The sequence below is a fragment of the Tinamus guttatus genome, unplaced genomic scaffold, assembly GCF_059628265.1.
Source record: "Tinamus guttatus ecotype Peru unplaced genomic scaffold, ASM5962826v1 Tinamus_guttatus_pri_ptg000211l, whole genome shotgun sequence".
Lineage (NCBI taxonomy): Eukaryota > Metazoa > Chordata > Aves > Tinamiformes > Tinamidae > Tinamus > Tinamus guttatus.
Window position 1 is genome coordinate 1 of NW_028288745.1, and position 288,358 is coordinate 288,358.

The following is a 288,358-nucleotide window of genomic DNA, read 5'->3' on the forward strand; positions in this document are numbered from 1 at the left end:
GGGGGCAGCGGATAAGGGTGGGATGGGGGGGGATAACAGGGGGATGAAGGGAGGAGTGCGACAAGGGGTTGGGGGGGTGATAACAGGGAGGGGTGGGATAAAGTGGGGGGAATAAGGGAGGAGATAAGGGTGGGTTGGGAGGGATAAGTGGGGGGAAAGCAGGGGGATAAGGGTGGGATGGGGGGGGGAATAAGGGAGAGGTGGGGCTAAGGGGGGAGCCGGGGATAAGGTGGGAGGGATAAAGGGGAGGGCTGGGATAACGGGGGAAAATAAGTGGTATCCCCTTACCCACCCCCCTCTTATCCCTCCCTCCCCCTGTTATTCCCCCCCCCCTTATCCCCCCTTCCTCTCATCCCCCTTATTGGGGGATAAGGGGAGGGAAGGGGAGGAGTTTGGATAAGGGGGGGAGAATGGGAGGCAGATAAGGGGGGTACATATCAGGGGGATAAAGGGAAGGGGTGGCAGGAATAAGAGGTATTCCCTTATCCCCCACCCTTATCCCCCTCTCTCACTGTTATTCCCTCCTTAATCCCCCTCCCCTTTCCCCCCTTCCACCCATCCTCCCTATTGGAGATAAGGCGGGGGGGGAATTGGGGGGAGGGGAGATAAGGGGAGAGAGGGAGGGGAGGGGGAAAAAGGGTGGGGGGCATAAGGGGGGAAGAAAGGGGGGAGGAGGGATAAGGGGGGGAATAAGGGTGGGATGGGGGTAATAAGGGGTATCCCCTTCTCCTCCCCATCCCTCTTCTCTCCCCCTGTTATCCTTTCCTTTGCCCCATCCCCCTTATTGGGGGATAAGGGAGAGGGGATAAGGGGGGAAATAAGGGTGAGATGGGGGGGGAATAAGGGTGAGATGGGGGGGAATAAGGGAGAGGGGTGGGATAAGCAGGGGAAAGGGGGATAAGGGGAGAGAGAAGGGTGGGATGGGGGGGGATAAGGGGGAGATAGGGGTGGGATGGGGGAGATAAGGGTAGGATGAGGGAGATAAGGGAGGAAAGGGGGAGGCTGGGATAACGGGGGAGAATAAGCGGAATCCCCTTATACCCCCTCCCTTATCCCCCCAACCTCCCTGTTATGCCCCCTGCCTAATCCCCCTTTACTGGGGAATGTGGGGGAAAGGAGGGGGAATAAGGGGAGGGTGGGCTAAAGCAGGAGGAGGGCTAAGGGAGGAGGAAATAAGGTGGGATAAGGGGGGAGAAAAGGGTGGATGGGGGAGGGAGAAAAGGGTGGGGGGATAAGGAAGGGATAAGGCGGGAGGCGATAAGGGGGACAATAAGGTTGGGATGGGGGGAGGAAGAGGATGCGGGGGGAATAAGGGGTATCCCCTTCTTCTTCCCATCCCTCATCCCTCCCCCCTCCCCCTGTTATCCCTCCCTTCACCCCATCCCCCTTATTGGAGAATGAGGGAGGAGGGGGAAAGGGGAAGGCTGGGGGGGAGGGGGGTAAGGGAGGATAAGGGGGTATATAAGGGGGGATGGGGTGGATAAAAGGCAGGGGTGGGTTAAGGGTGGGATTGGGAGATAAGAGGGAGGGATTGGATAAGGGGGGAGGGGGGGATAAGGAGGAGATGAGGGGGATAAGGGGGAGGACTAGGACAAGGGGGACAATAAGCAGAATCCCCTTATCCCCCCACCTCCCTGTTATCCCCCACCCTTAATCCCCCTTATCGGGGGATAGGGATGGGGGTGAAAAGGGACGAGGATAAGAGTGAGATGGGCTGGGATAAAGTGGGGGGAAAAGGTGGGGGAGGGATAAGGATGGGATGGGGGGGATAAGAGGGGGATTGGGGGAGTCGGGTAAGCATGGGATGGGAGGCTAAGGGGGAGATGTGGGATAAGGGTATTCACCCCCTCCCCCTTTATCCCCCCCCAATCCCTTTCCCTTATATTCCCTTCGCCCCATCCCCCTTCTTGGGGGGATGAGGGGGAAAGGGCAAGGTTGGTGGGGGATACAAGGGGGGATACAAAGGGGGATATACAGGGGGATAGGGTGGATAAGAGTGGGAGGGATAAGGGGCAGGGATAGGATAAGGGTGGGATGGAGGCGATAAGGGGGAGGGGGGATAAGGGGCAGGGGTGGATGGGGGAGATAAGGGGCAGGGGCAGGATAAGGGTGTGATGGGGGATAAGGGGCGGAGATCAGGGTGGGATGGTGGCAATAAGGGGGGGGGGATAAGGGGAGGGAAAAGGGGGTATCCCCTTAACCGCCCCTTAATCCTTCTTATTGGGAGTTAGGGGAGGGGGGAAAAGGGGGAGAGATAAGGAGGGAAATGAGGTGGGATGGGGGGGAAGGGGGGAAGGGGAGAAATAAGGGGGGAAATGAGGGATATCCTCTTATCCCCTCCCCTCTTAATCTCCCTTATCGAGGGATAAGGGTGGAATGGGGGGATAAGGGCAGGATGGGGGTGGCATAAGTGGGGCTAAGGAGGGGGAGGTAAGGTGGGGAGATAAGGATGGGTTGGTGGGGATGGGGGGATAAGGGTGGGGGGTGGGAGGGACGAGGGGGAGGGGTGGGATAAGGGGGGGTGCGGGAGATGGGGGAAAGGGGGAGATAAGGGGGAGAGGGGTGAGAGCGGGGAGAAGGGGGAGAGGGGGCAGAGGGGGGGAGAGGGGGGGAGAGGGGGGAGAGGGGGGGAGAGGGGGGGAGAGGGGGGGAGAGGGGGGGAGAGGGGGGGAGAGGGGAGAAGGGTGGGATTGGGAGATAAGGGTGGGATTGGGAGATAAAGCGGGGAGAGGGAATAAGGGGGCAGATATGAGTGGGATGAGGGGATGAAGGGGAGGAGCGGGACAATGCGGGGTGGGAAAGAGGGCAAAAGGGGGAGGAATAAGGGGTATCCTCTTATTCCCCTTCCCCCTGCCTTTATCCCCCCTTTCCACTTACCGGGAAATAAGGGGAGCAGGGAGCAAGGGGATAAGGGCGGGGGTAGGATAAGGAGGGGGCAGAATAAGGTGTATCCCCTTATCCCCCCATCCCCCTGTTATGCCCCCTCACCTCACCTGTCATCCCCCTCTCCCCCTTAATCCCCCTTTCTTATCCCCCTTTCCCCCTTATCGGAGGATAGGGCTGGGGGGGGGGAAGCGGGGGGATAAGGGAGGGGGAATAATGGCGGGGGGACAAGAGTGGGATGGGAGGGATAAGGGAGAGAGGTAGGATAAGTGGGAAGGGAGATAAAGGGAAAGAGAAGCGAGGGATAAGGGGGTGTTAAATGGGGAAAAAGGGATAAGGGGGGGATGGCGGGAAAGGGGAAGGAAGGGGGAGAAAGAGAGCGGAATGGAGTGGATAAGTGGGGGGTAAGGAGGGGGAAAAGGGGGATGAGAGAGGGGACAGGATTGGGGTATTAGAGGGTGGAAGGGGTGGTAATGGCAGGATGGGGAAAAGGGGAAAGTGAAGGAAGAGGGAAACAGAGGCAAGGGTGGAAAGAGGGAAGGATGGGAGGAAGGGGGAAAAGCGGGGGGTGGGGGAAAGGGGCATCAGGGTGGGGAAAAGGGGGGATAAGGGGGTGAAAGGAGGGAAGGGCTAAGGAAGGTGGGAAGAGTTGATGAAGGCGGGGAAGAGGGGGGATGAGCAGGGGGAAGGGGAAAAAGATGGAGAAGAGGGGGTGAAAACGGAGGAAGAGGGGGAAAGATGGGGTAGGGGGAAAAATGAGGGGGAAGAGGGGGGAAAAGGCAGATAGGGGAAAAAGAGGAGAAGAGAGGGCTAGAGAGAAGACGAGGGAAGAGTCGCGGAAAAGGGGAGATGTGGGGGGAAAGGGGGAGAAGAAGGAAAAAAGGGGGGAAGAGGGGAGAAAAGGGGTAGCGGGAGGGGAAAAGGGGTGTGGGAAGAGATAGGAAGAAAGCAGGGGACAACAGTGGGGGGGACAAAGCCAGGGGTGACAGTGAAAGGGGGTGTGGAGGGAGTAAGAAAGGGAGTGGCAAGCGGGGGGTGAGCAGGGAGGCGTGAAAGAGTTGGTGAGAAAGGCAGTGAAAGAAGCTAGGAAGGGTTAAAATAAAGAGTCTAAAAGAAATAGTGTAAAAGGAGTAGAGTACAAGTAATTGAATGAAAGAGTGTAAAGGCAAGGAAGCAAGGAAAAAGAGTGGGAGAGAGGAAAAGTTGTACAAAGGAAGACAGCATAAAAGAAAATGTAGAAGAAAGGAAAGTGAGAGAGTAAATGAAAGGTGGCAAAAGGACAGTCAATGAAAGGGGGGGAAACAGTAAAAGAAAATAAAGAAAGTGTAAAAGAAAGAGAATATCGTTCTACAAGTATGTAAAAGAACGTGAAAGAGTGTAAAAAAGCGGAAGAGAGTAAAACTATGTGTGCGCGAGCGAGTGTAAAAGAATATGTGCAAGGAGCATGCACAAAAAAAAGAGTAACAGAGAGTAAGAGAGTGTGTAGGAGAATTCCAAAAGGATTTTTGGAGCAGGGCAGTGTTTCGCGAGGCGGCACCAGGGGCCTGGCCCTACCTTGGCAGGCGAGCCCGTCGGCCGTGCTGCGGAAGCCGGGCCCGCAGCGGCGCACGCAGCGGAAGGCGCCCACGGAGTTCTCGCAGCGCTGGTCTGCGGGGCAGCTGTGCCCACCCGCCGCGCACTCGTCGATGTCTGCAATGAAAGGCAGCTGCAAAATCCCCACGGGGAGTGACACACAGAGTAAGCAGCGCTTAAAACACGGCCAAGTACGACGCTTCCTTGTTAAATATAATCTGCATATCCGCACTGCAACACTAGGAATAACACCAATAAATTATGTTCTCTGCATATCCGCACTGCAACACTAGGAGTAACACCAATAAATTATGTTCTTAGAGTGACAAAACGGCCCTGACCTAATAAAACATCTACCTAATAAAACATCTAGCGATTCAAGCAAATAGGGATGTCAGTGAAGAGAGAAGCAAGCGGACACGCGCGAGCCGCCCACCCCACGCTCCTCTCACCTGACACGTCCTCCCGTCGGCGGCGATGGCAAGGCCTGGAGGGCAGGAGCAGGAGTAGGTGCCCATGGCGTTATGGCAGTCGTGGGAGCAGGGGGGCCGTCCCGCGCACTCGTCCTCATCTGCAGCAAGGGAACGCCGCGGATAAGAGCGTGAGAATGCTGCGGCCAAAGACTCCCGGGCGGTAATAATAGGCATCAGCATTATAGAAAACACAGTAACAACAACAGCAACCACTCTGTAGAAATCTACATCATTATAAATTCAAGAGATTGGAAATTTTTATGTGTAATTAAAGATCTTACTTTTCAGAGTTGTTTCCAAATCTCCACAGATACCGCCTCAATGGAATTTTGCTCAAGTTACCTCCGCAGGAGGAGGTCACTATTGTGCTAATTAATTTTAGATAAACTTTTTCCCAGATAATCTGGAAATCTGAAAAATCTGTGGTACAACACGACAGATGGATTCCACATATATATATATATATATATGCACTTCCTATATAACCTTGGAAAGGTTATTATAAGAAGCTTTCAACATTTAAATAAGAGAACTCATTTTACAACTGGAAAACATTTTAGGAGCCCTATTTGCAATGGGTTTAGGTTTGCAACTTCTTCAGTGTTGTTGGCTGTGCAGCCTAAAGGACTAGCTAAAACGCTCATTCTTAACATGCACATTTGCCTTCCAATCCACACCTTTTTCCCTCTTTTCCTCCTTCCAGAGTATGTACCGCATGCTTTAAAGCTCTGAAGAGCTAGATCTCAATGCTCTGTATTTGATTACACGCACATCTATATGTAAATATATATATAAAATCTGGCATGTCATCACCTGAACAGTAAGGCCCAGCTGAGTCCAAGGCAAAGCCAGCAGGACACTGATTGCTACGATCTCCTGCACAATAAAGGAACCATGTGTTACTTGTTGATGGACATATGACCACACTATTACTTTAAGCAGTCCTTTTTCCTTTCGCTATTGCAGCCTAGATATTTACAAAAGGTTACATACCTTTAGACCCTAAAATATAACCATATACAATATAAATTTTTAGGACCTTTTTTTAAAAAAACTTTGAGGTTAAAACGTACAAATACATGTTTTCCCTATTTTTATTTCATGTTTAGAAGAAAATATAGATTTTTTTTTTGCTCTGACTGCAAGTTCCAGGCCAGTCTCATGTGTCCTGCCCAGTTCCTCCAGCACGTTTGCATCATGGTGAAAGGAAAGGCCATCCAGATTCACACCAGCCAGCCAGAGGGAAATAAACCCCAGACAAACCAAGTCTAATGTCACAGAGGGTGGCAAGTCGCTGTGGGAGAGCCCAGGCGCGTACTCATGAGCTGTAGCGGAAAATACCCTGTGGCAGGAGACGCTGCTCAAAGAGCACACGTGTTTCAGCACCCGCGCAGCCTGCGTGAGGCTGCTGCGCCACCATGAGCAGGCTCAGCCAAAGCAGACTGTGATCCTCGAGGGGAACGGCAGGTGCAGGCAGTGCGACCTGCAACAGCTTTTACATGTTGTTCTTGGGCTGTATGAGTAAAACATAACTTTATTGCAGGTATTGGAATTGGTATCTGAGCTCCACAGTGTTCTTTTTCAACAAACAGCTTTTGCAACCTGGGTACTGAATGCTAGGAAAATAGGACACTGTCTTTCCCTCGTTTGATTTTTGTGAAAGACTCAGGCAATACCTTTTGCAATGGAAGCGTGGATTTTAAAAGCCACAGTTTCCTCCAGAGGGTTGTACTCTGTTGTGATAGAAGAAGCATGGAGTGTTTCCACCAAGAAGGGCATTTTTCCTCTCGTGGGATCGTAGGTGATCGTGTGGTTCCACGTATAGGGGATGCTAACTCCATCGACCGTGAAGAGCCGCGTGGAATGGGCATAGAGCTGCCCAGGACCAGTCTGGATGTAGTCCTCTGTGTAATCCTGAAACACCAAGATTCAGGCATCAGCCTCTAAATATAGCCAACACCTTCTCTTCATATTTACAGTGTGAGATGCATTCTAAAAAAAAAAAAAAAGAGATTTTTCAGCTAAACAAATTGTAATGATACACCTGACACTCAAACAAACTTTGATACTGTGTATTATATTACACTGGAGTGCTTTCATGGCTTACCCAAATATTTAAGGGTTACACTACACCAAAAAGATATAAAAACAGTTGGAACTTCATCACTCTATTAGAAGTACAGGGTCAGGGACAGAAACCAGCTCACTACAAACAGAAGAGAGTCTCTCTAAGAACCAGCAGGTGCAACAACTCCGTAGTGAGGTTATAACCTTTCACGTTGCCACGCAAAGCAGTGCAGTTCTCTAACCATTCCTGAAAAAGGACCTAAAGAAATCTTAGTTCTTTGAAAAAGCAAGTTATGTAAAATAATTGGACCATTTGTCATAACAGACATCTCCACAAGCCAGAATTTTGGCACTCTGGCTGGAAAAAGAAGATATTGTTCACAGCACTTTAACAACACGCCTGGTAAGAACACAGAAAATCCCCTGTGACAAAACCTGATCCAGAACATGTTAAGCCCCGATCTTTCTCCATCAGAACACAGGTATGTTTCCCTGCTGCACTACAAATAATTGTAGCTAGTAAAACATCATCAGCACCAGCCAAAAACTTCTGCAAGGTGCTATGGCATAAAGAGCCAATGTCCTCTTGGAAAAGTCAAAAAAAAAAACCCAAACTATTTTTAACATGCAGCTTCCTAACTCGATTAAAGGCAACACTTGACATGCCTGCCTGTGAAAACTAGCCCAAAAACACTTCAAATACCTAAAATCTTGGGTATGTCATAACTACGTTCCTCATGACATCTCCTAGTGTCTTAAGCTAGACACAAAGTAAAGCATTCATAGCAAAAAAGTTGCAGGACTTGTGTCTGTGGAATTCTCACAGATCAGAGCAGAAGTGTGCATCAATACAGGAGTGTGGTTTCTAGAAGCAGCTTTACCTTCACGTTGATATCAGCTAGTGCCTGGAGCTGCAGGACATGGCCACTCACAACAACGTCCAGCAGTAAGGCGCCCTCGGAATCCAAGCCTCGGGCAACGTGAGCCATCCGCAGAATCTCTCCTGTGGGTTTTAAGAGCACGTTGATTTATAAAACATCCTGACTAGAAGCTTGTGTTGATCATCCAACATCTGAACTGGATCCATTAACCAGTTACTTTATCCTACTTTTATACCAAACGTCTAATATAAACCTTACATATTCCTCATTAAGTTCTGAAAGCTGTATTTTAGGTTTCAGATTACCATAGTTTTTTAGGAAGATCCTGTCATAAGCAGAAGATGCAAAATTCAGCAATGGTTATGAGGTATTCTTTAATAAATGGACTCTTTATCACGCCTATCAAATAGAAAAAGAGATGGGATATCCCAGGTAACTAACCAGTAGCAAACTCCACTTGGGTTTCTCTTTTGAAGACTGCATCAGTGAGAGTAAACCCATTCACTGCCCCTCCAATTTCTTTCGCAGTTGTCCAATAAACTGGGCTCAGAATGGACACAAGCTTTCTCATTGCTGCACCTGAAAGTAATGGAACACAATATCTGACTATTTTTTTCCCTTAAGTGTGTAAACCATGACAGTGGAAGTGGCATATGCAGACAAATATCTGAGCTAGTATTACCCTTAAAATAAAAAGCAGGAGCCAGAGAGTTTAGATCAGTTTCTACAGCGACAGTAAATGAAGTGATGAAAAAGGGAACTGCGCAAACAGCCCAGCTCACGAAGCAGCAGCAACCTACCAAGGCTCCGTGGGACATTGGTAATCTCTGCTTGGATTATTCTAGCTTCAGAGTCAGGGCTCTCTGTCACTGTGGCATTCAGGTAAGCAATTCCAAATTCAACACCATTAATGTTTCCAATGACGCTTCCTTTGGCACGTGGGGGCCCACCTGGGCAGGGGAGGGGAGGAGAGGGAGAGAGGAAGGAAAAAAAATCCATGTAAGAACAGTGCTCAGCATGTTAAGGAATTAGAGTTCTGTGGGTATTTCTACATGTATTACACTACAAGAATTACACATCATGCAAAAAAGTATGGTTTTAGATGCATGATAACCCAGGTATCACACCACGCACTGCAGAAACACATGGTCCTCTCTGAGGAAACAACAGTTGTCAAATTAACTTACCAGGACATGCTTGGATGTTGCACCTGGATATCTGGGAAGAGTCGCCAGGACAAGGATGTCCATGATTTGATGGCGCAGGACTGTTGCACAAGCGAACTCGGGTCTGTTCTCCTCCTCCACAGGACACAGAGCAAGGGCTCCATGTTTGCCACTGCCCCCAGTTTCCATCCACTGAGGAGGAAAGAGCGAAGAAAGCAACTTAATGTTTAAAAGTTGAGTGAATCGTTAAGTTCGCTGAAACAGGGAATAGTAACGGAAATGTTCCGTATTTCTCTTTTGTAATATGAAGGGCTGACGTGCTAACGGCCCCCCTGCAGCAGCGCACTCACCGGGGCAGCGCGCGGGGCTGCAGCGCTGCAGCTGCGTGTCGGCGCCCGCGCAGGCCCGCCCGCCGCTCGCCGGCCGCGGGCTGTCACACGTCCGGTGCCGCCGCGTCTGGCCGCCGCCGCACGTCCGGCTGCAGGTTCCCCAGCTGCTCCAGGGGCCCCAGCTGCCGTGGACTTTGAAAAGAGAGAAAAAGGAAAATAAAAAAAAGTGCCAGGTTTTATTGTCTTTCTTTTAGTGACTGATACTCCAAACAGACAGACAGGCTAGGAATATATTCCCGCTGGACGGGATCTTCTTATTCTAATGCTTTTTCCTAAAGCATTCTTATGGCAAATGAGACAGGCAGGCAAAGATCAGAGAGAGGAAGATCTAAGGGTGTGACCCTGGCCAGCATTCAGATGCTTCTTGAATTCAGTAATCAACTCCAGAACATTGTAATCATTAACTGACTAACATAGAAAAGCACAAGGGTTATGTTATAGACCAAGAGACTTGCTACTTTTTACTGTGAGAGACAAAGAACAGCCAGGACAGCTGTAACTTCACAGACGTTCATGGCCAGGCCAGCAGCAGCTCACGTGCTACCTGCTACCTTGCTTGTCCTCCTGGCACTTACTGAGGAGATGCTTTCCCCCGGTCAGCTACCTAGCACCCCTTGCACCCCAAGCACTTACTAGGACAAGGATCACTGTTGCAAAAATCCACCTGTAGGTCATTTCCTTCGCATTCGTGGCCCCCAAACTGTGGGGCTGGCTCTGAGCAGGGGCGCGTTCTCTGCCTGCTGCCTCCTCCGCAGGACACGGTGCAGGCGCTCCAGCTGCTCCACGTGGCCCACTTCCCATCCACTGGAAAGAAAGGTGGGAATCAGAGCTACATCAGGGTAAAACTTACTTGGTTTTGTCTCCTTATCTTTTGGGCATCTCAAATACATGGGGATTTGTAGGACTGAAGGCTGAGGCATGGCCTGTCATTTAAGTAGTCTGTGAGCCTAACTACAACCACAGTGAGTCCTCATGTTCAGTCTTTCTCAGATTACTACTGACTTGTGAGAAAGTCAAATCATACACAAACTAGTCTCTGAAACTATTACCCTTTCCTATTCAATAATGATGTACTCACTGAAATGGGGAGGAAAAGGTTAAAAGAATATCAAAAAGTAGAAAACTCAAAACCAAAATGCTTAGGGTATCTATAATTTAAGTGCCATAGATTTACAATGCAGCTTTTACACAGTGGCAGGCAAAAGGAATGGACACAAGAGTAGCAGAAGAAATACCACTCGTTAACTCTATGGCTAGCTATTTAAAATAGTGAGCCAGTGAGAATAAAAGGTTTTACTGGAATTTTATCAGTGATGACAGCTTTAGGCAGACAGCAAGGAGTGTTTGGCAGGGCGCCGCCGAAGCTGGCGCTGCGCGCTGCGCCTTACCCGGGCAGAGCCTCTCGTGGCAGAGCTGCAGCTGCGTGTCGGAGCCCTCGCACGGCGCCCCGCGGTTGGAAGGAGCGGGGTTGTTGCAGAGTCTCAGCCGGCTCTGAGTCCCTTTCCCACAGGTCTCGCTGCAGGGACCCCAGGGCAGCCAAGAGCTCCACTCGCCATCAACTGCAAAGACAGCAGAGCCAGAAAACTGTTCACACTGCACAGAACCTTTAACTTGTAGCTGCATTCCCACAACCCGAGGCCAAAGAAGAAACCCTTCCTTTAACATCAGTGAATTAAGTATTCTGAATAAGCCTTTGAAAAACCTTCTCTTTGAAAAACAGCTGATGTCAAGCAACAGTTTCCAAAGAGCAGGTAATTCTTCCTTTTCTGTTTCCTCAATACATCAATTCACCTGACTGCAACCAGAAGGGCTTGAGCAACCCTGGTGTTTTTATAAGCTACCTGAATCTGACTGTCTTGTTGTATTAGACTGATGGCCTCAGCTAACAGCTGCCCCACCAGCTCCAGTGGCTACCAAGAGGCAGGGGGCAGAACTGATTTGGTTGCCAGCACCTAGGACAATTGGCCTGTAGATGAACATGTGACGTTCTGGGGATAGCAAAGTCAGGGAGAATGGGAAAATGAGCAAAACAGAAGTTGTATAGAAGGAAACATGCTATTGATGAGGGGCTGTAAACAAAGCACATCCGGCCAAACACAGCAAATAGTACCAAGCCAGGAAGGAAATCCTAACATACAGCTAGCGAGGAGAAATTCACTATTGAAAGTTTAAAGGAAAAAAAATACCGATAATGTCTTAAAGCTATTAATTACCATGTTTTGCACTATTTCTTTTATTTTTTTCATTTTAATTGGCCTTGAAAAATGGATTAAGAAGTGAGTTTTACTGTAAGCACATGCTAAAAAACATTTTGTAAAACACTGAAATACAAAATTAACATTTTCATGGAGGAAGAAAATCTGCAAACATTCCTTATAATCTACTTTTGTGATTCCTGCTTCCAGTAACTTGGGCTGCTCAATAATTTATAGGCTATTTTAATACAGATATTTTAATACAGATAACATTAGAGAGTTTATTTTCTTTTATAATCTAATAATTAGGAAAAAATGGAGAGAATATAGGCTTAGAGAACAAAAAGAAAGCCATACAAAAAGCAGCTTCTGCTTCTCTTACCTGGGCAAGGCCTAACATTGCACATGACTGACTCCACGGCACGGCCGTCGCAGGGCTTCCCGCCGTGCTGAGCCGGGGGGCTACTGCAGCTTCGGGTTCTGGTCCTGTTCCCTTGACCACAGCTCTTTGAACACTCTTCCCAAAGACCCCACTCCGACCAGCTGCCATCCACTAAGTAAAACGAAACACCACAGTTGTAATTAGAAATTATTTTTAAAGTATTTACCAAGTTTGGGCTTTCCTTAGAAGCCAGGGTGAATTCCACATCACTAATTGCTCTGTCACGCAGATCTGCTGTCACGTGGCCATTACTAGGGCACTTAACGTAAGGCAAATGAAATATTAACTCATCAAGAAATACCTGGGCAAGGCTTGTTGTGGCAGCTGCGCACATCTGCATCGGGCCCCTCACAAGGCCTCCCTCCATTCGCTGGGAGAGGGTTGTTGCACTGTCGGATCCGCTTCTGGACACCCTGGCCACAGGTTGCACTGCAAGGCCTCCATTCAAGCCAGCTGGAAAATCCACCATGCACTGCAATGGGAAAAGCGATGCTCGCTTTGGAGCATGTGCTTTTGGTTTTAACTCTCTTAGACTCATAAGCAAAGAGAAACCTACACTTCAAAAGTCATAGCTGGAAATTCAACTCGCTTCTTCATTACTGCAAAATTATCTTACTGCAGTTCAGAGAGCACTGCAGCTGCTCTGAAATAGTTATGGTTTATGCTGCTAAATGCTTTTCTTTAGAGGTACAAGTTATGTCATCCATTTAGAGAATGGGATCTATTTCAACATCCTCATTGTTACTTATATCCCTCATTCCTTCACATTCTTCTCTCTCCTACAGCTTGATGACCATATCAGCCCATCAGAAGGAACAAGATCACATAAAGCAGAACCGCACTGATACCTATTTCAAACTAGGTTCACGTGCACCTAATGTGTATATGGAAGGAATACGACAAAATCCTGCTCATATTTATTCTGAATTAAGGCTGGAATCATCCAGCTTGACAGTCACCATCCTATATACTGGGCACCTACCCTGAACAGTCAGCAGTGCTCTAGCAAGCACGGATCCCATGAGGTTCCTGGCGACGCACTCGTATTCAGCCGTATCGTCCTTCTGCGCTGCAACAATCCGCAAGGAGCCGTTGGACAGGACGGTCACTCTCTCGCTGCTCACGAGCAGGCGCCCCTGGCGAGCCCATTCCAGGCTTGGAGGAGGTTCTCCAGCTGCCTGGCAGTTCAGCATTGCTGTGGCTCCAGCTTCAGTGACAGTCTCCACAGGTTCAATAGTAATGACTGGAGGACCTGAAAAAAGGAAAAGCAAGGCGATGTTTCAAGCCTACCAGGTTTGTCAAGAACTTGCTATAATACAGGCTCGTACATATTTTCACTGTAATGAATATTAAATAAATGTCTGCTCTGAGAAAGGACAAAAAAAATCTTAGCAAATTAATTTGGACTATTGTTCATCTTAAGTACAGGTTTAAGATTTTTCTGAGATCAAATAGTCCAATGTCAAAAGGTAGGGCACGTGCAAGCTGAAACAACAGCAATGGGCTATTTTTAATGTAAGAGAAACCTGTGGACCAACAGTGGCATGGAGGCCTGACTGCTGGAGCACAGTCTTCCTTCAGGGCTGAAATGTGTTGCTTTTTATAAAGATGTTATTACCTGAGGCAACTAGACAAAAGTAGCAAATTTCATCCTCCTTGAAGCTATAACAGGAAAGCAATGTTTAAAAATACACATCACTGAAATAGTATATTCCAAAATATTACTTTTGAAAAAATGTTACATTGTCAATGAAGGCTGAGATCCATCTCACCTAACTTTATTAATTTAGAAGTTAAGAGTCTAGTTTAATCTAGTTGTGCAGACTTGCTCTCTGTCAGTTGAGAGCAACAAGCCTGTTCACAAGGTGACTCACTCCACTCTAAGGCAGTTTCTAGGATGAACGGGCTGAATCACCTCTACCTGCTTCTCTTCTTCCCCCTCAACCACTAGCTGGCACTAGACCCTTAACTATTAATTACAAAGTCAGATGAGATGAATCTCATCTAATGTGCAGTGAGATGCCCAGCCTCCACTGACTGTCTTCCCCCAAAACTTCAACAGGAGCTTCACACACATATCCAAAGGTAGACTATCACTCCAATCTAGTGGCATTAAACTTAGCATTTTGAGTCTTACTCTGGAGTGTCAGCGTCAGACTGCGTTCCACCGTGCCAACATCGTTGGTAGCCACGCACTTGTAGTCGCCGGCATCTTCATTCTATGGAACAGTAGCCATGGAATTTGTCAATACACATGTAATGAAGCTCTTTGGTTTTAGTGCATTTCACAGAAGAAAATTCTCCACACTGCAGCATGGCATGCAGTGGATCTTAAGAGCAAATACTCCAACATTTTACTGTGAAAGATTTTTGCTTCTATTATTTCATTTTTTCCCTAATAAGAGCAAAAAACTCCAAATCCATTTAAATAAACTTGAACAAGCCACTGACAACTGACAGGAATCACAGTCTTGCATTTCTCGTCACAATAATTTGAGTAGAGAATTATAGTCTTTGCTAAAGTTAAAAAGCAAAAGCGGATTGAATGTGTAACCTTGCTCTTTCAAAAGTCTGTGACATGGAATTTAATTAACTAATAGCAGTGCCCAAATTGATTGTAACAGATAAGTGACTCACTACGGTGCCGTAGATGGCGAGCGAGCCATTGTTGAGCTGACGGATCCTGTCGCTAAGCACCACGCCGGCTCCTTTCCTGCTCCACTGGATGCTTGGAGGTGGCTCTCCCCTGACCTCGCAGTTCAGCACAGCGTTGCCGCCCAGGGGCTCGGTTCGGCTGGAGTGATAATCCCCTTTGAAGACTGGAGGCTCTGCAAAAGCAAGGGATGGCAATCAAAGAGCGGGGCCAAAGGAGAGGCCCTTAATGAAACTGCTGGTAGGGATCAATCATCTATAATTTTAAGACACGGTATCAAATACAAGGAAAACAGAGGGCTGCATGAAATTCTCTGTTCTCACTGCTATTTCTACCTACCTTTGACGTACACAAATCCAATAGCTTTGACTGAGCCAACTGTGTTTTCTGCTGTGCATACATAGGTACCGGAATCGTCCTTAGTTACTCTTTCGATAACAAGTTCACTGTGTCCGTTTATATCATCGTATTGTGCTGAAGGGAGAACAGACGTTAACCTGCCGCTTCAAGGCTTTTAAAAATATACATCTCAATGGTTGATACTTAACAGGATTGTTTAAATTACGTGTTATTCAGCAGTATGGCTCGGTGGCACTATGCATTTCATTTCTGATATGGCTCTGGCCACTGCTATGACAACTGCAGTCTTCCATGGTCTATACACATGTATTCACTTATTCTGACCTTTAACTTCAAGCTTTGGACATCTGTGTTCTACAGCTACACAGAACCAACAGTTCCTCAATCATCTTCTTTACAGTTTATATTATTTTATTTCATGATGACCTAATTCTGAAAACAAACTTTTTCCTGATGTAATCACTGCCTAGCAAGTTCATGATCTCTCATATTATTTTCCCTTTACCCTCAAACTAATGGAGTGTTATGTGGGGAAAAGTCTACACCAGAACGACTGGTAAGATCCTGTGTTACCCACCTGGAATTATGTTATTGTTAAAAGTCCATGCTATTTTGGGTGCAGGTATCCCAGTTGCTTTGCAAGTTAATCTGAGCTGTTCTCCTTTAGTCAGAGCTATATCTCCAGGCAGTTCAGTAAAAGCTGGGAGCACATGAACCACCAGGGTGACAGTGTGTGTGTCTTCCCCAGCAGTGTTGTTAGCAATACAGGTGTAATGGCCAGAATCTTCAGGCTGAGAGGAAAAAAAATTGGGGGAAGTTTCATCAGGGAAACATTCTCATACCACATCATCACTCGTAACGACATGAGAATCTCCAAAGGTTTGAAACCTGCACTCAGTAGAAATGCTCATCTGAACTCCTTTGATTACCCTCAGTTTGAAAGGCGACCTACACTCATGTTTGCCCTTCTGGACAAAACATCATTATTTCCTCTGATACTTTCCTCCTTGGTGGAAAAGATACAAGTACAAACATGAACAACAAAAAACAACAGAACAAAAAAGACTAATCCAGAAATTGGTGAAAGCATAGAGAAGTCATTTTTTTCTTATTACTTCCAAACCACAGTTTAAATAAAGGCCACTTATACTTCCCCACTATGGTTTAAATAAAAGCAACTTACAACAACATTGTCCAAAATGAGATCTCCACCCGGCAGAGCCCTGTATTTTCCTGCTGTGTCTGTTAACAGTGTATTGTCCTTCTTCCAGTTTATTGTTGGTGCTGGAATCCCCTCAGCCACACAGGACAGGACAGCCTGGGAATCCTCCGTGACTGTGTACTGGGCCTCTGTACTGTGGATCCTGGGTGGAACTGCGAGAAAGTTAAATATACTATATATATGTATGTGCATATACATATATATATATATACACACACATACACAAAATACGCATTAGCTCTATTTTTCAGCCAAGCACTAATGTAAAAATACTGAAATAAAGAAATCATTGCTTGAATCTTCTGTTTTGTTGATTCCTGAATCTAGCAGTGACTGTGCCAGGGAAAGGTGTGGAATACATGCAACAAAGTGGAAACCGAATTAAAAAAAAAAAAACCCAAACATAACAACATTCCTAGATCCAAGCAATTGGCTGCTATTACGAATCACATGCTCCTAACACCCTTTTTAAGTATCATACTCTAAGCAGCAGAATTTTGCTGAATTTCTCCCTTAAATCCCAGCTCCTGGAGTTCCATGCCCTCATCAAGGCCCCCTTTACGTTGTTTCTTTGCAGCTGCCCTTACTGTGCACGATGAGCTCTGTGCTAGAGCTGCTGGAGCCCGCTGGGTTCGCCGCTGTGCATGTGTAGCGACCCGTGTCGCCAGGCTGCACGAACGCGACCTGCAGGGCGCCAGTGCTCAGGATTCTCCTTCTGATGGACTCGGTTACTTGCTGGCCGTCTTTATGCCAGCTGATCTCTGGCCCGGGATAGCCCTCAGCCTCGCATGACAAAGTGACAGAATGATCCACAGGAACAATGTACTCCTGGAGCTGGGACTTGATAATAGGAGGAACTGAAAAAGAATTAACAAAATTTAGAAAAGAATTATATGTTGTAAGAAGTATGTAACACTTCTACTTTTAGTGAAAATAATCCTAAAAGCAACCTTCATTCTTACAGTAGACAGACTACTAAAGTGACTCTATTCAGCGTGACATCAGTTCAGAAAATGTTAGCTCCATTTGTGCAGGTCGAAACTCAGTTTTGACCAACAGAAAGCATGCATAAATTCCTCATCCATCAGTCATTAAAAACATCTCTTCAACAAGAGTTTAAGAGTTCAAGTCTTACCTTGAACTTTCAGTTTGATCTTTCCCAGAGCTGTGCCAGCTGGGTTTTGAGCAACGCACATGTAAGTGCCAGCATCTTCCACAGTTGATCTTGCAATCTGTAAACTGCCGCTGGGAAGAACCATGTAACTATTGCCTGAAAGAAGAATAAGAGTAGAAAAAATTATATATATAAATACAAATATATAATTGTACATATATGTGGGTATGTAGGTAGATATACACACATGGTTTCCTTATATTTGATTTAAATATGCAGGGGATAGAAAATAAATTTTATGATACAGCAAAGTAGATTGAAATTACAGGTTTTACGAGGATACCTGTGGTGATGATATTGATGCCCTCCTTTTGCCATGTTATTACAGGTCGAGGTGTACCAGTTGCTTCACATGGGAGTAGAATGGGATTGTTCACAATGACATCCAGTGTCCCTGGCTGAGTTTGAATAGCTGGTGGTTCTGCAAAGAAATCAAAATGCAGCCAGGTTAGAATATCTTTCATAGCTAGAAAATAAAAGACACAAAAATTGCATAATCTGGAAGTCAGAGAAGGTTGAACTAGTAGGAGCTGGATTCTGCTGTCCTAATGAGGAGCTCAGTGGAATTAATTTTACATATAACGAGTATGTTCAATGTGAGCTTGGGTACAAAATATGGCTGTCCATACTTCATGCAGTTTGCCATCACAGATACATGTTAACTTAGAAAGCCAACAAAAACCTTAGGAACAACAACAAAAAAAGCCCCCAAAACAAACAAACAAACAAAAAAATCCAGTGTTTTCTGGATAGCTCTATCCAAGGCATCAGAGTTGTAATATGCAGAGCAGTGACTGACCTGCTGAGTAATAAGTGCATGCACAAGGCGATTCACTTGAGTAAGCTGCTAGTTGTGATGGTCCAATCTAGCCTCAAAATTACTCTGAAGTGTGGGCATGTATTAAATGGGTAATGCCTTCTGACAGGCTGCATTTTCTGTTTTGCTTCCCACCTTACCCTGAACGTGAAGAGTAACGTGTCTGTGGGCAGAGCCAGCTGCATTGCGGGCTAGGCAGGTGTAGCGACCTGCATGCTCTAGCCGAGTGGCAGGGATTTCCACAGCACCTGCAGTATAGGGAGAGAGTTTGCCATCACATAGAGTAGTGTCTTACTTTCAAAGAAAAACTCCCCTACAACATGTATCTTAGAAGTTTACATACTTATTTTAAAAAATGGGAGAGCTGGTTGTTTTGGGGATTGTATTTATTTATTTTTTTAATCCCAGAGATGCACAGTGACCTCCTTTCGCTGATTTTCTGTGGCTAAGCTCCAACCATGCACAGTACCTGAAGAGAGAATTCTGTAGCTGTCTTCTCTGGGAAGCAATTTTATGCCATTTTTGGTCCAGTGAACTGAGGGAGCAGGAACTCCTGAAGCCGTGCAGGAAATTATTGCTGGAGATAGTTTTGTTACCAAAAGATCTGTGGCTTCATCTGCTATGGATGGGGGCACTAAGAAAAGAAGATCTGAGTTAGGATTACTTGCCAATTTTCGTTTTACAAATTCTTAGAAATAACTTACTATGTAACTTGTGAAGAACAGACTGAAGGGCATTGAGATCATTAAAGAAACATTAAAAAAAAATCTCAACATTGAAATACCCCAAGGAAATTCTGGGCTATCCATGTGTAATAGCAATATCCCCTGTACCTTGAACAGTGAGCTCAACTCTTCTTTGATCTCCTCCTGCGTCATTCGATACAGAGCACTCATAGACAGCAGTGTCATCCACGGTGGGAGAAATGATTACTAAGGAACCTGAAGACAGAAGTCTGCACGCACAAAGCAGAAGAAAGTAGAGTCACTGAAATACTTCTCCTCGGGTCATCCAAGCACTGGATTTGCCACCATACAGTATCAGATCATATATGGCTAGATTTTTAAGTGTCAAAATGAATCTCTGAAAACTGTAAACCCCTGACGAAAAAAGGACATTTCTCACCTGTACATATTCTGGTTTTGGTCAACACGAAGCAGATGCCCATTCTTTGTCCAGCTAACTGCTGGTCTGGGAATTCCAGTGGTTTCGCAAGGCAAAGTGGTCTGCACATTTACAGTCACTGTAATATTGCTAGGTCCTGGAGCAATAGTTGGAGGAACTAGAGGGCAAACAAAGTCAAATTATTCAGAATGACCATAAACACATGGACACCAACACCTTGTATCTAAATACAGAAACGCCAATCTCTATAAACACAGTTTTAACTACTTGAAAACATTCATTTGACCTTTATAAATAAGGATTAACCACAGAGTACTAAACATGGAGCATGAAGTGTGCCAATTCTTTCTATTTCCAGTTGTCTCACACACATGAGATAACAAGGAGTTAAGGCAGACAGAATTTCGCCAGTGTGACCAACTGGAATCAACTTGAATTTATGCAAGAAACTAAATTTAACTGACTGCCCGCTCCATAAGGGGTGATCCTGGTAAGAAACCTAGGGCGCTGATCACTGTGGAGAGCTACACTAACTTGACAGCACTCCTTTCTGTGGTCCTGGCTCCTTATTAAATAAGACCAGCTTGCATGACACTGTCCAAATAGAAAAAATTACATAGCTGATTTATACTTCAGACTTACTTGAACACATGAAATTATCTAAAAGCAGAATACTTACCAAGGACTTGCAGATCAATTCGCTTGCGTTCAGTGCCAGCTGCATTGGTTGCCATACACATGTATCTTCCTGTGTCAGTCACATGCGCCGAGTGGATGTGCAGGGATCCATCCTCTAATATGGAGTATCTGAAACAAAGCCACGGATTTTTGACCCCTTCCCAGTAGAGAGAAAATCACAGCCAGTTATGATAGCATGGAAGAAACAGATGACTTAGGGCACACAAGGAACAACCTAAACATGTGGCATCTTAATTTGGCCACATACCTCTTATCACAGATAAACTCAGGGGACTTTGGATCTGCAGGAAATTGCTTGGTTGCACCTCCAAACTTCAGGCATTTCAAAAAAATGTAAAGATCCTTCACTCTGAAATCTTTCACAGTTGAAAATCTTTAGTATCACAAGAGAAATCATTACCTTTAGGTTGCCAAAGGAGTTTTTGTTTGTTTGTTCCTTAATAATAAAAGACAGAAACCTTTGGCAATGCTATTTTTCTGCAGAATAATTTCTTTAAAGTAGTTTCTGCCACAGAACTAATTGGGAATGCAAGATGTTTCATCAAACTTTAATTAGTACACTCTTAAAAAAAAAAAAAAAAAAGACTACTGTTTATGATGACTATTGGACAATACCCGGTGTTGTTTCCAGAAAAAAGAGCTCCATCCTTCCTCCATGTAACTCTTGGGGCTGGTACTCCTTCTGCAACACACTTCAGAAGAGCAGAAGCATTTATATGCACAACAGCTGTCTGAGGGCTGCTTCGGATGGTAGGAGCAACTGGAAAGGCAAAATCCCAGATGTTACATCACAAAACTTCATGAAATGACTGAAACTACTCACACAGAAATGGTCACAAGAACAGGTAGGGGAATGATTGCAACAATACTGGCATCACACAAACAAGTTTGTTACCATTTTGTGTAGCATGTAGTAATTGCCATGATACAGTTGGGAACGAAAAACAAAATTGGTCTGAGATGACTAGAAAGCTGACCTTTGCAAGCTACTGCAAATATTATCATCCAGTTAAAACAGTAGAAAAGTAGAAAAGGCGTATTTGCTTCAGCAAAACAAAGACTGGAATTGATGCTCTTGTTGTCCAATTAAAATAAGGAGGAAAAACAAATTTTTAAGGGCAAGGGCAGTGATGGAGAAGAAAGAAGCAGCAAGTTCATACGCCTGGGTATTGAGAAGCATACAAACAGGAAGAAAATTTCTCATCATCACCATAATGTCATAATAGAGCAGCTTCTAATCAGTAGAGAAATGAGAAAATAAATAGGCTTAAAAACCTTTTAAAAGTAGACAAATACCTAGGATAGTACAGCACAGCTATCACAACACATAAGCTCCCTCAAGCCCTTCCCACTCTCAGCGCAGACCAAGCCACAGTTTTCAAGTAACTCGCAAAACCGGCAGCCAAGACAGGGACAAACCCAAATCCCTCAAGATGCCAGTCAAATGTTCAAATAATTTGTCTAGATGCTGGCACATGTGAGGAAATAGACCTGGACCGGCAGGTAAACACAGCCTAAGCAGCTGCACTTGGCTCCAAAGAGACCAGTAAATAATTCTTTCTAGCAATATGGACTCCCGTGGGAATGCCATGCAAAGACTGAAACATTCCAGAAGAGATCCGTGTTTTTACCATGCACTGTCAGCACGAACTCCCTGGTCATCGTTCCTGCAATGTTACTGGCCACGCAGGTGTAGCTCGCAGTATCGCTCAGGTCAGCATTATTGATTTGCAAGTATCGCCCGTTGGACAGGATCCGGACCCGAGGAGTCCCCTGCGGAGACAGAGCTTGACAGATTTAACTTCACCCTTCTTCTCTGTGCAGAAGGCCAGAGCCTTCTTTTGTTGCAGTGTAAAAAGACTCATAACAGAACAGCAGACAGAGAGCAGGGGGACTGAATTTCCTGTTTAACTTTGTTCACACAGTGGTGAAGGTAACAGGATGACCAACGTCCAATTACGTATCCCTGAAAAGTTCATTAGTGTTTTAGAAAAACTATCGTTTGTTTGTTCTATCTTCAATATGTGTCAGCCATATTTTGAATGAAAACGAGATCTGCAGTTCTCATCTAGTCTTCTGGCTGGTGGATCTGAGGATAGCAGCTACAACAGCTCCTCCATCTCTGCACTTTTCTGTACTCGCACCCAGCTGAGCCAGCCTACGATGTAGAATTGGGAGTAGTGTTGGAGCCTCACAGGTAAATTTCCAGTGAAATGCAAAGTGCAAGGATTGTGCCTAAAAAAGCTCCTATGGGCCAGACCTTCCTACTATTTGCTGCTACCAAATATTGGTGGTGCTTCACAGCCACATCACGAAACATGTAGAGAGCTTGAGCAAGCCTTGAAATGTGCACAGTGACAATAAAGACAACGAAGTCAGAAGCGAAAGGTGCTCTCCTCCATGAGACTGATTCAAAAAGCAATGATGTTTTAAATTGAAATAAGGTTGCAATTTGGAAGTCTGACTTCCTCCAGTCCTCTCTCATCACTGTGAGACCTCAATTTTTCCAAAATAAGGAGAAGCATATGCCACAGAGCATCTCTTTTCATGCCCAAGGACAGCTCTTCTCCAACTGCTTAATATTACTAAATCAATACATTTCTTTGAGGTTTAGAAAGAAACCACACACTCAGTAGGCACTAATGTTTTCCTGACATCTGTAGTATGTACTTGTATAAGCTACACTGGAGAAAGAAAAGGTGGTAGGGATAAACCTAGATTCTGCTACTTCAAAGATCACATGACTAATTAAGAGGCCTGTGTGAAATTTATATCTCAAGTTTCATGTTAGAGGAGAGCTAAATCTAGATAATAAACTAGATAGACTAGATAATACTTTACTATAAATCCAAAGACAGGAGGATTTACCATACTGCTCAACCAAGGTGTCTCAAACAGAGATAAATTCCTGTGACTATCATTGTGTTTTCTCTTGCTTCCTTCTCTTTTGGCAAATAACTTCTAAAAGTGGTGTTAAGTGATGGTCTTAAGTGTTCCTCAACACTTAAGAGTGTTGAGAAAAAGTAAAAAAATCAAGCACTAGTTAAAATGCAAAGGTTTCAAGAAAGAATGAGTCCAAAAATATTCACAAATTTAACTTCCAAATCTCTTTCAAACTTTTATAAAGAATCATTATCCAATTAAAGACCTAAAAATTGAAGTGATAGGAGTATTTCAGTCACACGTCGTGAATGAAGAGCATTCAGGCAAGAAGTATTTCTCTTAGAGTTCTTCCTAGCCACTTTTTCTGCTCCATTCAAGGTGACACTCCCTAGCAGCACTCAATAGTCTTGTGTTTTCTACTAGTATTTCACGCATCTTAACTTTAAAAAAGACAGAGCCTGAGAGAGGAATGCTGTAGCTAAAGCAAGAAGCAGGATCTTTTGAGAAAGACTTTGGCCAGTGAAACATTGGAAATTCCCTAAGCAGCTGTTATTTTTTTCTACTATTTTTCTAATAAGCATTAGGGAGAAGTGAAATTGGAACCAGTTGCAAGGCAGTGCACATTTCTGATATGACCACTCTGTAAGCTTTGCTAACATATTAGTATGACTAACAAGTTCAAGTTACCTAAACAAAAACAGTCTGACTACAGAAGTATCTTCCACGGAACTATTTGAGATGTCTGTGTAAAACAAATTTCTGCATTCACCATAAACAAATTACAGTTAAATTTTTGGATGCGGTTTACTGTATCCACTACAATTATGGGAGAGGCAATTCCTAAGCCAGATTGTTTTCCTCTTTATTCACAAACAAGATCTAACTGGGGAACAATTATTGATTGGTTGAGTTCAATCAATAACTGAACTTTAAGAGATCAACTGGAAAGCACCAGGTTACTGACTGAAAAGTATAAGTGATCCTGCTGAGCTATCTGCATCTTGCTGATCATCTCTTAGCTGGCAAGGACTTGAAGCCTTACATGACTCTGCCTGGAGTTTGGAGTGAAAAAGGTAGTCAGTAATCTACTTATTTGTTTTCAACATAAATTTAAATGCCTTTCCAAATGCTACTAGAATATGAGGATGCATAATATACCCAAGGAAGCTACCTTTCCTGGGAAGCCATTCAGGAGTATACCGAAGGCTTCTAGGATTGTTCAGAGGATCCAGAAGGAGCAAGGGATCCCCCTAAAGGAAAAAAGAACAAGTAACAGCGGGATGGCCACTTCAGGCACTCATTTAGGACTGTGTTTTTATTGGGACTACTCAGCTTCTCTTGAAAGCAAGGAACTGTAGCTTGACTGCACTGATGGCGCAAGTGAGCTGAATAAGAAACCTCAAGCACTGTGTGCACAAAATAAAGGCAGCAACAGACCAGTGCAAGTAACATCGCTGCGTTACCTTTAGGTGTTCTCCATCTTTAAGCCACGAGATTGTCGGAGGTGGCACAGCATCTGACTTGCATTCCAGTGTAACTTGTCTGTTCTGCAACACAGTGAGGTCCTGAGGACCACTGGTGCCAGCAATGTTAGGAGGAACTGTTGCAAAAATTAAGAAATACAATTAACACTACACATATGAGCTCTCATTAAAATCATTCTTTGGAAAAATCCATTCTATTTCTCAAGATGTAAAATGCATGCAAGGCTATAGTGCCCAGTAAGTAGTTTCACTTTTCCAGGCTTATATTAAGCATATCACCTTTGTTTAACTGATGAATCTGATTTTTAAGTCACACACTGGAAAGCATTTTGTGAGAAATTAATTCAAAGCCCATTCTTAGCGAGGATTCCAACATTTAAACTGGCTGGAGCAGGGATAGCAGACCTTCCCTACTCTCTTCATCAAGAAACCTGATAACTATACTTCGCAAAAATCCCAATACTTACTGTAGAATTGTAGAAGTCCTGTTTCTATTTCATCTTCTCTCACTTCATTTCATGTATTCATGTTTAGATACTATGACTATCTTTTCCTTCTAAACAACTAACCATATTATACACATATGTATTTCATTCTTTTTCCAAAAACCCAGGCCAACAGAAAAATGATGTATCTATAACTTACTCATCCAAAGCATAAAGCTTGAAATTAAAACAGAAAAGAAGTTACACCAGTTGAAACTTTCCCTTTTAACTGGCCTATGCACAAAAACGTAAACTATGCTTTCTCAAAGCACAATGTTTCATATTTGTATTTGATAGTATGTAGCTAGTTAAATGAGAAAAATGATACATACCTAAGTAGCTTATGGTAGCAAATAATAGTATTTTTCCTAAATTTGGCTTACCATGCACTCTTACTAAATATTCCTTATCATCATCTCCTGCTGGGCTAGATGCCAGACATGTGTATCTTCCTGTGTCTTCCACCTAGAAACACCCAGAAGAAACACATCAGGAGAAATTTCAGGACATGGGAGCAATTCAGAAAAACAAGAAATATAAATTTCGGCAGCAAGATTTGGCAGGCAGCAACTAAAAGCAAAGATAATGGACAAAGAATGTCTGAAAATAAAAAATGATCTCAAAACTGGTCTATTTTCCCAGGAAATAATTGTCCAGAGGTGGCTTGCAAGCTGCAGGACCCCCCAAAATGGCTTTGAAAACCCTGTCTCCAACTAGAATCTTCTCTTTGTGCTGCTTTTTGCGATCGGTTATCAGGGAACCAGAACTGATGATGGGTATCAGCCTGCAAGGGTCAGCTATGGGTACTAAGGAAATCTTTTCTCACTCTCATTAACACCTGCATGCTCTCTCTTTTCTGTAGACTTTTCATTGCAAATATAAGGAGTGCTTACAAACAAGACCAGCAACAATCAGACTGCTCATCCTTTTCCCCAAGCACTGCCCCACTTATGTTTGGTGAACTTCACGGGCTGATTGTAGGTGTTACAGTTTTAGTTTCTTAGTGCAGTTTTATAAAGACTATTTTTAAGTAGAACTCTATTAGAGCCTGAATTGATCTAAAACTTTTTGTTTAATCTTTTATTTTTTTTCCTAATTTGCACATACATGAAAACAGAACAGATTGTTTTCCGCTGAGACCTGCAAATGCAGGTGGAAGCTTTTGTGGGGGGAGCTTTTTAGGACTCCCACAGGAGGCAATTCTGCAAACTCTCCTGGGGTTGTTGCCCAACAGAGCACGTTTTGAAATAAGTAGTTTACCTGAGCACTGGTTATTCGAAGCACTTCTCCTCCTAGGACATGAACATTACCATTCTGCAGAAGCGGGCGCCCATCCTTCAACCATGAGATTTTGGGGACTGGAATGCCAGTGGAGATGCAAACAAGTTCAAGGGGGTTGTTGACAACAACAGAGAGCTCTTCTGGTCGATCAGAACCGTTGATATGAGGTGGCTCTACAGAAAGAAAACCAAGTTCTTCATGGACTCAAGCAACTTCTAACACCTGGTACGCAGGCCTTATGCTTAGGGTTTGTACAGTTGATCCACACGAATTCACCAAGCAGCTCATGTGTCTGTCTAGTAATTTCTGTATCTTGCCAGTTTAAATTAGTAATTGCAAAATGTTTTCAGAATTCTGAATTAAAGAAATGAAGATTTTTATTAGCCCTTTGGCTGTTTTAACTCCAGCTATTTTCTGTTGACAAGTTAGCGAGTCTAGCCAGTTGACAATAGCTGATTATCAATCTGCCAAGCTGAGTTTCTACCGAAGTTACCTATTTAAATCAAGTTACTCTGTAAAACAGAATACTCTTATTTTTACTTTTATGTACTTCCAAAATCTTAAGGAAAACTATACATTATATGTATATTGTTATTATATGTATATTGATGTCCTGGGTAGACACTTCCTGCTCACATTTTGTTCGACTGAAACGTTGACACCTACCCAGCACTTTTAGAGAGAAGTGCTTGCTGATATCCCCAGCTTCATTTGATGCTACACAAGTGTATTTGCCTGTATCATCAGTCTCTGCTTTGACAAAATGAAGGACCATCCCTTGGTTTTTTGAAGTCAAGTGATCTCCGAGGCTTAAAGGATGTCCATTTTTAAACCATGACATAGTCGGGGTGGGAATGCCATCAGTTACACACTGCATTGAAGCTGAATTGCCCCTTACTATAGTCACATCCTCTGTTCCTCCTGCATTATCCAAACTTGGTGCCACTGCAGAAAAACAAACAGCTGATTAATACAAAGTCCACCCAAAAGTTAATACTCCATATAAAACAAATGGAATGCAGCTACTGTTCTGCATTTCCTCACCTCATTACCCTTATTTTTAATAGTTGTGTTGAAATTCAACTGGAAATTATACACTGTTATTCAACCTAAAATATCTGTGGCCTAGGTGCCTGTTCAAGTAGGACTCTGAAGGTTAAAACAGTTTCCACATTAAAAATTTTTAGAAAAGCAAACTTTTTCCTAAAGGTTATCACCTAAGATACATTTGTGAAAGTCTGCAACATTATGTTTGTGAGAAAGAAAGCAGATTAGGTTAAGAAATGAATCAAGAAATACCACCTTATTTTTTGTATACACCACTTCAGAGCAACTTACCAAAAACTTGAAGATTGTAATGCTTGTTGTCCACTCCAGCTCTGTTGGATGCTACACAGGTGTACACACCACCATCAGACACCTGCACTCGGACAATTCTGAAGAAAAAGAAAACATTTTAATTAAGCTGTAAACTGAATATATTATTATGCTTCCAATATGCCATGGATTGGATCAAAGTTCATTCTTGTTTTCAACAACATTAGCAGAGCTCTGTTGGTATAGCGGAAGAAAGCAGAAAACTCATCTAGTTAAGATAACTGAAAATGTACCTCAGAATTTTTCCACCAGACAGCAACCTGATTTGGGAGGAGACTGAAAGAGGAAGCCCATTTTTTAGCCAGTTTATCTGTGGGGCTGGCGTTCCAGCAGCAGTACACTCAATATTTATGGAGGTGTCCACAAGGGCAGTGAGGTCCTCTGGTTCATCTTTATTATCGGCTATTGCTGGTGCAACTGTATTTTGTAAAAATTGAAGAGGGAGATATTAAACAAGATAGCAACCCAAAGCAAGGAAAAATCTAGCATCTAATGCCCCACAGGCAATGCAACAAGAAGCAGCTACCCAATTCTGCAAACTTAAGTTCTCCAGCAATGATGTTGAGCACTAATTAATATCCATTTTAATATGCAAAATCAAAGGCATGGTAGAAGGCTGACTTTCATCTCTTTTTTCACAGCTGGTACTTTGGCTGGAATTCCCAGGGATTACCTAATACAACAAAGGAGTAGTATTGTGGTAATTTGGCCCCAAGTGTATCTTCCTCTACCCAAGCAGAATTCCTCTATTATGAGCTACACTAAAGGAACTACTTTCTGTTTATTTCCAGATCACCATTTCAGACATTTTATGATATCTATACTGTGATATCTATTTCATCTATTGAGATGAAATTGGAAACACAAGCGTGCAGTATCACCCCAAAGACAGGCATTCATTTCTTAGCCCTCTCTGGGGAGCACTCACAAAGATAGGATTGTGGGCAAGATCTCAGTTTCACATCTGCAAAAACTCACCATATACATTCAAGTTAAAAATTCGGTCTTCCTCTCCCGCAGGATTAGTAGCCACACAAGTGTATTTTCCTGTATCAGAAGGGACAGCTCTGAAAATGTTTAATGTGCTGCCATCTGGAGTTACTCTACAAGAAAGGTCATAAAATACAGTGAGCTTGTTTATATATTCCTCTGACCTGGCAAATAAACAGTCAGTTTTGTACACTTAAACCAACTACCTCTATTCTCTTGGGAAAATTTGGCTAGAAAACCACTCTTCTCTGCAAAGTACTATTACTAAAGATAGGCTAAAAAGCTTTTCCTAGAGATGTCGTGCTCTAGCTTGTATCAGGTTTCAGTTCTAGCCGTACTACCTATTGCACCTGCATCAACCCCTACATTAGACCAAGAACATTTTTGGCTTTTCTCTCAGACCCTCAAATCTTCTGGATCAAAACAAAAAGCAGCATTTGGAGTAGAGCCAGTGTTTTAAATTAGAGGGCTCAGCTGTGTCTCATCCTTTTGGGAGAGAAGAAGGCAGGGAAAGCTGCCTGATGGGGTCTGGGCACAGTGGTGGGCAATGAGGGCCTGGCACTTTGAGCTCCCTGTGCTAGGCTGCAGGGAAATTTAGCAAGAGAAAGAGCATTCACTAACATTTTATATATTATAGACTTCCTCTTTGTAAGGAAGCCATTCCACACATTTTAAACAATATCTGGATAGCACAGAAATTAAAGTAGTGACAAAACATGCTAGAATCATAAAAGCTTGAAGAGAGAGAAGATGTCTTAACCTGGCTAAGCTAAGACTGTTCAGGCTCAGTGTTTTAAGTCCCCTCTTTAGGCTTTAAATTACACAAGGAGAGTCTGCTTAATGTTTGCTTGCCTTATTCTTTGTGATTCCTCACTGGCAACAGCTTGTCCATCTTTAAGCCACTGCACAACAGGCACAGGCACTCCCTCAGCATCGCAGACAAGCTGGATGCTTTCTCCCTGGAGCATGCTGACCTCACTGGGCATTTCGGAACCAGCAATAGTAGGAGGAACTGGGAACATGGGATGGAGGTGAGAGAAGATTCAATAACAAGAGACATTGCACTAACACAGGTGAGGAGTAATAATGTTCACTGTAGTTTCTCCATACAAATCCCTGCTCACTGCACTCACATACCATACCTTGAACGGAAAGGATGTAACTTTTCTGAGCTTTTCCTTCTACATTGGAGGCAACACACGTGTAGGTCCCACTGTCTAGAAGCTGAGAATGAGCAATCTGAAGCTTGCTGCCACCTGATAAAATGTGCACTTCAAGAGAGTCAGCATTTTCTGAAAACACACAATAAGAGATCACTTCAAAATAGGCCAAAGAGAGCAAATATAGATTGTAAAAACTTTTCATTTTAATTTCAAAACAAAAGGGTTTTGATCAGTTAATTAAAGAGCCCATTTAGAGACAGATGAAGAAGAAACAAAGAATAGACTAAGAATAGCACAGCTGTACCCCAAAAGGGGAGAAAAGAGCAGCAAGAGACTGTAACAGAACGTTACCTATTGCTTTTCCATTCTTGAGCCATATTAATGTTGGTGGAGGAATTCCAGTGGCATCACAAATGAAGGTAACAGGATTACTGATAGTTTCATTGACCCACTCTTGCTCAGGACCTTCTATATGTGGTGGCACTGCAAATTGAATGGAAGCAATATGAAGAGTTTGGTAACCAATACTTTTGGGAGCTTATTTTGAACTATTCACCACATAATGTCTGCTGTATAATAACAGGTACTGTAGATGACGTAGCATATGCTCACCGTAAACATTAAGATGGAAACTTTTATCATCACGCCCCGCAATATTTATAGCTTTGCAAACATACTGGCCAGTGTCAAAAACCTAGAAATGAAAAAAACAGAAATTCTGATGTCTATTTAATTTTAATGCTACATACCCTTGTAATTTAATGCTAGAAGTTAACCAGAATTTAACTCTAAACCCTTTTTACAGAATGAAAAACCTCCCGCAAATACGCTGCCTACTGACACCTAGTGGAACACATCAAAAAAGGCAAAACCATCACTTAACAGTCGTGGAGTAGGTGCAGATACAGCATCTCACAAGTCTCACCTACCTCGGCGCTTTTGATTTGTAACGTTTGCCCATCTGCTAAGATCTCCACATTTGCAGACTCTGAAATTATGCGCCTGTTCTTGTACCATGTGATGACTGGTGGTGGGATAGCATTGGATTCACACTCTAATATCACCGGGCTGCCCACTCTCACATTCATCACTGCCAGCGCCGTCCCACTATGGTCTTTGATGCTTGGGGGGACTGAAGAACAAGCTGAGAGTTATTTCTGCCTTTGTTTTGTCAGAGGGGGAAAAACAACCTAAGGAAAAATATAAAATACTGCATTTTCACAGCAGTAGATATTATTTCAGAAAAGAGTAAAAAACAAACAAACAAACCAAGGACAGTTAGGAAACTCTTCTTCTGACTTTCCCCAGCTTGGTTTCTGGCAATACAAGTATATTCACCGTCATCTGACAGTTTGGCTCGGGGAATCTGCAGAGTCCGAGCACCTAAAGTAGAGAGAGGAGACTTCGGATTTATTCCTGCTTATTAAACCAACCTCAAATGTTATTTTGAAATTGCAGGTCCAACAGACTGAGTGTAGGCACTGTATTAACCTTATATTCAAAAAAAGTACAGGGCTGAACATCATCAGGAGAAGTAGAAATGATGCAGACTCTCCTGGGCCTTATTGATAAAGGCCTTGGGATGGATAGAAAGACCTCAGAATACAAGGGTTTCGACCTGAGAGATCGAAAGTTTGCTATGGATTAATCTAATTCCTCAGTGAATTCAATGGTATGGCTGTATTTTTTTGCCTCTAAACCATCAGAATTTATCTTAATTCCCACCTCAATTTTTGATCATTCCTTTGAGGGGTGAGTCAAAGTGACACAGCTTTTATCAATACCTACACTAGGGCACCTCGATTATGTCACTTGCTATCCCAGCTTTCCCACACAAAAAGTTTATTTCATTTCTTTTCTGCCTGAGCTAGTTTCCTTTTAAAGCGAACCCACACAACAGCCCAAATATTAAATGTTTTACAAGCACAGTAGGCCAAGAGTCTTACTGGAGTAAGTCTACTCACTGGAGTAATAGTGAGAATACACTGGCTTAGTAAATGTCTGCCACCTTTATCAATGCAAAACAGACAGAGGTTAAGTCCAAGGGGTGCCAAAGAAGCAGATTCCTCACCAGGCACAATGAAAGTGTTGGTATTCGAGCTGACAGGTTTCCCTTTCTTGAGCCAGCTGAGATCAGGAGGTGGAAAGCCAGTGACCTCACATGTCAGAGAGATGAAGTTATTTACCACCACAGTCACATTTTCAGGATTGGTACCAACAACACTTGGAGGAACTGCAGGAAGAAACACATTAATAGTATCCATCAGGGTGACAGCAACCAATATTCCACAAGAAGCTGATTTACTAAAATAAGGTTAAATTGCTGAGATACACCATAGGATAGAGTTGAAAACATCTTTCATATCCTATGAACTGATCTCCACTTTCTGGCTGTATCTGGAAATGTGACCAAAGCTAGTTCAGCTGTCATGCTTTTTCTTACAGTTCACAAAAACTTTACGTGCAATCCTTTCCCTGCTTAGGATTTGGGAAGGCTAATTAAGCTATCACACATTCTGCAATTCCTGACTAACGAATTATTAATTACAAAACACTGTACTCTCAAGAACTTTTGCTATATAAGGCAACTACATTTACCTTGTCAGAATATATGGGAGCATTTATCATTTCTTGTTGATACTCTGAACTGTTCCTATTCTTTCTTAAATAATCTCTTTTTTTCATGCTAGAGAACCACAAATCATTCTTTCTGCTCTAGATCACAGTCTTTTTGTTAGCCAGACAAACCTGTTGTGTAGTGTTAACCAGTTTAGAAGTCTGGCACAAGTGCATTGCTCTAAGGCTATATTTTTAGGCTTACAAATCCTAGTATTTCTAAATACAAGAATATTTTAACATTTGACCTTCCTACAATTACTATTTAAAACAAACTATATTTTTTTCTTTTTAATACATCCCAAGTCTTAGTTTCCATGTTTTTACAGTATGGATGTATAAAACATTTAAGAGGAAAGCAAAGGCATGTCCTTGGCTCCACTGGGTGGAAAAATCTTTCCAAAGAACATGGAATCCTCTTCCTCAAAGAATGAAATGTTAAAACATTCTGGACCAAATCCATCCAAAATACTCCAGCTGCTTTCTGTCACTTGAATGACACAGTGCAGTCATTAAGCCAAGTTTATGGCTCCTCTGTGGCACAGCAGAAACTAAGTGAAGTCAATGTCACCAGGTGACTTTGTCCATGTTTTTCAACTTGGAATAGGCAAGGGCTATTTCCCTCTGATATAAATGAGTATAAAACAGTTCACAAGAATCAATGGGGGATTCTGATGCGATGACATTTTTTTCACTATTTACATTTATTTACTTTTAGTTGCTTTCCCACAGATGTGATTATTGGCAGTGCAAGACAGTGGGAAATTAAATATATAGGGCCAAATCTGAGCTGTTTTTTAATGAATTTTGCTTAGACTATTTATGTGGTATATATTCAAATAATGCAGTCTTTTACTGCATGTGAAAAAGACTCACAAATGTGCCACATGTTTTAGAATTATTTAATTTAAATACACAAATGTATTTGTACAGGACTACAGATACCTTAATGGGTTCAATCTTAGCACTCAGTATGAAAACTACCTATCTATCCATACTGTCTATTAAGATTTGAAAATTGGATGCTTACTTTCCATGTATTAAAAGTTTTTATTTTAGTTTGTTATTTACTTGTAAGGTAAGAAATGTATATATCAACTTGATAAAGAAGGTATCCTTTCATATTATATTTCCATTTACGAAAGCAGTTATATTAGAAACATACAGAAATACAAAAAAAAACCCCACCTTCTCCTACTTGTTTAATGCTTTCCAACATTAATTTCCACATTCAAGCAGCTCTCTATCCAGCCTGTTTGTGAGTAATGATTTCAGAGCTAAGGGAAGCCTACACGGGGTATGCAGCCAGTACACAAGGTTCCCTAAGTGTTCACGTGCAGCTACAGGGGTTAGTTGTGCAGCTAGGCCATGGGGTATCAAAAGCCCTGCTAATGGTGTGGTACCAAGACATTTTAAACTCCTACTTGATCTCTATTTTCTACTATGTCAGAAGTTCCATTACACCCAGTGAGGTGACTTACACACACAAAGCTACTAAAGCACTACACTAAAATAAATAAAATTAAACATTTGAAAGCAAACAATCAGCAAATGGTTCACTTACCATGAACATTCAGGTTAAAGTATTTTTTGGCACTTCCAGCTACATTTTCCACAATACAGATGTATCTGCCGGTATCTGTTATTTGGGAATTCAAAATCTAAGAAAAAGAAAAAAAACTTTAGTAGAGCTGATATACCAGACAGCTTAACAATTAAAGCATCAATTTTGGGAGGCTCCAGATGTTTTTTTGTTTCATTGGGACTTTTCTGCCCTACTGTAGGATAAATTGCATTATTAGGAAACCAACCTGAAAAACTTCTACTAATTCCTTTCAAAACCTGCACATTTCAGACCTCCAGAAAAGCCAATGAAATATCTGTCATATAAAGCTAATTCAAAATTAATAACAATGGAAATAAGCTCAGCTCTCTGCTTTAATGATTTCATCTGATTTCATCTAGCAATTGGAGTAAGTGGGGTTTTCTTCTTCAGAACAGATTACTTTCTAAGAAAAGTAAATTTTGAAAAAATTAAACACCATTAAGGAAGCTCAAACAAAACCAAGAACATTGGTTGTTCTCAACAATAATCCTTCTGTTTGTAAGATTATTTTTAACCAACTGATTTCCCTGATGCAGTTCACACACAGTTCATGCCCCACAAACATTTAAGTCGGAGGAATGACACAGGAGTGGGGATAAGTTGCTGAGGGGCAGGGACAAGGGACAGATGCTCCTTAGGCTGGCAGCACCTCCAAGATGAATAAAATAGAAATACAGGATTGCACACTCAGCAAATCTAAACAGATTTGACTTTATGGGTAGTCTATGTGCTTGTGATGCTAAAAATCAGTTATTCACTTGGTGCTACCTGTAATCTTCTTCCATTGGATAAAAACATGTGTTTGTCATCTTCTGCTAGAAGGTAGCCCTCCTTCTGCCAAGTGACACTTGGGGCAGGGCTACCACTTGCCAAGCAGTCCATCACTGCAGGGTTGTTCACAAGCACAGTCACTTCTTCAGGCAGGTCACCGGCAGCTCCCTCAATGGATGGCGGTACTACCGAAGAGCAAAATGTCACAACTTAGGATGGCTCAGTGGCAATTTTTAAGATGACAAAAGAGCAAAACCATACACAAACTGGAGACTGGTTTGGGACCAAATGACACCAAGAGTAAAAACAGGACTTCCGCATATGCCTTTTGTTATATTTATAAATATAGAGAACTTCAGAAGTTAAGTAAGAGTAGGATATAATGCCTTATTAAGTCCTACAGAACTTTTTGTTGTTTTCATTTAGAAAGAGAAAGGAAAGCAGGAATGCTCACGGAGCACGCGGACATCGTAATGAATGGAAGCTTCCCCGGCTTCATTTACAGCCACACACATGTATCTCCCAGCATCCTCAGCCTGCACTCGTGCAATCTGTAGCACTCGGCCTCCTGGAAGGAGAATGCAAGATTTAAACCAAGCAGTTTCCATCACTTCCACACCACCTTTCAATGGAGATCTCAGCAAGCAAAGTTAGGAGTGGTCAACATCTATTCTGGATTATAAATGACTAAACATTTTTTTATTTCCTTGTTACTTTGTACTGGGAGCTACATGTAATTCAGAAATTCACTTCTAAAGCTTAGAGGTGCATACTAGTTCTACTTTTCACTCTCTTCTCAACCTCAAGGATAGGCCCTTAAATAGCTTTATAAAGAGAAGATATATTTGGAATACATCTGGGGAGTGGTGGGCACTAGTCTCTGAACAGATGAATGGTAGGGAGGAAAATACTGTCACCTTCACCACTGCCCTTCAATCCATACCCTTCTTCACACACGCCACCCAAAACTATCCTGTCTTAGGAAAGTTAAATGAAGTGCTTAGGTCTGAGCACTGGGGAGAAGCATTTCCACTAGAGAAAGACGAAACGGCCTGAGAACAATATAGTTTTTGAACAGGAAGAGTTGTTATGAACATGAAAATTCTAGTGCTAACATTATTTCTTAAAGTGATTAAATGACATATTTCAATACTCACCAGGTAATATCAGTACTTTCTCAGTAGAGCTTAGTGGGTAGCCATCTTTATACCAGGTGAGCACAGGGGGAGGAACTGCATTGGTCTCACAATACAGAGAAAGGGGGTTGTTGATAATCACGTCTTTGTTTTCTCCTCTTCCTGCGTCCACCATGTTACCAGCTTCCCACTCTCTGTAATGCTTTCGGAAACTCGGAGGAACTGTGATTGGGGGGAAAAAATACATTAGAACGGAAATTACTAATTTTAAAATCAATAAATAAACACACATTGTAATCACTAAATAACATTAATAGCAAGTTATATATACTAAATTATCCCCCAAATATAACTGAGCCAAACTAATTCCACAAAAATGAACAACAGATCAATCTGCTGAATGTTTCCTGGAGACTAATGAATACCAGTGTGAGAAGATCTGCTAACAAACCACAAACAGCATTGCTCAACATTCATTAATTTAAACACTAAACTGCTTGGCTGTGATCAAGTTTTAGCTTCAAGCTATCTCAAAACTCTTATGGAATAAAATATTTGGTATGACTTTTATCCCATGTATGTTCATGAAAGACAGTGTCTGACTCTTCTTTCATTCATATGTGACATTTACAATGCTTTTGAAGTTCTCATCACCCTTCCTCTTTTTTAAGACCCCAAAATATTGGATTGGATCAAGCACACTTTGTCTAAAGGATACAAAATTATCAACAATTCCGACACCTCCGCCTGAGAGATAATCAGAAAATAAGGACTTTGTAAACTGAATGCTGTTCACCTTGTACATTTACATCAAACTCCATTTCATCCTCTCCAGCAATGTTAGATGCCACACAAGTGTAACGACCAGTGTCTGCCACCTGAGCCTCCTTAATGCGCAGAGTATGACCACTGCCTTGGATGACGACATGATCATCTGGTTTAAGAGGCTGAAAGGCAATTTTACATATACATTAATACCACACAAAACCTATACCACAATGAGACGTGTTTACGAAAGTCGTATGAGGTCACCTCTCTCCTGCTTCAAAATACCTTGAGGAACCCTGATCAAACCCTTATTTTTCAGGAGACAATTTTCTTTTTGTCTTTGTCAAAAACAGTAGTTCTTGATCTTTCTGATCTTGGTAGCTAGTTTCTGTGGCATCACGTTTCCCAACTGTTTCTCCTGATACTCTTGCAAAGACTGTGTGTGGCAGGAACCACTCTGAATTCCCCCTTGCAGAGGACCTGGATGCCTCTGCAGCTTTGTGAGCTGTGCCAGCACCAAGTGGGAGGCTCTTGGCAGCTTCTGCAAGGGCAGCAGAAGAACTGAGCGTGGGGCCTGTGGGGGAATCTACCCAAAGGCAAAGCAACATGTGGCAATGCCCTGGGTGCTACTTCTAGGCAGGGCCCTCTCACCACCTGCCCCTAGTGGCAGGGTCTGGCCACCAGCAAGTTTCTTAAGACAACACAAAGGGAGATCCTGCAAGCAAGACAGCAGAAAGATGATTCCTACTGACTTAGCAGTGTGAATGTGCCTGTCACAGTACATAACCGTTCCTCAGTGGTGACAGTGAATATGCAGTCATTCCAGTAGGAAACCAGCCCATGAAAAGGAATTAAGTTGGTGACTAGCCTCTCCATCCTTGTACCAGCTGATGGCAGCAGCAGGAATCGCGTGAGCTTCACACTCCAGTGTCAGGCTGTGGTTTATTTTGATCTTCACTTCTCTCGGGGAGAGACCCATCCCTGAGATATCACCTTTGATAATGGTGGGTGGAACTGCACATGAACAAAGCAAGTGGGAGACATTTTTTGTCACAGGCAGCACATCCAAGTTGAGTCGGATACAGGGACAACAGTGATGATAAGCTCAGGGCAGGCAAGTACATAGCCCTCAAATGTGCCTCTTTCCCATAGCTGGGTTAATACAGTTGTGTTAAAAATTTTTTTGACATGCAAATCTGGCCATGGCCACATTATTAGGTGTTTGGCTTGAACTCTACAAATTTCTGTGAGGTGCAACCACTAAAAACCATTTTAAAAGGAACAAATATCCTCAAAAACACGTTTGAGCTGAAGTCCACAGTCAGAGTAGCTGGTCAAAACTCAGAATTTCCATTCTGCTGAAAACTCCAGTGTTGCAAAATCTTGTTTTGTTCTGAATCAGAATGAAGCAGAACACTTCCAAATTCTTAAACAACCCCCCACGTCAGTCTCCTAAGCTATTTTTTCCAGTGCTTCCCATTCTTTTCTCAACAGGAAATTTAAAATTCTCCCTGAAGTCTACAGTATCAGAATGACTGGCAGTTGTAATGGCCTTTGGGAGGAAGAAAGGGGGCACTTATTTTGCTATATAGTTATACACTGATAATGAGCTCTTTCATAATCTTCTCATTATTCCTAATCCTGTGGGACCTTATTAGGAACTTAGTGTAATTAAAATAACAGCACAGTTACTGAGAGGAAGCAATCCAAATTCTGACTAAAAGATTAGCAAATAAAAAAAGAAATAAGAAGCCATGCTTGACTGAGCCCATACTGAAGAAGTTGAGCATTACAATAGAATATTAGGCACAGATGCCCAAAGGACAAAGTAGTGTCAGGAAATCTTGCACAAGAAAGCTTCCACGTATATGGTATTTTATGGAAGGATATAAAAATAGTATCCTCCCCTTTTACCTACCCAAGAAAGTTTCCCATTAGAGGTTGAGCATTTTTTTGGTACACACCTCATACCACTCCATTTCTTTAAAAGAGCTCAAGTGGTCTTGAGACTCTTTCTTCTGGTTTCCCATTGTGCAGCTTCTAACTAATTTGAAATTCATAACTGAAAAAATTACAGCGGAAACTAGACTTTGTTGTATATTAAATGTCTTTCCCCGGGTGATACACAGATTTCTGGCCAAAAAAGCACTTTTAAAGGATGCAGAAACAAACTTCCAGTGCCTCTCCCCAGTCAATGTCATGAGCACCCAATCAGCCAAGGCAGGTGTTAGCTAAACAAGGCTACTAACGACCACTTTGAAAATACCCCCCTTCTAGGACAGTCAACACTGCAAAGGACAGAAATGGGAGAATGCAAACCATCAGTACTGGAAGTATTTCCTTACTGTAGACTTTCACTTCATAGTGTTTCAAACTTTCTCCAGCCTCGTTTGTGGCTATGCAGGTATATCTTCCTGTGTTGTCCTCCTGGGCATTCAGAATCTGCATGGTTCGACCTCCTGCCAAGAGATCATTCTTTAATAACAACCACATCATACTCTTGCTTGCCAATTATTTAAATGGTCCGCAGGGCGTTCTTCATCCTTGCAGCCAAATTCTGCTCTTAGACAAGCACGACACACTAAACACACATCACCAGGTAGACGATGTAATGAACAAGCATGTAATTTACAGAGTGCTTTGATACCCAACTCTCTGCTGCCGGATTTCTGGAGAATTTGTTAACGTAGTTCTGTACAAGAAATTTCTAGGAGATATTTAGATTTAGGGTTCTGTACATCACAGAAAAAAGAATTAAGCAGAATGAAGAGGATGAAACATAAGCACCGTGACTAAGTAAAGGTAAACTATTGAACATACAGGGCTTGACATGAGCCTCTAAGATGTGTGGCACTTGATTTAAGAGAAGCCCTTAATGTTCTCTGAAGACTGGACAGAGGCAACAGCCACTATATGAAATGAAGTGTAAGCAAGAATGAATCACCAGGATTTAAGAGTAAGGTGGCCTTTACAACTTGGACATCCAGCAATTTCCTTCCCATAGCACCCTGTTTATTTATGATTTATATTGTCTGCATTCTCAAAGATGAGTCACTATTTAATTTGGCTGCAACTCTCTTCAGACTGCATTCCCAGAAATTGTCCCCCAATGTAGTAATTCAGCCTCTAGCTAATAATACTACTCATTTTTCCTCTCAGCACTTACAGTTGACAAGACTAAATTACTTGTTCTCCTGCAGTACTTTAGTGTTACTAGTGGAGCTTTTCTCATTTTCATAGATGTGCTAGTTATTCTATAGAGAGAAAAATGGCAAATTACTAATAACTTAGAAAAATACCACCTCATATTTTAGTAACTTTTTGATTATATCTCTTTCCACCTAGCTCATTTCCACACTGAATTTCACACTATTTATGCTCATTAATAACTGCAGTGAACTTAAGAACATTATTTAGCTCTATGGAAGAATAAGATAAATACCTCAATACGAAAAAATACAAGTAGCTGATCAGCTAATTGTGAAGCATTCAGAGATACTGGAATGGAAAGCTCTATGCAAGTACAAAACACTGGACTTAATAAAATATATTCTTTGATGTTATCAAAAAAAAGTTCTGTGATTACTTTCCCTCTCAAAGACAAAAAGAAAGCATTTACCTGGCAATATTCGGATATTTCTGTCTGATTCCATAGGATTGCCATCTTTCAGCCAGGTGATTGTGGCTGGAGGGTATGAGTAAGCCTCACAAACTAGGGAGGTTGGGCTATTGAGAATAACAGTGATGTCTTCTGCAATTCCATGGCCATCTGCACCCAGAATGGTTGGAGACACTAGGAGCAGAAAAATCACTAATCAGAGAAGGGTATGTCATGAAAAGCAACTTTTCTATTGAATAGCCAGTCTAGGAATTTGGCTCCTGTTTGGTAAACATTGCTATAAATGAAGTGCTAGAAAATCTCAGTGTGACTGCCTGGTCGCCTTGAGATCAGTACTTTTTTGCAGCAGCAAGCAGCACTTGCCTTACCAAGTACATTAAGACTGTAGCTTTTGCTCTTATCCCCAGCTGCATTCGAGGCGATACACGTGTATCTCCCTGTATCGGTGACTTGGGCATTGGTGATTCGCAGAAAACGCCCACTGGACAGAAAATGGTGATCTTCATCCTCAAGTAGAGGCTGCCCATCCTTTATCCAAGTGATCTGTGGTACAGGGTTCCCTTAATGGATTACAGAAAATTGCAAATATTAGTTGTTCCATAGTTTCTAGAACAGTCCAAGCTTTCTATAAAATGGAAATGAATATAATGAATAATGGAAAAATACAGTTTCAGAGGTTCTCTTAAAATATATGCTTTAGGGAGATATTTTGGAATACATATTCTATATTCTATTCTATAGTATAATATTCTGTAGGCTCTATATACACCTCCTCCTAAATTCTACAGGGTTTTCGAGCAAAAATATCATGGCACTGTCCTCTTGGCTACATTGTATACAAGCTACATACAAGAATTTCTTCCTTCTGCTACATGTTGAATCTTAAAAATTTCTACTGGATTGAAAGTTCCATTTAAAACAAAACCAGTGATGACTGACACCATGGAATTGATCAGGAAAGATGAATAATACTGTATACTTTTACCTGTCACTTCACATGCGAGGGTAACACTGTGCTTCTCTCTCACTTTCAGATCTTCCAGTTTATTTTCACCCACGATCCCTGGAGGCACTGCAGACAGACAAAAAGAAAACATCAATATCAAATCTCTCCATGCTTCGAGATACTAAAAATCTGTCCAGATAGGGTCCTGGGCCATGTGCTCTAGGTGACATTCCTCGAACCTGTTGGGTGGATTAGATGACCTCCAGAGCTTCCTTCCAGCCTCAACCATTCTGTAATCAGAATATTCCTTGCAACCACTACATACCAAAGGCACTGCCTGAGCCCATGCTTCCCTCAGCCACACAGATCAACAAGGAGCTCAGCCAGACTTCCAAGAGTCAGGTCCAGATATGAGACAGCCAAGTTCTGCAATCCTTAACCACACTGCTCCATGCAAAGGGACCACTGCCCCACAACATGTTCCCCTTGCTGTCTCTGTAGAGCTAGAGGATGCTCAGGGTGCTGAGAAGGTGCATTCCTTACACTTTTGAGCATAATCAACACAGCAAGAGATGACAAGCAGTGGTAGTGTGCTCTTCGTTAGTGTGTCAGGATTGATTTTATGCACCAGCACATTTTGTAAGTTTGTAAGCAAATTCTATCCCCCTTATTAAGAAGCTAGCGATTTTATTTGTTCAAAACGATTGCTTAAGTTTAAGAGCTGCTTGTAATTTCAAAGTAATTGAAAGTATCTATCCAGAATGCTAGGAAAGAAGTGATAAAAAAAGAGGGAGAGACAGAGACAGATAAAGCCTGTTTGTTCACAAACTTTTTGTTGTTGTTATAGTAGATTACCAAAGGGTGGATGTTGTGTAAAGGCATAACTGTGTTTCATACTGATACAGCTCCACAGAGGCAGACAAACAAATTATGAATCTAATGGCATCTAGCAGTGCTATAAAATCTGTTTCTGTGGAGAAATAAAAGACATAACTATACTATTAAAACACCTACCCACACTCAAAATAGTTTACTCGGTATAAGAAAAACCCTATTGCAGAATTCACCACTTGATGACACAAGAAAGGAAAATATATTTCACAGCTTATTTGTGACGTACCAGTAAGATGTAAGCAAAAGTTTTAAAAAATAAGAATCACAAGCAGAATCAAGGTAAAATAAGATCTGCTGAATTCACTGTCAACTGAGAAAAAGCTGTGTCACATCAGATCTTTGATAGTGCTGAACAGAACAAAAGGGAAAGAGAAGAAAACAAAAAGTTACAAGTTTGCACTGGATGGCTGGAATGGTGCCAAAACTATTTCAGAGCAGCTAAACGCCGGCTTCTGACCAGGATGTGTGGTGGGATGATGGCTAGCAAAACCTGGTGGTCAGACAATGTGGCTCTCTCACCAACTTGTAATGCAGTCACGGTCAAATTCCCTGCTGCCACTGTGCAAGCGATGCAAAACAGACTTTCCTGGGGGTTCTAGCATTCAAATGTGGCTGGACAAAGACACACAATATTAGACGGGAGAAAATACAGCCCAAAATCATAATTGTCAGGACTTCCAAGTCAGGCCAAAAGTCCTTGTTCATAAATACACCTATTTATGCACAACTCATAGTTTTGGCCCCAAAATTCCTGAGCAAATTGTCAGCACACATTAATTTCAGAAGTATGACACCAAGCACTTTGCAAGCATAGCAGTATTGCACTTCTGAGCTCTCCACGCAGGCTGGAGCCGCAGCCCAGGAACGTTCCCGCACGCTGTGTGCTTGCAGTGAGCCGCCGCGTGCGCTGCGCCGCTCTCAGCCCACATTCCAGTAACTTTCCTCTAGAAAGACAAAAAAAATGACCGGGGGGAGGGCAGGGAAGAGCCAACAGTGGAATTTTCCACTGAGCCCACTTCGCTGAGCATTCTTCTTCAAGGCAAACAAAGCCCATGCGAGAGAGGCTCCCAGAAGCCTCGTGAACACTTCTGCTAAAACCCTCCAAAGAAAACAGTAAAACAATGCAGGCTTTGCAGTGGTTGGCCATCTCCTCCATTCTGCCATATTCACACTTCCATGAGCTCATCAAATAAACACGAACTGACATGAATCTAAGTTATTATATATGCCTACGTCAGCTGAAGGCAAAAGGAAATGAATTGTGCACTACATCTTAGAGAAAAGACCTACAGTCAAATTCTACACACTAATGCTCTAAGACAACCTGCTTAAGGCCTGGTAATTACTAGCAGAAATAATAAATAGTGACTCAAACAAAGAGAAGTATTTTCTGGGAAAAATATCATTTCTGAAAGTAAGGCACTAGACAAAATTACACATTGAAGGCTCTATATACTTTTAAATGTTCTCATGTAAAGAGACTGCTGCATTAGTGCTTGTCTAAATACATTAGCAGGAGCATCCACTATCACATTTTGTTTAGTGCCTGACAGTAGCAAAAGCTTTACTGATTGAAGATTATCCTTGGATCAGAGATTTCTGTTGTGCAAAAAACAATTCCACTTCCAATGTTTAATTTCACAGTAGGTCTTGGCTTTGTTTTCACCTCTTCGTTTCAACAGATTATTATCATTACAGAGCTAAACTATAAATATTCTACTGAGTGTGGCAGGATACTGCGGATTTTGATGCACAAGAACTATCACAGGAGTTGCAGCTCCTTGCCTTCCAGCATGAGGTGCATCCAATTCCCAGAATGACTTCCATTTGCCTTCCTGCAGCTGTCGTTTTCCTTCCGCTTTAAGCCAGCTTCAGTTCAGGCTGCTGCCAAAAGAAATAGCCCTATTCCCCTGTCCCCTTGGTCCTGTCATCATGGCATTTATGAGCTGTGCAGTGCACCAGATGAGAACTGATCTGTCAAGAACCTCAAGACCCACCAAACCCCAACCTTTCCAGATCACCTAAAACCTTGTTTCCAGACCACATTATCACCCATAATTTTTCTCTTCCTGAGAAGGCACGCTTTGGCCAAGTATTTTTCAAAGTACTACCAAAGTATATAGCAAGCCCCGTTTCTTTAATTCTGCTATAAGAAAAATCATCACACTTACCTAGAACAGAAAGGTCAAACTCCTTCCTTGCTTCCCCTGCAGCATTCATCACTACACAGGTATATCGACCTTCATCATCTACACTCGTGTGTGTCAAACGGAGTGTCCTGCCTCCTGAGGGGAAAGCCACAAAATGCACCACTATTAGAGTATGCTGGTTTAAAGGAGGGAAGACGTGCAAGCATGTTTGAGCAAAGGACCAGGAATATCCTCACTTTTCCCTACCAAAGTATCTTCTCTTTGCTTCCTTTTTGGCAAAGGAACAGCAAAACAAAGGGAAGATGAGCGGTTGAGTATAAAAACAAATGTGATGGCCATCCTTCAGCCTTCTCCCACTTCCTCAGTAGCAGTTTCGCATTAGCAATCATCACTGCACAGTACAGCACCTCTGAACTGCACATCTCCTGCATATGGAGATCTCCTGGGTCTCATTATTGAGATATATCTCCCAAATTTATGTTTCTGGTCATGTACTTCGAAGAAAAAAACTGCCAAGCTGCTCCTGGATGTACCTAAGCCCAAGGACTCACACCTGCTCCAGGGAGCACTGTAAGATTTGGGAGGGCTCAGGTCCCACAGCCTTGTATCACCCTCATCCTTCCTACGGCTGAGCAAAGCCCTTTAAGAAGCCACACAGCAGAGGTATCTACCTGCAGGAGACTGTGCAGCTCTCTCTGAGATCACACATTTGCAGAGCAGCAGTCCAGTGCCAAGGCAGGAGAAGACTCTCTACATGTCCCTGGAACTTAATAAAAGCCTCTCTCCTTCCCAAAGCTGGCATGCAGCTTGGTGCGTGCTGGTGAGGAGGACAGATGTGCTATGGTGGAGACTTTCCTTTATTTTTGTTGCAAAGGGCTCAGGATGGAACATCATCAACAAGGAACATAAGCAGTTTCCAAGCTAATTCAAGCTGCCAACAGCATGTCCACACATTTAAATCATCTGCAGTGCCAAGCATGTTTTCAATCAACAGCACTGAAACGCTGCTTTGGCAAAGTATTTTACCTTTTAAATATTAGCTGAAGAGTTTTGTTTGTTTGTTGCTTGCCTTTGTTTTTATTTTTTTTAACAGTTGTAAAGGCATAAACAAAGCTCCAATGCCATATTGGTCAGAGTTCACTACCGCAATGTGTAGTTTAATAAAGAACTGCACAAAAGCACAGAGTTTGCTGGGGAAAAAAAAAAACAGCACCAAGTTCTGGCCTGTTTCCCCACTCCCACTACCATTACCATTCAGAGACAATAAACATCTTTCTGTGCCTCACCCTTCCCAAGCCTGCAATCAGGGTGCTGATGTTACTGTGGGTGTAGAAATCAACAGGAGAAAGAGCAACTATCATCCCCCAAAGAAACTGTTTTTGTAGGTGGCAAAGCAGATTTCTATCAGATAACAACGAGACAGACACTCCTCTTTCCATATCCTTTTATCCACATTTCTGTAAGACCGGAAAGCAAGACTACCTGCAACACTAAAAGCTACACAGACGAAAAAAATCCTCATGAATTCCAGCTGGAAATCCTGGCTTAGCTGAAGTTTGAAATAGCCTATTTCCCTCTCTCATGGCTTTCTCACATCCACGCTGCTAGATGGCTTGGCTACGTCCAAGTATTGGAAGCTTCCTCAGAACACAGTCTCCCTTCCCTGCAGGACTGTGGTTTACAGGACTGTGTAGTATTGAGCCCTTCCTATTTTGCCCACCTTTGTCGATCACTACGGACATAAAATACATCTGAACTTGGAAGTTAGGATCCTTGATGAACAGGAGCTGTTTCTCTGCCTATCTTAAGTTACCCTGTGTTCACTGAACTTTGTACTGTTCTTGCCTTCTTATCAATGAACTGCTCTGTGCTGTCCTTCCCTGCCTGACACCTTTTTTGGGCTTCTAAAAGAAGATATTTTAAAGATCAGATTCAGTCAGCTCCACGGCCAGACAATATTTACATTACCATGTACACTATACCACAGACTATATGCCCTAATAGCTATCACACTTTTGTCCTCTCCAAGTAAAGCTTGGTAAAGACTTAAAATGTATTTAATAGTAAAATATGCAGTTATTATCAGACACTCCAGCCAATCCGATTTCACTTGCTGAACAATTTGGTACTAGAGAAGGGTTTCTTTTTTTCTCCATGTCTTTAAAGATCATGGAATCAGACTTTTGGTCATGCAAAATGCCTGATCTGCAGATGCAGAGGGCCTTTCACTAAAATCCCCTAAAAAAAAAAAATCAGAAAACCCTCCTACAGCTTCAAAGTTTCTTGTACCTGAGAGGATCCTCACTGAGCTGTTTGCAGTGACAGGCCATCCATTCTTGAGCCATGTTATTGAGGGCAGGGGAATTCCTGAAGCTTCACAGGTCAGCGAGATGGGATTTTTCTCCACAATGCTGATGTTTTCAGGTATCTGCAAGTCACCAGCAATGCTTGGGGGAACTATGGACCAAAAGGAAAGAAAAATCACACTTCACATCAAATAAAATGACTTCTGGTTTCAAAGCATCCTGTCATCCAAAGAACAATCTACTCAAGACAGGCCTGATAAGTGAGAAGCTACAAAACTGAGACAATTGTTCCATTAATGACAAGCTTGTGCAACTACAAGGAAAAAATTAAAAGATCACAAAGCCAGCAGGCAAAAGTACCTTAAGATTAATTAATTAAAAATAATTTCATCAGAACTATTAACTTTACATTATGGTTTAAGATCTCCAATGAGTAACAGTTTATGAACAAAAATTTCTGATTATCACTCCACACAACAATCTCTTTCGCAGATCAAAGTAAGTAAAATAAATTTATTTTTGTCTTTTCCTTCCTAGTGTGAATAGTTTCAATTTGGAAGTATTTCTGTAGTTCATACTACAAAACAGATAACCTGGGTTTCTATAACCCTTTCCTCTCTTTAGAACTTCAGTGCAAGTCCTGACCGACACCCCTCTCTATAGAGAGCTACTCGTCCACCACTGGAACACGATGGGATTTGCCAAGAATCTGGTCACTAAACCCCTATAATCCACTCTCCTGGTTTAGTGGTAGAGCAGCTCCATTCTTTGCTGGCTTTACCCTTTCAAAACACAAACATTCAATGTTTGGTGAAGGGTAAAAAAAAATCATATGCAAGAGAAGTCCCACTCTGAATCCAAGTGGCTGTAATATAATGTGATGCCATAACAGATGCCACCAAATTCAATGACTGATATGCATTATCGCTGAGGTCACCATCTTCAAATTATCCAGAGGGCAGAAATTAGAGCATTTGATGAGTAGGTCCTGGCTCAGGCAACTGTCTTCAAGCAAGGGCCATCAGCAAGGTGTTCTTGTTTAAACTCTGATTTTTCTCTCTCAATTATCTAGGATATTTAAGTACGCTACTATTTTTTTTAATGTCCCTGGGAGAGGTTTAAGGACTAATTTGTTTCTGATATGCCTGCTCCATTTTTCTTACACACTCACCGTGAACGTTTAAATCGTACTTTCTGTCAGCCAGCCCTGCCACGTTGACAGCAACGCAGACATAGTGGCCAGTGTCTGACACCAGGGCATTTTTTAGTTGAAGAAAGAGCCCATCATGAAGTATTTCTAAGTCCCTTCCACTCATCAATGGACGGCCATCCTTCATCCATGTTATTGTTGGTTCTGGAATACCCTGGACCTTGCATTCCAAGGAAACTTCACTTCCCTGGGTGACAACAACTTCTGATGGGTGGCTACCACTGTTCAATACAGTTGGGCGAACTATGAAAGAAAAAGACACAGTAGTCAAACAGATGCTGTATTTCAGGATCTTCACTGATATCTGAACACAACAATAGCCAAATTAACCATCAGCATTTTAATAAAAGACTAGTTACTGTGGATTACTTCTGGCAACTCAGCTGGGGCACTCTGCAGCTCATAATGTTTTCCACGGGCTGCAAAAGGACAGATAACCCTCCACCCGAGAAAAGCACAAGAACTTTTAAAATATAGGTTACAGGCATTTTAAAAATGGAAACATGAGTTTGACTCTTGAAAACTTGCAACTTAGCATCTCCATACCAAGAATTCTTTCATAACCTAACTGCATCAGAGTGGTGAACTATGAACCTACCATATACTTGCAAGCTGTATTCTTTCTTTGCATTTCCAGCCACGTTTGAAGCCATGCACGTGTAAGATGCGGCATCAGACTTTTCAGCAACGGGAATCTGCAGCTGCCGGCCCCCAGACAGTACCCTCACTCTTCCCGAAAGGTCAGCCACCAGCAGGGAGCCTGCAAGAGACAGGCTGTCAGATAAAAATAATGGAAAGGGTAGGGAGGTTGCTCAGGTGATTCATCACCTGGACCACCTGTGTATTTTATATCACACAGCACGCGTACATACCCGTCCGCCCAAGAAATCCTCATGAGAAATATGAGAGTCATAGTACAGCAATATAATATCATATTCTCTCAGCAGAATTCTCAAACTTCGTGACCTAAAATTAGGCATATCTGCTCACCTTTAAAAACCATGGGGAGACTTCATGATCAAAAAAATGTGCATTTCCTACTCAAAATCCTTACAAACTCAGTTTTCATTCCCACTTACATCTTTAAAAATCTTGTCTCTGAATGTATGTACTATATTTCAAGAATGCTGAAGAATTTCATTATTTAGCACTATCCAAATTTGCACAGCTTTCTAAATGTCTTTCCAGACATGCAAATAGTTTCAATTATTATTTGCCATTTAAGTGCATACACTTTGGCTTTGTTGCACAATACCGGAACACCTCACCTTTTTTGCTGCCATGAAAAAGGCTTTAAGAAGAACTTGATAAGCTTTGTTTTCCTGGAAATTTTCACATAGTGGAAAAGTGTTTTGTAATTAAATCTGCTCTTTCCAGAAGTGAAAATTAATTAAGGTAGCTGTAAAGCACACTGAATGCTACAGAACAACACAAACAAAACTCATTAAAAGCACAGCAATTATCATATAAGAAGAGTTTGGTATCTTAGTTAGTCTAATCCTCTTTAAGAGGAGGTGTCAAAAATAGCTACTTTACTATATTTAAGGCTAAGAAGGTATCTGTCAATGGGCGTGCATACTATTCTAAATATTAAGTTGAGATGAAAGAAAAGTTCAGCAAATCCAAAGGCAATTACCACAGCTAGGAGCAGTTTCAACACTTGGCTATGTGCCGTGGCTACAAATTTTAAAAGAACCTAGAGGACACTTCTCTGTCACACTGTGGATCACAGAGATGCCCATGCACCACAGTATTTCACAACTCATGGCCATGCCACCTGGGACTTGCAAACAAGTCTAGATGTAGTCCTGCTCTGCTGTAGTAAACAAGAATATTCAGAGGGAACACATGCTTCACCAGCAGTATGTATAAACTGTCCATTTTTAAGTCAGCTCTGGAATCTCCTGAACTCCTTGGAAAACGCTGTATAAAATGATCACAAGAAGTAAAAAACTGCAAAAATTATTGCATTTGCTTTATAAAATGGACAAGAGGTGGTAACTCACCATTCTTTTTCCAGGTCAGACTGGGTGGGGGGATGCCACTGGACTCACACATCAGGCTTATCAGGCTCCCTTCAATTACTGTCAGCTGAGAGATGTCCTCTGAGCCATAGATACTTGGGGACACTGAAAAGAAACGCCAACTATTTTCATCATGTGAAATAAAATGTTACCAGCCAAAGGCAAGACCCTGTTGAGCCTTGTGCAGATGGGCTCCAGTGAGCATGGCAAGAATTACAAGGATTGCATTTGCTTCCCCAAAGTTGTGATCCAGACTCTGGCAAGGAATACTCTGCGTAGGAATGACCAAACCCATCCCTCCAGCCTCTGAGGCAGTGTAGCCACAGGCTGCAGCTATGGCTGGCTTTTGAATGGGCTTCACTCTACAAAGTGGTTTCTGTGTGTTATGAAAACTGACTCAGAGACTTACAGACCTACAGATATCATCATTAGTCTGAAAATGATTTTTAAAATTCAGCCACATTTTTTGCTTTGAGCATCTCCTTCAGCAACACAGTCCACTAGCTGCTGCATCCTACACTCAAAATCCCATCCCTTCAGCTGTCCTGCCAGAGCAGAACACCAGCTTTGCTCAACACCTAGGTGACTGCGAAGCAGCTGCATGGAAAAGGGGCCAGTCTCCTCTCACTCGTATTCTCAAGGTCTTAAACTACATTGCCTCAATCACTGGGGAAGGGATAACTACCTTCGTGAAGGGAGGGAACCATTTTCTTTAGATGAGAACAGCGTAGGTAATACTTGAAAATAGACCAAAAAACCCCACCAGAGAACACAGGTTGAAATCAGAGAAGAAAAGCTCACTTGTGAATTAACTTATCCAGCCCATTTCTAATGCACACGACAATAGAGCACTTTTTCTTCTGAAATTTCAGGCTAATGCTTTGCTAAGCAGCAAATGGATGTACAGAGTTTCAGAAAGACTGTCCAGAGAGGATTTTATGGTACTGTACTGGTTTCAACCTTTTAGCTGCTCTGTTTCTAATCAGAAAGATTCTCTAAGGAGGTCCATCTTACATTTAACACATGGGCTTATTCTACCAGTTTCTGGAACCACAGCTAGCTCTCAGGATCTCAACAATCCTCAGAAGAATACATCTCCTGGATTTAAAATAAAAAATATGGCAGGCAGGACTTCTGCTCCCAGTGTGTAAACAAAGATGGTAATTCTAAACAGTCATCCACAATGACTTTCACAGGCAGCTCGTGGTTTCTATTAAGCTAGTTCCATCATAGCTGCTAACTAGAAAGAACTATCCCTTCCCTCAAAATACTACTGGTCTCACTGCACTAAAAAACAAATGCAGATCTCTCCAGCACCCAAAGTTCTTGCAACAGTACAGGTCTTCCAGGACTGGGTGGGGAGCTAGAGGACAGGGAAATTAAGGAGCCAAAGATGAAATGTTCAGCAAAAGGGGGCATATGCTTCGGCATGGGTAAGTTGCATGGTCTAATACAACTGCAATATCCAAACTCCACTTCAACATTGGAAGAGTTTTTTTTTAATAAGTAATGACGCAGTTCTGAACTATAAAATTTTTTTTGCAATGATTTAAAAATGTGTACGCTTTCCTGGGAATGTTAAATGACAGCAAATACAATAACGTCTCTCTGCATGAACCTTAGAAATTGAATGTTTATGAAATACAAAGCGTTTGAGTGTCTGGCATCATAACTTCACTTTGAGCCCCGTTCCTGTATTAGGAATATTTTTTTAAAATCTTACCCCAAACATTGACATTATAGTTCTTTTCAGTTTTCCCAGCAACATTTGTCGCCTCACAAGTGTAACGGCCTGTGTCCTGTACTTGAGCTTCATCAATCTAGAAAGAAAATGAAAACTCTGGATTTTTCTTTTCACAGTATTGTGAAGAAATGCAACAGGGAGGGGCTTCTCAGTTTTCAACTTTTATTTTTACATATATCTCCTTAAATATTCGTAATACAGTACTACTGCAAAACCTGTACTCAAACACATGTTTATTGCCTGGACCTCCTTCCATCCTTACCCATTACTCTTTTGCACCAGAGGGTTTAACGCTGTCCAGCCTCAGGCAGATCTAGTGCCTTCATGGTGGACCTGCCCCTTGGGCAGCAATCAAGACCAAACGACCTCATTTACCTTCAGCACGCTGCCGTCCTCCGCGACGCTCAGACCTGGTTTCTTCAGCAAGGGCCGTCCATCCTTGAACCACGCCAGCACCGGTGGGGGAACCGCCTCGCTCCGGCACAGCAGCTCTACCGGGTGGCCGAGCAGCACCGACACGTTCTGCTCCTCACCCATGATGTTCGGCGGGACTGGAACAACCAACCAAAACAAGGAAACCGTGGGCATGGCGGACTGCCCGGAGTAAGACATACTGCGGGGATTGAAACTCTTCATTTAATGAAGTACTGAGAAGCTTCTTGAAGCAACTAGCTGATTGAGAAGCTGCAAAAATCTTTAACTCTTCTTGATAAGAAAAATGAAGAGTTGTTTTGTGTGGTATCTGCTAGCTAATTATTGCAATAGTTGGGACTGAATGCTTTTTAATTTGCACACCAGTTTCAGTGATTATCTCATTTTCATACCTCTCCAAATTTCTAGTGTGTAAAAATCAGAATGAATGAACTTCATTCATTGGGAATGAAGTTTTCTCTGTAGAAATCAAATGCTTGCGGAGAGTTAAGTGAAGTCTATTAGCTGTTCCTGAATAGGAAAAATGTATACTTTTTTCTTCCTTTTTTTTCCTTGTTTTTTTCATAGCCAGAAAACAAAGCAACGGAAAAGTGATTGAGAACAAAACCTTAGCATGTGGCAAGCAAGCAGTACTCCCTGGCGAGCAGTATTCCCTGGCGTTCGTGGCTTGATGACGCTAAATTAAAAGCAGGCCAATGCCCCTAAACTCTTTACCATCCGGGCCTCGCCTCAGCATCCCCCACCAAACTGGATGTCCGTGGGGAACATCGTGCGCTCTCATGGCCAACTGAAGTTTTCTGAGATTCCCTAAGCAGTGTTTTGCCCTCGCCAGGATGTTGCCACATTCAGAATTTTGAAGTGTTTAGGTCTCAGGCATGCACTGACTTGGAAAATGGGAATGTGTGGGCCATCAGTGTTCTGCATTACTCCTGCGCACTACTGAATCTGTCCTGGAGGTTACTTGGTCTGGCTGCTTATATCCAGTGGGACTTTTATGACTGGCATGTACTAATTCAGTTTGCACAACTAAAAATTTAACACAGCCAAATTTAAGAGCCTTTATTGTCCCTTTTCCTTCACACTTAGCCTTGCAATCCATTACTCCAGAAGTCTCATGTCTGATTGCACAATACACGGGAGTAAGAAGGGGGGCTGTCTCTGAGAAATACTCCAGACTTCACTTTGAACAAAAAGACATTGAATCAATTAGAAAATTTGAGATTATAAAATGCCCCAGAGCACTGCTCAGTAAGCCAGCAGTATGGCTATCAAAAACCCACTAACAATACAGCTTTGTTTTTGTTTTGTTTTTTTCAGAGGAAGTACTTAGCAGAGCAGCTGATTTCACAGTTTGGAAATAATTTAGGGAAAAGTCTGGTCCCCGTGGATAAGAAATACAGTAACCAAGAAAAAAGAAAAATCTGTTTATCTCACTTTCCTTGTAGACTTCACAAAAGGCCTAGATTCTTTATGACTGCTGCAGAACTGAAAATTGGAAGCTGACCCATTATTGCAGAAGGCAAATTTATTTTTGATTATTTTCCCACCAATTGCTTTTTCTCTCAAACAAACTGAACTGCGTTCAAAAGAAAACTGAGTTCATGAAATGCAAAAAGACAGACAGTAAAGAGTTTGTATTTTGAAGGAACAAGGTTATGCTCATGGCAACCAAACATGATCTAGACTGTTGCATCTCGTAGTCTGGCCCAGGATGTTGCATATTTCTACTCACTCCAGCTCCAGCACTATTCCTAATTATTTTCCTCCCATGACTTATTAATGTCCCATACCCCAGATGAGGTTAAGTCCTAAGGGTGATACTATTTTTTGGTGACAGCCTCATTCAAAATGGCCCTGCAGCTGAGTTCAACCCAGGACAGCTTCTATCACACAATAATGATTTTAAACACACTCATAACCAACTTCCTTAATTTTATCTAGCTAAAAGGGACAGAGGATCCAGAAAATAAAAAAGAAACAGTAAGTTACGTACTATGTAACAGTAAGTTACATACATTTGTAATCCTCACTTGTCCTTTTAATATGGTTTGGAACCATTTTCTTTCAATGGTTGACCAAGACCTGAGCCATTTTGCATACAGTTAAAATTTTGTAAATAGTTTTTACATGAAAAAATATAGAAATTTGCCAGAAAAATCTCACCATACACTCTAAGATCAATATCTCTTTGACTCTCGCCTGCAGCATTCACTGCAACACACGTGTATTTTCCTGTGTCACTGATCTGAACACTGGTTAAAGCCAGGACACGGCCCCCGGAGAGAACCTGCAATAGAAGCAAGACACAGTCAGCACATATGACTTGAAAACAGAAAACTCTGCTTTATTTCAAAGCAAAATATTAGTTCTCCCATTGCTTACCAACATTTCTTTTTTTGTCTACACTCTTCCTTTCACTCAGCTGTTCTCTTTTGACCAAGATTCAGCAAAAGCAGAAATCCAATTTCATGCAAATTCATAGGGAACTAATATATCCTCTATCTGTGCCCACGTTATCCCTACATCACATAAAATTCCCTCTGACTCCGTTCAGACCTTAAAATTACATTCAAAAAGCAATCACACCCTCTCCTTTTAAGTATTTAAGAATACCTCCTTTTTTTTTTTTTTTTTTCTGAATTACTGTTTTATCCCGAAAAAAAAAACTGATGTAGAAGTAGGTAGGAAATATGTCCAGGTCTATCCTCACAAATGACCGTGTTAACGAAGGAATCACATATGTCTGGAAAGAGTTTTTTGTTTTGTTTTGTTTTTAATGTAACAATGTCACTTGTTATTAATGCCATGAACATCAAATTCTCTAAACGTCTTAAACCTGCTTTTTGTTTGCTAGTCATGTTTGTTACGATGGAAACCCATGAGACTGACAGGTTCTCCTTACCTATGGCCCTGAAAGTAACTGCAGTGCAAATCTTTCAACATTGCTTCTCCAGCATTACCCAGTCTTAAACTGTATGGATGTCTTCAGGACAGAAATCCAGTCCAACTTCTCCTTTTTGTAAATAAGTGACAAATTTGCTGAGGCAAACTCTTGCTCAACAGGAAATCAGTTGTAAAGACCAACTTATTTCAAAATCCTCACAGTGAGCTCACTTCGCACACTAATTTCTGGAGCTAAATGTGCACCACTACCCTATAATCTCATTCCAAACCATTTAACTTACTCCCTTGCCCTTAAATTGCACTAGTTTTAAATAGGAAAGCACTTGGAGAGCAGGATCCAAACACAGCACCTGGAGCCCATCACTAAAGCTGGAAACGGGGCTACCATCTTTCAGCCACGTCAGGATAGGTGCAGGGATACCTCTCGCTTCGCATTCCAGCCTCACTTGATTATTCACTACCACCGCTACCGTGTCGCTGCTGCCAGAGATGAACGGAGGCACTGGGCAAAAAGAAGACAGAAAAAACGCAAATATGAAACAACTATGTAGGAATATTAATCACAAGGAGAACAACTGACAATTTCTCCTCCTCCTGAAAGGCAGGACAGTGTTGGAAAGATTTCTAAAGTTACCACTACCGAGCTCTTGCCGTTTGACTGCTTTGTGCTGACTCCTGACCTCTCTACTTCAGTGAAACCGCTGGGCAACGGTAAGCAAGACTGGGCCTATGGCCCACCAGATGACTGCAAAACCCAAACCTGGAAACTCTGCCTCCAGCTTTTGTAATATTCCAATTAGATCTTAGGAAAGGCCACTAATAGCAGTGAGGTTTACAGAAAAAAAAAATCACATAAGCTAAATAAAACAAATACATACGCAGAGTAATAAACTGGCCTGCAAAGCAGATCATTTATCACGCTAAAGCAGATTAGCATGTACAATATCTACCTGTCTCAAAAAATTCCTTAATGGAACATCTCAAAACACTTACTGTAGGTAAAGAAGCTAGAAAGTTTTGTAGAGTTACATTAAAAAGGGAGACAGGAATGTGCGTACAATTTTCTATACGTTTCTGCTCTGCTCCTGCTATGCTCCCTTTATTTTGCTTTTTGCATGACTAAACAAATGTGGGTGCAGCACTGACACATTCTTGTGAGAAAAAAGCTTCAAAGTCCAAAGGCTGCTTTCCACACACATTTGCATCTTAATGCAGAAGTGCTAAAAAGGGAGGTGTTTCACTTATCAAGAGAATCAAAACAATTGTGTTTGCTTTATAACCTACAGCTTAATAATACACCTTTGTTTTCAGTATCAGTCACAAAACTTAATACTCAAATCACTCCTACAAAAAGGGAAGAACAGTATGATCTACTCATACCTCTCCTACATGGAAAAAAGTGTATAAAAGTATTTACTGGAAAACAGATGTATTAATAAAGTTGGCAACCTCTAATAATATGTAACTCAGACTTGCTATTCTTTGATAAATTACAGTAATAGCAGAAGGAGTGGTCAATAAAGCTAGTGTTATTTTATAATCTTCTTTACACACATATACAGACACTTTCCTCATTTCATTTCAATAGCTTCCATTATTCTTACATGTCTGAAAAAAATATTGAGGGGAGAAAGTAGTATAAAAAATCTGAGCACAATGAGAATATGTGAATATGCTAAACTGGAACGCAAACTGCTTCCTTTAAATTGAGCTGCAACTCCATTTATTGTTAAGCCAGGAGCATCAAGTATTGCTCTTTCTAAACAATTAATGCAAAAATGATGTGATAATTTCTGTCGTGGATACTACACACACCACGCTCTATTAACAACACACGTTGTTGAGTACAACCAGCAATGGACCACGAGGAACGCTCATTTACAAGACTGTCTGCCATACACAAATCTAGAGCAGGTGTTCAGTAAATGCAGTGTAGTTTTCTGCAGCTGAGCAGGTTCGTAGGTTTGTATCCCCAGTGTGAAATACTTCAGTCTACTCTCTTTTCAGTGATCACTCTTGCTTCTGTTATTAGTAGAAAAAATCAAGGTGTCTCAATCACCAAATAAACTGGATGCTAAGCTTTCTCCTGCATAAATACAAAGCATAATCCTTTGTAAGGCCTGTGCAAGACAAGCGGAGTTATGTAGGTAGACAGGGTGGTGTCTCAGCTGCCCTTGATGCAATTTGGTACTTGCTACAACTGCACAGAATCTGTTTTGGAGAGGCAACCAAATTTTGTGTGCCCTGTCTAAGACAGAGAGTATTAACTCCCTAGGACACCCTGGACATATCTGCTAGAATTCTGTTGCCCATGGAGACAAAAACATATGCTTAAAAGTTATTTTTCACTCTTATGTTTAACCAGAATGCTGACCTTGGCTGTAAGCATTTGCTGGGAATGAATGGCTGGGTGGGGTCAATGGCATTCAGCCACTTCTTGATTTTTTCAAAACATGGTCACTAATCCCAAGGAAATGGGCCAACTAGCCCAACTCACTATTCGTTAATGAACATCAACAGGAACAATATACTGTGCATGCACCTCAGCTAGGGACACTGTGCCAAACCTGGCCTATAGTTTTGCATGGAAGGCTCCCCAGAAAACCAGATGCAGGAATAGACACATATCAAAGAAAAGCATTTGGAAGAGGGGCAGATCCAAAATCCAGTGCAATCAGTGAGAAGGCTGCAATTTGGCTTTTGACCAGGTGTCTCCTGTCTGCAAACACCCATATTTCCACTTCACCTCATTAGACAAAGTACATTTTTCTGTAGATTTCCTGGATTATGAATGAGTATTTGGGCTGTTTCCTTCCTTTATCTGTTGTTGGCTTCAAGGCCATCAGAGCTAAACACAGCAGTTCCAAGACCATGCCAACATAAGTACCTTTTTCCACAAAGTCAGAAAAAGGTACTTATGGTGCCTCTAAATACCCTTGCCAAAAACCTGGTGCCTCTGCTTGTTCATCCAGGCGGTGACAACCTTTACCACATTCCCCTGTTTCAAACCATGGATTCTCACAGTGGTTAACAGCAAAAGAGAGAACTTTCTCCACCATTCCTGCCACATCTCTTTCAGTATGGTGGGAGGAGGAATGATGATGGGGGGTCTGCTAAGTGCAGGTAATAGAATCAGAAAGGAGCAAAGGTGGGCATATAGCTGTTTTTCATATGTTTTATGATACTTACCATGAACCTGAAGACTATAAAACAACTCAGCAGTTCCCGCTGTGTTGACTGCCACACACTTATAAATTCCAGTGTCGGAGATCTGAGCATCCTCAATCTGCAGAATCTGCCCCCTGTGCAGCAACGTGGCACTTGCAGCGCTCGTGAGGGGACGACCATCTTTGTACCATGTGATAGCTGCATAAGGAAACATGAGGGAGAAAAAATTGCCAAAGCATCCCCACCATAAACAGCTAATATGCTTCAAACTTTCCATCTGAGTCTCCAGGTACATCTAGGCAGCATTACAAACCAATATAAATACAAACTACTTGCAGAAGTTTAGAGGTGAAACGTATGCAACCAAAACAGAACTCAACTGAAACGCTGAAAAACTGAAAGCTGTTACTACACTAAAGGAAAAAATCACAGAAACTTAGTAAGCAACAAAAATTGAGAATTTCTTTGCACCTCAGCCAAAAGATGGCACCCTCCAGCAGCAGAGCCTGTAACTGTTGCTTCCCTTGCATCACTTCAACATGCAGCCAACAGGCTGTGGACTGAGCCTTTTTCGCAGCACAACAATTGCCAAGTTGGAGGAAAAAATTACAAGAAAAAGGGTGCAAAATGGATACCAAATCTTAAAAAAAAAAGATTTTTTTACCTATATCTTCAGTAATTTCAAATTTTGTTTTACACAAATCGAAATGATTTTAGAAAACAGCGTTTTGTGGAAAATCAATTCCTAAGGATAGAGATGTTTGAACCAAGATGGTCATCTGAACTTCCTTCTGAAAAAGGGGCTATCCATAGCACAGGAATAAAAACTTCTAGATACAAGCCACCAGGTATATCCTCTTAGACACACAGTATTTCCCGTGATTTTCTGTGACAATAAGTAGCACAGAAACAATCTGGTGAAAGGAAATAAATCTTTTCTCTTGTACATCTAAAATAAACAAACCAAACAAAAACCTATGAAGAAACACCTAATCCAAAACTCCTACAACTGAATCCCAGCAATGAAGTAACTAAAATACAGACTGTTTTAGAACTACCTGCCTTAACAGGAGACAAACCTGCACACCCAATGCACAAGAATTTGCAAGTCTGCCCTAAACTACACCATATTGACCTAACAGAGTGGAAAGAGCAGATGTGTTTTGGCCTTCTTTAATAGAAGTCTAACAGTTTTATTGCCTATGGGCAGAGCACTGCTTTAAGGGAATAGTTTATTCTTGTGTTATTCATTCATTTGAACAGAAATATTCGTATTACTGAATTCCCCAATACTTATTCCACATCACCCACTATACATTGACATTTCCCATCACACATACTGTTTAGCAGCTACTACCTCACTTCAATATTGGTAAATTAATTTCAGGTTCAGAATATTAATTATTTTCAAAGGACATATAAAACTGAAAGCTTGTTATCACACTTGCTGCACATTCTCGAAGGCACAGTTACATACCTGGCAGCGGGTTCCCAGATGCTGTGCATTCAAGCTGGATGGGATTATTCACCACCACTGTTTCATTTAACATTCTCCCTGCATCCTCCAGATTGGGTGGTTCTGGGAAAAGAGAAAAAGCATCAGGGTTTAATTAACTCAGCCACTCAGTTGGCAGAATCCCTCATCAAAAAGTAATCTGCCCTCAGAGAAAATCTGGGCAATCAGTTACACAAGCTTCAACTAACTGTTCGATGACTGAGGAAATTCTGAGGAACCTCATCTTTGAAAGCTGAATGTCCTCTAATTATGGAATCTAAGTAGTGCTTAAATATTTTTTTTCTTTTTTTTCCCTGGAACAGTGGAATTTAAAAATGGTCTTAGGAATGTTTCACAACATAGAACAGCATTTTTTCTAATATAGCAAGCTTGTCTCATTTGAGCTGGCAATATTAAGCTGAACATAGTAGGGGCTTTAGAAAGCAAGATATCTTACTTTATTAATCTCTATAAATTTGCAAAATGACACATTATAATCAGATATATGCCAGATATAACACCCTGAACAAGCAGATGGAGAGTCAAAGAAATGAGTAGGCAGTGTGTAGCTGACATTAACATTAATTATGACGCAGTTATAGTGCAAGAGGAATGAGGTTTCTCTTTCTGAGCCTCATGGAGGGAGAAAGTGAAAACTTTTTTCCTTTCAGTTTCACATTTTCCAGCTATTGATCCTGTCTGAGAATAAGAGCCATTACCATCATTAGAAGCATTTTGCCACAGTCCATTCCATCACTTCTTGTGTCCTTTCAGGTTGGATCACACCAACAATGTACAATACTTTGCACTTCTAAGGCACATAGTCTTAAACCGTGGCAAGAGCATTTAGCAAATTCACATGCTTCTGACACAGCAAATTCACACAACTTCTGACATTTCTCTGATTCCTTTTGTATTGTTTTTAGCTGGAAAATAAAATTTCTTCTACCCGGTCTGAAAGATCCCTTCATAAGAGAATGCTTCCTTCTTCGAAAAGACATTCCTGTAAAACTTCCCCAACACAAGCTCATGTGTGGAATGCTGTTTTCCCCACAAGACTTGGCTGCAGTTGGTAATGCCAATGGTGGAACATCATGTCTTGATTCAGCAACAGGATACAGTTCTGAGCGTCCTGGTGGTTTAGTGGAAATGTGCTTGGCTTCTTGATATACGTCTAAACAAAAAAACTGAAGAGATGCATTCCTTTTGTGGCCCTTAGTACCACATTAATAAAGTCAAATCTGAGGAAATAGTTTTTGTCTTGACTTCTTAGTGAGTGGGACAAAAAAAAAAAAAAAAAAACAAAGAAGAAAGACTGGAGTGCAGGATTAACAAAAACGCCTAACACGTTTTTCATAGACAAAAGGAAACAAAGAACAAAGATGTAAAAAAAGCTGCCTCAAAACAGCCACGTTTTGCTTCTAATTAGAGACAGAAATGTCATTACCATGCACATGAAGCCGAACGTGCCGCTGGGCTTCTCCTGCAGCATTTGTTGCCACACAAGTGTATCGGCCAGCATCTTCGAGCAGGGCCTTGACAACTTGCAGAACACGGCCTGAAGACTCCAGCTGTACCAAAACAGAGAGCAGGGAACTACTTTACCCAGTGGGGTAGGCCTTTATGCTGAAAACAGCCAGCCTCATCCTCCAGCCTGCAGTTAATATTCATGCAAGCGGTGTCCCGGTAGCGCAGAGACTTCAGTGCTCTTCGGATGTGAGAACTATGAGCTGTACAGCTGAGAGGGGAGCTGAACTGCAGAGGGACAGGCAAGCAAGGCAAAAAGGATGCTGCAGGTCGAGAGAGTTGCCGCTGGGCAAGACAGCAAGAACTGCTCCACCCTGAAGCAAATCACAGCCATTACAAGCACCCTTCTCCTTGGAACAGGCAGGTACCAGGAAGGGCTGCTCTGTGAAAGCCAGAGGCTCACAGTGAGAGGGAAATGTCTCCGTTTGTGCTACAGTGGCAGCACTTACAGAAGTGCTTCTACTCCCGCCTCACAGAGACAAGTGGATAGAGCTGATTGGCAACTGGCAGATGACAACACCTTGAAGATTAAGGTACAACTGAGCAGAGCAGATGCTGAATTTCCAGTCACAAACTCTGCTACTATGGAGGTGTCTAATGGGATTCAGTCTACTAAATGCTACTCAGTCCGGGACACCATCCTATTCAGGTAAAAAGCCATTACTCTACGGGATGGATCTTTAGCATCTTTCTACCATAATACAAAGGAACCAAAAAAAAAGAGAAGTCTAATATATGTAACTTATTTTAACAATCTATATGTAACTTATTTTAACAGTCTATATGTAACTTATTGTAATCATTTTTCATGATTTGAACCTCATAAAAGAGTTGCACTTACTCTTATATTTCCTCTGGCTGTGTTTACTGGTTGCCCATCTTTTAACCAAGTTATGGAAGGGCTGGGAATGCCATTGGCTATGCACTGCAGTGTTGCAGGCTTGTATATCACAACAGCTCTCTCTGAGAGCCCTGTTGATTTGACGGTTGGAGGAACTGCAAGAAACACCATAAACAAAAATGAAATATCATTTGAAAATGCATATTTAAATATATATATTAGTAATGTACCACAGACAAGAAGAAATCTAATCTGGAAATCAGACAAGATGAATTCTAACGTACTGTCATCTCCAACCTTTTTGACCACCAGAAAGAACAAACATTTCAAAAAATGTGAGCACTGTTTTGCTAGCAATTTTAAAAAAAAATAGCAGTATGCTTCTCTTTTCCTCCCTTGAATATCGTACCATGCACAGTAACATCAAATTCCCTTTCATGTTCTCCAGCCTTATTTGCAGCCACACATTTATAGCGACCAGTGTCTGACACTTGAGCTCGAGAGATGAGAAGTCTGTGCCCATTCAACAAGATCTTCTGTCCAGGTCCCTCTTCAACTGGCTGGCCATCCTTCAGCCACCTAGCAAAGAGAGAGCACAATCTCAGATTTTCATTACCACAATACCAAAGGCAGTCCTAAACATGCCTATTTTTGTTTAACGGTATGTCTTGGTAACTATATTTGCATTTCTAGGAAGGTTTGGATATCTTAGCTAGCATTCTGCTTTTTTAAGTGCCACACACTCAGTTATCTTGGAAAAGAAATACAGGGGAACAGACACTAAAGTGAGAAAGGTGGGAGGCAGTCTCACTAAAGTGAGACTGCTGGGAGGCAGCAGGGGGAATAAATGCCTCCAGATGAAAGAGAGAGAAGTCTCCAAGATAAAAGCAATCACTCCTGCCAGATGAAAAGGATATGGCTGCACTAGTAAGGGAAGAAGTGTTTCATCATTTCCTTTTGTCTGTTCTAATCCCTAGGTACAACAGGCCAAACAAAACATATTGAAATCCTGATCCTGTGATGCACATGCCTTTCGCTGCCTTCAGGGGAGCCAGCATTTCATCCTCCACCTATTAACCATAACTAAGTAGCAAGGAGAGCATATAAAAAAATCAGTAGATTTGTTTTCTTTTTAGCTGGAATACAATTCCCTTACATGATAGTTGGTGAGGGTGTCCCTGTTGCTACACAATCCAACTCTAAAGGGCTATGGAGAATCACAATGTAGTCTGAGAGCTCGCCTCCACCTTCCACAAATGGTGAGACTATAGGGAAAAAAAAAAAAAAACAGCAACAGAAATGTTTAAGCATCAGAAGTGGCATTTTAACTAAATATGCAACATGACTGTTACAATGATACCAACAAAATGAGAAACATTCAATTTATGTGAATCAAGTAAAACAGTAGTTCTGTTGCTCCACACACCTAAGACTTCAACTTCGTACTTCATTTCTTGCTCTCCAGCTATGCTTGTAGCCACGCACACATACTGGCCCCTGTCGGCCTCAGCTGTGTTCGGGATCTCCAGCTGCTTCCCGCCGGAGAGGATGCGGAGGCTGGCGCTGGCCCTCACCGGCACCCCGTCCTTCAGCCAGGTAAGCAGCGGCGGTGGGTTGCCCTCAGCTTTACATTCCAGCGTCACGGAATCGCCAGCAACCACCTGCCTGCTCTGCACTGTGTCAGCATCGCCCTCGATTACTGGAGGAACTATAGAAAGGAAAAAATATATTGCAAGTAATTAATTCTGCAGCCAGAAAACAGGTTAGTTCTTCCAACCCGCTTTGGCTCGACACGCCATTACGTCACGTACAATTTCATGTGAGAATGCGCTGCCAGGGGGCAAGCCAAGATGAAGGGAAACCAGAAAATTCAAATGCTGTAGCCGACTGTTTAATAGTGCTGTGAAACAGAGCATCTGCAGGGTTTTGAGATGGGAAAACTAAAACTGGAGGTGTTAAAGCACAACCCCACCCATAGGGGTTATTTCAGACAAACGTGGGATTTTTTCATGCATGAGAAGGAGAGGGATACAAGGAGAAAATAGCTTTTAGGGGAGAAATAGTTTTATACTTCACTAAAACATGACATCAAGAAGTCATGAGCTTTTTAGGTGTTGTCTCAAAAATAAAACACAGTATAAAACACAGATCTAAAGCTCTGTTTGCTAGTGCAGGCCAGTTTTTCAAGGCAGTCTTTGCAAACCTGATTATATTATTAAGGGAGAAAAATCTTCAGGAAACACTTCTAGGAAGATGACAAATAATCAGGCTCAGTAAACTCTCACTTACCATAGACATCCACTTCATAGATCTTTTCAGCAGTTCCCACAGCATTCGTGACCCGGCAAGTGTACATCGCAGAGTCGGAAACTTGAGCCCGAGGTATCTGCAAGATTTGCCCTCTGTCCACATACTGAGCTTGGGGACTGGAAATAATTGGGTGTCCGTCTTTGTACCATGTAATGGTAGGAACTGGGGTTCCCTTCGTTTCACACTCCAGATTTATAAGGTTGTCAAGAAGAGTTGACACCTCTGTAGTAAGATTTCCTCCTTTAATGCTAGGTGGGACTATTTCAGAAGACAATAAAAGCATTAAAACCTTAAGATACAAGTCTGTGCAGTTTAAAATGGTTAAATATTAGAAAGTCTTAAGAACAGAAGATTTATTGTTTAGTTATATAGTGGCTGTACAATTCCCCAGAGCATACTGAGAGGTGAAGGCAGCACGAGAACACAGCATGAAAGGGCTCTAAGAAGTAACTGCCACAAGAAAGCAGTGCAGAGCAGTGCAGCTTCACTGCAGGTACCTGGAAAACTTTTACCTTCTAGGATTACAATGTGGTAGGCCAACTAGCCCTGAAGCACTTCCTAGAACACCTCTGGGTACATCTCTGCCTCTTCCCTATCTCTGATGGGTGAAGGAGGAGCAGGCCCTACACTCTCTAGTCACTCTAGGGTCTAGGGTCACTCTTTTTCTGACCAGGAAACCAGGATCAATAATCTGCTATTTGAAATATCAAATGCATCCAAGAGCCTCTTGACTGGATGGGAACTGTTGGGTACTCACAACTTCTGAAGATGAAGTCACTTACTTTGAGACTAAATATGAGCTTAGCAGTCTAGCTTTATACTCCTATTTTTGAAACTTTTGGCTCACAGTCATTTCCCTTATTCGCTAGGCAGCAGTGCTCAGATTTTTTTTTTCTAGCAAACAAGCATTCGTGTAAATCAGCCAATATAAAGAGTTCGTAAATCTCTGCAGAAGTAATAAAAACACACTGCAATTGGTAACAGCTAAATTTACAGCCGCTGAAGGTACCAGACACATCTGGCAGACACATTAACTCCCCTCTGCATGTACCAAACATGCACAGTATATCCAACTCTTTCACCGACTTCCACAAAATGTTCATTGAAAATGTCAACACCGACACAGAAAGAGGTGGCAGCGCAGGGATCTACACCTAAGGGATGGGTCTTACAGATTATCAAAACATGCTGAACTCTTTTCCTAATTAAATAATTTGTGTATGCAAATGCACACAATATGCTGAGATTTCCCTGGTTTAAATGCAAATACTTGTGTCTCTCAACAAATGCTTTTGTCCACAGAGATGGGGAACAATTTTAGCATATTATTCTGCGAAAATATGGAAGCCAAAAGTAAGAGTAAAGAGGAAAACACAAGAACAAGTGAGAATCAGCATCCATGTTCCCCACTCATTCTCTGGGCTTCTGTTTGTCTGGCTAGGGGTCAGGCATTTAAAAGTAATGAGATACCCCATTCCACTATCACCAATTCACATCTCCCTCCTCAAGGCTCGTATGGTCTACTCTGGATTTGGGGCATTTGCTTTGTGCTTTTTTAATTCCTCTAAATCTCACATCTCTGATTGACTGAGATAGTTCACAGTAACGTCCCACATGAGGAGTATAACGCGGCACAAGGCCACAGCTGTCACAGCTAAAGACCCTTCAGAAGCAAATCCACGACAAATGAGGCTTTGTTAGCCTGTGTACCCATGGTTTCAGATTCCCACAGTTCACGCGCTAGGTCCAATTGTCTTATTCCACCTGCAGATTTCTGCTTATTTCTCTCTTATTTCTGCTAGCACCGTGTGCTCATAGTTTCCAGATTAGACCAGGCCTCTGCACACTCATTGTCTTCCCTACTGCAAAACTCTTCTCTCCTTTAAAAGTCCCCCTGCAAAAGCTCCTTCCTTCTTCCATGAATCTTCCTCCTCCTTTTTAACCTCCTTTCTAGGCTTTTCCTTTGCCTTAAACTTATCTACACTAATCACAGCAGTTGCCTGTGTTCAGCATCTCTCCGGTGCTTGCAAAAACATGAAAAGTACATTTAGTGTGCTGTAAACTTTGCCAAAAAGAATACTGTTATTATAGATACCCATATTCATGCTTGTTTGCTGCAAAATGTCCTTGTTGTACACCAAGTTAGGCAAGCAAACACACCACAGAACCTTCAGATCATTTGGGACATACCTTTTTCAAAGATTACTTAAGTCTGATTTTTACTGGCTTTGCACTGGTCTAAGTCTACTAACTTTAACCTATTGCTTCATGAATCTACTCCTAACGCTAGCATAAAGGAAAATAAGACCATGGCTGTATTAAAACTGTTTTAATTCACTTTCTCTAAAACAGAATCAAGTCAACTTGATAATAAAACAATTCACTTGAAACCAATTAATAACAAAATCATGAAACTTTTTTGGTTTCCAGCAATTAGAAACCAATAAAGAAGAGACACAAAAGTCATTCAAATGCTGAACTTGCAAAGATTCAGACTACACCCATGCTGAATGTGACACACACAGATGCTCAAATTACCATGATGTTGACAGATGAAGTTAGGTCTACACACAAATTTTGCAAGATCAGTCTTAATTTATATTTATCTGAGCACCTCCCTTGAAAAAGTAAGCCTATTTTTACTGGGCAAATCAGAAAGATATTCCAGGATCAGGAATGCTATAGACTTACCATGGATGATGAGCTTGACCTCCTTAACTTGCTTGCCGGCACTGTTGGTGGCACTGCACTGATACCGACCTTTGTCAATCCTTCGAGCGCTCTTTATGTGCACAACTTGACCTTTGTCCAGAAGCTCAACGTTGGGATCACCCAAGAACAAGGGCCTGGAATAGAGATTATTTCACTTCACGGAACTCTGACCCCTTCCTTTCAACATCAATTTAAACTGACAATAATAGCAAAGGCTACTTAAATGTCAGTAATTGTATTAAAGGTCACCAGAACAGAACTATTCATGGGAAGAACCACACTAAGGTGACAAGCTATTAGAAGACAGTATTCCCCATTTGCAGAAGAAAGCACAGGACAAAGTTATTTGACTCAGATGAACAAGGATGCCAATGGCAGAAATATAGTCCTATTTTTGCTGTCCAGTTCCCTTTTCTAATTACTAGGTCATGACAGCATTTGCTGACATCAAAATGTCTACGTATACAAGGTAAGACTGTCAAACTCTCAACTAAAGAATAAGCAATTGTCATATACAGATACCTGGGTATATTAGCCAATATCGAAACTGAATTGCATTACTAAACACCAATGCTATTTTTTGAAGTATTTACAGCCCATTTCGTTTCTAAGGCTAATAACATAAGCTGCCAAAATTCTTTTCTTTGTATGCTTTCCTGAAAAGATGGCATGAAGAATTGAAATATGCATGGTAAAAATGTTTTTAAAATCTTAAGTGTATATATAAAGAATTGTACAAGGCACTAGCTAGAAAAATATTTGACATGGGTACTGTCTACCTGTGAAAAAAAATGTCAGCAGAACATCTGTATTTTAACTAATAATAAATATAAAATAACCTACATGTAAAGAACTCAAAAAACGGTTATGTGTTTGTCTTCATTTAGACACTGTCTGATTTCAAATACTGTAAAGCTGCTCTGCAAGTGCCAGTGTGATTAATGTGACAACTCACAGAGAAAAGTGGGATGCTAACTTTTGACCAAAGGACTCTACCACATCGCCCTACCACAAATTTTGTCTGATGACAATAACTTAACACCGAGAATGGTTGCAATAACAGCTTGCTAAAGCAACACATCTGTTTCTTTTCTGCTCTTAAGGAGGAATAATCCAGACATCGAGCACAGCAGCAACAACTTACTTGCCATCTTTGAACCAGAGAATGTCAGGAAAGGGGAAGCCTTTGGCTCTGCACTCCAGAGTGATTTCGTGGTTGAGAATGACTGCAATTTCACTGGCTGTAGCAGCACCTATTATACTTGGCGGAACTTTAAAAAGACAAATGTTACAATAAGAACTGGAATTTAAAGAGGGAAGATATGCTATGAAACAGGAAGAAAAGCAATTTCAGTCTTCTCTACGGAGTCCTGCTAGTCCAAAACATTTCTACTGCAACAAGCACTAACACTGGTGCTGGTGACTATTGCAGAAGATTCCTTCTAGCTTCTCATCTATGTTGGTACTGTACTCCCAAAATATAAAACAAAGTATCAAAGATCCAAATCCAGAAATGAAAAATAACTCTTTGTTATTATCAAAATGGCAAATGCTAAGTATTTAAGAGCCGTTGTGAAGACAACAATCACCATTCAATGGACAGCGAGAGAAAAAAAATTATATTAAGCTGAAACATAACGGTGTCTTAAGTATCAATTATTTTTCAGATCACCATCTTAAAAAAAATACAGTACTAACCTAGTACATCTACATTAAACATTTTCTCAGAACTTCCTGCTACATTTACAGCTTTGCATGAATATTGTCCGGCATCATCAGTAGCAGCTTTAAGGAGCTTCAGTATCTTCCCGTTGTGCAAAATCTGGAGAGCACTGCTTTCCACAACCTTAAAAGAACCCAAGAGATTAGCCTTATGTGATCCAAGTTACATCAGCCAAATATCACAGCTGTTTTTTTAATAAGAAAATGGTAGTTTTATTCTAAGGGGTAATCCATTTTCCTATTCAGTCACAGTACTAATCTCAAAAACTTCTGCAAGATAGCCACTATAAATCAGCCATATTTAGCTAGCTCACTGTGTGGGTGTTCTTAGTGCAGTTTAAATATACATTAAAGCATATATTTACTTTAAATGAGCTCTCACGTCAAGCACTCAGTAGTGAAGTTAATACATAACAGTTAATAAAAAAGCTGGAATTGCTGATTATGTTACTTCACTTAGGTTAACTGCACATACCTGAATATCTTCTTTATACCAGGAGATTATTGGGAAGGGGTTACCAGACACTTCACACAAGAGACTTAAAGGATGCTGAACAACTACAGATGTATTTGTCACTGTTTCTTGGTCCCTAATTTCAGGGGGAACTGCAAGAAAGTTTGAAGTAATCCATGAGGTTTTCTATTCCAGTGATTTCCCACTTTTTCCTTTCCTCCCAGTGAAGAATCTCTGTCATCAAAATTTCCCTGACCCATTTCAGCTACCCCTAGATGTTCCTGCTCTACTCTGGACATACCTCCCCTCTTTCTTCTCCTCAAAGAACAGACTCTTCTATTGCCCAAGTAACAAACTGATAGATAAAATTACTTAAAACACAACCATCATCAATATTTCAAAAGAGTAATTTATAATCCCGTGTTATCTGCTTATTACATAAAGGAATTGGATTCCAGAGATTAATTTCTTTGTTTCTCCAGGAAGATCTGTCTACTATATCTCCCACATTGAATGCATGGAAAATGGCCTTATGTGGCGGATGAAAAAGTTCCAGCCTCACTGACAAGCCCTGCAGGCACATGATGGAATTCCTGTTTTTCTTGGATAAAAGACAGAGCTATAATACTGCCTGGGTATCACATTTATACTTGAAATATGGATCTATCCTCCAGTTTTTAACTTCATCAGTACAAAAGCCTTCATTGCTATTTCTGTCAAAGTCATCAAGTTTAAATATAACACTTGACAAATAAGACTCACCTAGTTATCTGAGCAAAACAAATATGGTCTGCATATAAAGTTACCATGAATAGAAATAATAGAAGTTATACAGAGAATAAAGAAAAGACTAGTTTTACCACTTACCATGAACTTTCAGGTTATATTTTCTTTCTGTACTTCCAGCTTCATTGGCTGCCATACAGATATATTCCCCACCATCAGAAGGTGTAACAGCAGCTAAGATCAACAGAGTTCCATCCTCCAGAACTGAAATCCCTGGTTCGCTGCCTGTCAGCTCTCTGCCATTACGTAGCCATTTGATGACAGGCTTTGGAATACCTAACAAGAAAAAGGTGAATTGGCAAGAAATTCTTTACTAAGCTAAGAATTAGGAGGATTCCCATTACTTGCTGAAAATCTTACTGGTAAAGACAAACCATACAGAGGCAAAGGGCCTTCAGATTTACAGGAAGTCCCTAAACATCTTAATGCCCTTGATGGCAAGCAACGGCTTTTTACAGAAAAGTCATTCTTTTCTGAAGAGACGACTTCTGAAAATTCAATACTATCTACATTTAGTGGTTATTTCAATCATTAATAATTTCAATTTTTAGCATAGACTAGGAAAAAAAAATGCGCATCTAGGAAAAAAATGCACATTTTTACAGCGACAGGCAGTACAGATAAACTTAGCACAGTAATAACGATGCACACCTTTTGCTGGGCAAGGGAAAGCAACATGTTGATTTGCCACTCGTTCCTGAAATGGACTATTGTATGAAGGGTCAAGATCATCTATAGTAGGAGGTTCTGAAAGAAAATTAGATCCAAAAAAGTGTCTTGCCTTCTGATCTTTTGCTTATTTTAATTTTCTTTAATTGACATTAAAATACAGCATCTAAACATTGAAACATTTGAATTTTGTACCACATATCAGTTAAAACAGCAAATAATATTGTCCTCCAAAAAATAAAGCGGACATGAAATTATATTTAGCCATGGCAGGAGGCCAGCTGAAATACCTTGAACTTGCAGCGTTATCTCTGATGTGTCGCTGCCCGCTAGGTTGCTAGCGACGCACTCGTAGATTCCAGCATGCGGGAGCTGGACGTTGCTGATGCTTAGCACTCCATCCAGGCTGTGAATAAGCTGGCCACCACCCATGAGCACGGTGCTTCCGCCTTTGAACCAAGTGACTGTGGGAGGAGGGATCCCCTGGGCTCGGCAGGGAATGTCCACGCTGTGGCCAACACGTGCTTTCAGAACTCGAGGCCCGCGCTGTATCTTCGGAGGAACTAAACAACACAAGGAAGTTCACAGTAATTTTTTTTTTTTAAAAGTGCAAGATCATTCTTGAAGAAAATACTTGTCAGGTTTTGTCATTTTAGGAGATGTCAACGGAGCTGAATTCCCACAAGTGACTAAGGAAGCAGAGGTGTGTGCTCTCTACCGACTGGAAGCACAATTCCCTATTGCTCAACATACCTGGACAGACTAGGTTTCCAATTCTATTGCATTTACTTCCCTAAAAGTAGTATACTCTTATTCCACTGAGCATATCCAAAAGGAGCTATGGATACAGGCTGTTCACAACACAAAACAATTCAAAAGCTTTTATGATAAAGTTAACCACATTTTCCCTCTGACATTTTAATTTCCTTCCCCCTAATCCCTCATCTTTGTGTGCTTCCAAACACGAGTTCAGACAAGAAAATAAAGTATGGCTAGAAGAGATTCTGCTGGTCCCAAAGAATAATATAAATCTGACATAACTCTTTGGCTACAATGTTTTTATTTCTAGGGATCAGCGACAATAAAAAGACTTAAAAAGAATGTCTGAAACAATAACAAGTGCCATTTTTCCAGACTCTCTGCTAATGTACAAGTATAGATAAACAAAGATGTGCACTGATACTGCATCTCTCTATACACAGAGCTAGACAGCAGTCGGCCAGAGCCATTGTAATTGAATTAGCATCGTCTGAAGTTTTCAGAGCTGCTTGGGCAGGAGTTCCAATCTGGTACGTGCATGGTATGTGATCCACTTCAAAGCCATATGTTGGCAACGGGCACTGGCTTCCTCAGCCTCTACACGAGCCACGGAAGAACCATGTGCAGCTACTACTGATCAGCCTCATCATGAGAGCGTGACCATCTATGGCAAAAGGTGAGCAGAGCAAGATAGGTCCTAGCTTGTGCACGGGAGATCAGACATATTCATTGTGGGGTAGGAACACTGGACACAAGAACATCATGTTGGGCTCAGGAGAGGAAGGGCAATAAGAAGACGGCTAAGGTATTGGTTTGCATAGGCACAGAAAAATCTATAGGCATACAGCTCAGTAGAAAGACAGGAGCAAGTGCCCATCCACAAGTGATGATGTTGCACACTGGCCTCACTACCACCACTTATGATGTACAAGAACACTTGGGACAGCCTTTATCAATAGTTCGGATATCTAACTCTCATCAGATCAGTAAGAACTCAGCATCTACAAGCCTTAGATAACTTTGATTTTCAGCTCTCAAAATTCGTACGGTTTAGGAAAAATCAGATGTCATATAGTGCTGTATTTCCTACATGACTCTGAACAACATTAAAGGAAGACAGATAGATACACACACACATATATGCATTATTTCCTTTTCAGATAAGCAATAACAACAATTTGCATAAGAAGATGAGATGACCTGAAAGAATACGGGTCAAAGGCATTGAAATGTACATAACAAAAATGTTCTGCATGAAAAGACACTAAATTCCAAGCGGAGTCTTGCAGATGATTATCCGAGTTAAACCTTACCATGTACATTTAGCTTCACTGACTGACTCACATTCCCAGCAATATTTGTGGCTATGCAGATATACATTCCACTGTCTGAAACTTGTGTCTCACTGATCTTCATTGACCCTGAGGGTAGGAAAGTGTGTCTGGAAAAGTAAGCAGCAGATAACACTGAATAAATATTTGTTGAAAGTGGAATGATCTCTACTTACACATTACTAATGATTGTCATAAACTCAAATGACACCTTTCTGCACGGTACACTGCATCATGCTTCATTATTAAACTATGACTTATACTTACTCATTTTTTTAAATTCTTTACTGAACCAGTACCTTCAGAACACTGAGCAAATACCAAAAATATAAGATCTATGTAACAAGATTTAGTCAGGAAAGAAATAAAATGAGGTACATACATTTATGACTTGGTTTCACAACTAGAAACTCAAGTCTTGGACTCGATGTTATCTTCAGTTTAGACAAAGTTGGCGGGAATTGGTGCTGTCACTTGTCTTCCTTTCCCTAGCACTCTCTAATCAAGATTCTGTCTGCATATTTGGTATAAATGGTGAATGTGGGAATTACGACAGCTTGGAGAGATGAATGGCAAGGAAGTGAAGTTCATTTCTTTCAGGCCACCCATATTTGTGTGATATCATGATTCCTCCTCTGCTGCCCATATCTTATATATATATTTTTTTAAAGCATGCCCCAGAAGACATGATGGCTGGAGGAGCTTGCCTGACATTATGCAGTCCACTTATTAGATTTACTTCCTGACAAAAGTCCTTCATTTCTGACTTCACTCTTTTGTTTACTGGTCCCATTTCTAACATTGTCTTTGGGTGGTCTCAAGAAGTTTTGTTTGGACTAATTCTTTAACTTTTACTGACATCTGTAAACAATCTTGGAATGGGCTGAACTGGACTTCTTGGACCCCTCCCACAACAGCCATGAGCAAGTAGCCTAATTTATCTATGTCTCATGAGGTAAAATAAGGACAAGTAATGGATCAAGAATGCTGGTTCATTAGTGCATGAGATGTGGTCACAGAACACAGCAGAAACATCCTCACGAAACACTGCCAACAAATTAGCTTTCTGCACACTAGACCCTTCATCATAAAATAAATGCTGGCACACCCAAATATCACTTGCCAGTGCTGTCGCAAATCACGGAATAGGTAGATAACTACCTATAGTATATAGGTAGATAACTTTTCTACAAAGGCAACAGGCTCACTTTGAGGTCTGTGATTCCTCACCATCGCACTGGAATTGCTGAGGGACACTAGACAGCTGGCACAGGAATGTCTAGATTGCGGTTTCCTGGTTTAGGAATAAAGCCATGGCCTTTACCTCTTCTTAGGGAGGCTGGAGACTAGAAGGCATTAGCAGGCTCTGTGACAGTGCCTGGCACTTTAGCTGGAGACACGGGGAGGCAGAATCACCTAGTCTTCTCCTCTTTTCCTTTCACCTCCTATTCTGCACCACACCAAAATAATAAGGAAAGACTCAAATACCATGGTCCACCCTGGAGACAAGACAAGCCTGTTCCCAACTCTTCAGTTTCCAAAGCTGTCAGCTCAACATTTTAATAAGCATTTAACTATGTTTTCATATTTTCATGAATGCCTGGAGAGTTTCTGGATCCAAAACACAGCAATATAGGAGCCCTTGTAAGCACTCACCAACATTTATCATCATCTGTATATTCTACTGGCAGAGCATACCTCATACGAAAAATAGACTACTCTCCCTTGGGCATAAATATGAAGTGCTTAAGAAAGATACATTTTTAAAGATTTTAAATCAGACAGAGATTATGTGGATCTTAGGATATCACAGCAGCATAATTATAATGGGATCTTCTTTGACTTTGGCCTTGTGAGGTTGCTAACTCAGACTGAATTTTGAAGTTCTGTCTTTGCTTATAAACACTTAGTGGAATGGAGTCTCTACTGGGATACATAGCTTCAGCATCTCTCCAAAAGCGACACCTGCTCAGTGTGGGAAAAGAATTTCAAGACATAATGAAACAGGGCCTTACGAAAGAAAAGTATAACTTTGTTCCTTCTGATTGATTATGAGGCAATTAAAAATTGTACATTCTTCCAAAACCTTGAAAGATTCGAAGCAATTCATTTTTTTTTTTTTTTTTATCAAATCTCATTACCTTGGAGAGAATGGCGATATGAGCTGCGTTTCTTTGGCCCACGTAATTATAGGGGGTGGCAAGCTCTTTACTTCACAAGGAAGTGTCACATCTTCTCCTGCAATTACTGAGATCTCTATGGGTTTATCATAGGCATTTCCTTGTTGGTCTCCAGGTCTGGATACTCTAGGTTTCACTATAGCATGGAACATGTTAAGAAACTGCAGTGAATACATATGTTTGTACAAAATTAATACCACACAATTTTACTTCAGATTAAACATCTGCTTTTTGTATCAGATATATAGCATTACAATCTTATTTCTAATGATGTCTGCATTAGACTGGCCATTGTGAATCACCATGATGCTGATTTGCCCAAGCTAACTAGCTCTAGTACAAATGTGAGCAAGCTGCATCTTCTGCCCAAGAAGTTGCCTAATTTGTCAATGCCTGCAGTCCACACAGGCTGAGCTCTGTGCTACACAGGTCAGTTGCAACCAGTACTGCAGTGCCAATAGCCTTGTGCAACAAGCCCAAACTTTCATCTAAACCAGATTTTTGATAATACTGGGAGATTGTAGGAAGATTTGAGAAGGATGGGACTAAGGCATCTTCACGCTACTCTTTTAAGAGCAGGAACTTCCGTTTCTGTACAGGTGCTGCTTCCTAACCACTGCCATACAAGATAAAACTATGAAATGCCCAAATTCCCTAGTCCAAAAGTAGATGGCAACAGGTACCAGGAGGTTTTAAGGGAATCATAATGGTTGAAAAATAGGGTTTTTAATCTTAGCACTTTGTAAAACTACCTCGTAGGCAGCAGATCACTGGAGTCAAAGTCAAAAGCACTAATTCTAGATTAGCTTAAATCCTCTTTGCACTCCTACTCCAGAACATTCACCTGAGCCAGTTGTGCAGCCTAAATCAGAGCTAAATTGTCAGAAGGGGGGAACAATGATGCTATATTTGGCTTTAACTTATACATACCATAGACAGTGAGCTGGACCTTCCGTGTAGCGAAACCAGCAGCATTTGTTGCGGTGCACACGTACTCCCCAGCCTCTTCACCCCCGGGTGAAGCTACATAGAGGCTGCCATCTGACCCTGCAGAAAATCTCATGTCGCTGGCAAGAATTTGTTCTCCTTTCTGTGGAAACAAAAAAAACAAAACAAAACCCTCAATGCACGAATTTTCTAAACTAAAATATATTATAAGCTTTTAATTCAATGAAAGTTAAAGTTTACAGAGAGAAAATAAAATCTAAAGAAAACAAAACCCTGTTAAAGGGTTAAACTGTCAGCCCTTGGAGTAGCTCCCCTAATTTAACTCACTGTTGTGGCCCTTTCAGATGAAAACAGCAGCATTTTTAATACCACACAGGGCCAGATTTTTCACTGTGCAATATGCTTTATGCAGTTTTGCAGACCAAATAACTAGCAGACAGTCTGACTAAATTGAGCAATATTCTAACTTATATTACAATACTGTTGTTTATAGCTGGGATAAAAAAAAATATTTTGAACTAAGAGGTCTGACCCCCAAATTCTGTCCCTATAAATTAACAACTTTGGCCAACTTACCACTCTTTTATCCTCATTTTCTAGTAGAATAAAGGGTAGAAGAACAGGTACTCAAGCATAAAAAATCCGTATTTTACAGACTATAATTCTTTTAAAAAATCCAAGTTTTTAAGTGAATCAATTTTGTGAATCAACTACATTTCTGCTGTGCAAACAGACTTTGTATAACACGTTTCTGTCAGCAGATTCTTCCTTGTGTTACAGGAAGCTGGATTTGATAAGTAGAAAGATAACCACTCACTGCATCTTATTCCTACTGTGTTTTATTTTCTGCCTAATCAAGCCATTTGCTGGGTTCTGTCCTTGCTTTTAAACAAAATTGTTTGTAAGGTAAGGTCCTAATCAGTTACATTTGCATGACTAACGGCTAGCTCCACAGTGCAGTTTTTGTAAGTGGTTTCCTTGGAGGAAAAAAGTCACATTAAAGAAAACTTCCAAAACAAAAGTGAACTTTCAATCTGCAGCGGGTTTCAAATCTCAAGTTACCAACTCACAACAAGAATATTAAGTATTTCTATATAGAAAAATACAGCAAAGGTTCTCCCAAGAATAGACCCTTGATGTACAGCTGGACCATGGTCAGAAAGAATTGCTCTAAGAAACAAAAGCAGATGTGAAGAAACAGAGATTTCCAGGTCCCTTACGACAAAGGTTTTTGGCTGCCTTTCTTGCATGTAGTTTTTATTATAGCTAAATGATGTGCTCATTTCATCTTTCACCATGAACAGCTTGACGATGAGAAGTTACCTTGGACCAGAGTATAGACGGCTTAGGAACTCCACTGGCTTTGCACGGCAGTGTGACCGGGATTCCTTCAATGGTACTGAATATCTGCTGTCCATGCTGAATAACAGGCAGAACTAAAAACAAATACATATATTAAGCGCAGGCAAAAGACAGATTTCAAACTATGGTACATCTCTTAATATAAAGTCTACATACTTTACTACTACTACTAACAGACAGTCGTGATGGGAAATTTTCTGTCTTTGAAGTCCAAAATTGACACTGATCAAATGCTTTCTCTTCCACTATTCAATCTTCCTTTAAATCTAGCTGCCTGCTCATTACAAGATATGTCAGCCATGGTGGAATCACTGTGTTAGGTACATGCAGTTTTAAGTTGGCTGTAGATATTTCACCTAGCTGACCAAATCATTTCACAACATCACAAACAAGATAACAAGAACTTCAGTTCCACTGTCTACCCAAACTAGGTTTGAATTAATAACAGACAGAAAAAAGCTCTCAGTAAAACAACCATATATCCTACACCTAAGAGAGAGATTTTCTATACACAGATAGATTTCTGTGCTCAAGTTCTGAAAAATTCCCAAACTACTATTCACTAAAGACTATCAGAGACTGAGTACTAGCATAATAAAAATGAGCTATTTTAACATAAAGAGGTGTTCCAACATCTCATGTGAAGCTTAAAATAAGCCTCCCATGATTAATTTGACACATGAGAAAATTTCAGGCTGTAAACAATGAAGTGGCTGTGATCCCCCACGCAGTTAACACAAGTATCCACAGCTGAAATACAGATGGTTTACCACAATGCTCACACTTGTCTTGCTGTCAGTGTAATTTTGGATATTGTTAAAAAAAGGAGTTTTGCCAAACTCATAATTTATTTTAAGTGCAATACTCCCATGAGCTGTGCTTCCTTTTATCAGTTATGAAATCCCTCTGACAGCACTTGGCAGGGCTTTCCAACAAACTCCCACTTGTGCCTGTTTTGTTAACAAAATTAGAGACAAAGTCTGCAAAGCGCAACCTTTGCAGACGCCTAAAAGGGAAGATTTTTCAAGACCACTAAATTGTGTTCACTTTTCTAAAAATTTTAAAATCAGTCTCAATCGCAGAGGGTTCCTATGTGTTGGACCCTGATTCTCTCCACATCTCTTCACAAAGTATCATCAGTGCAAAGAGGAAATTTGAGGAAACAGTGTAACTTTAAAGAAGAAGCTCTAGCCAGAACTACTAATGGTAAGAAATGCATTCTCATCTTGAAACGGGCACCAAAGAAAGGGGACAGTGCCGCTTACCGTACACGTTAACAGTGACAGTCCTGTTGTTCGTCCCCGCCACGTTGCTGGCCATGCAGGTGTAGTCCCCCCCGTCCTGCAGCCGGACTCTTTCGAGGTGCAGGCTGCCGTCGCTGCGAACATTCATGTAGGGGCTGGGAACCAGCTGCCGAAAGAGTGAGGCAACGTTTCACTGAAGAAAGCACTTGTCTGGTCATATTTACTCTGGGATATACTGTGACTTGTCTTTACTCTTTCTTCTTATTTTTCCTAACTAACTGTTCCTCAGAAAAAAGCAATCAGCTCTGAAGCAAACATTCCCCTTCTGAGGATGGTGCATAGCTTTGGCAGATAGGATAACATCTATTTTTGCTTTAAGTGTTGGCAGCAGCAACACTTAAAAATCCTTTATTGTGACAGATAATGAAACATACTAACTCTCACCAAGGAATTATATATCCTAAAGCAATATTTAAAAACACTACTATACAGAGGCATCAGCAACTCTGAGAGAAGCATCTTACCAGTGTTTCTCACAAAAGTTAGAGTCTGTGTCCCTTGCACCTACACAGTGTAAAGAAAAGGCCATTAATTCTCGATGGTACAAACTGAGCAGAAAACTCTAGCAGCTTCAAGGGAGGACACAGCCAGGGTCCTGCTTGGTGACAGTAAGCAATAACTGAGGTGGGTCTCCTTGAAGCCCCCAGGAAATAACCTGCAGCTATATCGATGGAAGACAGTGTATCTAATATAAGATGTGAAAACTCAGGTGAAGAAATTTTTGCTATCACTTCTTTCAATTACAGGCATGGAGAAGAGGCTTTAGGAACAATCTGCAAACAAGATTAAAAGCAGAACTCCATAGGGATCTGTGGCAATAATTTGGCTAATGCTAAAGAAATGAAACTACTCAGATAACAAATGTAAGTACAGGGCGCACGCAACCTTCCTTCGTGCAGGAGTTGTTACTACTAATGGAGGCTCTGGAAGGAAAGAGAAAATATACAACTAGGAAAGAAGCAAATAATATAGGGATGCTGACATTTGATCTCATCCCATTAGCAACAGTAAAACTCATTTACAAGAAAAGCATTAAACTACAAAATTTTTCTGATATCTTTACAATATCTTTATTTTAAAAATGAGGGAAAAGGAAACAGTTTTCAGTTACCAGGATTCAAAGTTCCAGCAATTTTGTAATTATGATGGTTATGCTGCACTAGCAATCTTGTATTCAGAGCCTAAGGCCGACATTCAGGAGCTAACTAGAATACATAAAATTGCTGTCACAGTAAAAAATAAAATAAAAATAGGAAGAGAAGAAAGGGAGGAACGACAATTCACAAATCCTTTGGTTCCTATTTCATTGCTAGACCTTCCTCTCCTCCATTACTGTCTCCTTTTTCCTCATCTATGCTTTGGAGCTTTATTTCTTGACATGGGCAGTGATGAGAGTAAAGTATAATGTGAGGATGTTGCTACCTCCACTTTTCAATTTTGAACCTTTTTCTAATTTTGGACTCAACTATCATTTCTCAGAGCAGGGAAGGGCTCCACTCCGAATTACAGTCCCTACAGAAACTTCACACTTGCAGCTTTACACATCCATCCCCTTGGCTCTTTCCAAGGAGGTAGCAGCTCCTCTTCTGTCGGGATGGTCACCGTAACTCAGCTCTCCGACACTCGCATCCTTGCTTCAGTGAGTCAGTCCAAGTTTGTGATGCATCATTTTTTTTGTGCAAGTTTAAAATCTATACTTGTACATCGATCTCTTTAAATCTCTCTGCAAGAGTTGCTTTACCAAGTTAACATGGATGAAAATGTAGGTTGCAGCTTTCCTTTGTCAAAGAATCTTAAAGAAAACAAGACATTCTTACCACTATGCTGTTTTTTATCCACTTCCGGTCTGGAATGGGGTTTCCAGCAAGCAGTACACATGGCAGAGTGAGCTGCTGTCCCTCAATTACATTGGCTGTGGCTGGGCTTACTCCAATCAGAGGCGTAACTTGAACAAAAAGAGAATTAGAAGAACTATTAGGTATTTTTATATACTCATGCAAAGTATAAAAGCTGAACTTTTGTTATGAGTTCTTTCCCTAATGCAGCTTGCAGTAGTTTCAGACAAAGTTCTCCTTGTGCAAATGCTAGGCACATACGGCCAAACAAAGTTTCCATGGACACCATGTTGATGTATTGTTTTTCCTTACTTGAAGAAAACACTGAAGAATAAAAGTAGTAGATTTGGTGAGGGCAAAATATAAGCAGTAGTTTCCTCTGGTCACAAAACTTGAAGTATTAGAATAGAGATCAACAGCCTGGCCAAAAATTCTGCGTGCTCTCTAAGCTCCAGCAGAAAGCCCTTGTATACACACACAGCATAAGTTACTTTTAAATAATGGGGATTAAAGAACACTTTTAAATTGGTAAAAACATCCTGTCTATCAAATGTTCCTAGCATACAGCTTCCCACCATATGTTTTAAGATAACAAATATTTTCTTTGATGGCAGATGGATCTGCATTCCTATGCTCCCACAAATATATACATTCCATAGCATTATTACCTCCTTTTATTGCCAACTGTCCAACTGAGATAATAAACAGTTCCTTAATAGCACAGCTATTGTCAAGACTGAATGTTTACAGTCTTCTTGGATCACTTTCCAATTATATCAAGACTGTGCCCTGAGCTAATTCATTGATGCTTTTTTATTTCTCAGATGAATTAGATAGCTGGAAATTCATCACAAGCATTGAGCATTATGGTGATTTTTCATTCCTTAAGAAATTTACTTAGGATTAAGAAAGAAATGAAAGAGAAACTATTTTGGAAGGTCTATTTAATAAAGTATAGATGGAATTAATTTAAATTATTGTAGTCAATCAAAAGGCAATGTTCAAATGGGCAAAATTAACTAAATTCAATTATAATATTCAATGCAGGTATCAGTTTCTGTAGAAGACTATATAAATGTAGCCTCAGGTATAAGCATACAGATTTGTCACTGTGCATGTATGTAATACACAGACTTCCTATTTGTTGTACAAACACCATCACATATTCCAGGTACGTTCCAGGAATTGAAATGTTGCTTTTCCTTAGGTTACTAACATTAACCACTCTTACCCAGTCCAGTTACTGTGATCGTGGCTGGCCGTGACTGAATCTTTCCAAACTGGTTTTCAGCTTCACAGATGTAAGTCCCCTCATCACTGACCCACAGATCTGGAAGAAGAAAAATAATTTTAAAAAATCATATTACAGCATCTTAAATGATTTCCAAAATCTTTCACTTTTAAAATACTTTTCTTGACAGACTACTCATCTCCGCCGGTCACAAAGTAGTGAAGAAATGACTTTGTGAGAACTTAACTAAAAAGTATTACATTTATATGGTAGTTTTTATCACTTCAATACAACATATACTTAACAAAGTATATATAGTGTATGATAATATAGTACATACCAATACACAAAAAAACTTTAGTCCACCTACTATTAATAGACAGAGCTCCTGTTCTGAGCTGACTGATGGAACTAACTGCAAAGGGCCTTGAGAAAAGGGAAGCACCATTCAGCCGTCTCCACTTAACCTTGGGCTCTGGGTAACCCTGAACATAGCAGGGCAGAGTGATGTTTGAGCCAAGGTCCACGGATTCATCACTGGGTTCCTGAGTAAAAACAGGGGGAGCTGGAAAAAAAAGGAGTACATAAGTAGTGAGTGAGGGAAGCAACATGATATTAGCAAATGATATGAGGAAACTTAGCTTAGTAGACAACACTAAAAAGGGGTTTCCAAAATACACAACTATTCGAAGGTATATGAACAGTTCTGACAAAAACTCAGATAAATTAGGGCACCAATAACTAGATACAAAAATACTGAAATCAGAGAATTTATAGTCAAAATTACAAGCTACTTACAGCCAACATCTAGGGTAATCTTTCCAGACGCTCTCCCTGCATCATTGGTAGCCACGCAAGTGTAATCACCAGCATCCAGATCCTGTGTTTCCTGAATCTTCAGAAGGCCCCGATGACTATCGATAATGAGAAAGGCAGATGCCCTCAACTCTAAGTCACCTAAACCCAGACAAAAAAAGGAACTGAAATATCACAGGGTTTTTACCAAAGTTATTTTAACAAAATAGTGTCGAAGTTTGAGGTTACGTCACAACATCGCTGTATTCACTTAGCAGATAACTCTGACTTCCATTTAACTGAGTGGGAAGATTTATTACTGCAAATTCTTATTTAGTTATTTTACAAAGAGGATGTAAACTCAAGTACCTTTAGACAGAGATCTGGACTATAAGGCTCTATTTCTCCTTCTCAGATTAGAGATTAAGAGTGGCAGTCACCTGTCTGCCACCTCCTTACAAAGCTGCAACTCCACAGAAGCTGGAGAACCGCTCTGCTACCTCACACTCAGCAGTAACCACCTCAATATGGGGTAGCATTCAAAACTGGCACATATGAACCCTTTATTTTCTAATATTTTTTCCAATATTTTCTAATAAAGAAATAATCTCATTTAAGTAGGCCAGGGGAGCAAATCTGTTCTTTTTCTTATATAAGGGCATGTTTATTTAAAGTATTTACACAGAAACAAGAATTTTTGCTCTAGAAGTCATGTGCTGCATCTTCTGGATCAGAAGACTACGTAAGTCAGTCACCGGTTGAACGCTACAAACATGAACACTACAAAATAAAGTCACTTCAAGATCACTGTTCAAAACAAAACTGCTTCAGAAAATAAAGCCAGCACAAAGAAATGCACCTTTAAACCATTTAACTTGGGGATGAGGGATTCCTGTTGTTTTACATTCCATAATAGTTGTGTCTCCAAGGGCTACCAGAATTTCATTTTGAACTATAGTCAATGTTGGACCCTCTAAAAAGAAACAATACAGAAAAATATGAGTTCCGCATCCAAAGCATATACCATTTTTAAGACATATTCATGAAAGACTAAATTTCCCTTGTTAGGTGGACAGAATATTTATACTGAAAATCAAACAGACTTAAAAAATGCGTAGGGTGAGCGCCAAACACTAGCAAACAGGAAAAGGAAGCATTTTGAATGCCCAGAGCACCCGGAACATGTGTAGAACACACAGGCATTCAGTAGAAGAAATAAAAGAACTTAATCAAGCAGGGAGTAAAAAGATTTGGAGTATCTCTCACTCTCCAGCTAGATGTTAGTTATCAAGGATCTTAGTACATGGATATTTTTTTTTCTAATTCAGTAAAACATGTATTATTGTGTTTAGAGGAGAGAATATGGTTCAGTACTCCATAATCTACAACACACTTCACAAATTTATAAAAACATGATTGCCTACAAAGAACTATTCAGCCCCACACCTACCTTAGCTTGATATCTGATATTAACTTTCTCTTAAAAGTAGAACAAGCGGAAAAATCAAGCCCAAGTTATCTAACAACACTGCTCCCATTTGAACAAAAACCAAGAGCCATTTGGGAGCTGTTCAACATCTTTCCTCCATTTTTTGAAAATAATACCGAAATGTTCTGTGTGGCTCTGTAAATATTAACGCTTCCTCACTGATCACGTGTTAGTTTTGCTATTTTTAATTTCATTGCATTGCTTCTTTTCCTGCTTACCAATATAGGTAAGAGTGGACGTCTGTTTCTCTGTCCCAGCTGTGTTACTTGCCAAGCAACCATAAGCTCCTGCATCTTTTGGAACCGCCTTTCTTATGATTAAAGTACCTTCTGGGGACAATCTATACCTGCAGATAAACAGAGGACCAACCAAAATGGTAAGGAAAAAAAAAAAAAGAGTCCACAACTCCAAGCAACAGCAGCCCTATGACCACATGATTTACATAGAAGTATTACTGTTTTTTTTTTCTATGACAAACAACAATATTTGGTTTTATTATAATCTCGCAGAGGATTTCAATGCATTTAGTGAACAGCCTGAAATTTAACCTAAGGAAAAACTTCTGAAGAATGTAATCCTAGTATTTCTGTTTTAGAGATGAGGAAACTGTAATTAAAGAGATCTGAAGATTAAGTTTGAGGTACATAGCTTGACTTTAAACTCACAGATTGCTGTGGAAGAAATAGTAAGAATATCTTAGCAGTCTTCAAAACCTCTTTCACAAAAAAGGAAAAAAATGAGAGGGAGCTATGGTACTTACCTGCTTGAACCAATAATAAACATATCATTATGTGTCCATACGACTGTTGGCTTTGGATAACCCGATGCAGAGCACCTGATAGACACTTCAGAGCCTTCTGTAAAAGTCTGATTCTTGGGTGAGATGACAACCCTAGGTGGTTCTATTAAAAGAAATAAAACCCAGCAAATTAGAATAGCAAATTTAAAAGATACATTTTGCAAACAGAGATGATAATAACTGTTTTTTTCTAGTTTTCAAGCAGTTGAACCATAAGAAACCAGTAAAGAACACTTGAACACTTCCTTCCAGCTACCTCCATTCAACATGAACAACAACCATTAGAGATACATGGATGGCATGGTAAAGCTATCTGCTACATTAAAATACACTTGCACTAAAATGCACCTATGTTCATAGCATTCTTTAAAGCTAAATGTTATTCAGAGAGCTCATATATCTTGAATTAGTTATGTTTCCTTGACCCTTGCTCCTTTCTCTTCCTCTGTCGTCGAATTCCTCGCTATAAGCCATTATGGCAAAGTAAAAGGAACATTAAGCCAGGATTCAGGTTACAGAGGCCAATTAACTCACATACCTATACACTTTGTACTGGGACACATAACACAGAGCTCCCAAATATGGACTCCAACACTGACAAAAGGCCAGGATGGATCAAGTGAGTTCACCAGCACAAGCCATCAAGGCCACAAGGTCTGGTTAGAGTGGGCAAAAGAAGATGCACATCACTCACTGCCTGAGAAAGAAGAAACATACAGTACTAACAGCTGCTGCTTATCTGTTAACATAACAGTTAACAAAAAAATGGCTACTACTGGGGCAAGGCATTAGTTTCAATTTGAGGCATCTGGGCTTTTACCAACCACACGCTGCCTAGATTTTATTATACTTGTGCACAAAATAGCCCTTGTTGAGCACTCTTAGACTGAAGGCCTAAGCCTGCTCGGTCTTTCTAGAGAGCAAGAGGCCGAATTCCCGCTGCGTGCTGAGAAGCAGCGCAGAGCCGCGCTGCACAGCGTGCTCATCCTGCCTGCAGTGGGAGTTCCACTACGGCAGAGGCTCACGCAACAGGTCCTTGAGAAGATTTTATTGCTGCTAGGGAAAAAACAGTAACAGGCAGCAAATATAATGCAGAGATGCAGGGCAGAACCCAGCGGGATAGAGGATTTAAAAGTGTCCTGATGGGCAATTTCCAGGGTCCTTCTACCTGTATCTCATTCTATGACAAGCAAAGAAAGCAGCAGCCCTCCTAGCCCTTGCATTCCCTGGAAGGACTAATCCTGTGTCCACTTGATTAGAATGTGCAGAGTAACATTTTTTTTCTAGGTTCCATCTTTTAATGCCATTTGCTTAAAAAATCATGGACTAAAACACACACAAGCAGAATGCTCCTGCAGAACAGCTTGGCTTGTAATACAGCTCAGCTGAACAGGAGATCGAATTTCTTAAGGAGCACAGAAGGAAGTTTAAGATATAATTAGTGGTAACATCAGCATATAGATCATACACATAAATTGGTTAACCTGTTATAGACTTTTATTTCAAATATCTGCACTACAGTTTGTTCTCCAAGTTCCATGAAAATTTGAGGTTTGCTGGCATATCATGAAAACATATATGCCATCCCTATCAAGCATAGAAACCCTTCAAAGGAAACGGTTCTTGAGGCTTTATGGGAGATTTTTTGATTCAATATGTGACCTGGTGCTCTACCATGGTTCCCTGCATGGCAGAACTACTGCTAGGACTAGCTAACTTTGTTTCAGTCATTAAGGGGCTGGGTAAGCTTGGAGAAGAGTCTGAGCCTCATAAGTAATAATGCATACCAAAAAAAAAAAAAAAATCACAGCTACACTGCCAAAGACAGTGACCACATTTGCATGAGCAGAACAAAAAATAAATTGGATAACTCACATGTAGACCCACAAAGTTTTGAACTTGGATGTACCTGTAAAATATCTTTCCATTCTTAATTTTATGTTCCTTAGCCTTCCCAAATTTGTTGCTTTTCTCTGCTATAGTGAACTTAATACCATTTGCAGAGTCCTATCAAATCCCTGTGAGGCTTCATAAAAGCTGAATTTTCCAAGATCCTGGAGGACACCAGAGGAGGGCAGAATCATCACTCTAGCACTGAATCCAGATACAAGGGGCAAGGAGAGGGGAAAACATGGATGTAAACTAGAGAATAGGCCTCAAGCACTTCATGCTGTGTGCAGCTTTCTCAGCTATTTTTGTTCCCTCTTAACTCCTGCCAAGAGCTGCTGGGAGATGTGGTGCACATGCAGGTCCTGGACAGGGTCTGCGCTCCTGCCGCATGGGACTTGTCTCCTGCCCAGCCCTCAGGCTGCACAGCCCTCAATAGCAGGTACTACCACACACCATCACTGTTAGGAGTAAAAACTTATATTTAACATTCAAGCCTGCTGCTGCTTTGTACTTAAACCAGCAGGCAGAAGCAGAATGGCCACACTGTGCGCTCATGAGCAAGCTCATTTGCTTGCTCAAAAGAGGAAAACAAGCATTCAGGGAAAGAGAAAGGTCTACAGAGTAATCAGTTTTATTTCAGTCTTTGGTAAAGTGATGTATGGCAGTAAGCAAAGAGCACAAGTTCCTCCCACTACACCAACCCCCTCAAATCCCTATAGTAACTACTTTGATTGGAGAGATGAGCAATGCAAGGTTCCAAAACAGAAGGGGCTGCAGGTTGGTGAAGGGAGGTACTTGTGGTTCTAACCTGCAGGGACTCCACTCTTCATTAAAGTCTGTTTGAGGAGTTACCATAAGTTAGAGAACAATTTTTATATTTTTATTTCATAAGCGTGTGTATATATATATAAAAACCACACATTTATCAGCTTTTATTAGCAAAAAAAGGAAACACTTCTAACACTGTGTTTTTCATTATTTTGCATTTTTAATGGAACTTTCCCCAAAAGCCATCAACAAACAGCTTCTGAGCCCTTCTTCCTAAGGAATCAATACCTTTCCCTAAAGCATCTTCTAGAGTCTTTCTGGCCTTTTTACCATGTCAAAGAATGATATCTTGAGAGGTACAGGATTCAAAAGGCTACTCTGGAAAGTAATTAGTTAAGGTGTGAATTTTGCTTTCTCCAAACTTTAAATTTAGAGTGGCTGAATGCTTGTGTACAGGGGGGTACAGAGCTCTGCACCATCAGTGGCTCCCTCTACTCCTGACCCATTCATGTTAGCAACAGGAGTCTGAATTACATGTGCTTCAAACTACCACGACTGCAGGGGTGTTTTTATGACAAACACCATGTTCTACAGGGACTGCAACAGTAGTGTGAAGAATTAATCGTTTCTTTCAACAGTGAAGGACAAGCTAACGACACTGACATCCATGATTTCTTGTGGGTCCATACCTTTTATAGATATGTCTTAGTTTTTTAGTGGAATTAGAGGAAGGAAAGCATATGACTTTGAGATCCAACTTTCTAAAAACCTACATTGTTCTGGTGACAAGAAGGCACCCGAGAAAGCTATAGAAATACAAAAACACCCAGAAGTCAATTAGTCAATTTTAGTCAATTAGTTAAATTTTAGTCAATTTAACTAAAATAAAAATAAGGTTTTGTAAATACTGCAGAATCTCCTCCCAGAAGTAGATTTGCACATTGAAGTCAATTCACACAATTCAACTTATTGGCATTTCTACAAAATAAGACATTTATGCACTTAAACATAACCTGCCACTATACTCAAAAGGAATCTTGTGCTCATCCAATTTGTATTGTTTTAGCTTAAGTCATGTTTCAGTGAATAGGCATTTAACAGTAGATACTCAAGTATTTCAGTTTGGTTCATGAGCCAGATGAAAAATATGTAAAATAAATGTACATAAAGAGAAAAACCAACAAGGGTGTGCAGAACTGCATATGCATATTCCTGCTGAAAGTTAGTGTGCTCGGTGCTGGCTCCTGCTCTTGTGCAGGGTCTCTCTGATCTGAAGCAATGGCGTCATGCTCACTCAAATCACATTCTTTGTTCCTTCAAACAAGCTTTTCTTAACTTGTATTTCAGGCTGAGCAGTGTCCAGGATAGCACACTTGCACCTTCTTGGGCTAGTAAGTTCTATTTTCTCCCACTGTCTGTTTAATGTGGACAGCATTCCACATTAGACACATTCCACAAAACTGCAATCCTCAAAAATAGTATTTCATTGCCTACTCTTGCTTGCTCAAACCAGAAGACATGCAAAATCAAGACAACCCATAAAGTTACATCTAGCAACATTCACATCAAGATTGGAATTTTAATGGAGTGCTTCTTAAAATCCCAAAGGGTCAATATTACTTATGCAGATGAAAAACATTAAAAACATTTTATAGTTATCAAAACAATCACTAGTCTATAGAGCTGCATTTGGCAACCTTTCTGCTCTGCCATGCCACAACTAGACAGACTTTCTGAAAAGGATCTTCATCTAACTTTGCTTAGCACTAGTATGCAACACTTGAGCAGAAAAGAAAATGGGGGAAAAAGTCAACTCTCGTTCAAGGATTCAATCTGTATTTGCACAGCTGTAGGAAAATAAATAAAAATCAGATTAGCATTCTCTTTCAGAAGCAGCATTATCAAACCTAAAACTTTCCAAAAAAGCGTTAAGCATGTAAAATGGATGCTGGATTATTTTGAGAGCTACCAGCTTTTCCTCTCTACCTTAACTCACTCCAAAAAAAAAGTAGGGACAAAAACCAGAATTTTTTCTCTTATGATTAAGAGAATAGTCAGGGATCAATATGGAGCCACCCCAGTAATACTACTGGGATTTAACCCAACCTCTTAATTTAATCCAATCTCTGGGATTACCTGCAACTACACAAAGCTTGATATCTTATTAATAGATTGCGATGGATTCAAATTGCCTTCTTTGGAGTTTTAACATGACAATCCTTCCAAGCTTTTCCTCTTCTTAAATACAGCCACCCTTTACTTGTGCATTCTAGATCTTAGCAAAGGGTAACGGTTGTGACACAGGGAGCAGATCAGCGCATCTCCAGAAAAGGGAGAGAGCAGCAAACTGAAACGAGGTTAAGAAATTCTGCTGCCATTGAGCTTCTGCAGGAGCTCTGTGCAGCACAGGAGATAGGTTACATGCTCCCAAGGAAGACACACAGTCACTACTGCCAAAATCTGGACACAGCTTAGTGCTTCCTGCATCTTAGCTCTGTTCTAAGCACCTTTCATCAAAACCAAAAGAAAATACTTGTCAGTCTTCTCAGCTACCCCTTTCAAAACCATCCAAGGGGGTTCTCTGGCACGTTTTAAAGCTGTTAGCAGTATGAATGCCAGCGAACACGTAATTCCCAACTATCTGACAAAATCATTCTCAGATTGAATGATTTGCAACTAAATATTCTATTGAGGCAGCAGTAAACTACTTGAGCTTTACTGTAAGAAGCTGCCACAAGGAATTTGGTTGCTCTGTTAAATCTCCCAGCTGGTCTACAGATATTAGGGGGAAAAATCTAAACCCCAGGAAGAAATGGGTGGGGGAGAGCGCGTGTACTGTTGCTTTTGACATGGTTGAATGGTTGTCTTTATTGAAAAATCCTGCAGAATTTCAAACAAAACTTTGTCCTTTTTAAAGGTTTAGAAGGTTGAGTTTCTCATTTTCCTCCCCTTTAGCCTTGTCAGGACTTTAGCAGTTAGCCTCTGCTGTAGATATCCAAAGGGTGACTCAAACAGCTCAGTAAGGAAACACCTCTCTGCTTTATTTTGTAATGGGTTCTACAATGGTCACTGCACATCTACTACCCAGGAAGCCCCTAAAGCCCTTACCACAGAGGGCTGAACCCCTTACTTTTAGGCAGTATTACAGTTCTACTATCAACCCCTCTTTGATCTGAGCACCTTAACTAAGGCAATACCACTGATTCCCCTGCCCCATATTGTTTAGTTTTCCACCAACTAACAAAGTCCTAGAATTAGAGCAGTGAAGTCAGTGGAGTTACCTGTTATGGAATGAACATGACCTGGTATCATTAATAAGCAGAAAACCTGTCAGAGCTGAACCACTTGCCAGCAGTTTATCAAAAGAGTCAAAACTAAAAATATGGGACAGAATACTTTGTGTTCTCCCCCCCGCTGCCCCACCTCTTTTTCAAAATGTTTTGCATTTTGCTGCCTCTTCCTATTCACAGGGTTGAGGCTAGGACCAAAAGGTTCCAGTCACTTCAAGGCAAGTGTAGAGAAATCTTCCAATCATTCAAAATCATCCAAATTTTAAGAGACTTCTAAAGCAAATTACTGCACTTTTACTTACTTTTTGAACTTTGTTCTCAATACAAAGAGGCAGCACTGACCTAAGTCTCATCAAATGAGCCCTAGTATTGTTTGGTGACTTCTGTTGCTATTTAAAAACAATAAATGCCACATAATATTCTGTCAGTCTCCAAGTTGTTTTTTGTATCTGTCTCTAAACAGTATTTTTCTCCCAAAATGAGCATAAAACACAAAGCTGTTACAACAGTACACAAGAAAAATCAAAAGCAACATCAGAATAAGATGAAGGCAGCTCCCCTGTTACCTTGCACTGTAAGGAAGACTGATGCTGTGGTAGATCCACCCTCATTGGCAGCAATACACTCATACTTGCCAGCGTCGGCGAGCTTTACAGCTTTCACTTCTAAAGACAGGTTGCTCAGCACCCTTGTTCGCAGTGGTTCCTCGAGCCTCACATCCTTGCCATTTCTCTGCCAGGTGAGATTGTAGCGCACAGTACTTGACGTCAGGCATGTCAAGATGGCTGCTTCACCAGGAACAACTGTCACATTATTAGGAACCTGAATCATAGGTGGAGGCTCTGTGTAGAAACAACAAGAATAAAATAAAGGAAAATATTTGGAAACCTTTGGATTGTTTGTTGATTCATGATAAATATTAGAATTATTACCACTACAGAAATAATAGTAATAATTTGGTAATATCAGTTTGATACTTCATTTTGTATTGATGGAGTCATGAAACAGAACGCAGAAGAGCTTGATGCCAACTTAGACATCAGGAGCTTTTATAATGAGAACACATCTGATCTACATGAAAGATCTATTGTACCATTTAGAATGATATGAATGTTTCATCCTACAGACACGCATAAGAAAGGACACAGTCCAGAACTACTGGAAAGAAGTGTCTTCTGAGCTAGTCTTTCAGCTGATCTAACCACCCACTCTAATCTTGCACCAAAAGAAAATCAATGTGAGACCCAAGTACCACTGCAACAGAATGGTCAGACAGGACCACCACCTGGTCTGTAAATTTGATCTTCGATTGAGATGTTTCACATGGAATTTAAGCTACACACTAGGATTTTTTTTTTCCTTTCTCAAAACAGGCTTTTCATATGGAAAAGAAGTGCCACTAAAACTCTTTCTAAAGCAGGCTTTCATATGAAAAAAATGCTACTAAAACCCTCATAGCTAAGACAGTGAATTCAAGTCAACAGTTAGTTTAAGCATCACTATGTTCTTAATGTGTTGGTTTCCATTCAAATCTTAGGTCAGTTTAATCTTTTTCTTCTTATCGGTAGGTATTTTATGCTGCAGCTCCTGCTATTTTGTTTGCTTCCTGTTCCTATGTACGCTTCTATGACACTGAGAACACAGCTGCAATATGTTTTACTGGAATTTAATTTCAAAACCCACAAATGCTTAAAATAGGAGTATTCATCTTGATTCTTCTTATCACTGAATGAAGGAGGAAACATTTAAATGTTAATGAAAAAGAAAACAGACTAAATACATGACACACTATGCATTCCCATTAAAAAAAGACATATATTCCATTTGTTGTCCATAGTCAGAATAATTCCTGACTACAGAAGAACCTGCAGTAAGTAATAGCTGAAGTGGAATGCTCTATCAGGAGACACAGCTGTAAGGCAAAACCAAATCTTTATCAGTACACATAAAAATTAATCCTCATAAGCAAAGCAAGCACAGGGAAGGGGGAAAAAAACCCTCTCATTCAAGCCTCACGTGGAACCTCAGATCAGGTTCACAAGCTCCCTGGTAGCTCTCTGCACAGCCATCCATCTTGCCCACACTCTGTTTTGCTGGGTGTACAGCTCAGATTCCCTATAAACAAGGTCTCCCCAGCAATCACGCCTATAACCACCATGGTGCATTTTAACACGTGCAGAGGAGAGCCAACAAAAGCCAGACTTGCTTACTCAGAGAGGAGTTTCCCAAACAACCCAGCCCCTAAAGTGAGGTGAATGAAAAAACCACCTAGGCCAGGAAAGGAGTAAAATCCCCTCATCTTTTGGCCGCCAGCCCAGGGCAAATCCTTTAAGACCACACTGGCCTCTTAGCACCTTAAACTAAATTCCCCATATTCAGACTACCTCTTACTAGTACTTCAGTTAAGATGCCTGCACAAGCTAACAAGCCATTTGACATTCTAAACATTTAATACAAGTAAAACTAAGTCGAACTCATGTTATTTGCTTTTTCCTAACGTCCTTTCACTCCATGTTGACACAGTTCCAATGCCTTTCACACAGCAGCTGACCAAATGGCTAATCTGAGCTATACTGTCTGTCAACTGGGCAAACTGAGAACACTTGAAAAGGCTCTTCACTTTCTATAGAGCAAAAATATTAAAATAGCTTTCTTCCAAATATTTGTACACAAGGATTGCAAAGCATTTTCATCACACTAATCAACTGCATGGTTCAAAATAAAGCTATGTTCATGTTTACATAGTGTACCAGTCTTGGGGGAACTCATAGCACCTGGTAAAGGAGACAATGTAGAAAAGTCTGTGCACACCCCCAGCTTCCAAAGTGCTACCAGGCTCATGAGAAATCCCTCCTCAGGATTGTCTTGCACCTTTTTTCGCAGGGAGAAAAGTATTTTTAAAGTCAAGACTGAGCGTCTATATGTATGTATCTGGGACAGAAAGACCGGAAGGTAAAAGCTAACTAGACACACATTCTCCACATGAACAGTTAGCAAGAGACATGCTGATTCAGTACAATTGCCAGGGTCTTTTTCTTAATCCATTCTCCTCACTAGCTAAACACTCAGATGTGCTGAGAAAACCCAAGCACATGTCTGATTCATGGAGTACACAGGTGAAGGAAGAAAAAAGTTAACTGAAAATATATTTAGAACCCAGAAGTGTCTTTTAATAGCCCTCTGTGCCATTACTCTCCATTAAATGCTTTACAACACGCCAGCCCAGCAGAATTAGTTAATACTACCTGACACATCCAGAAAGGTGTGCGCACGGCCGGTCCCAGCGCTGCTCGTCGCACTGCATTCGTACGAGCCTTCGTCAGCCAAGGAGACACGCTCCATCTCCCAGCTCATGCTAGACGACTCCCTGGAGCAGGGAAGATGCAGACATTGTCAGGTTTCATTTGACTACTAAGAAACACGACTTTTTGCAGAGTGAATCAATTTAACACCCACAAACATGCCTTTAACAGATGTTAACAGTAGCCTCACAATTACCAAGACTACTGTGTTAGCACTCTTGCACTCAGCTGCTCATATTCTGCTGTTACGTTACTATTTTGGAAGATATATTTCCTTGACTTTCTTCTTTCCTCACTTGTTTCTGCATAAAGCCAGAAAAGGTACAACAAAAGGTACCAGGTTGATCCGCCCAGCATGAGTCTCCGACTCCCAGGTACATGCAGTGGGCTACACACAAAACAAGACCCTGTTCTTTGACACAGCCTGGTTTCCCCTCTTTCTATATATTAACAGATTAGGTCCATATAGTGGATAAGACACCTTCTCCCATACTCCCCATTACAAAATGGCCTTTGCTTTCAGAGCGCATTCAGGGAGTCACCTTTTACTTTTCATACTACAGGGAATAGCTCTGTCCCAAACTTCTACAAGGCTGCAAAGCATGAAAGAACTATATATGAAGTTGGCCCTCTGATTTCACCTCTAAAGTTATGACAGTAGGTACAACAGTAATAGAATATTCCACACATCGTCTAGCTAGCACAAGAAATGTAATAACAAAAATTAATGTAAGCAAGAACAAAAGTAGAGGGTGCGCCAGAAAAGCTGTAGTTGTGAGCAAAATCCCACAACAGGTATCCAGAGAAATACCTGGCATTTGCCTCAAAGTCACTGCAGAGGCAAGGCTGATTTAAAAGGTCCCATATATTTGTCAAATACATTTTTTTGTTGTTCTTGTTTCAAATGTAATTGCATAGAGTCTCACCAGCTTTGAAAACACTATAGATACTGAAGACTCCTAAGTATATCTTATACAAGACAGGGTACAACAGGCACACTGCAGATGCCATGAATGACCCAAGCAGAGTCCAGCATGTGCTGACGCTTGTTGCTACAGCACACAAACCAACCCACGAACCACTAACACGACTGTCTTATCCATGATAGATTTGTCAAACAGCTCCCACATTATGGGAGAGCTCTGAATTAGTAATGTTTTTCATTCCCTTTTCCTTGACTGAGTAAAGTCATTTATCAATCCTTAAAGGATACAGGAAGAAGAGGACAAAAAAACTTGGAATACATGTGAAAGTTCAATGCTGTAACACCAAGAGACAGACAACCCACTCAGTCGATTGTACCATAAATGCAAACAGTGTACCGTGACCTTAAACGGCTCCCTTCTTACTCTCTTATTTCACATTTGTTATAGATAACCTAATATATCATACACTAAACACAAGGCATTTAACAGTGCAATGCTGGCAGATAAAAGTGTCAGTAACTGCCAACACTGAACAGAACAAAGCAGTATTTCTTCCAAGTCAAAAAGCGAAAAACTTTTCATAAAGAAAATTATGTTAAAAGTCAAGTTACACAATTCTATTCTTCATTCCTGGCTTTAGCTATGTAACAGCTGTGTAACATGGAAGCCTTGAGCATGTAAAAGGAAATGTGTCCAGAATGGAGAAGTTTGGCCACTGCAGGCTGGCAGGGATCTGTTTAAAAAAGAGCAGTGACAACAGCAGCAGCAAACAGCCACCGCGAGGCATCTGCTGAGTGCTCTGGCACAGACCTTAAACTGGGGAAGCCACACACTGCTCCTTGCAGCGTAAGACAGCAATACCTGAAGTGATCACTCACTACCCTCCAGCACCAGGCCATTTATCTATTCAATCCTTTTACTTGCTCCACTCTGAAAATACATGTTGCATGCTGATCAAGCTGCATGTAAGGCATCGAGATGCATATAAAGCATCTGCTTCTTGAGCTAAATACATGAATAAATTTTTGAGCAAACAGGACATTTTGTCACCAAAACTTATCCAGTGCAGAATTATACACTCAAATCTGAACTAGTCCTGTCTAGAACTTCACTACTTATAAAAAGTTGCTATAACGAATCAGATTAGAACCTATTTAGCTGTAGATCTAGACCGATAACATTTGGCTTGGGACATATCTCATTAAGTTACTTTGAAGGATCTGTTATTCATCTGTTCTGTAACACAATCACAAAAGAAGACACTCAAGTAATGAAGGCACTGGATATGTAGAAAATAAGAAATAGAGAAAGAGATTGATTTCTGCTTTGTACTTTTCTTTTGCTTTCAAATATAAGACTTAAGAAATGGACTAGACTGCCTTATTTTACATATTTTAACACAGATTTCTTGTAATTTCTTTATTTCCACCTCATTCTACATAGACAAAGCATGCAATCTACTTCATAAATATGAAACTGAAGAGCACCGTGGCTTTTTTTTTTTTTTTTTTTTTTCCTGTTTTGAGGGATTCTCTGCATAGGAGAAATTGAGCAGAGGTGATAGGGACTGCTCTTGTGCATCCAAGAAAGGCAATTAAGAAACTAATATATACTACATAACCATTCGCCTGTATTTTGGGGGTAGAAACAGAAAATTTGAGAGGGTGGGAACTTGATATTTTCTAATCTACTTTGTAGAGCTTTTGAAAGAACATAAATGCAACAACATTTGCTTCCAAACTTCAAATTACTATAAATAGGGCTTAAAAGTGCCCACATTTGAAAGGGGGATTTTAGGCAGATCTGTATTGATGCTGTGTGTGCCCTCTCCTCAAATATACACCCTTCTCCTCATAGGGGCTATGAATTTCCACCTAAAAATATGGACTCCCTAAAAAAGTTACTGATAAAACAGAAGAGAAGAAAAATACAAAATAAACAGCACATAAATAATAATAGATAGGAAATAATAGGATATAAGTAGAAAATAAAATAGGATAGGAAAAAATACTACTTACTTGAAGAACTGATCCACTCCTAGTTTTATTCCGTTTTTACTAAAACGTTGAGTGAAAGGTATAAGACTCTCTACATGACAAGGAATGGACCCAGGCTGCAAATAATATCCTGGAGTTTTGTCAGGCATTGTTACTTTTGGAGCCTCTGAAGAAAGAAAATATTCCCACAAAGATTATTAAATAGCTACTAACATATACTCCATCTTTTCACCTCATTAAAAAGAAAATTCTGATTAAATTATACTTAGTAGATAATAAAATTCATTTTTCTTCGCAACATACAGGCAGAACTTTGACTCAACCAAGTACTGAAAAAATAATTTCCTGCTGTTTCCATCCAAAAACAAGATTAGACACCAATTTTATGTAATTCAGATATGACAAATGTACATTCAATTAAAGCTGAAACTTCTTACCAGGAATAATACTAGAAAATGAAACACTTGAAATTCTCTGAAAAAGATAATCATCCTTGTCATAGCCCATTATTTTGACAAAAAAGGCTTCCTCTGGTGGAATAAAGTCAGAAATGTTCCATAGTCCGTAGGGCTTTCTGTCAGGATAGTATTTCACTGGTAAAGTCTTGAGAAGTTCCCCTGTGATACTCAGAAGCTCCAGTCGGTCTACTCTAGCTGGAAGAGCAATCCCCGTGGTATTCAGCAGCACAAAGGTAGGAATCCCTAGAAAAACAGGAACATCCTATTTAAATGCCCAAAGCAAAAGAGAGGAGAAAAGGTTAAACTCCATATGCATGCATGGCCCCTGGTCCCACAAATGCACCATTCAATGGCAACCTTTTACTTACCAAGAAGCAGGAGACTAAGCTGTGCTAAACTGTGCTGGGTTTATTAGTTCTTAGGAGACATAGCATTGATTTGGATTTAAATTGCTGATTTTCAACAGATGTGTCTGACATAGAAGCTGCTTTATTAACTCCCCACCATACCCCAGGGCCAACATCTGTTTTTTTAATCCTCCAAAATTAACAGAAAGACACAAAAATCCAGCTAACAACTCACTGCTATCACACATTTAATGGCCTATGGACAATCCAATGGGCCAAGCTTTACCACAAGGCTCACTAGAGAAATCGTCATGAGGGTCTATCTGTTTCAGGGACCTCAGCATACTCCCCAAAACAACTCTTGCCCTGCAAGAAAAACTGGAAACCAACCTTGCACTGGTCTGCTAGACGTTCTTTTAAAGTCTAAGGTTGGCTTCTTAGAAAACCCCGCTCGAAAATCAATGGTGCTGAGACCTGTGATTCGAACAGAGTGTCTTCCACTGCTGGATGTCTGAAAAGGCAAAACGAGAGACCATGGGCACAAGCAGCATGTCAGGGTTTGCCAAGTTACTTACTGACATGTTAGCTGAGTTCAGTAAAAACAAGGTAGAAAGGAGGTATACGTCAAAATCTACTGATAAAAAAAAGCCTTATCTACTGATAAGGCTTAGGTTTTAGATCCTGGATCCTATAATTGTAGTGCCTACAAAAAGTACCAATTGAATTAGTCTCTCAGGATCAGCAATATCTGAGGGAACCTAAAATATATCATTTCTGCAATTCAGTAACTGTCTCCAATACAGCTGCAATGACTATTTTTAAACAAAGCAAATTTTTCCATAACCAACTGCCCAACACATCCATTTAGACACTATAACAAATTGATGTCTATCTTAAGACAATCTCTGTTTGCTTCTATTCAGCCAGCCTTTCACCTCAGAAAATCACCAGTCATTTTTATATAAGCCAGCTGTTAACAATGAAATATTTAGATGTGTCAAACAATTCCTGCTATCAAGGAATTCCTGTTAATTGGCTGTTAAAATGTCATTTTTTAAATCACAGAATTTATAGTGCAAATAAACATTTCACAAAGTTTTTCTAACTCTTTAGCAGCAGCCTTAAAATCCTAGTGGAAATAAAACAAGCCAATGACTAAGGCTGAGTAAACTAGCCATAGAAAAAGAGTAACTTCATAAAGTATGCCTCTTTTCTGAATTATTCAGACCTTGGGATACTTATGAGGTTTTAAGGTTAGAATAACTTTATAAAATGTTACATTTATTTATGTCTCTATTATAGGAGCGCCTCAGAATTGACAATGTTTTCCAAGTGTGTAGGAGCAAATTTCATCCCAAAGGATTTCTTTCTAAGTACCACCTTTATCAATTCTCCTGTAATTATTTATAGTTTAGCACTGAACAATAAAATTATACATTACTGTTTCTCTGCACAGACTAGAGGATTAATAAAAATGGACATATGTACAGGTAAACATGTATGTCACATGTACCAGGAAAATCTGCTTTCCTGAAATCCTCTTACAGAGAACCACAATAAAATCATGCAAAACACATCTATTTAAACAAATGTATGAACAAATGTACGATCTTTGTTAATTCAAAAACCACTGTAGAGCTACAGTTATTTTTAAGGTGATCATTTTGGCAGGCCTTAATAGTCATTTCCTGATCAGTTATTATTAATGATCATGTTGATTTTAGTTATCTAACACTTCCAAATCCTTTAGGGTCCAATTTTATAACTGTATATTGCTAGGATGCCATTTGCATTAGTTCAGACTCATCAGTAAACTCTTAAAGACCTATGGCACATAAGAAAATTGGTTAAACATAGAACTGTCCATTTCATGATACGTCTAACCTATAAAGCTTCTCCCTCCCTCTTAAGACGCGCTATACACAGCAAACCCTCTCTGGTCTATACTTTCTATAGAAAGCCTCCACTCACTGGAGTGCAAACAGCTTAGTGGTCACTTGTTTCTGCTCAAAGATGCAGGATGAATTAAGGATTTGACCTAAAATAGTAGCTTCACCTTGGCAAGACTTTTATGCTGCTGCCTTAAGAATTGGTTGTTGCAACAAGTAGCCCAGTAAAGACATTTAGTATAACACAAACTCATTGATGAATATCTATAATAAATAAAGCATTATGAAATCCCTTATAAACTACGGGACAAGTCATACATAATCTGTGCAATAACTATACCTTAACTGTCCATGTCCCAGGCTCTGGATCTTTAACATTTACTACCTTAGCAGAGTTGTGGATATTTAGCAATTCATTCAGTCCAGATCCTTTGCTGATCTGCTTGCCTAAAGACAGACAGACAAAAAAGGTACACAACAGAGCAAACAATATTGTTCTTCACTACTGATGCATATTTGATACTAGAAGTCACACAAATATTCCCTTCTGTGGTGGAGATAGTAGGGAAGATTTGTCTTTTTTACATAACATAAAAGAATGTATGAACTACTTTACCTAACGGGTCACGAATTTCAATGGCTGGTGAAGGGCCACTCAAGGACACTGTAACCTCTTTGAGACTGGGATCAAAAGGGATCTGCCAAGTATTCACAGCCATGCTCAAGTGGTCTGTAGACAAGAGATGCACCTTGGAGGCTTGAACTGCTTCTTCAACCCATTTCAACACCTAGAAGCAGAAACAACAATCATATTTTATAAAGAGGCTACACGTCCGTGGTGATGAGATGAAAATAGCAATCTATGACCTGATGACACACTGCTACCAAATCGCCCCAAGAAAAAACTAATCAAGGGCTTGCCAAATACAGCAATACATTCATTTCAGATATTCTAGCACAAGCAGGATTTCAGCCCCTATATGAATACATGCAATAACTCTGGAATGCAAAAAAAGGATAAAAAACATATTCCTGATGGACTTTGAATATTCAGGAAGCAACGAACCAACACAAAGACATGTTTCAGGCTCTGTTGTACAATAAAAAAAAAATCAAAATAATTGTCATGAACACAAAAAACAGACAAGCTAGAAAAACAAGCACCAAAACTCTATTGCCTTATCTGTTTAACTGCCACTTTGAAAATTAAGAGGCTCACATACCGTAGTATGGCAAATATTTCAAAAAAAAAATACTTCAAAAAAAGTAATTTTCACAGAAAGTATTTTCCAAGCCAAGACCAGCATGATGTTGAAAAGAGATGGATATATCTCTATGGAAAATCCACTCTGACACTCTAGGTTTTCTAAAGAGATAAAGTTATATGCTTATTTCTAGTTATACAGTAGCTATTAAACGCCTGAAGCAATAAAGAAACTTTCCTTATCCAGGTGTAGTATTCATTAATTTCTATCTGTGGACATTTTTACTAGTTTTTCTCCAATAGAGCTTCCTGTTCCACACAGGATACAGGTCAGGATGGAGGGGAGCAAAGCTCTAGGACAGAAATTCTTGGGAATCCACTCCAACTACAACTGAATTTATCTCTTAGGGAACTACATTCCTCAACTTTTAATGCTTTTATCCAACAAGCAATAAATCATCAAGAGATTGCAAAACAATCACTGGAGCTCAAGGTTCTGCAGTTCCCCCACAACAGGCACCACTCCAGCAGCAGTGCAAGCACTTGGGCAGCTCTGCAGGACAGGGCTTCTGGCAGACAGGCTTGGATTGTGGTAAACCTTCTTATTTTCCAGGGACAACTGTACTTTTCTAGCTCACAGAAGTGCCACAGGAACAAAGACAACAGTGACTGTGAAGTGCTCAGATACTGCACAAACTGCTGTAATCACAGCTGAAATCCCAACTTATGAATCAGTAGCAGGCTGGCTGATGACCATGAGGCTACTTAGGAGTCCTCCTTTAATTATTTTTCCTCTCAAATGATGTATGAATAAATGAAATTCACCTTGACTTTCAGATAAGGGTTTATGTAGTGCAACCACCACTTTAGAAAGGAAAAGCAAAACAAAACAAGGGGAAAAAAAAACATTTTGTTTCTAACCCAAACACATAACAGAAATGGAGCTACTCAAAGTGAAAGAGTCTCAAATTCAGAATAGAACCCAACATCAGTTTTTAAACAAACATATTTCAGAGTTCAAGTTCAAATTGAGAATCAAGGTCAATGACCCAGCTGTCATGAGGCTGGGAGTAACTTTCTTGTGTGGTTAAGTTTTTCCCCAAAGTTCAGCAGCAAATCTGGAAGCCTTATTTCCCAACCCTCTCGTTCCAAAGAGCTTTGCAATTCTGCTGTAATATTGGTTTTGAAGTAGATATTTTCTCCTTTGGGATGCTTACATAAAGCCCCCCAAACAACTGCAGCTTTTGCGGTTCTGCCAAAATGCGACTTGATGAATATTATTAGAGGGGGAAGGGCAAACACAGAACTAATTTATAGTACTTCTCCAGAGAACTTGCTCTTGCAACCTGCCCTGCTGTCAGGTCATTTCTTGGAATGCATACTTAAAACTGGATAATATATGGAGTATGGTCTCTAATCCCATTTATTTATTCTAGGTCTCAAGAATATTTCTCAAAAAGTCAGAGAAAGACAATTTGATGTTAACCATTTCATTACTTATGTATCTGGGAGTGCATACTTCAGCCTAAAGCTAAAATCCAGATTACATCCTACTAATACTTATATAGGTGTGTATTACAAATATATATAAGACACCGCATGTGAAAATTACACTACAAATAGAAAACTCCTTAGAGTATAGTACTCTCCCCAAAGCAGCATTCAGCAGCCTCAGAAGCCAGGGAATTCCATCCTAATAGAATAGCTTTCAAGATCAGGATTTAAATGCTCAGGTAAAATAAACATAATAACCATAACAAGACCACAGAGACAAAGTGAAAAAACTATTGCACTTTCAGTGAGAAAAGGACAAAGAGGACAATGAATGTGTAAAGGACATTCATTTTATCTGAACCAACAGAATAAAGCAAGCTGAAGATGAGTTTGAGAAGCTTCAGATTAAAGCCTACTCAAGCTATAGTTAAGCAGAGTAGCATTCAGAGATCACTAATAAGTTACAAAAGTAGAACTTCAAAATCAAATTTCATTAAAAGGACAAAAAAAATGGTTGTGATCATGGAATACTTTTACACTTGCTTAGAGGCTTGAAGCAAGATTAAACTCTATTGAATATGCTAAGAAAATGTGAGGCTCCGTACTGCAGGAAATTTGCCATTCTTTGAAATTGCGTAGAGTTACCTTTGGAGATGAGGATACACCTAAAATCCCAAATAATGGAAAAGCCTAAAGTAATTTTTAGATATTTAAAAAAAAAAATCACAACTTGCACTTTGAACTTAGAAAATATTCTTAGTAATGTAAAGCACAGAGGCCCTGACAAATCTGTCAGGATATGGCCTTCAACGACACTGGTAGAAGAGACTCATTCAAAAAGACTTTGTCAATTGACAAGAGTTTCAAAGTTAACTGTAAATGTTGAGCTAGTAAAAAAAAAATAAAAATAAATAAAAAATAAAAAAGCAACAAGCTTTCCTTGTCTTAACAGCAGAAGCACTGGATACATACCAAGTTCTGCTTTGTTTGTTTCCTTTTAGCTAGTTCATAATATTGCTTCATTCACCGTGCAGTGCACAAAGGGCAAGGATGAAAATGATGATTTGCAATTTTGCACACTATAAATAACTTTGTTTGGGTTTGGTGGCCGGGGGACAAAAATGTTTTTAACAAAACAAGACTTTGTTTTGGCAGAGCATTCACATTCAGTTATTGGTAGCACTTTCTTAATGGACATTTCAGTATTAGCATTTTCAGTGTTTTAGCATTTATAAACCTTGATACTTGGCACATGATTGACACAGATGAAGACTGAAGCAAGTTTTCTCTCTGTTGAAGCATGTTTAAGGGATACAAACCTTAAAAAGCTGATGCACACAACTACTATCTATCCTTTTCACTCCTACCCAACCTTTGGTGGGCATGCCTTTTGAAGTCTAGAGCAGTTTCATTTAGGATGCAAGATTTAAAGCCATTTAGCTTGCCTGGGGGAATGCTTACAGCACAGGGCCCACTGTCAGAGTTGTGATTATAGAGAGGACTGCATTCTTCCCATTCCCTCCTTCCTGGCTCCCCATTAAAAGCATGCAGAAATACCATCACTTGTTGGTATGAACCTTTGCTCTTATGCATAGCATGGGCTGTCCAGCCCCCAGATGAGGAATCCACCTGTTATTTGCTCAAAGCAAACATTGAGATGGAGTAGGAAGGAGGAAGAAGTTGCTACTTAAAAACCCCACCTAAAACCTTTCTCAGCAATCAAAGTCAAACTAGCCACTCGAGCAGAAGCCGGTATTCCTAGAATATGAAAAGAGTTAAGGAGTTCAGAAATCAGAGACAGGCTGCTAATAGAATAGCACATGCCAACTCTACTTAAGAATACACAGTTGCTTAGCACTGGAAAGCTCATTTCTCTGTTCACAATTGCCTTCCCAAACCATAAAAAAATCCTAGAACCTCACTTCTGACAGGCAACATTTCCCACTGAAGTTTTGCAATGAATTTGTCTCAGTAGTGTATTATGACTAGTCATCCAAGGCTCGTGCAAGAGTAATGCTGCTTACTACACTGGAAAAAAGTCTAAAATGCCATAGTCTCCTTTCTAGAATTTTGTGATAAATGTGATGTATATGGTTTCAGTTACTTATGCAACTTGTGCTCATTTTTCTTATTATGTAGAAATTTTATAAAATAGTTTATTTAATCAAAATGGTAATACTGTAAGTTTCACATAAAATTGTCAAATTCAAGGCAGAAACTGTATAGCCCCAACAGCTAATTTCTCCCTTCCCTAACCTTACGCCTATGTAAGGCTGAGAGGATTTCTGTCTTGACTCACGAGCAGTTGTTTGGAAAATACTCATTTAATGGTGCAACTGCACACGGCTCATGCAGCACAGTGTAGGCACAGGACTGCTCCCACAGCACAGAACAGCTCCTCATCCAAGCAGCCCCACTCCTGCATCCCTTCTCACCCAAGCAGAGGAAAGCTGCTCAAGCTGCATGTAGACACGGCCCTTGTCCTCTCTGAAGATAGCAGAACTCAAAAGACTTTACCTCATTAACTTGCTTTTTGTCCAAATGAAAAACTTGACCAGAGCTTGTCGAGGCAATTTCTTCATAGACCTTATAACCAATGTGTTCCCTGTCATCACAGTCTCCAGTCAGCACAAACACTACCTGTAATTTAAAAAACAAATATATATGTATACATGTATACATATATGCACCCACACAAGAAAGAAAGACTAAGTCATTTGACACACAGTGTCAAAGTTAAGGAGGAAAATGTTGCAAAGATAGCAATAAGGTGTAACAAAAGAATCATATTGCTCTACTTGGATTTGTGGTGCTTTGCATGGGTTCATATTATTTTGCATGAAGGACAGATATTGCATTCATTGCTGATAAAAAGAAAGCAGTGAAGAAAGGAAACAGAAGAATCACTTTACAGTGATTTTAAGTGATATTCTTCTATCAGCACTTCCATTTCACAGCATAATTCTATTTCAAGACATTTAAATGTCACCCAACTAGTAAGCTGACCAAGAATACCCATACTATCAGAAAGGTTGACTCCCACTATTTAATTCACAGTATTAGAAAACAATCCTTTAAGTTTTTAATGGGTGAGATCAGGTAATTTTCTATTTCAAGAAAATCTAAAACAGTTGCTGAAATAGCAATATCAAGATCCTTTCTGTAAGAAGCAATTTCATTGAGTCTCAAAGAGAAGAGTTTTTTTTCTTTGGGAACACAGCACATTCAGTCCATAGAACAATTCTGAACCCCTGGCGTACCTGTGATTGTTTCTGCTGAATGAGCTGAAGTACCTCATGGGTTAGCCTGTAATCTTTGGAGCGAGCATCAGTAAACACGTAGATGAAAGAACCCGGAAGAGAGATTTCCAGGGCAATTTTAATTGCTCCAATGCTCATCTCTGGACAGTCACCACCACCCTGTTTACAACACACAAAAAATAAATTAATAAAAAACCACAAACATTTTTCTAAGGAAAAAAAAAACAAACAACTAAATTATTTTCTTTGGGGGTATTGAAGACATGCACTTTTGCAGCTTCTGATCATTTATTCATTGTGTTTTTCCAAGGCATTCATGGTTTCTGCAGAGCACTGTCACAAACTGACAACATTTCCACCAGAGCTATCTGAGGATTTCATGGCTGCCGTAGTGCGCAGCAGTCATGGGAGGTCGTGGTCATAGGCCCAGATGGAAAATGATCTCAGCTCTCCTGGGCAGGACATCTGAATCTGTCCTAGGCTTCCCAGGGGCTCAGCCAGGACAGGGAACTCAGTAGCAGGGTCGCAGGTGATGGGTGCTCAGTGACTCGCACTGCTCCGCAGACAGCTGCTCAGCTGGACACTTTGCAGGTCTTATTTTGACAAAAATGCTTCCAATGCTTTATTTAACACTGTATGGAAAGGCCACTTTCTTCCTCAATTAAAAAGCAAAATACTTTTTAAACATTTTATTTTTGTATAAATATTGACTTAGCATGTAGAAGAGAACTTGGTAAGGGCCAAATACGAGCAGTTACCTCCCTTGGAAAGGGTAACAGATCTCTGCAGTGTCAAGATTTAAATTTATTTCTACGATCAGCATGCTTTCATATACCTACCATCTCCACACACAACCTTCCCAGGCTGGGAAGGAAATTTTTTTAAAAAGTTATTAATTCTTCACATGCAAGGCACTTGCTAGAGACATAGTGGTGAGTAAAGCTCTAAGTTTTGTTTTCCATTCTGTTTGGACAGGTTCAAAAGTCAAATTTCTTAGGTCTAAATTTCAGTAACAATATATTTTAAATGGTACTGTATCCAATTAATTTAACAACTAATTCAGAAAGTGTTAAAAACAACCCTACTAAAGGCAACTATTATCATTAAGTTACACAGAAATGCAGAACGGTTGAGGTTGGAAGGGACCTCTAGCAATCATCTAGTTCAACTACCCTGCTCAAGCAGACACCAAGTTGTCACTTTTACTCTTAGAACTACTGAGGTAAAGATTTTTCCCAACTGCCTATGCAAGTATATCAACACCTATACTGTGGGACCATTCAATTCTCTAACTGTGAGAAGATGGTTTCTTTCTAAAGTAGATACAAGATTTAAGTGCATTTTTAAATCTTCTAGTGTGAAAATTACTTAATAGAACTCACAATCATGTTTACACTAAAAGAAACACCAGAAATGCCACTGCTGCCCAAGCAGAAGTTATCATTACACTGTCCATCAGAATGATTCTCAGTAAATTACAAGACAAAACAAAGACAAAATTCCATCAATTTATAAGCTTTCAAAGGGATTCCTTCTCTATCACTCTGATTTTAAGAGGGATAGGGCCTGGTTTCTTCAATAAGATGTAAACAGACAAATTTTTTCCTAATGTCAAACCCTAGTGAACAGTTAGGGCTCAGCACTTGGAGATGAACCTACACATACTTTCTTTAGCTCAGACTACTTGAAGCAGTTTAACATTAATTTTAGGTTTGTGGATTAATGATAATTCTTGTTCTATAAATTTTCTCAGTATTAATCTCAATTTTTCCTCAACTCCCCTGCATTCATCCCTACATTTTTTTCAAACAGTCCTCCTAAGCAAAACACTTATCAAATGCATTTAGGAAATGCTTGCATTTTCTCAGACATCTACTAAAAATGTCCCATCTGTCCTTTCTTTTTGAATATATTTTGTCCTTATACTTGTTCATTATATTGGTCAAAGTCAATGAATATCTTGTCTTAGCTGACTGCTTCCATCGTGCAAACAATTACAAAATATGCGATTCACTATTATTAAAGAGCAAAGAAACTTAAAACTTCACTTGTAAAGAAATTATTTCCATATACTGTCTAATGTGTTTAAATTTCTAAAAGCTTCAACTTATTTATATTAATTTTAAAATAAATAAATAAATTCTCTTAAATAAACAGGAGAACTGTTGAGGTTTAATTCCTCTACCTCCATCTAAATAAACAAAGCATATTTGGCTTTCAGCCTCCTTAAGAAAATACTGTTGTTTCCTCTGAATTTCAATCTTTCTGACAAGCTTTCAGCTATGCAGTGCTCTACTCCAACTAGCACTAGCAGCTTCCTAACAACTTTTTATTAAAGAGATTTCACTATATATACTTCTTTCTACAAGATCTGTCCTTTCAGACAGAGGAGCCTGCCCAGCAGGGCTACCAACTGAGGCAGTAGCAGGTCTCTCTGCAGGCCAGGGGCATTTTTCTTGGTTAACAAAGACAGGACTGACCACCTACAACTGAAAGGCTGCTCTTGATGGGATTCATTCATGGCATCACATTTCCTCTGGCTGAAGGGAACTCCATCCCAGCCCTCCTCTCCCCAGCATCCGTCCAGTTCACATTTACAGTTAATTCTCGCCAAGGGGAGCAATCTGGTATAAGCTCCATCAGGCTTCTTGCTAGTTCCAGAGCTCTCACTTGAGCACATCTACAGGGACAATCCAGAGGGGCTGGGGAGGAAGGTGGTTTTGAATCAGTACCTGGTGAACCACTGAGTTTGACTCAACAGCAGCTAGGTAGTGCCTTGCAGTGAAGGTAGTAACAAAGTCGTACTTTCATGGGTCTTAACAGTCTCTTTGCACCTGAATTGGGTTGTAGAGCTGGCAAAGGTTTTTCATGGAGGAAAAAAAGGATCCAAAACACAGTAAAACAGTTCATAAAATGGACTCAACTAATTAAAATGCAAAATAAATTTCACCACTAAGTGGTCTTTCTGTGTTAGTGGATAAGATCTATAAACTGAGTCATTATGCAATGATGTAAAGTATAAATTAAGACAACCAGAGAACAAGATGATGAATATTTTGTGCTGACAAAATTAACAGAAAATTAAATTAACTGTCTATATCCCAATGATATACTGTAGCATAACCATCGATAAGAACACAATAATCAGAGGCAGGGAACAGGACTTGTTACTACAAGTATACAAAGAACAAACGAGTTACTCACCTGAACATAAAGTTCCCTGAGTTCATACTGAAATTTCTTAGGATCAGTGGTTATCGTCACTGGACCAATTTCTGGGATAGAAAAAAGCAAAAATACGTAGTAAGAAAACCCAGTAAGAAAACCCAAGGCTATCAAAAGGTAAAAAAAGTACATCTTTTATTTTTTTTTTTAAATCTTTCTTAAACATTTTAAAATCTTTTTTAAAAATTAATTTTTATTTTTTTAATTTAAAAAATTTAAGACACACACAAGCAATACCAATATCAGAAAGAAGGAACTGGAAAAAAAACATACAGTAAGCATTGAATTTACAGACTTCAAAAGACTAAAGATTTAGTAATCCTTGATTTAAAATATTATGCATACTACATAGACACAATAACACACACATTTTACTACTGCTACTGAAGTGTTTAAAATTTATAGGAACATCAAGTGATCTGTTCTCTTTCTCCCACATGCATGTTTACTTTTGATCCATCATTTCATTATTCTTTGTAAACAGAAGGGATAAAATCTCCCAAACAAAAGTGGCTTCACGAAAAACTAGTCCATTACAGACACAGGCCTCTCCAGAGCACACATTCCTAGCTCCATCAAGTGATGTTACAAAAATATGCCACATCTCTGGCCTGAAAGATTATCCACCTCTAGATGGAGAAGCCAGACCTTAGCTTCTCCAACAGCAACTGTCAGAAAGAACTCAAGCGTGATAGATTTTCATCACAGTATTTGCCATCTGCAATATTAAGAGCTGCCAGAATATCACTGAATCCAAGCTGAGTGGGCTGAGGTCTGTGGGCAGTTGCAGTTTCAGAATCAGACCAGCAGCACCAGTCTTCCCTCTGCCTTTTACAGCCAGCTTCACAATTCATTCCAGAGCCAGCTGTTTTTCAAGGGCTGAAATTTCTTGACTGTTCACCTTAATCTAACTGGGCACTCACGCAGTTCATTCTTTCCCTGTCCTGGCCACGTATTCCTCAACTGACCTTGTGCCAGCAACAGAATTCACTGAGCTCTACAAGCTGGCTTACATTGCTAACCAAAAGAAAACTCACCAAGCAAAGGAGGGGAAAAAAAAAAAAAAAAAAAAAAAAAAAAAAGAGGGTGGATTTCTGCTAACTTAATGCCCCAAACCACTTCTTGAAGAAACCAGATGAGTACCAGCATATAAAATTGATCACAGTCATGCAGTTAGGGCGTAAAAGCAAAGCATGAAACCATTGTGGTGCCAATTCTGCTCAGCTATGGCTTAAGCGCTCAGCATACCATATTACTTTCCAAGCTCTATAAAAGTTAATACACACTTATCATTCATGTAATCTAGCCATTTTTCTTTAAATGGCCTACAGCTTTATTTCACAGGAGTTTTTCCAACAATAGCTATGAATAAAATCTACTACAATCACACACAAGTTTGCTTGCAGGCTTTACTCATAAACACCCGGCTAAGAGTAGGGTTTAAGTTGTTTAAAAGTCACTCAAGAGAGATCATACATCATCTTTCCCATAATTTTAAGCTCTCTTTTTTGGTATGGCTTTGATTTGAGACATTGATTTGTAAGCATAGTTTACTAAACTGTTTCAAGTGTCCCACTATCAAAGGAGTCCTTAGAAGATTCACTGTTCTTCCACGTACTTCACCCTGCCATTTTCCCTTTCCTTTGCTTTAGCTAGTACTGTCCCTCTCTGGGGTCTTCTTTAAAGCACAGGCCTGTAATTAAGCTATCTCCAAATTGTTTTGCTTAATAAATAAATAAATAAATAAAATCAGAAAAATTAAAAAATGACCACTCTCCCCCTGCCAACCACTGTCCTAAAGCAAAGACTAGGATAGGGTACATGCAGTAAAACCACTAGCTCCATTATTCCTTGCCAATCTAAGGCAAGAAACTTGGCAATTCTAACACAGTATACCATTTGGAAAAGTTTTCTTTCCCTATAAAATAAAAACTTAAGAAGCAATACTGCTCCCACTAAGACAAGACAACATATCCTGTTTACATTGGAGAAAAATTCCCCATTTCTCTGCAGGCAGCAAGGGCACAAAGCAACAAGGCTTGCGGGTGCCCCCCTGCCTGCAGCAGAAGCACAGGAAGGCTCCAGTGCCCTCTGGTGAGGGCTCAGCAGAGAGCACAAACTCTGTAAGGTCACCCAAGCAGCACATTAGAAAGGGGATTTTGTGACTCTGTGGTTAGAAAGGGGATACAGCTATTCAGCATTAGGTACAAAGTCACCTAGAGATGGGAGAGAAGCTTCACAGAGCCTTATAAAGTGCATAACACCTGAACTTGTTCTGCACTGGTTCCAACACCCCACCAGTGTGACCCAATCTTGTTACAGCTGTGTGGGTATTTTGTGTCCCTCTAGGTGCACGTGGGGATGCAACTGACTCACCAGCATCAACTGCCTTCCATATGTTTTCATGCCACCATTCCACGTGTGACCTGCTTGCCAAAAGGCTGAAAGCTCATATTTTTATTCTCATTCTGCTATGTTCTGAAACCCAGGCAAGACTGCTTTTTTTTGTGCATTTATAACAGTACACATATAGGTGGTCAATTGAATTGCACTTTTATCCATATACAAAATTGCCCAAAGTCACAATAGCTACATACGTAAATCAAACACCAGTCACATGTTTCTCACAGCAAGCATGTTTATACAATACAGAATATTCACTGGGAAACTGGCTCACAACATATTCCAGCATAAGGCACCAATACTGGAATATTTTGGGACATGTTTTATTTTGGAATGTCACCCCCTACTGCTCCTTACCCCAGAACTCCTCTCCCTAGTTCCACAAGTAATACCCCTTACGCAGCTGCAGCGACAGTTCATTTTTATGAGGCTGTCCCAAATTCCTGCGTGTTTAAAGCACAGTATAAACGTCGATTCTTCCAAACTAACTGTAGTGATTCAGGACTTTATTGCACATACACATAAAACTGATTATGTATAAGAGAAAACATATTCTAAAGGAATGGTTGCATGTTATTGAGCAAAGCCCAGATTTCCTAAACTGTAAAACCACAAAATTCAACATAACCAATATGGTATTTGAGCTTGTACCTAAGCAACTGCCCAAACACGACAACATCAAAACGAGCTCCGGATCATCTGACACATTAGGAGTATTGATACATCCCTTCCGAGGCAAGTGTGATACAAAAAACTTTCTCTTCATAAACAGGAAAGTTCCTAGGAAGCTGACAAACTGCCCCTCTAGAGAGGCTCTCATGTTTTCCTGTGTCCTATCATATCTCAAATGGCTACACAAAAGGAGCTGCAAGCACATGGGGAAAGCCAGGAATCACCCAATAACACAGTAACTCCTTACCACTGCCAAGGGTGTTTGCAACTCTGGCATGCTCTTAATCCATAACATGCAGGACATCTGCACAAGGTATCTGGTTTGGAGAGCTGCATGTTTTAGGAGAAACTAACTAAGGAATATGGAAGCCTTTTACCTACGGTCAACACTAAACTGTATTTGTTTGCTATAGAAAAAAATAAATAAATAAAAAGGACTAATTAATTCTTGCTAGTCCAGAGATATTAAATCCTGAAAAATGCTTTTACCCACAGAATTCCTTCTAATTTTGGCAAAGATGTTTCCCAGATGCAAAACAGTTTCCAAGATCCTGCTTACTGCCTTCAGAAGACCAAGAAGACTTCAGAACTAGAACTCTATGGAATATATAGCTCAAGAAATGCGTTTTCCACCAGCTTACAATATGAAGAACACCTGAAGACCAAATGGTTATTTAGAAAAAGACAAGTGACAGTTATCTCCTGCTTTTTCATTTATACAGTGCACTGACAACATAGACTCACAGACAACCTGTGAAATAAGCATTTGCACTCAGTAAAATGTGCATATTTTAAATGTACTCCTTCAAAAAAAAGTATTCATCATGAAAACTTTGATATCCTCAAAAAAAGAAAAAGTATTTACAGAAGGTCAAAGGAGTTGTCTAATAAGTCTCTTATTATCACACAGCAGTGGGAGAGCCCACAGTATTGTGATCATGAACACAGTGACACCTGTGAGAAAGGAGAAGCAGGCTAGATTTTAGAAGCCGCAAGTGGAGAACAGTAACCCAGCAAAAGCATCAAGGTATACCGTTCTAACACAGCTTAGGACATACCTTTGTAAACTGGAAAAATCCTAGCCCCTCACTTTATTTTTAAATATTTACTTTCATATGGCATGTTTTTCTAGCAGACCTGTCTCCCAGTTGGGTTTCCTGCACTCTCTGCCAAGCAATTGCAGCATTTAAAGTACAGAAGTGGTAAAGGAGTGGGAATGATCAGGTGAAAGAGCTGAAACACCTTAGCAGGGAAAACAGCTCAGAGAAATCAGTGGGCAATTATTCTTCAAGGGCTGCTTCCCAGCAGTGCTGAACATGGAGCTTTTTCTGATTAAACATAACAACAATAATGATGTTCACTCTCAAACTTCTCCCTCTGAATTCTATTCTTTGTAAGGCTCTGCCTTACAAAACTCTCCTGAATACCTTCAGGAGTGGTACCTGCCAAGGATTAAGAAAACAATGATAGTTTCTCTTAAACAGCTCTCAGCCACCTGTCTGTCCTAGGGGCACATAAGCAAGAACCTTTAATTTCCTAACAGCAAATTAGGTCCTACACACTGGGATTTCGTCCAACTACAGACCACTTGCAAGTTGCCATTAGAAATACTTCACTGCAGTATTTCCCATCTTCTCCAAAGCAAGGCATCACATGTGCGACTAGGAGAAAAACACATGTAACTGCAAACTTGCCCATTATAGTGGACATTTTTATTACTCAGGCAGCTTATACAAATAGAGTTATTACACAGAATCAGAACACTTTAAAACATTTTTAAACTCCATGGTCTAGAATAAGGTATCCTCACCTCACAAAAGAGGACAGGAGGAGCTGTGTGGATCCTTTCATTTCTCAAAAAGCCACTGGCACTTTAAAAGTACAAACACACACAATGATAAACACCTAGCTGGGTTTTTTTACAGAAGCACATGCAGCTTTGGAGATGTTGCCTATATCCAATGCTAGTCTCCCAAGGCTAATGCAAACCCCACTGGAAATACCCTCCCTATAAATACAATGAGCACTGAAACAAGCCAAGATATTTAGCACTAAAAATGTAATAAGCTATTAAAAGTTTCTTCCTACATGATATCCCCTCACGACACAGTTGTTTTTGGCTTTCAGACTCCAATGTGGGTTTAATTATAATCATTTTTTTAAAAGCCCAAGAACTACAGTGAGCAGTTTGTACCAGATTTTTAACTGGACAAAAAAAGGCCAAACAAGGGCAGCAATCTCGCATATGTTTCCTTAGCTACATCAGCGACTAATATCTTTAATATATAAACTTCCACTTAGGACAACCACTGCTGTGAGACTGACTTGAAGGAGCCGGACTGCCCACAGAGCCTTTCCCTTTGCTGGCTATTCAAACAAAAAAAGAACAGGTAGGAAAGTTTTGCCAACTCTAATCACTGTCAAGCAGCTTAACGTAGCATTACTGAAGCTTGAGCCAAGTCCTACTTCATGGCCATGGTCATCACCCTGGTATGTCCAACTCTTCACATTCATCTCAAGACAGTGGCCACATGTACAGACACTCAAACCATGAGCATCTAAGATGTCTTACAAACAATGTGCCTTAATAAATGGCATGTTTGTATTACTATGTACCACTGTTATGACACTTGAGAGCCTTATATCTCTTATGAAGGAAAAGAAGAATGACTTTTAAAAGGCAGACAATAAAATCAAAGAGAAGGGAAAAAACTCACTATGTATGTTTACAATTCTTTCAAAAGAAAAGCAACCTTAGAGAGCTCCAATGGTTAAAAAAATAGTAATATCCTTTATCAATTGTAGCTACCACACAATTCAGGTTACAGGTCTGCAGTGTAGTTTTCTAAAATTTATTAACCACTCGCAGTAACAAATAGTAGAATAACAGCTAACACGCTCCTTTTTAACAGCTTGAGCAGTAAAACACAAGATATGCAGAACAGCCTCATCTAGCCACATCCAAGTTTCCTACAAATTCTCACTTAACTAGGTGCTGCACAACAGAGTATTATACTTCTCAAGCCTAGCATAGGTGAAGTGCTATCAGACTCACCATAGAATCACACAATGAAGATTATTACCTCAGGCTGAAACTGAGGTGGGGACAGAGCCCAAATTAAATAGATTTTAAAGCTGATTTTTGATCCCAGAAAATAAGTCCCACTCCAGCTCCACTGCTAAGCAAGAAGGCTTTCTCCACTTCTGGGCACAAGTAAAACACCTAAAAGCCTGGAAGAACCTGTAGTCTATGCAGTTTAAAATATAATGTCAGTGGCTATTAAATACCCCAAATGTAAATGTGATATGAAACAAGCTTTTTTCTTTTAGGGGAGCAAATGAACATAGAGAATCCTGGCATCTACAAGAAACCTGCCTTTCTCCTCTATGCTCTTGCTTCTTTGAATGGCCTGGAGGTCCGTTCCCATCATGGGGCCAGCAGACATCATTTCCAAAATGACTTTGGCTAACCAACCTTCAATGGAAGATTGCCCAAATTATGAACACAGCCACAGCTGGCAACTGGGCTGACATTTCTCAAAGGAGGCCAGAGCACTGAGCACACCATGGAGATTGTGAGAGTCTCAACTAGGTGGTTCTCTACACCCCAGCCTTGAGCCACTCTAGGGAAGTTAAGCACATACCCAACTGCTGCCCATGCCCACATGGATCTCTTAAGTGCATAAAGGATTTTGATTTTAGGCTTGTCAGTCTAATATTTCTAAGAGAAAGAAGTTGCTCCTTTTCTAGTAGGTAAAAATGCCTTTTTTCTCTCGTGTCTGATGGTTATTAACTCAATAGAGCATGCAACCTTTATCTGACTAGTTTGCTTCCTTCAGTTTATAGCAAACAATAAAGAGCTGAAAAAACTACCATGGCTTCCATACTGTATGGAGCAGGAGCAACAACGATCATTACTGAAACTGGCCCGTGCTTTCAGCTTCCCAGGAACATCTGCAATGGCCATCAGCCTGCTTTCCTCTCTTGTTTATTTCCCCTTGTTAACAACAATCTCAAAGGAGTAAAATTCAGATCATAATGCGCTTGAAATTCTTTCTCCAGACTGAACTTCAGCTCAGTCCAGGTCTATTTCTGTCTCATCTCTTGGTCTGTGTATTTTGGCAGTAGTCTTTCAACACTTGTAAGAGAGCTGGATAAAGAACTTGCATTGAAGAAGAAAGCTGGAAGGAATGTAACTACAAATTGTGCAGTGCTGTTTTGTGATTAATAACCCAACTATTTTGAAGTCAAATCAAACAATTGAATTTTTTATTCAAAATTTATACTTTGGGTTACACTGCAAAAATCAATCTATGTATTGCAGCACGTAAGAAAGGCCTAGCAGGAGCTACCAACCAAAGGACAGGCTGGGACATAGCTGGAAACAGCACAGCTCTGACACTGGGAGCTCCCAACACTGCAAGTTACTTGAAGGGTGCCCATAAGGCTCCTTCTTCACTGAACTCTTCCTCCCACTATGTTCCAGCACAGGTCCTTAGGCTGACTGTGAAAGGAAAAATGAAGATAAGATGATCAGCGCCTCCTTTATTTTTCCAGAAGAAATCAAATCAATTACAATGTCCAACTAAAACTTCTGCTTGGAGGACTATTTTCACAGATTGCTTTCTTCAAAGAGACTTGGAAGATCCTTGGAGAAGATCCTTTCTCAACCCAAGTCAGCTTTAAGTGTGATCACGAAGCATAGCCACAGCTGAACAAGTAATTCTGAAGCTATAGCCACAGTTCTTATGAAGAGAATGAAATAAACAATGAACTGAGCACCCACAAAGTCATCAACAACAACTTGAGAACCCAGAGAGGAGGACATGCTCACACCACTCAGCCATGGTAACAATTGCTCTACATCCACATTAAGTAACATGTAGTGACGGGCCAGATCAGAAATAGCACTTAAGGTGTACAACTACTAACCAGCTGCTTGTAGGGCAGCAAAACTGGTAAATATTTTCTTGAAGGAACCATTCAACAAGAATTATGGAGATCACAACACTAACTCAGCTGGTGCTTAAAACTGCCATGAGATTGTAGAAATAAGGATTCACATCAAGTCCTGCTGCTCTTTAACAGGCTTATGCTCTTATAATACCTTTATATGGCTAAAAAAAAAAAAAAAAAAAAAATCTCCCAAACTCCCTTCCTACTCTTAACACTATAATTTTATTTGCTAAGGGGTTATCAATGTAAAACCATTTAAAAAGTAAACTATTTTCTTTTAGCCATTACCACTGTAAATTTAGTTGAGTTACACATCATTATCATAAAGTGTCCTGATCCATAAGCAGATAGCAAAACATGGAATTTTATGGCAAATAATATTATTGCACTCAAATAACAATTAAAAAAGCATCTCCTTAAAGAACTTAAAACAACATCTATTACTGGTGTCCAAGATTAAAGTTAACTTTTTGTTTCTTCTTAAAACCTATTATTAAGTTTATTATAATGCAGAGAAAATCTGATTCTAAAACATTCCATTTTATTCTTTAAAGCTGTAATTGAGTTAGAAACCTCAATTCATAAAAGGAAGATGGGGCAAATTTCTGAAGGCCATATAAGCACCATCTGAATCTTTACTAGGGTACTGTTTACCTTGGTAACAGCTGAACCAGCCGCAAGCCGATTTCCATCCCTTAACTTTGGCCAGTATCATCAGCAATTTTGCAATTTTCTGAAAGGCACCCACAAAAACTTTTAGGATGCTGAAAGCATCTCCAAGGATCTGCAGAGCAGCTCATCAGCCACCTCAGTATTAGCTGGTCACGCTCAAGTGTCACAACCCTACAGCTTCATCAGCCGCTTCTTCGGTCATAGAACTATACATAAAATCTCTCAGGCGCAAGTTTTTGAAATAGACATACGCTGCTGTATTAATCTGGAGGGTCTCCACAGACAAGAGATAAATGGAAGAATTCTATAAAATGTACAGATTAAAGCCGAAGAGACCATGAAATATCCCTCACATTCCTAGCTTCACCACCTACCGCTTTCTAGCAAGAGCCTAAAGCAAGAGCCCTCAGTATCTGCTATCAGTACTGCACTGCAATATCTTCACTCTCTGGGGCAGGCAAGAGGCAGTCAAAGCAGCTGTGTCTGTTCTAGCCTGGGATAAGCCACCAGAAATGCCTTTCCAAACCTTTCAGGCTGCAAGCCATAACTCACAAAACCAGCACAGATATATCTAGGTTAGAGGGCCTGGCACTGCCACTTGACCTGGCTCAGCATTGAGATGCCATCTCTAAGCCCCAGGAACAGTTTTATTCTGTTCTCACTGGCAGCCTGCTTACAAACACACCTCGAAACATACTCTTTTTGTCAACTCTTCTACACAAGCAATAACTCTAGGCAGCTCATTATGGTAGGATTGATGAGAGCTTAACTACCTAAACCCTGTGTAACTACTAATCCACACAGATTTACCCATGCTTATCTACACATCGTGGTTCAATAGTCAGCTGTGCTGTTAGCAGCACTGCTGGGATCAGAATCACGCTCTATGCAGATTCCTATCACCCTCTGCATGGGCTCATTGCCCTGGCACCAACTGTAACAAACATGAAATTGCATATCCAGCACATGGTGGGATGCCTGAACAGGAGGCTAAGGGCTATAGGAAAACTGTTTCACAGCTTTGGAAGAAGGAAAAGGAAAATCACAAGGGAAAAAAAAAAAAACAAAAAAAAAACAGAAAAATCACACATTTTTTGCTCTTGATGCCAGTTTAAATGCTCCACAGTTTTTAGGATGCTGTGGGACAGGGCAAAACATTTTATTCAATTAAGTGTTATCTATTAACTATAAAATTCCATTGAGTTGAACCACAGCAAAAATGCAAGCACGCTCCATACTAATTCAAAAAGCAGATGGTGAGGAGAGAAAGGGGAAGAGATGAGAACATTAGTTTTTATACCCTAAACAAAATAGTGTTTTCACTAGCCCTGAGCATTACTAGGCATGAGCATTACTTCCATCAGTTTTACAGGAATACATCATGCAGGGTCTTTGCTTTCAGTTCGTTCCCCCTTTATAATTTATTCAAAAAAAATCCACTATTTTGGTTTAGACTAGTAGCATTAGCTAAAAAACAATCACACAACACTAGCTTAGGCTAACTCACTCGTTTTCATTCCTGGGCTTCCCAGCTTTGTCTTCTGGCTGGCCTAGTTAAAGAACAGAAAGTACTCAGAGCACTTCAAGAATGTACAACACACAAATAAAATGATCAAGCAGCAAGTAATTATCAAAGTTACTTTTAAAGAATAACTAAATATTCAATTGTGGTAAATGCTGCCATTTTTTTCTCAACTAGCCATTTAGTCTGTTTAACCAATACAGAACACAATCCTGTTTTCCTCTGGAGAGGAGGTTAATTGAAGGTCTTGAAGCCATTGAGTTCGATAACAAATGCTATGACCTGACTTGTATTCAGGTCAACCAAAAGCAAATTTGTTTCCAGACACAAGAAACCCCTTTCCTCCCCACCCCCCCAAAAAACAAAACAAAAAACAAAACACCCCCCCCCCCCACACACACACACCATATACACTCAGGTGTTCTGAACACAGGTGTTCTAAAATCCTCTCTGACGATTCATACTGTGATACCCTAAGAGGCAACCAGTCCTGTGCTCGAGTCAATAGAAGTGAAAGGTGGGGGCAAATTCCCTACAAGTCCTTCTCACTGCAGCTGACACCCAGTACATTGGCTTAAGGTGCCACTCATGAAATTCAAAAACCTGCACTTGCTGCAATCTGAGACATCTGTCACTGACCTTGGTCACTGAGTAGCAGTAAGAGGGTTCACAGGCCGATCTAATTAAGCCAAAGTTAGCTCTCAATTGAATGGATTTTCCACTGCCTTACTACCAAAGTTTTCTTAACTGTCTGTGCTAACAAAGAGAGGATGGGAACATGGCTTCAGTGTTTATGTTTTCTGTAGGCTCCTCATCTCAGTCTTGAGAGAATGATATAAAAATACAGGTAGTCTTCTAATAACATTAGGCTTAGACACATTCCTTTAGTAAACAGCAGCACTCACTTCCAGATCTAATTATGCCAATGCACACCCCAGTAAATATTCTTCTAGTTGAAGTTAGTCTTAAAGTAAGATTAATCTTCCTAGCTCTGCTGCAAGGTCTCTCTGGTGCATCTTCAAGGACTAATTTCATACCTGATGTGCTTCATAGACTGGAAGACTCAGGAGTCCAGCTATGCAGTGCCTCAGCACTGGATCTTGAACTAACCATTCACTCCATTCTTCCAAAAAAGTCCTGCAGCTGCTGAGACGTCTGGTTTGCTAGCAACACCGTCTAAGCACAACACAACTGAAAGACAAGGAAGCACAGTCCTAGAAGAGGAATATCTTGGCCTCAAACACTTCTTGACAGAACAAGCAGCTCAGCTCTGACCAAAACGAATTTTGTCTGCAGTTCCCTTCAGTGAACCTTGAAGGCCCCACACAAGTGTCAGACCTTGAGCTGGCGCTTCTTGCCTGGATACTCAGAGCTTGTGTGTCTTATACTTTTGCATGCAAAAGAAGGCTCAAAACTACCACAGAAGTCTGTAGTTATAAGCTGTATTGATAAACCAACATGAAATTCCCATGAACATTAGTTGTCAGGCTAGCTTTCTTGAACACTAACATCAAAGAACAAAGACCTGAAGCTAATGAGTAACACTCTTCAAACGACAGTGTGTTGTGGAGAATCAGGAAACAACCTGTTTCTATGAAGTGCCACCTGTATACTCATAGCAAAGACAGTAGCCCTATGGAATTCAGGAGAGGTTCAGGTACACACATGAAAATTGATTCAGTCTTGCTATGAAGCTCTCATTCAGATTTCTACAATACAAAAATTCCTTCTGCAATGATTAAGACTGTCTTATTGAGGTTTAAACATTACTATTGTCAAAGATTCTTTGACAAATCCTTAAGCCGAAATCTGAAAAAACTCCACACTGCACAAACATATCAAAATCATCTTAAGTGTTTTGTGTCCAAGGCCTTGAAACTGTTAAAGAGGTGGTGTTTCTCTTTTCTCATCCTTTCTTTGCCACAACAATAAAAGCAGGGTATTCTGGGCAGGATATTAATCATCATAGGAAGGTGGAGATCCTAGAACAATGGAAGCTCAACTGTAAAAATATTGTAACAAATATTATGAATTTCTCATTAATTTGAGCCAAAACCTCAGTGTAGCAAATAAACTATAACACGCAAATACCTAAACTTAATAATAAACCAAATTTAACTAACAATAACCTGGGCGAAATTCCAGATGTCTGTCACATGGCAAATGAGCTTTGTAGATGTGTACTCTGAACTTAATTACAGAGCACTTGAATGTAATGGCAGGAAATAAACAAAAAGAGGAAAAAAATATCAAAATGTTCTCCAAAGTCATATTTCATCTTCACCACGCTCTTTCTTTCGAACACCCTATGGTCCTGATTAACAGCAATGCCTTAAGGCACATCCTTTTCCCTTTTTCTGAACATCAGAGTTAAAAACTTCTTTGAAATGTAACCAGTGCATACAACTCTTACTCAATGATAATGTTCAAACTCACCCTGCAATTTAAAATGTCACGCTTCTAATTGAAGAAATTGAATCACATAGAAAAAGCAAGAAGAATTAAAATCTCATCCTAAGTACAATAAAACTTCAAACAGTGTTGAAGAAATAAAAAACAGCCAAGCTAATAAAAAACAGACACAGCTTAAACAATCTTTCACCAACTAAATCTCACCTATGCTGTTACTCTTGGAATTCAGGAAAGTAGAGGGAGCAGACCAGGACTGAAAAGATTAGAAAAGGAAGCGTGTAGTAAAGCACCAAAGCCAGACTCTGACCTCAGTTTTACTAGTATAAATCCAAACAACATCTACCGCAATGGAATTATTCCATCTAGAATACCCCATGTTATCAAGGTTGAGATATAACATCAAAATAGGAAAGTGGGACACACCACTGCAAACAAGAAACTAAGCAGCTGCAGCATAAACCAACATAGAATGGAGATATCAGAAATACCTACAGCCACAGATTCTATGGATTCAAAGGTTTTATGCAGTTTAAATCTGTGTCTGTTCTTTATACAGATTAAAGAGTTAAAAATCAAAACATGCTTCACTTATTCACGCCTTTTCTTTTTTTCCTTCTCCCCTCACCAAACAAAACTCAAGCCCAATACTCAATATTGGGAGGGCTATCTGTCAGCCGCTTTATCACAGAGGTCTTGCTTTTAGTGATTACATTACTCCATGCAGAGCACCACAGCCACTAAACTCTCCCTGGCTACTTCTTCCTTCCATGATGCAACAGCTGAATTCTCCAGAATGCAACACAGCCAACTTGCATTATTTTTGTCTTTATATACCATAGTTTGCTTTAAGTAATAGAACAACATCTAATTACAGTTTCAAGGGTGAAGGGCTGAATTTTTACTGGAATGGAAGCTTTTTCCACTTTCTGCACCTTGAGCATGAGTAACAACTGCACTATTTAAAACAAAGCTTGATACACAAAGAAACCACATTTTACTCACTGTCAGCACCCACATAAACAGACCAGATTTGCAAACACATGTAGATCCCGAATAACTCAATCTTTACAGTTACATGCAGCTCACTAGCACTATGCTCATTCTCTTCCAACTGCAGATATGCTAGCCAAGCAAATTGCCATCCCTCTGCAGAATCATCCTTCTAACAAAAGTTACCCTTTGCTCTGCAGCAAAACAGTTCATGCATGCTCTTCCAAACAAAGCTAATAAGCTGGAATTGCTTAGACTATTTTTGCTTACCTGGTTCATTTTGTCTAGAATTGCTAAGAAGCACCCACAGCTGGATATCAGAAAGGAAGGCAGTTAGTAGTGCAGAGCAGTATTTTTTTTGACCAGTACAGCTGCATCTCTAAGCAAACACATTTCCATATACTCAGCCAGAAATTCAAAGCACAAACAATAGAGTCAATTGGTCAGATTCAGGCCTGGCACAAACTCTAGAAACCTACCTTCTTTCATGACCAATATGTGAAAGGGATATCATTCTATCTGCCCTTGCTATCATTTTCCTTCATGTTAGAGGAAGTATCAACCACAATGGAGAGAGTAAGGGCAAGATTTCTCCATCACATCCTTCATTGTCTCTATTTAGGGCTACCACAGTACTTTTATTTAAGGGCAAGAACATGCTGCTTTTAGCAGCAACACATTTCACCATCAGGATCCAGTCTGTATATGCATAAGATACACTAGACTGCCAAGAAAACCTGAGATGAAATAGGGGAGTACTGAGAGGAGACACTGAATCTCTCAGGGAAAAGAGCCAATGGAAATTGTGAGAAAGGGAAGGGCAGAAGGCAGAGTGCAAGATTAAAAGATATGAAAGATTAGGAAAGAAAATGGAAAGAAAAAAAAAAAAAGAAGTATTTCAGTGCAAATAAGCAAGTTGTGGGTTTGTGGTTAGCACACAAAACTGACTCAGGAGTAAGCCACCTAAAGAGCCTAAAATGCCCTAAGACAACAAGATTTGGATATTAGGTAACAGATCATTACAAGAGGAGCAGAAACATCACTGCCTAAAACACGGTGTTCTCCAAGGTAATGAAAAAAGTTGTACTGAGAAGCGCGTGCCATGTGCCTGAGAAGGCTGCTGCATGGCCAGCAAAGAGGGCTACAATCTCTAATTAAAACAAGACTATCACTGTGCTTGGTGTCATACAAATTAAGTGACACACACAAAAAAAAAAGGAACAGAAGGCCAAAAAAAGACTACTTGCATTTTGCAGACCTTGTCTCTCTTGCTAGATGCCCCAGCTATTGCAGCTTTACCTAAAGCCACACACCTACCTAACCATATTACTTGTTTAGAGACTAAAATGGTAGCTCTGACAAGTCAGCTGTGAAGTCTAAGTCTCTGAGAGTTTAGCTAATAAAGGACAAACATGTTTTGAGGCAGTTAACTTGATTTTTTCTGCAGAACTTTGCTTATTCCTCTGTAACTCAGTGCGAAAGCAGACTAGTTCAGTGAACTACAGCAAGACCTCTCTAACTAAACAAAAAGCTTTGTCCTTTGGAAAACAGACTCGGACATACCACTGTACAGCGTAAGAGAACGCAGGAAATGTTTCAGTGATATTCAGCATCCCCAGGGACACTTAACTTCAGCTCATGAAAATACACTAGTGTCCAAAGCTTGAAAATTACAATGGCTTCCTGCTTACACCCCCCCTCCTCTGGGCTATGAATCTAATTTAAACAAGATGGCAGGAATCCAGCAATAACCTATGGTCACAGATTAGAGCTGCTATCCTGAGCAAACAGCCCCAGACATTTTGCTGGGACTATAGCAACACAAGACATTCCTTCGTTTTCATTTAATTATACAAGTCTACCCCCACTCACTGTACTTCAGGGATTTTCCAGTCTGCAAACCTGGAGTTCCCTTCTGCTTTCAGTTACATCTAATTGCATACCAGTGTGATTGCAGAGGAGCCCCATTGACTATAATGCACCCTACAGTAACTCTGTTGATACTGGGAATTTGGCTACATCAGGCTACATAAAATTGTGTTTAAAACCTGTCTTCATATCTTGTAGCCTTATGACTGGAAAAACTGCCGAGGAAGGAAGCATTATAGCTCCTGTGAAAATACTGAAGCACTAAAATAAAAAGAAGAGGGAAAAAGCTAACTCCCTTTCAGCTTTAATTCAGTAAATGACTCTGCAACACTCAATTCATAAGGAGGCCAGCCGTTTTCCACAAGAGTCTGCTCCTGCGGACACCTCTAAAGAATAGTCTTAAATTCTCTCTACACACTACTGGCATACTCAAGTTTGAGAGTCCCCCTATATTATATACAGACTCTGAACACTTATATGCTTGATTGTCACCTAATGTCAAACACTATCTTTTATATTATCAGGAGCATATGGTAAGGAAACCATTATTCCAGAGAAGAGATGAGACCCTTAAGAGACCTTAATAGGGGTATATTAAGGAAAATAAATTCAACACTTCCAATTATCTTTCATTGCACAGGATGTATGCAGCTTTTTGGCATGTGTCTGGGAACACGTAATTGTCAAATATGCATAGATCCTACCAACAATGTTCACAAACTTAAAGCTGTGGTTAAGTATATTTTAGGAGAGTGCTACAATATGAGTAGAGCTGGAAAACTGCACACAGTTTCTTTTTGGAGAATACCGAACATGATGAAGAAAAACAAGATGGAAGAGTACACAAGGCATAGCATAGTAAGTTAGTATATATTCATAAATACATACAGCCTGTTCACATTTGTAATGCACAATAACTGTGTGCATCACACCTCTTATTTGTGGCTTATCCTCACAGAGATTATCAGCCCCATATTGCTGCCAGCATGACTCCTTTGGATTATACAGAAAGCATCTAGGTTACAACAGCCAATATTCAAGCTCTGTTGACAACTCCAAGTGAGGGCAAACAAGGTGTGCACAGGGCATCAGTGCTGCCCTACAGTAGCCACATCACTAGGTATCTGCCTTCACGAAGCTCAATTTCTTTTAAAGCTCCCTGCTGAGCTCCCTTTGGGAAAACTTAGCTCAGATTTAGCTCAAAATGCCCTACCAGTAGTAGTTCTTCAGCATGTCTAGGGTGGTGACACTGCAAGCCACAGGACATGGGTCAGATGCCAGCCTCTGCATAGCTTGGGAAGAACTCTCCTATGTCACAGTGGGGTGACACAACTTAGCCCCAGTGCATGCAGGCTAAGCTCATGTGAACACTTGGTAAGAGGATAAACAGTATAAAACAAGTCTCAGGGACTGTTATTTGGACAGTCAGTCCAAGTGCACAAGGCAAATAGAGAGCAGAAAGTCCCTCACTTGACTTCTTTCCTGCTAAATTACTTCATCCATCCCAAATTCACGGTCTCAGCTGAATTAACTTTGACCCCTTCTGCAGCAAGGGAAAGCAAATGAAACCTCCAGAGCACACTTCATATGTTAAAAATAATGAATTGCTTTGTAAAGATGCCCCATTTTTGCGAGTTAGAGGAGCCTTTAGGGAGTTACTCTTCTAACTAAGGCTCCGCAGACTAAAGCGTGATAGGACTAATCCTGTCCTCCAACTCTGAGACCTAACACGATCCCATTGAAATGCTTCATGAATACAGAGTCCTTGTGTTCCTAGTACGGCACCAAAAAAAAAAAAACAAACTCGGCTCACAAATGTAATCAGCTTAAAAGAGATGGCACGTGTTCTTCAAAACGCTGCAAGAGGAGTGTAATGGGCACACACAAGGAGATGCATGCATGACCCATTCCAACATAAAATGGAAAATGTGGACCTAGAGCTTAACAATGGCAGAATATGAATTTACAATAGGCATAACTGAATCATAGAATCATAGAATGCTTAGGGTTGGAAGGGACCTCTAGAGATCATCTAGTCCAAGCCCCCTGCATACGCAGGGACACCTAGAGCACGTGGCACAGGACTGCATCCAAGCGGGTTTTGAAGATCTCCAGAGAAGGAGACTCTACAACCTCTCTGGGCAGCCTGTTCCAGTGCTCTGTCACCCTCACTGGTAAGAAATTTTTCCTTAAGTTCCTGTGGAATTTTTGATGTTTCAGTTTCCGGCCATTTCCTCTAGTCCTATCAGTGGCCACCATTGAAAAGAGACCATCCCCATCCTCTGCACTCCCTCCCTTAAGGTATTTATATACAGTGATTAGATCCCCTCTCAGCCTTCTCTTCTCCAGGCTGAACAGGCTCCCAGCTCCCTCAGCCTCTCCTCATAGGGCAGATGTTCCAGGCCCCTGATCATCCTTGTGGCCCTGCGCTGGACTCTCTCCAGCAGCTCCACATCCCTCTTGTACTGTGGAGCCCAGAACTGGACACAATACTCCAGATGCGGCCTCACCAGGGCTGAGTAGAGGGGCAGGATCACCTCCCTCGACCTGCTGGAGACGCTCTTCTTAATGCAGCCCAGGATCCCATTGGCCTTTTTGGCCACGAGGGCACACTGCTGCCTCATGGTCAACTTGTCGTCCACCATGACACCCAGGTCCCTCTCCGCAGAGCTGCTCTCCACAAGGTCGGTCCCCAGCCTGTACTGGTGTCTGGGGTTATTCCTCCCCAGGTGCAGGACCTTGCACTTGGCCTTGTTGAATTGCATGAGGTTTTTCACTGCCCAGTTGTCCAGTCTGTCCAGGTCCCTCTGGATGGCAGCACAGCCCTCTGGGGTATCGGCTACTCCTCCCAGTTTCGTGTCATCAGCAAACTTGCTGAGGGAGCACTCTGTGCCTTCATCCAGGTCATTGATGAATAAATTGAACAGGACTGGACCAAGGACTGACCCCTGGGGGACCCCACTAGCCACAGGCCTCCAACTAGACTCTGCACTGCTGATCACCACTCTCTGGGCCCTGCCATCCAGCCAGTTCCTAATCCATCTCACTGTCCACTCATCTATCCCACACTTCCGGAGCTTGCCCAGGAGGATGTTGTGAGGGACGGTGTCAAAAGCCTTGGTGAAGTCGAGATAGACGACATCCACCGCTCTCCCCTCGTCTATCCAGCCGGTCATTTCATCATAGAAGGCTATCAGGTTAGTCAGGCAAGATTTCCCCTTGGTGAATCCATGCTGACTACTCTTGAGCACCTTCTTGTCCTCCATGTGCCTGGAGACAACGGCCAGTATGAGCCGTTCCATCACTTTTCCGGGGACAGAGGTGAGGCTGACTGGCCTGTAGTTGCCTGGGTCCTCCTTCTTGCCTTTTTTGAAGACTGGCGTGACATTGGCCTTCTTCCAGTCTTCCGGCACCTCCCTCGCTCTCCAGGATCTTTCAAAGATGATGGAGAGCGGCTTAGCTATGGCATCTGCCAGCTCCCGCAGCACTCTGGGGTGCATCCCATCAGGGCCCATGAATTTGTGGGTATCGAGGTTCCTTAGGTGCTCTCTGACCCAATCTTCCTCTACCCAGGGCAAGTCTTCCTCTCCACCAGCTTCTTCTCTTGTCTCTAGGGCCTGGGGCTCTAAAGGGCTGCCCTTGGTAAACACCGAAGCAAAGAAGGCATTGAGCAACTCTGCTTTTTCTCTGTTATTTGTAACCAAGGTGCCCATCCCGTCCTCCAGCGGACCCACGTTTTCCCTGATCTTCCTTTTGCTGTTAATGTATTTGAAGAAATTTTTTTTGTTATTTTTAACGTCCCTTGCCAGCTTGCCTTCCAGTCGTGCCTTAGCTTTCCTTGTCGCATCTCTGCACTCCCTGACTACGTTCCTGTATTTCTCCCAGGGGGCCTGTCCTTTTTTCCACATTCTGTATACCGCTGCCTTCTGCTTGAGCATTGCCACAAGCTCCCGGCTCATCCACGTAGGTCGCCTGCCCCCTCTGCCTCCCTTCCTACACACAGGGATGCACTGTTGCTGGACGTGGAGGAAGTGCCGCTTGAAAACTAACCAGCTCTCTTGGGCCCCCCTGCCTTCTAGAGCACTAGCCCATGGGATTCTACCGAGGAGGTCTCTGAAGAGGCTAAAGTTGGCCCTCCTGAAGTCCATCGTCGCAAGGCTACTTACAGCCCTGCCTCCTCCTCGCTGAATCGTGAACTCCACCAACTCATGGTCACTGCAGCCGAGGCTACCCCCCACCTTAACATCTCCTACTAGGCCCTCCCTATTTGATAGCACGAGGTCCAGTAGCCCACCTCCCCTCGTCGGCTCCTCCACAACCTGCGTCAAAAAGTTATCGTCGACGCTCTGCAGGAACCTCCAGGACTGCTTATGCCTGGCTGTGTTGTCCTCCCAGTTGATGTCGGGGTAGTTGAAGTCCCCCATGAGAACCAGGGCCTGTGACCGTGAGGCAACATCCAGCTGCCTATAGAAGGCCTCATCAACCTCCTCGTCTTGGTCAGGTGGCCTGTAGCAGACACCCACCACAGTGTCTCCCACATTAGCCTGCCCTCTAATCCTTACCCACAAGCTCTCAACTCGCTCATCCTCGACTCCCAGGTTGCATTCCAGTTGCTCTCTCACATAAAGAGCAACTCCACCACCTCGCCTTCCCAGCCTGTCCTTCCTAAAGAGCACATAGCCTTCCATGGCAGCGCTCCAGTCATATGAGCTATCCCACCACGTCTCTGTGATTCCGATGAGATCATGACGCTGGGACCGCACACACATCTCCAGTTCATCCTGCTTATTCCCCATGCTTCGCGCATTGGTATACAGGCATTTCAGGGAAGCAACAGAGGCCACAGGTTTCCCAGGAGGGGTGAAAGAGGACCCTCCGTGATCATTTCCTATCCTCACTTCCCCACTAGCATACTCCCGCTGGGCACCATCTGACCTGGGCTGTGCGGTACTGCTTGCCGTGTCTGTGTGACACTCTCCTTCCCCATTCTTGTCTAGTTTAAAGCCCTCCTAACCAGGTTGGCCAGCCTTTTTGCAAAGAGACGTGTGCCCCTCTTGCTAAGATGAGTCCCATCATTCCCCACTAGCTGTTGGTCATCAAACAGAGACCCATGGTCATAGAAGCCAAAACCCTGTTGCCAGGCCCAGCGGCGCAGCCAGTTGTTAAGCTGCCATATCCGCCTTCTCCTCCTTGAGTCCATTCCCCTCGTTGGCAGAATGGAGGAGAACACCACCTGGGCACCTGTACCTTTGATGGCCATCCCTAGGGCTCTGAAGTCTTGCTTGACGTCCCTCATTTTCCCCATGGCATCATTAGCACCCACATGAATCAATAGTAGAGGATAATAGTCAGACTCATGAACAATTCTTGGGAGCCTTTCTGTGACATCCTTTATTTTGGCCCCAGGCAAGCAGCAGACCTCTCTGGATGAGGGGTCCGGTCTACATATCGGTGCCTCCGTGGCACTGAAGGATTTAACAGCAACACATCTCAAACAAAAAATGCTTAAAAATGGCAATAGTTATTAAAATTGAATCATATTCAACAATGTCACTCATACATTTTTCCTGGCAGGAGTAGAGTATATGAAGCAGTCAGCTCATGGCACATTTCATTAATCATATTCTTTCTAACAAACTGCTCATTATCAAAGAAGGGTGAGGCAATCAAGTAACTCCAATCTTTTTCAACAGAGAAATTGTTTTGCCATTTGCAGACTGAGAAACATATGTTCCCAGGTTTTTTTTTTTTTTTGAGCTGTGTGTGTCTCCTTCAAAACCAAAGTCCAACAGCATAGGCCACAAACAAAATCACTAATTGGAGATTATACACCAACTGGTCTCCAAGGGTTTTTCATGCCTAGAAGGTTCCTATCATTCCTTAGGCTACATTCAAAAAAAAAAAAAAAAAAAAAAAAAAAAACCCACACAAAAAACACCACAACAACTTACTACACAAAAAAGGCTAAACAAAACAAAAAAAGCAGTTAACTAAATGAAGTACCTGCCCCTTTTCCACACTCTAGAATCCAGTTTATCCAGAGCTCACCCAACTGAATAAAACCTGCTCCAGTTAGTAGAATTTCCAAGCAGCTTCCAGTACACAAACGGAGAAGTGGAAAGCACAGACCAGAAACAGGCCTGTTAATCACACTTGCAGTTCGCATAACATAAATATACCCATGAGGTTTCTAAAACCTGGATACTACAGGATGAAAAATGTCCCAGACACACAACATAAAGCACTGATCAAATGTAAACTCATTTTTTTCCACAGTTGTTCAAGGAAGCTTGAAGTTCAATTGGTACCAGCAGGCTGCTTCGAGCACCATCACTTCACGCCACTACATAAGAACTAACAGCATTTATCCTCCTGTTAATGTACAGTCCAGCATATGTTCTGTATCACGCAAACAGAGCTTTCAAACAGAACACGAACACGTCCCCACACCTGATCCAGATCAAACTTTTACTGCTAGATGATAAAGTAGCATAAGGATTAGGGACCACAGAGTCCCAGTTTAAGCTGCCTTCACTTTTTGATTTTTTTTTCTTCATTATTCTGTGAAAATTCAAGTTTCCCTCTTCAGCAAAGGCATTCACTAGTAATTCACACCACAGAAAGCACTGGTTTTATAGTTGAATTCCAGCATTTCTGCTTTAAAGTAGTGAGACCAGCATTTTGAGAGGCAAATATTCTGTGGTTAATTGTCAATACTTGTTTAAATTGTAATCGCCTTTGTCATTTTCCCCTCTACATATAATCAAAAAAAAAAAAAAAAAAAATCAATCTTACACTGAACTTCTTAAAGAGAAAAAAGCAATACAGTGTTTATGCCTTCTGGCTCATTTCATTCCTATGTATTCTCATGAAACAACTGTTGTCTGCAGACAATAAGAGGCAGAATATCTAAATCTCTGGGAGGGATGCAGATCGCTTTATTCATAGCTTAAAAGCACTTGAGGATCTGCATCAAATTTCTGTTTTTTATAAACCTTTAGAAATTTGATTTGCGGGAGCTTAAAGCAATTCAATACAAGCATACATCAGAATTTTTTCTTCCATTTCCATTCCACAGAGCTCTCACCAAGACTTGTAGCCAAAGCTGCCTACTGTTAAGTAATTATTGTCAAAACCAGGATTAATTTGGCTTTCTATATATGACTTTCTGTGGAAACACAAGCTGCTTGCTAAGGGGAGAAGGGAAGAAGGGGAGAGGGAGAATAAAAGAGAAAGCTACTAAATTCAGCTCTTAGGCTGTTTTAATCTATATTCACTATTTTATCAGACATTAATATATCCGGTGAGAGTGACGCCATTTTACACAAAAGGAGTAGTACTTAACATAACTGTCCCAGACAGACCCCCCCCCCCAAAAAAAAAAAAAAAAAAAGCTTCAACAGGCCTCCTCCTCCCCTTCTATAAACTGCTTGGATAATTCAAAACACCATCAGATATGTTGTGCCAGCTACTTTTAATGAGTTTACTATTTTACCAGTTTAAAAGGCATAAGTTTCACAATTCTCTAATCTGGCTCAGTATTGGCTGATTTCTATTTGAGATCAATCAGTACATTCCATTCTCAGCAGGATATACGATCCCTCCACAATGTCTACATTTTTCTATTGAGTAGTGTTCAGCGAAGATGAGAGCAGTTAAGTGATTTATAAGAAAACCTATTATATCTGGAAGTGAGAGAGTAGGATCCTGATTATAAGCCACAGTGCGTGGAAGCAGTAACATTAATGTAAAGATTCTATGGCAACCGACAGAAGGTTTTCATGTTATAAAAACCCTGTGTTCAAAAGGGAATGTAGAAGTTTGTGCAATTATTTGCTATTTTGTTGCATGTTGAATATTTAAAGCATGGTGCTTTACCACCGCCTGCCAAGCAACAGTATGTAAGGCACTTTGCCCATGAGAAGTGCCCTCTATCTAAACTCCAGAAATTATGTAGCACAGATGTACCCTTCTAGATAGCAAGCCCCATTTGCAAAATCAGCAACATTATTTGGGGGCTAGAACAACATTGGAATACATGGCTAATAAGCTAGAGGATTCTTTATATAATGGTCACTTGTTTGAGCTGAAGATAGCAAAACAAAATCAGGGATGACTAATAACTCCAGGCAAATTCAGTAGGCAGGAGTTTCATATATTGCTTTAAGACATTTCAATCTCTTCTACAATGCATTACGAATTATTTGAGGCACTATCAGCCTTTCCCTGGAAAAGGAAATCCCAATTTTATCTTCCTGCAAAACAGGGGTAATAGTACATTCCTGTGTGAAAAAGATTTGAGAATTGGAAACTAAGTTACTTATCAATCAATGATTAATTTGAATAATTTAGTAGTAACAATGACAACAACAAGGAAGGCATATGTAGGACCCTAACTAAACTGAGTATTTCCTGGTGAAACTATCAATGGTAGGAGAATAAGTAAAAATGACATTCAAAGTTATATAAAAAAAAAAAAATCAACTGGTAGTTGTTACACCAAGTTCTTGTTATAGCTTATCTTCCTACATACTAAGTTGACACTGAACACTTGTAAGTTTGTATCATATCTTCTAAGCTTTGAACAAGAGAAATGTAGGCCTGAACTTAAAAGTGCACTTTCATGCATAGATAGTGACAGAAATAGTAAGTTAAAAATTGATCAAATCCGAAAACTTACACAAGCAAATACACAAATAGTATTTTCAAAATTTTTTACACCACTAAAAACAAAAGCTTATTTGAAGAATTAGTTAGGACAACTTTAACCTGACATTTTGCGATGCATCATTAGAACTACTGCACTAGAACATTAAAAACAGATTTGTTAAGTGAGCACATTTTTTCACTTTAGCTGTGAGGAATAACATGAAACCCACATATCTCTGAAAACAAGAGTATTTAAACTGCATGGAGAGAACTATTTTCACTGAGGCACTTATACTCACCAGACAGATCTGGGACAAGTCTTCTCTTTGCTTCCTGCAAATAATATTGGATTTTGACACCTACACAGTGTTTTGAAAACATCTGCTCACAGGAAACTCATCTGCAAGCAGTTCATACCTCCTTGCCAATCCAATAATCGGTTCAAATACTATATAACTATAGTTTTGCCTACTGCAGAAGGTTATGTGGTGTTCCAAATGTGGAGAGGAAGAGCTACTTTCCAAAGACAAGCAAGACTACTCAGAACCTACCAAGTCTTCTCTTAGTGGGCATCTGAACACACTGAATTCACAGAACATAGCACAGACTGATGTTAGGTGTGTTTCTCCCAAACTTTTCTGGTGCTGCCCCATCCTTGGTTCAAACTGTACTTTTGTACTGCTGTGCTAGCGAACTCAAGTATCAGTGCAAAATATTCCATTTCAGTTAAACCTCTGCTCCCTACTTGGAATCTACTGCCATACTGTCTCACCCCACTAATGTTCCTGTTCTTTAGTAAAACTGAATATTGGAACATTTATATCCTCAGCTAAAATAAACAGAGGGTAGAAAATGACCTCTTCCTCCTTCTTCAGAGGAGGAAGGCAGACAATTCAACTTGAATTTCCTAAATGGAAAAAGGTTTCGCACGACTTATCTATATACATTCAGACACGTTTTTAAAATTTTAATAGACACTCATTAACCACAAAGCAAATTCTGAGGCCAAAGTACACAAGTGACAATGGAGAGCACAAAAGTTAAGTTTTTTTCCAATGAGTTATTCCACACTACTAGACAAATTTTGCATGAGAAAACTACTGGTTGTGAAAGTCAATGCTGTTTATCTGTAGATACACAAAGACATGAGTTGTTGGCTTATATTTGAAGAGTTGGCCAGGCAACCTCAAAGGTCTGAATTAAAAACAGGAAAAGTTTCAGCTGAGCAAAGGTGGGTGCTTTATTGTTATGCCTAGAGAATAGTCTATTCCTCATCACTTTCAAATGTCTTTTTCAAGACAGCAGTTAATATGTCAAGGGCTACACTTTTCCATTCCTGCATACAGCTTTCCTTCTCCCTTTATTCCACATCTGGATCAACTATAATACTTTTTATTTCCAAAGCATGAAATATTTTAATCCTTTCTGTTCCTCTTCTAGAAACATATTAGACTTCTTAAACATAAGAAAGGCAAGCCTCTCAGTGCCTTCTCAACTTGTTCCATGCTAGTATGTGGCCCAGCAACCTAACTAAGTAGGGTAGTATGTTAAAAATGACCATGTACCATTACTCCATTATGTAACTGGAGCTTTGCTTTCAGAAAAAAAGGGAGTAGGATTGAGGGGAGAAACAGTGCATTTCCAGTTCTTCTACACATTTGCTTTGTGACCCTAATGCGTCAAGTAAAATAATTATTTCCCCGCATGAACAGTAGCATTATTAATGTTTTCCTATTTCTTGCAATACACTGCTTATTTGCAATAGACAATATACTGCTTATTTGATTTGTAGGGAAAATACACAATGCTAAGACTGGAGTTTTGTAGACAAGCTGATCATTAACAAATCTGTATGTTAGGAAGTCCGCACTGTTTATTACTGTAACTGCTTTCAAGTTCCAAGGAAAATTAAAGCCCACAAACAAAACGTTACTGCACATATCCTTGCATGCACAATCTGAGGTACAACAAAGAGTTGCAGCTTCATTCAGGTTTACCAAAACCTTCCAGTTCTGACTGGACTTCACTCCAAGATGAAGGAGGCTGGGTAAAGAGTCAGATTGTTTCCTCTATGTTACCTTTCCATGGAGGGAAAAAAAAAAAAAAAAACCCACACACTATTTGAACTCTAGATAGTCCATTAAAATGACTGCATTTACAGAAGTGGGTTACCTAAAAATACGCAGCATATTATGCTACATAAGCTATATTCTCTTCATTTTCCTTATAATTAAAATTATTGGAATTAATATTTTAAAATAGTCACTCACACAAAAGGAATGCTTGATATAAAAAGAAAAAAAAGATGAAATCATGCAGGGTCAAAGTTATTACTGGTATAATTCCATTAGTTTTACAGAATAATACCGGGGATGAATTTGTCCTCTTAGGCTTGTTTTCCTTTCCAAAATTCCTTAATGGTATAAAATAAAAATAGAAAGGCTGGCCACAGATGCTAAATAAAGACATTCCGAGTCCAGTTTGGTTACCACAGAATACAATAGGAGTTAGCACAAGATCAGAACCCTCTACACACAGCTACAAAAGCATTCATTGATCTTAAGCTTTAGATCCAATTTAAGTTTCCCTACGCCAACCCTCCTTAATTATTTTGTCAATTTTCCAATTGAAGACAGTCTTGCAAGCAGCTTCTTTTTCAATACCCTTTTCACCATCTATGAAATTTCTGTGATCATATTTAGGCACTGGAAAAAACACAGCTGAAAAATCCCTGTAATCTGCTGGAAGTGTTGCACATGCACACACATGAAGAGGAATGCAGAACAAAAGGCTTTTCCAAAATGGAAGCTCAGCATACCACAGGATAACATGGTGGTGACAGAACGTGAAGTCCATCCTTTAATTCTTTTGGAAGCCATAATTCTGATCTACACCAAAAACTCAGGCTTAATACAACAAAACATACTTGTCAGTCACTTCTGTTTTACCAAAATACTATAGCCTGAGCAAAACATCACTGTGATAGTGATAATATTGATTTCAAAGCTACCACTAAAGACTACAACTTGTCTTTGTAACATAGTGCAGCACTAATAGACAGCACTCTGAAAATAATACGGTCTAGCAGAACACAGTAGGATTTCAAATAATTCCAATTATCTATGATTCTGATGTTCCTTGTGGTGATATCAAGCCTCTCCCAGGACAAACTATCATACGATTTTGAAAAATACACTCCCATCTTCAAAAAACTCTAATTTTCTATACGGTACTCAAGTTCATTGCACACTGTGCAACAGAAGTTACAAAGCCAGAGAAATTAAAAGCTAAATTATCATAAAATTTAAATCATAAGGATAATCTAGTTATAACTATAGTTACACAAGAGTATATCTGGATAGTTTTATGCACAGAGAAGCTCCTTGATGCTGAGCTCCAAATACATGCTGCACTCCTAGCAGAGTTCCATTTGCCTCACAAAAATATAAAGAAAATACATCTGTGCAGCTGTAGAAAGCTCTATTTTGAAAAACAATCTGTTGCGCAAATAATCAGACAACTTGAGAAAAAAACATTATGCTCATCAACTTAGCTAAACAGACTTCAAAGAGAACAACACTAGGCCAAAGTAAATGAGTGGGACACTGTGAAATCCAAGCCAAACAGCAATTTTTGTAGAGTTTTGAGGAAATGCACTTTTCTCCAGATGCAAAAGAGATATTGAAAAGTTGGTCACGACAGTATTGCTTGCATTTTCTTTTGAAGTACCTACCTTGGGTCATCACCAAATGCAAGATTCCGACCAGTGCTCTGAGCTGCTACATCCCTAAAACTCCGAACAGCAGACTATACTATTTACTACCAATATTTACATTAAAATACAGAAATAATTCTAATAATCTAAGACAAAATAAGGTTTAATATTATGCATTCTCCACTTTCGAATTGCTTTAAGACAATAGCAAATTACCCATCACACTATGACCTACTATGACCCACCCCTTCTGGCTGGGCAGGGGCTTCCATATCAAGTTATGTAACAGGATACATAATTTACGTTCGCCAGGGGTTCTTAATTGCTTAGGCCAGAACTCTGCAGGCCTGGGTTTCAGTTATTCTGTGTGACGAAATCTAACATTTGCCAAGGAAAGGGGTCTCCAGTGAAAAGGGAGGAAAGGGGGAGGAGGCAAGGAAACCACAACTCTGAGTAGTGGGGCAAAAAAGTCTGAATCAGGGGAGGAAGGTAGTAGTGGATGCTAATTGAATGCTAATTGCATATGTAGAGACTAAAAAAAAAAAAAAAAGAGGCGATGCAAAAAAGTATGATTAAAAGAATCAGTCTGCAACAAAAGCAAGAAAATTCAGAAAGCCAGTGAACACGAGGTTCAGGGAGAATGGAAAAGAGGGGGGGAAAAAAACAAACAAGCAAAAAGAATAAGAGAGCACATGTAGGATGGGGGGGGAAAAGTAGCTATTGAAACAAGGGATTTGAAATTAACTTGTAATGAAAGCTAAGCATTAAAAGTATTAGTAATATGAGAGCTGTAAATTCATTATATCAAGGATGCAAAAAAGCAGAGGACAAAGTACCAACCACACAAACTTGCAACCTAAAGTTGTTCCATGCAAAAATCACTCGCATGCTTTCCAGGTTCATGCAGGTGCCCAAGATATTCTGAAAAAGAGAACTATCAATGCTCATAAGGAAACATTTCAATGAGGAGAGAGGAAAAATACATAAATAGATTAAAAAGAGAAAATAAATAAAACAAAAAAACACTACCTTATCATGCTAAGTTCTCCTTGGAAAGTAATGGGACAGAAAATACCAGATTGGTTTTTTAAAAAGATATAAAACAGCTCAGTGCTCACACCTGTCCAAAACCCTTTTTCCCTTGCTGACTTCTGTGGCCTTATAGTCTTTTAAGTCACATAAGCATTTGTTTCATAAACCATTAGAAAGGTAGGGGCGGGGGGAGGGAGGGGAGGAGCACAGGAGAACAAAATTAACATCAAATATAAAAACAAGAAACAAAAGAAATGGGTAAAAATTCCTTTTTGTTAACAGTACACTGATGGACTCCTAGCAATAACAACATATATACACAATCATGGATAACTAAATAGCAAAACTTGCAAAGACAAGGTTTTCATTGATTTTTCAAGTAAAGGATTTAAGATGATTCTATCAATAGCAAATAAATACTTTGCAGGAAGAAATAACTGAGGTGGGGAGAGAGGCAGGGGAAAAAGAGGTCTGTTTTCACTGATGATATCCTGCAAAGGGTAAAATTGTATGGACTGATTTCTAAAATGCCACATTCCAAAATATTCCATGGAAATTAGATCCAGAAAGGTATTTGCAAGGATTTTTTTTTTTTGCATCTTCCCCTCCTCTTCCCCCCCCCCTTTTTTTAAAAGAAAAAAAAATACTGCATAGTAAAGCACACATCACTAGCTTGAAGCATCCTGTTCCTATTTCCTTGTCAAGTCACTAAAAGATCCTTGACAAGGGAAGAGGAAGAAAGGCATAGGAAAGGAATAGAAAACAGATGCTGAAAGACAGGAACACAGGATGCACAGCGGAAAGAAAGAGGTAGAGTGGTAGAATGAGAGAGAGGAGGAAGAACCCAAACTTAAAAAAGAAAAAAAAAAGTATGAAAAGCTTAAACAGTCAACAACAAAACTCAGGCAAAAGTGTGATGATATTGTGTAAGTTAAATTGCTTCCATAGAAGAACATGTTTTTTTTTAAAAAAAAAAAAAAAAGAAAAGAAAAAAAAAAGAAAAAAAAAAAAAACAACAAAAAAACCCCACTAATTTCTAGTACATGTGTCCTCCACAGCAGAAAAATCATAGAGGCAACTTACTTTTTCAGAGCTATTTAAAGCCCCCCAAAACTACTAGGTGGTATTGATGGAGTATTTTAAAGAAAAGTTACCTCAGCTTATCTGATTTTTTAAAAGTTCTGCTGCTGAAAGGCAGAAAAGGCAGAAGCATAGAGCTGCCATCAAGCTACCACAGAGAAGAGATGCCCCGTGGAAAGCATGAACAAGACATGGCACAAAAACGTTTATACCTCAACTCCCCGGGACTGCAGGGAACTGAACCCTTCCTACAAACAACCTTGAGAGGAAAAAAATCTCCTCTTGGTGCTTTTTGAGCAGCTCAGGGCCCTCGGTCACGCTGGAGAGAGGCTCCGTGCCTTACCCGGGTCGTGGAAGGGCACCAGCGCGAAGTTGTGGAGCGGCCGCTTGGGTCTCCTCAGGGAGGTCTCCAGAATCTTCGACGCGCCCTCGATGACCTGCACCAGGTCGTCGTACATGGAGCCGGTCACGTCGAAGACGAAGGCGAGGGTGGAGGCGCCGTCGGGGACGTTCCCGGCGCTGGAGCCCGGCGAGGCGGCACAAGGGCACGAGAGCAGCAGGAGCAGCAACGTCGGGGCGCAGCTCGGGCAGCCCATGGCTGGCGACGTCGCCCCAAGAGCGCCCGCGACCCCCGCCGAGACCCGCAGAGGCGGCGGGGGCGACGTGGGCAGGGAGGCCGCCCGGCTTCGCTAGCGGGACGGCGGCTCCCGCCTCCCGGCCATGCCGCGACTGGCGGCGACCGCGAGCGCCGGCACCGCCGCGCCCGCCCGCGCGCTCCCATTGGCCGCCGCGACCCCCCGGCGCCCACCTCAGGGGCCCCCTGCGGGGTGGCCGTTAACGGCCGTTAACGGTAGCCGGGTGGGGCGGGGCGGGACGAGTAGCGGGAGGCGGGGGGAAGGGGGATGTTGCCTGAAGCTCCGGTCCCACCTGTGGTGTTTTCACCTCGCTGCGCGGGCGCGGGAAGACTAAAAGGTGTTCTTTGTTGTTGTTATTTATGCTTTTACTTAGTTGTTTCAAGTTGCGGCCACATCCGCACGTTGGGAAAAAACCTTTTGAAACTCCCAACTGTCGGTTTGGGATGTGCAATCGCAAACCTGCCTGCACCAGCGCTGAACGTGAGGGGAGCGAGCCGGAGCGCATCGTTTTTTAAACACCAATAGGAAAATCATCTCCTTTCAGTGGGATTAGGCATGTGGATGAGGCAAACAGCCTTAGCTTTAATTGGTGCTATGAGGAAAACTGGAAAATGAGGCAGAATGTCCTTACTTTCCCCCTTGTTTTACTTCATCTTAAGTCTGGTGCACTCAGAACCGTCATACTGCGACTGGAAAATTAATTACGTAAAAACATTCGCTTATCCTAATCAAGTTATAAGACTGGAAGCGAATTATACAAAACAGATGTTTACATTCTTTCTCCCCTTCAGCACTGATGTCATGAGAAGAAAGCACATAACCGGAGCTGTGCGGAGTGCTCGCCATAAACTCCAAGCTGTGGAAAACTTCCCTCATCTGTAACTTTGCAAGCAGAAAACTCAGACCAGGTTTGTCAAAATACTCATGTATCATGTGAGTAGAGAGGTGCTCAAGCCATAAAACAGGAGGGTGCCTTACAAACACAGAGCATTTGGATTTAGGGGTTCTCTCAGTCCTTTCTGAACATGGTTTCCTGTTGCATTTTTCCTCACAAAGAAAGTCATCATGATATTTCTGTCTTTAATTATTTTTCTTTAGATATAAACAAGCAAAAATCAACAAACAAGGTAGTGTCTTATAAAAATAGCCTCCTCAAACACATACTGTTGTGTGTCTAGAAAGTTATTGTTTCATGAAGATTTTAAGGCATGACATAAATAAAAGTAAATTTACAGTGCAAACTGGTGTTTATTTTGGTTGCCTAACACTTTCCACTATAAAACAGAAAGTTTTGATGCCTTATCGCTATTATTCACATCAGGCCTTTGAAAACTGCAGCAAGAAAGGCCTGTTCCAAGAGAAAAATCTTTTTTATTTTATTTTTTCTCCAGTTAAATTATTTTTTCAGTTTTGTCAAGGAGTCATCTATTGGGGAAACCTTCATGATTTTCCCTACCATCTCTTTTGTATGAAGTGAGTTTAGTCACTTGTTTCTGGGCTGGAGCTTTGGTAATACAGCTAACCTTGATAATCTTTTCATGCCTGTTTTAGGGCTAGAATTTATTCTGTTAATGCAGATTGGTAGCACAGAAGAATTCAGTGGATTTGGACCTGATGGTCAAATTCCTTCTTACCACAGTCTCATACTGAGTATGAATAAAGTAACCAGCAAGCAGTTACTGGATTGCTAACTGGCTATATGTTTGTCTTGAATGGCTGTAAGTTATTAGACCTGGTGGAGCAGAGGATTAAGCCATTTAACTTCTCTCTCCCTAGCTTGCCTCAAATCTGTAAAGCACATATTTTGTACACTGTACTTATCATCCCTAAGGCCTATGTCTGAGTCTGCTCCATTTTGTAGTTTGCAGCTGAGAATCATCACTATCCAAGCAGCTGATGAAGAAAGACTGGCTGGTTTTGGTAAAGTCCACAGCATTCCATTCATAAACAAGAAGCTACTTAAAAATCTGAAGCTCCTTCTGAAGGAAAATATTAAAATGATTGTTTTTAAAGCTGATGCTGCTCTCTAATTACACTACGAACTACTGATATCAAAACAGCTTCTTGTGCACAGATCCCGTGGACCACGCTCAGCAGGCCACATCTGCTACAATTCTTTTCCCACGAAATCTCTATTCTGCTCAATAAACTCTGCACGTAGACCAAATACTTTGAACTATTTTGTCACAGACATTTGACAAAATTTCCTCTGAAACTACATACAGTTTAAAAGCTCAGCTCCATTGTTCCCACTCCTCCTCAAAGCCTTTTTTTTTTTTCTTTTTCCTTTGTTTGGCCTGGATTAATTGTTTTGGAAAAGGAGGGAATTCTTGCTGCTTGCTTTAGGCATCTGGCTATGGTTCTGTCTGTGAGAAGTATATGCAAAGTATATTAAGTAATCTCCAGTTCACAAAGAGTCCAGATTTTGTTTCCTTATCCAATCTTTTGTCTTGTCTTTGTATTTTATGTATAAATATGCTAGTCATACACATGAGATACATAATTCATTACTCTAAAATTCAATATAACATAATGTTTGTGGTCTCAAATTCTGTGTTTTGAAGTAGTTTGTAGGAAGGAGCTGTGCTGCACTTGGGAGGCATAGGGTTAAAATTCCCATTCTACAAAAGGAATGCTACAACAGAAATTAGCAGGTATGCTGAGGAGCCTGAAAGCAGGTAAGGCAGGTAGCTCAAACTCCTGCTAGCTGATCTGCAATGAAAGATAAACAAGGAGAAGAAAACATAAAGGACTACTTAATTAATCTTTGATTATGTATGGAAAAAACTTGACGTTCATTTATAAAGACAATGAAAATAGTAGGAAACAAGAAACTGCTTCTTGTGGGAAGATGGTGTTGTCTAAATGTCATTGTGATGTGAGGGTTCAAATCCCAACGTGATAAACACTGACCTTTCCCAGCTGGTGACATTTTTTTTCCTTTTAGCCATGCAGCTGGCCTCACATGAAGGCTATGTGTTCTTTGCACTCATCTTGCCTCTCTGTTGGTCAGGGTATTGCTAGAGACAGTTAATAGAGACAGTATATCCAGCAGGTTTGATGACTCCTAAAACAACAGGTAAAATCACACTAATTGAAACACAGTAAGTTCACATCCTCCTATAAGACACATTACCTTTGCCAACAATACAAACACCTAGCACTTAATATAAAAATGGCATGTGTTTAATGCTTGTTTGCCTTATGGCTTCTCAATCTTCAGAAGGGTCATATGTTGTAACCTTTCTCCAAAATCCATTTGACTAGAAATGATCTGTCACTGTTAAGAAAATAAACCCCAAGGTGCCAGCATGATCACCCCTCTGCAGGATATGATGGGCCGTCAATTAACCTGATTTGAAGAATTTGTGGGTTTTTGATCCTCTTTTGAAAACCTAGCTCTGTTTAGATCCGAAATCGAGCTATGGGCTGTATTCCACACTCCTGCGCTTCAGATATTGGCAAAGAAGAAATGGCTCAAAAAGAAATCTGCACCCCGAATTGTTTAGAACCATTCATACCTATAATGTCTAACTGAATTCTCATCTTGCAGTATCTTATGGTTGCCCCTTTTTTCATAACCTCAGCCTGCATCATGAGCCCACTAATTCTTGATGTTTAACCGTGGCTTTGGTGATTAATACTTCGCAGCACTATTAGAGCATACACGTGAATGCTACCCACTCTGTGCATTCTGCAAACATTTCTAGGCGGTAGAAACCTGATGTAAAGGCTACAAAAGTTAGACATTCTAAAGATGCCATGTGCTTTACATTTCAAGAACCTAGAAGACACACAGAGCTAATCTTCTGCAATTTTCCCTCTTCTTTCTCTATTCCACAGAAGTCTGCCTAAATACAACTGTCAGTTTGATTCACAATTCTACACATCTCAAAAGTTCACATAATGGAGAAAGAGCTGGACACAAGCACTAAGTAGCTGTGGCAACTGGAGTAGTTTGTTTGATAAACCATGTGTGTGAGCCAAGAGACTCTTTCACCCCGCTATAACATTGAATCATCATCTCTCATGCGCAAGATGAAATCACTTTGCTTTGGGTTATAAAACATTTGTTTTATAAAACAGTTCATCCTGTGATCAAGGCATAGAGGTAAAAGTCAGGGTCTAAGAGTTTTATTTCTGGCTCAGAAGCAGGTCTGCTGCTTTTATTAATAAAATACTGTATCAAGACAAGAGTAAAACTAGAATCCAGTCTGCTGCTTCCCTGTGTCTTAAAAATGATAATGGAGAAGAGCATAATCAAAACTTAGGGTCTGTACTTAGTGGAAAAGACAGTTATGATTTCTTTAGCAACCCTTCCCCTCCATGCTATTGCCTAAGCACTTCTGAACACATAGTGCACATGCATCACCATTTGACGTGTCCCTACAAAATCTCTGATCCTGGGCTCCCTAGCTCCCATCTTATAAATCAGGAATGAAAGCAGAGAATGGCTAAATAAGTTGTCCAATTTAACAGAAAATCTGTAGCAGAAATAGCAAGTGAACCCAGTTCTAAATTTCACTGCACTACTTAATCATCATTCTCTGTACTGCAAGTTTTCCTAGCACTGTTTCTGCCATGAATGTTTGCAATTTTCTGAGACAAATGCCAGCAAAATTCAAAACACCTCTTATTTGCTGTCAAAATAGCCTTGAAGGTGAAAATAGTCTCTATTTCAGTAAAACTTTATGATTGCTAGTCCCTTTCAAAAGGCTTTAGAGCTTAGTTTCTATCACCAAATAATACAGTTTTGAATCATTATTTGCAACATGTTTCACTGACATTCTCTTGACTAAAAAGAGATTGCGTGCACAATAAATTGTTTTTTTAATTTCAATCAAAATTCTACCACAAAATTTCTGTCAAATTTCTGCTGTAGATATTTGGAAATATCTACAGCATGTCTGAACAGCTACTGCAGACAGTACTAGCTTTTAAACTACATTACAGCACAATTTGAAAATATTAAATATCTAATAAGACAGGGAATGTATTTCCTTCTGAAACAATGTCAATAATGTCATACACTGAAAATGAAAGAACCATGGCATGAAAGTCACATTCAGCTGCAGCTCTTCACTAAGAGATCCTGAATCTGAATCCTGAACCTGAATATTTAAAATTTACTATACAAAAATTAATGTGCATGTTCCATACTTTAGAAGTATTTTTGCACAGAGCAGTATGATGATACAAAGCTCATTTGTCACCATATGTTAACTATAGTGCACACATAAGACAGCATAGTCTTCATCACATATAAAATTTTAGTATCTGTGGATTTCTAGTCTAGGCACCCTAAACTCCTTTTCCAGTCTATGGAGATCAGATCAATACAGGTGGGCCTTAATACACTGATTATACACTGAGACAGGGGTGACCAGTTCAGATAGAGACATTGCAGAGCAAATGTTTGCATTTAGACTAATGATTGTCACCTGTATGGTAATAGTCCTGTGCAATCGTGTGTGCCTACTGTTTTGCTTGCAGATCTCTCCCCAGTTTTAGTTCAAACTTTTGAGGCAGGATATTTGAAAGAATATCAGTATTGTTGTCTGAAGGTCCTTTTTGAAAGAACTTTTCCAGTAACATAGGAGTTAGGTTTCTATAGCGTACTGCTGGGCTGTTTCACCACAGCTCCCCAGGGACTAGCACATGGGAGGCATGCAGTATTATGGTACACATCTCCTATACTGATGAGGAGAATTGGTTTCCAAGTCAGCTATTCAGCTTCTCCAAGTCATGCCCATGTATACATATTAAATTGCACTCATGACACTTCCATCAAATTACATATATAGAGGAATAGATGTGTAGATGTAACTAAACAGATAAATTGTTACAATGGTTACTGCTTTTACCACTTGAGTTATTGCTCATTGCAAGAATGCAGGATTTTTTTGCAGAACTCTTACAGCCTTATTCTAAAGTTATTCTCAAAACTTTACCATTGACAGTTATTTTATTCTCAAAAAACTTCAAAACAGTCTATTGATCATGTCGGGATTTTACAGAGAGTCTAGAAACAATTAGACGGTCACCTTGTACTACAGAAGTAACCAACAGGTTTGCTTTGAGTTTCAAGAACACTATCTCCCTCTATTGGTAAATCAGAATAGAATGGGTCTTGAAAACAGATTACAAAAAGTATAAAGCTTTTATTTTCAGTAAAGGCAAAACTATATGAAATTATGTTTTAACATCCAACGTTGAAAACAGCTTTACATTATAAACACAACTACATACACAGACACAGTGTGTGTATTCCTATAAACCAAATGTTTTAAACATACTAATCTTATGTTCATTTCAAATGTATTTAATCTTCTAAATGAAATGCTCTGTAAAGTAAATTTATTTGGTAGGCAGATCTACTGATATGAAAATGCAAAAAGTGAGTGTACTTTTTACTTTTAGAGAAAATTTTAAGATTTATTTAGAACATACTTTTTGAAAACTGGCCCAGATATGATACATTAGTTTAATTAATTCCACCTGAGACAATCTAGCATTTTTAGTAGTTCTAGGTTGTTTAGTTACTGTCTAACTAACAGTTTTGACTTATGCACAATGGACTTTTCATATCTCCTAAATGTATACCACATTATAATCCATAATCTTTTCAGTAATTCTTTTAGAATTAGTATAGCAGTACAGTTCTGCAACCTCTTATGTGCAAGTAAGCAGCAATATTTCCAGACTGACAACCAAAATAAGCTCCTGAAAGAGAATGTAATTACTTCAAGTCACAAAGGAGCATTGCCATGGACTTAGGTTTGTTTTGGAGTCAATGTTAGACACCCAAATAACAGATAACATCCAAAAGCTCCCCGCTCATACCAGAACTATCCTCTGAAATGCATTCTATAGATGTGCAGCCTGTGAGCCTAATTATTGCACTTCATACCTTCTGTATAAAAACACCTTCTATTTCTAACCTCTCAGGAGATACTAGCTTAGGTACAGCATTGTATTAGCAGCTAATGGCAGAAAGGTATTCTAATTAACAGAGCTGCCCTGTAGGCATATTGTGACAGAATTGTACTAAAAGGGATCTAGTCTTACTCAGTAACATATTGTGAAATTAAACTAGTCCTGAAACAATTGAGTTTCTGTATTCTTGCCATTTGCTCAAGAGAAAGAATGAAGAAAATGAGTAAATACGTGCTTAGCTCTCCAAGGTTATATCCTATGCTCCGTTTAGACCTCTCAGAACATGTTTTGTTTAAAAACAAATGCAACTCCAAATCCCTGCATCTGTCTATACAGGCTAAGCCCCTGCTGAAAACCGCATGGCATCTCTCCCACTACCTATCCTCATCCCTATGAAAGTGTTAAAGGAATTAGCTCACAGTTCCAATCTCAATTTATTTGATTTCTGTGTAGAGTTGGCTGATTTAAATAGTTCTCACATTATTAAATATCCTGCTTTAAATCTCTTCAACGAGACTAAATAATGTCAGGCACGTGAAGTGTGTTTTCCTGGCATTTGAAGTAACCAAGTTCACCCAATTTCTAAGTTCATAATTTTTGAATGGCTTTTTTTTTAGTCTCCAGTTTCAGTTTTTATATTCTAGCCTGTAAAGGCCAATGCAGCCTTTAAAATCCTGCCAGATTGTAAGTTAGCACCTCACCAATAGTTACCTGAAGTTAGTTTCCAAAACTAAGTAGCTGGCGAGCTAGTTTTACTACCTAGGCTGGACTATGTTCTCCACATTCACACTCTTATTGGCAGAATGGAGATGTTCTTAAAACTTGGAATGTTTTCCACATTATGTCTTTCATTACTGCCTGATGCTCTTCTGGGAAATGGGAGAGGTCTGTCAGGCATATCATTCTCTAGGGTTAAATGGATGAATTAAATAAGAATGGCCTCAAGCCTTTATTCATATTAAGAACAGAAGGCCTTTCATAGGAAAGGGAGTCAGAAGGCCTCTCCTTATAAAATGTATTAATAATTATTACTTGCTAAAAATAACATAAGCACGTTACATATACAAGAGACTATTCCAACTGACACTTGTTGTCAGGTTACCTAGCAGTTTCCATTAGGACCTTGTTTTCAAGTCTCCATGGTTTTGCTAGACTAGTGGTCTGGTCTGAAATTTTCAGTACAAAATGTCTGCTTTAAGGTTAATTTTGCTGTTTTGAAAGCTCTAACCAAAACAACTCAGGTGTTTCTACAGCCATAGAAAATACCATCTGGATTGTGCAGTGGATGGATTTTAAAAGTGGACCTATGCTCAGCACAACACAGTGACTCAAGTGGCAGCTATGGCATGAATTGCAGGAACCAGGATCTAGTCTGGCATTCCAGTCTCTCCAACTACAAACCTGTCTTCCTGCTCAGAATTGTCACAAACATTTTTGTTTATTCAGGTGCTACAACAAGCAGAAAAAAAGGCCTTCTCGAAAAAAAAAACAGCAAAAAGACCATCAGCCCCAGATCTCTCTGCATACAACACATGTTCTGGCATGTGTCACTTCATATTTTTGGATGTTCATGTACTAAAAATATCAATATATTTACTGGGCTGCTTCGATGTATGTACACAACTATCCTATACTCTTCCAGCTTGCAACTATCCAGACAAAAGTATAAGTTGAACTAATTTCAGTTAAACCATAAAGCTTCGTGTTTCTCTTAGCTAATTACCTAAATCTTACAATTTAATGGGTTGAAATATATATTCATTATGGCCAACAGATTCAAATTAACAAATATACTGGCATCTGTATAGGTGCATTAATAGATATCTCCTACTCTATAGTAAAAGTACATATTTTTTTTTCTTTTTGCCACTCCAGAAATATGGATGCAAAAGTCTGCCCTACTAGGAAACTGTTGGTCTCTTAAATAACAATAGAAGGGATTCAGGGCTGGAGAGAAAGAGAGAGAATGACCCTTCCTAAGTGAAAACTAAAACATGGGACTTAGTTTCTCATATAAAGCTCTAGCTGAATGCAGGATATAGATGTCAAACTGTATGTTTGATTTTTACCCATGGAGCCTCAATAAGAGGCTAGGAGAAGAGTCAGCAGCCAAGCCCTCCTGAGCAGCTCGGGGCTGTTAGCCAGCCCTGCCCTCCACCCGCCTCTCTGCAGGCTTGGCCAGCTCCTGCGTCTAATCAAAACTGGCCTCAGATTCTGATACCCTAAAGATCTCTCTTCATACAGGGTTTCCAGGCTAACAAAAAGCAGGAGTTATCTGAGAAGTAATTTACATTGGCAGGTTTCAAGCTCATATTTTGAGTCTCAAGAGAATCTGAATGCATGCATAAATATCTACAACTGCAGTTGGTCCTCTATACAGCACTCGAAGACCTATAGGCTTTACATTACATAAAACACATGGCACAGGAGCCTTTCTGTAACTGGAGGGTGCACAAAGTGACACCCTATATGGGTATTAGGAGCCCTGCTGGCAAGCGTGGCAGTGAAAACACGTATTTGCAGTGTAACTGTTAAAGCCAGTCATAACCATCAGCAGTGGTGAACTAACTAACATTAGCTGAACTGGGAGAATTAATTGTTCTGAACGTAGAAAAGTTTCTGAGTTTCTTAAGAAAAGTATAATGGCTTTGTTTAAAAAGATGAATTCGTATCCAAATACTCCCTTCTTGCCATGTGGCCATCTACTCGTCTTCCTGTAGCAGGGTCGCTGCTTCTGAAAGGCAAGGTAGTGTGCTAGGAGGCAGAAGCAATCCTGCCTGGCCTAGAATACAAGGGGCAGCTCCTCACTGGCCTGACCTGAAGCACGCTGAAATTAATGGGACTCCTGCCTTCGGTTTTCAGCGCCTTTTGGATCAGGCAATTGCGTTTTTATTCAGGGAATGTAGTTACACACAGAATAATCTGCTACTTACTATGGGAGACTACACAGGAGACTGGAAATACTATTTGATAAACTCATTGTTATCTCCTAGTTGCGCATCTAATTCCTATTATTAGTTTTTCAGAGGCTACTATCTGTGATGCTATATATAATTATATATGTTATATAATTATAGATATGATGTTACATATAATTATATATATTATATATAACAATAGTTAGTATTTGAGAGACTGTAGGGAATTTTAACAGAATACATCCAGGGCACACATCCATCCACATTTCCTACCTCAATAAGTCAGAAATTCCCGAAGAGAAAAGGCTGATGTTACTCTGTGTTCTAAAATTCCAAAATAACTATTCCTCCTCAATTTTGGAGAAATTTAGATACACCCGTTTATACAAATGTAGCACAGTTGAAATTCCTCTCTCTCATTCGCTCAAAGCATGAGTGAAGGTATCTAATATTCACATATGGCAGAGGCATCGCACAATTCTAACTGTCCTCTTCTGCTTAAGAGGACTAAAGACTAGGCTAGCAGCACTGCTGCTTAAATCCATAACTGGCTTTTTAAGTCCACAGCTCTGTACAACTGCTTCTAACCTCTGTCTCTAACCACTTATTGTGTTATTATATGTTGAAATTTTCATGAGTTTTAGAATCCAGTCAATAAAACATAGTGTTCTCCTTTCCAAGACTTGAGGACTACCAGAAGCTGAGAGATTATGTGCTTTATAAGTCTGTCAGATACGTTTTGTCTAAATTAGAAGTAAATTATACAAGTTACAGAAGGATATTTGATCGGTTTCTGCTGCTAACTTTTCCACTGACATTCTTTTCGTATCTGGGAGGACATGTTTAATTGCTGCCTATGGTACATTCCATCTGTCTATAAAACACATCCTCTTTGCCCAAACTTCCTGAGAAGCTATAAAGATTTATAAGATCCTTACACTTCAAAACTTCAAATATAAATCTATATTACATACAATAACATTATTCATGTGAATGAAATGCAGCAGATTTTTCTATTATATTCCTTGAATACCAAGAAAAAAAATTCTTGCTTAATAATTCTAGCAGTAGAGACCCAGGGCTCATGAATGCCATTGTGGTTAGCATGGCTCTGCAGGCTTTGAGTGTTCGATGTATATGTACACATTTGAGTGTACGTGTACATGACAGCATGGTGGGGGAGAAAGGAACTTGGGAGTTGTCTTCTGACTACATGTGCTGTCTTCAGTGGAGAGCTCCATCTAAAGACTTAGAGAAGAATCTCAACGGAAATACAAAACATACCCTGCTACCTCGTGTTCCTTAGTTTTGTCTTTTAGTATAGTTACACCAATTCTATTCGATTTGCAGTTTTTATTTCTTGAAAGACACTTTTCAGGACCCAGTAACAAATTAGATATGCTCTTTAATGTGGAAACATTGCCTTGGTTTCATGGTCCAGAACAAGGTTTCTTCTGCATAAGCCCCAAGGCACAATGCAAAGCGGTGAGAAGGTACTGGGACCTTCCTCCCAGCACTGAATGGGGACAGTGGAGTGGAGCGTGGTTGGCTTCTAACCCAGACAATTTTGCCAGAGAACTAAGGCCTGGGAAGCAAAAGGTAATTGTGCAAATAAAAATGAAAGCTAAACACATTTCTAAGTCATTTACCTTCTCATGGACAAAGAATCTCTTTGCTTTTGGTGTAACTAAATCTGGTTAAAGTCCTGATGCAGCTTATATATTTTATGCTATATATATGCTTTGAAAGTTAAGAAACTCTACTCTAGAACATTTAAAAATGCAGATCAACGTAATAACTGAATGACACTGAGCTTAAAACTTGTATTTCATAAAACCGTTCCAGTTGGTTTAGACAAGATGATCATTCACTCTATAATCCCTTTACGGATAATTGGAGGCCACGATCTTCTCAGCAGTAGTATAAATAAATTACTGAGGACTTGGATGTCAGTTCTGAGCTTTGATATTTCCTGCTTTTCTTGTGATACTTAAAAGTTAGTGGGAGAAAAATGTAAAGTGTAAGAGGTAGTAATTATTTGATATACCAAAATGTCCAGGCTGTTTCATCTCTTGTTGGATGCTTTTTTGGATTAGAGGTTTTACTTAACCCCTTGTTTGTAGTCCTTTCAAGTGAACATTATCAACCTCTTCCAGTATTTTTAGTATCTATATTCTGTGTAGATGTACTTGGTAGTTTAATAATAGATGTTAAAAGACTGACTTTCAAATGCAAGGCATATTTTAACCAAAGCATACTAGACTCAATATTCTGTTATTTTAACTTTCAACATAGGCTTATTAGAAAAATCAGTGAAGTGTTCATTTATAATTGTGAGTTATTTTCCTGCATGGGATCATTTCAGTCTGAAAAGCTATTCAGAAAGCTCTTTCTGAGTGGCTATTTCTGTCCCTGCCACCAGAGAGCTCCAAAAGCTAAACTTTGGCTAGCCGCAAAATGCTGCTTTTCATGTCTTTTAACCTAATGTGTTATTTTCAGATAAGTTTCTTTCTACTGCAATATTGCTGGATATTGAAGGAAAAAAAAATCTGTTAACGGCTACTTAGGTTGATAGTAATAACATAACATATCACTTAAAATATCACTTAATGCTAAGTGCAGAAAATATAAATTCTTAAATGCTTTATATTTTAAGGATGTGCTGAAATCCTTTGATCACTTTCTGTATATGTGACCTCAAATAGAGCAAAATTTAAAAAGCATAAAGCATACTGCTATTCTTGCAACTGTTCTCGCAAATTGTCCTTGAAACATTTCCTTTTCCTGTAAGAAAGTCAAGTTGTACTGATACTTAGTCTCCTAGCAGGTGTTATTTCTGCAGGCCATTGCAGGCACGCTTGCAAGTGTCCCTGGTGCACAGCTCTGGTCTGATAAGAGTAGATCCTACCCGTTCATTTGTAAGCAGATAGCACTGCTTACAGGTGTACGGTAAGCTTTGATATCAACGATATTTGCTATCATATTTTGGTGCTAGTTACAGCTCAGAAGAACAGGTCTATCCACTCCAGAACGGCAGTTACACTTAGCTGCAGTGTCTGCTTTCCTTCCAGCAGTGCTGTTTCCTCTGTTCTGTACAGCTGCCTTGGTGTGTTTTCGCCCAAGTCATCTTGCTCTTCCTTTTTGGCATTTTAGCCCTCCTGGCACAATACTACAAGGGTGCCCCTGGGTTCAGGCGGTGGGAAGTTTCCTCTCCGTACACAGCCGGTGCTTATATAAACCAATGTGCTGCGCTAGTAACTGGAGCAGAATGGCTTCGGCGCGGCGGCGTGGAGCCTGCTGCCTGCTGGCACAGCGTGTGCTCTTGGCTGCCCTTCAGGAATCAAGGCTGCTCTGCGTTTTTGGGGAGAACCATTTCTTCCTTGGAATTTGTAGTCGGAGACATCTCAGTTCCTCTTAAGATCTGCTGGGAATACTCGGAGTAGTTGTGTGCTTTCCCTCATGTTGCCTACCAGGACCACTGTAAACGTGGAGCTATGGATGAACTTAGCTGAGCAAATGCTTCATTCAGCAACGCGGTGGCTGAGGCTTTTCTGGCAGTGGTGGCAGAGGGCAGAGTGCCACCGCTGCGGTTACAGACTAGCAGCTGAACACCCTGCTCTCCCTTCACAGCGGTGAATGTCTTCGGAAGAGCTGTGGGCACCCTGTGTTTGTCTCATACATAGCATGTTTGTACCATCTGCAGGGCAGCGTGCACAGAGTCACTGATGTGAATCTCCCTGTTCGTCGCGCTGGGCAGCTTCCTTCAAGCACCAGAGGATGCTCATTTAACCTGTGCTAGAAGTCATCCTTAAATAAGCATCTTCATATAAACTCCCACGTTGACTGAAACATCCAAGAGTTGATGTAATGTGCTGTTCTAGAATTAACCAAAAGCCTTTTCAGCTTTTCCTTCAAGTTGTGCTTTTGTTGTAACAGGGACCCAATTAAAGATAGGGATATATGATAGAACTTAGATAATTATTGAAGTTATTAAAAATTGAGATAATTTTTGAAAAAAATAGGGCAAAACTCACTTCTGAGATAGATCACACTGAAATATTGTAATATGGGCTTGCAAGCAAACATTAAACTGCTGTATGCAAGAGCTGTATCTAGCTCTGATTTTTTTTTTATTTTTGTTGCTGTTCAGTGTCTAGTACAGCAGTTCCTCGCTGCATCTGTGGGCCTTCTTGCAGCTTCAATAAATAACATTTCGGGGGGGGGGATTTGTTTCTTCCTCCAGTAGGTTTGGGTTTAAATTAAACAACTGTCTACTGTTTAGGAGGAATCCACGTTACTTGTGCAGAGCAGCCATCAAGGTTTGTTGTAACCCACCCTCCCTCTTCCCAGCTAAACCAACGTGGACAAGGGGCGGTGGGAGCACATGTGTGCCCCCAGATGCGGAAACCTGCCCAGCTGTTTGAAGATGACAATCTGCTCTTTATGGCTGTAACAAAGTATATTTTTGAGCCAAAGAGATGCAAAAAAACAGTCCAAGTTCTCCAAAAGTCTTAATGCTGCCTGGGGATTTCCCCCAGCTTGCAACCATAAAGCTTTGCTTGTTTAAAGCAGGGTGGAGTTAACAGCCCCAAGGTACTTTCTCACCCTACAAAAGTGCTTTAGCTGATCTGTTTAAAACTGAGAATTTTTATATGTTATTGCTGATCTTCCAGAGCCATCTTGCATGACTCCTCATTTTGTGTATGATACCATCCTAAACCTCCGGGCAACACATTTAATGCATTAGTTATTAACTGAACTTGAGTGCCGACATTGTCCTCGGTGCTGCTGTTGATGTTACCTTCAGCTGCAGATGAAGCTAAACCTTGAGCTTGGACCCTCCTCTATGTCTTTTAAGTGCTCCGACGCGTTGAAGTCGGCCGGGTAGAATTTCAGAACCCGTGTGGGAATCCATGCGCGGCTGCCAAGCTGCTCTCCGGACGGGCGCCTCTTTCCTGGGAGAGGTCGGGTTTTCGTGCTGACAGGGGTCTGTTTCTCCTCGGTCTGGCTGCAGCGCTGATTTCCCCTCCCTTGGCCGCTCTTTGGAGGCTATCGCTTACCTGAGGGCTAACCATTGTGCTGGAATGAGAGGGAAAATTATGGCTTTGGGAGCTCGACCTGGGCGCCTGTCACTTGTTCTGTTATGTCCAATTACCACGCTGGAGTTAGACCTGCCTAAAATGCCTAGACCTGCCCTTTCCTATCAGCAGGAAATATTGCAAGAGGCAAATCATGAATACAGCAGAAGGCTACATGAGTACAGTTGTGAGATCATGCCAGGAGAATTGTCTAGACTTAAACCCTTTCTGCTAGTTTTTGGATAATGGGGATAAACTATTCAGCATGTTACAATTTAGAAAACTTCCTGATTTCTACATTCTCGAAATTTTTCTAAAAATGGTGATTAGATGTAGTTTAAATTAGAAATAAATACGAGGAAATCTGCAGTAGTATTTTATACTTTGTATGTCTAAGCAAAAATTTAAGCAAAATATGGAGAATGGAATTACTATTTTAATGTACTTTAAGAGGATCAGGTAACTGTCACAATTTATTTATGATATTGCATTGATCTGTGTTTTACTTGAATGACTGATAAAATTGTGTTCATAAGTTTTTAGATTTTAAATGCAAAATGCTTAAATCTTGGGAAAGTAGATAGACGATTTTGAGTAATCCAGATGTGTCCAATGGAAGTGTAAAATATAGAACTTATTTAATTGAAGTACAACAGTAATGCTCTTGACATGCCACTTATTGCAAAGGTTGGAAATAAAATGCTGATGGTAGTGATGGGGCCTTTTGAGACACATGGGCCTCTGAGGAGCATTTTAATAGCTTGCTTTTAGCAAGAAACTTTTTAAGAAAATAAGCTGAAAAAAAAAAGGTAAACTAATATATGGAGAAGAAAGCTTCTGTTCAATTAGGGAGTTCATGTTTGATACTTGGCACACTTGATAGCTTGAGAAAATCATGAAAGTTATTGTTTGCTCTTTTCCCCTATATATATAGGTGAAATAGCTGTTCTTTCATTTTATGCCTCAGTGTCTGCTTTCTTCATTGTAGGGCAGTCCTTGAGCTTGCTTACTGCGTGCTGCCTGCTCTGCTCAGGTCTGACACGATGGCAAGCGGTCCCAAGACCGCACAGACACAGCTCGGTGGGCTGGCTGGAGAGCTGCTCTGCCACAGCGTGCAGGGAGCTGCGCGGCGCCTGCCCTGGGGCCCAGCCGCTCCTGTGCCGCTGCGCGTGGAGCTGAGCAAGGGCCTCTGCCGAGAAGAGCAGCAGGGCTTTAAGGAAAGAGCGGAGCCCAGAGCTGCACTCCGTGTCAGCAGCCAGGCCTGGCGTGGCGTGTCTGCAAGGGCCGCCCTGAGCAACTCGCTCCCCTCCACGTTCTGGCTGTGCAGCACGGGCCCTGCGGAGGTTCTGCTTTCACCGAGGAACAAATACAATTTTTAAGTTCAGTGGAGCAGAACTTGAATAGTTCTTACTATAGAATAGTGAGCTAAGATCATCATGTCCCTCTACCTGACCGTGACTGTCTACATCCCAGTAAAAATTTTCTTCTCTGGATTTATACAGAAATATTGTTAAAGTCCTTTCAACATATTGCTTTGAAATTAATCTTTTTGGAGGAGAGAAAAATGGCCCAAATATTACTGATTTGATATGGAGAAGCAAAGACATGAAATCAGATACTTTCCACTGTGTAGGAGTCTTGACAAGCAGAGGCTTGGTGGCTGGTGCTTCTCCCTTGGAGGGCTACATTGTGTGCTTTTTTAAAATCTGGGCATCCTAAATCCATGGCCAGTTGTGATGGCTGTAGCTGCTGCGGGAGGGTTTTTTGGAGCTCTGGACCCTTCTCAGGTGTTCCAGCATTGCCCATGAATATGTGACAAACCTATTTTCTTCTATTACTTTTTATACTAACTCATGGAAGTGTCTAGTTAAAAAAGTAAACAGGACACATTTCATAGACAAGTCTGCTTTTAAATGCTTAATCATCATTGTGTTTGAAGGCTTTAAAAAAAGTAACTCAGGTTTTCTCTGAGATATTTTTGCGCAGCTTCTGCTTGAGTCAAAAATTATCCAAGTCTCTAACTGCTTTAGATATGTAAAACTAAATGTTTATTTCTTTCACATAGAAGGATTCCAAAATACTGAAGCAATTTTAGCATTTCAGTCAACTCTGTGAAATTAGTCATCAAAAAAACCCATAGCCCAAAATAAAGCAAAAGGTTGGTCAGAAAACACTATTAAACCTACATATTTCTAGAAAGACACTGTAGACTAAATACGATACTTGGTTGGGCAGAGCATTCAGTTTGCACACTGGTGGTCAAAGAAATGAAGCAATTAACTTCAGTCATTTAGCGGAGCTGTTTTCCTGGGTTACACCATTTTCACAGAAAGCCCACAGCTGCTTTAGTGCAGAAGAGCTTCAGGGGAGAACAAACCCGTAACACACCTGGCGCAGAAGTAGGGACATTGACTTTGCTTTTAAGTTTATCTTTCAATGTGCGATTTTATACAGATTATCCTAATTTTTAAATGAAGTGCTAAAATTCAGAAGGAAGTTTCTGCAGTAAAACTCTGCATCAAACTACCACATTTGTAGTTGGACTTGTTTGGAGGTGTTGTCATTAAGTAGCAGGCACTGCCTTTATCTTCAGGATAACAAGGAGCAGAACAATGTTTTGCTAAGAATGTGTTCGTTGAAAAGGGGATTTGTGCCTCAGATAATTGTGAGGAAACTAAATAAGATGCTAGTTTTAGCAGTATCCCTGTAGTATTAGTACTGCAGAATTGTGATAATAGAGCACATAAAAATGCAAAAGTAAATATTAAAACTTTACAATTGTGATCCTTGTCTTGAACCCTGCATCTTATTTCAAATTGCCTAATGGATTTTCTTTTTATTAAAACTTAAACATTTTGAAATAGGTTGACATTCTTGGCAGTGCAGTTGTGGGTGGAGGCTGGAAATGTATGATTTTGAAATCTTGCTTTACATTTTTAGGCTACAGAACTTGAAGGAAGACCCAGAGTTGGCCTCAAGGCCTGGAAGGTCCCTTCCACAAAATCTATTGCAAGCAGCCTTCATTTTCCATAGTGCTGACAGCAATAAATGAATTTCCTGTTTGCGATCCAACTACCCTGATTGTGCAAAGCATCTTTATCCCTGTGCTTTTTACAACTTTGCTGTCTAAAGTTATGCAGCTGCCAGACAGTACTGCTGTCTGGCTAGAACTACATGAACAGCAGTGACCTGCAGTGGGTATGAGCCTGTCACCCGAATGTGATACAAGGTGGTTGTCATTCTGCTCCTTTCAAACATGCAGCACAGTTTGGGTTGTTGGTCAAGCCACACTTCGTAGCTGCAAACTGGATTCCTCAGGTTCATGTCAGTGAATTTTCACCTGTTCCAATACCTGCATATCCTAACAACGTATGTGAAAATGGCTTTCTTGCTGCTAACTCCTTTTACACCCCAGGCATTTTTATTATAATCTTTTTGTAGAGGATATGTTAACACCCTTTACTCTTCTGGGGGTTAGTACCTCTTTCAAATCCCATTGCCCCATGTAATACTGTGATACAGCAGGTTTCAGTGATTGGAACGAGCTGAAAACTTACCTGCTGTAATAGCAAAACTTACGGAGTAGTTATCCATGTAAAACACCCAGTGAGAAATCTGTGTTACTTATTTTCCTTAATAACCTTTTTGTACTTGAAAAGTAAAATAAAGGGAAGTTTGTTGGTTCTGTCTACCTCTTCCATTTGCTGGTTCATTTCCATTAGCTCAGATAATACTTGTTAATTTTATCATATAACATAAATACTCTATCAGGAGTGTTTTGGTCAGACTTTCTTCATGGATAACCTTCCCCAGTTAGTGGCATTTTTCAACAGAAATTCTCATATTCTCCATTTGCCCTGTTCCTGGAAAAAAAAATGCAGCATGTTTGCATATACTTGACTTCGGATGGATTTTTTTTTCTTTTTTTTTTTTAAGGTCCCTGGGATAGTGTCACTCTTCAAAGATGTTGTTTAGTTTAAATCCTGAGCTTGTTTGGTTTTTCAAGGCTCTCATTAAAATCAAGCCTGCACTTTCATTGTTAGTGAAACCGAAATCAGTGAAGTAAGGGATTATCTGCATCTCTGGCTTCCTTTAATGCAATGTTTGTGACACATGGGACTTCGTTTAATTCACTGCACAGGTACTCTAGCTGTGACACCCATATTAGAGAGTGAAATTCAGTTTGCAGGTGCTGAAGTTTAGCCTCAGTTTTGCTGGGGAACACACAATCTGTACTTGAAGCTAGACTGCTTAACTTTCAGCATTGGGTTATAGATTTTTGGCATCTACCTGAAAATTATAAGATGCTGTACTGAACAAAACATAATATCTTAAATACTTAAAAGGACAATTTTTTAATATTAGCTTCAGAGCACAGCCCTACTGTGATCTCCCTTTTTTCTTTAAGTAGTGTTATGAAAGTCCTTTTGAGTTTGCTGATTAAACAAGGCCATGCAGCCAGGAGGGAACCTCTAGTTGTTTCCAGATGTTTAATGCTTGAGCTTGGATGAGGCCCTACACTTAGTTCACTTCAAGAATATGCTAAGCTGTCTGTCTGACAAAATAACTTTGTTAGAGCTGGACTGATCCATACTAATTTTGTTTTATGATCTCCCCATTATTATCTTAACTCATAAGAAAAATATGCTGTAAGCCAGACACAAAAGCAAAAACTGTTTTACTTGCATATTTTCATGGTTGTTTGATTGCTCCTGAGCTGTATTCACCAGCTGCTTCATCACGTAAGATTTGAGACACTTAAAAACCCCATTGAAACCCACTAATTGCACTGTCAGCCCGTGACTGCACTGGTACCTCAGAGACGTGGGGGAAGCAGCATTCTCGCCTTTACTAAAGCAACGTAGCAATCATGTCAATCTTTTTATTTTCTCTAGCAGATTTTCATGGCAACTTTATCCATTTCTAGTCAAACAACTAAAGAAAAATTCAAGCACATGAAGGAATAGTGTGTTACTGCTTATTCTGCAGGTCTTAAATACGATGGCAGCTAATTTCCTTATTTCTTTCTAGTGTCAATCCACTTTTGCAAGACTCCACTGAAATTCTGATGCAGTGAACTGCTCCTTCCCTGCTCTGCCACAGTGCTCAGAGGATGAGCTCTTATCCTTGGGCCGTTTTTTCCTCCCCCTCAAGATCTAAATGCCAGCTGAGCCTCAGCTGTGTGATGTGAGGCTGGCTCACAATGTTTGGCCAGTACATTCCTTAGATTGTACAAAGGGAGATAGCACTTTGATTTGGCATTTTGGTGCACATGTAAAAGGAGAACTGTTTCACACTGCAATTATCACCCTGAGCAGAGGAAAAATTTTCCTGGGATACTGGAACTCTTGAAAGATATTTACAGAAATACAGTGTATTAGTATTCCTGCTAATAATCAGAATTGCTAATGGAAAAATTGCTTATGGAAAAATTCATGGACAGCCTCTGCATTTGCAAAAGTTGCTGTTTAAATTTGAGATGGCATTCAGTTAAGGAACTTCATTCACTCTGAAACAGTTTTCAGAAATGTACAGCAGATCTCAGTAAAATATATGTAAATACAAATACATATAAGCAGAAGTCATATCTAGCCATAATGATTTTGTATGTTCATTTTCCTCACAATCAGTGAAGCAGTAATAGGGAATTCAAGTGAAATGTAAGAAATTACATAGTGAACTAGCACAGGCATAAGGAAACATCAGCTTCTGAAATGTTTTCTAGAGAAAAAGGCAGTACATAAATATGTTTTTTCAGAAATACATTTTTTCCAAAGTTGATTGTCAATAGAGTCTACAAATGGCAGTAGATATATCCACTTAATATAATCATATCTAGAATATCAATAAGCAGAGGCCACCTGATTTTTTCTTCACCTACCTGCTTTACTTTTAGGAGTCTAAAAATCAGGCAATTGCAAGTGAAACCTTCCATATCCTGAAGACTGGTTTGCTAATTATGTAATACTTTGCTTATTATAAAACACTTGGTCCTTAGCATGTTAACTGAGAAGTCTACCTCTTTTAAGACAATAACATAGATTTGTAAGAATGACTAACATCCAGTGCTAGATGAATGTCTGGAGATAATCAGCCAAAACTCATTGTGCTAGTACCACATTTTGAACCAAGTTTTCCAAATACACTTTAATGTTTTTATGTAGCTGAAGATTCCCTACCATGGAATTACTGATCTGTATTGTTTTCTTGGGATGGAAGACAACAACTTACTGATCCAAGGCTAAGTTGACAAATTGCATGTTCTTTTTTTTTCCTCCTCCCCAAGCACAGATTTCAGTTACAGAAAACTTGATGCTTTAAAAGGCAAATTAAGTTGGAAATTACTCATTATTAAATGCAAAGCCTAACCAATGCACAGGGGTTTTCAAGGTACCCAAGATATGTAAGTACCAGTTCAGAGCAATGGTTCTAGTGATTAAGTCCTGACTTGTTTCCTCAAGCAGCTATCAAAATGTCCTTTGCCTTGATCTTCATTATCTCACCCCTTTTAAGGTAGTTCAGGGAGTAGAGAGGGATATACATTATACATAAATATACTTCAAAGCCCACTTCTCTGACCCCTAATACAGGGGGTATTAAACTCTGACCTCTAATATTCACTGCTTAATTTCTCCTTTACCCTTTTCTCCAAATCCCTATCTGCAACCTTCTGGGATTGCCTTAGGGATTCTTCCCGTTCCAGCTTTGTTGTAGTGCCCATCTGTGTTGAGACTTTGTTGGCCAGAGACTGCTATAATGTGCAAAGACGCCAGCTGTGCCTCTGTTCTCTGGCAGGTAAGCCCTCAAGATTCACCAAATACTGGTGAATCTGCTCATCTGTTTCAGTGAGCCACCAAAGTTCCTGCCTGTGGGTAATTTAGCAGCTATAGTGTGTAAAAAAGGGTTGCATACTTCACTTGCCAAATGCATTGAAATCTTTCATGCATAGGGTAGGGTCTTGTACAAGAGTTAAAAGAATTGCTGCAATGTTTTGGCTAGAATGTGAAATAAAGTGAATGAAGAAATTGCTAAAATAATTCCCAGTAGGATACAACTTACTGCTCACCTTGTTTTCAATTACAGCTGCTTCCAGCTACACAATTTACTCTTAGCAGTGAGTTAACTTCAATCAGTGAAGTGCAAATACCTGTAAAGAAATCTGGTAACACCCAGCAGCTTCCCAAAATTCTGAAGACCATCTATTATTTTGTTCTGTAATACTGCTAGTAGCTTAGCCATGACTTGTCCCAAGTGCAATATTAGAAAATTTTAATGTAATCTTTCTACTTGAATATGGCCTATATATTATCCTATATTAATGGAAAAAAATATGGGATCAAGTTTCTTTCCAATAATTTTTCAGTTAAAAACATATCTGCATACCTGTCTGTTCTCTTGTTTTCTCAGTACTAGTTTTATTAGCAGCCACCACCACCTGCCAGGTGATTCTGAAGAGAAAATCCCAGTCTTCTGAAAATTGCTGCTACACTTTGAGTCCAGTGCTTCATAAATGGTAGTGCTAACACACACACAAAATCTAGTTCTATTACAAGATGCAAAATTCTCAAATGAGACATTCCATACAGCTTCCCCAGATGTCCATAGGGTGAGTTTGTTTTTCTTGGTTCAGAACTGTAAAGAAAATTTTCTCTTAAAATACACTTACCTCAGGATATGCAGCATGGCCTGATGAACATACCATAGCACAAGTGATGCTGGGCAGCCATCTGCTACACCTCCTCTTCCCATTGTCTTTGCACTTTCTTACCCTGCTCACTAGCTGGAGGCCGATGTGGGTGGAAGTGTCCTGGAGCAGACAGTATTCCTGCAGATTAAAGGCTTTTAGAGAAGTCTTTAGATGTCATAAGCTATTGCCAGCAGGTGCATCTTGCATTATGTAGATAAAGATGGTCATATTCCTACAATGTTGTCTTTTGCAGCAGTATACAATTTAAATGCATTTAAGCAAGCTCTGAGATGCAATAAAAATATTAAATGCTCTGTTTTTATTTAAACGGTCCTTTCAAACACATTCTTTTCAGAGCTGGAACAGCTATCAACAGAAAAAAGCTGAAGCATTTCTAACTCCAGAGGATGCATAGAGCCCGTTACAATCAGGGAATGCAGTGGGTCACCCAATTCCACAGTGGACATCTGCTGCAGGGTGCCTGAAGCAATTTTCTGATCCGCAGCACCCACACGTGCGAGGCCAACACAAATGGTGTTTTCAGTAATTTCTGAAAGAAAGGAGAGAGTCAAGAAGTGATCCTAAAACCTTCTCAACTGCCAAGTTCACACTGACACTAAAAACTTGATTTATCGGTAATAATCACATTACAAAGGAAAGAAAATAAAGTGTTTTAGCATTAACAGCATTCCCATCAGTCTCCAAATAGTAAATCAGAGTGGCCTAGAGAATAGAAGCCAGCTCTCAAAGAAAGCTGTGTTTTAGGGATCTAAAAGTAGAATATGAAATGGATTCTGGAACTGTATTCATTTAGAAATGACTGCTATTTTTGATTTATTTACATGAAGGATAAAACAGGGATTGTTTCTTTTTCATCTTAACACAATATCAGGAACAAACTCTTAAAAGAAGAATAGATGGGAAAATTAAGCCATGATCAGGAGTCATCTTCATAACTGCTATAGACAAACAGAAGCAGAATTTACCCCTGTCTTAAAACATCTTCCACTGTCTGATCTTGACCAGCATTAAGAATTCAAGGTCAAAATCACAGCCCTGCATCTTGCAGTTAATCTAAATTCATGCTGGTATTCACATAGAGCAGAGTGTGGGAAGTCTAAATAAAACAGGGTAGTTAAAACCCAACTGTTCTAACATGCTCAGGATCCTTCACCATTTCTCAATTCCAGCAGAACAAAGTGCTCACAGTTTAAGACGGGCAGAAACAATACAGGATTACAAAACTCAGACTTTGACTATATCTCCAGGAGCCACTAATGCTCATTCCTTTATGTTCACTGACCTAAAGGATGCTTGAACTCTACCAAATCCATCCCATGATTAGGATTTCAAGCAGCCTAATTCCACTGCAGATCAAGAGACTGCTCTGATTAAAAGGAAAGGAAGAGTGTTCAGAGGCTCATCGGTAAGTGAGCACAGAGGGGTAGCAGTAGATAGAACACCACAGTCATAGTACCTGGTTCATCTCCTTGGAGCCTCCTGTTTTTAATGATGGTAAGAAGCTGTTCTGCAGCTTGCTTCACACTCATGTAGCGTGGTGGCTCATATATCTTCCTTCCCCTACAGTCAAAGATTATTAGAGAAATTTAACATATAACCCATTCTCCTGTTTCTAATATTCTTAGTCTATTTCAGGTTGGCCCAGCAAATTGAATTTGAAGGCCAGGGTCTCAGGTTGGACCTTTTGGACAAGTGTGACTTTTTAAGAAAAGATTAAGTCTATTGTGTTCTCTGCACACCTGTGAACAACAGAACTTCCATCTGGCAGATCATTTAAGTCTTAAAAGCAGATTCAGCTATTAGAAGGCATATGCAGGTTTAGTGCAGCTACTGAGAGATGCATTAGACCCAAATTCAAGGACCAACTAGTGTTTTCCTATCCAGTAGATAGACGATTACAGACTACAAATATATTCTTAAATGAAATGCTTCTTAGTTATTTTGCCAACTGTGGATCGACTCAAACATATTTTATTTTGGAGCTCCAAACCAAACAAACCTCAAAGTTACTGTCAGGCCTCATGAATGTGAATTTAAACCAGAGTTGCAGCATGTCTGTAAGCAAGTATTTACATTTTGTATTTTGTCAAAACATACAGATGGCAGAGGATTAAGATGTGGTGAGAGCTTATTTTTCAGATGCAGTTAAATGAACTTAAATGACCAACAAACGTGTATTCAGCACTTCATATTATTTCTAGCCAGTATAAGGAAAATAATTCCAGACTGTTTCAGCTATTAATCTATTTCAGGATGAGTCCTGACGTAATCAACAGGAAAGTTCTACTTAAAAGGAAGACTCTGCCTTCTGAGCAGCTCGAGAGGACAAGGCAGGTGAGCTCAGTAATACATCATGGGCAAAGAACCTTTTTAAGCCTGCAGTGTGCTGCTTTTCATTTGCAAAATGACTTACTTCATTAGATTCTCCAGAGACTGCTCCTTCACTTTGATGTCTGTAGAATGAAACAGTAATATTAACACAGAAAATCACTACAAACTTCCCAGTTACACTTTTCTGTGTAGATAAAGCTTAGTTTTAGCAGATTCTGTAAACTCCACAGGAATATTTTAGCTATTACAGGAAAATTAATACAGATTACAGCCAAAGCTTAGCCTATTATATCCTGCCTAATTTATTAATAATAAAATATGATTTTATGCATATTTTAGAACAACTTAACAGAACATATTGCTAAGTTTAAAAAAAAACATACTACAATAACTATAAATATACAGGCATATTTACCATCAATAGATAGCCAAGTGCTAGGATGCTTAAGGAGATGTGGCTACTCTTATGATTACTTTGTAGTTACAGAAGGTAAGACTGACGGACAGCGATTACATCAGCGCCATGCAGAAACCTGACTTTCATTAGCACTTCCTTCCTGTCCCAGTCAAACTTAGAACAACCTTCTGTTATGGGAAAAAAGAGAATTCTGGGGGGGGGGAGGAGACAGAAAGATCCAGGCAAGAACCTGCACATTTGCAACTTTATACAACTCCGCTAGACCACAATCTCTGAAAAACAACCAAATGATATCAGTGTGCAGCACATTCCACAAATACGCTAGCAGACAACCATAAGAAATACTTAAATCCCTGAAAAAAAATATGAAGTCAAAATTACACACATTTGGTAGCTTAACTAAAAAAAAAATCAGTTAGATGAAATCTCAAACCATGGCAATTCTGAAAGATTTTCTGAAAGAATACGCAAAAATTGCAAGATTAGTGGTGCACAGCCTGATTGCTTCTATCTTATTTAAATTGCTTTGTTATCAGAAATATCAACTTTTTTACTGAAAAAATTATTTTTTTTCTGTGAGTTAGCACCTTGCAGATATAGAGATATATTTATGGAAGTGCCTTACACTGTATACTCAAACTATTCTTTAACCTTTAAGAAGCTACCTAGACAAGTACACTTACTGAAAAGGAAATTCAGTGTTAGGCAGGAAAGAAAGATCAAAACCATGGGAAAGCCTGTAGACAGTGCTCACCCAGAACCACTTTTCTGTTCTAGATGATCAGCAAGGATTTCTATAGTACACAAGCTTCTCTCCTGACAATCACCTTTTGTCAGAGCATCATTAGATGAGATAATTTAAGAAATCAAATATTATCCCACAAAATAGAAGTACAGTTTGATTTAGGTATGATTTAGCTCCTTCGAGAGATCAAATATATTGAGTTTTAAACCAAATAAGTCAATAAAATGTAGCTGCAAGCTACTAAAATCTCATTTAGACCCTGAGCTAGATCTAGCTTAAAATTATTCTGCGCAGCATAGTGAACACAGGCTTCTTGCTCTTGTTTGACTCCTAGGGTGGCACAATTTCTTTACAGATTTTCTGAAGAGGAATAAGACATTCCTGGCCACTGCAGCATGAACAGTGGCTGAACTGATTGTGAGTACACATACTCTAAAAGCCAAAGCTTCAGTGTATTTTCACAGATACATTAGCTGAGATCTGTTTAATCTCAAACACTTCACCTCATGCCTCCTAGTGCCATGGCTGGATGTTGAGGCAGAAGCTCAGGAGCTGCTGCTTACCAAGCAGGCACAGCGTGTGCATTCCGCTCTGCCTGTTCTTCTGGATCTTGTCAAAAAAGCTTTCTGGCTTCCATGAGTCTGTCCAGAACACTATAGAAACAGTTTCTCCAAAATTGTACAACTGTAAAACAAAACAAATCCAATAACATACACACACAATTAAAAAGAAAGGGAAAAACCCACAAAATCTAAATATGTTGAGCAGTTGCTCACATTGGAACATTTTGAGATAGGAAAGAAATTTTATATTGCTGCAAGCACTCTTTATGAGAAGCTTACGCGTGCCCTTTCATAAACACTTAATGAAACAATGTATTCGAAAAATAATGCTTCCTTTTTAAAAAAGCTGGCCCTGCATTTCTCTATCTCCTGGTTAGCTCTAGTGCATTCATTTGCATTCTCTTTCTCTCCTTTTAACCAAATCTGTAATTAGCAAACAACTTTCTTTTTGATAGCAGAGGTATGCTGTTATGCCCTTACTCACTACACTGGAAAGCATCTTACACAGCGACTCACAAACTGCCTGTACAGATTTGTAAATACCCTAAATATCTGTAAATACCCTAATATCTGTGAACAGATCTGAAGTAGTCTTGCCAATCATTTCCAGAGATGGAAACCCACAAGTCCACAAGATGTAAAGCTAAAGCAGAATTTTGCTTCAAAGTCTTAGTTACTAACTGAAAGGGCAGAAGTGTACATCAGTTTTGGTGAACAGAGCTCCGGAATGAGGCCCAACAAGATAGATCCTATAGCTTGCCAATATTCTGTCTGCTTGAGCCTACCTGTTCTGCCAGAGACTAGTAAGACCTGGAGGGAACTCCAGTTACAATATTTTCTTCAGCCTGTACTGTAGCTGCAAGATTCTTCACCAGTTGGCAATGATAGGACAGCAGGGACATGACGATTATATAAACTGACCTCCTGTTGTCTCTGCAAACCTAGAAGGAAAACCTGCTTTTCCAAGGCTATCATAGGAGGTACCATGCCTGCTGTTGGCAGTGGAGAGAACCCTGCAGTCGGACAGCTGTCCCATCTGGAAATTCCCCTACACAAACTTATTTTACTGTGGTATTAGGTCGTAGTTTTAGCTCGTTTACACGAGCAGAGCAGAACTAAGATCAATGTCAAACAGAATCTGAATCAAAGCATAAACATGTTTGTTTTCAAAGGATCAAGAGCTCAAATTTTAACCATTCATGATGACAGGAATAACATTTATACAAAGAGTCCTAGAACACTACTGAAAACATTTCCTCTTTTATACATTTCATTCTAGCACAAGGACAAGAACACACAGACAATATTTCACAACCTTATGGTTCTTCCAGTAACCTAAAAATAGGTTGAACCAACAAATACTCCTGGTGTTACTTATTAACTATTTAAAGGCTATAGTTTTAGGGAAAAAAAACAAAAAACAAAAAAAAACACACACACACAAAGACAAGGTATGTTTTGCCTATCTTCCATTTGGCTGTTAGGCAAAACATACCTTGTCTTCCATTTGGCTGTTAGAGCTCTCTCCATTTCGTAAGCAACCTGGAGGAAAAACTATTGAAAGGAGGAGTTTCTTCCTGCTCCGTTGTCACAGCGTCAGGGAAAGAGTTAACTTCTAATCTCACTATCGAGGTAGCAGTATTCCTTTGATCATCAGTACCTGCTCAACTGTCCAGTACTAACCTGCCCAACTCGTTTATTATCTGCCCTCTGAAAGCCTCTGCAGCAAGTTCTCCAAAGGTAGCCCTCCTTCAGCACAGAAGCTGGCCTCAGATTTTCATCACAGTTCGTTTGGCACCTTGATAACCTGAAGGAGAGAAACTTCTACCTCTGCCTTATAGCAAAGGGGCATGCAGAAATGGGCAGAGCACTACTGTGACAACAGTGTTACAGGTACACAGATCATAAAAGCAAGTTGGATATGCAGCTATATAGCCTACACTACTTGTTCTGATTTTGTTTCTCTCATGTTCTTTCATTGCTCAAATCAGAGATTCCTCAAAAAAAATCTTTGCCACTTGCTAAGCAAGTTATCCTTTTCATGCAAGCAGTACCACAGATTCACTGAATCTTTTATTTACCATCAGCACCAGATTTTGCACTAAAAATTATGCAAGATTAGTGCAAACTATGTGCAAAACTAATATTCCATTAGCATTTTAATCTTTCTATTAATATTTGTTGCTTTACTTGTTGTTTATGTGAGCAATACTAATTGTGAGGCCAGTATAAAGCATGAGATAAAAAGTGCTCTGTCACCATCTCAGCTCAGAAGGCCTGCATGCAAGTGAAGTCTCAAACAAAACTAGAGCTGTCCATATCAGGAGAAGCTCACTTAAAACACTGGTGTGGTCAATTACCACACCAATATAGAGCATGAAAAGAAGGAAGGAGATCAAGCTAAATAAGGAAGTTAAAGGAAGAACCCCTCATCCCCTCTTAAAAAGTACTAAAGTAAGCAGGACAGAAAAATGCAAGACAGGATTAAAGGGGAGTAGGGCAACAGTTGCAGACAAACCAACAATAAACATTTCAAAATGCAGGCATTTATTTTTACAGCATCTTTTTCAGCTTTATTGCTATATCAGCTGCAATGGTGACACTGCATTTTTTCAATTAAAAACCTAACTTTTGTCTTAGTTTCAGAAATGAGCACATTCCAGAGAAGAAAATGAAGAGTCTTGTCATTATGTTTACAAGTTACACTGTAGGTTATTCTTACAGGACAAGAGTACGCTGAGAACAAAGCTACAGCTATCCTGATCAAATCCCACCCACACCAAGAAGCTGTTCCTGCTCTGCCAGCTCCCCAGTGGAATTTGGAGACTGTATAGCACCTTGTATCAGCCTGGGTTGGGTCCTCATAAATTCCAATGCCCATGCACTGCAGACCTAAGACATGTTGGGTTTAGCTTTGTGCTAGAAGTTCTGCTGTGATGCTTTGCAACATTCATCCTCAACCTAACAAGCCAGGTCTTTGTCCCCTTATCCCCCGTAACCAGTTTATACCCTTTCACACCCCATCTATCTCATATTAAATGATCTCTACTGTGTTATTTACTATAGATTTTGCCAGATAGGGACCTGGGAAGTAAAAAGATCAACAACAAAGAGGTAGCAGGATTCAATCAAGCTTCCTTCTAGTGATTATTGGTCATATGAAACAACCAAAATTTGACCTAACCTTTTATGCCTCATTATCTATAACCACAGGCTTTGAATGCACACAGTGACAACTTCCATGTGAAGTGGATGCTTCTACATTCTGTTCAGACAGGGCTGCATCTCCTCTTGGTACTGCAGGCCAGCAGACTGGTGAAGGCAGGAACCCCTTCTGTGCTTTGGCTGCCCCCAGTACCAGTACATAGGAAACAGCCACTCCTGAAGCAGAACAATCCAACTGTCGAAGTCTGAAACTTATTCCATGGAGCAGGCTAGAACAGGAGAGGATTTACCCTCAGAAGGCGACATTATTTTGCCTTTAGTAACCTCCTCAGCCTCCTCCCAGCAATACTAGACCATGATTCCTTCCCCTCCTCCATTTAGGCTAGGAAGCTGAAACAATTATCTAAAGAGATATAAACCAATTCTGATTAAACAGGGGTTTCTGGTCACATACTCTGGTAGCAAATGACATTAAGTTGTATAATAAATTTAAACTAACTGTAAACTAATGCAACTAGTATTGATTTAGCATTTAATTTGAGCAAAAACACTGAATTTTAAAAGGCTTAGAAACGAGCAGTCAACAAGAAAACCAAGTGGTGATATAAAATGCTTTACAATTTTAGATAAATAAAAAACGTTTTGCAAAGGGCTTCTCAGGTTAGAGTATTTGTGAAGGCTAAGGCACAGCAACAGGGTGGAACTCAGAGGTTCTGTTCCTGCAATACTACAGTTTTTTTTGTTCAGTTTGGATCACAGCAAATAACCATCACATCCCTCATCTTCCTTACCTACTTAACAGAAAGAGCTTAATCAACTACTAAAGACTCAGGGATGATGTTTGATCTAAGGCACAAAAAGAAAACTGGTTGCTAAAGACAAATTAAGAACACATCACTTAGTCTTGAAACAGATCAGACCACTCATTAGGTTTTGACAGTGCAATCAGGAAGAGTCTTCTTTCAAGTTGAGGAGGGACTTTTAACATTTAGGGTACTACAAAGAACAGACAGACTTTTGCCTAACTAGCAGAATTAACTGATCAGGTATGTTCACTGAAGCTTAAATCTAATGACTATATTCTAATCTAGATGCTTTCAAACATCTCACTTCAGAAAAATCCTGTCTTCTTTTTCCTTTTCCTCTATGGATCTTCCATGTTTCCTATCTCTTTCCTTCTATCTCAGCCCTTTGTCTCCACCCCCATGGCATCTCTCCAGCTTTGCACTTAAGATGATGTCTTGCTTTTAGGATAACTGAGCAGTGGTAAAAGAGATATAACTGTTCAAAATACCAAGTTTTGCAAACCCAGAGATCTAGAGCTAATGAAGAAAACTGAAGTGTACCATTAATTATCCCCTATAAGAAGGGCTTCAGCAAAGCCTCAAGCCTTTATATAAAGGAATCTTCACCTGTGCAGTCTCAAAAGAGCCACATGGACTCAGCTATGTTAAACTGGCAAGAGTGTGAAGTTCCAGGCTTTTGGAAGATAGATTCCTTCTTCACTAAATACCTGTAACTTGTCAATAAGGGTATTTATGCTCTTTGAATGTAAGAAACAAGTCACAACTGATATTCTGAACTGACCATCCAAAATGCTGCTGCTCACACATTTCTGCAGAGCTCTTTGCACAGTATTTGTGATATCTGGCATCAGAAAGCTTACTCCAACTTCAGTAACCCTCTACATTGCAGGAATGCTCTACACACTAAGCAGTAGCTGCCTATTACTATGGCAGTTACAGCTCACTACGCACATGACAGAGAAAGGTGTTTCCTGTTTTTCTCTAGTAAGAAAGAGAAAGGCTTTTATCACAATCTGATTAAAACAAGAAAAAAACCCAAACCTTTTCTGTGGTGAAGTAGAAGAGGAATCCTTGCTATACTTGACAGCAAGTTTGCTGTTTGAAACTCAGTATCTCCAAACCCAAACTGATGGCAAAAGACAGCCACAGAACATATAGAGGTAAAGACTCTGCCACAATTCTTAATAAATCTTAGTTAGGCTTTTAGTGCAATACCCTTCACTTGCTGTTTACCCTCATAATGTGCAATTAAGAGTTAATCATATGGCTGGTTATAGTCCTGTCCAGTAACACAACACAATCACAATTTCCTAAAATGCTTTTTACAACAGGAACATTAACTTATGAGAAGGGAGCCCCTCCCAAGCCAGGATGGAAATTGCCAGAGTGAATAACATTGTGTTTCCTTCATGGTCTGTTCCCCTCAGCACAGGTTAGGGAACTATTAGCTAATCCCCAAAATCGTGTGTACATGAAAAATGTATACAGACTTGTTGTAATAACTTCCTGTTAGTTTTCTGCTCTTTTGGCCAACTCCGTCCCTTGCCTAGCTGTACACTGAGCTGCCAGACCAACAGGGCTCTTGCATTTCCAAGCAATGTCATCCAGGTGTGATCAAAGCTAAAGATTACACTCATCCTATTGCAACAGATTTTCTGTTACTGAGCAGCACTGAAATAAAATACTGGAGTTTGTCAGTGTGTATTTCAAGGCATCACTTGTTTGTTGACATAAAAGATGGTGTTTTCTGTTAAGTTAGGAAGGAACCTTTCTTCCTGCAAGGATGACAGCACCTGGCTCAGGCCCATAGCTCCTGCCTGTAGCACTCTCACCTGCCTGCACTCGCTTTCATCTGGGCAAGCCTCCAGCTTTTTTTTAGGGTTCCTGGGCAGAGGGAACAATTTTGAATGCTGAGAGTGCAGGTTCCCTGTGGTACAGGTGATGGTAAGATAAGAACACACCCTATGCTAAAGGCTCAGTTAAGAACACGAAGAGGAAGCTGTAACTAATTTACCTGTTACTAGTGCTGATACATACCTTGATACATTTTTCCTGTAGGGGGATTAGTGAGCTATACATGTAAAAGGAAGTAGTCAAGGATTTTCTTGTTGAATGCCCTGTCTTTGCTACTTTAGCCACAAAAGAAGCACAAAAAATATTGGCTAGAGGAAATCCCTTGTCTTAGCAGACAGGCAGAAAGTGAAAACTGCAAAAGAGTGAGGAAGGGAAGGAGGGAACATATTGTGTGCAGAATCCAGGAACTAGTTATGATCCATACTGGACACATGCACAGGCCTGTATATGTATTTATTACAAGAGTAGCATATTTCTCAACAGGATAATAATATAATTTCAGAATAAACTTATTAGATGACCATCAGTAGTAGATGGAAGCTGGCTAAAGCTTTATCTGTAAAGCATTTTAAACATCAAAATCTCGTGGCAGGGATAAAGTTAGAGGGCAGAGAAGTGTTCTTATACATATGCACTGATCAAAGGGGACTCGTGTAGCACGCTGAAAAGGAAATTCTGGCAACAGAAATGTACAATTGCCACAGGTCTTCCAGCTTTAGATTGCAACATGCCCTACTGCTTCAGGAAAGAAGCTCAGCAATTCTGTTCCACAGCTGCTAAAAAAGTTCTATACAAAAAAGTTACCTGTAAGCCACAGCAGCCCACAGCACTCATTATTGAGGCATTATGAATGACCCTGTATGGAATCCCCAGCTTCACTGCTCGGAGCACTAAATCACTGTGCGTCGTGGCCCTGTGGTTAAAGGTCAAAAATATACAGTGAGTATAATTTTACTTTGAAAGTAAAAATCAAATTCTTTACAAAAAAAGGCAATGCAGAGGTGTCAAAAAGCAACAACTAGACTTACTGTTACAAGAAAGTACAAACTGCAATAAAGCTCCCATATTTTGTCTCCCCCGGCAGAAAATACAAGCAAAATTACTATGCTACTGTTCCTTGCAGCTTTCTGGTGTCTTCAAAACTGCAACACTAGAACAATTGTTCCTTTAAAGCAACATGAGAAATTATTTGAAAGGGAAGTTCCATTTGTCCTTTATCTCTTGCAGGTGTCTGCTGGACATCTGTTGAAAGGTAAACGTCAGCACCGCTTGGCACAGACTTCAGCAGAATCCAAGTGCTTCCTTAGGCAGGGCACTGAGAGCCCTTCTCCAGCCCAGCAAGGGGAGCAGCACTCCAGGTAAGCTGGAATTCGAACATTTTGAGGCAAGCTGCATGCAGCACTTGGAAAACCATTCTTAAAGCAAATCCACTCTTAAAACATTTAAGCCAGAATTACTCTAAATTACAATGCCTAAATTTGTTGAGAGAACAGGCTTATTCAAAAGCAATTACAAACAATTCTAGCTAAATTCTAGCTAAAGTTATAAATATGCTCAAACTGTCCCTAGGTATCTGATACTCCAAATATCTAATACTGCCAGTGGAGCAAGAGTTACTGAACTTGCAGTTAACAAGATTAGAGTTACAGTCCTTTTAAGATGGTACACAAACATAAATCCAGGATAGCTTTATCTTTGAATTGCAACATTTTTCAAGTGTTTATCTTGCTTGCAAACAGTTTGAATACATGTCAAGACCTGCATTTCTCCAGGTGAAATATGGAAATGCACCTATGCCTTGTGTGAATTAATCACATCTGAACAATGGCTTCAGTCACATGCCTTTCCCCAAAGTGTATCACACACTCCCGACCATAACAAAGAAGGCAGCAGAGACAGAAATAGCATATGCTGATCAGAACAGTTCAATGGCAAGACTGCTTTCACCCTGGCCAGGTTCAGTTCCCTTGATCTTTAGCTTGAATTTCCCTCCTGTGCTTCTGACTAGCACCATTCAGCAAATCAGGTGTTTCAGAGCAGCACGAACACAGCAGCAGCTGGCAGGGGTATAAGGATGAATCATTAAAAACACACACACAACAGTTTCACTGGAGAAACTGAATACAGGAATCTGATTTTGAGAAATCACAAACCTGCTAAAGACAGATTCCCAGATCTAGTAGAAGACAGTACTATTATGTCAACAAACACTTCCATAAGTGTTCCTGACCTCCACAAGCAAAGGTGATTCAAGAATGCTTCCACTAATAGACATGAGGGCTAGATCCAATGCCTATTACTCCCTCACACACAAAGAACAAGGGGCACTGGAGCTTTTAAGGTTGTGCTAATCTGACCAAGGGATCCGCTGGCTTTATTTGCTGAAATCTGCTCCAAACCGTTTCCGCTCCCTTCCCCACCGTGCCCCCCCCCCCCAGCAGATCTGTCCATACTGACTATAGCTAAAAGCAGAAGAGATCTCTGCTAATAACAAAAAGCCTGACCGAGTTAGCCCTCTGCACCCTAGACTATACTGGTATATATTTTGTCACTGATATAGCATTCAAGAAGTTTCACAGGTCGTAATAACATGACTATTAACATAGCTTAGATGAAGAGAAGCTTTCTGGCATGACATTAAAATTATGAGGCTCCTGCTAGCACACTTACAGCTGTTACCACATCTCCAGGTGAAACACTTGCAGCAAACAGCAAGAACTACAGCACAGACACAGCTAGTTGCTTCCCCCTAACCATTAAACCACAGACAGCTAAGATTTACTAAAGGTTCAAGCCAAATACTCTGATTACTTGCAGGCATAACTGAAATACTAAGATCTGCTCAAGTTGCCCAATTTCTGTCCATCTTCCTTGCAGCATCTCCCAGGACAGAAACATCTTGATAGATGTGCATATGCTACTCCTATTACTTAGAAACTCTATGTTTTTTCCTGTCACAAATAGGATGCTCAGTGATTAGATTTTTCTTGGGTGCCTGACACTGTAGCATATATCTTTAATCACTAGCTGGAGACCAAAACACTTCTCTCTTGCTTTACATTACTGATTAATGGATGCCCAACTTAAAAGATTGGAAGAGATGCTCCTGATCATAGAAAATGTGTATATATATATATATACACACACACCTTCCAGCAAGAAAACAAAATGGAAGCAAGAGGCTTAATAAACCAAGCTAAGACATTTATCATGACCTAGGTGACTTTAAAGACTAGCATATATCAAAGCAGAAGCACTGCACAATGAGCAATCAGCATTCACTCTAAACACCTGAGAATAAAAGCTAGTTTATAAACACAAATCACAACTGTAGGAATATGCTCTCAAGAGACATGTGTTTTGTGATGATGCCAGAGTCCAAAATTTTTTGTTAGCAAACAAAATCTGGAACAAACTGAAGTCCAGCATCGAGCACGAAATGATAATAAATCACTACTAAAGAAGAAATGTATATATCCCAGAGCTCTGCATTCCTGTCTGTAAGGGATGACCGGGCAAGCAAACTCCAAAGCAAGATAAAGTGTACAGAATTATACATATATCTTGTATGATATAAAAACATTCTGAAGAGTCAACTATTCCTTCTTTATAAAGAATTATAGTTATGAAGGACACCCCCATTATACTAAACACAAAAAAAGCCATCAGGCTAGAGCAATAATTAAAATGTTGCTTCACTTACCCGAACGGATCACCAACCACAAGGAAAGCAACATCACAAACATCAGCTTCCTTTAAGATGCTATCTGCTTCCTGTTCCACTGTTTCCCGATCAGCCAGAATCAATTCTTTTCCATAAAACTCTTCCTAGAAAGTGATATTTGGTGAAAGAAACACCAAAATAAGACAGTCAGGATCATTTTCATTTCTCTGCATTTCAATTTAGGAACACAAACAACCCACACTAGAAGAGACAGCTCAATTATTTTCCCTGCTGTTTGACTCACACATGAAAACATCTCAAGTTCCCATTAGGCAGCTCTTGGGTTGACGAAAATTACTGCCAGTTGTATTATTGCACCAGTGTGGTTTTCTTGGTGCCATCTGTATCAGTTCTGGAGCTGCTCCTGCTAGCAGCTGGTTACACCTACAGGCTGAAGGTCCCTCAGCAGTCACCAGGCCCAGTAATTTGGCTGCTCATCCCATTGGGAGCCATCCCCACTCCCAAGTCAGGCTAACTGCTTAAACTAATTGTAGCACAACCATCAAACCAGACAAATAAAACACTACTTATTACTACCACCTTGTTCTCCAGCTTTTTTCTCCTTCTTTATTCCACTGTAACTAGCCACATCTAAAGAAGTTTATATTAATCCTTCACCTCCAGTTCTCCATAAGAAATACCATGCAATGTATGCAAGTAAATACCTTTGACTGTCCTTCAAGCATATCCCTTCAGCAGCTGAGGAATTATTAGGTCTCTTTGCATATTTCAATTGCATTTACAAAGCGCAGCCTGAGATGCCTGGTCAAGCTTCACTTAGCTCTGGAAACATGCTCACTGATTACCTCAAACATCTTGCTCAGTCAAGTTTTGCCACATATTCCACCCAGAGTTTATGTGATCAGATGACATGGACCGCATGACGTCTTGGGGTGGCTCAGTATGGCAAGGCATGCAAACCTAGGGCACTCAAATTGTTATTCCTAGTGAACATCATAATATAGCCTCAAGCAGATACTGAAGTTCAAGGCACCAAAATGAGTATTTTTTTAATCCAATGAGATATCTTTCTAGGCAAGTTTTTCAATACATCAGGTTAGCCTGTATCTTGTTAGGATTTGAAAACAGTTATTGACATAGGAACATTAGTTTAAGAGGGAAATTCTTCTTTCCATTCCAGCCTTCACCCAAATAAACTCATCCTATAAAATCTAGTACATAAAGGCCACATGCTCTTTCTCCATGAGAGTTTTAGGGTTTCTTGGTCTTTCTTTTCCTCCCCCCACTGAAGCCCCTGAGGCCCCACTCAGGTGCCCCAGGAGGCAGCGCAGGGCTCTGTGGGACCTACCAGCGCCTCCTTGCCCACGGCGAGCAGAGACGTGTAGGCCTCCAGGTAGACCCTGTGGCAGCGCCGCACCGCCTCCAGCCCCTTCACTGTGATGTCCTTGGCATCGCCCAGGCCCAGACCCACCAGGTACAGCATGGCCAGCCGCCAGACAACAAATCACTAACGGTCACTAACGGTCACTAACGGTCACTAACGGTAGCACACGCGCCCACCTGCCACTTTTCAGCCGCGCGGCCTAGCCCGCCCCGCCCCGCGCGCTTTACGGCGCCGCGCGGCAGCCGCTGAGCCTGCCGGGAGTTGCAGTCCGCGACGCCATTAAACATGGCGGCAGGAGCGGAGCCTTTAAATATGGCGGCGGGGTGGCCTGTGCGGGCCCTCGCTAACGGCCGCGGCCTGCCTGTGCTGGGGCTCGGTAAGTGCTGCCTCCGCCTTTAGTCGAGCTGGGGCTTTGCCACTGATGTTGTGTGAGCAGGTAGAGCTTGTCACGTGTTCTTCACAGTACCGTGGGCATCCTTAGCTGTGAGCACACTTAGAAAGTCTTAGCAGCTCAGTATCAACAAAAGGGTTTTGAAAGTCTATGCGATGTTAGGAGTTGCTTTTATCGTCAATTTCTGCACTTGTATAAACAGGTAATGTATCCATGCTGAATGTTGGTTTATAATCTCTTGGCCTTGATAAGACCTGAAGGCACCTGTCCCCTGCCCATGGCACTGCTGCAGCCCTGCTCCAGAGTCACAGCAGCTCTGGGGGAGGCTGCACAGCACAGCATCACCTAAGTGACTTGAGGAAAGAGTTTGCCTGAAAGTTATAGGGAAGGGAGGCCTCTCTGTGCTGTCTACTGAACAGCATGCTGTCTCCTGTCCTTCACTTACATCACTAAATGCTAAGGAGTTGTTTACCAGGCCCAACTTGACTACAGTGATGGTCTAAGAATGTAGAAGAAGAAGAAAAATAAGTTTGGAGTGTTCTGGGCCAATAGCTTCTGTCAGGTGTGACTTTCTAGGAGTTTATCTTGATTTGCAGTGGCATCAGGTAGCAGAATTTGGTTCTTTGACTTCCCTTTTCTGCTCTTGTCTTGCTAAGGTAGTAATTGACAGTTTTCTTACACAGGCTGTGGTTCTTTGAGCAACTTCCAATATACTGGAGAAGTCAGGTCAATTTAGGAAATGCTCGTTCAATGCTGCAAAACATTGCAGATAAGAAAAGCTCAAGACACTTGTATTTGTGATAAGCTATAAATAGGAGTGACAGAGTCCAGGATAGCGTTACGAGAGTAAAGAAAAATATATATAAATAAAAAGCTTCAGATGGCAAAAGGTGATAGCATTTTTTTTTTCAACTAGGGTTTTTGCACATGTGGTTTTTTTGTTTGTTCTTGTTTGTTTTTGTTTTATTTTGTTTTGGAGAGCTCTTGGGAGCTTGTTTCCATGCCAGTACTTCTTTGGCTTTCCCATTTATATAGCAGCATGATAAATTGGTCAAAGTGTCCATGTAAAAGGGAGTGATGGGGCAAGAAGGAGATGATTCATTAGCTTTACATTTTCTTTCTCATTGTTTGCGCTTATTTGCCCAAGCTGGTCTTGGAGATGAGAAACCATTTCCATTAAAAATGTCTAGCAAGAAAGATGGATATTTGCACTGCAGAAGGCTACATAGTATACAAAACAGTTTATGATTCTTACTTGAAACAATATACCAAAATCTAAGCATCCAAAATTCCACATTTACTTCTGCATATTTGTATTATGTTCTATTCATGTTGTGCCCACCAGCAATGGTAAAGCAAGCTGTCTTTTGGGTTATTTTAGGGCAGCCCATCCTGTGCTAGGTACAGCTGTTAGATATAGCTTAATCAACAAAGGAATAAGAGCCTACTTCTTTTCTTATAAATTTGAAATGCATGAGTGTTTTGGCCATAATATACGATGCACACGCAAAGCTGTGCCCCGGAGGAGGCTATCACCTCCTAATGCCTTTAGGTTGCTGTAGAAATCGGCTGTGTCCAATATGTTCCTAATAAGATAACTCTAACTTCTTTCCATATTTGTAAATTTTACTTTATTACCATTTTAAAAACATGGTGTTAATGATTCATGATCCAAATTGCAGTGTTTTGAAGTTACACTTCTTTATAGAAGCTGTGTGTTTCCAATTGCTGCATATTTTTTTGTGAGTCTTTGAGTATAGTAGGGATTTCTCTGCACTTTTGTTGTTTTAATTTAACTACAGGATACTTGGTGCTTACCTACAGCAATGTAATTACAAACAACTAATTTTTCAAAGTAGTGCACAAAAGAAAAGGTGTTTGGAAAAGATAATGCATATACTTTGTATATGCATATCCATATACTAATACTACTGTTCATGCTTATCTCTATGGAGCCCTCACAAAACTTTTCATTTCATTAAGATTTTTTCATTAAGTCTGTGGAATAAAGCTGCTGTATCTAAAGCATTTAGATATAATCAGTAGGAAGAGAAATTTGTTTTCTGAAATTAAAAGCCTCCTTATTGAAAGACTTTGTGGACTGAGGGAGACCCAATGGTCTTCTAGTGGTAAAAAGTATGTGATGGTTTCACAAACATTAGCAGTATTCTTCTCTGAATATGCTTTATTTTCAAGGTAGAAGTAAGTACTCCTAGGCATTTTAAAACTCTGAAGTTATGGAAACTCCATACATGCTTATTTATAAAAAAAAAAAAAAAAAAAAAAAACCCTTCCTATTCCCCCCCCTCCCTTTTTATTTTTTTTTAATATGAAAGGGCCCTAAAGCCCCACTAAAAGTCATCTGTTAAGATTTGTTCACGTCTCTATAGTGAAACTATGCTTAACCCCTTGATATGATGGTTATAATTCCATTGAAAAAGACTTTTTTTTTTTTTCCTCTAGATGCAATAATCATGAAATTCAGGATGTTTGGACATAGAGCCTGTGATTTCCTGACAAGTTGTGTAATTAATATATATATACATATACATATATATACATATATATAAAAGAATATTTCCTGTAAAGTTTTTATGTAATCTTTGTTGCAGCTAGAATTAGTAACAGAGCTCGGTGAAATAAAAAATGCTTTAATAATCTGGTTCTATCAAAATATAAAATCATATGCTTATTTTGGAAGGGGATTCAGGACTGAAAAATTACAAAAGAAAGAGGCGTGTGCGCTCACACACATACTCCTACTGCGTAGAAGCCATTCAGATCCCTTGTCTTCATTTCAGGGTGTTCCTTAGAGCTGCTTCCTGCAATTCAGCTGTAGCTTTATCTATCCCAAAAAATCATAAAAATACATTTTTCTGACCTGGCTGATTATGTTTAAGACACAGCATCATTTGCACAGCCATGCAAGTTGTGCTCTCTTGCTCCCAGTTCTTTTCACAAGTGAGTTTTGTGGGGTTTTTTTGTTTTTCTTCTTGTGTGTGTGTGTGTTTTTTTTTTTTTTTTTCTTGTGGAAAACATAGTTGTGTTACTGAATTTTTACTGTTACGTTTCTCTTCCTCTGTCCCTTATTTCCCCTGGGGAAAAAAAAAAAAAAAAAGTTTGGATGATTTGGAACCTATGCTTAGTGCAGCTGTTTTAATGTTTCCTTCCAATACACATTACTTTTTCTATATCCTTACTAATCTTGTTATCTGCTTTAGAATTATTAATTCCATGGTTGTTCATAGTCTTTCTTAAACTGAACTCTGGTCAGAAAAAAAGCCAGTCCTGTTGGGACTGGCATCAGTTGAGGCTTTGCTTTTTAGCTCAGAGGCAGCAGAATCAAGGCTTCACTCTGTCATTCACCTCTTTTAGTATGTGGGTTTTTTGTTTTGTTTTTTTTTTTCTCTATTGCTCTTTCAGTCCTTAAGGAAATTTATGGCACAGTGCTCCTAGTATCAAGCCCTGCAGCACTCCCCTGTCCCCCCCCCACCATTAATCTTATCCTGTAGTAAGAATTGACTGTTTATTTCTCCTTTTGTTTTATGACTCAACCTTTTTTTTTTTTTTTTTTTTTTTTAATTCTGCCAGGACTTTACTGCTCACCCATGGTAACCAAGTTTCCGCAGTAGCCTCTTGTGATGAACAAAATGCCACAACTATAAATCTTGCTGTCTCATTCATCCACGATTCCTGTTGCTCTGACCTTGAAAAGTTGCACTTAAGCTTTGAGGGCTTCCAGATATTTAACTTTTCTCATAGGTACAAACTGTGGATGTATTCCAGGCAGCTGTATATTTGTGGAGAGTGGAACAATTTTACAGGAAAAAACTCTCAAACCTAAGCATGCGAGTCAAATAGAAAAATGGTAAGGTTTGCAGTCATTTATATACATATATGAGGTCATCGTTATAAATATAGGAGACCTGGTTGGTGTAGTCTACCAGATTTTTGCCTTAAATTGTGTTTCTGCTTGGATTTAAGCTGTGGTATGAGTGCTGCCATCTGTTGGGAAGTATACGAGTAATTTAATAGTGTTTTCAGAGGACAAAATAATACAAAAAAAAACCCATGCCCTTCAAAATGAGCTTCTGGTGAAGTATTTCCTTGTTTCATTGTTTCTTACAAGACTAGAGCCCATGTGCACCTGCAAGGCTAGTGTCCACTTGCACTGATTTGTGTTTGACCTGTCGACTGGGACTTCTTCACAGTAGAAGGAGCTTCCTTTCTTTCAGGCCGGGTTCACTCTATTTTTGGCAATCACACTTGCTGATGTGATACAGATGGATTGCAAAGGTCCCTCAGTAAGTATAACAATACCCAATATTATTAAGCTATATTATTAGATAATACAGTTAGGCTTTAATGACAATTTAATAATTGGAGCTTTTGTCAGCTAAAGCAGAGATGTTTTCTGTGTGTGCTTTAAGATTTTCTGTTATCATTGTTACCAAAATGAGACAACTTCAAGCACCTGTGATGAATGAGTGAATTGTGACCCACTGGAAGTGAGCAAGGTGAGCTCCAGTGTGTTTAATTTTGTCTTTCACTGTGTTTCTGTAATGTATAGACATCGTAACATCTTTTAAGAAACATTGCCTGACTTTTGTCTCTCAGACTACATATAACAGAGCCCCTTGTGCTTCTTTTCCCTTGGCAGCACTGAACGATGAAGCCACATGCTGCTGTAACCCAAATTGCACTAGTTCCTCATGCCTGCAACAAGGGGCACGAAACCCTGAACCCCCTTCTGGCTTAATGCTTATGAAAATACCTGCAATAAAAAAATACCTGCAAGTGATAAAAATCCTGCCTGTGAGCGTTAAGGAAGGAAACCCCCAGCCAAGGAGAGGGAAAGCGGTCCTTGTGGCTTTGCGAGAGTTCCATGAGAGCAAGCTCTGTGCCCGGGGCTTGCTGCTGGGGAAGTGTTTTGCATTCTGGTGCGTGCGCTTCTAAGGTTGCCCCTGTAGCGTGAGAGGCAAGGCTGCAAGAAATTCTTGTCGGCTTGCAAACTCGGAGGAAATTATATTTTAAATTCTTAAATGACGTGAAAATAGGGAGCATTTGATCAGAAGCATTCTTTATTGATTAGCTTTAAATTGCAGCACTCATAGCTGTAGTGCTGCTGTTTTCTGAGTGTGCAAGTGCCGGTCGATTTTAGTGGGGCTCTGCAGATCTGGCAGCTTACAGTGCTGTGTGGTTTTGCTGCACTGGGATCTTAGGTCATGTTTCACAGTTGCACTTACACTCTAGGCACTCGTATGGGTTTGTTATGATGTCTAAAATTAGCCATCATCTTTAATGCCTTGTTAAATGAGGATCTTGAAATGAGTTATTGTATGTATGCTTTCCTGATGTAAGCCACAAATCACTTTAAATTTCATTTTCCCTTCATACTTTTTTCTATAGTATTCTTTTTATAATATTTTTAGTTTTTTATTAGTGATCTTACGGTGAGCTACAGCTTTTAACATTACTATCCCTTCACCGTATGCTTAAACAATATAACATATATGCAAATATTAAGCCTTTACGCTGTGCTTAAGTGTATTGACCTAGTCCTTCCTCTTGTGACGTCTTGACTTAAAATAAGTTTTAATCATTCCAAGTTGTTTGGAGGAGAAAAATGTCATAGGTGTACCGTGTTATGATTATTCCCCAATGTCTGACATCATTAATCAAGGAGTGTAATGATCATCAAACCAGTGCAGGATGGTGCCTTAAATAAAGGAGAGAAAACTAAAAAGGTTTTATTCAGTCCATTCCTTCTTGCTTCAGGCAAGGTTTGCTATATATTGCACATATGCTTACCTGTTAGGAAATTAAAAGCTCTATCAAGGTATGGTAAGTGCTGGAAGTATTTGCAATTGAGTTAACAAAGGGAACAGAATGAAAATCATTTAAAACTGGTTCACACCAGCAATTCTTTGTGCACTATTAACTGCTAAGATCTAGTCACAAAACATTATTCTGAGGAGAAAAGGTTTAGTGAACCCTAGAAATTGGATTTGATTTATGCCAGAAAATCTGCCTTTTCACTGCTTGAGATTTCTATGGAAGAAAGCCACAGTCTTTTAGTAAATGGTTTCTAAGGTAACATCTTATAGCAGAGCATCTGAAAACAATTTGGTGTTAATGAGAAATGGTTCTCACGGTGGTGGGAAAGTGTTGAGTGAAAGGAAAGGCTTCAGGATTTGGCAGTCTGTCTGTAAAGGCATTTAAATAAATGCGTGCTGCAGCTCTGCTTATGAAATCTCCACGTGGATTGCGCCTCTGTAGTCCATCTTTGAGATGCACAGGTCAGTTTTCAAAGTCATCCTTCCCTGTGAGGAAGGGTCTGAGCAAAAATGAGCGTTTGTGCGTGAAAGCTGCATGATTTAAATAGTTGGCATTTCCCAATAGGAAGTTTGTTAACTCCTACAGCACAGATACCTGCATTTTGGACATCATGCTTTATTTTTTCCTCAGAATCCATTGCATTCCCAGCCCTGCAGTGGCAGCAGGTACTACTTGCAGGCTGGGAGATGCCTTTTAAAAGCTCCTTCTCTAAAGCTGTGCCCAGGTAAACTTGGGCTCTTTGGGCAGAGAGGGACCTTAGCTTCATGGCACATCTGCCTCTCCTTTACAGTCTGGCCCTCTGTGGCCCGAGGGCTGGAGCTTCTGTCAGCAGTGGCTCACGGCCATTCCTTCCTTCCTCCCAAGAGAGCCAAGGCTGGCAATCCTGCCTCCCGTTCCCTGGAAACGGGACCAACACGTGCTGGCTGCGTCCTGCTCCCCTGCAGCTCGACTCCCTGCCCGTGCTCTGCGCTCCAGTGCGGAACAGAACTGCAGTGTTCGGGGTTGCGCTTGCAGCCTTTTCTCCCTTGGCCTATTGAAGTCTAGGACCTTATTTGAGCTGAAATGCAAAGGAGAAGAGCAGTCCTGGAGTGACCCCACTGCAATAAGCAGTGGATTTTATTTAGCAGGAAGATGTGCAACAGTAGCAATACATAAGTAGAGAGTCTATTAATAAATCAGTAAAATTGATACAACTGTACAAAGGCAAGAGAAACTTCTGGGTGGGATCCCTAGATTTTTACATAAGTGTGAGTAGTTTTACATAACAAGAATGAAAATATCACATATGGTATAGTTGTGATGCCATAAAAATGCACATAAACATAACTGATACATCTAATAGGAGATCCCTGGTGAAATCTTCCTGTACCAGTGCATTGGTACTGCATGGTACTCCCTGCATCCTCCCTGTGTTGGGATGTTGGCAGAAGCAAGTTCACATCCGCACTGCGCCCAGTGCAGCTCACCTTCCATCAGGTTTGTGCAAAACCACCTTTCTCCCCTCCTGCTTGCTGCAGTCACAGCACTGCATTGCCATTTTGGTATTAAAGAAGGGGTAACAGTTTCAGGAATCAAGTAAACCAATTGTCTGCAGCTTTGACCTAGTTTTAGGTAACTGCTGCTCCGGCTGCCCAAAGCACTTGTTGCATAACGCACTCTATGTGGGGGTTGTCTTAGGTTGTCTAGGTGCCCATCATCCCCATAGGTTGCTCCACTGTTATGCCTGCATTACACCTACTCTTGCAGATTGAGCAAAATGTCTGTTTTTCTGAGAGCTGCTGTCATGCTGGGGCACATAACCTCTGTCCTGGAGAAATAAAGGAATAAAGAAGCACTTGCTGATGGTTTGAGAGTTGACTTGAGCACAGCTTTTTATTACGATGCTGCATACAAGAGCAGGGGACCTGACTGTGGCTGCCTCATTGAAGGGCAGTGAGCAGTAATTGCCTCTCTTTGAGCCCTCCTATACAGGGACGTGTGATTTTGTGTCTGGGTTAGCAGTAAACCTTGAAACATCTAGTATGTTCATTTGCTGGGCGTGTGGACAAAGTTATGTCTTATTGTCAAACATGGTTGTAAAGTATTAGTGGAATCCAGTTGTGTTGACGGTTTTTATTACATGAAACTGATAAAGTGATATAATAGAAATAAAATCAGTGGAAAAAGCTAATTCACGCCTATGGTATTCAATACCAGGTACACAGTGAGGGTGTTCAGATGACTAATATTTTGTATATTTTATATAAATAATATACTGTTTATAATGTTCCTTACAGGACATAAGGATGACCCCCTTCACAAAGGAAGGGAGTGAGTGGGATAGCTCCTGATGAGTAAATGCTGGTTCATGTTAGTTTTCAATGCAAGTCCAGATTGTATCTTTATGTGTATCACATAGTGTGAAATATATCTCAGAGGAAAAAAACATAATTCGAGCATGAAAGAATGCTAACGTTTACTGTATTTAAATATCTTGTGAAGCCTGCCTTAAAGATGCAAACCAAAGAGAAACAGTGAGGAAAGGAACTCAGGCAGCATTTGAGTTAATTCATCTTCTTCTGTCACCCTTTGAATCTGTGAATTGCAAGATGTTTAGTCAAATGAATAAATGCAAGAAAATTGGAATTTTCTAGAGTACAGGAGCTATAATGTTTGTTACTTTATTAACCCCTGGGTTCCTGGGTTTCATTATTAAGTTGCCTTGCAAATTGGTGACATTACATAACTGTGTTTGAGGGGGGGGTTCTGTGTGGGTTCTTTTGTTGTTGTTTGTTCCTTTTTTTCCTTTGCATAAGGTCTGTTGTAGTTCATATTAAGACACAGCAGCGGACCTGATGTGCTCTGGAATGATCTTTGTGTCTCTATTGCCCTTGGAGCAGTCGTACGTGCTGTCACTGAATGGGGAGCAATACAAAAATATTCTGAATTTTGCCTTCTTCCCAGCTCAGTCCGTTTAGCTGAAAAGGGTTAAAAAAAAAAATGTGTGTCCTAAATATTCTTTCTGGAAGCCATTATGCATGAAAAGGATCCGAGTCCATTTGCAGGACTTCTAAATGAGCTCCATTCATTCGGTGCTTAGAAGTGCCCATTCAACCACAGTCACAATAGTTATAACCTAATTTCTCTGGCACCAATACCAGCTTATTAAAAGCAAAGAAGTTGTTATGAAGTATGGTAATTTCTCAGTGCTAGTTATATAATTCTTTATTAAAGTTCCTTTAGTGTCTATATAAGGTAATAATTACATGTTCTTTGTAAATAGTTGCAGTGTAGTAAGATTCACTTAAAGTTATTAAGCAGAGTAATGCAAACTTTGCAGTATTAATTTGGAAATGTAGTTTGATGTAGCTTTGCTTATTTCAGTGCAAAACAAGATATGGAGGCCTCATTTCTATATTTCAAGTAACAGTTTAACACTCGTAATGTGCAGGTCGTTGTGTTCAATACCAAATATTCTGCTTGGAGTGAAGCAGTTAAAAGGACACATGTTTCAAGTGTATATTACTCTTTTTGACCTGGAATTGTCACTTGTAGTTTGAGCGGTGGCCAAGGACCCTGATACTGCAGCTGACAGTGCTGCTGGTCACTGCTGAAGCTAGTGACCATTTGTTTGCTTGTGGCTCTTTGTAGAAATAGGGTCTTTTGGCAGCATTCATCATCTTAGCAACTGTCTATTCTGACTGATGAGACCTAACTGAGCATTTCCTTGGGCAAACTGTAAAAAATACTGTTTATGGGAAGTGTGCGAGTAGGGGTGAACGGGTGAGGGGCTGATGGCAGGAAAAACAACTAACAGGAAAGGGTAAGTTGAAAAAAAATCATCCTTCTTGCGCTCAGTTCTTTATCTGACGGTCCTCCTGCTGGCTGCTTTTCCTGCTGACTCTCCTCCTCCTTCCGTCCCTTGACATGCAAAGTGCTCTGTTTTGTACATCCCCAGGATACCTACCCAGGGTGACTCGCGGTGCTGTCTTACTGAAACTGCCCGTGTCTCCTGCTGCTCTTGTGCAAGGGGCTCTTCTCTTGCTGCTGAGCTTGACTCATATGCAAGTTGCACCTGCAACAGGGTCCAGTGTGGGGTTACACATTCAGTAAGAAGGTTCTGTGACAGTTTGCCAAAACAAAAATATATGAGAAAAAAAATCTGTGATATCACTCGTAATGTACTGTTAATACTGTTGGTACTCTTGATAATTGACTTCTAATTTCTTTCTTTAGGTACTTCACATCATGGTGGCTATTCCCATGATGCTGTGGTCTATGCCTTGCAAAAATGTGGCATTCGTCATATTGACACAGCCAAAAGATACGGCTGTGAATCTCTTCTCCAAAAAGCCATCCAAGACAGCGGGGTGCGGCGGGAGGACCTCTGGATAACCACCAAGCTGTGGCCCGGTGACTATGGCTATGAAAGCACAAAAAGAGCCTGCTTGGAGTCATGTAAACGACTCGGTGTTGAATATCTTGGTATGAATCTTTATATTGCTCATTTATCGCACCTTCCAGGGAAGCACTAAGAAAGATAAATGAACTGACTCAACTATGAGGTAGAGGTAGATCCTGGGAGCTAAATTTTGCCTTTATTTGCATGTTTACAATTTTCTTGTTCTGTTTGTTCTCGAAGATGCTCATGTGTGTAACTCAGAGCGCAGAATAATTCCTAGTTGTGACTGTTGCAAATACTTTAAAATATGTTAAACTATGCTTTTGTGAAATTATATTTCATTATTAAAATGATTTGAAGGTCAGCTACATACCTGGGAATGTGGTTCAGAAATAATTGAGTAATAAATGCCTGATTTCTTGCCTCAGCTTCTAAATTCCAAGGAATGGACATCCTCTAAAACTTACATTGTAAGACTGTTGACATCTTCTAAAAATCTGAATAGTTATCTTGGTTCTTATCTGATGCAGAATCATTTTGTGAAAATGTTTTATATGATCCAGAAGACTTCAGAAGATTAAATTTTACTCATGCTGAATTGGACTTGGGCACTCTTCAATTTGCCCACCTCATAAACCCCTCATAGTGAAAAACATGGTATTTGTTACAGAAAGTCTCATAATAGATGGATAAGGAGCTGTAATAACGACCCAGGTGACAGCAGTAGAGGTACCTCCTAGAAATAAATGCAAACTATTTTAAAATATTTTTCCTTCTTCCTTCCTAGCTGGAGCAATGCAAAGAAGGAGGAGGGATAGAGGAAGATAAATTTAAAGTAATACTCTAAAATGACACTGTTGGAGATGGTATTTATACTGACTAAGGGAGAATAGTGGATCTTACCATCAAACGTCATCTGGAGTGCCCTGTAAAGCCTCATTTTGCTTCTTTCCCTTTCCCTATCCTCCTGCTGCCAAAAATGCATTTACATGAACAAGTGAAAGTTTTTTGCAAAAGCTTTTGCAGAATTTGCTGACGGTAGCTATGTGCTAGATTGGCTTTTTGCTTCCATACACTGCAAGATAAAGGGTTTTTTTTTTTAATAAATAAATAAATAAAAAGCTATACCTGTTAAGACTTTGTATGCATATGTTTAACTGCATTCTTTATGGAAATCAGCTCCTGTATAGGCATCCATCAGGTTCCTGTATAGGTACAGACTAATGCAAAATGTGTTAAAATCCTTTTTGGTCTGTCCAGCACAAATACAGGCCACTGCAAAGAGGCTTTTATACACAAAACTTAAATCCCTGACTTCTTCCTCTAAATTAAGAAATAACATGTTTCTTCCTCACTGCTTTCTACTGTTTGGGTCTTTTTTTGTGTGTGCTTGCTTCTTTTTTTCACCCTTCTGCTTGCTGTGGCACTGGTGCTGAATGCTGATGAGAGAAAACTTGACTTGACTCCAGGAAGTAATTTTCTGTTGGTTCCTTTTACCTTTCCATGATTTGATTATTTCTTCAGGTACCAGATATTTATTTTTTCTTTAAGCAGGTGCTTCACAAGTACTTAATTTTGACATTACTGCTAAGAAGAAAATGTGTGCGAGTTAGTTTTAAGTTTAACTCTAGGTGTTGTGGTGAATTAGGCCCTTAGTGGAGGCAATAAATCATGTGTTTTGTGGGCTTATTAGGAAGTATCATGTGTCAGGGTGGCATGTTCCTTCCAGAGCACCGACAGGCCTGGGAACGACCAGGTGGAAGATTCTCTTGACAGGGTTTCTGAGCAAAAGTTAGCAGTGTCTTTGAACAGAAAATTTTCAGGTGCTTCAAGAACACTGAAAATAAGGACTTCTGTTGGCAATGTTAAGGCTTCCCACAAATCTAACAGAAGTAGCTGCAATGCAGAAGGTCAGTTTACAAATACAGCTGTAGGCCTACAGAAGTCAGCCTATGTATCCCTAGATTTTAGGTGGTGAGCATGCCACCTGCATTTCATGTTATCTTTCTGCTAGCTAGTGTGCCATGGAGAGGGCATCAAATCAATAACAAAACAAGTTTCCGTATTATGGCAATTTGTGTCGAAGCTTGTGTAGGAAAAGAAAGTTTTATTTACAAGTTAGTGTTAAAGCCAGCAGTTCTGTGAGAACTCCAAATGAGAGTTTCCTGATTCACCATGTGCTGTTAACCAAGTATGTGGTTCTTCTCAGCAGTGGGGTGTGTTTGTTTCTGTGAAGTTCCACCTATATGTAACCTTCAGCAGAAAAGGCTCCAGAGCAATGGCATTGTAAATTGTACAGCTCTTGGCTCCGAAGAAGGTCCTGGTTAATCCCCTCAAGGATCCAATTGGACTACTCAACCCGTCCATGAAGTTTGAACTGGAGACTCAGAGAATAATATAATAATGATGGATAAATCTGTTCATTAGCAGTGTAGAAAAATGCTAGCCCTCAACACAGAGGGGAGGTAGCCCCTGCTTTTAAGAGAAGTGTTCTACATAAAATACAGTTGTGGAGTCTTTCCAATAACTACTTGTGGGAAAATGGCATTGAGAGAGCAATGTTCCACAGTCTTTTTGGATTGTTAGATCATATATCCATGAGAAGCTGGAAATTTGTATTGTGGGCAGTGGCTAGTACACATATTCTCCTGCTTGCATTTTCTAAATGTGGTTCTCCAGCTGGCAGTTGTGACAAACCAATGTGAAATGGCAGCAAATATTATAGGTTTGGCAGTGGCGGAGTATGTTCCTTGGGATTTGGATGAAGGACCCAAAGTAACTGCCGGAATATGCTTTGTGGGTTACTGTATTCATAAACAATTTCATTTTCCTTGTGACTGTTTTCAATCAGTTGCATTCAACGAAACTTAACCTATAGCAAATCTGCAGCTTGAGTCAAAGAAATATTTGTTATATCAGCATATTTGGATGGTAGAACTTGGCCATTTTTTGCATCTAAATGACAATGAAACACCCTGTTTGGACTGTGTATTAATGCAGAGTAGTTTGGAGGTTACTTCGAAAGAAAATATAGGTCAAGAGAGAAAAGTACCTCTTCATAAGTGCAGTGCAGATTGAGAACAGCAAGGACCATATGGTCATTGCATTGAGTTAGCTGTGTGCTAAACACTGAAAAATACTGTTCCACTTCAAATGTGTAAAATGACCCCACGCTTTTGAATTAAAAGGAACCATGTTGATCGTGGGTGCCACAACCACTAAGAAGTAATAAGCCACTCAACATTTTAAAAGTCAGTGTGAAAATAGTTCACATTAATGCTAGAGTTCCCACAGTGCTGTTTTCTTTTCTTTTCTTTTTTTTTTTTTTGACATTTGGCTTTAGGCACTGCTACAGCTTGATTGCCTTTAAAGAATGCTTAAAAAGCTGTTAAATACAAAGCATGGTTGTGAATGCAGTGGGGTTTGCTCCCATCTGTGAGCACAAGCAAGCGTGTGGGTGTAGGTGTGAGCGCTTGTATAAATGAAGATGCAATTGGCCAATGCTGCTCTTATTGGGCCCCAGATACTGTGGGAAACCTTCTAACAGGTGCTGTGGGAGTAAACAGGTCCTCATTAATGAACTGCTTTGTTAAATAGAGCTGCAGCTCCATGGCTCTGCATCTCTCCTGGCCCTGCTGTGTTGGCTGGCCATGCTGCCCTGTGTCTTGGGAAGACAGACTTTATCTGCTATGATTACTATGTGCTTCATTAAAACTGAGGCGTTTGGCCCTCTACTTGTCGTGATCAGGATCTAAGGCTCCTAAGCAGTTGATCTTGGCATGTGTTCTGTACCCTTTCCTACATGCATTTGTAGTATATTTCAATCTACAAAACTCAAGATTCTTGGTGTGAAATACCTACTATAATAGTATTGCAAAGATGCACACAAATATGAACCAGTCTACAAAACTGAATTTGCTAACCTGTGCATTTAAGTGAAGGTTTGAATTTGTATTTGTAATCCTTCCATTTGAAAATGTTTATGATGAGGAATGAGAAAAGTGAGACCAACACCTATTTAGCTGGGATAACTGCAGTTACCTGCTGAATTTGTGGTTAAGATGTAAGTAGAAATGTGGTGGCTTTTAAAGCTTCTCTTTCAGAATGGCAAAAAATGTCTACAAACCTTTCAAGGGTTTGTGAATCCCATCATTTTGCAAATTTGAAACATTTCTGTTGAGGAGCTAAACTACAGGTTTACTGGATCCTCTTTGGGCAGTCAGATTTGGAGTTCTGAGCTCTGTGTATGTGAATTTATCCTTTTTAATTTTGTGCTGGAAATGCTTCATTTTTAAGTAGGAGGATAGTTTTTTTCCTTGCACAGAGATGAGGAAAATAAAAAGCTTTCCTGAGACAACCATTTGCAGCAGCACCTTGAATACGTTCATCAGCAGCAAATATTAGTTACGTTTGAAAATGTGCTAGCCTGTCATAAAATGTAATAAAGCACAGTTTGGTTCTGTAAAAACTGCATTTTTTGGTATGATAAGAAATGGCAAGCATGAAATTATAGCAAAAAAAAAAAAAAAAAAAAAACTCAGAAACTCCATGGAAGAATGATTGTGCTGTAATTTCCAAGATAAATACATAAATGGAAGTATTCTACAGAAAAGAAAAACAGACCTGCAGCTGTGGTTGTATAAAATATCCCTGAAGTGCCAGGCATATTTGTCTTCCATTAACTTGAAGACTTCAGTGTTTCAGCAGTAGTCCAGTGACCAAATTCCCTTTGAGTTCAGAGTTCAGAAGTGCTTGTGGGGCTGTGAAACTCTGATTGCAGGGACTGGAGACTGAGGCACGTGTAACGTCTGACACTTCAGTTGTTAATGAAATGTTGTAGGTTTAGCTTATTAAAACCTAGAGTGCATGTATATGGTGATGAACATGGAGTAATAATTGCAACTGTTTTCAAGACAGTATATTAGAAACTGTTGTGGGTGAAATACGCTACTTTGCACAGTGTTGTTTTTTGTTTTGTTTTCCTTTTTAGATAACAACCAGAATCTTTACTAGATTTCTTTTTCAGATCTTTATTTGATACACTGGCCTGGTGCACATGTTCCAGATAAAAGCAATCGGGAGGTCCGAGCTGAGACTTGGAGAGCCATGGAGGAGCTCTATGAGGAAGGTAGTGTAACCATGAAAATCTGCCTCTGCAAAAGGGTTGTGATGAATTTTAAATTTGGGGAAATTCATAGGCAGAGACATTCAAGATGTTTGTTCGTGTTGGACCCTCAAATGTGAGTGGGGCTTGGATGTTTACGTCTTGTAGATCTCTGCAAATTGCAGCCTTAGCTTGCTAAGCTAAATGAGAGCTTTGTATTGCTTGTAAATCACAGGTTGCCAAATTGTGCTGCTGAGGTGAGTAATGTTGTATACACTTTCCTGAGGAAACCTATGGATTACAGCAAATGATGCTACTGTAGAATATTTTTGTGCTAACCTGTTCTAAGTATAAATCATGCTACTTAGTTTTACTTCCTTTTAATCTCTTTTTTTTTTTTTGGTATGGTGTTATTTTTCACTCTATCATGTATTAATATATTGTGGTACTTTAGATCTTGGTTTAGAAAAGGTTGAGAAAACAAACTAGCTAGATGAAAAATAAATATTCACCTTTCTTTTGCTAGCTAACTTTTTAATGGGAGCATGGGGTGGAAGTTTCTTCAAAGGCGGGCCCTATCCTCCCTAATCTGAGTGAAAAATATCTTTTTTTTTTTTTTTTGGTGCCAGCAATCTCCAACTTACATTCATAGCAATAGGAAAGAGAGGACTGCACCAACCAAAATTTATCGTGTAGATTTGGGAAGATGATTTTGCTCCTTATTTATGACCAGTAGAATGGGAGAGGAGCTCTTGGGCTGAGCAGACTGTCTGCTAACCAGGGTTACTGCAGAAGTGTCTGTATGGGGACACATGGTCACCCAGAGGCAGTTGCGGGCTGGGTTACGCCACGGCGAGTTGTATCAGAGCAATTAACAAACCTATTCCTCACCCTGCAGCACTTCAAGTACTTCTGGTGCACCTCTGGAAACAGAAGTAAATAAAGTGTACAGGAAGTTGCAAAAATGTTTTCCCATCATATAACAGATCGCAACGTTCAGTTTTTAAAGAATGACTACATCAACCTAAAATCTCAAAGCATCAATGACTTCAGGTCCTTAGATGAGTTATTCTACAATCTACTTAATCTTTCTGTTGAAGAGAGTTCTGACTGATGAGTGTTTCAGTTGGTGCAGGACATTTGTGCCTAGATATTTCATCCCAATCTGAGGCATATGAAGCGAGGGAATATTTCACCTTTTATTCTTACTGCCTGTCCCATTGTCTTTATTCTGCTCTTGCATGTGTGTGTTCATGATCTTTCTTTTCTGACACAACTATTTTTCTTCTTCCCTCTTTCTTCCTCTCTGTGTCTTTCTAATAGGAAAGATTGCGAATTGCTCAAGGATCTTGCAGTAAGGCACTGGAAATACTATCACTGGCCTCACAGAGAGGAGGAGAATTATTTTTTTTTTCTCTGTCCTAACTCTACCAACATCCCAGATGTTTGTGGTGTTTTTCTTTTTGTTTTGCTATTGCATTTCTTCAGGAGGTAGCAACAAGCAAATTGAAGAATCTTTGTCTTTCTCTGAGGCTTTCTATAGACTTACACTCACTTATGCTCACTTAGGTAAGCCTGAATTTTTCACCTCTGGTTATCTAACTTACCTCAGTCAAGTTTTCCTTCTCCTGTAGACCATGTATTCATGTACTTGAATCAAGTGCCTTAGAAGATGAACTGCCATATTTTTGCTGGAAAGGATGTCCGACCATAAACATGTGTTACTGGAACAATATGCTAACGTTAAACGTTCTGGAGATGGAAATGCAATGATTCCTGAGGAAAATATTAAATAATTCATTTGCATGGTTAGCCACTAAACGTTCTGTGGAAGATTAAGCACTTGCTGCATATCTTTATGTGATTGGAATGTGTTATGTGAGTAATTTGCTAACCTTGGTATGATTTTAATATATGATTTGGTCAAAATCCTGACTAGAGAGAGAAAACAATTTATTCAGGAGGAGGAAGAATTCTGTGAGTTTGCAACTTATCTTTTTCTTCTCTGGGCTTTTTATGACTTACTTTAGACTTCACTGGACATTGCTTCAAGTAGTCATTGGTTCCTGCTTGCAGAATTGTGTTTTTTTATATTATTTTAAGATTTTTTTTTTTTCCCCCGGGGCAGGGTGGGGGGGAACTTTGAGGAGGATTGAATACTTTATAGTTAATAATGTGCTTATGTAGTCAGTTCCCAGGATAAAGATTGAAACTATTCAGCTTGCTGTTATTTTTAACAATCAGCTGTGTCCAGACTGAAGAGTTTCTGAAAATGCAATGACAATAAACACACTTCATGTAAAAATGGGTTGTGTTCGAGGAATAATAATGTATATCTTTGTGCAAGAGACTTTCGAGAGTGTTAGAAGTTCTCAGGATGGACCTAAGGCGTTGGTCTGTCTGGAGGTAACAAGCTGTTCTTTAATGGTTTCTTTGTACTCACAGCTTGTGTGAGTGCGTTTATTTGAAAATCTTAATCTTTTCACTTCAATTTAGATCTATGTTAATATTTATTATGCAAAATTCCACCTTGCAAGCAATCTTTTAAAGTAACATAATTAATAGGGTTTTTTTAACCCCAGAAGGTAGTGAATACTATTGGCAAGGATGGCAAAACTTCAATGGAGCAATTTTGTTTTTAGGTTTGTATTAACTTTTAGATTGATGACAATGGTCACAAATAGTCCCAAGAAAATTCCCAGTTGGACAGAAAGTAAAAATAGTGACTAAGCACAGTCTGTAGCTGCAAATAGTTTGGAACTATGCTCAGCTGAGTTTGGATTCCTTTGCTACAGAGTCCTGTTTAGGAGAGAGCAAGAAGAACTGACTTGTGTTTCGTCTCTTTGGGTGTTCTGGCTCTCCATGTATTGCTGTGTGTTTTGTAAGTTCTTTCCACCCAATCTCTCCAGATTGACCATCTTGTTTCTCCTTGTGTTAAAACACTGCACTTACCAAAAGTTTGTTTGCTGCTTTTAACACAGGAAAAAAAAAACTCTTAATTTGTAACCCATAGCACTTCTGCAGAGCGTTACCAACTTGGTGGCTTTCTGGTCAGATACAAGAGATTGGCAGCTTTTTTGGGGTTGTGTCACATGGTGCTCAGTTTACAAACATCTCATCTGTTGAGTTTGTTTTTGAAATTGCCTCGTTTGTCTCCGGAGTTTCTCAGGACGGGCAGGTAGAGCGCACTGCATCCTACCCAGCTGATACGAGGTGTGTGCACCTGGCATAACCAGCTCCTCACTACATGGCCAACTGCAGTGGAGAAGAACTGCTACTCTCTGCAGTGCATCTATGGTCACAGCTCTGTAGATGTGGCCTAAAAAAAAAATCTCTCAAAGACAGATTCAAAGTAGATTCATCTAGGGGCAGTGGGGGCACCGAGCTGCCATAACACAACGTGCAGGGCTTCTGGGTGAAGTGTCTTCTCTCCCAGCCAGCTTGGGTGGGATCTCAAGGGCTTGGCTTTGTCCAGGTAGGTGTGCACTAATCTGCAAAACTTTGCCCCTAGTTAATAAATTTAGCCTCTGGGGGAGCTGTTAAAACAAATCTGAAACTTGCCAAAATTATTTGCAGAGGTGTTTTAGGGAGCAGAAAACTTAGGTGGAAAGTTAAAAGAGCCTTCTCAGCCAGTAATGAACCCAGTGTTAGAAAACAAGCTTGCTGCTGGCCCAAGGCTGGCATTTCAGGAGCATGCTTGAAAGAGTGCTTCGTATTTTAGCATTCTCTCTCTGCTACTTGAATCTGTGGTCCAAATGCCTAATGCAACCAAGCAGCTATCTCAAAATCTCCCTTCAGATTAAGCATTTTCCCAGACTTCCAGGTGTTTTCCTCAAGGGAGAATATGACACATAAATAGAGCGTGCCTGTTCTTGCAGAAAATCAGATAAAGGGATTCTGAAGCCACTGTTGCCCCTTATAACAAGAAAAATGCACATCTATGTTAAAAGAACAAACCCTGAAAGTTTTTTTTCCTTTTTTTTATCCCTGTGGGTAGATGTCTGGGACATGGTCCAGTGTCTTTCTGGTTTGCCTTTGAACTACAGAGTCTTTGGCTGGCTGAGCATGCCAATCTTTTATATTCTCCTGCCTAAATCCTCCAGTATGTTCTTAGTCTGTTAGAAGTCCTACCAGTAACTTTTCCTCTTTATTCTGTTTTTTTAAATGATCTTGCTCCTTTGCCTACAAGTAAGGTAAGATTAAACCTTTAACCAGCTTTTTTTTAGCATTCCAGTCATATGGCCAGAGTCTAGTCATTAAACTTGCTGGTTTGTATATTCCATAACATGAATCAAAATTTATAAATTCTCTATCCAGTTTTGAAGTTATACAGAAACAGTATTATTTTGCACAGTAATCAGTTATACCACTGAGAGATTGATATGCTGGTAAGAAAGGGCTTGTGTAGACAAAGATGAGAGCTGTTTAGATCCTACTCTTAAACTGCATATGCATTTTCCATCAGAGTTACAGGATCAAGAGTGCCGAGGAGAAAGGAGCAAAAGCTCTTATTTTGGTCAGTAAGAGGTTTATGTAGAAGAGCTGACTCTTCCTGTGGTAACAGCTGAAATCAACTAGGATTCTTGAAGCATCAGAGCTATGGTTTGAGTTTTTGTGGTCTGCTACGTTCTAATTTGCAGAATTATCTTCTCGGATAGCTCGGGCCGGAGGCTTGGCTGCCTGCACAGCCCATTCCGAGGTGCTCACGTCAAGGCAGACGTTCCCTCGCCCTCTGCACCCTTCCTGCTGACATGAAAGCCCCGCGGTGGCCGCACGTCCCTCGCGGGTGCTCACTGCGGGCGCGCACTGGTAATTGCCCTGCTTCTTGCAAAATGACCCCTTCCAAATGCAGCCAGTGCCTGTAATGACCCTGTTTGTGGTAGCCTGTCCTTTTGGAAAGCTTTTCGTGCACATGCTCGTGATTACTTGTCCTCCCATGTAAAAATGCTGGGGGGAATGAGGGCCTCCGGGCAGCTTTTTTTGGTCATGCAGTTTGCATCCCATGGGGAATCGGTGCCGCTTTGCTAAACGTAGAACTTCTTGCTGTCTTCCCTTAGTGTAAGCAGTGCAGCTTACACTTGTGTGAGGTGCTTATGCTTGCACCAAAAATTCCTTAATATGTTAATATATTTGAGAATTTCCTTGAATGTCCGTCAACTTTATTATTATCCTTGTTTTTCATCTTTGGGCGTAGACCAGTGCAGTCATCAGCTTTCCTTCCTGCTTTATTTGTCAATTCCCAAAGGAGCGAGGCTGAGTAAGCCAAATACCGTTTTTTGATGTGTATATGGGGGTGACACAATGCTAGTACGTCCTTTCCTAGATGACACATTCTGTTGTAAATGGTATCCTACTCAGGAATTATTCTGCCTGTGCTTATGATGGACAATATTTCCTCATTTCACAAACACCAGTGTTATGTTTCCACAAAAGACTTGGCTTAAGAATGAGTGTGTTGGTAGAAGTTATGTGTTGTGGAAGCTGCACTCGAGTGTTCAGTGGTAAAAGCAAAGAAATTCTTTTCAAAGGAACAGTAATCTTCTCATTAGTGTCTGTATATTCTCTCTGCATATATAAAGATGTCTGATGGGCTTGTTATTATCAGAGACGCAATTAAGAAAAAAGTGTTTTCCTGGGTTGAGGGTGCTGGCGTTGGTGAGGATGTTGTTGTACCACACCCTGTTTGTCAGATAAGACTGCCATAAAAGACGCACGCAGAAAAAAGAATGACTACCCACTTTTCATGCTTAAAATCAGAAAGAAGCCTTCATTATGTGAAACACACTAAAACATTCAGAAGAATAAGAAATTGCAATTTGGTGCAGATGTAAAACTGGAAACAAATCTAAACTTGTAGGACTGACTGTCCTCATTCGTTACATTTCACTCTTTATTTTTTATTTTATCTTTTTTTTCCTTGTAATGAACTTTATTTCTAAAGGCAAAAATAAGCCCTCAGACTTCATGATTAATGATGCAGAGGTTCCAGGGTGGACACAAGTGCTCTTAGAAGAAGCTACTGTTGAAGTCTGTTGCAAAGGCAAAAGTCTTGCTTAAAAAAAAAAAAAAAAAAAAAAAAAAAAGTCTGGGTCAATAATATACCCAGTTTGGGGAAAAGGTGTCACTTATTTCTCTTCTGCAAATGTTACTTCTTAGTTTGTGTCTTTCCAGTTGTTTGTGAGTTGTTGCTTTGAACAGGGGCTGCAGAATGACCTGGTTATGAAAACTTTCTTGTAGGTTCCTTTTTTTTAAGCTGTGCTCTGTTTACAACATGACCCTACACGTGTAGGGCTGGCACAAGAGAAGGGGAAGTCTGCTGAAGTACAGGGGGATTGATTCAGCTTTGAAAATAACCACCCATGACCTTTTTGGTGGCACACACAGCTGATGTGATTGGGATTGTCTGCTTGGGGAAGAAGTTTGCTGGCATAACCAAAATGCTGCTGTTCTGAAACAGTGAGGATGAGCAGCCCGGGTCAGAGAGATGGGGAAGACCATGTTAAGCTAGTATTGCTGTCTGGCACTAGTTAGTTAACACAACAGCCTAACTGCTGACTGATTTTTTTATAATGGATTTTCAGCCATGGAAGGTAAGTTTGTCTATCCCTCTTACCCTTGGACTGTTGTGATTTACAGGTGACCTGTAACAGGAGCCAGAGTAATGGAATTGCAGTAGCAGGAAAGTCATTTTGAGGCTGATATTGCACCTCTGTTGCTGTAGCAGGTAGGATAAGAAAAAAATCCCTTGGGGGAAGAGTGTGATTTCAGTGGTTAGTGTTCGGATCCTGTTGTCAGTTTTGTCAGTTTTCCTATGGTGACTTTAGACAGGACTAAGCATTTTGGCTTAGTCAAAAGACAGGATTTAGCCTTTTGGTGTCTGTTTTACAGTCTGTAAAATGGGAACAAGCCATATTTCATAGATTTAAAAATTAAGTGGTTGTGTATAAAGACTCACCTGCTCTCTTTCTGAAGGCTTTGACTTGCAAGCTGCATGTTGCACGCTCAGCCTACAGTGTTTTAGCAAGCCATGCTGGAATCGCAATCCTCTTCAGGCACACAGTATTGAAAACCAAAGCTTTAATACTCATATCACAGAAAACGTGGACCTTTCCCACCTGTGTAATGCCTTTGAATGAAGGTGCTGCAGTTGGTCTCTTTCGAGAAGAGGGAGCCCTTGCGTTTCTACTCTGTGGCTTGAGTAGATCCCCGCTCTTCGCCGAACATGGGCCTTCTGCTCTGCCCAAATTGATGTTGAGCAACAGCGACGGGGAGGAAAATCGGCTCCACAAACCCAGTATCCAGGGGTTTATGTCATTTAAAAAAAAAAAAAAAAAAAAAAAAGATCTGAACTCTATACAGTTAATATTTCAGAAAGTTTTTAGAAGTCTGATAAAAGTCTGTAGTAGTGCTTGGGAAAGATAAGGCTCGCTATTGTAATAAGACAATGTCGTGGTGCCAAGGCAGTATATTTATGCTTTATTGTGGCAAGACTAGCTTTGTCCATTAAACTGTGTAACTTGGTATTATACTAAGTAAAGGAAGAAAAAAAAAAAAAAACACACTAGTTCTCTTGCCTGTTAGCTTGAGGGGTTGCCTCACAGCACATGGGACTGATGCAGTCTAGTCAAATTGCTCCCATGTATGCTGGAGGCCAAGATGATTGTGTGTGGAGTAAGGACGTTAGTTCTTCAATTATCATCACCCTTTATTTTAAAGGCCAATATGTTTTCAAATTTCTCTTGCAGAGTTGCATGACAGTCTCTCTTACAGTCCAGTTTTCCTTTTGGCCTCTGAAGTCAGAGCCTGAAGGAGTCAGGCAAAGCTTCGCTAAGGCTGAGGAGCTAGTGGGGACTTGCAGACTTGTTGCTCATTGTACCTGGACTATCTCCACATCTGCCTCATATGGGCCAAACCACTTTTCCTCAAGCGGATATGGAGGATACTTTTTCTCCCTGAGTCAAAGCTCTGTGACTGTAAATAAGACTATGTAAATGTGTATTTTAAGAGTCTGCTTTTGGAGGCATCTTACCTGGTACATTTTACAATGTTTGACTTGGGGGTTCTTGAACTTCAGCTCTTGCTGAATTGGTGAAGTCGAAGTACAGATTTTCAGAGTAGATGTAACACAACTTATGAATCTGACAGTCTCCAGTTGTAGCAAAACGGACCATGCTTTTCAGGCCTCTGGCATAAGGATTTATTAGTGTTGATGCTCAGGTGTGTCTGCCAGCAGAAGTCAGCAGCTCATGTTGCACTTCTAACAGATTAAATAGGAATTATGCAGTTGCTGTAATGTAGGTTATAACCTGATTATGTTGCACATCTGGAGCAGTGATCATATCTGTAAGTGAAAGTTCTCTAGTGTTTTACTCGCTGATGTGTTTTTTTGCCTTTGGATTCCACAAAAGAAACCACATTAAACAGTGATAGTAGGCATGCAGGTTTTACAGACCTAACTGCTTGCGCCACCACAGTATGTAAAAGCAGCGTTGTAGTAGTTTCCTATGTTTATATGGTTGGTGGCTTTTCAAATACAAAACTTATTTTTCAGGGTTTGAACAATGTGATTATTATAGTTAGCAGCAAAGTGTAACTTCACTTCTGGAATTTAAACTGAGAGCACAAGAACAATTACATTTCTTCATTTCGTCCAGCTAAATTGAACCTGCAATTGAACCTGAATCCAATAGCTCTTTTTATTTAAATGGCAATTTAGTCTTCATATGAATTACTACTTTTGTGCATAAGACATATGTGCATTTTAAAAATGCACACCAGCATAAAAAATTTCCCACCAGCATTTTGGCTTTATTTGGCTTTGGGTGAGGGTGAATTTTTCCTTTAGATATGTATTTAATAACATTTTTGTTGTAGATATATATGCATAGAAGACGACATGCACATACATTGTTCAGTATTGGCTCGGAGAAATTTTGAGGTAAACACAGTGATTGAGCTCCCATGTTTGTGCAACCTGAAATCAAGTTTCCATCTGGAGAGTTGCTAACTGAGATCTGTATCGAATCAATGAAGACAAAAGTTCAGAGACAAAAGTAATGAGGCTGATTCAGAGTCTACAGAATCCACAGACCAGAGAGACCACTGCTGGCCTGACCACACTTGGTTTCCATATGAACTGTCTTAGCCTAGAATGAGAACAAAACCGCTGAGGAGCAATCGGGTTGAGGTACAGCAGCAGGTTGGGTTGGGAACTGTGCTTTATCATAGCTGAGCTTCAAAGGAAGCATCTGATTTCAGGGCTATCAACTCTTAATTGACATGTATGCAAATACACTTAAGGTTGATCTTAAAAATAACCCTAATGTCATCTATATGCAGTTTGGCTTCAACAAGAGCCAAAAAAATGAGCAATTGCAATGTAGATTCTTCTTCCTACAGTTTGTTTCTCGATTTGTGTTTAATTCTGCATTTTAGCTATTTTTTGTAACATCTGTGTAACGCATAGCAACCTAACAAGAATACAAGCAGGGTTATGCAGTTCATTTGGACTGCCTGTCCTTGTGTTGGTTACTCGCACCTTATTAGTCTTCTGCAAATGTTCCACTTTTCTTTAGCCTTGGCAAGCTGTTCAGAACACCATTTCCTTCTTTTCATTCGAGTGAAGTGCAATTGTTCTTTGCTTACACTACATTAGCCTTTCCCAGAATTTAGCTTGGAGTTTTTATACACTGGGGAGCTTCCAGTGTGTTTAGATTATAAAATGGTTTCCTAGCGTGGCTGTGACGGAGCCGTGCCTTCAGATAGTGCCGTCCAACTGGATTTCAAGGTTTTTGTTTGTTTGTTTCTACTGTAGAAAATGGCTGGATTTGCAGGCATTTAGTGTCTGGAAAGTGGTATTTTTCATGTTATCCTCCGAATAGTGAGGATTGTCCTACAACATTTTCTTGTTTGTCTCATTAGGTTTATGTAGATCAATTGGTGTAAGCAACTTTCTTATGAGTCATCTTGAGCAGCTAGAGGAAGACTGTGTGATTATCCCACACGTTAATCAGGTGAGTGGATACATGTATATAAAGTGTTAAAGTTTGGGTTTGTTTTTAATAGTCTTAACCTGCACCTGAAAGACTACACTCCACTAGCCTTATTCTTAATTTGCTTCCCTTTTATTTCACTGAATTAAAATACACTAATTGGGAACAACTTAGGCCTGAACTGAAAAAAATACGTCCCTCTTCCTTTCTCATGGGCTGCCCAGGCTCCTGCTCTGTGGCTGATTTTGGTTAGTTATCTGTCAAAGTGGGTGCTGGTGTCCTTGCTGCCCTCTGATTTCCTCAGCAAGATGCCCTTAAATTCAGTGACCTTCTCACATGGAAGATACTGCCAGAGCCCAGGCGGGGATTTTGCTGCTCTAGGCAGATAACAGCAGGTTTCCAGGGCAGGGACAACTGGTCCCTCATGGCAGTTGTCTGTCCTCAGCTGTGTGGGAAATTCCTGCCCAGTTCCTGTCACCTGCTGCTGGTGGAAATGCCTGTGTTGCTACCACAGCTCCAGGGCAGACATATCTGTTCTCCCTACAGCTATGGGTGCTGAGGGTTTCTGATAGTTGTTTGGGGTATCATGCCATAAATACCCATAAGGTTGCCTGGAAGGTGGTTGTCAGACCCCAAAATCTGATTGCTGCCAGACCTCTGGGCTCTGCATATGCTACAGCCAAAAAGAAATGTTTGGTTTTTTTTTTCCTGTTCATGTCTGCATAGCAGTGTGATTCGTGCTGTGCTTGCCATTTTTTCATTATTTATTGGAGCTTTTTTTTATACATAGGAAATTACAGAACAGTAAAATATGGAAAAGAAGGAAAAGGAAAACAAAATCAGAAAAAATAGTGGTTATTTCAGGTTCAGTCTTTCTGTCTTTCCGTGTTGTAACTGGCTGCTGATGGAGATGTGTCCATTTCTGGTGGTTGTAACAACCTTTTCTAGGAAAGCTGAAACACTGATGTGGGTTGTTTTCAAAAAGGAGGTTATCTTTGATGTATTATAAATAATCAAACACTCTACAAGCAGGTTATGGAATTCCAGACCATGAGAACGTGGGTCGGCTTACACAACCCACAAATAGCCTTTAGTTAAATTAACCCAAAATTGATTAAAATATAAAACCAAAGAAACTGTCTAAGTTCAGTCATTCAAAATACTCTATTGAAGTGTGACTAAGATGGGCAGGCTGATGACTGTTAAGGAATCGGAGTTCACCAAGGTTCAGCAGGGTGTCCTCTTCATAAATGCCCATCTCCAGAGCTGACCTGGAGTTTGGCGGAACTGGTTCCTGGCTCTTAAATGAGAATGGCCTTTCAGTGCCTTAATAAATCACTACAAGTACCAGGCCTCCTTGCCTCCCCTACGCCCCTCAAAAAATAAAAAAAGTAATCAAAGAGAAAACCTTCCCGAAAGTATTGTATAATGCCAAGAAATCTGTGCTATATTGATGCACTGAGCTGCCTACTTTTTTTTAAATGAGCTTTATTTCTCAGCACTAAGTATTTACAGACAATTGTTGTATAGAAACTAATTATTAAAAAGACAAATGAAGGAAAATCGCTTTCCCGTTAGGCCTGCTAAAATTGCATGAAGAATTGAGGGTGTTCTCTCAGTCCTGCCAGTTCTTATGTTAAAACAGAAAATTATTTTTCTGTGCTGTAGGAAGTGGGAAGACAGGAGCAAAGCAGTTCTTTATCAGACTGGGTAGACTTTCCAGAGCGGTAGTAAGCGCTGCCTCCCCTTTGAGTTCCTGGCTGGAACAGTTTCATCACATTTGTTACCGAAGTGGGAGAGAGGAGGCTTTTCAAGAACATAGTCTTGTTAAGGCAAGTAGGAGCAAGTAAGCAGCTTTTAAGATAACCAATTATTATTTAAAAAAAATACTGAATCACTCTACAGAAAACCACAATAAGGGTTTTGTTCTAGCATCATGCAGAATGAAGCACCAAGCCTGGCAGCTCCCTGTGTAGATCCCAGAGTTTGTAGCCGACTTGGCAGTGTCTGGATCTGTGCTCAAGGGAGCTGCAGCCTCTTTGAAGATCCTCATGGCCATTGCTTATTAGGGAAAAGTTATGTTTTTCTAAGAATCTAATTAATGTGTACATTTCATTTAATATATGTATAAGTATATATAATCATATACTGAATCCACATATCAATTGTTTATCCCCTGATTCCCTGACAAAGGGGTATTTCTCAGTACCTCTCTGCCTTTGTGCAAGTGCAAATTGCTGTGTATCAGGCTCAGATGGATTAAAGTAACATTACTGTCTGTGATAGCATTGAGCCTTATACCCCATTAAGTAAACTTGCACAGGGCAGAGAGGTATTTAGAATTTTGAGGCCTCAGGAAACGCTCTGAGTATAAACTCACCTACTGCTGCTCTAGAGGGAAAGTTGTTTCTGGACTTAAAATTTAATTTTTTAAAGGAAGATGGTTAGAAAATTGTGCATTTTGGTTGAGAAGCTGACTGCAGTCCAGATGCAGGAAAGGGACCTGCAACGTGGTGCAAAGACCAAGGCCTGATGCTGGTGGCCGGGACCGGTTGTTGGACCATTGCACCCCGCTGCCCCCAAAGCTCCTTGCAGCACGTTGTGAGATACTCAAGATTTTTCAGCATTTGACCCTGAATCAGTCCCTCTGTCCATGTTTTCTAGGCTGTGCTGTGTATTATGCTGGATGTTGTTATACTGCTGCTGTCATGGGGTAGCCTGATGGGGAGGGCAGTGCTGGGGCTGCCCTGCATTGGGTTACGCTGGCTCCTAGAAGGAGCCGCTTCTCGGGCTGTCTCTTCCTCGTTGCTTTGCATAACGCACAATCACAACATTTTCTAGCCGGCTCAGGTGCAAGAAAAGTTAATAAACGTATGACCTAAACCCTGGGCTTACAAACAGAAACACGAAAGACAAGGGCCACACAGAGGTCAAGAAACATCAAAGGTTGAAGGCATGGATGTGTCTGCTGCTTGAACCTTGGTCCCCAGTCCACCTAGTAATTTGGGCCCTGGCAGCTTTGGCTGACTCAGCCCAGGCTCTAGCGACGCGGGTTTTTCTCGGCGCGTTGACTGGGCGCCAGCCAATTGTTCCCGGCTATTGTTGTCGCAGAAGACACCGTGTCCTAGAGATGAGAAACAGGAAAAGGCCGTTTGGCCCTTTTATGGTAGGAGCGCATTTCCAGCGCCGCCGCGCTGAGGTAATGGCTGCGCAGAGCGTTTTCCTCGGGCGTGCGCGGGCCTTGGCTCCCCGCGCGTGTGGTGACGGTCGCCGGGCTGAAGCCACATCACATGCTGCTGTGCTGGTTTACAAAGGAAAACGCCATCTCTTTCATCCAAGTGCAGAGGAAGGGGTGTTTCTAACAGTGTATTCTGTGGAATATTTTTTTTTAAATAATAAGTTTGAGCTTGGCTAAATGCCAGGCTGCTGTTTTGAAATCCTTCTTTTCCCCCTTTACTTTCCAATAACCTTTGTTTTCTTTTGCTTCCAACAACTCTTTGTATTGTGAGACTTTTTCGCTCCTGCCTGGTTCTTGGCAGCTTGGGGTCCTTTCTACCATGGTCCCGTCCTGCCAGGCTCTGCATGCAGGATCTTCTGGGCACCCACTCCAAGTAGACACCAGGCCTGGTCTGAGGCAAACCGGTCAGATCAGTCCGTTATACGCATGCGCATGAGCAGTAGTAATTTCGTGTATTTTTAAGAAGATGAAGAAAAAAATATTAACGATTCTTCTAAATGTACTCTTCTTATTTATCTAAGGTTTCTTCTTACTTAAGAAGAAAGTTTCTTCTTATTATCTTAGGTTGAATACCATCCTTTCCAAAGACCTCAGGAGTTGGTGGATTATTGTAGGAACAAAAATATTGTTTTTGAAGGCTATTGCCCTTTAGCCAAAGGTGAAGCCCTCACTCATCCTACCATTATCCAGCTGGCCAAGAAATATGGCAGAAGTCCAGCACAGATCTGCATACGCTGGAGCATACAGGTAATGGAGGGTGGCAGTAAAAACCTAACTCCTAAAATGTAAATAGCTTGGTTTCTATACATTGACCCCAAACTTATTCAGGAACGATTTAATGTGCAGATGGCCCACGAGCTGTATTGGAAACTTGGAAGGAAGAACACAAAGCATGACATGTTTTACATGTGTGAAGGTTGCAGAGAGAGATAAATGGAACCACTGATAAAAGATACTTTTCAACCATGTGTCGCAATCGGCTAGGGGTATGATTCCCTTTCTGTAGCTCAGCAGAAAGCAATGAGCAGTGAAACAATGTTTTGAGTTGACATAAACCATGTATTGGAATTAATCGCAGTGTATGTAACTGCAGTTACAAAAAGTTGCATGGAGAAAGGTCAGTGACATCTAAAAGGAAAATGAAAACTTCAGAAGGCATAAAGAATGTGTGGAAATATTTTGAAAATGAGATTATTTTCCTTGAAACTATATGTATGTTTTAACGATGAGGTGTTTTTCAGAACGGGATTGTCACGATTCCAAAATCCACAAGAGCAGAAAGGATACAGGAAAACTGCAAGGTAAGATTTGGTTGTGCACTCAAATCTGAGTAATATCCGAATTGTTGTTGTTTTAATACTTTGGAATGCCTGCCTGTTTTCCTATTCTAGTTTTACATCAGCCAAGTCAGTTAAAATTCTCAAATTATAGTAGCATCAAATTACTGTAGGATAATACCATAATCCACAAATCTCAGAAATCAAATGGGATTTTAATTACTATGTAGGAAGAAAGTTATCCACAAAGACAACTTGATTTTTGTAAATCACCTTTTTATTTATTACTTGGGTGGTGATAGAACAACGCATTCTAGTTATGGAGAGCTCCTTTTTGTGATAGGCACACATGAATTAAATGGGAGGATCCTTTTTTTCTTCACTTTACACCCAATGTCTTTAATTCATACCTCCTTCTCTCCATTTCTCTGACTTGAAGGAGTGTCCTCTTGGGGAATATTGCCTTGTTGGTTCCTCCAAAAATATTTTAGGGGTAGGAACTGTTTTGCACATCAGGAGCAAAGCCTGCAAGAAAGCAAGCATCTTCCTACCTGCAGCTAACATCTGTGTGCATGTTCAGATTTACTCAAACAAAGAAGTTTTCTTTTGCTGGCTACACTTACTGTATAGGTCCTGCCCTGGCTGCTCATTCTGCCATCCACACCGCCTTCCGTGGTGGGGCAGAGCTGTTTGTGAACTGCATCAGAGAACTAATTTGGGTGAAAAATCCCTCCTTCCCCTGATTAATTTGCACCAGATTAATTATGTGTGCTTTACGAAGTTTACTGTGTGGCCCTACTAACTGGTTCAGCACAACTGAGGGTTTGTATTTCAGCAAAACCTGAAACACTTGGGTTGGAAGAAAAGCTGGCACAGTTACCTGACACCAGCTATCCCCTCTGCCTTTCATTTTTCCTTTTTCCCTTACCCCAGAGGCTTGGCTTAAGTCTGGAGCATTTCTGGTCTGCTTTAGGCAAAGCATGGACGTCACTGAGCCCTGACTATATATTATATAGTATCTCTATCCAAGTGCTAGGCTGTGGTTTGGGTTTAAAAGCCCGAGTGCTGAGGCTGCGGGCCAAGAGGCAGCGAGCTCGGGCTGAGGCGGGATGGGAGGAGCTCCTCTGGCAGCCGTTCCAGCTCCGCGGGATTTTTCGTTGGATATGAACGAGCTCTGACAAAAGCTGCAGAGACTTCAGAGCAACCCTGCTTTTGAAGTGATAATATTTGAATAACACACCTGCTAAGAAAACACTGGCACCAACATTGGCATTGCAGGAGAACTTGGTGGTCCTGAGGACCTGTGCGTGGAGAAAGGTGATTGCTTGCAAGGTAGAATTGATACCAAGGAGCTGTGGCACTTTCTGCAGCAGCTGATCCAGAAGTGCTTTTCCTAAGTAGGCAGAGACAAGGTAGAGAGCAGCACAGCCTTTGCTTGCCAGTTTTGGGAAAGGAAAATCCTGATGCTTCAAGCAATTCTGTGACTGGCAGAAGCTCTGAGGAAAAGAACCGACCATCTGAGTGTCAGGCAGAAACACTGAGCTTGTGTTTGCGAGCAGGGGGGATCTGCATGGTCACCTTTGCCAATGACCATAGAGTGTTGTCAAAAACTACTCTGATACTACCACTGTCTTGGACCCCTGCCTGAGGGCAGAGAGCTATGAAATTATTTACCCGAGCCTACAAATCAAGAGGTGAGAGAGTCGCAAAGGAGCAAATGTCGCAGTGGAGCCTGTCCACTTCACAGAAGGGTATTTGTCAATGAGAGAGAAAAATCTGAATAATTTCCAAAAAGGAGAAAAAAATTAAATGAATGCCTCAATTTTAAATGCATCTTGGTGAGTTTAATAAGGCCTCTCGGTACTATGCTGGCTGTACGTGCGTTTCCCTAGGTGTTCGATTTCACGATAGCAGAGGAGGACGTTGGGATTCTAAACAGCCTGCACGATGGCAGACGCGTGTCCTGGGACCCCAGCCCCGTCGAGTGAACCAAGGTTGGAGCTTTTGCCTTTGTCAGGGCCGCGTGAGTCACCCCGTGTGCCTTGCCTTGGGAGAAGGCTGCCAGAAGAATGTAATCGTAAGCTTAATTGCGGGTATTAATGATAACTGATATGCAATCTTTAATGCTGATAACGGACAAAAGATGTTGTTGGGATAATACCTTCCTACAGAGATCTTGCATTTCTATCTAAAATCCTGAGCCGTAGTTCATTGAAGCCCATGCAAAGCCTGACATTGATATCACTGGCCTTGCATTGAGTCATGAGGAGATACCACTTCTTAAGATAAAAAGCATTAGTGTACAATACAGATGTTAAGTACAAAATGAATTGTAACATACTTTTTTAGGGGGTTACAATGTACAAAGAAGAAAAAGTCAGGTGAGAAGAATATATGTAATGCTGTTACCACATTGTTACCTAAACTTCAGTCAGAACGTGATCCCACAAAAATAAGCAGTATTTAAGAGCATCATAAAGGAGTTGTATGGGTGTGTTTGCATAGTAGTTTGGCTGCCCCAGAGAGCTTTATGCATATTATTTACCAGCTCCTAGTCAAAGTACAAAGCAGAGAAATGCACATACAAACAAACTTACTGTGTGACTTAGGAGTTGAGCAGCAAGCTCTTAAGAGCCAGATGAAGAGGCATTAGTCTTCATTATTGCTAAACTTTTTCTCCTATTCTAAATTCTGGTGAGTTTTGTTTAGCTTTTAGTAAGAATTAGTTAGTGTAGCTTTCACTTTGTCCAGGAGATCTCATTAACAAATACATTGTTCCTCAGATTTTTATACCTTGTTTGCACACACCGCCCCCCCCCCGAATACTCACATGCATAGTTCATAGATACTCTTTTTAAAAATGTACCTGCAGAGTCTTTTATTCACTGAGTATTTGACTTCTACTCACATTGGTTTGATATTTCAGGAGTTCCTGTGTCTAGAAAGGCTTGGAAAATCTGACTGTGATTTATATTGTGTGTGGACTTCCTGAGACAGCTTTCCCAGTGCTGTTCTGTTTTATTCATATCATGGAAGAAAGTTCCTTAGTTTCTTATCAAGAAACAACTTACAGCTATCATGTATCCTAGCCTGTGTTGCTTGGCCTCAAAGCAGAGCTTCTCTACAGCTCGATTAAAATTGGCTGGTGGTTATTCGTAAACATTTCAGAGAAAACTTGTCCAGGTTTGTGTCTCGAACCATGGTATCATTTTAAAAAATACAAGATGTTTTCTGAAATGCTGCCCTCACTAATTGACACTTGTACAATGTACTGTCCCCAAAAAGATAAGCAATCTACACAGGAGAGATTAGTTTCCAACTTGTCAAATCTGGTTTGCAGTTTGGGGCGCTTCAGGATCTGAGAATGCGAGTTCAGGTGTCTAAAAGTTGCAAAATACCTGGTTGAACTGGTGTGATGAGGGGTCAATATTTCCCAAAGTGAAGACGTATTTATAAAATTAGCATAAGTCTTTAGGGCTTTGCAACATCTACCAGAAATTATGTTAGGCTTAGGGAGATGCATGCAAATATACCTCTGAGTATCAGCTAATTCTTCAGGTGAACACAACTAAACTAGGTTTTCATTCTGATTTCCCAGATTACAGTGAGGATGGCTTTGCAGCTCTTTGTTTGATTTCATTTTCCCCCTCGATTAAAGATGTTATGGATGTGTGTTGCAGCTGCTTTCGCTAGGAAGTGGAGACACCATGTTATCAGATCTATGTATATCCAGGCAGGACAAGAGTCAGGAAGGGAATAATCAGATAATAACATTTCTATCAAAGCATGATTCCATTTAAGGAACAGGTATGGAAAGGCACCATTGGAGTCCAAGTATTTATGCAATGTTAGCCGCTGTGCTAACCAGATTGAGGCCTGCAGAGCCACGTGTGGCAGGAGCTCCCAGGAGCCTTGCCAGGGCTGTGGCTGGGATGGCAGGGCCGGCGCGGCCGCTCTTGGTGGCCAGGAGCTGCAGCTGCCCCCGCAGGTCTCCCCTGCTCGTCCCTGTCCCCACTGCAGCTTGGGGAGCTTTGGCCTGTGCTTGCTTGGAAGCCCTGAGCAAACCCGCTTTTGCTCAGGTTGCCCAGGGAAAGGCCGACTCTGTGGATCCATATTTTATATTCTTCTCTACAGCTAAGCTGATGTCACAATTGTGGAACATTTTCTTTTAACTAAGGCTGCTGCAGAATGTCTTCTAACCCGAAGTTTCCAAAGTACGCACAAATTGAATTATAATACTAACATGTAAGACAATAAGCAAATGAAAAGTGAACAGTGAACAGTAATGTTCTCTAATAGAAGAACTTCTAGAAGACCAATGGCATAGAAAAGTGCTGAACATACAAAACAAGGAAGTTTAACTCCATTTTTACTTCTTCTTTGATCACTACCCTCAAGATGTTGGTTTTTAATTCAGGATTTCATCTCTCAAGTGAATTTTTGAAAGATCCCATGCTTGTTTTTCCCTGAGGCTGAACCTCCTGTCCTTACATGCGTAACACAAGCTTCCTCTAAAGAGAATCTTTTCTACCTTTCTGCAGTGGCATTTGTTGAGATAGAGCAAAAGACCCATTTTCCCACAATAACCATTGTCTTGAAAGTAAGACAAGCAACTACAGCTGAAAAATGTAACACACTTTTTCCACCATGTTATGTAGGTTATTTATGGTCATGACTTAGAAGGGCAGCCCACTCTAGCTAAGATAAACTTTATCTTATTTAAAATAGAGATTTATCAGTATTATCCACCTAATTGCAGTCAGCTTTCTTTGCAGGAGCACCGTGATTGTTCAGGGAATGGAAACTCTTTTGATACAAATAAGGAAAAGAAAAAAATAAACAAAGTCAGTGGAAAGGGTGAGGCTGCTTTCTGTGCAGCCAAGGAGCTTCCTGTCTGAGTGGCTCCCTCTCTCCTCCTCTTATAAATTTCATCTTTTATTTTACTGGCAATATAGGCACTTAAAAGCCTTTAGCTGAGAAATAATGGCAATCGTTTTCTGAAGTGCATAATTCAGAATGTGTTTATCGGGCTGTAAAAGTTTCTGCAGTATCTGCACCCCTTCTGTAAATTTGAAGACAAATCTTTTTCTCTCTAATATGTGTAGTAAGGAAACTATAAAAGCAGTCAAGTTCACAAACCCTCAAAGTCAACCAGGCTGAAGGGTATCCGCCCTACTTGCACTGTGGTTAACAGCTGATTTTCTTTTGAAAAGAGCTGTTGCAGAAGCAGTTTGAGAGGAGAGTTGACATTAACCCCAAGTTTTCAAAAGCCTGGGATGGCTTCAAAGTTGGATTTGCTGCCCCTCCTCGCATCCAAGCAGTTGACTTTGCCCTTCCAAGCAACCCAGCTTTGGTGGGAGCGAGTTGGGAGAAATAAAAGCCAGGCCAGCCGGTTGGCAGGTTTTTCTGTTGCTCTGCTGGGAGTATTTTTTGTACTTAATCTTTGGCACTTATTGCAATCTCCCTTAAAGCATCTGCACTTTTGCACGGCCCTGTGCCTGTATAGTATTAATGATGCAGCCTTCATTTGGCGGCACTTGTCCTTCTGCTGCATCACCCAGACCTAATGCCAGCTCTTACAGAATAGTTACGAGTGTCCAAGGGGCCAAAGCTGAACTGCCTCCAAAATGACCCATTCCAGAGGAGCACGAAGCCCGGGATGCGTTTGGGTCCGCGAGGCAGGCGCTGCTTCCCTGTGCTGTAACCTGCATGGCTCCATTTACCCCGCGAGACGCGGCGAGGAGGAGTGTGGTGGCAGGATATCGACATCGCCCCATTAAAGGCTGCCTCTTTTTCTTTTTTCCCTCCCAGAAAAATAGATTTCCAAGAGTTTCAAGCTAAGGCCTCCCAGTTCCATAATCACGAACTGGTGTTAAATTCCTAATTTGGCTGAGAAGTGTGTATGGGGATGTTTGTGGGGATGGGTTATGGATATGTGGTAGTAGGAAGAGCAGAGATTGTTTTATTTGCTCTGTGAACTCATTCTTTCCTAATGGTTCCCTGTGACCTGGATTCATCCCATTAAAGGAGAAAGAATGTTGTTGCCAGGCTGGATGTAGGGTAAATCACTTGATTGGGGTGCAGCTTAAGGGTGCTGAAAGATTAGTTTATGAAGTATTTTTTATATATATATTTAAGTTTATGTTAATGAAACACTAAGTGCCCTTTTTTATCCCATGATGTGTGAGCTACCACTGCTAAGGCTGCTCTTCCTTCAGAACAGCATGTTGAGATCATGTCCATTTGTGGCTTTATTTTGTCCTAGCAGAAAGCATAGAGCAGGACTTTATGGTTTCTTCTATACTGGAATTAAAAAAAAATGTATTTTTGGAGTGCTTTCTCTTGCAATTTTAGTAACGCTGGATAATACAGATTCATCACTATGTGGAGCTTCTGTGCAAAGATGATGCATCGTGGTTAGCTTTAGTTAAGGTGCTTAAGGCTTTGGAGCAGTGATTTCCAGCAAAACTTTCCACTTTACCTTATGTTCTGTTTAGTGATTTGAAAATACGCATCTTCAAAATCAAGTCAGACTTGTAGACTTGTTACAATAACATTTAGAAATAATGGTCCATTCCATTAGTAATAAATTGATTAATATTATATGGAAGCACTTTCTCAGAGAATGTGGTAACGCTGAGCGTGTGTGCATGTCCTCTAGTCTTTGCAGTCTTTTTATTGCTCTTTTTCTCCAAACCAGGTTTTTGATGTTAATCTGAGGGAAGATTATATGGAATTTTTGAACACCATGAATATCAATAGAAAACTAATTAATTTGACAGTGAGAAGGATGGTTTCAAAGCAGATTGTTCCAAACTCCGAAGAGCTGCTGCTGAAACATTAGTTCATTTTGAACTGAACAGTCAGTCCAGATGGTTCTCTTGAGTGTTCAGACCTCCTGTCAATGTCTTAGATTTACTGTTATGATAAAATTAATAAAATCATTTCAGATTTTCTCTTTGTATATTTCTTGTTTACTTTGACAACATTCTTTCTGCTTTCTCCGAACTGTATGGCATATTCTCTCTATTGGGGTTGAGCACTATTCTAATTGTTACTTCTACCTGTGTACAGCTCGTTTAAATTGTTGTTTTAATCCATTTGCATAAATTAGCCTTTCTCCTGACAGATTTTAATGGGTGTTAAATACTTAACAGCATAGGTAGGAGCATGATAAAATGCACAGGACTGTTAAAAACCAGTTAGGTGACAAACGCCAGTTAGAATCAGTAAGTATTTGTGTCCTTTTGAAAATCCTACCAGGAGTTTGCATGTGTGTCTGGGATTGCTGTGAAAAGAAGTCCTGGCATGGCTTTGGTTTGGTTTCTTTCCTTCAGCTGTCCTCCATTACAAGTAAAACCAACTTTCCTTAAGTTATTCCTGCACAAACTTCTATAGGACTCTTAAACAGGTTGATTGAACTTGGCATTTCTGCCTGTGCTTCACGCAGTATCGCCGCTGCCCTCGTATCACAGCATGGCTGAGCTTGGAAGGAGCCTCTGGAATCACCTAGTCCAACCTCCTGCTCAAGCAGGGTCACCTGGAGCACGTGGCACAGGATTGTGTCCATGCAGGTGTTTAAATATCCCCAAGGGAGGGTTCTGCTGCCTTGGCCCTGGTGCATCAGGGAGGAAGGGTTCCCTATGGCTGAACTTAGGTCTGGATGAATAAAAGTACCTTCTCTTTAGGTTGAGCTCTGTGAAGGCGCTAGCTGGAGCGCGCTGGAGTACAATCCTGTGCCAGTCTGTCTCCTAGGGTTTTCCATCACCCTTGGAGATGGATAACGATCAGAGCCTTCTCTGATGCAGTGGTGATTCATGATCCAGTAACACGAGTGTTCTGAGCACTTCTGATGATGATGCCAGGGATGCTCCTCCTGGAATACTGACTGTAGCGGATCTGTTCCTATGCGGGCTTTGGGAATGCCCCGGTTTGCAGCTTCTTTTCCGACAAGGTCAAAGCACTTTCCTGCGAGACTGCGTAATATCCTCTTCCTCAGGCTAAGAGTTACTGTATGTTGTGCTGGGGGGAAGTTTTAGAAGATTCTTTGTATTTGAAATTTCTAGACCCTGTTACTCCTAATTCCAGAGGGATGAATGTATGTCAATAGAATGAGTCATTATCTGACCAGAGTCGGCTCCTTCTAAATTTTCAGTAATCCGAAAAGGGTTTTGTTTCTTCTTCCTCCATGGGACAGCTTACTCTTTTCGTAATTTTCTTTGGCTGCGCTGGTGTAAAATGATGGATGCTATATCAAATTGTGTGGCTTTGATTAAGATGCTAAAGCTCAGGCCTCTTACCTGGGTCATCTGGCATCATGTTTGACTAGGCGATTTCTGAAATTCCCACAGTCCTTTCGGGAAGCTCACAGGAATTTAGGCTGCTACTGGCAATTGCTGGGTTTTGTTTGGTTAGTGTCGGTGCCAGACCCTGGAACCTGAGCTAGCGAAGAGCACGTATGTATTTGCTGTCCCCTTAATAAAAATGGACCTTCTGTGTAAGCTTTTTTTAACCAGTTCATCTGGGGAAAGCTCCAGGTCATGATGCACCCATCTTCCCTTTGGAGTCCCCTTGAAGATACTTTGGAAATAGGAAGATGCTTTTGGAAATGCTGGATGAAGGGCAGTGTGTTCTTCTTTCTCCTTGCTCTGAGCATAGGCAGTTTCAGAGCAAATTTCTCAAATGAGCCATAAACCCTGGGTTTCTGTGGTGACTCTGTAGAGGGAAAGGTTTCCTTCATGCTGGACTTGCTGCTTATTGTAAGTTTAGGAAGATCCTAAGAACACTCATTTTACTAACTGGGATGGAGTATGATCCCAGTAAATGGCCTCTCCAAGCATTTGTCAGTGTTTTGGTAGAATTGGCTGGAAACGCCAGCGAGGAGGCTGTGATGGCTGCTGTTGAGCCGTGCCCAGATAGCATCTCGGCGTTTCTAAACATCAATCAGTGCAAGGTCGGGTGATGTGGTTTCGTTGACCCAGGGTGAGGGAATATTGTAGCTTCCTCTCAGCTAAGATACCAGCAGCTATAAACGTGACTGCTCCTCCTTTCCCCGCGATGCTTTTTGTGATACAGTTTTCCCAGTGCTTGGAGTGGAGCTGGAATTGCTCGGACGCGGCCTTGGCAAGTCCCTAGCTGCGTGTCGCCGTGTGGGCCCTCTCGGCTGCCTAGCCAGTCACCTAAACATGAAAGCTGCTGTATCTGATTGCTGAAACAGAGTCATTCCACCCTTTAATTAAAGCATGCTCCTTTAATATATCCCTGCTGCTGCAAATTACACAGGAATGATTTCCTAGAGGAAAATACCTGAGGAAGGCGCTACTATTCGGTGTTCTCTACAAATCAGCTGAACACCAGGGCAGACCTTGCGGGGGCTGCACATGTCACCCTGAGGCGTGACCCGTCTCCCGCGCCCCTGCGGCCGCTTGCAGCGTTAACGGCTGCCGGCTCCTCCTGGCGCGGTTCCCGCGCGCGCGGGGGCCCGGCTGGCGGCGCGGCCCCTCCTGACTCATTCCGGGAGAGGCGGCGGCCCCTCGCGAGGCGGCCGCTGCCCCCAGCGCGCGGGCAGGCGCGGGGCGGCGCCGGGGGCGGTGCTGGCCCGGCCCGGCCCTGCCCGGCCCGGCCCGGCCCTGCCCGGCCCTGCCCGGCTCGTCGCGCCGGGCTCGGAGGGAGGAGCCGCGTTAAAGGCGGCGGGGCCCGCGGCGCCGCCGGAGTCTCCGGGCGGACAGCGCGATGCGCGGGGCTGAGGTGAGTGCGGCGCGGAGCCTCCAAACGGCCCTCGCGAAGGGCCCTGCAGCGTCCCCCAGCGCCAGGTGCCTCTGCGCCCCGATTCCCCCCGCTTTCCAACTCGGGCGCTGTGCGCGCGGCACATGCTCGGGAGAAGCCCGAGCCCTCCCTGCCCAGGGCTGCGCGCGGCTCTCCCGTTTCCCCCGCTCAGGGCTGCGCGCGGCTCTCCCGTTTCCCCCGCTCAGGGCTGCGCGCGGCTCTCCCGTTTCTCCCGCTCGTGAAGCCCCGCGGTGCTGCGGAGCCGCCGCTCGCGCAGGTGATTCCCACGCCGGCTTCCCGGCATGTGCGTTTTGGACGAACCGAGCCCCTTCCCTCTGCAAACCTCGGCTGCCGCGCGCGGCGAGCCTTCTGCTGCAGGAGAGGAGCCAGAACTTAATTCGGGAGAGCTCTGGGAGCTTTCGCGTTGCAAGAAGTTCAGTGCTCACCGACTCCTACTTTTCTGTGCAGTTCTGCATGCTGGGACCTTCCCACCTTGCTAAATTTACCTGCTTGCTGCACCTAGCTGTCTTTTTGGGTGCCTGTTAACAGGGCAAGGAAAAGGGCTCCTTTGGGAATGCCCTCCACCCCGGGCAGCCTGCCCCGCTCCATCCCCGGGGCTCCCTCTTTTCCTGCCCCGCTCCGTCCCCGGGGCTCCCTCTTTTCCTGCCCCGCTCCGTCCCCGGGGCTCCCTCTTTTCCTGCCCCGCTCCGTCCCCGGGGCTCCCTCTTTTCCTGCCCCGCTCCATCCCCGGGGCTCCCTCTTTTCCTGCCCCGCTCCGTCCCGGGGCTCCCTCTTTTCCTGCCCCGCTCCGTCCCCGGGGCTCCCTCTTTTCCTGCCCTGCTCCGTCCCCGGGGCTCCCTCTTTTCCTGCCCTGCTCCGTCCCGGGGCTCCCTCTTTTCCTGCCCCGCTCCGTCCCCGGGGCTCCCTCTTTTCCTGCCCCGCTCCGTCCCCGGGGCTCCCTCTTTTCCTGCCCCGCTCCGTCCCCGGGGCTCCCTCTTTTCCTGCCCTGCTCCGTCCCGGGGCTCTCTCTGCCTGCCCCCTGCTAACCGTGGCTCTCCGTGTCTGTGTTGCAGGGCTGCCGCTGAGGCCGCGGAGCGCTGGGGCCGTCGCAGCGCCGCTCTGCCGGCGCCATGAGCCTCCTCACCACCGCCCCGCTGAGGGTCGCCGGCCGCCGTGCCAGCACCGACCACAACTACATCATCAAGGAGCATTACAACTACACGGGGAAGCTCAATGAGAACACGGACAGCGGCATAAGAGTCACCTCGGTGGTTTTTATCGTCATCTGCTGTTTTATAATCCTGGAGAATATTTTTGTCTTGCTCACCATCTGGAAGACCAAGAAGTTCCACAGGCCCATGTACTACTTCATTGGGAACCTGGCCCTCTCGGACCTGCTGGCCGGAGTGGCGTATACCGCCAACCTCCTGCTCTCAGGGCACAGAACCTACAGCCTCACCCCCTCGCAGTGGTTCGTGAGAGAGGGCAGCATGTTCGTGGCCTTGTCGGCGTCCGTGTTCAGCTTGCTGGCCATCGCCATCGAGCGATACATCACCATGCTGAAGATGAAGCTCCACAACGGCAGCAACAGCTTCCGCTCCTTCTTGCTCATCAGCGCCTGCTGGGTTATCTCCGCCATCCTAGGCGGGCTGCCCATCATGGGCTGGAACTGTATCAGCCTCCTGCACAACTGCTCCACGGTGCTGCCCCTCTACCACAAGCACTATATCCTCTTCTGCACCACGGTCTTCACGGGCCTATTGCTATCTATCGTCGTCCTGTATTGCAGGATCTACTCCATGGTGAGGACTAGGAGCCGCAGGCTGACGTTTCGGAAAAACATTACCAAAGCCACCAGGAGCTCGGAAAAGTCCTTAGCTTTGCTCAAGACGGTGATCATAGTCCTGAGCGCCTTCATTGCCTGCTGGGCTCCCTTGTTCATCCTGCTTTTACTGGACGTAGGGTGCAAGGTGAAAACCTGCCCCATCCTCTTTAAAGCAGAGTATTTCTTAGTGCTGGCTGTGCTCAACTCGGCCACGAACCCTATCATCTATACCTTAACGAACAAAGAAATGAGGAGGGCTTTCATCAAGATCCTGTGCTGCTGCAAATGTTCCCCCGCAGACGCTGGGACCAAATTCAAGAGGCCGATCATCGGCGGGATGGAGTTCAGCCGGAGCAAATCCGACAACTCCTCCCACCCGCAGAAGGAGGAAGGCGACCGTCCCGAAACCATCATGTCTTCGGGCAACGTCACCTCGTCCTCTTAGGAGCAAGCGCGGAGGCCTGTGGGAGCCTTCCCTCTGCAGTGCGCCGGCCGGGACGCCTCCCGCTCGCGGCGGCGGCGCCGGGCCAGGCGGGCGAGTAGCGTTAGTTCTAGCGAGGCGAGCAGCGCCCGCGAGGCTGCGCGCCCAGAAACGGGACACGCTGTTCTGGCTCGAAAACCCATTTCCCTGGAGCGTGTTTTGTGTTTGCACTGAGGCAGCCCGGGGTTGTCGGGCGCATTCATATCGTGAAATCTCCTTAGTAACTCCGAAAGACTGATGCCTGGTGCACGCGAGAGCAAGGGAGCGGGCGAGGAGAGAAAGGGAGAGCGAGGCTTTGGTTTTTCCTGTGAGAAGAATGTGAAGTTGTTTTTTTTTTTTTTTTTCTTTACTTGCAGCAAAACACTGACACAAAGATCCTTTGGTCCCGAATGTAGCCATGGCTCTGCTCCACTTGGGCAGAAGCGTTTGTTTGGCACGTAGCAAGGAGAGAGATCCCACCAGCACGAGCGGGACCGTGCGCAACCATCATTTTGCATCCCTTTCCAGAGCTTCTGGTCGAGTAACAAATTTTATTTGCAGAGTCCAGAGTTGTTGGGGTTGTATTTAGCAAGATTGTAGCTGTGAAATTTTGCCGATGGTCCCGAGCGCACTCGAAGACCACGAGTCAGGCTCTGCAGTTACTTTTCACCGACCCAAACCCTGACTGCTTCCAATTCTACGGAATAGCTCGGAGGGGCGTTTGGCCCCATACACCGATTACCTTCTTAGTTTGCATTACCTTGGCAAATGCAAGGTAGAGCTAAAGGCCATTTCTCTTTAAGATGAGTGAAAGTAAATCTAATAGTATAAAATACTATCGACAATAGTAGGATTTTTGCCGAAGTAAAAAAAAAAAAAAAAAGTAAAAACTGAAGGGTAATTTCAGTGTTAGGTCCATAGTATTTCCAAAGGTAAAGATTAGTCAGAAAAACTAAAAGGAATACCTTGAGTTTGAGAAAAAAAATTAAGTGAAATGATTACAGATAAATGCACTTCCATAACAAATTGCAATACAGAGTTTGGCACATTTTGTTGATGTTTATAATTTCAGCAAGGATGTCTGTATTTTATCAGTTCATGGAAGAAGTACCTTTCATTAAATTGAATGTATTTGTTTTTCAGCGTCATTTTTATTCCTCTGTTTTTCTAACCTGTGCTAATGGGGTTGAATGTGTACAATGTAAATAATTTTAAAAGATGTGGGAGACTTCATGCACATAGGGTATTACTGTAACAAAAGTGGTATATCTGGGATAGCTGAGAGCAATTGACTGATTTACAGTTATTGGCAATTCTTAAAAATATTGTTTTGTAAAGAAAATATATCGCCTTTGTAGTAAGATTTCCAGTGCAATTAAACTGATTTTTTTCCTGGTTTAAAAAAAAATAGTATTTAAAAAGTTTCTGACTTTTATTGTTCAATTTGCACATAGCTTTATTGACTTCTAAACATTAATAAACTGATTTTTTTAAAGATTCTGTTATCACAATATTAGTTTTGTACTCCTGTGGGCTTTCACATTGGGTTTGGTTTCTTGTTAGCAGAAGTCAATAGAAGAATTTAGTTGAGTACCCACTGGATTAAGCCTGTTGTGTGGGATCTTTCCAACCAGCCAAGACACAGATGCTTAATGCCACTTAGAAGATCATGTAGAATACTAAATTAACACTAGACTATGGCTTGGGGTTTTTTAGTTTCCTCTCACCAGCACATATGCTATACTGATGAAATACCAATAAAAAATCTGAATAGCAGCATGTTGGCAAGCACCTTTTCCCCAGCAAACAGTGAAACAGGAGCAGAAGATGCCTCTGAGCTTGGCCACCACTGCCCAGAGTAATCTTCTAAATGGAAGAACAGCATCTAACCACTCATCCCTCATCAGTTTTAAATGATGCTTGTAACAAAACTTCAGTTTGTAAAATACGGCCTCAGGTCAGCATCTGCTGTAGCCTCCCTAGGCCCACCCCAAGGCGAGGAACATGGCCGTGGATTTGAACAGGGACCGGGATACTTGTAGAGCTTTGACTTCCATTTCCTCCCTTGCGGCCGTTCCCTCTAGGTCTTGCTGGAAGCTCTCGTGGCGCTCGCACCGGATGCAGTTGGGTGTACAGATAAACCTCACCTCCTCGCAGCGCGCGTCCTCCCCGCGCAGCGCGGACTGTGGGAACGCGGAGCCGGCTCTACGAGGAAGGCTCTGGGTCGCAACCTCGCTTCCTCAAGGAAATTCCAAAAATGCCCTCAAGACAAAAGAGTGGAAGGAGGCTGGAATTTCTCTCCATCTGTCTGCCTGGACGGAAGGAATGATTTCATGTGTGCTCACTTCCTAGCCTTTTAATTCGTGTCCTGAGCAAAGCTGGAAAAAATGTTGAATCCGTATTTGTGCAAAAGATGGAGCCTGCCTCCCTCTACCTCCCCACGCCGTCCCTGGGGCAGGGGTGTGTACAGAACGTACCTACGGTCGTAAGGGAAAGTGCCGATTTATCCCAAGCAGTGAGACTTAGAGCACCAAAAGTAGGTAAATTATGAGAGTCCAAGTGCTATTGATGAGTAAGAAAGGGCAATATCTAGTGACATGGGTTCCCGACTTCATTTTGGTCCCTATCTGGGTTTGCAGGAATGTTTTTTTATTCAAGAGACTCTTGGGTCTAGAGTCTTCCACTCCCGAAGCCTTCAGGGCATTCAGGTTGTTTGTCCCACCGGAGCTGGAGGTCATATGATGAGGGATGAGCCATGTCCAAGTGCGTCGGTGTCACAGCCCCTTGTGGCTATCGGCCTTTACGTATGTGCGGGTGACAGCCAGCAGGTTAGTCACTTCCCTCCGCAGGGCTGCTCTATCCCCCTTATCTGCTTTCTCTAATTGCAGTGCAAGTCTTTGCGAGGGGAAATGACTCCTTCCCTCTGTGCATTTGTTTCATGGAAGCCAAATTTCAGTAGGTAACTCAAAGCCCTACAGTAATCTATGCAATAAAAGAAAAAAAAATATGCAAAGGCCCCAGTCTGGCATTGGGCCACGGGAAACATTTCCTATGCTCTTGATCAAGATGACTGAGACCCATTTCCTCCATGGTGAGGCCACATCTGTGCATGGAGAAAAGCTTCAGGCAGGGAATAATAACAATAATAATAGTAATAGTAGCCAGGGTTCCCAATGGAAGGAAAGTCAGGCTGTTTGTATCTCTCTGTGCTTCCTATGGGAGAACCCTGCACCTCCTTGACCACTGAAACCTATTAGACTAAGTGAACAGGTTAGGGCAGCTGCACATGCTCGGCTTGGGATGCGCAACGCGGAGAGCGGCCGGCCGCGGCGCCGGCCTTGGGCGTGCGGCTCGGGTAGCCCTACTGGCACACGAAACGCACCGGGACTGCAAAGCACCAAGCGCATGGATGAAATAAAATAGCCTGAACTATCAGGAGTAACCTGGTCCTTCGATTTGTTTTAATCGCACAGGGATTCAAAAGGAGCATGCATGAGCATGCACATACAAAGTACAAAAACTAGAGCAAAGTTAAAAATACTCCTCTTGTTCTGCCCACCAAAAACTACAAGGATTGCCCTCCTGCGACATTTCCTAATTTGGCCTGGAAGATCTTGACACTGATTGCTTTTTATATGGACCGAGGGCCTGTAAAAGGGCTATGTTGACTAAGCATCCGAAAATGTGGATTCTTAGAATTGATCTACAGTAAATGATCCAGATTATGCCTGTCCCCGGGGAATTTCCAGCAATCTCTTACAGGGTTTTGAAACTCCTTGGAAATACTTAGAACATGCTTAGAAACACTGTCCTTGTACTTATTATTATTATTATTATTATTATTATTGGTGGAAAAGACTTTCCTGGAAAACTGTGACTGAACCTTCAAGGATTTAAGAAACAAACCAAAAATCCATCCAAGTTCTATTCCCATAATCTGCTTTCACAGACTTTTCTAATCCTGTCTTTGCGTCTGTAGATGGAAGGAGTTTCTTCATTCTCTGTAGCCTGATTTATTCTGATAGAACATTGTTTCTTTCTAGGCAATCTGCAAGAATTGCTTTTGGGTTAAGAGATCTTTTAATTTTTACACCAGGCATGGGATTTTCTAAAATTCTGTCCCTTTTGGTAGTAACCAAATGAAGTCTGCACATAGGAGGAGGATTTAAGTCTGAGCTACCACAAATTGTTGCAGTAAGTGGCTTATGCTGAAATAAATGTGTAGAGATCTGAAACTCAAGCATCAGACATACACAAAGATACTAACAAAAGAAAATATTTTTTTATGGGGAGGAAGTTCAGAATATAATTTGTATGGATTTACATGATCCACTGAAGAGAATTATAGAAAAAATATTATCTGGGAATTATACAGTAACTGTTTTCCTGTATTCAGGACTCTTTAATATTACCTTCATGGTACAAAAAGGCAGGAAATCAGACCAGCCGCACCCAAGAACTCTCCAGGCATGGAAAAGTCCTATGTTAAAGCAAAGGTGACAAAGTTCTGTCAACTTCCCATGGATGTTTAAACCTGGTTTAGTAATTACATAATGGAAACCTGGCACAAAGGACAGCTAAAATGGATTTTCAGCATCTCACTTAAAAGCAGGATCAAAATACAGATGAAATAATTTTTGGTAACTAATGCACATTTGGAAATCACAGGGTTTGAAGGAAATCACTGAATAAATACTGTGTTAAACCTCTCTGCCCAGCTTCATGGAAACACTGATGAAAGCATTATCACCATTAGGTTTGAATCCTAGCTGATATCCAAACTATGACAATGAAGTACTAAATTTAGTTTTGTACTATGTGAAGATGGAGATGTGACTTGATATGGGCAACAGAAGCAGAATACGTAAGGTTGCAAACAAAACAGCCTGATGTGAAAACTGGATTTTGACATGGGGTGTAGGAGAAAACAGGCTGCAGGGGTTGGTGAGGTAGATGAGGCAGTTCTGTGGCAGTAAAGGCACGGCTGAGGATCTTCAGTGATGGGCTCTAGCCTTGGCCAGCAATTCTCTCCCGGGCAATGCCGGGCAAGTTCTCAAGAATCCTCACCTTCCTGCAAGGAACTGCATGCACAAGGACATTCACAAGTGAATTTTAATGTTGTGGTACTATTCAAAAAGTTGGTATCTGTGGTATTTCTGGCTACAGCAGATGGTCTCCCAGCTCACTTAGTGCCCAGCCTGCAGTACCTCCTTGTGCTCTGATGACCTGATGCTGCTCTATGACAATTCTTGTACAGTGGGAAATTATCTTTTTTTTTTTTTTTTTCCAGCAATACTCACTGCATGTACAGATCTCTCCAGCCTTGTGGTTGGGAGATCTTGGCTGAAAAAGAACATTCTTCTTAAAAGTGGTTGAAAAACAACTCGTTGAAGCCTGCCTTATTATCTCTTTTGCTGCCGGGGAAGACATAACCATGGCCTAACGGATGCCTCTAATCTGGCACCCACTTCAATGCCTCTTGCATAGGAATACATTCGAGCTATTTCACTTTTAGATGTTTTGTATTTCCATCGCAACTCCCACTTTTACTGTTAGTTTAAACAGTTGGTGTGCAGGCTCTCTGATTAGGGTAATTTGAATTACTTATTTTGAAGAAATCTTTTATGCTGGCATGCAGATATTGCTGCTGTAAAGTGCGGAGGTCTCAAAGAGGGCCCAGGGAAGGCGATTTAAGGGAACAAACCAATATAAAAGGCTCATCAAGCACAACCTTCCCCACCATGGGGAAGGGGAACGGGAAGCCAAACCCTCAGGACTGCAAACCGCGGCATGGGAGTTGATGAGAGCGAAATAAAACTAGGCTTCAAGACCAAACAAAGACTCTGCCTTTGGAATCAGAACCGATTGAAACACAAAATGTTATCTCAGATCAGAACTGAGCTGAATTTTGGTATTTGTGGCCTCAACAAAAGTATTCAAGCGCTCGCGCAGGAGGGGCCCTGGCCGCCATTTTGCACGCGACCTCACGCAGCCCCAGACACCCAGCTGAGGCGCCGCCATTTTAACACCCACTAGAAACTGGGCACAGACTCCAAACCACCTCCAGGTAAAAACGGCCCCCGGTCATTTAAAAATTAGCAGTGCTCAGAGTTGCATATTTGGGGACAAGAATCAACCCCCTCTCCTTGTTAAGGTCCTTTCAAGGTGACTTGAAACCACCCCTGCGGCCCCTCCACCACCACCCCCCTTTTCCTCCACGCTGTCCCCGCGCTCTCCCATGTTTTCCTGCCGGCTCCGGCGCTTCCTGCGCCGCTTCCCTCTCGCGTTGTTTTGTCTGGGCAGCTTTGCTGGCAGCGGCTGCACTCGCCTGAGCGACGCGGGCACCTTTGAAGCATCTCCTTTGCATGACCGCCTCCTTCCACAGAGATAAGGAGCGAGGAAGGAGCTTCCTGAGCACAGCAGTGGAGAAAAATAACTGAAAACACTCTTATCTTGGTTAAAAAAAAAAAAAAAGGCACCCTATCCATTCCCTTTGCCAGGAAGGGCTGTTGCAGGCAGTGTGAAGGGAGCCCTTAGCCATGGTCCCAGCCCTGGGTTTGATGCTCTGGGAAAAGGTAGAAACAACCTCTTAGGCAGCATAAAAAGCCGCTACTGCGCCAGGGAGCGTAGGGTTAATGGGTGCTAAGCATCAGGCTCACGGGTGATAATTTACATGCAGTAACTTGGCTTGTAGGTAGTCATTTTTGTGTGTGGTGGTGGTGGGGGCGGTATTTAAATACTTATGTTTCCTCACGATTCTTTCACCTGAAGCATAAAACCGCCACCTTCAAATAGATAACGCCTTTAACGCGAGGTGAGGGAAAAAGGAGAGATGAAAGGCTGGGTGTGCCCTAAAAAATAAATAAATAAATAAATAAAAGGCAAAACCTGCTCTCCTGAGGGCAGGCGGCCCCAGCCCATCTCACAGGTGGTAGCAATGATGGCGCCCCTTCATCCTTCCCCTTGAAACTACCAGCCCCAGCTAGCAGTTCCTTGTAGTCTCAGTGATAACAGCAGAGAGGGAGCTTCTGGGCAGTGTGAAAGCACAAGAAATGCTCCTAACAATAGCTTGCTGTAGGTTATGGGTTCTTGGTTAAGTGCTATATTGAAATTTGGGGGTTGTTTGTACTTAGCTGAAGCAGCACTTGGAGTGGCTGAGGACCTGCCTGATGGAGCTGCCCAGCAAGCTGGTCCCAGCCCCAGGGTCTGCGGCACGGGCTGTCTGGAGCCATGGGGAGCAAAGACAGCCAGGAAATGGTACGTTCCTCACGCAGTGACGGGGAGAGAGCAGGCAGGGCTGAGGCCCAGGCCTGGAGAGCTGGGTGAAGCAGGGCAGCCCTTCTTGTGTGTGTATCAAAGGGGGCCTTGGGTCTTCTTGTTTTTCTGCACAGTGTGGCCAGCGGTGGTGTTCGTAGAGGAATGTGTACATCTACACGTGTTTCCATGTAAGTACAGGTTGCTCTGAGATGGTTCCTCTGATGAAGTGTGCTGAGAGGGCAACATTTATGCACCCTCAATATCCAAGCTAATGAGGTCTTGGTAGCTGATTTTTAATCACAAAATCCTTTGTGGAACTGCAGAAATTGTCGCACATTCTACACAAAATGCTTATTTCTGGCTTGCATTTACTGCACCCCTCCAAATGGGTATGAGTTACTGTCTCTTACCCGTTTCTGTGTGGTCTTGTGAAAATATGTTTTTAAGGAAACAAGGCCTGGAGCAGACCAACATCGTGCCAACTCATAACATTGGTAATTATGATATGAATCAATGCATAGGAAAGCAGAAGGCCCGGTTTTCTTGCACAGATTACCAAGCAGCCTTTTGTGAGTGATTTCCTATGTATTTGTATAGGCAGCTTATTGACAAATGCCAGTGTTTTGGTCTTTCTTCCTGAAGAAGTTACCTTATGCTTTGCTCGCTTCAGCAAATCATCCACGTGTAGGCATGGAAGGAACTGCAAGCAATCAAATACAGTCAGGTACACTGAAGAAATGCAAGTATTCCTAGAGATAAAGCTTTCTAGCCTGTTCCTTTGGATGCTGCCATAAAATGAGATTAGTATGACCCAGAGCCATGCTTGTTTTCAGAGCAAAGTGGATTAAGCAACAACCATGTATTTCTTGGTGTGTTTAAGGTATTCTCAATTATGGCACTTGCAGCCTTAGCATTGTGTGTGGCCCCCTCCTTTACTGTGAGGGGAAATCAACCTAATAAAATTTCTCCTTCCCTTTTAAATGAATGTCATTGTTTTAATACAATGAGTCAGAAAAGAAACAATATTAACCATAAAATAATGGCAGTGTAACCACCAGCATGAGTGCTCCCCCTATTCATCCATCAACTGCCACGGCATTAAGTGCGTTTCCTCTTTGTAATCACAACCTGGCAATAGTTTAATGAAACTGAAAGTGGAGGAGTTCCCACAAATCAAAAATGGGATTTTCATTGATAGAGTCATAAGCATGAGATCTTGCGTTCCAAGTCAGAGAACTGGAGGCGGGCAGGATTAGGAGGAAAGGTGTTTACTTAGGAGTGTGACTTACATATGTTGAGCGTCTTAACGTGTCTGTCTGCTTTAGGTAGTGCTCTGTGGCTTTAATGTGTTCAGAGTTTGATAATTTAATGGATTAAACCAAGGGCATTCTGTAAACCCCTTGAATAGAGGCAGAAACAAACCTTTCTACTTTCTCCTACTCCATGCTAACTTTTTACTCTTTGGCATGTGATGTTTGCCTTAACCTTAGCAAGTTATCTATTACCTGAAATTATCTTCCAGAGTTCAGTGTAGAAAACTGCTTTGCCATAGGGAGAAATAATTTGTTGGGCTGGGAATATTCTATTTAAATTGAGTTTTCTTAAAGCTGAATAGTACTCTGCTGCTACAGACCTGTTAGCTGGTTTTACACCAAACCAAAGGTAATGGAGAACTAAGGTGAGTCTTGCAATTAAAACAGAATATTGGTCTAGGAGAGATGGGCGCGATCACAATTAATATGTTAATATGAAGTTCACGGGTGGAATTCCCACATTGCTAGCACGGTAAGTAGGGGTTCAGTCATGTTCCTGCAGGTTGTATGTTGCTGCTCAGTGTACCAAAAAAGAAAAGGCCAGCCTGTTTGACGGGTTGTGCTTAAGGTACACTGTCTCGGGCACTGATGATGCATGTGCAGAGAATGTAAACACCATCACTAATTCCTCCTGAATGGCTGCGTACATGCTCGCCTTGGAGTTGAGCGAGGGCAGCCTGCCGAATGACTTGGGAACAAGGCTTGAACTTGCCTCTTCCTTGATCCCAGCAATCCTTAAACCTCTGCCCCAGTACCCGCTGAATTTATTAGAGTTCACAAAGACATAGCTTGGAAGAATAAGCAAGATGAAAAGCACAAGGGGACCAGAAGAACAGGTTGCCCTTCTTGTTTCTGCTTGTAGTTTTGCATGTTTCTGGCTGGGGTGGTAGTGCTCAATTTATTTTAATATAGGTTTCATAGCTCCTCTGCCTGTAGCTTAAGAGTTCAAGAGTTGTGGTGGTACTTTAATATACATCCTAGGCTCACATTAACTTGTGCCTGCTGAGAGTTGGTGGAAGTAGCATCAAAGTTAGGAGTTCAGCACCCTTGAGCCAGACCTGCATCTGCCCCTGGCAGCGGTCACAGCTTTGTAGGTTGGCGTTAGCTTTGGGTCACACCTTGAACTCTTGCTGTTGATGGAAGAGTTACCATCAGCTTCCATGGGGCTGGTATTTAAAATTGTAGTGAAAAAAGAGGCTCATGGCACTTAATTTTTTCCTGTGCTGCTGCTTGCACGCCAGCTCAGTCACTACTTCCATCATGAAAGGGAAATCCTGCAAAGTTGATCACGCCTGTGAGTTTCAGAATGACAATATATTTTAAAGAAAACAAACCTTGCCCCACCCTGCCAAGCCACAGTTGGGTGTTTGTTTAACTGAACCAGAAAGTCTGCATCAGCAGAAAATGAACCGTTTTCTTTGCGCATTGTTGAGAACCCAGAATAGTGCAAAATGTGTGAATGGCAGCCCTGTGTGTAAAATTTTACTCCGCGAAATGCAATTCATGTCAGTCATGGAACTATTTTGAAGTTAGACCAAATATATGGCATAGAGCTCACACCTAAAATAGTGCCATCTTTTTCTCTGAAAGTACCTAAAAATAGTCCATAGCAAGCCTGGTTTGTGTTGAGTCGGTTAATCATAAAATCATAAAGGAGAGATCAGTGGTGCCTTCTTCCCCCCTCCCCTCCCTTTTTTTTTGGGGGGGGGGGGGGATATGAAGTCATGTTTTTTGCTCATTAATTGCTCAAGGTCTGAGCAGTTAATGTTGTGATGTGTTGTTCATACCCTGGGTAGAATGTTTTCTCTCTGGAATCTTCCATGTTTTGTGACTGATGGGGCTCTCCAGTCATATTTAATACACTAAAAACAATAGACATCTTGGCATGCTGGATAAAACAAGTTAATCCATATGGATTGTATTTTGATAAGTGAGTACTAGTGCCATGAGAATATCTTTTATACCTGGCTGGATAGAGTGTTGAGCTTGGCTTTCCCAAGATATGTTTCTATACCTTTCTTCAGATATAATTAGACCTGTCTGTACTAAGGCATCCAGAATTGATGATAACCCTTCTGGGTAGGTGTCTGGCGTTTCCTCAGGTAAGCATGTCTTCTGTACTCTATTTTTCTTAAGCTCACAAAGAATATGCTGGAGTCTGGATAAAAAGATTAGGGAATATAAACTATTTCTGGAGTTGGATGAACTCTTGCTCGTTCTAAGATGTAGGTTATTCCTAGAATTTGATGATGTCCTTGTTTGGTTTACTTGTTTCTTGCATTCTGCCCCTGCATTTCTTGATCCTGTTGGAAATGGAAAGAGAAATGGCAAAAGCTGACGAGAAATGAGGGTTCCCATGGGAAGGGATTGTAGCATGTCTGGAAATATGGAATGCTGGGCATTGCATTAGGCAGCAATCAACAGAAGCTACAAACATAGACTTTTTTTGAACCTTTCAGTATCTCAAAATCTTAGCATTGCACAAAATCACAGGCCTGGGAAGACCAAAGAGAGTCATCTAACCTACTGCTGTTGCTTCAGTCCTAACAAGCCACGCAAGATGATTCTGGAGAATTGTGCCACTGGCTTGTGATGGCCCCTGCTGGTGAGGACTTAAAAATTCTCCAAGCAGTCTATCCTAGTATGCTAAAATACCAAAACTTCCCTTTTTGCAGTAGAAGCCTATCACTGCTTATTCCATGTCTTCTGCCTGGTGGGGTTAATCTTCCATTTCTTCTTGCAGAAGATATTTGTGTATTTGAAAGCTGTCAGGTTGGCCACCGCTCTTCAGTGCTTCAGAATAACTGGTCTCAGGAAATTCTTTTTTTTTTTTTTTTTTTTTTTTTAAGGCCTCTAGTGACTGTTTTCTTGTTTCTTCTGGATTCTGTTTAATTGGATAGTTCTTCCTGTGCTCAGCACCTGCGTGCCCGTCACCCATATGCTGCTTCTGGGCTGTTTTGCTTGTACTTTGATGGTAAAGTGCTTTGCTTGTATGGTAGGAGATTGCTATCAGAGTGGGCAGAACATTTCATAGCAGAAGTCTTTAAGGATACTTCCCCAAATACCTTTCAAAGCATTTTCCAGATGTGTTTCAAGGTAATAGAAGTTCAAACTTTATTGCAAGCCTAAGGACACATGGATGTGTTGTGGGAGCTTTCCAGAATGAGGAATTCCCTTGTTAATGGGACAAGACAGCCATCTAGCGACGGCTCCTTTGGTTCTTCTGCACAGAAGCAGCACGAAAAGCAATCTTCGTTTTGGATTATTTGTCTTTCATGAATGGATCATAGTTAACTGTTTGACATGGGTGTGTTAAGCTGTTCCTTCCCCTGTTTTGGGTAGTGATTATTAATAGCACAGACAAGGAATTCTACAGTGCAGTAACTTGGTCCCATGTAATACTGTGTCATACTGGTCTCTACCAAAATATCAGATGTGTGCACAAAATGTATTTAAAATAGTTGGTGGATTCTAAAATGTAACCCCTCAAAGGCGGAGCTTTCAGGTATCTGTCCTTAGACAAACACAATTTATTTATTTTTAAGTTTTGCAGAAAACCTATGGTTACTGCTGATAAAAGTTCAGTTACGCCAAAACTGAGGTCATGATGAGTTGGGTACATAATCAATAGTGAACACAGGGTCACTTATTAACCTGAGCAAGGACATCGCATGATAAAGCTGTAAAGGATTATTATAATTGTCTGGTCCAAGTCTGTGATCACTGACCTCTCCATCACTGTATATGGCATCCATATACAGTATGCAGTGCAGATAGATAAATATTTCCCTTCCTTTTTCTAAAAATATGTGGAGGACAGGTCTATACCTTCGTGTAAAAGGAGGCCTGTGCTCATCTCCGCATGTCCTGGATTATCCCGTCGGTGGGGTGGCTATGACAGCTTCTCTAGCTGGGAACTCAGGCAGTTAAAAGGGAGAAGTTGCTGCTGAATAGCAGGAAGGATATTTTGCCAGTGTTCTGTGGTGAGCCCAGCTTCCCAAAGGGAATGGGGAGAGCTTCATTCCCCTAGAGTATTGAAAGCTAATGTAAAAACTGAGAAGGAACTGCCTTTTTGCCTTGGCAATGCAATAGAACAGATGGTTTGGTGAATGTCATCCACCTCTTAACATCTCCAATGTTAAGTCTGTGGAATATCCTGAATGTGACTTGTGTCAATTAAAGCTGTATATGCCCCTAAAAACTCAATATGCCTCTGGGTTTACTTAATTTTCCTGGGCGCGGGCAGCCTGTAAGTAGCACATACTCACTTTGGTCCAAAATTGTCAGGCCATAAGTTTATTTATTTGAATAGTTTGATTTGAATGAATGGATTTTATCCATAAATGGATAATAAACATCCATAAATCTCTGGATATTGCTTAAAAATGTACTGCTGTAATAAACAGTCTTGTTTTCACAGCATTGTCCTAATGGAATAGATCTCTGCTAAGACTCAATCTTTTGTATCAGTCTTATCCTGTCTGGCTGCAGAGAAACAGATGGGATTTGCACTGCATCCTCAAGATTTGTTTATTTATGCTGTAATAGACTAAAGAGGGGAAACGGCTTCTAAAAACAAGGAGGTAACTGTAGAACTACTGGAAAAGCATTTGTGTTCAGGTGCTTGAATCTCCATGTGAGCCAACTTGTGCTCCCCTTCTCTAAAGCTGAAGTGACAGATAAATAGAAGTCAACAAAGTGAACACTTGAGTGAAATGACATCTTGTGGTCATGGAAGGAGTGCTTGCAGTGTGCAAGAACAGTGCAGAACTGGGTTGTCTGTGTGAAGTTCCTGTAGCTCAGGATGTAGCAAACCATGTTTTACCAGATTCATTTCTAACAGTGTAATTCTGCTCTCATTTGTGAAGTTTTGCAATAGTGCAATCCCACTGACGCTCACAGAGGTGCTCATTGACTGTGGTTTCAGAGGGATTAGCTTGAGTCCACACGACTATCAAAATCATCAGCATGTGTATAGCAGGGTGAAATTGGTACTGGACAATTTAAACCAAGTTTATGTTGCCAGACATATAAACCAAAATCCCCTGCTCACGTAGCTGCTGAATCCATGCTGAAGTTGGGGCATTTGAGATGCCTGATGCAGGGCTTTGCTATGGGTGGCCGGAGGAAGGCAGGTAAATGCACCTTTTTCAGCTTCTCTGGTATTTGTATGGTATCTGTAAAGGCATAAGCACCAAGTTTTATATATTGCAACAATAAATTATGAATCTAGGAAAAAAGTTGATTCAAAAAAAGCTTGTCATATACAAGGAAAGACAAACAGAAGCTCAAACTTGTCACATCAGCTTTTCATGCGATTCTTCCTCCTCATTCGGTACATGTCCGTCCTGATGAATCCACGATATCCACTGTTTTCTTTACAAGTTTTTCCTTTTTGCCGGTACTGCAAGGTTCTAGCTTTATGTAAGTGGTAGCTAAAGAGCGATTTGGTGTGCTGGCAGCGCTGTCTGCTGTGCAAGCTCTGCTGTTAGTTTCTGCTTAGCAGCGGTTCCTGGCTAGGTGCGAGCTCCCTGCCAGCTCCCCTGCAGCTGGCACTGCAGCGCTCACCCTGTGACCTGGACGCAGTGATTTCTGCCCACACCAACACCCAGTCTTTCCTGAAGCCAAATCTGGAAGCCTCTGGCTCCGACGGCTTCGGTTTGGTCGGTTTTACACAATTTCTCATCTGCCCTTTGAAGGTCTCCCTGGACTGGTTGTTTAATAAGCCCTGTCATCTTCCAGTCTGCAGATCTGTGGCCTCAGGAGGGGAGCACCACTCTTGCCAAATAATTCATTTATTTCTTGCCGAGAACTGCAGAATCTCTTCAGTATCAAATGGGAAAAGACAGATCTGTAGCTACTGATGTTTCTGCGCCCGGCAGAAGGAACTACCACGTGGTGAAGTTTCGGAGTTGCCAGTACAGTTTGAGAGCTCCTCGAAGGCCTGTTATACCTGGTGCTGTGTCTCAGTTTTGTTGCCCTGTGCATGCAGACAACTTTTTTTCCTGCCTTCTAGAGGGGAGGCTGTGCAACCTGTAATTTGGCTTTACCTTTGAGGAAAAAACTGTTGAAGAAGCATTTGTCTGGACAGTTTGCCCTTTTCTCTTGCTCAGGTGTGACATGAATGTGTACAGTGGGAGCCTTAGGAGTTTTTTGCAAGGCTGTTGCAGTGTGCTCCATAGGTCCTGAAATATGGCAGAAGTTCTCTAATTTAATCAGAACCTAGACAGTATAGCAGTGCCCATCTGGTCACTGTGTGTGCTTGAAATAAATCTGAAGTCTCTGGTAGTGTTTGGCTAATAAGCATATTGCAATAGCAAGGGAGCTATTTGACACCCAGCCCTGTCCATGTCTAGATGGCAGTATAGTCACATCACCCAGCCTGTGTGCAGAGACTCCAGGCAGTGCTTTATCCCATGGCAATAATTTTCTGCCTTTCTGTAGGAAAAATCCAAAGGCATCTCTACTCACATTTCCCTTGTCTTTGGAAAGAATTTAGGCAGCACAGAGAAGGAAGTAAAGGTCTGGGTTTTCCACAGCTGGTGGGCGTGCAGGGCTGCTGCACAAGGGAGTGGAGGCTGCAAGTCCCTGTGCGATTCTGATCTGTCCTTAGGTCAGAAATAGTGTCACTGTGGGCTCCTCACCTGCCACCTCCAGCTGAGCCCAGCAAGCAGCCTCAGTCTGAACAGGCTGGAAACTGGCAGCTGCTGCTTTTTAAATTTTTTTTTTTTTTACCCATTTACCCTGTTCTGTTTCATGTAATTATACTCATAATACAAAACCAATTACAGTGTAAATTACTAGGCCTTTACTGACAGTTTTGTCTTTTCTCACGCTCTTTTCCTTATGTGTTATTCCCTCCTGCATTGCATTTTAGGCTGTTCCTGGAGCTAGCCATTAATGTGGGGGTCAAACCCTCAAATGAAGGCAGAAATCGAGGATTCATGTGGGAACTGCCATAGGAAAAAGTTATTTGACATCCTATGGCTGCTGACCAAGGAGAAATTAGGCATGGAATATAAAAAGAATACTCCCACCTGAACCAGTTCTCTAGCAGTTTTACTCTGATTTTTTTTTTTTTCTCATGGCTGTTTAGTTTCATGGCTTCAGAGAGCTGAAAATTGAATATAATTGCATGTTTTCAATTCTTGAGGCATGCTGACTCTTCTTGTGAAGATAAAGAGTAAAATCCATTTCATAATAGAAGCAGATTCCTTTGGTAGAAGTGAAGAGTATTTTATAGGGTGATTGAACAACTGGATGTCAACTCATAGGTGTATCCCAGTTGCTCGTGTGACAGAGGCTGTTTTCAAGGCACAGGGCTATTTCTTTCTCCACTTAGGACAACCAGGGCCATTTGAATCATTTTGTCTGGCTTCCAGGAGGGGAGTAGTGATTTCTTTGCTAAATGGGAGAGTGTTTTGAACCATTTGGAACAGATGGAGAGAAAATTAGACTGTTGTGATAAGACTGGAGAGTTTCAATGCAGATGGATTAGCAGGTCACCTTTATAATCTGACCCCCCTGGGTGGAGAGGGGCCAGATTATTAAATTAAAAATTTAATATATTCCCTGCAGTCTTTCCCCATGTCTAGAGTCTTTCAATTTGGTCTACAATAATTAGTAAATATTTGAAAGTGCTCGTAGAAATTGTAGATTTGGTTGCTCGGCAAAATTTCAGGTTCTTTTAAAATGTTTTTCTCAGCCTGGGTGCCTGGAAAGAGGTGAGCAATAACGTCCTTGCACATCACCTTAGCCGGTAGCACAAAGTTCTTAATGTTTCTATGGCAACAGATAGCATTTTCAGTTTCCAAATTCCTCATTTTCTGTGAGGTACAGAAGCCTGTGCAGGATACCAGTGGGAAGATGGCAACCCCGCTGGATCTGGAGGCGTGGAGGTGCCTGTGAGTGCAGGTCTCGCGCTCCTGCTCTCTCTGCTGCTGAGGGCCTGCCCGGGCCAGCCGCTTCCTGCCAGCGGCCAAGAGGCTGTAGTGCAGAAACAACTGTCTCTCTCCTTCCCCTTGGCATTCAGCAGGCTGAAGCATCACTCTAAAAGAAATTATGTTCCATTAGGAACTTTTTTTTCTTGTATGTCTCATTTCTTCCCATGCCTTTTATTCCATATTTCTTGAGAAACCTTAGTATAGCTATATCAGCTAAGATGATCATGGAGTCATAGAGAGACAAACTGTAGCAACAACTGACAGCTTTTTGTGGAAGAAGCTCAGTTAAAATTCCAGCAGCAGGTGAGTTTGACTCCAGTGTAGAGGGTATTTTCTGCAGTGCAGACTTGCCCCATGTCCTCACTTTATACACAGCACTTTGTGCCTTGTAGTGGCAGGTGGCCATTAGGAAGTGCATGGGCATGCATGGAGCGAAAACCATTGGTATTCCTGTAGTAGGGATGGTTTGAGGTTGAAATACTCCCTGTTCCTGAGGGAGCCCCAAAGCCTTGCTAGCATCTAACTGAAATTCAGGTCGGGTATTTAGAGCCTGAATATGAAATGAAGGCACAATAGGAAGGTGAGAGGGATTTTGTTCCTCTTAAAGCCTCTCCTGAATTAAGCTATGTAATTGTTTAGGAAGAAAAAGTTCTAGTCTCCTGTAGCAGACTTATCTTTATATTTGAAAAATTTTACCCAACTGTGGTGGAACTGCACAGAAATGAGAAAGGAGTAGAATCACCACAGCACGGGAAGGGAAACGTGCAAAACCTCCAGGACTGTCTTGCTGTTCTCTTGCCCAAAGGGCTTGGAGAGAGAATGTGCTCACGGCTGGCGTGAGGAAGAGGTGGGACCCACACAAACACAAAGTGGCTGTGATCAAAGCACTGCTCTGTGAGATTGGGGTTTGCTGCTCATCTCTGACCTGATTTTCAGAGTAGATTCCTATTTGCATGTAATATTAATATGCTAAGAGGAAAATAATGAAGCCTAACTTGCCAACTGAAGGCATGCAGCAGTTGAGTGTGGCTGGAATTTCTGTAGCAGAGCAATTTTGCTTGCCTTTAACATATGGATTTTTGAACAGCTGGAGACCTTTGCTGGTAGAATAACTGTGGTAGTGCTCAACCACAGGTGTGTTGTTTCCTGACTCTTCTTGAGATCTCCTGATTATGTAACTAAATAAGCAACAGATACCTGTATCACACTGAACAGAAACACTGGGGACAAGCAGCTCTTACCCTGCTGGGGATGCTGATGGTTGCAGTATTGAAGAGCACTGCACATCCTTTTTTAGCATGCTGCTGTTCAAGCTCACATGGGAAGTCCTACTTGTGACTAGCAATGTATGTGACCAGCTCCTACCCGCATGACTGACATGAGCTGGGCTCCGTATTTGGGCTTCAAGTTAGAAATAAGCCTGTATGTCGTGCTTTAAAATGCTTATGTATTGAAGATGAAGGCCAGTTATTCACATCATTTGTCTCTCTCTGACCCAAGAATGAAAAATCTGGTTATTTTTAGCTACAAGAGAAGAAACAAATGTCCTTTAGTAGAATTAGCTTCAAACGATGTCAACCAGAAGATGTCTTTTGCTGTCATGTCAGCAAATCTCAGGCAGATCGGCTAGGATGGAGGAGGACTGATAAAGGGAATTGTCAGGGGAAATGTAGCTGCAGTTTAAAGAACAGTGTGTGATACTAAGCGAATTATGCTTTTTTGATTTGCTTCTGCTCAGAGACTTGCAAAAAGTCAAAGCAATTTTCTTGGCTGCAGCCTAGAACAGTAAACCTCATGAATACCAAATATGCAGGTAGTCCGAGCATGACTGCAGCCAGGGCTTGTACAAGCAGATAGCCCGTTCCTGGGAGCCTCTCGAGGAGATGTGCAAGTGCTCGGGTCGTGTTTGAGCTGGCCTGTGTGTTACACCAAAACTAGGAAAGTTCTAGTGGGGAGCTGCAGGCTTGAGAGGGGAAAATCCGGTACTTCACTAAACCCTCTGTAATGTGTAGTTCTAACACAGTTGGCATAGTCTTTATTACTTACTAAATTAATAGTGAACCAATTGAGGCTCAACTGACAGTTTCATATTTGAGCCAAAGCCTGTTAAATTCCTTTTCCCTCTGCTCAGATGGGCAGGAAAGGGCACAGAATCTGTAGCCTGCTCGTTCAGTCTGGTTGATCTTGAATGGCGTGTAGGGCTGTGCAGCCCCTATGGTATGATACAGATTAAAACAAGTCCAAGCTGCAACCGAAGCCTGATACAGAGTCATTAGGATGCACGTCCTCAGCGTATGCCCTGTGGTATATTCAGCACTATATACACCACTGAACATGAGACACAAGCTCTGCTTGAAATGCAAACCTGCGTGTATTTTATAAGGAACAATATTCATTCCCTCTTTTGCCTTAGCCCCATGCAGATGTCAGCCGTCAGGTAGCCTGGCCCAGTCTTTTCTGACTATTAGTTCTTGTAAAGAAACATGGTTCAATCTAGTAATAAATCCAGAAATGAGTATTTGAGTATAAACATGCCTTGAACATAAACTGGCAAGTTAATACGAGGAGAAATACCTGTTGTTGTCTTAATACTCCTAATTTTGATTTTGAAAAAAAAAACAAGCTATACATTAATTATCCAATTTTAGCTTTAAAAGCAAGTTATAGTGGAACAAAGGAGTGGCTTTATTAATGCACAAACAAATCCCTTGTTAGCCACTATTTCAAATATCCTTGAGTTGTTGATTACATGTTTCTCACTGTGTTAAAACCGGGACCACATTACACTAGATTTTGCATGTGTTTTAGTTGCTTTGTGCTAAATCAAGATAGGAGCACAGGCAAGCTAAAATACAAGTGGCTAATATGTGTGAATTTTTTTTTTTTTTTAAAGTGAATACGGTCTATTAAAAATGGCAAAACAGAATGGAAAATATGTTCACTAAGTACTGTAAGTATGTAAAACAAACTAATTTGAGCGTTTCAACAATATTAGCTTTCTTCCATTTGTGACATGACATGCACCGCTTTTGAGCATAACAATATGATATGGCTGAATAAAAATCTGCCTTCAGTTATAAATCCAAAACATTAGAGGAAAAAAACATTTTTTAATACCCAAATATGAAAACAGTAGGAAATCTAAAAACCTTACTGACAGTTTTCTAAGTGAAGTCAAATGCTGAAATCATCATTTGAAAATCATGCAGGAATTAGACCATGACTGATTGCAGTTTGGTGAACCAGCCTGTGTGCTCTGTCACCTCCGCAGCGCTGAGGGGAACTGTTCCCCCGAGCTAACTGCTCCAGGCAGCACAATTTAACGTGCTGAGTTCTGCTACTCTTTTTACTGCTTGGACTACTACTCTCTACTATGCAAAAAGCTTGTTTGCTGTGGTGATAAAGAGGTAGAAAATGGGAAGAAAGCTAGTTAAAAATTGCACTTGAAGAGCCAGGCTATGTTAGACTCCATTGCAGTCAAATTATACAAGGGGTTAAAGTTGGGCTCTTTGTGCTGCAGCAATTTGCTCTTGTTTTCTTCCCTCCTTTCCCCATGGTGCTGTTTTACCACGGGCAGCTTCTTGGAGGGGTATCAGAGCACACAGGGTTCCTGACAGGGAGGTGATCGTTGTATTTTGGCCTTGCTCAGGTAGCCTGGATTGCTGTGCAATGGGTGTTTTGGTAGAAATAGGACACAAATCACTGTATATTAGATACTGCCATGCCACCTTTGCATTAGTGTGCTCTCTCCTATGCTCTTTTCCATATTTCTTTTTTCTTAATCCATTTGAAAGTAAGCTGTAACCTAACCCCAGCAACTGTAAGGAAAAAGACTGCAATGCGTATACCGCCAGCATAGAGTCCAATACAAAAAACCTGAGTTCCCTGGACGTGAGGTGTGTGTTTCTTGGGGATCCCTGCCAGGAAGGGCTCCCTGAGTTGCCCTGCTTTTCTGCTTGGCACCAAGCACTTTCCTTCTGCAAAGGCTCAACTGACTGGGGAGAGGTTGAATCTCCTGGGGGTCAGGATGAGCTGCAGGTTGTTTCTCTGCATACGTGAGCACAGCCTAAGCTGCAGTTAGGGTATCTTCTGGATACAGAAAGTCATTGCTTGCTTAGTACTTCCTTTAAGAGAATTTCAGAGTACTTGTTACTGTGTCAGATTGCCTCTGAAGCAAACCATCCTTTCCCATTTGCCATGGAAGTAGCAGCTGGACGGTGGTTTGTTCTCATTCCCTGGCTTGTGGTGCTTTGGTCAACAATTTCAATGAAGATGGATTTGCATCACTAATGTGTTTTTTTTATATATCCTTTCTTTCTCCCCTCACTCTGTCCATTTTTGGTGTACTGGCATGATCTGATTGAGTCAAACTTGTAATTTAGCCTGGTAAGGTTGTGTGGTATAAATTTATTTATAATTTGTATGGGGGTTTCTACTCGCCTAGTGGATTGGACATATCATTTTCCCTGCCTTTCATAGCTGAATACAGAGAAAAATTAAGCCATTTGATCCTTGTTTTGTTGGCTTTTATTGGTATATCTGGAACATCATAGAGGGCTATTTGGAACATATTTTTGCCTAATTACATCATTACTGCATGTGTTGTGCAAAAACAGAATCCAGTGGAAACCACACTAATTAGAGCCATTTTTCCACTTAATTCAAGAAGAGCCATGCTGTTTTTTGAGAAAAATTCTTTCTGCACAGATAATAAAATACCTTAAGTATTAGCATAGCTATTAAACTGGCAAAGGTGAAATGGTTTAGGCAGATTGAGAGGTATAGGAAGCTTCACTTCCCCCACTTTCACAAATGAGTAATTTTCTGATTTCCTTGACTGATCTCATGAGGAATGGGAGATATCAGATCAAGACTTCTTCCTAACCTGTACAGCTCCTCAGGACAAATGAGGTGGTGTTGAGGCAGTGCAATCCCGTGCAGCTTGGAGCTGGCAGCTATGCTGGGTTTCTCATATTGCAGCAAAAAGTTTCCTTGCACAGGAAAATCTAGCATCTGTTTCGGATTGTTAGAAAACTTTTAAGTTACAGCACTGTCTAGCTGAGAACAATAAGGCATCCAAACATGAACTGAATCACTAGAGGCTGAATTAGGCCTGGATCCCTCTAGTCTCCATGTTTTAATCCCTATTAATCCGTATAAAAACATGAGGGGGGAAAAAAGGCAGAATCCAACTTCATAATTATATTGCAAACTGAATTTAAGGCAACTTCACCTTGTACTTGCAACAAATACGATTTAGTAATAAAATCAAAAGCTGCGTCAGTGCTGGGCTTTGATTTAATTTGTTATTAAAATGTCGAACGATGTTTTATTTGGTCAGTAAATACATTAATTGTGACTGACGAGAGTGGTGTGCGTGTATAATACAATATATCAGGATAATTCTCCCTGTGAAAGGTTTTTCTGTGCTTAGTCTTGTTCAAATATAACATTGCCTCTCTTTATTTGCAGTGACAATTTACATGCGTTCACTGGCCCTTCTATTTTATCACTGTTAACTGCTTCACGGCTCTACTCTTGTGCAGAGAAGCCTTCCTCCCCCAGCAGAGGAAACTCCTCATCCACGGAGAGGTTGTGCAGCTCTATTCCTGGAGCTATTTTTAAATGGATTAGATGGGCATGTGTCAGCACAGATGGGTATAGTTGATGACTTCCTGAGGTCCCTTTCAAGCCTGTGTTTCTAGATACATTTGTGCTTAGAGCTATGCATAGATTTATTTATTCAAAATGAAATTTTAAAATGTTTGTACTGGCTCGAAGTTTTGACTTTTGTTAAGTTCTGCGATACCATTACCAGGGTTAGTAATAGTATATTACTGATTTTTGTGCCCAGGAAGCTGCTAAGATACTTTTTTAGTTGTCAAAAAGTAGTACAAAAAGACACAGAATAAAATAATTTACCAGAATGGCTCCCATGAGGTCTGGAAAAGCTTAGCTGTCTAGTCTAGAATACATGACAGGGCAATTCTACCTTCTAATGTTGTTGCTGATATAAACCACCAAATTCCATTTTCCCTTTTCCACCACTGGAGATTTTTGTAAGCATGTTAACAGTGTTGGCAGCCTCCTGCCACACCGGTACCTCCCCACTGCCAGGGATGCTCCTGGGACTGCAGATCAGTGTTGGATAATGTCTTCCCGGGGGAATCTCCTGCTGTTGGCGAGCTCTGCCGTCTGGGATGCCCTGTTCAAACCCCGTGTGTGGCACTTGCTAAATGCCGCGGTGAGCAGCGGCACCTGGCTGTGCGGGTGCCCCTCTGGGAAGGGTTTCCGCCTGTGTACAGCGTGACCTGGCCTCTTGGCACACTCAGCACCAGGTTTCATAGAAACCTTCTGGCTCTGGTTTTCAGCAGAGAATGTCATACTAGTTAGTATATTTTTCTGCCAGTTTTGGAGTCTGAACATCTTCCATGACCTATGTACTGCACAGCTCAGCTTGGACAGTGTTCTGTTTATCTCCCCATACTATTGACAGGTAGCCTCAACCTTGCCAGAAGATTGTCCTTTAGTTCCTTGAACTCCAGGACTACTTTTTTGAGGCAGCTTCCGATTGAATACAGCGTTGCAGTGTCACCATGATGACTGGGCATGAGCAATTGCACATGGATTTATCCTGTCTGTGTCAACGTGACTGTGAAGCAGCAGGCAGCATAGAGGTAAACTCTGAAATTAGCTTAAGAGGATGTAGAGTTACTGTGTAGTGGCAAATGTGGGTTTGTACCACCATAAGTGATCATCTGTACCAATTTTATAAACAGAGAACTTCAGCCCTCTAAGGGGAATTTGGATGACAGAGTTGTGATAGTGAATCTGCACGATGATGTTAGTCTGATTATGGTAATCAGACATAGTTTTCTTCAGTGCAAGTAAATTGAGGCTTAGGCAAATGCTTTGACCTCAATAAACTCTTTGTATCACTGCTAAGCCAGGTGGTGATGCCAGAAGGCTGTTTTTGTGGATTTTTACCATCAGCTGCACTCTGTCGAGAGTGCTGTGCAATTCCTAGAGCTTCCTGGAGATGTGCTTGTCTGATGTGGCCTGCACACATAGGGGTTGTCCCTGTAGCAGCCTCGAGAGGCGTCACAAGGGTGCTTGCATATGCTGTGAAGGAAGAAGGCACCCACATTTCTTGTGTTCTTTCTTAGTGAGGATAGTGTTCATTTGGATCACTTGGAAGAAGGAGGCGTTTTCTAGGAAGATGCTCATGAAAGGGTTCATCTGTTCTGTGGAACTTATACATAGGAGACTGATTTCCATGGAGAAACAATTCCCTACCACAGCAAGTTCTGTGTTTTTTTTTTTTTTTTTTTTTTTTTCTTTTTTAATGGGCAAAGCTAGCAGTGCCTGGAGCCCTTTCAGACCAGACCCAGTGACAAGCAGCTTATCAGTTTGCGGAGTCAGCGGGTCGCCTCTCAGCTGCGCGTTGCCTTTTTCTAAGACCCAACACCACCACAAGCCAGAGAATTGGGGCTACTTTGACAAGATCACTATTGACTTGTTAGATGTTCATTTTCTTCAGGAAAGTTTTGTCACTGCAGTAACTTTGTGAAACTTAGTTCATGTTTCCAGTACCCATTACATATTGTTCTTGGTGTGCATTCAGCAATTCCTGTTTTCATTGCTAGAAAAGTCACTTCTGTGACCCTAAAGCTGAGTTTTTCTCACAGTGCAAAGCTATGCTATTTAGTTAAAGGATGCAGGAAGCTGAATGAGAGAGAACAATACAGAATAGCCTTCTAAAACCTTGACCATGTTGGGAACTCTTACTGAACCTCACAGGGCCTTTTCATAAACACTGAATAGGGCAAACAGAAATGGGAAGCAAGGAGGGTGGCTGTATTCTCAGTTACTGATGTCAGGAGGTCTCTAGATGGTTTTTCTCAACTAACAGTCGTTCTCCAGATGTGGAGGTACGTGTCAGCTATTCAGTACGGCAGCAACAATTGCCTATTGAGAACAGCACCTCAATAAGTCTCTCTTTGATTATGCTGTAAGTAATGACAAATGGGGTTTCGGCCTGAGGTTCATTGCTAATAGGAAATAAAGCTATTCAAATTATTTGTTATAGATATTAGAAACCATTTTTAGCTAATATATCCTTTGCCATCCTTTTGTAACATGCTAGTTGTTGCTGAATAGATTCAGAAGAAGACTTCTGGTCTGCTGTTGGTCCAGCAGCTATGCAGTTTGACTGTGGGCAGAGCAGTCATGCTTAATAAAGAGAGCTAAGTAGTATAGGATGGGACTTCCACATGTGGCTATTTATTCTAGGTGCCTTAGTATTTGAAACTTTGCATTTTTGCATTTGCAGATTTTTTTGCAAAGTCATGATTAAAATTGTGGGTGGGTGCATGAGGCATTTTCTCTGATTTGATAGAATCTGTGTCAAAATCTTCCACCTTATGTCTCAAACTGGTGCACATGGTGCTAGCAATACTCTTGAATGTTTGAAGGGTGTTTAAGATTGAGTATTCCTTTTTTTTTAAAATAGCATTTATCTGCTGTGTTTTAGTATACAGAATGAAAATGAAGCATACATTAAACCTTAGATATACATTTAGAGGTTCATGTTTTGATTTTTGACTTCTTTTCAATGAATGCTGTGCTCTCATAAATTGAGAGGGGCAAACACTGTGGGAAAGGTGGTTCCTAGGGCCTGTTATTCCGATGGTAATTTGTAGCTTGAGACACTGGCAGGCCAAATTGCTTCCCAAACATAGGGTCTGTGAGCTGTGACCTGAGGATTCCTCATCTAGATAGTCTCTGATATTTGTTCATCAAAAACTGCTCTTAAACTCTATGTAAACACTATATAATAGATTTCTACTTGCCTCTTGAGGATCCTAGTACCTTTTTATGAAGCAGACTTGACTTGGTATTTTTTATTAACCTTAACATCAGGATATTTAGGTAACTTTTTGTCTGAGGATGACTCAAAAGACCCTTTATTCCTTCCCCATGCCTAGGGGGTTGTAGATGAACTTTATAGGAGCTAATTACATTTCTGTAGAACTCTGTGTGCTTAATCCCTGCTAATTTCCCCGAACTTGCTTGTTTATGTCCAAGCTGTATTTAGATATCTGGCCAGGGAAAATCAGAGTACTTCTATATAGATTTCTGCCAAGGAAGAATTATATTTAGAGAGCCTAAGATTTGCAGTGGCTTTAGCATTAAACAACCAAGCCAAAGCCTAGTAGATGTTAGTTCTTGTAATCACTTAGCAATGTAAGCTAGGAAATGTCTCTGACAACTGCTGATATGAAGAATACATCAATATGCATGCTTTAATTTAATTTAGGCTTGCTGTGTGCTTGACTCTCTTGGGATGTATCTGCTTTATCTGTCTTGCTAGGTTTTAAAGATGGCATAGATTTGATAAAGGCTTTTAGATGCCTGGAGCCCTATCAGGTCGGGTGCTTCCAGCACATCTTCATAGAGATTATGTGGAGATTTGTCAAATGGGCAGCAGCCTTCAAGTACAACTGCAGCTGAGTCGTGCACGAGGCCCTTACGTGCTGGGTTTGCTCTGAACATGCCCTCGGTCCAGGGCAGAATGCCTTTCAGACAGCCATGGGGCAGCAGGAGGAATCATCCTCGGGAGCCTGAGCCAGGCTCCACCGACCCTGCCGAGTGTTCTGCAGGCTGGGAACTCTGATGCCTTCCGGCAGTTCCAAGTCTGCTAACCCCAAATATCATGTTTGCTTGGCCTCTAGCCATTCTTAATCCATATCTGTTAGAAATCCTTTAGGATCCTTGAAATACTGCTTGTTTTCCAGTATTTCTGGTGATCATCTTTATGACTTTCTCGTTCTTTGGAACATAGCATAGTCATTCTGAGAGTACAAGTTGTATTTTCAAGTGAGCTGTCCTAGACATGGGACTGAAAAAGTAGCGATGTCTTTTAAGGTCACTTCTTGAACAGCTTTCAGTGTCTGATCAAATGCATTTTGTTTTTTTGCTCTCTGACTGTAATGACTTTTTAATTAATATGGTCCAATGCCCTAAAAATCTCCCTTAAATTTTGACGTCCTTGGTATTTGCAGTATGACTGAACCCTGCCTGCCCAAGGACCGCTACAGTGTTTGCTACAGCTTTTTAATATGGGAGTGCATCTCTTCCAGGAAGATATTACTAGGGCTATGTATGGAATCAATTAACTTTCCTGGTTTAACCCCCACCTTCTTACAAGGTCTAGTCTCCACACTTTCAACAACGTGTCTTTAAACAATTAATCTGACTTTCAGCTGAACAGTCTGTTCAGCATCTGGTTTCTTGACTAACCTTTGTGAATGGTGACTTGGGCATCGGGGCCAGGTCCCAGGCCGTGGGGCAGCGGGTGCTGCTGTCTCTGGCTTAACCAGCAATCTCAACATCACCAAGGCTTGGGAGTTAAAGAAGCAGGGTTTCCTGGGCTCATCAGGGAGTTTCAAAGGCCATTTAATGTTCTTTTTTTATCTTCTTTTGCCTTTCATGGCTGAAATATGCATTTAAATCTGTACAGGATTTGTGTCCCTCTGCTTTTTTGTTAAAGTACACCTGTGTAGGTTTACAGTATTTTTCTCAACAAGAAATGCCATTTGTCTCATATGTAGAAAGTTGTACTTCGAAATCGATTCAGTTTGTGTCAAAGTCAAAGGCCAAGTGAATACACCTGTAGGACAGGATTATTTAACCTTGACCAGTACTGGCTCAAGATGATGGACCATAACCAGTTAGACAACAAGTGATGAGTTTTATAAGCTCTCTCTAGGACAACAAACAGAAAGCTGCTTTTGGCAAGAAGCTGGTACTTTTTTCAGAAAATGTCCTCTTTTCCACTATCAAATTGAACTAGATTTGAAAGGAATCCTTCAGGTTTGTGTTTGCAGCTTCCTGTATGGCTTCTTTTAGTGCAGAGGAAATGGACAGCCCAGATAACTCCTCCAAACGTTGTTATTTACTGTGAACACGTATGTATTGCACTGGGACTCGAAAAATCTATAGCACAATAGCGGTGACTGTCCTTTTTGTTGAGCAGAAATGAAAAGGAGGAAAAAATGAAAATCCTGTAGAGATAATCGAAGCTGAAACATTTTTATGCTCTTGAGAAGAGCTGCAGAAAGCAAATTGTACGAAAAGGACAAAGGGGGAAATGTCATGTGCCAGCCCTCCCTGTTGTCTCCCTGGCGCCGGGCCCAGGCTGTGAGTGTGTATTAAGCTTTGCCATAGCAACGATATCAGTAAAGCGTTTCCCAAACCCGAGCAGCCCTCTTGCTGCTGCCGCTTCAGGGAGGAGAGGTCTTCAAACTGTAGTCCTGTATTTCACTAAACACCAGCTTGGGGATTTCTGGAAAGGTTTAAAAAACAAAAATAGCCTTTGACAAATCTGCCTTGTTTTTAAACAAGGAAATAAATACAACTCTGTTTCCCTCTGCCCTCCTTCCAAATTTCAGGAAGCAAGAATAAGTTTGGAGCTCTCCTCTGTTCTCTGCTGAGCAGCGTTAACAGTCTGGAGGATAGTAGCTTGAGGATCACAAGGGTGTCACAAACTCACCAAAGGACTTAAAGCTAGTTAGACAAAGCTCCCCCATGAAAACAGCACTGCATAATCCAAAGGCAAGATTCCTGCTTCGGTTCCCTCTATGAAACCTGGTAAGTTCCACTCCAAAGAGGCCAGAACATAGCTCGCTATGTGAATTCATTTTGAGGCCCCTCATCCTACACTGGTATTTCCTACTCAAGGAAGTCTGCAGTGAATTGAGTCAGGCAACTAAATGAAAAAATAGCCTTTCCCCGGCCCCCTGGGTCACTTCCTTGCATGGTTTGCAATAGCGACACACAGTTGTACCTGTGTAGCCAAGGGGGGGGACTAGGCTGGAAATAAGAGGTAAGGTAGAGGGGTTGGTTATGCTGGTGCTGCCACTAGTGAAAAATGTTCCTCCCAGATGAATTTCCTGGGCATGACTGTAGCTCTATAAGGAGAGTGCAGGAGGACAAGCCATGGATGGGGAGGACAGGGTTTTGAAGGTCAGTGTTTGCAGTGGAATGTAAATGCACAGTTTAAGCTCTTTGATCTACTGGTAAAGCTGGTGGTGTTTCAAAGCTAAGTGTAGTGACCTTAGTCATTAAATGGCAAATATCATCATAAAGCTGCTTGGTTCTGCGCTGCACCCGTGAGTGACGAGCAGCGTTCGGAGTTAGAGTGAGCACCTACTGGCATTACCAAAACTTCTTCAATGTGCTTCTGCAACTTATCTCGATCCTGTTGAATTGCTATTGGGCTCCTCTCATCTCTTGAATGAAATCCCCCAGCGAGGGCAGTTTTTGTGCCAGATATGCGGCTAGGGAATCAAATGTGAACTGCAGGGTGGCTGTCAGTTTCTCCATCTCTTCCCATCTTGGTCCCTGAAGTCTTGTTCCCACTCTTGTCACCCAGTGTTCTACCTATTGACCAGTCCTCCTTTCCTTTGGAAGCAAACTGGCGCATTTCAGCCAAAAAATGATGGGGGGTGCTAAGGAAGGTACTTGTACTCTTCAGACTTGTAGTAACATAATAAAACTGCCTTTCAGCTCCATGCTTATGCTTGCATAACAAGGGTGGTGCTACAGCAGAGGAACAAGGACAGCAGGTCCCAGTGCTTACAGCCCTCCTTGTTTCTGATGCACGGAGGCCTCCGGAGTAACAGGGCAGCGAGTTGGAGGCATTGCTTTAGTTGTGGGTATTGCAGGCTCTGATGCAGATGGTGCTGGCAAGGAGCACGGTGAAATTGGATGTTTTGTGCTGCTCTTTGCCTGAAGGAAAACCTCTTTATCTGTCATTTCAGCATATAAACTTTTAGGATTAGAGGAAAAAATAAGCAGTTGAGATCTTAAGAGTTACTTCAGGGATGAATAAAGGGCAGAGAAGGCTGGCTGGTGGGTGGAAACAGTGTCATGCTTACATGAGATCATTCTGCTTTAGAGGTTTTCTTTGCACAGGATTTTTGTTTTGTTTTTAAACTTTCAGATTTTTCAAGAAAAGCTGTTTTGAGTGTGGGTGCCAAAAATTAGCCAATTAAGCCCATGCCAAGGCATCTAATTAAACAGCTTATTTTTCAAAAAACTACTGAGGCCAGGAGGAGCAGATGGTTCTCAGCACTTCAGAAATTCAGGCTGTTCATTTCAGCAACTCTGTGCAGATAGAGATGTCTAGCTCTGCAGGCTGTATTTGAAAATATTGATCTTGCATATTAAAACACATTTGAAATATATATTTAAATACTCTTTAACTGGGTATTTGAATAATTAGGCCACAGTTGCAGAACATGGTCCTGTAAAACCTCTAATGAGCCCCTGTGCATGAAGAGACTATTGCTCAAAAATGTTTCAGAAACCCCTTGCATTTCTTTGTGGCATCAGTTGTGACCAGGGGCTTCGAGCAGCCCTTGGCTGCTCTGACGGCTCAGTGGAGCTGAGGGCTGCCACGATAAGGAGTATGTCTTAAATATCCCAATAGAGACAACAAAACCAGGTTATTTCAGCGCGGAGTGTCACTTATAACACTTGTCATGGAGAGCAGTCTGTATTGTTTCTGGTGACAATGTAGTTGTCACTCAGTCCCGTTGCTTTTAGAGGAGCTGTTAAAGATGCAGTTAAGGATGTTTTGAGCTGCAGGTGTTTCAGTGTTCCTCAGTTAGCAGTGCCTTTTCACCAAGTGCATTGGTAAAGCCTTGAGAGTCAGTGCATCAGATCTGTTGTTTAGATAATCGTGTCTGCCAGAGAAGAAAAGTGTCACCAGGTGCTGTGGATAATGTTCTGTGATTCTGCCCTGGTGCTGATGCTTTTCCTGGCTGCCACTTAACATCATGTCTGCGGTGACCCCAGTTTTGGCAGGGAAGATGCTTCTTATATCTATAGTGCTGCAGTCTGCATCTGTATAGACAGAGCCCAGGGACCCAGGTGCCCTCACGCAGGGAGGAGCTGGGCACGCTGAGGATACTGGAGCTTGCAGATATCTGGAATATTTGGCTGAATCCAGTAGATATCAGTAGAGAAAACTTCAAGTTTTATTTATTTATTTTAGTGACACTTGCGCTGCTGATACTTGAGTATGTTAGAAAAACTTGCATCGTAACGTACTTGTCAACATACTGTCATTTTGCTGATGCTTTGGCCAGAGCCTGTACCTTACAGCTCCTTTCTGGCACTTGTTTATACTCTTCACACACCGCTTTCCATGGCAAGCAGAAGGGTAAGATACCACAGATGATGGAAAAGCCATGTCCCAGTGTGGAACATGAGATGGAAGAAATGAGGATGGAGATGCAAAGACAACTTCACTACCTGGAAGTGCTGATGGGTGGCAGCACTGAGCTTACCAGCATGTGAAGAGGACAGTTAATTTAGGGCTTCTAACTTAGTACTGTTTTGTGTATGTAGGGTCAGATCATGAATACACTGCCTGATTTTTGAGTAAGCTCTATGATTAAAATCTAAAGATCAACCATTGCTTGAATGACAAACATGCACTGAAATTTAGAGCATAATAATGTGGAGACTGAGCATAACTCAATTCTAGTTTTAACAATAACAACAAAAAAGTTTTAACATAAACGTATTTTGAATTTTTAAAATCTGCTCTAAAGAATCAGTTGAACTGATGGATTGTGTTTTAAAGAAGTCATGGGTGGCAACCGGCAGATGGTTTTATGCATCTCCCTTTGAAGCAACTGCTCTGAGCTGCTGTGAAAGCTTCCGTGAGGATCATCTTTGGATCATCTCCAAAAGCGGCTTGAGGTTTATGCAGGCAACATGCAGGTAAGGATGGTAGAAGAAACTATGAGTATTTCTTAATGTTTGATGTAAAAACAATTACCTAGATGTCACAGTATAAATCAATGTATAAAGTTCCTCTGTGCATGCATCACTCCAAATCTGTCTGAAGAGTTTTGGATCTTTTAGGCTTAAATAGGCAGTGTTGCTTTCATGTTCTTGAGAACTGTTTTCCGCCTTCTGAATAGCACCAGGGCTGCTGCTTGGCTGGTAATGTCAGGAGGAGGATTTCCCTTTCCTTAGGGAAAGGGCAAGATAAGAGCTAAGGAGTGGAAGAGGGAACAAATTGCCAATATGATAACTTATTATGAAAAGCTGTGTGCAAGTTCTTTATTAGCTGTTCATTTATTGTACCTTGCAGCTTTCCGGGGGTAGGGGGGGAAATACTTCTCATTCTGCTCCCTGCTTTCATCCCCAAAAGGGCAGGAAAACCAGGTCTGATCTGGAATTTGTGTTCACCAGACTGCGGGCTTCCCAACTGTGACCTCTCGAGGGCTTGCTGTGAATCCCATATGGGTCAGGATGGCCCCCAGCTTTAGTGACACGAGGTGTCTGGCCCTGGTGGCTCTGCTCCAGCAGCTTGTGCAGCTGCACGTTCCCTAAAGCAGCTGCTTGCTCCACGTGGCCGGTGGCGTGCGGACGCTGCAGCGTTTCACACCTGCACGGCGTTGTCAGACCTGCTGCTGGCTCCGTGCTTATATTTTAGGAATGAGTCTTTGCCACCGAAGCTTCAGAGGGACGTGAAGGTGTGTTATAAGGCTGTTGTGAGCTTGGGTGATGGGAAGCACTAGCATCCATCACTGTTAGTGTAACAGCCAGACTTTTGGGTTGGGAGATGTGTGCTGACACCAAAAGCACAAAGTGGTGTTATATCTTTAGCCAAAAAAGTTTAGTGATGGTTATTCCTGCTGGTTAGGAGTGAAGTATGTAGCGATGTATGTCCAGTTTACCTTGTCCAAAGTAGGCACAATCTGCTGAAACTCAGGGCACGTTGGTTTAGTAGAGCATGGGAAGTCAAAGTATTTGCATAGCTGAGGGGTGAAAAAAGCTCAACTCTTTCATTGTGGAAAGTGTATCAAATGAGGGTTTATTTCTTGCTAAGCTGTTTCTTGTGCCTACAAGTATTTGAGGAAACATTTATGATACTTCATTTCATGGAATGATAGAAGTAGCTCAGGCTTCCTTGAGGATGAAGTGGTATCTTCTGGGGCAGGCAGAGGACAGCGCACTGTCTGGTTAGTAACTTTGTTCAGCATTTGCAGTTTTTGAGGGAAAAAAAAAATCAGCAAAATGAGGAGGAGCAGCTAAAATGCACAAAAGTAGACTGAATAAAATGTACAAAGCTTGTTCTGATTCCCTGTGGTCAGTGGTGAGAGGTTCTGGGTAGATTTTTACGCCTTCCACCTCCATCCAAGCCTGTGATCCCAGAAACAGCAGTTGTGATGGCTGAAGCAATGAGCTATCATGATTCATCAGCCACTTCACGATCACTGTGTGCTGCTCTGCAGTAATCCTTCATCAGCCCAAATAAGGCACTGTCTCCACTGTCAGCAAGGGTGTTCCCCCCCCCTCCCCAGGGTTAAACAATATATCAGAACAACTTCCCAAACAGTGAAGTGCGGTAGGGAATTTGGCACAAGGGGGTTGTGGCACTTAGAGACAAGAAAAACAGCAACCTGGTGGAGCAAAGAGATCAACAGAGGTGATGCCTGCAGGATTTCTGTATCCTGGCCTCCTCCTAGTCCTTACAAATTTCTAACATAGTGAGATTTAATAGGTAGACTTGAAAAATGGCACCTTGTTGCTGGGTAGTAGTTTGTAGTCACTGATGAAGAAAGGTGCTAACAGGTAAGTTGAGTGAAGAGCAAAATATTACACATGTAAATGCACAAATGACATGCAACCCAAAGGCTAAATTAGGTAGGATAAAACTTGGGTCCATCTCTGCAACTACCTTTTACTTGTGACCTTGGTATGTGAGCGTTTTGTACAGTCTGAAGGCAGAGGCTTTAAGGGCTTTGGTTTCTGGGAGTCCAGTGTCATGTACTTAAAATTCTGTGTGTTTTCAGGAGCGCTAGTGCAGAAATGTCCTTTGCTGGGATGACTGATAGGTTTTGAAACTCTAGCCAATATTAATCACATTTTACCACAAGAACTTATTTCATGTTTCAAATGGTATTGCAGACTATTTTTCATTACAAGCTTTCTGAATTCTAGAAGTTGCAGAGCACAGTAATTACGTTGTATTGTGAACAGTCTTATTTTTCAGCATGCGGCAGAATAGTCCCCTCAACTTTCTTGCAGGGGTTACAAAATGAATTAATGAATGTAATTGAAAAATGCTTTTGTAAAAGATAATCATAGAATCATAGAATCATAGAATCATAGAATGCTTAGGGTTGGAAGGGACCTCTAGAGATCATCTAGTCCAACCCCCCTGCATACGCAGGGACACCTAGAGCACATGGCACAGGACTGCATCCAAGCGGGTTTTGAAGATCTCCAGAGAAGGAGACTCCACAACCTCTCTGGGCAGCCTGTTCCAGTGCTCTGTCACCCTCACTGTTAAGAAATTTTTCCTTAAGTTCCTATGGAATTTTTGATGTTTCAGTTTCCGGCCATTTCCTCTAGTCCTATCAGTGGCCACCACTGAAAAGAGGCCATCCCCGTCCTCTGCACTCGCTCCCTTGAGGTATTTATATACACTGATTAGATCCCCTCTCAGCCTTCTCTTCTCCAGGCTGAACAGGCCCAGCTCCCTCAGCCTCTCCTCATAGGGCAGATGTTCCAGGCCCCTGATCATCCTTGTAGCCCTCCGCTGGACTCTCTCCAGCAGCTCCACATCCCTCTTGTACTGTGGAGCCCAGAACTGGACACAATACTCCAGATGCGGCCTCACCAGGGCTGAGTAGAGGGGCAGGATCACCTCCCTCGACCTGCTAGAGACGCTCTTCTTAATGTTTGTCAGTGAAGGATGTTTGTCAGATGTTTGTCAGTGAAGGAAAAGTAACTTTTTTTCTTCAGTGATGAGACAGTCAGTTTGGTCATTAGAGGTGGCAGATCACAGAATGGTTGAGGTTGGCAGGGACCTGTAGAGATCATCTAGTCCAACCCCCTGCTCCAGCAGGGACACCCAGAGCACGTGGCACAGGGTGGCATCCAGATGGGTTTGAAGATCTCCAGAGAAGGAGCCTCCACAGCCTCTCTGGGCTGCCTGTGCCAGGGCTCTGTCACACACAGGCTTCCACCTCAGCCTGGTGAGCACGTGCTGGCCGACGTGCGCACCGCGAGCGCTGATGGCGTTAGCGCCTTGCCGGCGAGCTGGCTAGCTCTGCTCCGCGTGTGCTGCTGTGCAGAAGGGCCGGCCTGCTCCCCGGGCTGCCCTGGCATGGGGCACCCCACGGCCTGGCACTCTGCTCACCTGGTTGAACTCTTCATCAGCGTAGATGTCGATCAGATCCACTCCCTCGGACATATTTCTGAAGACGGGGCTGAGAACCCAGGCTGGGACCGGGGCAGTGAAGCAGGAGGAGTGCAGAAGCACTGCAGCGAGGCAAGGAGGGGACAGGAGCCTTAGTGCTGGGGACATCTCCCCCCTGCAAACCGCTGTGCCCCAGGGCCTCTCCCGCCAGGGCCCTGGCCACGCTGTGCCCTGGGCCAGCACTAGCCCCCCCTTCTCCTAGAGGAGCCCAGATGTAGAACAAAGACATCATCCTTGTCCCCAGCATTTCATAATCTATGTTGTGGTGTTCTGATGTTTTTTCTTTTTTGTTTTTGTGGGTGTGTTTTTTGCATGTCTTGTCAGCTTTCACATCATGTAAGGCTGATGACTTGCAGTTCCAATGAACCAGAACTGTCTAGTGGTCTGTCTTTCTATGCCAAAATGTTCTGATTCAGTCTAGGAGAGTGTGGCCTCTCAGTCTGTCCTGTTGTCCTTCCCTGCCTCTTACCGTGAGGCCTCCTTTTTACTCCATGCAATTTTGCACTTCAGTTTCCTTGTAAATGCTATAAATTACCTAGCTGTTGGAGTCATTATAGCATTTATTTTCACATGCATGTATAAGTAGGAAACTATCTATTCCTTATACCAAATGTTTGTGATGCATCTTTAATAATATGCAAGCATGTACTTCCAAAATCAGCTACACAACTCGGTGCTAATGTAAGTATTGAGAGAACCTTTCCACTTTGGGTTTCCATGCTAACATATAGATTAAATGTAAGGCAAGGTACGCAAGACAAAAAGGGAAATGTTTTCCTTCTGCATCAGAGCTAGATTGACACCTTTAAATTGCAGTGAGTTTAAAGCCCTCCCTTGTTTTAGCACCACACATAACCAGTGTCATAACCAAGTCATCAGGAATTTTGTCTGAATGAGATCTTCAGCATTAAGTATGAGGAAATATTCCCCAGGAGAAGGGATTACTCGGATAAGCAAGGAGTGCAGAACCAGGACTGCATGCCCCCAGGTAAGGGTAGCTGCAGGCTTTGCAGCTGTAGTGACTTTAATTCAGTGTTTCTGCTCATTTGTTCTGATTCTAAACCTTTGTGCTGTAAGATTTGTGTTCCATCACCTGTGAAAGCTTTTGGTGGTGTAGGTTAACCCTGCAGTTGCTGCAGTACCTTGATCCTTGGGCAAGTCTGCAGATGTTGGAGGCAGCAAGCAGTGAAGGAGCTCACTGTTTTTCACACTTCTAAGAGCTCTAAGAAAGCTCAAAGCTGACCAGTCATTCTACCCATGTTTTTAGAGGAAGGCCTAAGGTGAGTACAAAGATCTGTGACTAATGTGGTCAAAGCCATCAAGCTTCAGAGATTTGAATATCTGCTCCCAGGTCTGGCTAACCTCCTACACGTGCACATTTGTGATAGTCACACACTGTAGCAAAACAGTGGCTTGGTGAATCCTGTGCTGCGTTCATGCATAAGCACCTTATCTTCTCAAATAAGTGTGTTCTTGGGCACAAATCCTGCACTGGGTCTTTATACCTGTTATTCAAATGGAGCATAATGCTGCAGTTGCATCACAGGCTGTAAAATCTTAAAGACTGAGGGGTGTATTCCCTGCTCGAGATGCCCATAGACCCCCCATTACCACGGAGAGCAGTGCATGGTGCACAAAAATGCAGGAGGAGAACTCCTGGAAATTTGATGCTCTGGCTGGGTGACCTGCAACTGGCCTGATGGAGTTCTCAGAGATAAACTAGGGGCTGCATTTATCTGAACAGGAGAAAATAACCCCAAACTATATCTTGAAGCCTACATGTTAATATGGAAACAAGAAACAGGGAGTAAAAGGAACTCAGCTGACAACTTGATTTTCCAGCTTCTGTAATGTGTTTGAACTGCCATGATCCCACTGGTCTCGTCTCCCCTCACTGAGGTTCTGGAGAGTGGAGTTTCTTGGGAGTCAAGGCTTGGGAAGCCCAGCAAGCAGCAGTGCTGCTGCAGTGCAGGTGGCTCTGTGAGGTACCCGCCACCTTCTTGTGCCTTGGCTCTAGGGCAGTGTCCTCTGCCGCCAGGTGCAGGTCAGCTTCCCAGTTTCTGCAGCATCCAGACCAATGGGCAGTTGGCCATGGCCTATGGAAGCTGCTGTAAGAATCTTAGCTTTGCTGAAAGCAACGTGTTGCAAGAGAAAAAGATGTTTGCCCTACTCCTGGGCTACTTGCTTAAATACCTGTGCACCGAGTAGCCCATCTGATCTGACACACCCTGCTCTGGCAGTGGTTTGGGCATGTTACCAGATCCTCCTGCCCTTTCTATACGCTCAGCTCCATCCTGGCAATGTGGCCCAGCATGGAAAACAGAAATTCCCAGTTTCTTTTCCATGTGCAGTTCCCCAAATTCCAGCAGGTGGCAATGGACAACAGCCTGACGCAACAGTGCTGTAAGGTGAGCAATACTTTCCATGCACGAAGCTGCAAGGAAACTGGATTGTTTAGAAACTCAGTGGCTCCGCTGTGCTGGATGATGCCCAAAGGCATCTAGAGCAATGACACAAGTTTTTTACAGCCTGGGAGCTTTTGAGGCCTCCTCAGAAAGTGGCATCTCCTTGATCCCTGCTTTGCCTCTCTGTCTCACCTTGCTGGGCCTGCGTGCAGCTCAGCCTAGGCAGGCAAGAGCAAGGCCATGACTCCATTCCCTCCATCAGGGGAGCAGGAATGCCAAAATACTGCGTGAAAAGGTGGGATTTGGGGGTTCTGAGAATGCGGAAAAGGGCATCCTTTATTGAGGCTAGCTGAGCACTCGTGTTTGTTTTGATTACCTTGTAAAAGAAAACAGAATCAAAACTTTCTGTAACTTGTAGTGAAGAAGGGCTTAATGTTTTAAAAGGCTTCACAGCTTTCACCTTGAGAAACATTAAAACCAGTGAGTGTTCTTAAGATCTAGAGAAAATGGTTCATTATACAGGAGCTAAGTGAGGGCTTGACACTGTTGAAACTGTTAGTTTCCATTTTCTTCTAAAAATAATCAAAATCAGCATCTTTTTGATGAATTTTGATTTTTAACTAAAATGCCTTCTAGTTTCTGTCACTTCAGTTTCAGTTAAACATTGCAGTAGATGCAAATGGAAAGCTGAACATCTCCTTGGAGGAGAGAGGAGCTTTTTTTCCCCATTTGCCTACTCCTTTCCTTGGCTTTGCCTCTGCTGTGCTGAAGTTCTGCCACTTGCTCCCTCCTGGCCCTGCCCTCATCATGAGTGGTGACTTCTGCAGTTTCCTCAAGGAAACAAGCAAACAGAAGTACTACAAGTGATGTGATCCATGCTACACTTTGGCTGAGCTGGAACCAGCACCTCTCCTGTTCAGCTCTAACTCCCTGGGGTTTGTTTATGTGTTTGCGGATGAGCTGTGTTGACTGGCTTTACAAATAATTTTATATTTCGTGTTTCAAATTTCCTGGCTGCTTTTTGCTGGAAGCTTTTTTTCTGTAGTTAATTATAGGATTGTAATTGGCAATTAAGTGATAAACCATAAAGAGCTTGTGTTCCTGAGCTGCTGGTACGCGCAGGTGGCAGTGGATGTGACACAGGGTGCCCATCCTGACATGGATGCAGGATTTTGTATAACCTCAATTTTGCATTATGTTAGGCACTTAAGAATAAAAATATGTCTTTTAAGATGTCAAATAGCGGTTGGCTTTCTTGGTGGACCATGCAATTAAAAATGGTGATGGAAATGGAAGAAGCAAAACAGAATGATAACTTTCCTCCTGCTCCCTTGGTCTTTCCTTCCTTACAATTCAGCTATAGTGTGAGTCAGTTTGGGGTCAATTCTGTCTATAAACCTCATTTAGAGTGGAAACGTGGTATCGTTCTTAAGTTAGCTTGCATTGGTGCTAAATGGCAATAGTAGAGGAATTGTTTTTGAAGCCTTATTGCAGCAGCCCAGCTGCCTGCTGCAGTGATCCGGGAGTGACAATGTGGTGTCCTGCCTCAGAAGTAAATTCAGTTAAACTTAGCTCCTCACTTCGTGTCTGCAGGGAACTTTGGCTGCTCTCTGCACTGAGGGAATGTGGCATTTCTTAATTGTTTGCAGCATGAATTCAAAAAACCCTTTTCTTTACACCCTTTAGATTTGAAGATGTATTTTTTTCTGCAATTTGATCATTAAGAGCTGCTTTGGCTTGGCAGGAACTGATGTGGAAAAACTCAATATTGAGAATATTTTTTGATATAAATGACTATAATGTAGACACATGCCTATAAATATATATCCGTATTTATATATACACAGACACCTTTAATGCATGTTGTATATATAGTATGTATGTATTGAGAAAGGGAGAAAGAGTAGCTACTCTGTCACCTAGAGCAGTGAGATGCCTCCCTTCTTGGGAGAAAGGAGAATAGCCCCGCACCTTTTGCTGCCCTGGATCGCTTCAGTTCTTCTCACTCCATTACTGAGCAGAATCAATTCTAACAGAGTGAAGTGCTAATGAGAATAGAGCCATGGCAATGTGGTAATGAAGTTGCATCCAGGTTTAAGAGCCAGGCCTCTAAGGCAGGGTACCAGACCAAACACCACTTCCATTTTGTGCAGGGTAAAGAAAGGTAGTTGAAGCTGAGAATTTAGTTTGTCTAATCAAAGTCCTGACAGTCTAATCAAATAATTATTATTAGTCCAGTTTCAAAGACACTAACACTTAATTTGCTGACTACCTAGCTATTACTGCTCATTCTCATTGATAATGTTTGTACTGAGATGTCTAAAGTTTATAGCATCTCCACCCTTCTCCTTTAGTGCTGCTTTGGCTCCTGAATTTCCTGAGCTGGTCACCCTCATGAGCAAGAGGGCGGTTTCTTACCAACCTGTCAGGATCCGGAGCCCTTTCCTGGGAGCAGAAGGGTGTTAATGTTCCTCCTTCTGCAGCAGGAGAGCTTGTATGGGAATGGGAATTGCTTATGGCCACTTATAAAGCATGTGCATTTAGATCAGTAATTCTGCTAGAATGGCAAGAGCGAGGCATTTGAAATGCCTAGAAGAACCAAGAAGCATATATATATCAGATGTCCTGTTTCATTGGTGTCTGAAATACCATAGCATATTGAAATAAATGGTGTCCATTGCTGCAGTCTCAGTGACTTTGGCAGGACAAGGGATTTTTCACTCTCCAGAAGAACATTCATATCAGCATCTGTTAACTGAACTGTGCTGGCTAGGAATAGGCAGTGAGTCATAGTTTTTATTTTCCACAATCTGTGCTGTTCTTGAGTGTGTTTTTTTTTTTTTTTTTTTCCCTCAGGGAAAAAAAGTCTGTGGTTTACCTGGCTCATGGAGTCCTTGATTCCTTAAAAATTTAAGTAAGAAAAAAGATTGATCCCTCTGATTAACTCAATCCCTCCATGGTCCTACTGGCTTTGCTTCAAAATTTGTTGAAGTTTGAGGAATTTATGCTAAATTCAATGGAAATATAGACACCCCCCCCCCCAAAAAATAGTGCCCAACTATCTTTCCCATCACATTTTCTGTTCTTAGTTGTTTATCTCCATGCTCTCCCTAACCCATCTCTGCTCTCCCTAACCCATCTCTATACATCAAGCACAATCCCATGATGAGAATGGAGAAGAAATTACAAATTCTGTGACATTTTAAAAATTCCACTTCTGTCTCGAACTTCTGTGTTTGAATGACTGATCATGTATGTTCTCGCGGATACCAAATGCTTCCCGAGCAAGTGTTGTGTGCTCCGGCAGGTCGACTGGCAGGTGTTCAGGGCAAGGCATTTAGGCCTAGGAAGTCATCCTCTTTTCTCTCCATAGTATCTGAAAGCTGATGATGTGCGTGGAGGGGAAACGGCCGGGCTGCTGGTCCTGGCATTGCTTGGGTGATGTGCTAGGGCGCTCCCAGGAATTCACATCCCTGGATAAATTCTCCATGCTGTGTTGCACACTCTCCTCTTTCTTCCTAAGCTAGTGGCTCGGAGCTATCTTCAGGCATGTGAAGGGTAATATTTTATATGCTTAAGACATTAATAATAGTATCTGTGGGATGAAATAGATGCCCGTTTGGTTTGTCACTGTCAGTTTTTCTGTTTCAGGTTTCATTTACCTTTGATTTGATTGTGGACATTTTTCTCCTAGACATAAACTAATATCATGTCAGAACAGTGAACAGGTGTCTGAGGCAGCAGTCATGCAAATGCCTTGGGAAAGGAAAGTGTTGGTCACAAATCCATTAAAAAGATTGCTAAAATGATCAATTTGGGGGGAATGTTGCTAGTAATAAATACTTAAGAATGTTACAGAAGAATTGCTATTTTTTTAAAGCTGTAAAAAACAAACAAAAAACAAAAACAGAAAACACCTTCACACTCCAGCAGATCTGTTTTGGAAGAGATAATTTCTGTATTGTGTGCCATATCACCTTTCATAGAGGACCTATACAGGTTAGAATTCCTGCTCTATCAATGTATATTAGCATAGCATCACTGACATTAAATGAACGTTCTCCCTTGAATACCCTCTTCATAGGGTAATGCTATGTGTTTACCTAGGGAAGCTATGGAGAGCAAGATGCACATGTATGAAATGAAGGTTAAGAGAATGTATATTCTTGATACTGAGGAATTATTCAGTGAGTTGTGGCTAACTGAATCATACAGGTGACACCAAAACCTCATGTGGAGCCGTGTTGAGACTGGTGGGGATCTGGCCCGGGCAGAGCACTTACCCCAAACTACCTCCACAGCTGAAGTTGAAACATGTTCAGTTTGCTGACTGAATTACTCTAGGAGTACTTCAAAGCTCATTTGGAGACCAGGACCCCTCTGAGAACTAGGTGGAATGGGCTTCCAAGTGGCAGGTGCCATCAGGGTGGCTGAGCGCTCCTGCCGCGGGGTCGGGGTTATTTTAAAGCACCAAAGCTCTGTATCGTCAGTCAGTCAAGCTGAGCGCCACGCTGGTGACCTGTAAAACCTGTGTTTTACCAGCAGCAGCAGGGGCAGATAGTGTCTCATCGGTGCAGCTGGAGTTAAGCAGCTTGCGTGGCTCCTGCTACCAGCTGCCATGCTAGGGATGGCTGTGTTTTACCTGACGGATTTGAAGGTCAAGGTATGCAGCCTCTCATTTGTCTATATACTGTGGATAAGGCTGGGATTAGCTCCCCACTTTTTTTTTGTGATGTTAATCCTGCTAAATTTTTAGTGTCTTATTCTGAGTTGCAGCGTGTTGTAATTTATTTCTGTTAATCAGTGTTATACCTATATATGTGGGCCCTGAGCACTGGAAAGGGGTAATGAGGCAGGTTGTTTACTTGGATGCATTTAGTGCAAATGCTCATCTTTGGAAGAAATGGCCTGAAACTTCTCTCAAGAAGTACCCACGAAGGCATCTCACTGAATGTGCTCTTTCTCTCTTACCTCCCTTAGGAGAAAGCTCTTTTTCTTTGGTCAATTGAGTATGGCACAAGGGTAATAACAAGTCTAATGGATGCTGTAAACCACCACTTTTTAATGCATAATGTAATTGAGTCAGAATATAGTGTCTATACTGATGGAGTCCCTGGTGCTTTAATAACTGAAATTATGATTAGAAGGATCCAGATAGTGCTGACTTCTAATACATTAAGCCCGCATTATACAATTTTCTTTCTACAGCACATTCACTTTTGCTTTTGAATTATGCAATGTCATTTTAAACAGTTTAAGATTACACTGAAATTGAATTCAAAGCTTCAAGAGGGCTTTATCATCTTTGTGGAAGTATATACAGACTGAATTTTTAGTGGTGCTGCATGACTCATATTGCCTCTCAACAGCTCTCGTGCCCAGTTCCCCTTTGGAACTTGCATTCCTGGGCAGGGAGTGGACTGGAAAGGTGACACAGCTGCCCCCAGCCTGGGCCATGGAGCAGAGGTGCCAAGGGGGAGCTTTATCGTGAGTGGTTGAAATGGATTCTTTTGCCATAGGGGGATCTTAAACACGTATTATCCTTATTTCTGTTAATGAACCCTGACGTGTATGGTAGAGCAGAAGTAGTTGCATGTGATAGAGACCCTTTGGCTGAAACACGGCTACGTGTTCTTTTTAATGAAAGGCTGGAAAGTTTTAGTTGAGGCAAAGGTGAGAGCAGTGTATGAAGTAAAAATAAGGGGACTCAGTGACCAAGATTTGTTTTGGGCCATTCTTGATGGTTATTTGGATATGGGCAGGTGCCACCTCCGTGTCTCCTGTGTGTCACTATAGTCAGGTGGCTGGAGCTGGGCAGCTGTGCCAGCCTGACCTACTATTTCTGGTTTTCATAATAGATTTTTCAATATACTCATCGTAGGGGGAAAAAGAAAAAGCAGAAACAAATGGCAAAATATGTGATGAATGAATCCTGACATTCAAATCTGTCCTGAAACTCCCAGCTTGGGCTGTGTCACCGGGAGTGCTTCTGTACTGGGGGGAGTTTCTTGACTTTTCGTGTGCTCAGTGCTTAATTTCATCGCTGTTTTCTCTGAGGGCTAGAAAATAATACTAGGGAATAGTTAGATATTTGCAGAGCTTCCTCTGGCTTGGGCAAATCTCACTGTTTTCACTTAGTGCAAAGCATGCCAGGTCATGGTCTTCTCTCTCAGCTCAGAGCCTTCAAAGAACAGTTACATAATTAAAATAATTGTTTGCCCGTATTTATTTTGAGGAGAAGATATGCCTCTTCCTATTAACGTAGTCGAGGAAGCTGCAGTGAGACGAGAAGGAAATCTGTGCTCAGCTGCCTGCCTTTGGGAGCGCCGGGACGTGGAGCCACAGGAGCTGTGAAGCGAGCGGGACTCGTTGGAGCGGTGTCCGTGGCGCGTGGGAAACGGCCCTTGGCAGCCTGGTGAGCTGGGCTATACCTCAAAACATCAGACGGAGCTTGGATAGATTTTTCTGAACTTTTAACACCTCTAATTTTTAATCCCATAACAGTGCTGAGATACCACAGCCTGAACAGACCCTAAAACGGGCGCAGGCAAAGGTCTTGCCTTGGAAGGTTACAGCAATAGCTTGAATTTTGTGGTTTGGCCCCATTCTGGCCCAGAACTCAGCTGGTTGTAGCAGTGAAGACTTGCTTGCCTGAGCACAGCTGCATTTCCAAACCAATGGCTCCCTTAAGTGTGGAGCGGCCCGGTGAGAAGTGATGTGCTCCGAAGGGACCCATTCCAGACGCAGGGAGCGGCTCCGCGGCAGCCTTCCCGCGTCGGTGCCCGGGAGCTGCAGGGCAAACGGGCAGTACTGTAGAGGTCTCCTCTCTTGGGGGCAGTAGATTTAAGCTGTGTTGTTATGTATTTTTAAAAAATTGAGCATGGTGGAGAGAGGCTGAAGCTTGTAGTTTTTGGTCTTAAAACATCTAGCATTGATTCCAGCCGTTATTTTCATTGTTTCGGTGGATGGAGCCAAGCTTGAAGTAAAGCAACCAAAACAATATATGAAGATTTGAGATGCCTGCGAATGTAAAAGAAAAGGGTAAATAAAAATGTTAAGAAGTACAGCTGATGGCATGGCAGTTATCCATAACCCACCATCATTACCTGCTTCCTTCAGAACCAGTGGGCAGATCCAGTGTAAACTCAGAGTGCTTTGGTTAGTCTGTGGATCAAGAAAGGCCTTTCTGAAAATCTTAAAAGTTCTCAGCAGCTCTGTGCCAACAACAAATGCAAGAAACTTGGCTGAGTCCAAGATCTGCTGGAAATTGAGGTTGGTAGAAACTGTCCTTTAATAAAATTGTCTAGAGACTTTTTCCAGAGATACGAATGAAGCAATTGAGTCTCTTTAGGAGAGAGTGATACAGATTGTGTTTCCGTGTTTTAGGTTTGTATAATCAGCTGGCTGAGATCACCATTTTTATAATGAAACCCCCAATTTTTATAATGTAGTGAGAAGTGGCAGTATTGGGGAGAAGCTGAAAATCTTTGAGCAGCTCCAATATTTTTGATACAGGTCTAGAAGTTTGAGCTAACCCTAGATTAACTGTTCTAGATGTCAGAAAATACTCCAGAAAGAAAACATTAAAACCTCAAAGCCCTGTGCTTGAAAAGAGCAGTGTTTTATGGATGAGAGCTGTTCTTTCCCTATTAACTGCTGAGTGACGTAGGCTGGAAGAGATGCTTGACCCATGCCAAAAACAATTGGCCAAATAGCTTGAAGAATGTCTGATAAATTGATCTTGTTGGCAATGGTTTTGTAACTCTAAATGAGTCTTAACTGAATGACAATCTTAATTTTTCAAGTACTCGCTGGAAATAAAGGTTTTAACTGCCCTGCACATTCAGTACACAGAAACTGAGGATGTCAGGCATGATGCATGTGGGGACAAATTGATTCAAATCACTGCTTAGTGCATCTGGGCTCGTAAATCCTCTTCCCTGACTCCAGAGCAGCATCACACAGCACAGATGTTACTGTCCTTGGTTTGATTTCTGCAGGTTTGTTACACATTGCAGACTGTCTTGGGAGCTGCGTTATTATTCACCGCACTTATCCCAAATGATTTCCTTTGTAAAGTCTTGTTCCTTTTGGTTTCTCAGCAGCTTTTGTTCTCTTGCAGTAATGAATTTCTCTCACGTCGGCTGTCATCAGTGCTATTTTTGTCTACAAGGAAGTGCACATAGCCTTGGTGAGGCTGCTGGTGGTGCTTTCCAGGCTGCTGACAAGCCTTAAATTGTTAATTAAACACAGGTAGAAATTAAAGATAAAATGTTACTTTGGATACATGAAAGAAAATAAACTGGGCTGATGCTGCAGTCCATGCCTCGGTGAAAATTAAGGAGTAAATTAACACTTGGTGAGGACGCTGTGTATGGAGTCCAGCTCCCTCTGGATGGAGGTCTTGGGCTTAGGAAGCCCTTTCCTTACATGTCGAATCAGCGTGTTGACGTTGAACAGTAACAAATGTCTGTTGTTCCTACTAACAATGCTGAGATTTTTCACTTTTGTTAATCATAAGTTATCTGAGAATAGCATTGCGCAGATGGCAGAATAAAAGTAATAAAAAAGGAGAAAATTCGCAGAGAGAAACATGGAAATCAATGCTGTCAATCATTTCCAATCACCCATCTCTTATAAGTATGCAGAGCCGGCTATAAAAGCTACATAATGATTAAATTCCATTAGATCATTTTGAACAGTTGATCTATATTCTTCTTACTGTCCCTTAACCATGTTAATGAATAGAGAAATGCCTCAGAGTGTTTAAGTTCTATCTCAGCCTGCTTTGCTTTTGCGTGGCACCTTTGAAGTTACAGGGGTACTCACGGGCATGGCTGGGCTGGGGTAGAGGGTTTGAAACTTAACCTGTAGCAGGGGCTATTATGCATGCAGAGCTATTAAATCACAGGTCTTGTTGGCTGTTCATCTCTATATGCTCTTTTGTTTGAATGATTAAATTTCTGATCCTTGACTCATACAGAAAACATCCTAACAGCCAACTTTCCTAGGGACAACTAATAACAGAGAATTTATAATATTTCTGAGCCTTTCCAAATACGGTGCTTTTGTCTTGCAAATGAACATGGATATATGCATAAATGTATGTTTGTATATATTGTTTTCTTGCATATGTATATTTCCATCCATGAAGAGAGTAAAAATCTTCATGCATGTGAATTTATTGGGCTCACAAAGTGAGCTGTTGTTTGCACTAAGGCAGGGTGTGTTTCTATCTTCCTGGATGATTTTTTCAGTTCTGGAAGTTACTGTGTTGGAGCCCTGAGTTGCAGGACATCTGTTTCTCCATCTTGAGTGTTTCCCAAGTTACAATAATTAGGTGGGAGCATGGTGCTAAGTAATAACTTAGCAAAGCTGGTAAGTCACTATAAGCCAGGAGCCAAGATTGATGAGTGCCTTAGATTTAGCTCCAAAATTAGGTGCTTTTCTCTGAAAATATTAGCGTTAGGCCAGAAATAAAGCTTATTTGTTCGGCTTGACTTATTAATTAATTGCATTTATTTTTGAGGTGACTTTGGGCACTCTGGCACACTTTCACCAAGGCTGTTTTCTAAAGGAAACCTGATTTTGCTGCATGTTCTGCGGGCAGCCGCGTGGCTTTGGCCCTGCTTGGGAAGTCGCGCTGGCCACAGTTAAACCACAGTGGACATAAAAACAAAAAGGGCTGGGGTTGTGCGTGTGCTTGTTGGGTCTGGAAAACAGAGGTCATCCAGTTCTTCGCTGCACTCGCTGTCAGTGTATTAGCAAGGAGGTTGCATCCCTAGGGTAATTCAATATTTTAATTAAGAACGGCTGTGATGTTCTGTGCAAGTTCCATGCTGTCTCAGACTTCAGCAATGGGTTTCACTTCCTTCCCGATGGGGAAGCTCTGCCCGTGCTGTGTAGAAGGGAATGCAGAGCACAGAGTTTCTGGCTGGACGTGCTCAGGGGGCTGCTGTGCCAGAAGGGAAGGGGCTGCCTTTTCTAGTTCTTGTAGCAGACTTCAGTATGGACCTCCTGCCCTTTCCACCTCTGACCAATCTACCTCTATGCAAGCCTACTTTCTCTACCACACAAGCTGATTAAGACAAGCTTAAAAATTAGAAGTAATGAATAATAAGATACAGCCAAGGAAATGGCTAATTCCATTGTGCCAGGCTTGCACTGCACCAAGTGGACTGGCGCGTCGTGTATCAGCAGTAGCTTCATGAGGAGAGGAGCAGAGAACCCGTAAGAAACGGCGCTCCGGGGTGGACAACAGTACTTCCAGTGATAATGACACTATTGGAAAACTGTCAAGTACACAAATGCAAGGAATATCTATATTTGAATGCTGTGGGAATATGGGAAACATAAAAGAATATTGAGTTTTACTGGGCAATGCAGCACATGAGCTCCTGGAAAAAATATATCCTGCTGGGTTGCTTCTGCTGCAGTTCTGTTGTGTGAGATTGACAGGCAAATGCATAGGAGGAGCAATAACGCTATGTGGCAGGTTATTTTAGCACTACCAAGCAGTAAACTTCCGCCTAGGGAATGATATTTAAGCTCTTTATTAAAGAAAGAAGGAATTAAGGATGTAGGTGTGATGTTGTTGTTATGTTCTACAGATAATTGAGACTTGAAGGCACAGAAATGAGAATTTTGGTCTCACAACAACATATTCAGAGCTTCGGGATACTGGATTCCCACTGGAGCTTTAATGAGCAAGAAAATATTGGGTAGCAAATATCACCACTGTGCAACATCAGCTTGCTTTTTATGTCACACAATCCACTTATTAAGAAGCTATTTTTTAATTCTTCCTCTCAAGAGGTAGGGCCTACAGCACGAAATATTTAAATGTAGTGTTTTGTATGGACTGTAGTATTGGGTCCCTGGAGGTTTAATTATCAGAACGCACCTGTGCAGAAGAACACTTGAGAACCTGAAGAGAGACCAGAATGAAGGAATAAGAGGTGTTTCCTTTGGAAAAGGCAGGCGCCAAAGCGGCAAGCACCGCATCCAGAGTGGCTCTCGGGTGAAAAGCAAAACACTGAAAGGAGGTAAGAGGGGGAGGTCTGCACCTGCAAGAAGAGGCCAGCTAACAGATCTTATAGATCAAATCTGGTGCCCCCTGCTTATGCCCAAATCAGTTGTAAATCAGCTTCTGCAGTGTTGCTCGACTCACATTTTTATTACTGCACTTCAGGTTCAGGTCTCTTCTGTCTCTTACCTCCTTTGCCATTTCCCTTTGCCTTTCTTGATGCATTTTGGTATGAAAGAGGACCAAAAAAAAAAAAAAAAAAAAGTTTTTTTTACCTGTTTTTTTTTAGCCCAAACATGGCTCTTCTGATTATTTCCTTTTTTGTAACATCATCCAGATGAAGTTCCCAAGGATCACAATGCTGCTGTCAGGTGCAGCGACTCAGTGAGGTTTGTTGTGCTTTTATGGTGTAACAATCTGCAGTACAATGGAAGAAAATGAATTGCCTGATTTTTGCAATACTATTTGTCAGATGGAAATTTCCCTCTGTGAGCTGAGTGGCTGAATACATTGCATCAAGTATTGCTGAATTATTCGGGGACAGTAAATATTGTCAGCGATGCTCAGAAAACGCGATTTAGGAATACACTTTAAAGGCCTGTGTTCATGTTTTAACTCCTACTGAAATCAATGGAAATTGATTGTCCTTGTGACACATCTATAGAAATATTTAAAAATATATTTTTATAGAGATCTCGAAGGGCAGGGCTCTGGAGCGGACGCTCGTCCCGGAGCTCCTTGTCTAGAGGCGAACAACAGAGCGAGAGGCAGCCCCAGCGCCGACCCCCGTGCGGGCAGTGCTGAGCTCCCGGCCAGAGGCGGCTCTGACTCAGCGCGGGCGGAGCCGGCAGGGCAGGCGGGAATTTAAAAGCTGCCCCCAGGGAGCGCGAGCGACCAGGAGCGCGGCGAACAGAGCGGGCAAACAGTGCGTGGCGCGCCAGGGAGGGCGTGGCGCGGCAGTTAGCGCGGCAGTTTGCGCAGGCAGGAGGTGCGGGCAGGGGTCAGGGAGTAAGGGTCAGGTAAAGACATGGTCTCCACTCGGCAGAGAGCTTCCGCCAGGAAGACTGTGGCGACCCAGACTGAACCGCCACAGAAACATGCAGCGGTCCAGGCTGCTGGCTGCGGGGAATGCCTGGGCCTCTCCATGTTACCGGGGAGTGGCGAAAGCACAGCCTGCCTTAGGTGTGAGCAGGTGGATGACCTGCTCAGCCTGGTGGCGGAGCTAAAGGAGGAGGTAGAAAGGCTGAGGGCCATCAGGGAATGCGAAAGGGAAATCGACTGGTGGAGCTGCATCCTGCAGTCTTCCCAGGAAAGCTACCCTCAGAACTCCCCAATTCAGTCAGAAAGTCCAGTGCCCTCTTGCCCTAGGGTAGAGGGGGTGGACTTAACAGTTTCCAGGGACGACCAACAATGGAAACGGGTCCCCACTCGAGGTGGCAGAAGATCCCCTCCACAGCCCACCTCACCTCCACCGGTGACCACGTTCAACAGGTACGAGGCCCTGGAACATGTGAATCAGATAGAGGAGGCCTTGAACCAAGGCCTGTCTAAGGGGATCTCTACAGAGGGGCAGTCTAATCCAAGCAGCAAGGCTGCTCCCCCTAAAGTGAGAAGGAGCACCCGGAAGAAGCGGCGGGTGATCGTCGTGGGTGACTCCACGCTGCAGGGCACAGAGGCACCGATATGTAGACCGGACCCCTCATCCAGAGAGGTGTGCTGCTTGCCTGGGGCCAAAATAAAGGATATCACAGAAAGGCTCCCAAGAATAGTTCAGGAGTCGGACTATTATCCTCTACTATTGATTCATGTGGGTGCTAATGATGCCATGGGGAAAATGAGGGACGTCAAGCAAGACTTCAGAGCCCTAGGGATGGCCATCAAAGGTACAGGTGCCCAGGTGGTGTTCTCCTCCATTCTGCCAACGAGGGGAATGGACTCAAGGAGGAGAAGGCGAATATGGCAGCTAAACAACTGGCTGCGCCGCTGGACCTGGCAACAGGGTTTCGGCTTCTACGACCATGGGTCTCTGTTTGATGACCAACAGCTAGTGGGGAACGATGGTACTCATCTTAGCAAGAGGGGCACACGTCTCTTTGCAAAAAGGCTGGCCAACCTGGTTAGGAGGGCTTTAAACTAGGCAAGAAGGGGGAAGGGGAGTGGCACACTGACGCGGCAAGCAGTACCGCACAGCCCAGGTCAGATGGCGGCCAGCGGGAGTATGGTAGTGGGGAAGTGAGGATAGGAAATGATCACGGAGGGTCCTCTTTCGCCCCTCCTGGGAAACCTGTGGCCTCTGTTGCTTCCCTGAAATGCCTGTATACCAATGCGCGAAGCATGGGGAATAAGCAGGATGAACTGGAGATCTGTGTGCGGTCCCAGCGTCATGATCTCATCGGAATCACAGAGACGTGGTGGGATAGCTCGCACGACTGGAGCGCTGCCATGGAAGGCTATGTGCTCTTTAGGAAGGACAGGCTGGGAAGGCGAGGTGGTGGAGTTGCTCTTTATGTGAGAGAGCAACTGGAATGCATGGAGCTCAACCTGGGAGTCGAGGATGAGCGAGTTGAGAGCTTGTGGGTAAGGATTAGAGGGCAGGCTAATGTGGGAGACACTGTGGTGGGTGTCTGCTACCGGCCACCTGACCAGGACGAGGAGGTTGATGAGGCCTTCTATAGGCAGCTGGATGTTGCCTCACGGTCACAGGCCCTGGTTCTCATGGGGGACTTCAACTACCCCAACATCAACTGGGAGGACAACACAGCTAGGCATAAGCAGTCCTGGAGGTTCCTGCAGAGCGTCGACGATAACTTTTTGACGCAGGTTGTGGAGGAGCCGACGAGGAGAGGTGGGCTACTGGACCTCGTGCTATCAAATAGGGAGGGCCTAGTAGGAGATGTTAAGGTGGGGGGTAGCCTCGGCTGCAGTGACCATGAGTTGGTGGAGTTCAGGATTCAACGAGGAGGAGGCAGGGCTGTAAGTAGCCTTGCGACGATGGACTTCAGGAGGGCCAACTTTAGCCTCTTCAGAGACCTCCTCGGTAGAATCCCATGGGCTAGTGCTCTAGAAGGCAGGGGGGCCCAACAGAGCTGGTTAGTTTTCAAGCGGCACTTCCTCCACGCCCAGCAGCAGTGCATCCCTGTGTGTAGGAAGGGAGGCAGAGGGGGCAGGCGACCTGCGTGGATGAGCCGGGAGCTTGTGGCAATGCTCAAGCAGAAGGCAGCGGTATACAGAATGTGGAAAAAAGGACAGGCCCCCTGGGAGAAATACAGGAACGTAGTCAGGGAGTGCAGAGATGCGACAAGGAAAGCTAAGGCACGTCTGGAAGGCAAGCTGGCAAGGGACGTTAAAAATAACAAAAAAAAATTCTTCAAATACATTAACAGCAAAAGGAAGATCAGGGAGAACGTGGGTCCGCTGGAGGACGGGATGGGCACCTTGGTTACAAATAACACAGAAAAAGCAGAGTTGCTGAATGCCTTCTTTGCTTCGGTGTTTACCAAGGGCAGCCCTTTAGAGCCCCAGGCCCTAGAGGCAAGAGAAGAAGCGGGTGGAGAGGAAGACTTGCCCTGGGTAGAGGAAGATTGGGTCAGAGAGCACCTAAGGAACCTCGATACCCACAAATCCATGGGCCCTGATGGGATGCACCCCAGAGTGCTGCGGGAGCTGGCAGATGCCATAGCTAAGCCGCTCTCCATCATCTTTGAAAGATCCTGGAGAACGGGGGAGGTGCCGGAAGACTGGAAGAAGGCCAATGTCACGCCAGTCTTCAAAAAAGGCAAGAAGGAGGACCCAGGCAACTACAGGCCAGTCAGCCTCACCTCCGTCCCCGGAAAAGTGATGGAACGGCTCATACTGGCTGTTGTCTCCAGGCACATGGAGGACAAGAAGGTGCTCAAGAGTAGTCAGCATGGATTCACCAAGGGAAAATCTTGCCTGACTAACCTGATAGCCTTCTATGATGAAATGACCGGCTGGATAGACGAGGGGAGAGCGGTGGATGTCGTCTATCTTGACTTCACCAAGGCTTTTGACACCGTCCCTCACAACATCCTCCTGGGCAAGCTCCGGAAGTGTGGGATAGATGAGTGGACAGTGAGATGGATTAGGAACTGGCTGGATGGCAGGGCCCAGAGAGTGGTGATCAGCGGTGCAGAGTCTAGTTGGAGGCCTGTGGCTAGTGGAGTCCCCCAGGGGTCAGTCCTTGGTCCAGTCCTGTTCAATTTATTCATCAATGACCTGGATGAAGGCACAGAGTGCTCCCTCAGCAAGTTTGCTGATGATACCAAACTGGGAGGAGTAGCCGATACCCCAGAGGGCTGTGCTGCCATCCAGAGGGACCTGGACAGACTGGACAACTGGGCGGTGAAAAACCTCATGCAGTTCAACAAGGCCAAGTGCAAGGTCCTGCACCTGGGGAGGAATAACCCCAGACACCAGTACAGGCTGGGGACCGAGCTTGTGGAGAGCAGCTCTGCGGAGAAAGACCTGGGTGTCATGGTAGACGACAAGTTGACCATGAGGCAGCAGTGTGCCCTCGTGGCCAAGAAGGCCAATGGGATCCTGGGCTGCATTAAGAAGAGCGTCTCCAGCAGGTCGAGGGAGGTGATCCTGCCCCTCTACTCAGCCCTGGTGAGGCCGCATCTGGAGTACTGTGTCCAGTTCTGGGCTCCACAGTACAAGAGGGATGTGGAGCTGCTGGAGAGAGTCCAGCGCAGGGCTACAAGGATGATCAGGGGCCTGGAACATCTGCCCTATGAGGAGAGGCTGAGGGAGCTGGGCCTGTTCAGCCTGGAGAAGAGAAGGCTGAGAGGGGATCTAATCAGTGTATATAAATACCTCAAGGGAGGGAGTGCAGAGGACGGTCATGGTCTCTTTTCAGTGGTGGCCACTGATAGGACTAGAGGAAATGGCCGGAAACTGAAACATCAAAAATTCCATAGGAACTTAAGGAAAAATTTCTTAACAGTGAGGGTGACAGAGCACTGGAACAGGCTGCCCAGAGAGGTTGTGGAGTCTCCTTCTCTGGAGATCTTCAAAACCCGCTTGGATGCAGTCCTGTGCCACGTGCTTTAGGTGTCCCTGCGTATGCAGGGGGGTTGGACTAGATGATCTCTAGAGGTCCCTTCCAACCCTAAGCATTCTATGATTCTATGATTCTATGATTCTATGATAGATCTGTTCAAGTAGGAGCAGTTTGGAGAAAAGAAAATGGCCAAGTAAAGAATATCTAGACTCAAGTTGTGCGGTGCTGGATCAAGCGATGGTTGTGCCTCTTGGGCCAAATTGTCCCTCTCTTTTGAGGGCCCGGCTGAGGTTCTTCTCCCTTAGGCAGGAATGGGCAGAGCCCTAAAGGTGCATCTGGAGAAACAAGGAAAAACCCAGGTGAGTCCTGCTGCGCACAGGGCAAGAGCTTGCAAGCCTTGAAAGGGAACTAATAGAGTGCAGGAAGTGAAGTACGGGTCTGGAAGCAGGGCTCTCTTAGGGCCAGAAGATAAATTCCGCATATGAACAATTGCATTTCAGCTTCCTTATGATTTAGGAGTATTTTAAGGATATTTGCTGATAAGTTGGAGAAAGGATATCTAACACTTATGGCAACACTTATAAGTAACAGCAAATTCTTTATTCCTAAGATCTGCAGAAATTCTGAATTAACAAAGGCACCTAAAACTGTAATGTGATAGACTTGAGCAGTTTTGAAAATGCAGCCTATTGTCCAGTGTATGAAGATTTAAATCAATCTTAAAACCACAAATATGGAAGGACAGTTACATTGGGACTCCTTATTTCTCAGCATTTTAATGTTAGAGAGCTGCAGATCCATTGATCCCCGCTGCTGAAATCTGCCATAGTGGGAAAGGCTGCAGTGTCACCTCTTTGGTCTCTAAGCATAGGAATGAGCTGCTTCAGAAGGCCATCCCCAAGGACAAGAAGGATCCAACTGCATTCTTCCTTCTGGAAAAAGGGAGTGTATTACTGAAAGTCCCTGTATATGTTGGATGTTCAAAGCCAGCGCACTGGGTTTTACACACTGGGTGAGGCTTTCTTGACCAGCAAAACTGGACATATAAATATCAGTAGTATGAAGGCAATTGAATTATGTACCCGGGCAGGTTTTTTCAACCATAGAAACAGCTAATTCTGTTTCCAAAGCTGCTTTTTTTGCTGCTTGAAAATGTGTAGGGTTTCTGTTCTCCAAAATATCCTGTTGCTTTCCATGAGAGCTTGGCTCAGGTAAACACTACAAATGGATCGTGTCTGTTCTCTGGACTTTCTCTTTAAAGAGGTATCTTAATTTTCTTTAGTTTCCCCTGCTTTATTTGTCCTGATTCTTAGTTTTACATGCTTTATAAATGCCACAGTCTACTGAAGATAGTGTGTTGAGAAAAGGTCAATGGTGATTTAATACAGCAAATAAGGGAGTATTTCTTGCTATGAAAAATTCCTCCTCGTTGTACTTGATGCAAAATCTACCTTTTTTCCTTTGATTGCTGTGGCAGTGAAGCACTTAGCAGTGCTCTGATGCAAAGGGCTGAGAGAGAAGACAAGCACAAAACTGAATGAAACCCCATTAACTCTATGCAGTTTTGTGTTTTCTGTTGTGACATAAATTTTTATTATGCCCTTGCATAAATTCCCAAAGCTACAGAAAACAGTTTTGGAGCAGGTGATTTTAGTGTCACATAAATATCATGGAGCGACTTAGACGCTGTAATTGCTCAGTCTTTCCCAGGACTGGCAGATTTTGAACCTACTGACTCTCCTCCCTTTCATGCTGGCCAATTTGGGGTGTTTTATAGAGCTGCAAAAGCAGCAAGCAATAAACATGAGTGTCCTCTTACCACTCCCAAGGGAATGCCCCATATTTAACCGAAAACTGCTTAACAAACAGGAAGCAAAATCTCATCTCTTTCTACATTAATTACACTATTTTTTTTTCCAGCAGGGGAATTCCAGGTGAAACAACAACAGGCCATTCTTGCAGAAGAACAAAAGGTAAAAATAAAAATAAAATAAAAATAAATAAATAAATCCTTAACATACTTATGGTAGAAACTGGATGAACTTGATATTGCAGCGAGTCCTTTGTCAGGCCACATGGGAACCTCATCTGGGGGCAGGTTAAAACCACTGTGCGAAGCCTGGGATCACTTGGACTTCTGTGGAAATCAAGTCAAATTCACCATCCTATGCCTGTATGTGACCCTGCATGTGCAGGGGGGTTGAACTAGATGATCTCCAAAGGTCCCTTCCAACCTTAATAATTCTATCCTTACGGCTCCTGTGTTTAAGCAGTGTTTTTGCCACTACCCCATGCCCTAGTTATGAAAGGGGACTTCAAGGAAGGACACAGTATGTTAAAGTAGGCTCTTGAACATGTACGAACGGGTCAGAGTGTTCCAGATGTTGGGGCTTACTATTCTTTACTGCTTTTGTCTTTAAATTAGTGTAATTCTGCTATCTTCTTTGGCACTGCCCCCCTTTGTGTCTGTGTGAATAGTGGAGCTGGGCCTAATGATGTGCAGCAATTTTCACATGCAAAATAAAATGTAAACTGGAATGCTTATGGCTTAGCAAATTGAGAAGCCTTTGCGCATGTTTTTGAGAGAATTCTTTTATTGTTTAGGTTCTCTCACAACTTCTAGCATAAATCTGCAGTGTCGTGTCTGGGCTGTTGTTACTAAAGGGTAGAGAAATGGCTTAGTTCCAGATCACTGTTCACAGACACGTGGTTCTAGAAACTTCCAGAGTGCATGTTTGGACTTAAGTTGTTTTGTTCTCTGAAATGCAGTGGGTGAGGAAAGGGGGAAGAAAAAAAGGATATAGTCCTCCCCTATGCCATAAATGTTATTTTCTCATTTAATGCCTTTTGCTGTGGTCGGGCATGATTTATTTAAAAAAAAAAAAAAAAAGTAAATCTACTATTTTATAGTAATTTACTTGTCTTTCACCACTTGTACAAGACATTAATGCAAGAATGGTTGGCTGGTGCTTAAAAACCATGAATGTATTTCCACTAAGGTGAGTAGGAGTTGTCCAGGGGCCTGGTGCTCATACACTGTATGCAATAAAACAGTAACGTCTGCAGTCCTCTGTGAGGATTGATGACAATCTAAAGTTGGTTTGGTTAAACCTCATTTAAAAAGGTTGTTTTACTGTGCATTTTTTCAAGGAATTTTTCAAACCTAGCTGATGCTGAAGTCCATAAAAATCTTATCAGCTTGCATGGGGCTGGAAAACAAACATGAATGCTCTTGAAAAACCTCAGCCATAATATTCCTGTTAAATGTATTTGGATCCTCAGTCATTCTGTGTATTTTGAGATTTTTGTGCTTGATGAATTATTGATTAAAAGCTTAATTCAGTTTTCTGTAGCCACGAAGGAAAACCATCCTGGCATTACTTCAGGCTGTTCAGCGAGTGTAGCTGCTCATTGCTTATTGGCAGTCACAGCCACAGATAAGAAGTTATGCTTTATTAATAAAAGATTGCAGATTAACCCCGAAGTACAGGGCAGTTACGGGAATGAGAGGCACCCTGTCACATCGAATACAGCTGGAGGTGTCTGGGGAGAGAGATAGTAGAGTCTGGGAGGGTCGGAGAGTTAAGCTCAGTGCTTAGGTTAGAGATGTTAATGGAGTCGAAAGGACAGCGTGGCCAGGAGATGTGTTTAATGGGATATCACATGTCACCAGCTCAAGCAACTGGTGGAGTTTGCAAAAAGGAGGAATGTGCGGTCTTGGTGGGGGAGAAGCTTCCACCTCAGCTTCTTGGTATCTGTTTTGGAGTGTCAGTCTCCTAAGGTAGATGGATTAACAAACAGGTCAAGACTATGAAATGTAGAGATTTTCATCTCCATGCATAGCTTGCCAGCATGGGAGGCTGGTCACATTTTTTCCAAGGAAGAATTAAACCCTGTGTGCGTTTCCCTTAGCTGAAAAGGAAGATTGTAACATACAACAGAGAAATGGGGAGAAACATCGTGCAAAGAAAGTATCGGTGAGCCAGAGCTCTGCCAAACTCTGCTCACGTTTGAGCCTATAGTACAACAGAATGCCTGGAAAAACAGTTTATTCTAGGTCATTTAATAAGAAACTGTTACAGCATGTGTTGAAGCAAAATATTATTTTGAAGGCCACAGTTGGAAGTTACTGCTTGGAATACATGCAGGTTTCAGCAGGGAATTAGCTGGAAAGGGCTGCCCCCGTAATGAAGCTGAACCCCCCAGGTGGGCCGGGTGGCTTCCCTGCTTTCCAGCCTAGGAGATTGGCTTTGTGGAACTGTTGGTGTTTGCTGCTGAGCAGCAAAACTGATGCAAGGAGCTAAAGAAGGTCTTTGTGCTCGGAGCAGCCATGATAGTGGAAAGACCTGCAAGAATATTTGACACAGGACCAAAGGTTTTAAGCACTGTAGCAAATAGTATTCATTGCAATTCTTTTGTAATCCACTTATTTATGGATAAACATACAGCTTATGTACATTTAGGCTCTGGAGCGAAATGGCTGACATATGTTGCCTTCTGTGGGAGCCGCAGTGGTTAATATTTAAGCCCATACAAGAAGCTTTGTTCTCCTTCCAAATGCTTTTTTCTATTTGTGTGTATGTAACAATACCCTCCCTTTTTTTGCTGTCGTTTCTCACAGGAGTTTGTAAACATGAAGAAAACGAACAGTGGGGAAAAACCTGTTGTGTTGCTGTGCTTAATGTCCTTATTTCTCTGCAGGAGTTTGGAATGCCTTTTCTGTGTGGTTCCTATGGGACTATGCAGAATTCAAATGTAGACAGCTTTTATTTTTGTTATGCAGATTTCTTACCTCAGCTTTGTAAGGCAGTAGAAGAAGTAGGACTTTGTTTTGCCCCTGCCATTAAATCCCCAAAATGTCTTTTCTGGCCTTATGGCTGTCTTGAGTTGCTCTATCAGGTCATTTGTGGCTCTTTTACTCAGAAATACTTTTAATAATCCTAAGTGCCCCTGTGTCTTATGGGTTTTAATACATATTCATTCAAATTATTTGGAATCTCTAAGTAGTAATGTAATTTTACTTTGATTTCTTCAGGAAAGTCAGTGTCATCAGCCATTGCATGAAACCAGTATTACATTAACCTTTCAAGCAACGTCTTAATCAGTTTTATGTTTCTGAATCAAATCTCTAATGTCCTCCTTTTCTCTCTGAGCTGTTCAGTGAGTGCCTCATCCATATGCTGGGAGTGCAGGGGGAGCAGCCGTGTGCGTGCACCGTGGGTACGGCTGGAATTCACATGGGAATGCTCATTTCCCCTTCTCCTTATTCAGTCTGTCTTCTCCATTCGCTCCTGGGGCCAAGTAGATGTTGGGTCTGCTCTTCCATCACAGTACCTGCCAGAAGGTAGCAGCCTTACCTACGGATTCCGCTGATCCCTGTTGCAGTTTTGGTTAATTTTATTTTTATCAAGCAGATACAGACTAAGTTTGCCTGCAGTGGTGTGGACGGGTGGGTATTCGGAAGCACCCTGCAGCTAGTCTGCCATTTTTTGCTCTCAGTTTCTCTATAGTGTGTTGGGTTGCAAAGCAGTCGGGTGCTCAGGCCTCAGGCCTGAGGGACGCGGTGCGGCCTGGGCCCGGCGGCGCCGCTGCTTTCCGCAGTGTGGCCACAGTTTCATTCTGGTCTCCTCCTTGCAGCCCCGAGTCAGGCGAGGGTGGATTGAGATCCAGTACTTAGGGTTTTCTATGCACAACTTAACGGAGCTTTTCCTTCTGGAGGAGAGTATCTGTTTTGCAGTGTATATCACACTGAACCCAAACCACGGCGCTGCTCTTGTAGGTGCCAGGAGATGTCCTGGTAAGCACCTCTCTTCAATAGAGCTGTTTTTAATCGCCAGGCAAGAAAATAAATGCAATCAGGTGTAGGACACACAGAAAGATCAGATTTTTAAGGTTGGTTAGGTGCCTAGTGATGTAAAAAAGCATTCTAACGGGCTTTTAAGAAACGTGTTTATACCAAGGGTGTAAGATCCTTTCTGGTCCTTGTGTTCATTGGCAACATTTTCATCAGCACCTTTGAAAATACAGCAGCAAGCCCATCAGAAAGCTGCAGACACAAAAACACAAAACGCCGCTCAAGTGAGGCAGTGATTGAATTTCAGCACACCCATGCTCCATTTCTATACTCATGCCCTGAATATTTGCTTGAATGCGTTTTCTGGTTCAAAAATCCACGTTGGCATTTCACTATTTGCTATTCCATGTTCATTGTTTGCTCTTCTTCTGTTTAAAATGTTTCAGGTGTCCAACCAGAGTGCCGCGAACACTCTTGTATAATTAAGTTGGTCAAATCCTTCCAGAAATAACAAAGTATGGTGGTGAGGTGAAGCTTTTGTAAGCATCTCCGGGACTGAAATTTGTTGACACAAAATATTTAGCAAATGCTTGAAGATAATGAATATTTGAATAGAATTCAGTGGTCAGTTCATGAAGAACTTGTGCTAAGAAGAGAATGGGCTAAATGCACAAGAATGTTATTCACTGCAAATAATTCAGCTAGTTACAGTTGACACAGCTGACAGTTCAAACCTCAGTTTGCAATGTATTTCACAAATTTCCCATTCCACCATTCACTTATTAAAAGTGAGCATTTTAATGAGTTTTCTAGAAATCCGAGGACTTGTAATCAGTTACATAAGCTTAAAAAAATGTCTGCAGAGAAGTTGTTTTTCTTTGAAGTTGCTTCTGAGCTTCCACTTGTATAAAAATATCTTAATTAGCCCTACTGAGGTGACCTGTAGGTGTTTACACACAGGGCTGCAGAGTGAAGCTCTGGCTCTGTTAAAGAGTAAATTGTAGAAATCTGGGAGCTGAGGTGTCTTGCTAAGTTTAGTTTGCCCTTTGGAGTGTCTCTCTTTTGTAGGCACGTGAGGTTGCTCACAAAAATGTGTGCAATTCTGAGTCCATGGATGATTTACTAACAGATAAAGAAGCGGGGGATTTATAATGAGCACAATGTATATTGTGTAATTTGTCCTCAACTCAGGAATTCTCTATGAGCAGGTTATTTTATCGGAATTTCTAATTATTTTCTAAATAGATCTTCTTCTATAGAGAACAGAAGATTTGGTGTATCCAGGTTTCTAATCAATTCTGAGCCGTTATATCATATAACTGACACCAATAACCTTTAGGGAATGGTAGTTTGGTTTATAAAAATGGGATTCTTGGGCACATTCAAAATGAACTCTCCAGATATATGTTGTAGTAGTAATCTATAATGAGTTTTCAATAGCCCTCCTGCCCTTTATTGCTATCTACTTGCACAAAATGCTTCTGAAAAACATGGATGTGTTGAGAACTCTTGGATTTGGGGAAATTTTTGTGCTGTCAGTTTGAGGTTTGGTTGCCAGCCTTTGACAAACTGCAGCCCTTTGGCTGGGGTGAAGGAGGGACTATCTGAGGGGAATTGTACTGCGGAAGGGACCAGCACTTGCTGCACTTACATCACTGGGAATTTTGCTCCTGGAGTTGACTCGGATATACCGTGATGCAGTGCTGTAACCATACAGGATTATATGCAGAATGAAACAACTAAATAGCAGGAAAATACGTTGTTTTAGCCAAGTGCCTAAAACACAGGGTTTCAGAAACAATTTCAGCCAAACTCACTGAACATTAAGAAGCCCCTTTGTCCGTCTGTGAAACGAGTCCAGTTGATGTTCTGGAGAACGGAGCCTGATCTGAAAGGCAGTGAGAGCAGCAGGAAGCTTTCTGTTGGATTCAGCAGCTTTTGGATTAAGCCTTTGTATGCAGACTTTGTAATGAAGAAGGTTCATTTTCAGGTCCCACATATGCAGCAGCAGGCAGGGGATAATTGGGCTCTGCAACACATTGGAGCTCATAAATATTCTCTTTGGGTGAATTACTTGTTCCACATTATTGAAGTTTTATCTAAACTTAAGGTTTCCTCTGAGATACGTTTTACAAGAAGGTACCCAAGCAATGCATGCTTGATTACATGAATTTTAGTTTCTCCAGATACACAATGCATAATCGATTTAAAAATATCCAGCTTATGAAGCTTTTATTTTGAAGAAGATAGGGATTATTGGATATATCAGAATGACTTCCTGACATTAATCTCTAATTTAGAAGAATGTGAAGTCTTTACTGGGAGAAAAAGACCTGCCTTGAGGGTCTGGAAGGATGAACGCGGAGCGATATTTGGGACTGCTCGTGGCTCTCAGCCCGAGTGAAGGTGCACTCCTTGATCCTGAAGGAAGAGAATTTCTAATTTGCTATGCTCCCTAGGTGGCAATCTCCTTATTATCACGCTAGATCATATACCAGCTTGTCCCTTATCTAATGCGACGGGCTAATTATTAAAATACTCCCTTTTTCTCCAGCTGTTGTCTTCCTCGCTGAACAAGCCGCTGAGCGCGGTTGGCTCCCGTTTGCACTTCGCTGCGTCTTGACAGCAGACACTCTGCAAGGATGAGGTGCCTCGGGCTGCGCGTCATCTCCTAGGGAAGGCAAAACAAATGTTGGCGTTTTTTATATATTTTTTTGTAATATTGGCTTCCTCAAAGCATTTCTTCAAATAGAGCTGGCTAGTGAGCGCCGAGGCGTAGAGGAGCGCGCTGACCCGGCTGCGCTAGCCGTCGTCCTCCACCCGGTTAAGCTGGGGCCATTTTCATCGCTTTGCTGCCACGACCCAGCAGTGTGTTACAAATCTTCCAGCTCGCTGTCCTTGCATGTAAGGTCAGAGGTAGATAATTAGCAACTAATGGGCATCAAGGCAATGCTCTCCAGGAGGTTTTCAGGCACTTGGGAAGGAAGAGCTACGTGCTCACGGTTGTCAGAGCAATTAGCTTGCCTCCCAAGGGAGCTTCTTTAAAAAAGTCCTTTCCAAAACAGGCAAACCAGCATAATTTTAACAAATGTTGGGTTATTGCTCACGGTTTGACTCCTCGCAGCTTTTTTGCAGCAGGTTTTCCAAAGGAAGAGGAGGAAGCTCAGGAAGGCTGCGATGCAGGAGCTGTGTGTTTGTCCTGTGTACGTGCAGGAGGTACAAAAACAGGTCGGGACAACAGAAGCAATTCCTGCCTGGGATGGAAGACTCGGCCTCACCAGTTAAACTGCTGCTATTTAATTATTCAGGAGGCAGAAGGCAAATTGAAAAGCACCATCTCTTTGGGGCCTATTAAGCAGGGAGAAGGCAGGGAGTGCGACGAGCTAACGAGGCTTTGGTGGTGCCGTGCGGCACCGGAGCGGAGCCCGGCCGTGCTGGGAATGTTCTGTGGCCGCCCGAGGCTGCTGCGGGTGCTCGGGGGCAGCGCTTGAGAAGCCAATAGAAACAATCATCTGTTTAAGATATTTATGGAATTTGTGTGTTCAGACGTATTTCGAGGCTAATTCTGTGAGCTCAGATTATAATGAAGGGGAAGAATTGAGGAGAGAGGATGCTAACTGGCAGTGCTCCTAAAGGCCCAGCCAGCAGGAGCGCGCTGACCTGCTGCCGTGCTCCGGGGCGCTTTGCTCCCCCCTGCTCCAGAGCTTCCTTACCCGCCCAACGCTCCGGTTAGGCGGCTTCGTATAATCCTGTCCCTTACAGATACTCCCTCCGAAGTGCAGCTTCAGTGTCGCTCCTTCTCAAAGTTTGCAGGTAAAGAAGTTGGACTCTGCTTTTGCGAACACAAAAACTTGTATCTGGCGATCTGCTCTTCCTCCTCTATGCGTTATAATGTCCTGGTTATTGTTTTTTTTTGTTTATTTTTTTATCAACATGATTGAAGATGTTTCTAGCATAGGTTTGCAATGTAAGCATTCCCTATTGTTGGATACTTCCCACCTGTGTGGCAGCAGAGCAGCATCTTTTATTTCCCGTGCACTACTGCAGGTTTGTTTCTACTGCAGGTTTGTAGGCGCCCTTTAGTCAAAGTTTTCACTTTCTCAATGCAATAGTTACAGTTCTCCTGGTTTTCTGTTATCAAAATATTCAATCTTTTTTCACAAACATACCAGAAAATGTTCCAAAAAAAGGGGTGGGGCGGGGGGATTCAGTTTTAGTGCAAAGCATTTGTTCTGATTTAGTTTCTCAGCAACTCAAAATTCAGTGCACAGAGCACGTGTGCCCATGCCCCCAGCCAGCAAACCGAGCCTATCAAAGGCCTTCGTATTTCTGATGTTTATTTGTGTTGCTGGGAGTTATGAACCTTTACATATCTTCAAAGCTCTGACTTCCCAATTTATTTCAGAATGTGCCAAAGTGCAATTTTCTTCACAAACAGACTGCTAAAATCAGAGGAAATGTGCTTTTCCCCCTTGCTTAGTTTGGATCTGAGAAATTTGGCAACTTCAGAACCACAATATTTATTTATTTTAAGTTTTGATGATTATCAGGTAATATCAGCTTATTTCTGCAGAAGCCAGGGATGACAAGCATTACCTGTTTTGTGTGTGTTCCAGTGAGGTTGAAGCTCCTGTGATTTCCTTCCTTTGGTCTTGATTTTTACCGGTGCTACTGAGATCAGGATCACTGCATTTCAGGCTGTAATGTAGCTTACATGCGTAGCAGAGTGCAGAGAACTGTGAAAGTTCAGAGTATAGTGGCACACAGTTGCTTAAAGACATGGTCTGTCAACGTGAGAAATTGTATAGGGCCAATGCTTAGTACCTGTAGGAAAATATACAATAATGCACACGTGTAGGTGGCATCATGACAGCTGCTATGGGAGTCTCATTTTACTTAGGGAGTTCTGCCCCTAAGTTCTGTGGATTAGAATTTCCATCTCAGTAATGCACTAATATAATATTTTACATAACATCTCCCTATATTAAATCCCTCAAGATGTTACTGAGACTGCCAAAGATAGTGTTCATAAAATCATCCCTTCTGATATGATCCTTATTAATCTGCAATCCATACACTGTGAGTTCAGCCACCTAACAGCAAAAAATCCCCTGAGTCTTTTACTTTAATGTGTCTAGATTTTTAAAATATTTTTATATAGGTTTATTTTTATTATGGATGTTTAATTCTAGAAAAGTCCTTGATAGGAGTCAATTACATGACCTAGTGTTTTTGCAAAGTACTGTAAGCTATCGCTATTTCTGAAGCCTTCAGACAAAAAGGGAATTTTGTAAAATAGTTCTGAATGAAGATCTATGTTTTAAAAGTGATTCAGAGGGTAGAATTCAGAAATGGTAGAAGATGTGATCGTGTGAGGGGAAAAGAAGCGATGGCATCCACAGTTTCCAGACTAGTGCGCTGTGCGACGTGTCCAGCTACGAGGCAGCCACTGATGGGTTTGCTTTGGTGCAGAGGAAACAAGGGGGCAGCGCTAAGGCTCCTTCCCTGCCTTCCTGTTCAAAAAGCTTTGGTGAAGATGTGGTTCCAAAATAAGCAAGGTTTTCATGCCATGTCCTGCTATTAAGTTCCACAAGATGCCAAAGTTATGAGCAGAGAACTGGCCAGCTTGTATTTCTGATGTTTATGTTGCTGGGATCCATGAACCTTTTCACGGTTTAATATTATAGCTACAGACTTCTTGGAGGATTTTTATACTGAGCAGTTTCCATTTTTGATAGCACCAGAGCTTATTATGCTTGAAAATAAAGTGCTATCTCTGCATCACCCTGAAGGGTGCTGAGTGTCCCATTAAAACACAGTTATGTGTGTTTCTGCAGAGATTGTGTGAAATCGTTTTGTCAGCTTCTCTAATTTACCTGTAGACAAGTATTTTCATCAACATTAGAGGGGCTTTAGTCATGTCAGGTAGTACCTGCCTCCTCTTCCAGTCCTCTGCCTGCAGCGTGCACAGGGACTGCCCTGCAGGGGAATGATAGTCCTGAGTGTGTGCAGGGCCTCCATGGAAAGTGTTGCTGTTAGACTGAGCGAAGCCAGGATTTAAATGCTCTAGGGCAGGATTTAAATGCTGCAGGCCGGGTTGCTGCTCTGTCCTCTGCTGTGCCCGCCATGCCCCGGGGAGCGGCGCGTGGTGCTGCAGAGCACGGTGCTTCGAGAGGGAACGCAGGAATTGTTGGACCTGTCTGAAGCTGTTGCTGTCACTTCTGCAGGGCAGCAAGAGACAGCAAAAAAGCGTAGATTTTGCGAAATGTTGAGTGTTTAAAAGTCACGAATTGCTCTCATCTCCCTTGGCCTGTTTCTTGAATGAGAAAGAGAAGTGACTAGTATCTCTGAGGAAGCATTCGGTGTGGTGGAAAGAATAATTCATAGAATATGAGGTGTCCCTGGGGATAAACAAGCTGAACATAGTGCCAGCATAGTAATAACTAGCAAAATATTTTCCTAAGAGAACAAGCAGATTTCTGAGAGTCCGGGATTTACCCAGGTTGCTTCTGCAGCCCTGTTCTGAAGTGTTTGCAACAGGTTTTCACCTCTAGGTTTCTGTCAGCTGACAAGATTTTCTCCTCTTTATTGCATCTTAAAAACTGTTTGGGTGTGCGTAGGTGTTTATTTGTGGTGTGGTTCCATTTATGATTTATTTAGATGCTGTTTAATGTCCCATGGTCAATGTTACAGCTTGGGAATTTCTTTCCATAGCCTGGAACAGCTGCTAAATAATCAGTCTAGGATCAAACGCAAGCATGTTTTCTGACTGATAGCTTGACCCTATAGATACATTATATTCAGTATGACTTGTCTCTGCTATCATATCAAATATCCTTTGATTAAGCAGTTCATCAAAAATAAATGAATGATGATATTGATGGTAGTGCTGGCTCTTGTTCTTGAATGGAATTCAAGCTGAAGCTGTCAGCTCTTGGAGTACTATATACACAAAAGCAATGAAAATAAATCCATTAGTGTCAAGTGTGTGTGTGACTGTTGGAAGAAGTTGCCATGATGTTACTTTGGCTTCAATTATTTCTAACATAGAGTAACAAAGTAGTATTTCATTATGAAGATAAACAGAATAGAGACTAATATACCTGGATGAGTGATTTATAACTATAAGAAATCAAACATTGCTAGCTCAAAAGAATCTGAAGTTTAAATAAATCCAATAAATTGGCCCTATGTCTTTGTAGTTTCTTGATTAAAGAAGCAGGTGTAGTACATGGAAAGACCTGATGAAATGCTACTGTTGTGTACAAGGTCTTTCTTTCTGAATATTGCCTGAATTCAAGAAAAGATAGCTGGGTATGTTCTGGCAATAGTCACTAAAATACTTGTTTGCCCTCTCTAAATTATAATCGACATTCAAATGATGAACACTATTCTGAAAGCAATGACAGAAGTGATGCTTCCTGAAAATAACTTTGTGCTATTTTTACTCTCCAAGTAAAGACATCCATCCAGTTAAGCTCATATAATTCCAGCCTAACCAAAGGGTGGAAATGGAAATTATTCTGTTTTTATTTTACAGATGACCAGTGGTAGCAGAGGGAACAAAGTCCACAAGCAGATTGTGAAATCCGGTCCTCTGTTGTAAACAACGTGAGGTAGGTGCGAAGAATGTTTCTTTACAGACCTTATGTCATCCAGATAATCGGAAACAGATGCTAAAATAAACTTCAATAAGGGCTAGTTTTCAACATTAATTAACAAAAACCAGACTTAAGTTAAAACCCAAGAGGCATGTTCCCTATCTTTACATAGCATCCACAAGCATAATTTTCCTCCTGCGTTTTAGCAGTCAAGAATATTCTTTGTAATCTTCCTGCATAATCCAGAATCATGGCTTTTCCTCCAGTTTTTCAGCACTGTTTCACTTTTCTTGTTAAGGCGAGATGAGTCAGCAACCAATTCAGTCCTTGTTGAACTGGGGTATCTGCTTTGTGCATGATTACAGTGTCTGAAATAAATTGACGAGTTTAACCTTTTGAAATTCAGTTGAATATTACAAAATATCTAAAGATGGGAAGCATGGCTTTAGGCATCAGGGTTCATTATGCAGGCACCAGCTTTCAGCATATTGCTAATTTATTTAAGAAGCCCTGGCTCAGTTGTTTAGCTGGGTAATATACTATACTAAGTTGCTGATTTTCATGTTTTAATTTTTTTATTGCTGTTTTATGAATCCCCTCCCACTTGGACAATATTAGCCAGTTTATTCTCTCATACTTTCAAAAAAAGGGAAATATTCAAGTCATGGTATTGTAGTTGGCAGTATACATCTAACGCGCTCCTCAAATGGAGCGTTTTCCCCTTATAAATTCAGAAAGACAAGTAATTGAAAACCTTTTGTAACAAAAATCCCATTAGCTTTGAACTGATAGCTCAAGCACAAACTTTGAGCCTGATTTGATTTGAAATTGCCTCATGGTAAATGTACAAAACTGGGGGTGAAATCGTTAAAAACTCACACAAAATATCTATTGCTCTTCAAGTAGCGCTGAAATATATAGGTATATATTTTTTTTCCACCCTGCATCTTTACCTTTATCTGTAAAATACTGCTCTTGGTGTTGCTGCAAAGTGAAGACAATTACTCTATATTGCTGTGTATTTGCTATAGCAGCTGGGATTTATAGCTGATTCACTCAGCTACTGTTTTCAACAATATTCTTACCAGGATATTGCTTTCTGTACACTTGAATATCCTGAGTGAGATTGGGTTGTATGCAAGGTGAACCGTGAAGGAGGAGGAGGGGGAGAAATTGTGTAGTTATTGAATTTAAAAAAACATAAATTGTCAATTTAGCACTTGATGTTGCTTGAATATCTTGATCATTTTCTCCTTTCTTTAGTATTGGGGGGAAAAAAAAAAAGGTATCTGAAAACAGTAGCACAGTCAACATGAAATCTATTACACAGCTTAGAAATTGCTATTTACGTGTTTGAAAACACAGCCATGGTTCTAATTTTAGGAGAAAATAATCACATTTGTTCTAGGCATCACATAGTAAAATATTCTTTATTCTGCCCCTTTCTTTCTTTTTATACTCATCCACATAGAAAAGAGAATGCAAACCAAGCCTGTAGCAGCACTGCATTTTCTGTGCACTGATCCACAGTGCTATAAACACCAGTCTGGGAAGTCTCATGTTTGTGGTTTGGCTGAAATAAAAGTTGACGTATTGAGAAGATAAAACAGATTCCAATTGAATTATTCTTTTTAACAATACAGAATATCTGCCAGACAAATAGAAACCACTCACTATGGAGGAAAACTTCCTTTTAATTTTTAAATACAGCCCAGCTAAACAGTGAGGCTGCTGGCAGGGAGCTGCCTAGTGCTCGCCAGGAGAATCTGTCAAGGGAATGGGAAATTAGCCAGCGACTGAGCCGTGATATCCCACAGGGGAGTGATTCCCCATGGTGACACTGCGTTTTCAGAGCCTAGGATATTAGAGGGAAACAAATGGGATAGCTCTTCATGTAACAAAGATTCACAACTGTTGCATTTCGGGATAGAAAGTCGGATGAAAGTGTCTTGCAGGAAGATTTTTCAGCAATAAGGAGGCAAGTGAGTGATCAAAGAATCTCTTTTTAATGCCTTTTTTTGCACACTGTATTATATACAAAGAGTCCAATATCAGCATATGTTTTCAGCACAATCTACAGTTTGCTAAAATTAACAAGAGTAAAAACTACATGTGCAATGCACTTCAAACGTTGTGAGAATGTCTCCCAGATACTGCAACTTCAATTCACTTAAAACATCTCTACAAGCAGTTGTCAGTGAACCCTGGCTTTAGTAAATATATAAAAATATTAAATATAAAAAAATACACAAAATTATGTGCATCAACTTTGTTTATGGGAAATCAGTAATAAGACAAACTTTAATTGAACTTTGCACATAAGCACTAATATTCTGCCTATGAATGCATTGATTTTTTTGAGTTTCTATTCGCTCCAGAAAATTTTATTTATTCACTGAGCCCAGAAAGAGCGTATATTGCAAAATTGATTATATCCCTGTTTTGTTTTACCTTGGGATTTGCCGCTATATTTTTTTCTTAAGTCGTCATCAACCTAATATTTTTGAGACTTTTATGGATGATGCACAAGAGAAAGATGTCTTTGTGATGCCTCGTTAGAG

The 288,358-nt window shown here is 41.5% G+C and overlaps 4 protein-coding genes across 6 annotated transcripts; 2 read left to right on the forward strand and 2 right to left on the reverse strand.

The window, feature by feature from the left end:
* Positions 1–4,437: 4,437 nt before the first annotated feature.
* LOC104565823 (hemicentin-1-like) lies at positions 4,438–139,242 on the reverse strand (the record flags this gene model as incomplete). Its single annotated transcript, XM_088524547.1, has 100 exons — positions 138,990–139,242; positions 108,654–108,724; positions 105,450–105,608; positions 104,707–104,829; positions 100,108–100,279; positions 99,832–99,938; positions 97,993–98,113; positions 97,235–97,498; positions 96,819–96,963; positions 93,818–93,939; positions 91,139–91,414; positions 84,586–84,727; positions 84,044–84,171; positions 83,196–83,309; positions 82,340–82,498; positions 81,912–82,106; positions 81,542–81,640; positions 80,293–80,420; positions 78,437–78,581; positions 77,133–77,245; positions 75,792–75,951; positions 74,823–74,997; positions 72,664–72,791; positions 70,882–71,154; positions 70,574–70,669; positions 70,004–70,198; positions 69,158–69,288; positions 68,659–68,806; positions 68,105–68,231; positions 66,940–67,094; positions 64,228–64,506; positions 63,365–63,646; positions 63,095–63,203; positions 62,348–62,517; positions 61,939–62,093; positions 61,018–61,141; positions 59,553–59,654; positions 58,097–58,273; positions 55,258–55,409; positions 54,167–54,290; positions 51,947–52,122; positions 51,551–51,647; positions 49,810–49,932; positions 48,402–48,563; positions 47,765–48,046; positions 46,577–46,744; positions 44,309–44,422; positions 41,283–41,369; positions 40,666–40,857; positions 40,298–40,471; positions 39,024–39,137; positions 37,547–37,692; positions 36,707–36,857; positions 35,932–36,132; positions 35,229–35,342; positions 34,772–34,959; positions 33,962–34,058; positions 31,853–32,014; positions 31,051–31,164; positions 30,711–30,913; positions 30,394–30,475; positions 30,133–30,264; positions 29,761–29,910; positions 29,471–29,630; positions 28,607–28,731; positions 27,862–28,045; positions 27,590–27,687; positions 26,918–27,196; positions 26,231–26,424; positions 25,354–25,435; positions 24,465–24,601; positions 21,750–21,891; positions 20,734–20,878; positions 20,099–20,226; positions 19,420–19,576; positions 19,128–19,249; positions 18,764–18,928; positions 18,435–18,542; positions 17,761–17,898; positions 17,439–17,573; positions 16,891–17,160; positions 16,265–16,455; positions 15,659–15,872; positions 15,061–15,195; positions 14,706–14,896; positions 14,206–14,287; positions 13,051–13,320; positions 12,370–12,540; positions 12,009–12,179; positions 10,820–10,990; positions 10,065–10,235; positions 9,393–9,563; positions 9,064–9,234; positions 8,677–8,826; positions 8,318–8,455; positions 7,877–7,998; positions 6,605–6,842; positions 5,742–5,804; positions 4,908–5,026; positions 4,438–4,588 (listed from the first exon to the last, which is right to left on the reverse strand). Coding segments are annotated over exons 1-100 (15,586 nt in total), but the record flags the coding sequence as incomplete, so codon positions are not given.
* A 22,864-nt stretch (positions 139,243–162,106) lies between these two features.
* DPH5 (diphthamide biosynthesis 5) lies at positions 162,107–176,975 on the reverse strand. Its single transcript, XM_010212546.2, has 7 exons — positions 176,837–176,975; positions 175,507–175,631; positions 172,608–172,716; positions 165,979–166,099; positions 164,335–164,374; positions 163,378–163,481; positions 162,107–162,450 (listed from the first exon to the last, which is right to left on the reverse strand). The coding sequence occupies exons 1-7, from the start codon at positions 176,969–176,971 to the stop codon at positions 162,224–162,226; spliced, it is 861 nt and encodes a 286-aa protein (XP_010210848.2). The 5' UTR covers positions 176,972–176,975; the 3' UTR covers positions 162,107–162,223.
* Positions 176,976–177,162: 187 nt separating this feature from the next.
* Positions 177,163–213,872, forward strand: LOC104565825 (putative oxidoreductase ZK1290.5). 3 transcript variants are annotated; one of them, XM_088524559.1, is made up of 8 exons: positions 177,163–177,248; positions 187,317–187,565; positions 192,509–192,610; positions 202,508–202,599; positions 206,381–206,563; positions 207,058–207,117; positions 208,986–209,087; positions 213,794–213,872. In XM_088524559.1, exons 1-7 carry the CDS (start codon positions 177,185–177,187, stop codon positions 209,079–209,081), a joined length of 846 nt encoding a protein of 281 aa, XP_088380685.1. In that variant the 5' UTR covers positions 177,163–177,184; the 3' UTR covers positions 209,082–209,087; positions 213,794–213,872. The 3 variants fall into 3 exon arrangements, with proteins under 3 accessions (XP_088380685.1, XP_088380684.1, XP_088380686.1); XM_088524558.1 differs by having other exon boundaries at positions 208,986–209,077; positions 213,794–213,846; XM_088524560.1 differs by lacking the exon at positions 192,509–192,610 and having other exon boundaries at positions 208,986–209,077; positions 213,794–213,846.
* Positions 213,873–216,818: 2,946 nt separating this feature from the next.
* Positions 216,819–219,139, forward strand: S1PR1 (sphingosine-1-phosphate receptor 1). The gene is made up of 2 exons (XM_088524349.1): positions 216,819–216,840; positions 217,932–219,139. The coding sequence occupies exon 2, from the start codon at positions 217,989–217,991 to the stop codon at positions 219,126–219,128; it is 1,140 nt and encodes a 379-aa protein (XP_088380475.1). The 5' UTR covers positions 216,819–216,840; positions 217,932–217,988; the 3' UTR covers positions 219,129–219,139.
* The last annotated feature ends 69,219 nt before the right edge of the window (positions 219,140–288,358 follow it).

Coding starts and splice junctions, on each gene's coding strand:
- DPH5 (XM_010212546.2), bottom strand. CDS start 176,971: ATGCTGTACCTGGTGGGTCTGGGCCTGGGCGATGCCAAGGACATCACA. Junction 172,717..175,506: donor GTGGTTGGTGATCCGTTCGG/GTAAGTGAAGCA, acceptor CTTTAACCACAG/GGCCACGACGCACAGTGATT. Junction 166,100..172,607: donor TGGGCTGCTGTGGCTTACAG/GTAACTTTTTTG, acceptor TTTGTTTTACAG/TTGTACAATTTTGGAGAAAC.
- S1PR1 (XM_088524349.1), top strand. CDS start 217,989: ATGAGCCTCCTCACCACCGCCCCGCTGAGGGTCGCCGGCCGCCGTGCC.
- LOC104565825 (XM_088524558.1), top strand. CDS start 177,185: ATGGCGGCGGGGTGGCCTGTGCGGGCCCTCGCTAACGGCCGCGGCCTG. Junction 192,611..202,507: donor GGAGGAGCTCTATGAGGAAG/GTAGTGTAACCA, acceptor TTGTCTCATTAG/GTTTATGTAGATCAATTGGT. Junction 202,600..206,380: donor TTATCCCACACGTTAATCAG/GTGAGTGGATAC, acceptor TTATTATCTTAG/GTTGAATACCATCCTTTCCA.